This window comes from Muscardinus avellanarius (assembly GCF_963383645.1).
Source record: "Muscardinus avellanarius genome assembly, chromosome: 2".
Taxonomy (NCBI): domain Eukaryota; kingdom Metazoa; phylum Chordata; class Mammalia; order Rodentia; family Gliridae; genus Muscardinus; species Muscardinus avellanarius.
In genome coordinates this window covers 25,681,165-25,969,522 of record NC_137787.1, presented here as the reverse complement: position 1 = coordinate 25,969,522, position 288,358 = coordinate 25,681,165, and the positions used below count along the sequence as shown (strand labels likewise).

The window sequence follows — 288,358 nt, the reverse complement described above, 5'->3', positions numbered from 1 at the left end:
TATGTACAAGTGGAAAAGCTTGGGTTGGGAATAGTGCAATCAAGCAAGCATACACAAAACAAAAACAAAATAATGCAAGCCTATAAATATATGAGTATTCATCCGACTGAGCCTTTGCAGTCTCTCTCTGTGCAGACCCTGAGTGCCATTGGCACCTTTCCTGCTGTAAGCCTGGTTCTCTGAGTCTTTCTCAGCTTGTGCAGTTGGCTGGCATCAATGAGGTTGGATCTAGTGTTAAGCACCATGATTTCCACAGATGTGGAGTCTCGGTCTCTTTCTGCCTTCATAGGTGGCAGATGTTTCTGAGACCAAACTCAATGTAACAGTCTCTGTTCTACACAGCAAGGGCTGGGCTGGTCTGACTTCTCCCTATTCACAATTGGGTGGTATTTGGTGATCCTGGAGATCATACTAGTTGCATCTAGTGTTAAGTGTAGATCCCCACACTCTCCATTGATCAGAACCTGAATCTGTCTGAGCCTCTGCTATGTCCAACAGCAAACCCCACTCTTACCTTCTCTGAGTTGAACCACAAAGTCTCAGATCCAGGGAGTTAATCACAGCTGCACAAGTCCCTGAGGGCACTGCACTGGATGTTCTCTTTCAGGCTTCATGGCTTCACTTTTAGTGTTAGGCGCAGCTCTGGATCTCTGGAGGGCATGGTCAGCCCAACCGCCACTGCTGCAAGTTGTAGACTCAACCCCCTTCTTCACCAGGTTGAACTGCAAAGTCTCAGACCCAGGGAGTTTATAGAGGCTGGGTAGTCCCTGGGTGCACTGCATTGGGTGTTCTCTCAGTATGGTGTGGACCATGGCTTCACTTGCGGTGTTGCTGCATGCCAATCTGGATCTCTGAAGGGCATGGTCAGCTCAGCTGCCACTGCTCCAAGTTGTAGCTGGTGTTTGCACAGGAGAAACTGATGACTTACAATTCTGATGATCTGCAAGGCTGGTGGATTTCTTTTCTGGTGTTGACCACTGCTCTGGCTCCCTGTAGGGCATGGTAAGCTCAGCTACTACTGCTGCAAGTTGTAGTTGGTGTTTGTGCAGGAAAAACTGATGGCTTACAACTCCAATGATCTGCAGCTGCTCACTTCAGGTCCTTGGTTGTTTTCCTGACATCCCTGGAGTCAGGTGAAATGAGGCAATATGGCGCCGCTGTGGTGCCTGTGACTGCAAGGTGGGAGGGTTTCTTTTCTGCTCTCTGATCGGTCTAACCTTTTTTCCCCTACCACCTTGCAATCCTACCACATGCAATCCCATGTATTGCTTTGCCTTTTAGTTTCTTGTGCCTTTGGGATCTTGTTGAGAAAGTTTTTATCTATGCCTATGTGTTGCAGTACCTATCATTTTATTTCTCTACTGATAGAATTTTCTGGCTTTGTAGAACACTGTTTTTAAGGCAATGGAGATCAGGTGTCAGCGGTACTGGTATATGCTGTTTCCCTCAGTCACTAACTTCCTGGAAGTCCCTATTTTTTTTTTTTTTTTTTTGAAATAAGTCTTGCTAAGTTTCTGAGAAGCCTTGCTAACTTGCTAAAGTTGGCCTCAAACCTGTGATCCTTCTGTTTCAGCCCCCCAAATACTAGGATTACAGATCTGGGTCACCATGCTCAACTTTTTCTTAGTTATTTTATTTGTTAAAGATAGATACTAGAAAGCCAGGCATGGTGGTGCAAGCTTGTAATCTCAGCAGTTGGGAGGCTGAGACAGAAGAATCATGGTTTGCGGCCAACCTCAGCTACTTAGTGAAACCCTCTGCAACTTAGTGAGAACTTGTTTCAAAATAAAAAATAAAAAATAGGGCTGGAGGTGTAGCTCGGAGGTAGAATGCCCCTGGGTTCCATCTCCAGTGTCTAAAAAAAAAAAAAAATAGTAGAATACCCTTCTTGCACTAAGTACTTGCCAGGGAGGCTTGAACCTTATTATTACATGCACAAAATTTAGAACTTTCTTGGGATTATGTTGAATTTTTATAGTAACATTTTGTTAAGTATATAAAATTACATGACTCTAGAGTTGTCTAACCCTGAATTCCCACACTAATACAGATTTTGCTTGAAAGGCCTTAGGAAATGGATTATACAGGTATGTGTCCCATGTGATACTAAATAGGAAGTTGATATTATAATGTTCTTGAGCTGCTGGTCACAGAAGGACCATGGTGCTGCCTGATAAAAATGTCTGTTTTTAGCATGAAGTCCAGCAGAAAATAATTCTGAGAAAGAGTTATTATTTTATTTATATATTTACTTTTGGTACTGGGGATTGAGCCCAGGGACATTCTACTTCTGAGCTATATTGGCAGCTTTTTAATATTTTGTTTTGAAACAGGGTGTCTCTAGATTGCTGAGAGTGTCATTAGGTTGCTGAGGCTGATCTCCAATCTGCGATCTTCCTGTCTCAGCTTCCCAAGCAGTGGGATTTTAGGCCTGCACCACCATGCTCAGCTCCTAAGGTTTTACAGTGCCCATTGGTTGACTTTGGCCAATCATATTCAGACCGTGGTAGAAAAAAATGAAGCGACACTGACAGAGCACTTGCAGGAGAGTCCAGAGACCCAAGGAGCCAAAACTCCTTCCCCATCCCACAGGTATTAGTCCTCTGACCCCAGGAGGAGAGCTATGAGCAGGCAGAGAGAGAGTCAGGAGGTGAGAAGGGATGTCTCTGTTGAGTCCAGTCTATGCTCTCATCCATGAGACACAGGCTGCTAATGACCATGCTGCTGCTGATCTGGGAACTGGTAGATGACTTCACAGCAGCAGTTAGGTCTAGACTGACTACACTTCCTGTGACTATGACATTGACTTACTAGTTTATTCTTCTTTGATAGACTTATCCCCACACCTCTTCTCCTTAAGAAAACCCAAAAAGCAAACAGGCAAAAAAACCCAAAAAACAAAAAACTCGTATTTACTCACCTAGACTCTATACTTGAGAAAGTTTTCTTGTAACCTCTGCTTTGAGAAGCCTGACCTAATATTTGCTGGGTTGTCAGCAAGAGTACTAAGGAAAGTCAGTATACCAGATATCTAAATATTTTAAAGTTTAAATTAAGCTGGCAAGTTCTTACATGAAGCATGGCCCATCCTAGGTCCTTTACTAGGAAGCTATCCTCAAACCTGAGATGCACTAGGTGTGGTGGTACACACCTGTATTCCCAGAGATAGGAGAATCGTAGCTTCGAGATCAACCTCAGAAACTTAGTAAGACTCTGTTTTAAATTTTAAAAAGTAAAATAAAATAGGGATGGAGGTGTAGCTCTAAAGTAAAATGCACCTGGGTTAAAACCCAGCCTTCAAATATCCACACTGAATGATGGTAAGAAAGACCTAACCCTTGGCCCCAGACCTTCTGCTTTTGCTGAGCTCCTTAATATTCATGCTACTGGCTGTGAGTTGCCATGCACAGCAAGCATGAGCACTGTGTGGATGTCCATGATTGCCTTTAGGTAAAGTTTAGGTAAATTTTCATACCCAACCTCCCACCTTCAAAATACCTATAAAACACAAGCTAGCTTCCTTTCCTTAGTCAAAATCTTGGAAAAATGCACAGTCCACCTTTTGGAGAGTGGACAAAGCAGGCAGCCCAGTGTAGGCCCAATAGGTTCACATCCTTTGGGGTAGGGAATTCAGGTGTCTCTGGAACCCAAACAACGGTACAAGAGGTAGAAGAGGAGTGTGAGACAGGGAAGGGGACACAGTCTGTAGGTGACCAGAGTCAAATCTTAAAGGCTGGAGCCTGAACCAGTGTCTCTTCCCCACAGATGAGACTGGTGAGGGTGACAGGGGCTCTTGTAGCTTAGTTTAAAAATGTTAACAGTATATAGCAGAGAAAATGCAGAAAATACAACCGAGTGAAAATCTCACAGGTCAGAGAAGTAAGAGCTGCAGTCTTGGGAAATTTCCACATAAACGGGCATCTGGTATTTTCAGCTGATATTGGAAAGAACTCAAGTCCTTCACAGAGAGAAACTGGGAAAGCCTCCATATACTTGGTGTCAAGTGTATAAATAAGAATTCAGACCTTCCTGTGACTTTTTATTTTTTATATAAGTACAGCCTCTGAAGCAAGATTCAGATTCGCAACACAAGTAGGATGAAACAAAGAAAAGAGTTACCAGAACTCAGTAAGAGAAGAACCCAGACCATCTGAGGTCAGAGATTAGATTTTAAGAGATAATTCGGATAGTCCAATTTTATTTCCATATATAAATTTTCCCCGATTATTTTCAATTCTGTTTTCAAAGATTATAAACCAAAATATCAATATTTTTAAATCGTTAAGTATTATTCCTTAGGTTATTTTATCCAAATATGATTTAAATGAATGATTCATTCCCTAGAAAGATAAGAATTAGTTCTGTATTTAGAGAAAATGGAGGAAAAATTCCCTTGTACCTAATCAGAAAGTGCTACTTAGCTTTTGGAGAAAATTTTTGAATGAATGATTTTACTACTTTTTGTTTATTCTGAAAATGCCTAGAGCACCAAATTACACACACACACACACACACACACACACACACACACACACACAAAGGTGTGTGTGCATCTCCTATGGGAATCAGTCCTCCCTTTGGTTCCCCTTTCCTATAAGAAATAGAAAAACTTCAGATTTCCTCCTTCAGGTCTTGCCACAACATGCCAAAGGCAGACACACACCTGCTCCGCTGTCCACACACATCACTCATCTACAGCGGGAAGGAAGGATCGAGAGGGAACAGCAACGAGGAGCTGCAACTACCCTGAAAACCTGGGCAGGGCCCCGGGAGCTTTCTACGTCCGATCTGATTGCATAGAGTTACAAAACTTGGAAAAGTCAGCGCCTCGGGGCAAACGGGCTGCATAACTCCTTTACTGGGAATCAGGATGGAAAGCATTTTTTATGGTTTGTCATCTTCAAGCACAGTTTGAAGAATACTAAACATGTGTGCCATTGCTCCACTCTTGTTCCGATTTATTTGTATCATCTGAGGGACAATCGTGGACTAGAGAGAAAAGGCCTTGACAAAGTCTTTTACCCAAGGAGCCTTAGCCTTTCAGTGCTTTGGCTGAGACTTGTTCCAAAGACACATTCATGGGGCTTAATTGGCAAGGTTCTCACTGGAATTTATTTGAAGAGTGATGACCCAGCTGGGGTTAATCTTTCTGATGAAAAAGCAAATTCTTTGATTCCTAATCAAATTTTAAAGAACCCTGGTTTTCTTTAAAGAACCATGGTTTTCTTTAAAGGTATTTATTTACTTACTTGTTTATTTCTGTGGCACTGGGGATTGAACCCAGGGATTCTCTAACACTGAGCTACATCCTCAGCCCTTTTTGTTTGATTTTGAGATAGAATCTTGCAAAATTACTCGGTCTGGCTTGGAATTTGCTATCCGTGTGTCTCAGTCTCCCTAGTTGCCGGGATTGCAGTCTTGCAATACCAACACCCAGCTGAAGGAAGCATCCTAATGCAGACACCCATTAATTTGCTGTGGTAGGTGTAAGAATGGACCCCCTCCCAAATGACCACTTTTTAATCTGCAGAACCTGTGAATGTTACATTACATTGCTGCAGAGACATTGCAGGTGTGACTCAATTAAGGCTCTTGTGATTAGAAGAGTATCATCTGGGTGGCCAAGGTATCCCTATGAATCCTCATAAGAGGGAAGTGGGCAGGTCAGCGTGAGAGAAGTAGGAAGATTTGAAAATGCTACTCTGTAGTCTTTGAACATGGAGCAAGAGGTCCAGATCCAAGGCACATAGATGACCTCTAAAAACCAGAAAAGCAAAGAAGGCAAGAAAATGCCCCTGAGCCCCGGGAGGAGTGTGGTCTTGGGACACCTCGATCATATCCCACTGAGAGCCACTTTGAACTTCTGACCTTCAGAACTACAAGAGAATAGTGTAAGCCACTAATGTATGATAACAATAGTAGGAAACTAATAATATATTTTGAAAGCAAATTTTTTTTTGGTGGTACTGGGGTTCCTGGAGGCCCTTCTACCTCCAGGCTACACTTCCAGACCTATTTTATATATTTTTTTACTTGGAAACAGGGTCTCTTAAGCCAGCAAGGCTAGCTCCTGTCTCCGCCCCCCAAGTGAGGGGATTACAAGCATGCACCACCACACCTGGCCTGGAAAGCAAAATTTAAAAAGCCTGTTAAAGGCCGGACGTGGTGGCGCATGCTTGTAATCCCTGCGCTTGGGAGGCTGAGAAAGGAGGATCGTGGTTCGTGGGCAGCCTCAGCTACTTAGTGAGGCACTCCATAACTTAGTGAGACCCTGTTTCAAAAATAAAAAATAAAAAAAATAGGGCAGTGAGTATATCTCAGAGGTCAAATGCCCCTGGGTTCCATTCCCAGCCCCCACCCCCCCCCACACACACACACACACAAAAAAAATCCTGATACAATCTTATGGGGGAAATTATAGCTGAAGTCCCAAAAAAGTGACAGCTCATAGAATCATATTTCAACACATACTGTTACTGGTCACTATGATGTGAAAATGACAAAATATGATTTTATACCAAGAATGCTTGTGCTTCATGAATGTGTTTTTGTTTAATGCTAAAAGAACATTTTTAGACTTGAAAAACATGATGCCATCAGTGGATATGGACATATTTAAAACACTGACACAGATTCAGCACTGCCGAAGCAGAGAGTTTGCCAGTTAATTCTGATAACTTGACTTGCTGATGAGTAAAATCTCACATTCTGTGGAAATGGAGATTGTGTGCATGTGTGTGGTTAACTGGAAGGTCTGTAGGAAGCAAAACTAACCTATTTTAAGAATGCTCGCTAAAATTTCAAGGGAAATCTGAGTTTGAGTTTCACCCTCCCATAAACACACCTCTGAAATTTAAAACTTTTTGTTTTTTAAGCAGGGGTAAATGCCAGGTAAGGAACCAAGGTGTTGAGGAGAGGGCTGGCCCAACAGTCATGGGCTTATAAACTGGTAGGTGAAACAGATCAGGTGCCAGGAGAACAATTTCTTTAGAGGAAATATGTAAATGAGGCACAATCTTACAAACATATCAAAAGTCAAAGACTATGGAGTTTCACTAACTTGTTCCTATCCTAAGAAACCATGACACTGAGTAGGACATAAAGGGCTGAGCTTCTCATTGTTGCTTGCATATGGTGGACAGGGTGGGTGGGTGCTGACCCACAGGGGTGATTGCAGAAGGAAAAGTTGACGATGGACCCTGTTTGGAAAAATGCACCTGGAATGTCGATGTGTCATATTTTCCAAAATAAAGTAACAGAATATTAGACGTCCGTCTAACATCTAAGTCTTGAAGAGATTTTGCAAACATTTCTCAATTTGAAGATGAAGTATCACAGCTCCCAAGTCTCTAGTTTTCCTTTTTATTAAGCAAATAGAAGGGTGAGTAGGGGACTTTGGATGTAAATCTCAAGATTTCAATGAGCTAAGTACAACAGCACGTAAGTCCCAACTCATATCCACCTGATATAGAATTGGTGAGTAGAACCCTTAGAAAAGTAGTACTTTCTGACAGTTTTCCAAAGATACCAAAAGCTAGAAACTCCTGCCTAGATGAAGAAGATGAGCATGTCTTGATGCTCTTGTTTGGAAAGGCAAAATCAATTTCCTTTATATCTACTTAGTGGCTCTCAGTATACCAGTCATAAGACACAGCAGTGACTGGTGTTCCTCTTCTCTTACTTCTATGTCTACCTACCCAGCTGGTCACACTTTTTAAAACAGTAATGGACTAGGCATAGTGGCCCATGCCAATAATCTCAGTACTTGGGCAGCTGAGAAAGGAGGAACACAGGTTCAAGACCAGCCTTTGCAACTTAGCAAGGCTCTCAGCAATCTAGCAAGACTATGTTTAAAAATAAAAATAAAAATAAAAGGCTGGGGTAAAACATGGAGGTAGAATGTTCCTGGGTTTAATCCCCAATCTAACAAAAAAAAGGAAAGAAAAATTACATATGAGAGGAACATTCATCATGCCAGAGTCCCCTTTTCCCCTTTACCACCAGAATTATGAAAGCTGCTCAATTTAGACCCCAAAATTCTGCAGTACTTTGTAAATTCTACTGTTTCACAGAACCCTTTAGGAATCTAATAAAAGATGTGGATACAGCCTTCTCCAAACAGGAGATTGTATATACAATTATGTATGTACATAATTATACACTCACCGTAACATAGAAATTTGCAGAAGTTCATGAACCCATCCCCCTAATGCCCATTTAAGGAAACCTGTGTGAAAAAAAAATCTTTATAGGATTGTTTTGAGGATGCCAAGAGCTTTAAAAAGAGAAAAAGAGTGCAATGATGCATATTCTTTCTTTTTTTCTTTCTTTCTTCTCAAAGATAGCTTGGATTTCTCCATGAGCGGTTAACTAGTCGAAAAGCAAATAAACGTCAACAGTCCTGAATCCAACATTGTTTAATGACAACCTTCCCATGTTTGCCAACTTGCTGCTTAACAACAATCCTGTTGACAGTGTGTAAAAGCCTTCCAGGTCCTCCCAGGTGAATAACCTACTTCTACCCATCACCTGGCCGCCCAGCTGAACTCTTTCATGCATATACCCAGAATTCACGAAGATGAGTCATCCTTTTCACCAAATGTCCCTGAGCATATTATAGCTTTCACTTCTTCATGCTATCTTTTCATATACTAACTCAGCAAAGACAATTACAGGAAGCCAGCAAATTTAAATGAAACTCCATAACAACAGTAGAATAGTTAAGTTTCCAGATTTGTGAAAATCATCAATGCCTACCTTTACTGAATCATTCCGGTTTGCCTTCCTCTGATACGGTTAGCAATTTGCGCCTGATTTTTTTTAGAAGGTAAGGTTGTTGTGTTTTATTAAAAATGATAACAAACTCGTGAATTTGTCATAAGCAAGTGGGAGAAGCAGCAAGTTTTCTTAGGAAGAAAAAAGTGACTAAGAGTTAAACGAAGCAGAACTTCTGATGAAGGAAGACAATGGTGAGGTGGAAGGTAGATAAACAGCATTGTGCTGTCCCTGGCTGCCCTGATGGTAATTTGAGCGCTCTCAGGGCAGCCTGGCAAGGAGCCCACAGGAGCAGAGAACTAACCCAGGGAAGCGAGGGGTGGGGAGTGGAATTTGTTGGATTGGCTAATTACGCCCTTCCCTAACAGCCAAGAAGGAAATGGATTACCTGTGGCTGTGACTAAGAGGCCTATGGCCAACCAGCCAAATTACCGGTAGAAAATTCTGCCAAGGAGTATAGAATAGGTTTGGCTTTTGTGGTGCTTTTACTCAAATTTAGAAACTGTAGGAATATTGGGGGAAAATAAAGTTAAGCAAGAGTTTTCATTTTGGAGGGCAAATGAAAATAAAAGATTTTTCAAGGTCAAAAGTGATTTCAATTGCTAGAACAAGCAGTAAATGCTAGAATTCAGACTGGAGGTGGGAAAATCAGCTAAGATAGGGATCTGCTGTGCCAGAGAAACCTGGAATTGATTGGAAAAGATTGGAATCGTAGTGCAGTGAGCTTCAGGGGAAGGAGGTAGAGTAGACAAAATTTCATTCCCCTCACTCCTGCATTTTACGGATGAGGAAACTGGGGCTCATGTAGATGTCACTGGGTGACCTTCCCAAAGCCCAGAGTTAAGGGCGCACCTATAGTCTCTGAGCACTCGTTTGGGCACCTTGAACATGAAGAAGTGGATGCACGAGAAACTGCAATTGAAAACCACTTGTAGATTAACTGAAGAAGTTATGGATCCGAGAAAAAAGGCAGCCAATTGTAATAAGACATTGCATGACTGAGAACTAACCCGAGTGCTTTCATTCACATGGTTCTAGTTTCCACTTCTGAGCATACTTGATTTTAAAAAGCATATCCTAATCACTCTCTCTGTAGCCATGCCTATGGAAGCCAAAACTGACAAAGGAAAAGGGGTTTCTAACCACTCCAAATGTTAAGAAAATGACATGATCTAAACTCTTCCTCTTATTTAAACAGTTTTTGCTAATGTAATTCAGTTTGTACACATTTTGATGACTTAAAATGGAGACTTCTAATTATTTTTAGCTATAAATTGAAAATAAATTCTAAGCAACACAGCATTATTAGATTCTAATATCCTCACAAAGTTTATCTAAGGAGCTCAAATTTAAAAGCCTTAGTATACAGAAAAGCATCTTGATTATGTGTGTGTGTGTGTGTGTGTGTGTGTGTGTGTGTATGTATGTTTCCTGCTATTTAATAAGGAACATAATATATTGGATTTTGGATTTTTTTCTAAACTATTAACAAATCAGAAAAATATGACTCTTCTGGAGTAGCCAAAAATCTCTTCTACATATTGTAAACACTAAATCATTATCCCAGAGCTGGGTGCGGTGTGCATACCTATAATCCTAGTACATGGGAGGCTGAGACAGGAGGATCATAGGTTTGAGGACACCCTCAGCAAGTAGTGAGACTCTAGTCAACCTAGTTTGAACCTGTTTCAAAGTAACAGTAAAAGAAGTCTGAGGGTATAGGTCAGAGGTAGAAAGCCCCTGGGTTCAACCCCTAGTACTACAAATAAATAAGTAAATTAATCATTATCCCAGATGTCACTTTCTTGAAATTTGTAGTCATTAAGCCACTTCACAGCTATTATTGTTAGTGCTTTTGGTTCGTGGGTACAAAAAGAATAATTAAGGTGTGTTTTTAAAAATATGAATCTCAACCCTAGGAAAAGCCTAAAAAAGAAAGCATAAAATTACTTATAAATCATGTTAATATGTGATTATCACTTATAAGAATTTTTTGCCTCTATTTTTCTTTTTGTTTTCTGGACTAATTTGTGATTTCTTCCGTTGTTGTTTCTCTTCCATCGTGTTTCATAGCTTTGGACTAAAAGACAATATTCATTTGGCTGTCTAATGAGACCATGAAAAGCCATGATAAAATTTACTGAAGCCTACACTTTAAGCACTACACTAAGTGAATCCAAAGAGAAGGGAATCTCACTTTTTATTTTTTATATTTAGTAAAAAGAGAAATTAATTTTATGTGAGTAGATATTTCAATTATGAAAGTACACTAGTTGAAAATAAGCCAGTAGTAGTATATGGAAGCATTTTGACATAAAGAAATGTCAATATGTTTTAAACTTTGAAGAATATGACAACTCATTGAGTGTTGCAACCATATAATTGGTTTTGTTAATCACCAAAGCCCAAAGGATGAGGCTTCATCCAAATATTAACTTCTGAAGAAACGACCCATACAGAAATTACAATGAAATCTTTATATCATATAAACTCAGAACTGCAAGCATATATTTGAAAGCAAAGCACAGCGCATATTATATCACTTACCATTTAGAAATATCACTGGAATATTTTGTGGAGAATGAAATAGGAAGCGTCAAGGAAGAAGAAGTATTGTGATGAGAAAGAAGTTAAGAATGGGTATTTAAGGATGAGTCCTTGTTTCTTTTACATAAAAAGGCCACAGCAATGCCCAAGCAAGTGTTGAACTAAGTCTGCCAAGATTTAGGAATAAACTGCTGGAAGCCCAAGCAGAGTGACTCTGCATTATCCCTCCTTTGTCTAAGAAAGTACCATAGCAAAGGTTTCCAGCTAAATTATCAGAAACTTAAGTATCATCAGAGCACCGACTTACCCTGCAGAGAACATCCATATTACTCATGGTGTTTACAGTTCCAATCCCCAAAAGTTGTCTTCCATGCCTGGCACTTGGAATTGACTTAAGCCAGCCTGCAGATGCCCTAGATCCTTTTGTTCTACTTTTTTTTTTTTCCTGTTAAGCTTTATATTATTACACAGTATTCATTTGATCCTAAGCAGATTGAGTCTTTTCAAATAAAACCACACAATAATATTTAGGATTTTGGTTTAACTTGGCTAATAAAATTGTCAAATTCCAGCATATACTTCTTATGTGCCATATAGTGTCACACATGATAGACTTCACTTCTTCCTGCTTAGGTGTTCAGGCCAGCTGTAGCTCTGCACTCCGTTGCTGTTACACACCTGCCCCCCCCCCGCCCCATTTAATTGTAAATGGCCTAATCACAGATATTCGCATTATACTAATAGTGAAAAAAATGGCAAAATCACTTGGGCATGAGGATATATACCTTAGCAAAAATCTTACTACTCTCTAGGTATTAATAACCTTAACCTTTGGTTCAGGTAATACAATGAATATTATCCATTATAATTACATTAGCATTATACATAACATCTTTTCATGGTTATTAAAAAAAACTTTATAGATTCGCAGCACAATGTAAATTCCAGATTTGGATGTAGTTCTATAATTGCTGAATCACAAACACACAGCTCTATCAAGAAACATAAGAAAGAAACATTGAGAGAAGGAAAGGAATCTCTACTTGATCTTGAATTAAGTTGCATAAATGTAACATTACTTCTGTGAAAAAGGATGTAGGTAAATGTATGTCCTATTAAAAATAAAAAAATATCATCTGGGCATGGTGGCACATGCCTGTAATCCCAATATTTGGGAACCTGAAATAGGTAGATCACACATTTGAAGCCAGTCTCAGCAATTTAGCAAGGCTCTCAGTAACCTAACAAGACCCTGTTTCCAAATGGAAAAGAAGGTAGAGCTGGTGGTATAGCTTGAATGTAGAATGCCCTGAAATTCAATCCTCAGCACCACAAAAAAAGAAGGAAGGAAGGAAGGAAGGAAGGAAGGAAGGAAGGAAAGGAGGAAGGGAATGGAGAATGGAAAGAATCTATCAAACTATGGAACTAGCTAAGATATCCATCAACAGATGAATGGATTACAAAGTTATGGATATACACAAAATAGAATTCTACTCAGCCATAAAGAAAAACAAACCAATGCCATTTGCAGGAAATGGACAGAACTGGAAAATATTATGCTAAGTGAGATTAGTCAGTCACAAAAAGTGAAAGGGCAGATGTTTTCCCTCATATGTCGAAGGCAGGGAGAAACTGTGACACAGGAGAGACTCTAGATAAAGGAGAAACCTTAGTGGAGTGAGGGAGGAGACCTACTGGAGGGAGGTGGGAAGAGGAAGAAAGACCTGAATAGAGAAACACTTCAATGGATGTTGAAACTTACAACACACAAACTTATCAAAGCCAATCACTGTGTCAGCAAGGGAAGTTGGGGAGAGACAGGGAGCAGGGTGGGAATTGGGGCAGGGCTCACCAAGTTCTAAGTGCATGTATGCCTCTATCACCCTGAACTTCATCAAGATGTATGATTACAATGCACCAACAAAAGAAAAAATTAAAAATCTCTATGCCCTTTATAACCCTTGGGATAGTCAGGAGAACTTAGATGAGCCTGAATGGAGCACCAGAACTCACTTGAATGGAGGAAGGCACTGAGGGAGAATTCCTTTCCGCCTTCTCAGTCTCTTGCACCAGACCTTGAAAAGTCTTATGTACCACTTCCCTAGAGCAATCTTTATGTGAGCACAGCGGTGTCAGTGTGTATGTTGCTGGGGTGCTGTTGATGGGGAGATGCTACAAAGAATAGTCAGGGGGTGGAACTGTCACCTATATAAGCTGAGAGCCTTTGGGCATTTCCTTTTGAAAGTGGCTAACTTTTACTAGTTCATTCATTCATTGGTTCTTATACTGGTTCATGTTATTTTTATTTCTCTTAAAGTATTTACTGAGGACCCACAATGTTCTGAGCACTGTCCTTTACACAGCTTCTTTCAGATAGCTAACTAGCAAGCTGAGAATGGATTCCTGTAATTCTACATAGGAAATAACTCAAATACAGCCAGGTTTACACCACCAACATCATAATGGTTGTTTTCTCTTTTAAGGAGAGTAAACACTGAGGAACAAAACAAAAATTCTATTCTAATTACAGATATCCATCTGTGGGTCTATTAGTTTTCACAATGATAAAATTGTAGGATGGTAATAAGCTTCTAGGCAGTTTGGAAAAAAAGAAGCAAACTGAGCGCAATGAATAAGGGTAATTTATCTACATTTACATTTAAGCTATATCTAAAAGCAAGCCTGTCTCCTTGGACACCTTTTTCTCTGTCTTTGAGAAATAAGACAGAGCCTTTAATGAAGTTATGAATCTCTGTGCCTACTCAAGCTGAGGTTTCAGTAGGAGACACATATCTTAGCATCTGACAGACTCTTTGAAAGGAAATTTTGATGAATTTTCTCTTGTGAAGCCAGTTCCCTTTAAGAAACTAGAACTATGTTTTCTATGTGAATACATAAAATAATTTCTATGAAAAAATAAATCCTATAAAAAATCTGCAGAGATAACTAGATCTTTCCTTTGCAAAATTACAGCATAGAGTGTATCCCTGCTTCGCTGGCCCTGAAGTTTGCTCAAGGACACACAACAGTACCTGAGCTTGCATGGGCCCCTCCCTGTTTCCCAGCCCATTGCTGGAGTCTCCCAGGCCTCAGTGGAGGTGCCCTGTCTTTTGCCATTCAGTGGGATGGATTTGACCCATATCCCACATGGAGTAGGAACCCTGCATTCTCTCACAAAAGACTAAAGGCGAGAGGAAGGTGGGATGATGTGACCTCTTCTTGGTCAACTCTAGCTCTGAGTTGCTTCTTCTGTGTTATGGATGGTGATGCCTCTCCAAAAGTGTTATGTCACATCCCTCCTGAGGCAGAATAGAAATGTTTCATCTTGATTTTGGTCCTTTAAAAGTTGCATGTACTTCTCATGTTAGTCTGTAGCACTTTCTTTAAGTTTAGAGCTAACAAGAAAATTTATAATTAGCCCCAATATATAAATATATAAATATATAGCGTTACTCATGCAAAGCTTTTCTCAAATTTCTGTTCCCCTTGTTTTATTATTCAGGGAAATTATGCTCTCTACCCTTGCATGGCTGAAGGCACGTGGAAGTAGTAGCGCAGTCAGTGAGTTGTCTGTTTCTGCTTTTTTCCAAAGAATCCACTGAAATTTAGGTCTTTGCTTGAGTCTGTCCCCATTAGATTCTTCAGAGAAGGGAATAGTATTGAGTTCTACTGATAGGTGTTTGTTACTCCCTCTATAAGGCAAAGGAGCTAGAATTCCTTTGGGTTTAAAGTAGATATTTAATTTCTCCTTATTTTACTAGATGGTACTCAGTATTACAGATGTTACTTTTCCTGCCATGGGAGGTTAACAGATAGGAAAAGTAATCTTGTAATCTTTCCATACAGATGAAAGATTCATCCATCTAGATTGGCCCACACTTATGATCCCCCAACCTTACTGGTTACATCAGGATACTTTAGTTAGGGAAAAGAAATAATTTTATTAAGGAAAGAAATCTACAACTTCTTGGTTATCTACTTTGTGCTGAACCTGGTGGGTCTTTGCTCACAACTAAGCAAAATAGGTACTGGTACTATTAATTTTATACATAAGAAGACTAAGATGTGAGAAATAACTTGCATATGAACACATGGGATATGGGAGCAGGGCCAGGGACTGAACTTAGATCTGCCAGCCAGTAAAACTATGTGACTCTGCCATCATATTCCAGTTCTAAGAGGAAAAAAAAAGATGCTAATTTCCAAAGTATTTGATCTCTCAACTCTGGAAAACTCTGTTGCTGAAACATTAACATCCTCTCAGGCTATCCTAGTTGGTGGTGAGGTCCCATTGCAAATTACCCTAGGACATGTAGCCTGGTGACACCAAAGAAGCCCTTCCCTACCTCAAACAAGGGCCAATTCAGGCCCCCATTTCAGGAGTCTATAAGTTCTGTGTTTAGAGATACCCACAAATCAATTGGTAAATTCCATGTTTTCAGCAAACTAAAGACTTCTGTATTGGTGACAGGTTTGGAGGAAGTGGAGAATCCTTTGAATTCAAGGCAGGATCTGGCAGCAGCTGTGTGCCAAGTGTCTCTATCTGGAAGTAGATGTGGATGCCCCTTCAGAAAGGATAAAGAAATGTAGCCTTTCTTGAGCAAGCATGGAGAAATGTAACATTATGGCTGCCTGCTGTTTGTGTTGACTTTTGTTTATGGTGAAGTATATATAACATAAAACTTCCCAAATAAATAGCATTCAACATATTCACATTGCTATCTAAGCAATACTACTGTTGTATCTCCAGAATTTTTTATCATCCCAAAGAAACTCTCTGGCTCTTAAACAACAACTCCCCATTCCCCCAGCCCTCTAACCTTTGGTAATAACTAGTCTCCTGTCTGTCTCTAGAAATGTGTCTGTTCTGTATATGAAATCACATCACACTTGTCCTTTGGCATCACATTTACTTAGCATAATATTGCCAGTGTTTGTTCTATAGCTGTGATTACATACCTCTTTGCAGACCTTCTTACAACCACCGGGTAAGAGAAACCAGTTCTCTAGGGCAACATGCTTAGTCTGGTCATATCCATAGACACCCAAGATGGGGAAACTTGAAAAATATGCAGATTGACCAAGCGAGGATAAAATGTTGGGTTTCATAAATATTGGCACTTGAGCACATCAGAAAATTTACGTGAAAGATGGTGAGCTTTACAAATGCATTCTGCATATGCACACAGAAATATTTTGACGCTAGGAATGATTACTTGTCTTTTTATTTAGAAAAGATTTGCTAACCGCCTATTATACTGGAGATATTAAGAAGATGAGATAAAAAGCTTTGCCCTCAATAAAAATGTGAAATTTATATGTGTTTCTTAGTCCATCTTTAGTAAGACAACATTATAGGTTTCACTCTAAACTGTTATGTTTAGTAAAATAAAGGAAGGGTTAAAAATAAAGGTTTTACTGGTGTTTATACTGAATAGAATTCCTCATACACAAAGTCATTTCTATTATAGTGTCAGCATTGTGGCCTAGAATAATAGGGATCATATTAAGAACAATATATTCCTGGTGAAATAATACTTAGAACAGAGTCAACAAAACAAGCCAAGCACCGGATGGAGAAAAGTTAAAATATATTTCTTCAGTTCTGAGACTTTTTTTGTCTTTCTAGGTCTCTTAAATTGAAAAGCATCTCTATAGATGAGATCAGAAAAATATAAATGATAAAATGTATCTTTGTTTCTTTCCCAGGTTTGTGTGCTTTTTTATTTTTATTTTTAAAGAAAAGGTTGGTTTGATTCTGTGTTTTTTATTTTTTATTTTTTTCAATATTTAGGATTTAACCCAGGGGCATTCTACCTCTGAGCTACACACCCCCAGCTCTATTTTTTATTCTTTATTTTGAAGCAGGGTCTCACTAAATTGTGGAGGACCTTGCCAGCTGAGGCTGGCCGCAAACCTGCAATCCTCCTGTCGCAGTTTCCCAAGCATTGGGGTTCCAAGCATGTGCCATGGCATCCAGCTTGTGTTTTATTTTTAACAACATTTTTATAAGCATTTTGTTTTCTATTGTAGAAGCCTAGAATACAAATGGTGCAAAACTCCAACTTTCTTTGCTTTCTTTCTTTTTTTGTGTGTGTGGTACTAGGTATGGAACATAGGGGCATTCTACTCCAAAATACACACACCCCAAGCCCTTTTTACTTTTCATTTTGAAATAGGGGTCTTGCTAGATTGCAGAGGTCCTAGCTAGGTTACTGAGTCTGGCTGCAAACTTGTGATCCTTTTTCTACCTTAGCCCCTCAAGCATTGGGATTACAGGCATGCACAACCATGCCCAACTCTTTCAATTTTTATATCTTTTTTCTGGTACTGTTGGGGTATACCAGGTACAGAAACAGAAGTCAAGACTGAAAGCAGTGGTGTGGAACCTGAGTCTTGTTTTCAGAAGACTGGGACCTATCTGGCCTCTTCTGCTTACCCAGCTTCATGATCTGAAAGAGTTTGCTTTAACTTCTCCATGCCTCAGTTTCCTCAAGTGATGATGAATGGTACCTACCTCAGGGCATTGCTATGTGGGCTGTGTTTAGTAGCAGTAAAGCACTGATCCCTGTCACACACTTAATGCCTGTCAGTCACCATGTTCTCTCACCTGTTAGATGTTACCATTGTGCCTCACATCCATGGTTCTCTCTAAGCACACTTATTTCTTTAGGTTCCCTATATGGAATGAATCTCAAAAGTATTTCTTCGCATAAAACTTTCTCCCAACTTCAGATATCTATATATAAGTGTTTACTCTACTTGGGTGTCTCAAATTTTTTTCTTTTTCTTCTAAGCCTCCATCTAATTGTTTCTCCTCTAATTCTTATAAACTCTACAAATGGCCTAAATTATCCTTAAATACACTCCTAGTCGTTCACAGCCCAGATCTAAATAATCAGCAGAGTCTGCCAGGTCTACCTTTAAAAATAATATCCAGGTGTGATGACTTCTCAGGATAGCATAGTGTGCACTTTGGTTTTAACCATCAACTCTTTCCTGAAGGACCAGAGAAGCTTCCTTCCTAACCGATTTCCCAGAATTACTTTGCCCTCTCTATTCAGAGCAGACCCTTTAAGCTGTGACCCCCATCATGTTAGTCCTTTGATCCTCCAATTGTCTTCATCTCCCTCAGAGTAAAAGCTGAAGTCGTCCCAGCACAGCCTACAAAGTGGTACCCGCCTCAGCCCCATGTCGCCCCTTGCTCCCTCTCTGCCCCATCTCTACTGCAGCCACTCTGGTGTCTTTATTGGCTCAAGTGCCACCTTGCTTATGCTATCTTTCCACAAGTATCAGTTAGCTTGTCCTTTTATTTCCTTCAGCTCTCTTAACAAATAACCCTCCTTGCCTGTCTACCACGTGGAAACAGTTTCCATCTCCCTCTTCACTGGACCCTCTGCTTCCTTCTTCTCTCTATTTTTCTTTCTTACATTTATCACCACCCCATATGTTATCCATTTATTCATCTTTCTCCTTGACATCAAGCTGTATCCTTGGGGCCTAGAACAGTGTCTGGCACTAATAGTAAATCAGTAAATATTTAATGCATGCATGAATTAAATGCCTGGTGTTTTACTAAGGATGACTTTTCTGGGACCCTTGTTTGAGTGTCTGAATTTCCCATGGCAAATGGATTTGTATTTGTTTTATGGATTTGTAATAAAAAATAAAAAAGTTAACATTGGTTTAGAAAGAGCCTTTGTAAATCAGCAGAATGGTTCCCCCGCCCCAACATATTTTACTCCAGAGATTTGGAGACTGATTCTCTTCCTCACTTGTTCAGAGCCAATCACTGTCACCCTTTAGTCTGCCAAAGTGGTTGCTGAGTGATGAGGCTTTCATCCCTCTGGGAGTTTAACCTACTACCTGCACAGCAGGTACAGTCGCTGCTGGCTATGAACAGAAATCAGGGATGGATAAACCAGAATCTCCTGCTAGGAGGTGCAGGCAGGAGTGCTCGGGCTCTGGGTCAGCTCAGAGGGCCTTTTAAGTCTTCCTTTCAATCCTCCTGTGGATTTTTAGTGCTCATGAAAGTAAGGCACCCAAGAGAGCTGCTTATAGCCTAATACACTGACGGATTCCCAGAGAACTCCAGCCACAGCTCTGCAGAGATGGAGGTCTCACTGGTGACAGGGCTCATTACATACTTATATGACTTAATTTCTACTAAACTAGTATTTGAACCAGAAGAAAACTCCCCTGTGGGTTTCACTGTTGCAGCAGAGTGGTAAAAACTCAGCATTTCCTCAGGAAAGTAGCTTACCTTTCTGTGCTGTCAAACCAATAACAGGGTCACCTCACTCTGAAATGGGAAGAGCTTCGAATCAGTGACCTGGGTTCAAATATATATTTATTTTCTTTCTTGTTGCTGGGGATTTAACTCATAAGTACTCTACCTTGGAGCTAAAACCCCAGACTTATTTATTTATTTATTTATTTATTTATTTATTTTTGTTTTTTTTTGAAACAAGATGTAGATAAATTGCTGAAAGGCTCGCTAAATTGATGAGGCTGGTCTCAAGCCTGCCGCCCTCCTGTCTTAGACTCCTAAGTACTGGGATTACAGGTGTGTACCACAATGACTGGCTTGGGTTCAAATCTTGGCTGAATGATTTCACTGCTTAACTTTTTTAAGCTTCAGTTTTCAAAATTTGTCAGATATAGAGCTAGATACCTCATTGAAATCCTACTGTCTAAAGTACTTATTAAATCACCTGACCTAGAAAGTAATTGTTATTTTATTTTAAAAGTACTTTATTAGAGCATTTTACACTCACATCATAATGCAGTTTGGAGTGATAGTGATGTCCATGCACACAGTACATGGTGGGCTCCCTCCCCACTCCCCCTTCCCAACACATGCTATTGAGATTGGCATTGGTTTTCTCACATATGTATAGAACATCAATGGAAGTGTTTCTTTCATTAATTCTCCCTCTCCACCCTCCTACCCTCAGACTTCTCCCTAGCTCCACTGGAGTTTCACCTCCATTATCTGAAGTTTCTCTGGTAGCTGGATTACTTCCTAGCTTCTGTCTATGAGAGAAAATATATGTCCCTTCACTTTCTGTGATTGGCTAATCTCACTTAACATAATGTTCTCTAATTTTCTTTTTCTTTTTCTTTTTCTTTATTGCTAAGTAGAATTCCCTTGTGTGTGTGTGTGTGTGTGTGTGTGTGTGTATTTGTTGTTGTTTTGTTGTTGTTTTGTTTTGTTTTGTTTTTGTGGTACTGGGGTTCCTGGAAACCCTTCTACCTCCGGGCTACGCTCCCAGACCCATTTTTATATTTTTAATTGGAAACAGGGTCTCTTAAGACAGCGAGGCTGGCTTCAAACCTGCGCGATCCTCCTGTCTCCACCTCCCAAGCAGGGATTACAAGCCTGCGCCACCACACCCGGCCTTCATTCTTTATTTTGAAACAGGGTCTCACTGAGTTGCAAAGTGTCGGGGCCCACTCGGCAGGACCGAGGTGGCACCCAGGCTTGTTGCCAGCATGGACTCAAGATGGCGCCTGGGCTTGCAGCCAAGTCACGAGGCTCACGAGGCTGGCGGTGCCCTGAGCCTGCGCAGTGAGCCCTATCAGGCGCCTTACGGATGATTAGTGATGCAGCGCCTCGTGCTACCGCCTGCCCGCCCAGGAGAAGGTTAAAAGCGCGCATGCCCTAGCGGGCGGGAGCTAAGAGGGTTGGTGGAGTGATGAGGGAGAGGATAGAATACTGATGTTGTTTTTACCTGAGAGGGCGTTGAGAGAGCATTAAAGAGGAACAGAAACTGTATAAGAACCTGGGGTAATAAAACTGCTTGAGGAAGATCGAGTAAGAGTCGTCACTGCGCACGACAAGTGGTGGCCCGTACGGGGAACTTCGCTTTGATCAGAACCTCGGCAGTCCAGGGCAGCTGGCTGGTAACTGTACAAGAACCTGGGGTAATAAAGCTGCTTGAGGAAGATCGTGTCTTTGATCAGAACCTCGGCAGTCCAGGGCAGCTGGCTGGTAAGTACTCCTTTGACTCCGAAAAAGGAGGAGGAGGCTCCGTTTACGGAGGGTTATTTTCCCCGATCAAAGGGGGCTCCATTAAGGAGGATATTTTTTAGTGTAAGCAAGTTATTTCCCCAATCAAAGGGGGTTCCATTAAGGAGGATATTTTTTAGTGTAAGCAAGTTATTTCCCCGATCAAAGGGGGCTCCATTAAGGAGGATATTTTTTAGTGTAAGCAAGTTAGAGAATCGGGCTGGTCCTGATTCGACAAGATAGGAGTAAGCGAGGCTCGCGGATAAGCGAGGGACAGCGCTGTGAAGGTTCGCAGGTGTTGCGACGAAAAGGTTGCTAAAGTGAAAGCAGCCATTTTAGAAAATTTGAAAGCGAAAGAGATTTCTAAGAAGGAAGAAGCTCTGTTAGATTTCATAGAAAAAAGAAATGCCCTAAACCTTCCACTCCTCCCCCTCCCTCTCCTAATCCGCCACCATAGATGGAAGACACCTGAGGTTAGTTGGAAAAGGCGCCTAATGTGTAAAGGATAGGTCAGAAGATTAGTTCCTAACGTAAGAGTTGTAAACTGCTGCTCGGTACCGTAGAGATGAGTTGTTTTCTTTAAGATCTTTGGGGAATTATTTCTACTTTCCCTCTTCCTTTACCTTGGTTAATGATAGTTTAGGTTGTTTTATTGATACCTGTTTTCTGACTTTCTGCTATGCTTCTATGCACCCTTGGAGACTTTGGAATTTCTGCTCTTGTTGCTGTGGTTGTGGCCTCTGTGGCCGTGGCAGTTATTGCAGCCACTATGAATGCTCTATCCTCACATGTGGCTGCTGGCATGGCTCAGCAAGCTCAATTATCTGGACTATATGTATAACGTATGTGCAGTATCAGAATTTCTCCCATGCAGGCAATTTGTTTCGTCAATTAAGCAAGACGCTTCTAGGAACTTGGAGCCGTGAATTTGAACACACCATGATTGAGCTACGAGCGTCCATCGCTGCAATTAATCCTACCCGCGTAGAAGTCGCTGCAGTACAACAATGGATGGACTTGATACATGGAACATTGGGTTTTTTAAAAGACTGGGGTGGCATGGCGTTCTGGGCATTCTTGCTGGTGGTAGCATGATGTTTCATGGTTGGATATATCAGGCGAACTCGACAACGCACACTGCAACAACAGCGCATATTGGTGCAAGCTATGGCAGCCCTTGAAGCTGGCTTATCTCCCCATGTACGGCTCAGTATGCTGGATCGGTAGTCAGTGACGGGTAAGATCGTCCCCGGGACCTTTCAACCTAAGACAGGGAAACAATCATGCTATTGTTCTCCCAATGACGGGTAAGAATGGTCCTTGAGGGTCGGCAACCTAAGACAGGCACGATCCCGAGCCTTATTTTAATAAAACAAAAAGGGAGATGTGTCGGGGCCCACTCGGCAGGACCGAGGTGGCACCCAGGCTTGTTGCCAGCATGGACTCAAGATGGCGCCTGGGCTTGCAGCCAAGTCACGAGGCTCACGAGGCTGGCGGTGCCCTGAGCCTGCGCAGTGAGCCCTATCAGGCGCCTTACGGATGATTAGTGATGCAGCGCCTCGTGCTACCGCCTGCCCGCCCAGGAGAAGGTTAAAAGCGCGCATGCCCTAGCGGGCGGGAGCTAAGAGGGTTGGTGGAGTGATGAGGGAGAGGATAGAAGACTGATGTTGTTTTTACCTGAGAGGGCGTTGAGAGAGCATTAAAGAGGAACGGAAACTGTATAAGAACCTGGGGTAATAAAACTGCTTGAGGAAGATCGAGTAAGAGTCGTCACTGCGCACGACAGCAAAGAGCTTCACTGAGTAGCTGAGGCTGTCTGTGAACCTCAATCCTCCTGTCTCAGCCTCCCGAATGCTGGGATTACAAGTGTGCGCTACCACACCTGGCTTCCCATAAATTTTTAATCCATTCATCTGTTGCTGGATACCTAGGTTAGTTTCATCACTTGGCTATTATGAACTGTGCTACTATAAAAATCGATATCCATGTATCACTATACTATTCTGATTTCAGTCCCTTTGGAAAGACACCCAGAAGTGGTATAGCTAGATTATATGGTGGATCTATTTACAGTTTTCTGAAGAATCTCCACATTAATCTCTATGGTGCTGCACTAATTTGCAATCCCACCAACAATATAGAAGTGTTCAGATTTCCCCACATCCGTGTCATCATTTGTTGTTGTTTGACTTCTTGATGATTGCCATTCTAATTGGAGTTAGATGGAATCTCAGTGTAGATTTAATTTGTATCTCCCTAATTACGAATGACATTTAATATTTTTTCATATATTTTATTGGCCACTTGTATCTTGTATTTCATCTTCTGTAAAGTGTATTTAATTTAATTCAATTTCCCATTTCTTGATTTTTTTTAGTGTTAAATATTTTAAGTGCCTTGTATATACCAGATATTAGTCTGTTATGAGATGAATAGCTGGCTAAGATTTTCTTCTATTTTGTAGGCTATCCCTTTAAATTTTTTTTTTTTTTCACTTTTTCAGGTCTACGGATGGAACCCAGGGGCAGTAGACCTCCGAGGTACACCTACTGCTTTATTTTTTATTCTTTATTTTGAAACAGGATCTCACTAAGTTGCGATGGCCTCACTAAGTAGCTGAGGTTGCCTGTGAACCATGATCCTTCGGTCTCAGCCTCCCAAATGCTGGGATTACAAGCGTGCCCCACCACACCCAGTTCTCTTTAGATTCTTAAACAATTTGATTTGCAGTAACCTAGAAAAACAATAAAATATCTAGAAATAAATCTAACCAAGTAGTAAAATACCTGTACAGTGAAAATTATAAAACACTAAAAGAAGAAACTTAAGATCTTAGGAGATGGAAATATCTTCCATTCTCTTGGATGGGCAGAATAAATATCCTCAAAATGCTCATTCTACAAAAAGTGATCTACAGAGTCATCAAAATCCCTATTAAAATACCAACATCATTCTTTACAGAGCTAGAAAATTCAGTCAAAAATTCCATATGGAAAAACAAAAGAGCCAGACTAGCTAAAGAAATTCTCAGGAATAAGAACCATACAGAAGACATCATTATACCTGACTTCAAATTGTACTTATAGAGCTATAGTAATAAAAACAGCATTGTATTGACACAAAAAATCAGACACATAGACGAAAGAAAAAGAATAGAATATATAGAAACAAATCCACACATTTATAGCCAATTAAGTTTGTATAAATGTGCCAAAATATGTCCAGAGTAATCCCCTTAAGTGAATAAAATGCAGCATATTTATGCTAATTATGTTAATTATCATCATGTCTTTCTTTTATTAAAGTATTTGTTGGCTACAAAGACCCAGTCTTTCACTTATTAACTCAGGCAATTTTTATTGAGTACCTACTGTTTACCAGGTATTGTTCTGTGTGTTGGGCATACGTCAAGGAGATTGAGACACACAGTGTCTGCCCTCGAGGGGGTTAAATTCTAGTACATAATGAAGATAATAAACAGGATAATTTTTTATATTCATGAGTGGTAGAAAAGCTGAAGAATGATGACCAAACAGAGGAGACAGTCCTTCGAGCTGATCAGAGGAGGCCTTCAAAGGTAGTACCATCAAGGTTGAAACCTGAAATTGGAACTGAAGCAGCAAATAGGAGTTCCATATGATCACCAGTGAATAAGATGGTGGGTGTGGTAGGCTGGGACTAGATTGTATGGAGACAGGTAGTTCAAAGTAGGGTGTTTAGATCTTATTCTAAATTTGATGAAAAGCCAAAGAGGACTTCTGAGGACAATGCACATAATTGTACTACCTATTACTAAGGTAAACTTAGAAATTTTATGTGTGACCTACATTGGCGGGGGGTGGGGTGGGGTGGTGGAGACTGAAAGCTCAGAATGGTTGGTGTTGACCACAGGAATCCAAGCCAGGGATGGAGGTGGTTTAGACCAAGGATGTGGTCATAGAAATGGAGTCATCTAGGGACTGAATTTGCCAGATGAGAGAAAAAAATAGGAAATCAAAGAACCTAGATTACTAACACAAACAAATTTAAAAAATGGAGAAAAGGGAGGATTTTAGATTGATGTTTGATGAGTTATCAGGAGTTCTGTTTTAAATGTATGATATTTGATGTATTTATAATATCTAAGTAGAAATGTCAAATACCTGTTGTATTGGGGTCAGAGCTAAAGAGACACACTTAGGAGCTGTTGGCAAGGAGGTGGTACATAAATTCACTGGGTTAGTATAAAGAAGTGGACACTGACTAAGGTCTGGAGCACTCCAACACTTAAAGGACTCATAAGAAAGAATTAGCAAAGATGGTAGAGATAAGACATAGAGAAGTAGGAGAAAGACCAAAAAAGATTGTGCCACTAAATAATGGCCATGATGATTATTAGTAATCACTATGCCAGGTATATTTCAACTGCCTTAAACTCAATCCACTCAATTTCAAGTGGTAGTTGTTATTATTACCTTCATTTCATAGTAAAAAAAAATTGAGTTCCAGTAAGGTTAACAAAATTTTCCAACATTATAGAGTTCATATGTGGCAGATATGGAATTCAAATCAAAGCTAGGTCAATCCAGAGGCTATTTTCTTAAGTAGGATCTGATACTGCTTCTATAGTTGTGAGTGAAATTTTTGTCTATTTTGTTTTATTTTATTCTACTTTACTGGGACTCGGGATTGAACCCTAGGACATTCTACCTCCTAACTATACCCCCAGCCCTTAATTTATTTCTTTTATTTTGAAACAGGATCTTGTTAGGTTGCTGAGCATCTTGCTATGTTGCTGAGACTGTCCTCAAATCTGTGATCTTCCTGTCTCAGCCTCACAAGTTTAAACATTACAGGCATGTACCACCACACTTGGCATAAGTGAAGTTTTTAAATGAATTTTTCCATCCCTTAAAAAATATCAAATGTCGCTGAGTGTGGTGGCACACACTTGTAATCCCCGCACTTGGGAGGCTGAGACAGGAGGATTGAACAAGTTCGAAGACAGCCTCAGCTACTTAGTGAGGCTCTCAGCAACTTAGTGAGACCCTGTTTCCAAATAAAAGTATAAAATAGGTCTTGAAGTATAGCCCAGAGATCGAAAGCCTCTAGATTTCACCCCCAGTACCACCAAAAAAAAAAAAAAAAATTCAAATGTCACCAAGAGACAAAATGGTAGAAAATTGCCCCGGGCAGTAGCAATATAGTCTTCACTGGTGACTTTGCTAATTTCTTTCTCAGTGGAGCACTGGTAATACAATAGAATACAGATATCTGCAGTTAGCAAGTGGGAATAAGGTAGGAAGTGGACTGGCAGATTTAGACAGCTCTTGTGGGAAGTCCTATCAGAGAGAAAAGGGCTACAGGCTAGCAATAGATTTGGGAATCAAGGGACGTGAGTTGATTAGGTCCTCTGGGAAGCAGACCCAAGATGGAGACAGAGTACAAATGTAGGTTGGGATGATGCCTCTGAAGATAATGGGTAGCCTGGCATAGTGGCACACATCTGTTATCCCAGTACTTTGGAAGGCTGAGACAGGAGGACTGCAGGTTCTAGGCTAGCCTCCAAAATTTAGTGAGAGCCTGTTTCAAAATAAAAAAATAAAAAAGGGCTGATGGTGCAACTCAGTGGTAGAGCACCCCTGGGTTTCATCCACAGTACTGAAAAGAGAAAAAAGAGGAAAAAAAGATACTGGAGAGGGGACCAGAGTAGACAGGTAACAACACCTTTCGGTCATGACCCTGGCCTGACACCTGTGAAAGATGAGGAGGATTAGATGGGAGAGATTCTATTTTGCAGCTCTGAGAAAGTATCAGCAGTCAAATCAACTGGGAGATCTGTTGTAAGGGCTGCCCATAAATGGTCTGTCTTCATGAGATAGCACAGCTGGGCCTGAGGGCCTGGCGGTACACAGCCTCTGACCAGGAGAGAACTGGGAAAAAACTGCTTCAGCCTAACTGCCACGGTGGATCCCAGTGTGTGCCAGCCAGCTGGGGGTGGTCACCTACTTCATTTCCTGCAGCTTATCAGCAAGGCTTTGTTTAAATAGAGAGGCCCTGCCCTCCACTGGAGGGTGATATAGTTTATATAGGAAGGTTCTATAATGTTTGCTGAGGTGAATCGAGGTATAACAGAAAGCATAATTATATAAAAATTACAAAATTATCACGGGAGTTACTGACTTTCTGATGCCTCTAACAATAATTTTGACCAAAGGAAAAATATGTGCCAGTGTTCATTTAAATAGAGGCAAAACAAGTATTTTTTTTTATTTTGGTGGTACTGGGGTTCCTGGGAACCCTTCTACCTCTGGGCTATACTCCCAGACACCTATTTTTTTTAATATTTTTTATTTGGAAACAGGGTCTCTTAAGCCAACAAGGCTGGCTTCGAACCTGCGCGATCCTCCTGTCTCCGCCTCCCAAGCCCAGGGATTACAAGCGTGCGCCACCACGCCCAGAAACAACATGAATATTTTAAATATATAAAAATTATTATCTTTGAAAACATCTCACCCACTTATAAGTCAACACACTCAACTCTTACAACTCAATGGGGGAGGGGAAGAAACAAAAGTAAATCTGATTAAAAAGCAGTCAATGTAGTTGATATACATTTCTACAAAAAAAGACATATAAATGGCCAGTAGGAATATAAAAAGTACTCAGCTTCAGGTAAATGCAAGTTCAAACAACAGTGAGACATCTCCTCACACCTGTCGGGATGGCTTTTATACCCATAAAATGATAATAACTGTTAAAGAGGAAAGAGAAATAGCAATTTCCATATACTGTTAGTAGGAATGTAAAATGGTATAAGCTATTCTGTATAGAAAACAGAATGATAACTTCTCAAAATATTAAAATATACAAAACATATGATCTAGGAATCCCAGTATGGTATTTATCCAAAGTAACTGAAATTAGTATCTTCAAATAATATTTGCCTTCCCATGTTCATTGTAGCCATATTAATAGTAGCCAAGATATTTAAACAACCTAAAATTTCATCAATAAATAGATAAACTGTAGTATATACATACAATGGAATATTATTTTGCCCTAACGAAGTAAATCCTAGCTGGGCATGGGGGTGCACACCTGTGATCCCAGTACTTGGGAGGCTTAAACAGGAGGATTGCAGGTTCAAAGCCAGCCTTAGCAATTTGGCAAGTTCTTCAGCACTTTAATGAGATCTTGCTTCAAAATAAAAAGTAAAATAGGAGCCGGGCATGGTGGCACATGCTTGTAATCACAGCATTCAGGAGGCAGAGACAGGAGGATTTTGGTTTGCAGACAAGCTCAGCTACTTAGCAAGCCCTTCGCAACTTGGTGAGACCCTGAGTATGGCAATCATTCAAAACACAAACAACAACAGATGCTGGTGAGGATGTGGAGAAGCGGGAACTCTAAAACATTGTTGGTAGGATTGCAAATTAGTGCAACCAGTTTGGAAAACAGTATGGAGAATCCTCAGAAGAATGGAAACAAATCTACCATTTGATCCAGCAATACCACTTCTAGGAATCTACCCAAAAGAAAGGAAACCAAACTACCAAACTAATATATGTGTATCTATGTTCATAGCTGCACAATTCACCATAGCCAAACTATGGAAACCAGCCAAGATGTCCATCAAAAGATGAATGGATTGCAAAACTGTGGAATATGTACACAATGGAATTTTACTCAGCAAACACGATTACATCATTTTCAGGGAAATGGATGGAACTGGAGGGCATTATGCTAAGTGAGATTAGTCAGCCACAAAAAAATAAGAAAACAGATGCTTTCCCTAATATGTGAAAGCTAAGGAGAAATGGGTCATAGGAGGAACTCTAGATGAAAAAGGAAATCCTATAGAGGAGCAAACAAGACAACCTAAAGGAGGAGAAAGGAGGGGGGAAGAAGGAAAATCTCTAAAACACACAATTTACTTAAACATATCGAAGTCAACCACTAAGCCAAGCAAGGGAGGGAGGGATGGGGAGGGAATGGGGTGGGAATTGAGTAAGGGTTAAATCAGTGATGTGTACATGTATGTACACAAAAGTTTTTTACCCCAATATGATGTATGAATATAATGGACCAATAAAAAATGAAAGATAAAATAAAATATTTATCATAGTGTAAATAAATAAATAAATAAAAATAAAAAATAAAATAGGGATGGGGTATAGCTTATAAGTAGAAAACCTCTGGGTTCAATCCCAAGTATCACCGGGAGAGGAGGGGGAGAGGGGGGGAATCATTCTGTATTTGACAATATGGATGATTTTGCTGAATGAAATAAGGTAATTTTGCTGAATGAAATAAGGTATTCAGATGACTGCAATGATACATCTAAAATAGTCAAAAGTGTAGAAGCAGAGAGTATGATGGTGGTTGCCAGAAGTAGGGGAAAGGAGGAAATAGGAGATAGTTCCACAGGTATAGTTTGTTAAGCAAGATAAAATGTCCTAGAGATCAGCTGATAATATGGTGTCTATAGTTTGCCTTACCATATTGTACATTTTAAAATTTGGGAAAAGGGCAGATCTCACATTTTGTGGTATTCTGCTATAAATTATAAAAAAAAAATCTGGATGCTCAAATTTGAACAAAGTGTAAGATCCTAAATCAAGATTTCTCAGTGTGGGACTATCTTAATTCAAGGTAGGCTATAAAAAGAAAAATTCTAATGTAGGGCATGCCTGCAAACTTGACTGTCACATCTCAAATATTTGACCAAATCACATAATTAAATACTGATTTGAATTGTTACCTTGTAGGTATTTAGTTTTATCTAATGAGCTTAAATTCATAATAAATGAGTAAATGTCATTAAAGCTATGTTTTTTTTCTTAACATGTCCCTGAGGTACAAATAAAGACACAAGTGAAAAGTTTCAAAGATAAGTTACCAAGCTGACGATGTAAGCATACAGAACTCAACTATTTTTAAAAATATTCTGAAAACCCTATTTTCTGTAGTAAAATGACATTCAAGAAATTTAAAAAAAAAGAATCAAACTATTGAGAAAAGACTGTAGAGCACTAAGCTTATTGCTGGCTTCATTGAATATGAGATTAATTGCATAGGCTACATTAAAGTTTAGGGATTCCTGTTGTGTATGTTTCACTTGGACTGAAAAACAAACCAAATGCCTTGCATTGATTACTATCTATCAAAACACACAAACCATCCCTCCCAATTAAAGAACCCTCACAGATTACTGAAAGAACGTAGATGAGACTGATCTATACCAGATCAAAAGAATTAACATTTTTGAGTCAACATATACTTTCCCTCAGAATTAATGGGCTTCCCATTAGAAGTGGAATAATTTCTGCAATGTCAATTGCTTGGGGGATTCTTGGCAAAAATTACTCTGGTAATCTGAGGCATCATTAAGACAATAATACTGAGGCATACAAAAATATTCACTGCTAGTCTCTGTTCCCTGGGAATTTGGACAGGTAATCCCATATGGTTAATAGTACTTGTTATGTATGGTAGAGAATGATTCCAAAACAATAGAAGCCACCAAGGGATAGTAAGAGGGAGTTCAAAAGGAAGGGAACTTTGCTGTTCTGGTGAAAAATACAGCTACTGGTTTTCTGGGCCAGTGGTTGCCAATATACCATGTCCTCTTCAGATCAACTTAGGTGCCAATTTGGTTCAAGACACTGGCTATGGAAGAATTTATTTTATGTATCTCCTTGTTTTGTAACAACACAATCATGACAGCTGACTACTGTGTAGACAACTGACCACAAGGCTACCAAGAATCTGGCTACTGCAGGGTTAACTAGGTGGGAATTAAGAGTAGTTTTCGTGGGAAAGATTGAGATTTCAAAGCTTTTGAGTGCCATGCGTGCAGGCATAAAATTGCTGCCTCTGCATTCCTTAGAGAAATACAGCATTAGCCATAGCATGAAAACAAGCTATGTCTCTGTACTACCTTATATTTTTGAGGGGATCTCCTCCCGGGAAGTGCGGGGAGGCTAGGTATGCTCCTAGCCCTGCCCTGGGTGCTACATTTTCAAGAAGACAATGCAAAAAAGGAGGAGGAAAAAAAGCCTCATACTCATAAATGATGAACAATAACCCTGCAGAGCAAAACTGATTTTATGCACTCAGGCAATGGGATTAAGGGAATGCCACAAGCTCTTTTCTTTGTGAAAGGTAAATTTCTCCTGGCGGAAGAGAACAGCAATAATTATTCAAAATTCCTGAAGTAGGCTAACCATTTGTCCAGAGGGCAGAGAAATCCTGCTAGACTGGCTTCCACTCGAAACCAGTGTCAAGTTCCTGACCTTATGAACTCCTCAGAAAATAGTCAGAGGAAAAGGAGGAGCTGTGTGCTTTAGCTATTTTTCTGTTTTTTTTTTTTCTTTAATAAGAGGCAGGTGGTGTGGTTATGTTTGTACTGGCATTAAACATTACCTCTGAGAGGGGATTGATCTATTTGATAAGCAATTTCTATCCTAAGTTGGGTGGTATTCTTCTTAGTTTCCTTTTTTCAAAAGATAGTGTCTAAGGGGCTCCTTTCTTTTCTTAATGTTGGGTGCTGCTAGGATGCGAGCCAGCCTTTATTCCATTATTGCTTTTGCAAGCTAATGGCTTTTATGAGATGTTGTTTTCTAGATATCTAGGTACATTGTACGCACTTCAAAACAAAACAAACAAATAAACAAAAACACATTTGGTGAAAAAGAAAACAGCCCACATGGCAAAGGCGTCAAGGTCTTAAAGGTGAGACATGAGCCAGGCGTGGTGGCGCATGCTTGTAATCCCTGCACTTGGGAGGCAGAGACAGGAGGATCGTGCAGGTTCAAAGCCAGCCTTGCTGGTTTAAGAGGCCCTGTTTCAAAAAAAAAAAAAAAAAAAAAAAATATATATATATATATATATATATATATATATATATATATATATATATATATATCTGGGAGTGTAGCCCGGAGGTAGAAGGGTTTCTAGGAACCCCAGTACCACAAAAAAAGAAAAAAAAGAAAAAAAGAAAAGAAGTGAGAAATGAACTTAAATATTATTAATCTACTGACCTTTGCTTCTGTTTCCTGAGTGGCAGGTGAATCATACCAGAACTGATTGGAGAAAATCGAGGAAAGAGACTTGACTACCTACGGCAATGGCTTCTCAAAATGTGGGATGTCACTCCTTGGAAACTGTATGAAATCTAGGCAGGCACACCCTTAAGAGAAAGAAAAAATGTTCCTAAGTTCACAACCAAATGTACACACAATTTCAGAACCCCCCTGGAATACACCAGCGGATCCCCACTCCAAAGTTCCTGAAAATCATTACATTCTGTGTAAGAAAAGGGCAAGAATTTTTGCTCTATGCTACAAAGTTTTGAAAGACTTTGGCTACCTCACCATCCCCAACCTGTCACTGGTTTTTCCTCAGCAGCACTGTTACTCTGAGCTTTGCTGCTATCAAGAAATACAGGTGGGCTGGGAATGGTCATGCATGCCTGTAATCCCAGGACTTGGAATGCTGAGGATCATAAGTTTGAGGCCAGCCTCAGCAATTTAGGGAGGCCCTCAAAGACTTAGTGAGACTCTGTTTCAAAATAATAATCATCATCATCATGATAATAATAGCCATAATAATAAATCAAGGCTGGGGGTAGTGTGTTCCTGGGTTGGATCTCTAGTACCACAAAAAAAAAAAAAATGCTTCAGCTTCATAAATGCTGGTTAGGAAGCAAATATTCCCACCCTATCTTCACTCAAGGTTGAGTTATTAAAACTTCAACCACACACACGCTTTGCAAAACTCACTAGCAGAGCTCTGGAGTTCACTACTGAGAAGATGCACTTAATTTCAAAACTGACTCTCACTGGGTGGTTTTGCAGTTGCCTGTATGAAATGATCTGTCAGTGTTAACTTTGATCTGAGGGGAAACAGCCCCATCTTGAAATAGTCTTCGTAATCAGCTTGGATAATACTCCTCTTCGCCCATTCAAAGATTAAAAGTGCTCCAAGAAAGAACTAACCTGGCTTTTCTTGAGACATTCCCCCCAGGGCAGGCCAAAGGTATACTGGGTGCAGCGGGGAGGGAAAGCCTATCATTTTTCTATCCATAGTATCCTGGGCTGTCAACTCAGCAGCTTTCACAAGAACGAAACCTACTTTTAAAAAAGAAGCGCTTGAAAGCCTTGTACCATTAGCTATTCTGATTCTAGTCCATGCCAGGAAGCAAAGGTTCTTATTATGCCATGTCCTATTTTTGATCTCCTCTGTATCAACAGCCTCAAGTCTCAGCCTAGTAATGGTGGGGAAATTCTTTGATGATAATTGGAAACTGCTCTGCCTTGTCCCGTACCTGATACAACCTGACTGTCACCAGGGGTGTCATTTGGGCTGTGAAGAGCCACGGATAAGAAGATGGGCATCTGCGTCTTAGCAGAGGGGTGAAAAACAAGTCAGAGCCCCTTGTGAAAGTTCTGGTGGCTAGGGTGGGTTCTAGAAGAGGATGGCTGTCTATCCCTGACATCCTGGAGTCCTGAAACACCAACGGTACCATCATTCGAAATCCAGGACTGCGCCAATGGCACATCACCCCATTTATTGAAAAACAGTTAAAAGATACCACCAGGCATTAAAACCCGGTGCCTTCTTGTCATGCTAAAGATTAAAAGAACAGGAAATGGCACAGCACAAATCCGTTTTCATGATAATGATCTCCTGAACGTAAAGAGCATAGGAAATGGAACAAATGTAAGCATTCCATCACCACCTTGAAACTGTCACCTCCCTGACCTGGGCACATGCCCTACTTAGGTCCTTAGAAAGGTGCAAAGAAAATCAGAAAGCCACGCGTTTTTTCTGCCTGCACACATGAGCACATCGTCTCTCCTCCCTCAGACTTTGCTGTACTTCAGAATTCCTTACGCCTGCTTCTCTAGCTTTGGCCTGAATAAATTTAGCAGGTCAGATCTGGGAAGAACAAAGAAAGTTAAAAACCAAAGAGTCATCTCGTCCCTCGCTGCACCATCCTTTACTGAGCTAAGGAAACCCTGGCCTTTCCCTAAATAGAAGAAGTAAACAAAGGGCGGCTGAATAGTTTTCTTCTATCCAGCCCTCAGAGCTCCTCAGCTTATTGAGAAAATGGAGCTTGGATCTCATGTTTTCTGTCTCTCCCCTATCTAAAGAGGCTGCAACCTGATTCGGGCTCATCTAAAAGTACAAAGGGAGGTCTCAGGACCCATGGAAGCCAGTAATGGCCGAGGTCACCCAGGCCAGGTCAGAGCTGGCGCTGCCACCCTGGATACCTCTTTGACTTGGGTGTGTCTTCCAGGAGGTCTGTTTCCCTCAGCAAACTCTCCAAGTAACACTATGTGAAATTCATAATAAATCATCTCACCCCAAGATGACTGCTTCAGATATGAGGGGGAGAAGTGAGGAACGGTGTCTGAGTTTGCCAGATAAATACGAGGGAAGATGAAAGCCAGATTGCCTGGAGTACTGTGCCCACACCCCGCCTCAACCAAATGTCACTCACTCTGCCCAGCTGGCTAATAACTCCTTCCATGGCATCCAAGTAGCGACACCATACATTTTCTTCTGGGGATTTGTCCAGGCAAGCAAGCCCGAGTGTGCTTTATGTCTTAGGCATCTTGGATAGCCGTTCCTCCAGACGACATCCCAGTTACCGAGCGGCCCTGATTGGATTGTGTGGAATGCAATCGTGTTCCTTGCCCTGGTTATTTGTCACTTGTTAAAGTGATGTGAGGAGATTCCCAGGCGATTTCACATCTGAAGATTGCAGTCTGTGTCCTCCTTATCAGATGCCACGCAAAACGTTTTGTTTCCCAAGTTTCCAGTCCTGATTCCCAAGACAGATTACACCGGAATTGTCTCTTCAGAAAGAAGAAGGAAGCCCTTTATTCCACATGGCCTAAAATTAAAGCAGGTTAGAGGACCTCTGAGACATAACCATTCAGAGACATTCCTTTTATATATGAGAAAAGGAATACACCAAAATACAAGAAATAGTCATTTCTCGTTTCTAATTTTTTATAGGTTTTAACTGGTTCTATATAATTGTGATGAATCTGAACAATGGGTCTGTTTTACTTATTTTAAAGCATCCTAATTACTATTTCTTAAAAATACTATATTATTGGGGTCACTCGAATAGGTCTGATTATTGAATAAATCTCCATCTTCTATTTTGAAACTATTTTCACCCTTGTCTTTTTTTCATTTCCAAATGACTAGCTTCCATGTGTGTACATCTTTTCAGCAGAACTATTTCTTCTCATCCTTTTGCTAATGTAGGGGAAACTTTGTGGTCATTAGAAAGGCAAACAGACAACAGAATGGGCATGCAGATCTCACTGGCTACAGAGCCTTTGCCACTGCTGATCCTAAATTTTCTCATTTTTAAAATGGAGAAATTCATCTACTTGATTTCGAGAGGCCTTTTAGCTCTGAAATCTGAGACACCGAGTTTTTATGAACTCTAAACCTACGGCACATATTCATTGTGGTAGATATTACTCTGTGGATTTTTTTCTTTTTTAATTATTTTACTTTTATTGGTGTATGATAGTCTCACATCATAGTGTTAGGGTGGTGACATACAAGCATACCACACTTGGTATGGATTTTTGATGGATATCACACTGAATTTCTTTTTTTTTTTTTAGAAGGGCAGTATCTCTCTACATGGATATTAAAGTTTACGTGTCCTATTTTTTTCTATTGTTTTCAATTTTTACAAATAAGAGTTTCTTTATCATTTTTTACTTACTGTCTACTTTTAAGGAATAGTCACTAGAATAGGAAAGAAAGGAAGTTTAAAAAAGTTTATAAAACTCAAAATAGGCCTATGATGGAGACTGGGAGGAGGAAGAATATCTTGACTAGGACATTGTATATGTGTGTAATCTCCAACCTCAGGAAGCTATATTTTAGGAACTGCAGCTGATTAAATAAGGGAATTAAAAGTTTGTTTATACAAAGTTCTGAATTACATTTGGCGAGGAGAGTTTTAACGTCTAAGCTAACAGATTCATAATTAGAATGTTAGAAATAATTCTTCAACTCAGAAACATGAGGTAGAGTCAACCTCAATAGGATCTATACATCATCTTTCTATAGTCCTGCCTAGACTTACCCATGTCACTGGCCCCTGCTATCTGCTCTGCTCCAGAATCGCTTGGGCAACCCAAGTCTGTTTTAGAAGTTTTCATGCTGTTGGACCACAGATAAGAATTGTCTTGGGCTTGTGAAGACAATAAGTACTGACCACAGTACAGTGCCATTTCTCACCCTAGAAGTGGTATAAACAGAAAAGGGAACTTTCTTTGATCTTATCCAGAGATCTCATGCCATTTTAAATTACTCCACTCTGGCATCCTGTTTCCCAATTCCATAGTCATCATAGTTGTTTACTCATTTGAACCCTTGTGCTGACCCTCTTTGAGATGATTTCCCACTTAGGAAAAAAAAAAAAAAAGAACTGGACTCGAAGCCCTCATCCTGTGGTGAGGAAGGATGTGAGGACTTTACCGAGTGCAAAGACAAACTGGTCAAAACAATGGTGTCATCTCTATTAGTAGCTGGTGACTAGTATGCCTCACTGTGAACCAAGTGATATCTTCTAAGAAGACTTTAGACTTGTGGTTTTATTCCAAGCTGGTCCCTGGTGCCAAGATGCCTTTGGCTAAACTAATAACCTGGTGATCAAGCAGATGTGGCTCTGTTGCCAAAGATTAGGAGAACATTGGGAAAAGTAAATCAAACACTACAAGCTATAATTCCATCATCTAGAACAGAAATAATACTTAAAAGGATGAAAACATATATACTAAAACAAAGTTTTCCCCAAGACTCATGTTTTCACTGTTTTGTTTGGCAATGCAGACTATTGGGTTCTTACACACGTGGTAATCTTTACCAGTCCTTTAGAAAGAAAATAATATAATTATTTCTTGTTATTAGAGAGCTATAGACAGATAGGAGATGGTTGATGTTTGCCATCTATGCGGCTGGCCATAGATCAACGTATGTTTTATTGTGATTTACCTAAAAGATATTTAAGTTGGCATATGTTGTTTATATACATATATTTGAGGAGAAGTTTAGAAATGTGTCATATGGAGCTGTTTCTGAAGTAATCTGATAAAACAAAAGCCAAATTAAATACACGTGATCCTAAGCACCTGATTGTATATAACATCTAAACCTATTTCTGGTAGGGAAAAGGGTACACTGGTCAAGTCAGATCCAAGTACTGCAATGATATCTCTAAAAATGGCTCCAGGGCTCCATTTGCCTTTACCAGGATGGCAAAGGCCTTCTCATATGTGGGTTTTGAACTGATAACTGATGAAAGTTTAGAAAGTCACATAGATAAGAGTGTGACTTGAAGAAACAGAACAAAAGCTAGGTTCAACAATGGGAATGTTGACAGAAGACTCCAACTCAACTCAGGCACTCGAGGGATTTTTTTTTTTTCTAAAAAGAATCATGTGATCTCAGAGAAACAGACTGGTTCGTATTTAGATGAACTCAGTTATACAGAAGAAGTTGAACCAAGAAATAGCAGCTAAGACTAAGGATAACTGGTTTGTCAGAACCCAGATGAGAACTGTAACTAAAACAATATGGAGAAACAAAACGTTGAACCTCCAGTGAACTCTGGCTTCACTGAGGAATGGTGTTAGGTGCTGAGGCCTGACTACCTTTAGTTTTTTGAGAATAAGAAAGATGGCTGCAAGGGAAATGAAAGATGGGCTCTCTCTGTACGGAACCCAATGATGTGTTTTCTCCCCTCTGTTTTCTTCTTCTCCCCTATATCTCTGGAAATAGACCTCTTAAAGTTTTTAAATAATATATAATTTATGAAATGAAATAGTAGGTAATTTAGTCCCATATTTTTTTCCTGACTAAAAGGGAATTTTAATTTCTTCCTTAAGTATATCATTCTAAATGTAGACAGGATGAGTGAGAGGATTATACAGAAGTTTACATTTAACAGTTATTGGACATCTTCTATGTTCCATACTATGCGAGCAGCTTTATATTTTTAATATATTAACTTACTAATCTCTACATAGATATTTCAATTAATATTTATTTAAATGATAAACTACTGCCGGCCGTGGTGGCTCACGCTTGTAATCCCCGCGCTTGGGAGGCTGAGACAGGAGGATCGCACGGGTTCAAAGCCAGCCTCAGCTACTTAGTGAAGCTCTCAGCAACTTAGTGAGACCCTGTTTCCAAATAAAATATAAAAAAGGTCTGGGAGTATAGCCCGGAGGTAGAAAGCCTCTAGGTTCCACCCCCAGTACCACCAAAAAAAAAAAAAAGATAAACTACTATATGTAGTATAGAATATTATTCATTAAGTTACTTGTTTAAAAGATTAAACAAACCTGGGCGTGTGGCACATACTTGTAATTCCAGCATTTGAGAGGCTGAGACAGAAGGATTGAGGTCCTAGGAGAGCCTCAGCTACTACTTAGTGAGGCTCTTTGCAACTCAGTGAGACCATATTTCAAAATAAAGAATAGAAAATAGAGCTGGGGTGTAGCTTGCAGGTAGAAAAACCCAGGTTCTATTCCCAGTACTGCAAAAAAAAAAAAAAAAAAAAAGGTTGAACAATTTAGGACAAAAAGTAATATAGAATAACAGTAACATAAGAATGGGAGTGTAAAAAATATTAAATATTTTAGTGAGGGTGACAAATTTAACATTAAGATGTAAAGGTAGAGAAATCGGAATTTTATTTCAAAGAAAGACTCAGCAAAAGAAAACTATATTGTTACAACTAGAAAGTTCTATATCTATAGATATGCATGGCTAGGTTTCAGGATAAATAGCAGGGCATAAAAACTATTAGTTTCAGTCACTTGCTGCAGTTCTGTGGCATTGTGATGACATGAATTCACTCCTGTTTCCATGGGGGTGGTGAACAAATCTTGTGGACAATTAGGAACCTTGAGCAATATTAGCAGAGATGCAAGATCACTTAGGCAAGACTCATATTTCTGAACATCATTGGCCAAGCTGGGCCTTTATCTTAAGACAGTTTGGAAAACTCGTTAGTTATAAAGGAATTTTATTTTGAGTCTACAGATGCTAATTATTTGCATGTGTAGATCACAAGGTACATCCCCAAAGAAGCATCAAATTTAAAGCTCTGAAAAAGGGTTTCCTTCTGCTTCACATTAAGTTTGAAGAAAAGAATTGTGAATGGATAAGTTACTCAATGTGTATTGGACCTTTATGTAGAGTCTCTCAATGTAATAAATGGAATTAATAAAATAGTCATTTGAAGTCGGGCTAAGTAGGAAATATGTGTTAGGTCTGGTGACACATACCTATAATCCCAATATTTTGGAGGCTGAGACAGGACAATCACAAGTTTGAGGCCAGTCTCAGCAACTTAGCAAGACCCTGTTTCAAAATAAAAGGGTTGGGGGTGTAGCTGGAGGTAGAATGCCTTTGGGCTCAATTCCCAGTAAAACACACACACACACACACACACACACACACACACACACACACACTCTCACAGAAAAAAATATTTGCTGTGTTTTCAATTAAAAAATAGAACCCCCAAATGCCAAGCACTGATAGGTATTTCAGCTGATAAAATTCCAAAAGTATCCCAGTGCTTCCCTAATATTATATTTTAAGATATCTTAAGTAATTGAACAAACTGATCAGAATTCAAAAAATAGGTATCATTACAAAAATAATCAAACCTAGCCTAACTATATTCCTGTATTACTATTTGTAGACCCAGTTCTATATGTTTCCCATTTTAAATAGCAGAATAAATGGTAGTATGGTAATATGTACATCAGTAGGAAATTCTTTAAAGGGAAGCTATAGAAAGATAGGTACGTACCAGTTGGGCATGGTGGTGTACACTTATAATCCCAGTACTTGGGAGGCTGAGACAGGAGGATCACTGCAGGTTTGAAGCCAAGCTCACCAGCTTAGTGAAGCTCTCAACAACTTAGTGAGACCCTGTTTCCAAATACAAATATAAAATAGATCTGGGGGTATAGGTTGGAGGTAGAAGGGCCCTGCCTTCCATCCTCAGTGCCACCAAAACAAAATCAAAAAAGAAAGATAGGTATTTACCAATGTATTCTACATGCACTAGTAAAAGCAAAAGAACTACAATACAGGGAAATTTTGTAGTTGTTTCTTGTAGCATTAAATATGTTGTGTTGACCATGACAGGGATGATTTACAACCAATAATAAAAATAAAAACCCAAATCTTCAAGAGGAGTGGCTAGAGAAAGCAGAAAAGTTGACCAAGGCTTATGAATGTCTGATAGTTGCATAAAAATATTCTTTATGTTTTTCTTTGCTATAACTCAGATCACCTTTCCAATGATATTTTCCATATTGCCTTCAAGTTTAATTGACCTTAAGTATAGAATATGCAAGCATTTAATTAATGGATTAGGAAAATGTAGAGAAGTAGAAGTTCACAAATTGATGAGAAAATGGTATACTACTTAGCATTTGGATGAAAAGTTTTCCCACAGTGCACTTTCAAATGTATTGCCCCCTTGTAGTTTAATAACATTCCTGTAATAATAGGTATATTTGACCACATTTTACTGTAGGAAATGAGCTTATTACCTGACCAGAAAAACAGATGTGGAATTTGTAGACTGGTTATAACTCTGTCACCTTCATGTTCTTTTAAAAAAAAGTTTGTTGCATTTCAGAATTAGAGGTAGAATAGGGTTCAACAAAAAATTGAAAATAACCCTTAAGGGAAGAAATTAGAGAGAGAGAGAGAGAGAGAGAGAGAGAGAGAGAGAGAGAGAGAGAGAGAGAGAGAGATCCTAGCAGATGAAAATGCTGTTTTAAGCCAGGCATGGTGGGAGGATGGCCAATTCACCGCCAGCCTCAGCTACTTAGCAAGACCCTCCACAACTTAGTGAGATCCTGTTTCAAAAAAAAAAAAATTTAAGGGTGTAGCCCAGGGGTAGAATGCCCCTGGGTTCAATCCATACTTTTGAAAAAAAAAAAAAAAGATGATGTTTTATAATCCCTTGGAGTGGGTTTGGTCAATTTGTAATTTAATTTCTTGCTTACAATTACTTGCCTGTCAAAGTATTCTATATCACATATCTCAAAAAGCAGCTTAAAGACAAACAAGTTGCCATGATCAGGACACAGTTTCACCTTATCACTTTCAGCCTGGAAAAGTGTGACATTTGACCCATGAAATGACCACATTTGTAACATCTCTGATGTTCATCTTAGAAATACTGTTCGTAGATGCTATGACTTCTGCGTGGCTATGCAATGACTGTACCATCCTTTCTTAAAAATTGATGGGTTTGGCTAGTACAAGTACACTATTGTTAAATATGTGTAAGGATTTTTACTAAAGGTCATTTCAGTTTTTCTCCAGAGGAGAAAATGATCTGCACATTAAAGTCCCTTTAAGATGATAAGGTAGTGGTGTATCTTAATAATTTTTAAGAGATGTGTTGTGTTTTTGGTATAGATACATAGCTCCTCTAGTGAAAGTTAGACTAAAATTTGAACTTGATAATGTCTGTTTCTGCTTAAGAAATGTCAATTTAATGTTTGATGTTTGACTTTTATTGTTACTTCTAACAATGAAAAATAAGAAACCACCACCACTACCAACAACAACAAAATACTTATGTCACCGGTTACTAACTCACTGAATTTTACCCATATTTTAAAGTAGTGAAAAGCAAAGTAAAACTAAGCTTCATAGTTTGGGTTCTACACCTCCTTTTAGAAGGAGACTGTAAGTACTCTAAGGATCAGGAGTACTGGTCACTGTTATTTCTGTCACCTCCAACATTATTATAATTCTGCACAAATAATAGATGTTCTACAAAGGTCTTGTTATTTCAGTGAAATCTACTGGTACGGTGGACATATTCTTTGCCCTCTTAATGATTTAATTTTGCCAAAACACACTGACAGGAAGTTATTTCAAAGTTTGACAATCAAAACATTTAAGAATTAGACACTGGGTTTAACAAGGAAGAAGGCAGCTAGAACTGGCCAATAGGAAGGCGTGATTAATTGTGAAGTAATGAAAGGGTGCCACTGTAGCAGCAGCAAGTCTGCTTCACGCTGGCAAGGAAATGATGAGTGGGGAATTTGTGACACTTGACTTAAAATCAATGCTCTTGGAAGGTGATATAATAGCTCGAAGCTGGAAAAAAAATAAGTACAGGGGGGAATCAAAGCTGACATGGCGAAACTGCAGAAAAAGAGGTGGGTAGAGTAATGACAACGTCAAGCAGCTAATGGAGCTAATGAGCCGGAGCAGGACAGCACTGAAGCTCTCCTGTCTTCTAGAGCGGCCGGCTAAAGTGGCTGACCAGTTTGCTTACTCACCGCTTCTTCTTAATCTCTTAGGGAGCCCCTGGTGGTCCCCTTCTATTGCACTTTACAGCGCTTCTTAAAATCTTCAAAACAATACTTAACAGAAGGATACACTTAGAAAGAGGAAGTCACTGTGAATGATAAGACCTTCAACTCATTTCATAAAAGGATGGTCTTCAAACTCAAAATCCCCAAGTTTATTTCTTTTAATGAGAAAATATGAAGACAAAAAAAAAGAATGAAAGTAAAATGTGAACAGCTGTCATTTCCACACTCTTCAACCCCCAGCTAAAGAAGAGAAAAAAGAGAAAAAGAAATTAAAATAATTTGCACTTTAAGACAAGAAAGTCTAATGCTTGAGATCCCAAAAGTCTGTACCTATGCTATCGTTGTGTGATGTTAGATTATTCCTGGACTCTTGTTTTGGTTGTAAGGAGACTTGTCAATGGTTTCCTTCACATTCTTCTGACTTAAAAATAGTAGGAGATGGGTGTATAAGTAGCTAAATGAGAACACTAATGAAAGGGCTTCCAAAGACATTCGGGCTGTGCCAGGCAGACTCCTTAAAGTTACAGCAGAGTTTATGTAGAAGGTAGCAATTGGTGTCCTTCTCTGAAAGCCTATTAACTGGCCTAGATGCTAGGTATCTCTGGTGAGTTAAAGGGTCTCAAGAAATAAGAGATGTTTTATCTTGGTTAAGCTGATAATTTGTCCTACTTAAGCAAGTAATGCAAATGTCTCTGTAAAGCTCTGTGTTCATTAGCTCATAATGAGGGCAATAAATCTGGAATCGCCAAAAAGATGGGTAAAAACATCATAGTACTGTAACTGGGTAGCAAGGTTATCTTATCCTACAGGAACCAGTAGAGAGTTTGCAGAAATCTGCTCAAATTCTGAATGTGACTCTACATGTAATTATTGTAATTTTAACAACTGGAAAAAAAAAGGGAAGAAAGGTGGACATGAACATTCTTTAAAAGTCCAGGTATAAACTTGAAACCCGAGAGATACTCATTTCTTAATATAAATAATTTTTATAATTGGAGATACATTATGTTTATGAATTAATGTTAAGTGACTCTTTCATACCAGTTTTCACGCATGAGCATTTTTGCAAGTGAGCACTTCCTATGCCGCTGGGGAAAACCGGGGGCCGAGCAATTAGTCAGAATCAACACAGTGAGTCAAAATAGCACCGTAAGAAGAAAGCCCAGAAGAGGGCTCTGCTAAGTACCCAGCCTGCTCCTCCCTTAGTAGCCAGAATTGTGGTGGGAAGGATACCTCCAGAGACTCTAGAGACTGGAGAGACACCTTTGCTTTCACAAGGGATCAAATCTGTTTTTTCTTATAAAATAAAAATATTAACTGGACTCCACTTATTCGTATCCTTTCCATCTTTCATTCTTCTTGGACACTGTTTACCAATATGCCCATTCCGCCCTTAAAATTCACACCGACTGATAGCAGCCTCAGTCCTGCCTGGACATGCTATGTATGTTCTGTTTACTTCTGAGCTCCACCCAACTTGCTAATTTTCCTCATCACTCAAGATGCAGAATGGTGATTCACATCGCCACAGCACCCTGCAGACTGACTAAAACTAACTTCAGGATGAGGAAACACAGGCCTCTACAGCAGAGGAGCCTGGAACTGCCCTTAGGTTCCATGTGTTTATTCTAATACAGGTGATACTTCTGTAAACAGACCTAGACTTCTCTAGGGTTTCCAGCACGAGTGGGAACACGGTCCTTTCCACTCAAAAAGTGGTATGTTTAAGATTCTAAAGCTTCCCAGCCTTAGCAGAGGAGACAGTGTAGGACTTCCAGCAACCTATATAGTCCATTCAAGTTGTTATTAAGTAGAAGCTTTTCTTCACTTAGTATTTAGCCAATATTAAACTCTTATAATTTAGAAGATTAGAACTGGAAGCATTCTCTATGGAAAAACTAAAGACAACAACAAAATGCTAAATTAAAAGCAAACTTGGCATCCATTTATCTACATGTAATCCTTACAAGGTCAACTTCTAGAAAAAAGACCACAGTGGTCTTAGTGTAGCCAACAGGTGAACATGGAGATACTCACCATGGAGCCTTGGCTAAAAGGCCAAATGTACCTGGTGAGAGCAAATGAACTTTTATTTTAGATTTAATACTTTAAGGGTCTTCAATAATCTGGCTATAATCCAAAATATTAAAAATATTTAGGACATATATATGTCCCTATATATATATATATATATATAAATGTACCGGAGTGTATATATGTGTATTTGTTTTCAGATATAATTCAGTAATATAATCTAGTAATAATCCAGATATAATCCAGTAATTGTTTAATTGTCAGTGAATCTTTCTCTGATTATTACCTTTAAAAAATCAATTTAAACAGTTCTTTGCTCTCTTCTCCTTTCTTTATTGCAGATACATGTAACCACTTTCCTATTTACTCCTTATGTTAGGTATTTAATACTGACTTATATCTTACTAACAGATTCATACTTTGCTTTTTGGTTTTTCAGTGAAACCAAAATGTTTTGTAAAATATAATAGCTATGTCTACCCACACCTAGAAGTCTCCCAAATAAAAGTTTTGATTTAATAACCATCCATTTTTTAAACTATTATTGATGTGTCCTGCCATTTTCAAAGAAAGAAAGAAAAGAAAGAAAGAAAGAAAGAAAGCCCAGCTACAAGCAACCCTTCCTATCAGACCTACCCATAGGCACCATCCAATGGAAGATTAAGTATACCTGGGCATTTCACTAAACTGGAGTGGAGGGCAAAGGTGGTATGCAACATGCCTGGAAGAAGCCACTACAACGTAAGTCAGAAATTGACTTTACATGGGTTGAAAAACTGAAGCTACATAATACAAATAAAAGAAACTCAAGTTTAAAAACTAAAGGCTACATCATACACGTAAGAGAAACATGAGGGTAAAGGTGATAGAAGTGCTCTCAATGTTTTGTAGGTTGCTAGAGAAATAGGAACAAAAATACAAGAAAAAATTAAAAAATAGAAAATAACAAGATATTCTAGAGCATCTAACTTGAGGGCTTCATCAATAGTTCCTTTGGCCTCACTTCAAGGGAGATAATCCTACCCTTGGGGGCACCCTTCTCACACAACAGAAGCACATCCCTAGGTTCCCAGGACACAGTTCTGACCATACGCCTTTCTTATCCCTGTACATTGACAGTGCTGCTATTTAAACAAAACTAGGGGCTAAATCCTGAAAATAGACCCTTTCTGCCCCCAAATACCCGCCATGTTTTCTTTCCTATAGACTTTTATGGCACATAATAAATCATAGGAAACAGAGAGAACACACTGGGGTGTTATTCTAAACTTAAATTCTTCATATTTATCGTGGGAAAACTGGCCAATGAAATGTAGGATAATCTGTAGGCTTCTTACAAATTCAGTGAGTGGTTCTTCTGAGTGCCTCTTCATTGCTATTTATGGTACAAAATACTTGTGCATAGAATTGTTTAGTTAAGTAAAGAAAAATATTTAAGTGCACAGTTTGTTCTCAGGCTTTAACCCCAATTCTCTGCTCTCTCCTCCTTTTGGAACTCAACTAGAAAAGTCTTTCCTCCATCCTCTCTCATTTACAATTCGCTGCGAGTGTCCTACCAGGATGCTAATTTCTTTAGTAGGATTTTCATTTGAACTCTTGCATCTAATTCTAATGTCTTTGTTTCTAGGACATAGTTATAATCAATTATTATGCCATGTTTGCTTATGAGACATATTGAGGAAAACATCCTTCCTTAAGAAGGAAGAAGTGGTAGTAGTGGGTGTTGCTGGCCTCCACCCCCTTCACATGCTCTCTTCTGCGTGGGAGGCAGTGCAAGAGACTGCCCCAGTGGCAGCCGGTGCTATCCTGTATCCAGGAGGTACAGGTGATGAGGTTCCTTGGAACTTGTTGAAATGTCTGAGTCAGCTGGGCATGATGGCACATGTACTTGGGAGGCTGAGACAGGAGGACTGTAGGTTCCAGACCAGTCTCAATAACTTACTGAGGCTCTCAGCAACCTATCAAGGTCCTGTTTCAAAAAATAAAAACTGAAAGAGCTGGGGGTATAGCTCAGAGGTAGAATGCCCATGAGTTCAATACCCAGTACCACATATACAAAATCCCACAAAAATTCTGAGTCAAAACTCTAAGACCTGGAAATCATGGTGAATTAGTAGGGTTTAATTCTGCCCCTTAGTCTGGCCTCATCTCTCTCCCTTTCCTGTTATGGAGCTTTCAGGTACTGAAGCAGCTGGGAAAGATCGGGAATATGCCTGCATCCTACAAACCTGGTGATGCATTGGTCATGAACTAGGGCAAGGCAAAGCCTTTTTAGACCAGTTTATGGGGGGAAAAAATTATAGTCCCCTATTAAAAAATTCACTCAAGCTAGATTATCTGTTTTGTCTCAGTGAGAAAAAGAATGCTGCGGCCACTTCTTAGTCACTGACATGTTAAGGTTTGTCATAAAATAGGATAATTTTCTAATTGCATCCTGAAAACAGGTTCTCTGTCACATGGAACATTTAGAAAGATTGCAAATCGGAGACAGGAGTTGCTCATCACTGATCTGGAATCTTACACTCCTTAAGTTATTCAAAACCCAGAACAGTTGGTGTCAGTTTCTGCGAAGGGAGCATTCCTTTGGGAGTGAGGACAGAGAGCTTCAAAACTTGAGCCATGTAAGCAGAGCAGGAACTGAGGATGTGAATCTGACAATTTTCAACATGATGGTAAATGTCAAGATGCATATGTAAGAGACAAACACATTACAAATAGGGGGTGTGAAAGCTGATGGAAACCCAGGTGATTATCTAATTCAACATCTCAGATTCTATGAACAAAGGAATAGTCGGCTATGTAAATTCACAAGGCATCCATTGCAAAAGCTCAGGACTTCTTCAGTTTGGTCACTGGCCCACCAGTTGTGGGGCATTAAGTATGTTACTTTATACTTCTCTTGTCCAGTTTTCTCATCTATGAAATTAGGGTGATTTTGTAGTACTATCTCCTGTGGTTATTGCAGGGAATGAATGAAATCTACTCATGCATATAAACACTCAGATCAGGCTTTGCAAATCATATGCACTCAATAAATGACAAACTTCTTTCACAATACTCTGGGCATTTAAATTTTTCTTTATGACTTTCAGAATAATTTACAGAGTATGTGTTTTCCATTTAATACCATTCCTGGAAGAAATAGCTTCGCTATGAATTTCAGAATTAAAACACGTTCAATTTTAGTTCTTGGCTGATATTTAAGTGGGTTTTCGGTGTGAACTTAGGTCAGACATAAAAGCATGTAGTCCTTCAACGTGTTGGACAAGCATTTCAGGTCTCACTAGGCCTTGAGGAATGGGAATAAAGGAAGTGGGATGGCCTCCTATAATCAGAGATAACACCTCTCTACCCTGCTCACAACTCAGACGCTCCGCTCCTTATTTTGAAAGGAATTAAAGGGGAGCTTACCAGGAAAGGATAGAAATGTTAGACTTTCTTGAAACTCTGCCTTTCTTAGAATTTCCCTTACCATGAAAGTTTTCCTTTCTCTTTCAAGTTATCTGCTTATACATGAAGGCCACACTTGTCATGAAGATTTCCCAAGGTGCCCACCTTTAGCCACCTTGCAGTCTCATCTACCCTGGCCCTTTTTAGCTCTACCATCTATCTGGATATTCATCCCGAGCCATTTTCTAACTCCTTGGCTGCTTTATGGTTTTGCTATAATTTTTTTCTGTGAAGATATTTTATTTCTCGCCTAGATGATTAGTAACTGTGTGTTCCTAGAAGATCTTTCTGGTTTTTCTTTTCTTTTTTTTTTTTTTTTTGGTAACTAATTGGTTTACCATAGAGATATAGAAAAGATTATGTAGAAAAAAGAAGGCAAGCTCAAAAGAATTTGCCAGAACAACTCAAAAACCAGCTTTACTCCAAAGCTCCACCCCAAAACTAAGCAAGACTGAAGCAGCCAAAGCAAAGCTATAACAAAGCTCCGTAAATATTTAGTTTGTCTTGCACTACTGCAATAGACTTCTAGATAATTTCTTTGCCTCTAATCACTCCTGTCCAATCCATTTTCTACATAACCCATCAAATCATCTTCTATGTCAGGCACTCAAAGAGTCAGTTATTCAGAATTTATCAAACATATTTTTGGTGCAAGAAAAAACAGTAGTTACCTTGGTGATTAAAGCAAGTTTATCAGGTCATGCTTTGAGTGAAAAGGCAAAACTCTGGTAACTTAAAGGGTAATAAACAAAAGTTTTCACTCAGTTTTGGCAGGTGGTTTCTAAAATCACAAGGGCGGTTGCGAATTAGAGTAAACTCTTTCTTCTGTGCTTTGTCAGCAACTATGGTATAATCAAAATTCTCTACTTGCTACAGTTTATGCTTTAATCATTGGCCGTCCCACTGGAATACACTGATGTTAGAAACTCTAACTCAGGGGATATACATTACATAGATTTATTCGTTAATTCAAGCAAATATTCAGTGACTACTATGCTCCACATACCAACACCAATAAAATTCAAGTAAAACAAGAAATACTGGCACGTTACAATAGCCCTGCTTTTTGTTTATCATGACAAAATAAATACTTATAGGTGAAACTGAACCTTTTTAATTACTCAGGGTCCAAGCAGGAAACCGATGGCATGCTCAAATTAGGAAATCATGAGAAGAATTCTATGTTTTTTGGGACGATGGGTAGAAACTTCAGGCCAGCACAATGCACCAGTGAGACAGAGCCCTTCGGTCTGCAGAAGCAATGGAGAAGGGTCATTACTGGAACCTGGGGTCAGAGCTTGAGGTACCCCCTCATTTCAGCACTTCCTTCTTTGTCAGCCATCCAGGCCACAGGGCAGGGTGGGGTGGGGTGGGAGAGAGGAAATCAGAGGCTCAGCTTCCTTAGTGATGCTATCCGGGTAAAACTTTGCTAGAAGTGTGTCGGTACAGTCAGCATGGGTTTGTGAAACAGCACTAAACTACTGTGGGGGCATGATTTCAAGTACTTTTAAAATTGATCAATTAGTTGATCATATTAATTATTCTTTTGCTACATTCCCAGCCCTATTTTATATTTAGTTTTTAGTTGACATGTACAAATTGTACATACTTCTGGGTACCACGTGATATTTTGATGCATGCGCATACATTGTTTAATGAACAAACTGGGGTGAGCATATATAAGTCCTCCAGCATCAGGCACATTTTTACAATAGTGCAATCATTTTCTACTGAGATTCTTAAGGCAAGGTGTCAGAGAAACTGTCAACGTTGATGTTCTTCATACGAAATGGAAAATTAACGAAGCAAGAAGAAAAGAGATCAATTCAAATTGGTTTGTCTGTGTAAAAGTTCTAATTTCACCCATATGCATTACTTGCTTGTCATTGATGCCTAATCACCATGTAGCACAATAATGTGTATCATTAAACATGTACCCAATTAACTCTGCAGTACTAACTTTGCTATGTAAACTTTATACAATTAGCTCAGTTCAGGTATAGACAGTTTTGTGGGATTTGATTCATGGAGCAGGCTCTTTCCTCCTTTAACCTAGTAAAAATATTTTCTTCACTGATATTCTGTCTAATCACATACTCTCCAAAAATCCAGGAAATGAAAAAAAATAGTGTGTGTATACATTCTAGATCCTCTAGCAGTAATACCTGACTTAATTCAGTAGTGCTAAAAGCTCATGCCAGACCCTTTATAGCTCTTAAGTCATAGGACTCAGTATGCGGTGAACTGTCACCGGGAGGATCAGATAGGCAAGAGGTGTGCTATATTTAGCAAATGTATCCTGATCACTAAGACCACATTCCATTTTGCACTTGAGCTAATTTTTAATTGGAGTATAAACCTTGAGACAAGCTGACCTACCATCAGGTTACCAATGATTATCAAAATATGTTCAGACTTCCTTTTTGAATTCCACATCATGCTTAAGAGATCTTAATACTGAGTTATCCATTTATTCTGAGGATTAATCATAATAATTTTCTTTCACCCTGATAAATGGATATTAGATGCAATCTACAAATTCTAGGTCCTTTAAATTATTAGATAGAGAATATTTGAAATATACAACAAGCTATTCTTAAAAACCTCAGTTTAATTGTAGCAAAAACAAAAACAGAAAACCCACAATTCCATAGTGGGTCTAGCTTTAGAGCTAAAGTAGGTTCAAGGTATGCAGTAAAATGATTAATTTACTTTTATTCTTTCTTTTGGGGCCTGAGAATTAAACCCCTGGACATTCTAACTCTAAACTCTACTCCCAACCCATTTTTACCTTATAGTTAGAAATAGGGTATCACTAAGTTCCTGAGGTTGCCCTCAAACCTGAGATTCTTCTGTGTCAGCCTCCAAAGTATTTGGATTACAGGACTGTGCAAATACACCTTGACTAGGATTAATTTACTTTAAGGACAAGTTTTTTTTTTTTTATTCCAGAAAAGAGTTGAGTTATTTTGTATTACTTTAGGATAAAGATCTATACTCAGGAATTTAAAAATATAAGCATATGCTGGGACGTGAGGCCTACTTCCTGGCCTTACAAAATGTTCAGCGCTGCATGATTTTTTGGGAGACTTTCTTCCTGAGGATTCATCTTGTAGGGTCAAAGAACTCCTCTCTGTCACTATATTCTCATTTTAAGCTTTTACTAGGACCAAAGGGGAGAATGGTGCTATTAAGTCCCAGTACACACCAAAAGAGAAAGGAATGTTCTGGCATGGAGAAAGACCAATGTTTGTGTTTCCATTTCATCCTTGCATACTGATATGTTATCTCACCTTTAACCAGCTTTTCATTGTTTTAAACACAGGGCGCTAAATCATTTAAATATTCATGGCTATGAACTGAACGTCCAGTCCATGGTGAAAAATAATGGGATTAAGACACATTGGGATTTTTTAAAAATTGAGAACATTACCATAAAACATTAATAAATATGTCTAACCAATGTTGCTTGCGTATTTCCCACTACCTACTTAAATGTGCCAGGCTATTTAATTCTTTGAACAACCAGATAAGATAAACACCCAACATAGATGAGGTAAAAGGATGAATGGAACTCAATACATATATGAAGAGGAGGCTGGATTTGAGAACAAGTCTAAATCTAAGGCCCACATCCTTGCCCTCTTTTCTAAGCCTACGCAATGCCTCCCAGACTTTTTTCCCCTCTCCATGGGGAGTTTTTCTACTCCCATGTACAGACAGCCACATCTTATCCCTGCCTCTTCTTCTGCCCTTTTTTCCTTTTAAAACATTGGACTCAGGGTAATCTTCCTGAAGCAACAAAAAGGTGATATCAACAAAAAGCGCTATTATATAGTAGTTCTTGGAACAGAGACCTATGGGATGAGGTCAGGGGATTACAGCAGGTTGGACATGATGATTAATATATCTTCTTTTATTTTTATCAGAGATCAGTTATTTTTCCTAAAAGTTTCATACAATAATTACTAAGCCTACCTACTAGTGCAGAGCATAGAATAAAACAGATACATCAAATTCCCAACAAAACATGTCCAACTATCCAGACAGTGGTGACATCTTCAGCTTAATATGTAGGATGATAGTGACCCTGATATAGGATAAACATATGTGCCCTCTCAGGTGTAATTCCTTATAAACCAGCTTGGTTCTTTTCTAGCATCTCATCTTGGAGTTGCAACTGATTTCATTACCAGTTTTCATCCAATCCATACTGGGGAACAGAACAAGTAGTCTTTGGTTTCTTGGCCAGTCATCACTTGATTCTGAAAATCACGTGAGAAGACATGGTGAGAGGAACAGAGTCAAAGGCACGCACCATGTTGGTGGAGACAAAAAACAAAAGGACAACACAGCAGTTTCATAAAATGTCTGAATATCTGGTTATCTCTGTCCTTCAAGTATCCTGCTGGCAAGAGAATGACAGTGTTTTAGTCCCTACCCTGGGCCCCCATTAGTGGTTAAGATAATCCACCTAGGTGCTCTATAACCCACCCTTGTAGGCAGGAGGGCCAGGAGTTAAAAACTAGAATTCTCCTTTCCAAGGCTCACCCTGGCAGCTGAGTGTCAGATCTCATTCCTTCCAAATTCCTCAGGAATCTTGTTCTCACACGTTTTGCCTTCATCTCCAGAATCTGCCATTTCCTCTTTATTTCTCTTTTATTTTTTTCTGCTTTTAAATATCACCATAAACCTTTAGTTCACTTGACTCCCCCTCTAGCTGCAGTCATATTTCTCTCATTTTCACCGCCCCGCCCCCCCCCCTTTTGTAAACAAGCCAATGAAACTCCCTGCTGCAACTCTGCTCCATTGAGACTTCCTGCAGTCTCCAACACCCTGGTTCTACCTCACTACACCCACACATATCTTCAGAAGTACACTGGGCTTCAGTCAGTCCTCAATCTTCAGATGTCTGTGTTGTGGTGTTTGCTGTTACTGTCTTGGTTATTGTTTCGTGTTGTGTTTTTTGTTTGTTTGTTTTTCAATGCAGGGGATTGAATCAGGGGCACCCAACCACTGAGCTACACTCTGGGCCTGTTTTGTTCTTTATTGTGAGACAGGGTCTTGCCAAGTTGCTCTGGCTGGGCTCAAATTTGCAATCCTCCTGCATCCACCTCCCCAGTAGCTGGGATTATCGGTGTGCACTACTGGATCCAGGTCAAATCCTATTTTTTGTTTTGTTTTGTTTTCTTTTAACTGCACACTTTTTGAACATTGGGCTCATATTCTTGATGTTCTGTTGTCTCTTCTTATAGTTTTTGGAGATTCCCTTCCCTCTTTAAATTTTCATTTGATTTAGTGCCTCTGTGAGGATGGTGACTTAATGAGCTTATTATTGATGCTTTTTTAACAGCTTTATTGAGATCTAATTGGCATACAGTACTTAAAATGTATAATTTGAGTCTTTGGTATATTTATACATCCATCACTACAATCAAAAACATTATCTATCACTCCCAATAATTCCTCCTGAACCTTTGTAATCACACACTCCCTCTGCTCCTTAAGCAGTCACTAATCTGGTTTCTACCACTACTGATTAGTTGATTAGTTTTCATACTACTGAGCTTTATAAAAGGAATGATATTCTTCTTTTTTTTTTTTTTTGGTGGTACTGGGGTTCCTGGAAGCCCTTCTACCTCCGGGCTACACTCCCAGACCTATTTTTACATTTTTATTTGGAAACAGGGTCTCCTAAGCCAGCGCACGCCGTTGGCTTCGAACCTGCGCGATCCTCCTGTCTCTGCCTCCCAAGCGTGGGGATTACAAGCGTGTGCCACCACACCCGTGTGCCACCACACCTGTTCGTTCTTTTTGGACTGGGTTTTCCCACTCAGCATATGATTTTGAGACTCATCATGATATTTTGTGTTTACAGTGCTCATTCTTTTTATTGTTAAGCATGAATTCACTGTAAAAATATACTATAGTTTGTCTGGATTTTTAATTCTATCTACTGTTTGGACATTTGGGTTATTTCAAGGTTTTGATTATTACATATAAAGTTTCTATGGACATCTGTGTGCAAGTTTTTGTATGAACATATGCTTTCATTTTGGTTGGGTGGAATGCATAGATCATATGGTAATGTATTTGTCTTTTTAAAAACTGGCAGAGTGACTTTCAAAGTGGTGTGCATTTTATATTCTTGCCAACAAATGTCTGACAATTGCAGTTTCTCCAAATCTCTGCTCACGCTTGGTTAAAATCAGTATGTTAATTTTAGGCATTCAAAAAGATAGTAGTATATTTCCCAGTGGTTTTATTTTGCATTTCTCTAATGATGACACTGTCAAACATCTCTTGAGCTGTTTGGCAAAGTACCTTCAAATGTTTTGCTAGCTTTTTTGTTTCAGTTTTATTTTATTATATTGAACTAGAGACTTTTTAAAATTCTGATAAAATTCATTGTTAAAAATACAATTTTCAAGTATTAACTCTCAGTATTTGACTTTCTTCTTAATAATATTTTCTAAGAACAGAACTTAATTTGGATGAAATAGAATTAATCTTTTTTCTTTGATAGATCATGTTTTTGATGTTATATCAAATAAATCATTACCTAATTCAAGATTTTAAAAATGTTTTCTTTTGAAATTGTAATTTTTGGTCTTACTTTAGGTCTGTGGTCCACTGTTAGTGCATTTCTATTTATGATGTGACCTATGAGTCAACATTCATTTAATGGCACGTGGAGATACAATTATTCTAGCATCATCTGTTGTAAAGATTATCCTTTTCCCATTGGATTGGCCTTCCAACTATGTAAAAAATAAGTTATCTATATATGTATGGATTTTTTCTATCTTGTTTCATTAGTTTATTTATCTAATATTACATCAATATCATACTGTCTTCAGGACTATAGCTATTATTTATTTATTTATTTATTTATTTATTTATTTATTTATTTATGTACTGTTTGGTGGTACTGGATATTAAATTCTATCTGCAAGATGTACTCCAGATTCCCCCCTCCCCCCTTTTTTTTGTTGGTACTGGGGATGGAACCCTTCTACCTCCAGGCTATACTCTCAGACCTATTTTATATATTTTTATTTGAAAACAGGGTCTCTCTCTCTCGCCGGGCGTGGTGGCGCACGCTTGTAATCCCCGCGCTTGGGAGGCAGAGACAGGAGGATCGCGCAGGTTCGAAGCCAGCCGCGCGCGCTGGCTTAGGAGACCCTGTTTCCAAACAAAAAAAATGTAAAAGTAGGTCTGGGAGTGTAGCCCGGAGGTAGAAGGGCTTCCAGGAACCCCAGTACCACCAAAAAAAAAAAAAAAGAAAACAGGGTCTCTTAAGCCAGTGAGGCTGGCTTCGAACCTGTGCGATCCTCCTGTCTCCGCCTTCCAAGCGCGGGGATTACAAGCGTGCGCCACCACACCCGGCCAGACACCCCCTTTTTATGAAACAAGATCTCGCTAGTTTATTGAGAGTCTTTCTCTAGAAATCAGATAGTGTAAGCCCTCCTCCCCCAATTTGTTCTCTGTATCTTCCTTTATAAATCTACTAGCTGTGATTGGTTATTCCTATAGATACTGCTATTGATTATTTTTTCTCTAAATATGATTGGCCTGATGAACTCTGGACATGTTCTCACAATTTTCATAAACATTTTTTATGCTAAAGACTCTAAAAATGACAGCATCCTAGCCCAGACTTCTTCTTTGAGTTCCAGGCCTTTTTGTCTGATAGTATCTAAGAAACTGCTTGGGGATCCATTTCCTCCCACTCTGGACTGGAAGAACTGTCTCTTGTGATGTGCCCTCAGCTCTCCTCCCAAATCCATGATGAAGGTCTCGCTGCCATTCTCTTCTCTGTTGCCCAGCTTGGAGCAACTTCTTTATTTGGCTTTGTCCTCCTAGGGTATGGTTAGTCACCATATCCTAGCCATTTTCTTTCTCATTCAAAACATTTTTCATGTGTGTTCTCTCAAATCTCCTTTTCTGACCCTTGCTAGGTTCATATTATCATTTGTTCCTGCCTTAATGAAGGCCCAAGAGACCATCCCACTTCCAGATACTGTCAAACATCTCTTGAAGCCGAGCGTGGTGGTGCACGTTTGTAATCCCAGCATTCGGGAGGCTGAGACTGGAGGATTGCGGTTCGCGGACAGCCTCAGCTACTTAGTGAGGCCCTCTGCAACTCAGTGAGACCTGGTTTCAAAATAAAGAATAAAAAATCGGGCAGGGGATGTAGCTCAGAGGTAGAATGCCCTGGGTTCTATCCACAGACCCGCAAAAAAAAAAAAAAAAAAAAAAATTTTCTTGGGCTGTTTTGATATTTATACCTTTGGCAAAGTACCTTTAAATGTTTTGATAGCTTTTTTTGTTCGTTTCAGTTGTGTTATTTTTATTATATTGAATTAGAGACTTTTTAAACTCTGATAAAATTTATTGTTAGAAATGCAATTTTCAAGTATTTACTCTTCTCCCTGCCACAACCATTTCTCAGGTTTATCTTCAAACTCTGGCTCCAGAACTTTCCTTTCTAGCTTTGTTTTCTATTTTCTCTCTTGTAAATTGTTTTATCAGGCTGTTTTTTTTTTCTTTTTCACTTTCATTTGCACATGAATTTGGCCAGTTTCTTGCTTTTATTTTTTTTTTTGGGGGGGGGGTTGAGGACCAAAATCATGCTCTACCACTATGTTATACCACTGGCCTAAGCTAGTTTTGAAAAAGGTTTTTATTCAGTACAAGGAGAAAACTTTAGTAACATTTATTTAAAGATTTTTGTAGAAAGGCTGTAGACTCCATGAACTATCACGATTTTATTTCTAGTCCTACTTCTCTCCCTGTCTCTCTCTCTCCCTGCCCCCCCTCTCTCTCTACACACACACACACACACACACACACACACACACACACACACACATATATGTATATATATATATATATTTTTTTTTTTTTTTCCTTTGTGGTACTGGAACCCAGGGGCATCCTACCTTCAAGCTATACGCTCAGCCCTATTTTTTATTTTTTATTTTGAAACAGGGTTTCTCTAAGTTGACAATAAAGTCACTAAGTAGCTGAGTCTGTCTGTGAACCACGATCCTCCTGTTTCTGCCTCCCAAATGCTGGGATTACAAACTTGGGCCACCACACCCAGCCTACTTCTCTATTTATTTATTTTATTAATTTATTATTTTTTTTGGTACTGGGGTTACCTCTGGGCTACACTCCCAGACATATATATGTGTGTGTGTGTTTGTGTGTGTATATATATATATATATATATATATATATATTATTTATTTATTTTTTAAATTTGGAAACAGGCTCTCTTAAACCAGCAAGGCTGGCTTCGAACCTGTGCGATCCTCCTGTCTCCGCCTCCCAAGCACGGGGATTACAAGCGTGCACCACCACGCCGGGCCCTACTTCTCTATTTAAATTGTACATTCAGTTTTCAGTGGACTTGAAAGCAATTCACTCACTTGACAGTGAATTATTTAAACTTGTTCCTTGCTTTGTAGTCTTATAAGGATCGACTATAGATTTTTAAAAAAGGACAAATAAACCAGACTCAGTGGTGCACACACATAATAAACTTTGGAGGCTGAGACAGAAAGATTGCAGGTTTGAGGCCAACCTCAACAATTTAGTGAGACTCTGTTTCAAAATAAAAAATAAAATAGAAGGCCAGGCATGGTGACACATGCTTGTAATCCCAGCGTTCGGGAGGTGGAGACCAGAGGATTGCAGTTCGTGGACAGCCTCAGCTACGTAGTGAGGCTCTCTGCAACTTAGTGAGACCCTGTTTCAAAGTGGAGAATGTAATTCAGAGGTAGAATACTCCTGGCTTCAACCCTCAGTATTGCAAAAGTAAGTAAATAAATAAGTAAATAAAAGCACAAATAAGCCAAACTCACTGGTAAATGCTTGTAATCCCAGTACCTGGGGGACTGAGATAAGAGGACCTCGGTGTTGAGGGCAACTTCACCAACTTAGTGAGACCCTGTTTCAAAACCAAATATAAAAAATGCTGGAGGCTTAATCTCAGAGGGGGTATATCTCAGAGGTAGAATATACCTGGGTTTAATCCCTAATACAAAACAAAAACAAAAACTAAACAAAACACAAACAACAAACACTAATGTCTAATTAAAATTCTGTTCATGTATCTATGATAAGAACTGGACCAATTGGATCAATGTACTATAAAACTAAGAGAAATTCTCATGACCACAGGCAAGTAAAGAATAAAATATCAGAAGTAACAGGTTATTAAAGATTCCTCTTCTTCAATCCAAAGGGCAATAAACTCAACTATCTTTTGTAGTCCCCAGCTCTCACTGAGTGAGAGTCATGGGAAAGTCATATTTATTGCAAATGAAAGAAGTTTTAAAGTTTACTTATGGGCTGGGGGTATAGCTTAGTGGTAGTACACTTACTTGCCTTGCATGTTAAAGGCTATGAGTTCCATCTTCAGTAACACACACACACACACACACACACACACACACACACACACACACACAAAATACTTATAACATTTTACAGAATATTTTATGGAAGAGATAAGAACATATTTGCTAATGTGTCTCCTTTAAGGAAAGTAATATTCAAAGATCAGGCATTTATATAATTTAAAAAACCTTAAAAGCCTTGCTTACATATACAGTGGAATATAAACTGTAAAATGTATTGTCTTCTGATTTTCAAAACCATGGTCTCCTGAACATGAAGTAACTAGTACTATAAGAATGCCACAGTTATGGGAGAAACATCACAGTTTATTATCCTGGAATAAAATTATTTCTTTAATAGCAGTTATCTTTCTTTCCATATTAGTAAGCATATAATATATATTTATACATAATACATATACATATATAATATGTATTCACAAATTGAACACAGTGATACTATTTCCCCAAGATTGATAATACTGGCACAATTAAACACTTGGGTTCAAAGGATCAACTGTATTTCTAATTCCCAAGAGTAAGGTGAAAATAAGCAATATCACTCTAGGGTTTATTTTTTTCTAAGCTAAAAAAATAAAATAAAAGACATACATCAGAACCTTGTACACCTATGATTTCATTTCCCGATTCACCACGTAGACCCAGATCTAAAAGTAAAAGGGTAAAATAAAAACAAAACAAATCTTATATTAGTGAAATGTTTTTCTTTCAAGGAGCTCAAGTTCTCTTGGAAAGACTCCCACTTTTTCAAGGACATGTAGGTTCAGGTACATGAGTTTGTGTGGGTTAAAGGTGTCATAAATTAGAACATGGTGTTTACAGCACTGATCCCTTGTGCAACCTCACAGGGTTCAACTTAAGAGTTGCTTCAAAATATTGAAGGAGTCAGTTTTCAGGACCCTCAAGAATAGAAGGAGATTATTTTATTTTTCATTTTCTACTTCTAGTATAAGGAACAAGAGTCCAAGAAGGATAGTGGCAGAGCTAACCTCACACAGCAAGCCAGCCCACACCAGGCAGCTATGGTGCCTGGCCACTCCATACTGCATTAACTTTCACCTGCTCAGGAAAGTGCAATGCTTTGTTTGTATGAAAACACAAGAATTCCACTAAGCCAAACCAAACAGCTTAGATGAGAACATGATTCAGCTTATGAAGATCTAGGCAGACAATAGAGAAAAAATGGAGAAGAAATTAAAAATAACCCTAACACCCTACTATTCCTCAGAAAGCCTAACATACTCTTCCTGGGGGGGGGGGGAATCAACACAAAAACTTTAATATTTAAGAAAAGATGTATACAGTTAGAGTAGGAGGAGAAACAATTGGAAGAGAGGGAATTAGAAATATGTCAAATTACATGTAGTACATGCAACGTGGTTTCTGATCATTTTAGAAAGCTATTTTGAACACAAAGAGGTTTGAATGGACTTGAAAAGGAATGAGGAGGGATGTGAGAGTGTGAACTTGTCCATTTAAGCATGTTTTTCTCCCAGTCCTTACTGCTCATCTGAAAACAAGAAGTAGAGCAGGTCAGGAAAGGGGTTATGGTTAACACTGCAAGATGAAAGATAAGCAGCCAGGCAGTTAGAAGCCAAAGCATTTTATCTAGAAGAGCAGGTCTGGCCTTGTTTCCATCTTGATAAGAATTAGATTGGAGAGCTTGTTTGTCTATAGACTAGGATGGGGAGGAGGGGGTGGAGCTGAAGAAAGGGGTCTGGGAAGTCGGGGGGCTTAGTTGTGGAGCTGTGGCAAACCACTAATGTAGCTATAATTCCCTCTTTTGTGTTCTATGTCCACTTGAACTTTGAAATTACAAGACTTGTCTATTTAGATAACGTGGCTATGTTTCTTTCAAATGTGGATACTTAAATATCTAGAAAGTCTGGGTGACTTGAACAGGCTCATTGTCCCAGCCTAATATTTTAAGACAGTGCCTAAGTGGCTAGGCCATTGACTTGGAACTTGGAAATTACATCTGAATTGAACGTTCTCTTTAAATGTCGTATTTATCTTTATTCTAAGTCATGTGCACAATATACTTTTTATTTAAAGTTATATTTTCATTTGAAGTCCTTTTTTAGATTATAGAAATTTTCACTTTCCTACTGCTCTGATTTGGTGTTATAACTTGTTCACAAGTGTTTTTTATATAATTGTTCAAATTGTCAAAGTTCTAAGGTCACAAAGTTTTGTTCTGACAAGAGTTATAGTTGTGATAATAGTATGTTTTATTATGGGATTTTATCTGCTATTACTTTTAGAATTTCAGTCCATAATAGAACCAAGAAACCAGAAATTCAAAATGAAATGCCATCTGTTTATTTTAAAAGGCCTTTAACATTATTCATGGCCAGTTAGAATGGTTTTTCTTTGTGGTGCGTTTATGCTGCTGGTACCATTAGTTGCTCAAGTAGAGGTATTCAATATTTAAGATGATTAGCACAGAAGGAAGTATTATAGAATGAATGTAATCCATAAACTAGCTGGAGGTTATAATGTATACAGAATGAGAGGTAAACCTGGAGTGTTTTGAGATTAGATACTAAAACAAGTTTGTATAAATGACAGGTGGGAAGAAAGTATCTTAAAACAATATGTTATTATTTATCTTGGCAACATTAGTTTGTCTGGCACCCAAATCTTCTCTGTGGTCCTCAGGCAATCCCTTTAGATAATTACTTCTGGACACTGTCCTGACCCCCAGTATCAGTGTTCAGAATTCTCTTTCTAGAATGTTTCTTATTGAAATTTTTTTTCTCTTACCTCCTGCTCTTGGCTACTCAATAGAGTTTTGCTCGTGCTAAAGGTCTATGAGGCCTAAAGATTTATTAATGATAATGATAGCAGCCCTCATTAAATGGAAGGCTCCAGGTAGCAAATGCTTTGCACATGCGCTTCTCCATTGGTTATAAGAGTACTGTAGCTCTTAGGATCTCTCTCTACTTCCTTTTATAAGTTTTGCCAATGGATAATTAATACTTGCTATTCTGTATCCTGACCTCCAGATGTTTTGAAATTGTTTTATCTTAAGAATAACGTTTTAAATATGTATAATTTAGAGATTTGTGCAAATTAAAAAGTAAAATAAAATAAACTCATAATCCAGCCATCTATATATAATTACTAGGATTTACGTCCTTCTAAGACTTGTCATGCCAGGACACATGATATTATTTAAGTCACCTATGAAATCACTCTATTAAAATAGTTTATGACTTTTTTCTAATTTAATCCATTAATATCATCCATATTATTTGATAGTTAACTATATACTTTTTACTGGCTGAATAGTGCCCTAATGCATGGATATACATGTTGATTATTTTATGAATTTTATCTGAATTTACTAACTTTATTAATAAATATTTAACAAAAATCAATGTTTCATTTATTAATTTTATCTGTATTAATTTAACAAGCTCTCAGTTTACTTTATGTGCTAGACACTGTTATGAACACATTGGAGTATTTATACATTTAATTTATGCAAACTTCATTTGGTCTGCAAAGTCTTATACATAATAATGATTTCACTTTCTCTTGTTTGCAGATAAAAAAAAAAAACCAACTAAGGCACAGAAATGTTAAGTAACTTTCCCAAGTTCATGGAGTAAGAAGCAGTAGTCTTTAGAGACCAACTTGGACTATCTGGCTTCAGGATGGCTGCTCTTAGCTGCTCTGGAAGTGTTGCTATCATTACAATGCTGCTGTGAAGGTTCAATTTTCTTATTGCTTCTTTAAAAATAAAGCCTAGAATGGAAATTCTGCTCTTGCTAATCATGTCAGCCAGCATTATCACTGCTGTAATCCAAAACAAATGACCATTACAATTTAGAAAAGGGAAGATTTATTTGCTCACAGTTCTGGATATTTCAGTTTAGTTCATGTCAAGCAGGTTACACTGGTGGAGCTCAGGGCATGGGTTTGAGAGGCTGACAGAAGGAGAAAGCAAATCATCATGGAGGCCAAGGGAGAGGAAGAGAGAGGGAGAGAGAGAGAGAGAGAGAGAGAGAGAGAGAGACCGACCGACCATATATAATCCCCAAGGCCCCTGAGGCCTCTCCTCAGCAACCAAACCCCACCTCTAACATGGCTTCCTTGACTTCGTGAGGTCTAGGGGGATATTCTAAATCAAAACCACAATACTATGGATCAATAGTTACCCTTCAAAAAGTCTGTACTTTACTTTCTCACTCATTGAGTAATCCCAGACCTTAAACAATACTGGGTGTTATAATTTAAAATTTCTCATTCACAATACTATTAACTTATCAGACATTTTACAGCCCTCATGTTCCCTGATCACTCCACCACAACCAATGACATTTCTCACTCCTTTTCATTGTAACTCCTGCTCCAGTGTGAGTTCTCCCTCTGCTACTTCCCTCTCACTCACAGTAACGTTGCTCCTGTTTCACACTGATGCTTTCTCTGACCTCCTTTTTAATTTGGATGTATCTTAGCTCTCGTCTCATATTTCAGTCTCCCTAGGCAATCTCATCCATTCCCATGACTTTAACCACAACTTACATTCTAATGCCTCATAAATCTTTATCTCCTTTCAGACACTGCTCCCAAATTCTAGACTTATTTCTGTAACTATCTATTAGATATCTTTGCCAGAGATATTGTCCAGGCTTTAAAAGCAGAATAGGTTTAAAATTCAATTCATCTCACCATTTCTCCCCCTAAGTTGGATCTTCATCTTGTAGTTATGATCTGAATTTGATGTTACAGCCATACATGCAAACACTTGATCTGAGAGTCATTCTAGATTTGTACAATGAATGGTGTTAGTTGTGAAGGTGGTAAATCCTAATTATGTGACTTAAAACCAGATGAACTTAGAAAATTTGCTTAACTCTTGAAACTCTAGTTTTATTACCTGTAATAAAATAAATGTAATGGAGATAAAAATATCTGCATTGTAAACTGTTGAGGGGAATAAATGCAATAATGTATCTTCTGTTTGAAGTATTAGACATACCAATAGCATTCAAGGAAGAGTACTGATACTTGGAGGATAATGCCTACTTAACATACTCAATCAGTTTTGAATCCAATTGTTTCTAACTCTGAACTTACGAGTCTTTTCTCTCTTACTATACCAGGATCTTTTACTATAATAGGATCTTGTCTGCTTCAAGGGTTGTGAATTTCTCTAACCCAGTGGTCCTCAACTTTTTTCCTGCTATCAATACACAGGGATAGATGAAGTTCACGTGTGGAACTCATGTTTCTTTGGACATAGTTTATGTTAAGTATCATTCTAGAAGGTTAGGCTGTAGCTCTCAATCTTTATTTTCTCTTCCACTAGAAGATACACTGTAAAAAAAAATAATAAAGTTAAAAGTGACATTGGTAAATTGGTAGCTCAAATTTCCTCCAGCTTTTTAAATCTTGTCCCACTGTTTACAACACATCTGTGTGCCCCTGCAGTATGCTTAAGAAGCTTTTGTGTTAAATTACTTTCCTTTAGTGATTCATAAGCCTGCTAATTCCATCCTCCACATTGCTGCCAAAGTGAGTTGGTTTCTATTATATAGACTAGTTTGCATTACACACACAGAAATGCCTTGCATTTTCCGTGGAACAAACTTCAAGCCTCCCTAGCTTGGACTACGAGGGCTTCCAGACCTAGCCTGTTTAGCCATTAGGGACTTTTCTTTACACCTTTTTACTCTACCTTTTATGTGATTCTTCAACAGCAAAGGAATGAATGCGTGCTTCTTTCTTTTTCTTCCTTCCTTCCTTCCTTCCTTCCTTTCCTACTTTATTTTTTATCTTTCTTATCTTTCTTTCTTATACTGGGGATTAAACCAAGAGGCATTCTATCTTGAAGTTACACTCCTATCCTTATTTTATTTTTTATTTTGAAACTAGGTCTCACTAGGTTGAAAAGAATCTCACTACTTGCTGAGACTGTCCTTGAACCTGCTGTAATCCTTCTGCTTCATCCTCCCAAGTGCTAGCGTTGTAGGCGCGCACCACTATGCCTGATTAGGAATGATGCTTTCCATCTCTAATTCTTTCCATTCCCCTCTCACTGCAGTCTTTATGGTGCCTCAGGCTCTCCCCTGACTATGACTTCAGCCTCAGATACCTATGCCCTATATGCTATGAAATTCCCTGGGTATTCTTCATTAGTCAGGAATGAATACTTCCTTCCTTTCTTTTTTCCTTCCTTTTTTCCTTCCTTCCTTCCTTCCTTCCCTCCTTCCCCTTCCATATTGGGGATTGAACCCAGGAGCATTCTACCTGTGATATACACCACCAGCTCTATTTTTGTTTTTTTTTATTTTGAAACAGGGTCTTCCTAAATTGCTCAGGGTCTCTCTGAGTTGCAAAGGCTGATCTCAAACCTGCTGTTCCTCCTGTCTATAGTATCCCAAGTAATGAGATTATAGGCATAAGCCACTACATCCTGCTAGAAATGGATACTGTGAACATCTCCTCTTAATTCTTAGTCTGCTCCTTTATTAATCTCATTTTTTATTTGTTTCCCTTCCACCCATATTCTATACTCTGCCCCTATAATTCTTTCCTAAGGAGTTTTTTTCATCTGTGTTCTTCTGTTTATAATCTACTAAAGGTTTTTTTTTTTGAGATTTCTCTATTCTTTATGGATCAATCTACTTCTGTACAGATGTTGAACAAACCTCTATTTCTGTGCCTTTCTTCTAATTTGAGCCCTATATGAACAGTTGTTTATAGAACTCTTCTACTCAGTTGTCTTAGCACAGTGTTTTCTGATGGGAATTCCATATCCTCCTCATACTTGTCAGCAAATCTTTCTCATTCAAGTCATACACAAATACAAATGGCACCACTTACCTTATTAAGCCAGAAACTAGGACATCTGTTTGACCTCTACTACTGTCTTTTGACCACCACACTTCAAATAAAACTGTATTTTATTATATATACCTCACAAATGTCTCCAAAATCCTCACCAGTATCTCCAAATTCCATCATTTCTAATTCTATTGCTAGCACACTAATCCAGGTAACCAACATATCTTAACCTACATTGATTTCCTGTCTCCAGTTTTGTTCCTCACCAGCCCATCCTCCTCCACACGCAAAGAGAAGTTACCTTACTTCCAATCTGATAATATGAGCCTTGACTTAAAACCATTTGAGAACAGGCTAGAAGACCTTTGGTGGCTCAGCAGGCTGTCCAAGGTCTGAGTGTGGCCCCACCCACTGGCCCCTGGGACTTGGGCTGTGCTCCTGTGTGGTACAACTATGATGACCTTCCTTCAGTTCCTCCTGCCTTTTTTGTTCGTTTTCCCTACACTGAATGCTATCAATCTCCCATTCCCTTCCTTTGCCCAGTTTACTCCTACTTTACAATTCTTATTCTGTAGAGTTAATCATATCTTCCCACTATAGATGTCTAAAATTTTTTTATATTACATAATATATACTTTCTTTCTTTGCTAGAAGACTTCTGATCCCATATTATTTTCAGTAATTAAAGTAGCTTTAAATCTGAAAGCCATAAAATATTTACATTCCTTATATACCTATTCAATACATGTATTCAATACATTTAAATGCAGTATTCCACCAATTTCTTCTTTTTTGATGTAATGACCCTTAATTTAGAGATAAGTCAATGGGCTGAAAATTTATGCAACTTTTCTTTATTATAGTATATCATCTGAAATATCCACCTTTATTTTTCTCAAAGTGAAGCAAAAACTTAGACACTTTCCAAACAATCCCAATGTAGATTTTTTTAAAAAATCTTTTCCCATTGCACTCTTTCTTTTTTCTCTTTTGTTTTCATTTTAGAGTACTGGGCAAAGGACTCAACCCAGGGTCTTGAGCATGACAGACAAGTGCTCTACCACTGAGCTACATCCTTATCCCCATTGGATCTCCTGTACCTAATTTGACAGAAAAGTCTATAACAACTGTCCTTTCTTTCCAAAAAGAAAAAACTATCCTGTTTCTTTCCAAAACAGTCATCTTAATTTTCAAACAACTCTTTCACTTTACACTGTTTCATTGAATTATGTAAGCAATGTTTAATTATATGGCATGATTACAGTAATAAGTCAACTGGCATCAACAGTTTGAGAATAAACACAACTAATTCTTGGCAGGCATGCAACTGAACCAATGAGAGAAGTGAGTAGGCTTACTGGAGCATAGCCTACTGGCTAGGAGTTTTCACTAAGCTCTGAATATTAATCAGTTTGTTTTGCAAAGGAAATTGATCGTATTAGTTAATTTGCCAAGTCAATTAAATAGAGTTCTGTTACGAGCATTTCTGCTAACATAGTTGTCTTACATCCACATTGACTGTAGGCACGGTGAAGACAGGCAAATATCCATGTTTTGAGAATGAAAAAATGAGTGAATATTAAACGTCTAGAATACCTCTCATACTCTGTCCTTTCACTGCATCTCAAATATCAACACTTGAAGATAGCTTCACTTTCTTGAATGATTTCCCCATCCTCCAAAGTAAAATATTTCCCTCTTTTCTCCTTGAGCCTGTACTACTTCCCAACATTCCATTTTAAAATACTCTTACTAGCCAGGGGTGGTGGTGCACGCTTATAATCCCAGTACTTGGGAGGCTGAGACAGGAGAATTGCAGGTTCCAGGTCAGTCTCAGCAACTTGGTGAGACTTTTTCAAAATAAAAAGTGCTAGGGGTGTAGCTGAGAAGTAGGCCACCCCTTAGGTTCAATCTCAAGTACCTAAAAACAAAACAAAACAAATAAAACCCCCTTAATATGTGATTTTATTTCTATTCCTCTTTAATCAATATCTCTTGAAAGCAAGAAATTGGGGTTTTAAAATTGTGTATAACATATAAATTATATTAATGACACATTCATATATTAATATAAATAGTGATATACTATATGCCATTCCCTGCCTCTCAGTTTCTTGATACCTAAGTGAGTATATGAAATAGTTCTACCTTGTAAGTATTCTTTTCACCACTTCAGATGAGGACACTAAGGGTAGATAGAAAGTTTAAATTCTGTAAGTTTAAATATTAACAAAGCAAATAACTGGGAATTTCCATGCTCTGTGTACTTCAAAGCTCTCTTTCAAGTATTATGTCTTCTTCAATCAGCAAGTAAGATTAAGACCTCTTCTAGGAATGGAAGGAAAGCGCTTCTTGGCCCCAACCAATTCTTTTCACTTGAAGCTGCTTGTAAATATTCTCATATATTTTGCTTGATTGTTTTTAACAGACTCATAGGTGAGCAGCAAGCAGGAGGGGCACAGGAAAATGCTTAGTAATGTGTGGTCTGAACGAAACTCATTTGGAGGCTGAGGTGGAAATAGGGTTAGAAAAACCATACCCCAAATTATAATTTGACCCCAGGGTATTACTCACCCTGTAGAATGAGAACATTTGTCTAAATCATCCATGTGATTATTAAGTATCCATAGAGGATACTGTGTTTCCCATGTGTGGTTTTGGGAAGACTGATTCCAAATGGTAACCTAAATGGTAGAGAAAATATAGCTTGGCATGTAGAAAAAAAAAAAAAGATCAAATTTTCAGGCTTAAAGGATAGTGAGATTGAAGAAGCCAATGTAAATTTTAAAAAATGGGCAAATTTCAGTGTCAGATACAAGAAAGAGAACCGTTGCAATGTTACTGTGAGCAGGAGAGAAATGCCACAGAATCACTGGAAGGCAGAGTATTTCTTTCATTGGTGATTTCCCTGGATTTCCAATTTCATAGGCCTATTGATCATGTTCATCTATGAATTATTCCTGTTTAGGCTTGTTTAATATTCATCTAAATTCTTTATATACCACATCTTAAATTAAATTGCATAGCTTTCAAGCTAATATAACTTTATATTTTAGAAAATTCAGGCCAAAATGAAGTCTCCTGTTTTCTAAATACTTTTGCTACTAATTTTCTTTCAGTATACTTAATAATGTAGAGAGTCAACAATTTTTTTGTGTGTTTCACCATAAATTAATGATTTTCCATAACATCTCATTAAAACACAACCAGGGTGTGCTATTACCTTTCCTACTTCTATTCATATCTAGCCAAAAATAAGGCCCATGTCTACTTTCTTCAACATCATTATCTCTGTAATATTGTCTCTTTAGTTTGTTGGTATTGCACTTATAATTTCTCTTATTACCCCACAAGTGAGATGAAGCCGCAGTGCATCATCTTTCAACTTTCAAATCATTCCAACAACTTTCCCACAAATTTACATGTCCCTAAAATGCAATTAGTAATATTTACTGAAAAGTAGAAATGAAAATTATCTAAAAACATAAAATAATTATATAACTCATTTCAATATAGTTGCATATTTTCATTTTCGAACTTCTAGTGCATTAATTGTTAACTCTGTGCTTAAAAAGTGGTCCCAGAGAAACTTAAGTAAAAAGATTGCCTACAAAGCTATGTGGAAATACAGGGCTGTTTGACAACTGTATGTTCTGTTTCTCACAGCAACTTTGATTATCATTTGACTAAGATGAAACCTCAATCTCCGGTCAGAAACAAAGCTTGGATAAGTAAATTCATCAAAAGCCTCATGGTAAGGGATTTCATTTTCATCTCTGTATTTTGAGATGGTCTCTAATAATCTCTACCTTACAAGAAGATGATCAAGTGTGGGGCACTTAAATAAGTGAATGTAAACATATACTTCTATTTTACATATGTCACACACATAAGGAAAATACATACTAGTATACCCTATACACCAAAAAAAAAAAAAAAAAAAAGAAAAAGAAAAAACTAAGAAAAATCTCAAACATTCATGAGAGAAGAGACTCATAGGACTTAAATTCTTCATCCCCCACGGATGTATGTGAGTTTCTCTGGACCGGTGCTCTGTATTTGTGAAGGCTTGGGTTTTCTGATTCTACTCTGTTTGCCTTTCATACACACACACACACACACACTCACATTCATAGCAACTAAAAATTAGGACAGATTTCACTTGAAATTCCTCTGCAACATAATTTATACCTACCTTCCTAGTTGTCTTTCTAAAAACTACTGGACAAAATTTCAAAATCTCTCTTCATCACCCTTCCCATGAGGTTATTGCTACCACCAAACCTTATCACACTGTGGGCCCCTAGGTAATTTGTATCTTGGTTTTGACTAATGGCAATGGATTTTCTCTATAGGCATTTTAAAAAAAATTATTGGTGGTACTGGGGATGGAACCCTTCTACTTCCGGGCTACACTCCCAGACCTATTTTATATTTTATTTGGAAACAGGGTCTCTTAAGCCAGCAAGGCTGGCTTTGAATTTGAGCGATCCTCCTGTCTCCACCTCCCAAGTGCCAGGATTACAAGTGTGCACCACCATGCCCGGCTATAGGCATTTTTTAAAAATACAAATCTTATTTATTTTATTGTATCATGCATTCTTTAATATAATTTTATTAAAATTTAACTCTATGAATTTGACTTTAATCTTTTTAATGTACACTCTCCCTAGACAATCTCATCAAATCTGTGACTTTAATTACATGTTTTATATACACTTAGACACTTTTGTGCGCATGCATGCACACACACACACACAACACACATTCCACTTTAAGACTGGCGTTCTCTCCTGATGTTAATGTGGTATCTTTAATTTCCTACTACACACCTCCACTTGGATTCATCATCCTTGCACCACTTAAATATACCCCCCAAACCTGTGTTTTTATATCAGTAAATAGCACCACCATGAAATCAGCCTTCCCATCCAAATCTACGGTACTGTTCTTAATTGACTTCATTCCCTCACCACCTACATGCATTAACACAAACCAGTCTAGCACATTCTACCTTTTAAATATCTTCCGAATCTAACCGTGTGTCTCCATTTCCACACCACTCCCATAACACAAGCCACCATTATCTTTTCCAGGATTTACTGAGGCAGCTTTGACTTCCAGTTTGGCTTCCCTTTCAATCTGATCTCACCTGGAAACTCAAGCAATTATGCAAATCAAATCATGTCACTCCTAAAGAGAACCTGCATTGGTCCTTGTTTCCACTGATATAGATTCAAATTCTTAAATCTCTAATATCTGACTCTACTCATCTCCCCAGTTTTATCTTTCTCTCTTTTAATGGGCACATTGTAATTATACATCATAATGAGGTTTAGAGTGATAGAAACATTAATGAAGGAAACAATTCCACTGTCATTTTCTATGTATTTGAGAATATCAAGGTCAACCTCAATTTCATATATGGGGAAGAGGAGAGAATGGGAGGGAACATACTAAGTGCTGTGTATATACATGTATGTCACTATCACTATCAACTATATTATAATATGAAACTATAATGCACTAATAAATGTATAAAAATAAGAGTTATAGAAACACATGCACAAACAGCACTTGGTGTGTTTCCCTCCAGATTCTACGCTACTCCTACCCCTCCCTGTACATCATTTTGAAATTGTTAGTAATCATTTATTCTGCAAGCACAGCATTATTTGTACATTTTCTTCATTGTTTCTCCTCTCACCTCCCCAAATCCTATTATGATATTCTATAAGTATCTGCCCTTTTTTTATCTAATCATAATTGTTACCCAATTTCTCTCTAGTGTCCATGTAAGAATGAAAACATACGACCCTTGATTTTGTGATATTATCCAATCTTGCTTAGCATAATATTCTCTAGTTCTGTTCTTTTTCCTACAAGGGACATATTTTTGTTGTTCTTTATGGCTGAGTAAAATTCCATTGTGTATCTATACTATTGTGAGTATATAACATAGGAGCATATTGATTGACACCTAGGTTGGTTCCATAATTTGGCTAATATAAATTGTGTTGCTATAAACATGGATATGCACATATCACTACAATATTCTGATGTTAGTTCCTTTGTAAAGAGAACCAAGAGTGGTATAGCTAGGTCATATGGTGGTTCTATTCCTAGTCTTTTGAGGAACTTCCACACAGATCTCTTCAGCAGCTATACTAATTTACAATCCCATCATCAGTGTATTAGGGTTCCTATTTCTCCACATCCTTGACAGAACTTATTATTGTTTGTATTCTTTTTTTTTTTTTTGGTGGTACTGGGGGTGGAACCCAGGGGCTTTCAACCTCTGGGCTATACTCTCAGACCTATTTTATATTTTATTTGGAAACAGGGTCTCACTAAGTAGCTGAGGCTGGCTTCGAACCTGTGCGATCCTCTTGTCTCAGCCTCCCAAGTGCGAGGATTACAAGGGTGCACCACCACGCCCGGCTTATTGTTTATTCTTGATGATTGCCATCCTAGCTGGAGTTAGATGGAATCTCATTGTCATTTTGAGTTTTATTTCCCTAATTGTTAATGATGTTGAACATTTTTTCTTATATTTATTGACCATTTGTATTTCTCCTTTTGACAACTGTTTATCTAGTTTAATTGCCCATTTTCTGATTGGGTTATTTGCCTTGTTAGTGTTAAGTTTTGTAAATTTTTATATATATTAAGTATTTTATAGATATCAGTCCTCTATCAGAGTTCACTTCTTGCTATGTCTTCATTCTCATTATATCTTTAAGTCATATTGAACACACAGTTTTCTAAATAGAATCATTCATATTTATTCTCTATTTCTGTGTTGTCTCTTTCTAAAATTCTATTACCTTCTTCTTCACTGTCTTTACAAGATCCCTCTCTTCTCCAGGACTTCTTAGATATTTTCCCTCTGCATTCTATTTCCCTTATTGCCAAATTTACCTCCATTCATCTTTTGGACTCAGATATCACTTCTACCAACATATGTTTTTCTTACTTTAGGGCTAAATTAGCTTCTTCTTTCATTTATTTTCATAGCACATTACTTTTACATTTATAGTAATACTTATTTTTGTTTTGCCTAATGATTTGTTTGCTTCCTCACCATAGGATTTGTTTCCTTAAATACAGGACTTGTGTCTTGTTCAATATTTCACCATTTAGAATGGTGCACTGGATGTACTATGTAAATGAATGAACTCCCTATAGCACTTAGCCAAATAGTTTAACTGCAGTATATACTCAAGTTCCTTCAGTTTTAGATTATTTTTGCTAGTGGATACTGGAAAAGGAAGCTGTCATGAAGAAAGAATGAGATAATACAGAAAGAAAAGAGAGTTTATAATCTTCTCAACTTTCCAAGTGGACTCAAATTTATTGTTGGACACTAACTCATCTGTACGTTCTATACTCTTAACTATATTCTTAAAAGTTTTACCTCCAGGTAAAAGAATTAGAGCTAAAGTAGCCATTTGCTTAAATTTCTCCAAGGACATAAAATGACTTTGCCCAAAATCCCAGGACAAATAATATCCCCTGGGCCAGATTCTTGGGATGAAAATATATGTATGTGTTGCTCTCTACCCATTTTTATTCCCCTACAACTATTTGCCAAATAACTTGTTCAAGATTATCAAAAGAGAAAAAGAGAAAATCTTTCATATCTTCAAAGAACAATATTTTGTTCTTTTCACTTTGAATATAGGTTAAAATTAAAATTAGGTTGAATTAGAGGTAAACTAAGGTTTTAAAATATGTATATTATGCTATAACTTCCTAATACTCTTTTGTTTCATATTACTCAATCGAATTGTCAAAGATGTTTTGCACATCTAAACTTGTTATGGGCTTACTTTACTTACAGTAAAATATTAAAAGGCCTTGCTGTGTCATGAATTAGGTATTGCTACACATAAATGCGGTCTGCTTTGCATATAGTGATAAATGAGCTAGGATAAGTTGTTCATCCTTATTGCCATTCAAGTGGCCAATGGTGTAGCTATCCTTGTTTCTACAAACTTGGACAAATGCAATGAATTCACATCTCATAGATCAAGACAGTTTTGGCAGAATAAAGGGGGTACTGTGCCAATTCTCCCAAACTATTGCATTTTTGATTTACGTGGTCCCCAAGAATTAAAAATAAGTTTTACTTAAAAAAGTAGGATTGGAGAATTTGTCTAGAATGCATGAGGCCCTGGGTTCGATCTCTAGTGCCACGTTAAAAAGACAAAAAAGAAAGTAAACAAAGGCTTTGCTTCTGAAAATATGGATTATTTATAACATGAACTCCAGAGAACTAAAGAACAAACAGCAGAAATAAATAAGACTACAGAAGTAGTAAAAAGTGAGTAAATTAAATGAGATGTACCTTAACTCTGGACTGGTGTATGGGTGATCCCAGTTGTCCAGTAGTAAGCTGATACACACCATTGCTGATACATTGTGCTTGAATGTGTCAAATTACCCCATGGACACTAGAACTGACCAAAGCTACTTATAAACTTCTATATGGTGACTAATAATTGTACTTGTATTAGAATTGAGGCTGGCAAGACCCATGGATATTAATATGAACCACATGATCACAGAAAAGAGAACTTGTATCCATCATTATCTTGTTAATTTCTGGGGTTTCATAAGTGCTTTTATATTTTGAACTGGACCAATTGTGCCATGTTTTCCATGAGCCAGATATAGGAATGTACTATAACCTATGTATATACTGTATCTGAACATAAGACAGAGAGCTCATTAAAAAAAAGAGAAAGAGAACACATTAAGATAACATATATGAATAGGATGATGTTAGTAAATTCTGTGTAGCCCCAGAGTCACTATATTATATCAAGCTCTTGAGTGTGAAGTTTTCTAGAAGTTAGAAAATATGAGCTTAAAATATGTTAGCACAAATGAGCATTTATTGAAGCTGAGAGTTATATTGAATATGGTGGCAGGTCTCTCAAGATGTTTGATAATCTTTAAAAAGACAAAAAGATGCTTTATAATTAAGGCAGATAGCATGTTTTTTGGCATATTATAGTTGACATTGATGATATCTTGTGTGCATTTTAGAGTTAAAATAAAGAAAACTGTATAATAGAAATGGTGCTGTTCTTTATTCCAAAAGGATTAGGCAGTGATCCACTCTCTATCTTAAAGCTCCAGGAAAGCTATGTGAATTCTTCCAGGGAAGCAAAGTGCCCTTTTCTCTTTACCCATGCCTGCAGCAGAGTGTTTTCATGCTCATTATGCGAACAAGCGATCATTTTCCTAGCTATAATAAGACTTGTCAAAACATTAAAGAAGGGCGACCGAGAAGAGCGGGGCTTAAGAGTCCCCCTAACAACCAATCTCCATTACCACAAAAAGAGCGCCTTTCGTAGCCAGAAAACACCATCACCAGAAAAACAAAAAAACCACCAGGCTCCAGAGAGAAAGCGGATTGAGAACAGAGCTCAGGGCCACAGAGGAGACACACGCGCCCGAGGACGCGGCAGCAGCGCCATACTGCCGGCGGCAGCGGCGAACTCAGCGGACGGCTACAGCAAGCCGAGGTGAGCCGATGCGGAACAGCCAGGCGGGATCTTTCGGCGCAGACAGCATTTAAAGCTCCCAGTGGCTGAGCTCAGCACACGCTGCAGGGATTCAGAGTGGAAACCAAAACCAGAGAAGAAAAAATACGCCAGCCTCATGGCCGAGGGCGTGGCAGAGGCGCCATATTGTCACCGGCGGCGGCAGCAGCAGTGAATTCACCGAGTCCAGTACAGCTACATCTACGTACTCAAGAACAGTGAGTCAAATTGCGGGCCACAGAGGAGAAATCCCAGTATTGTGCCTCCTGGGACTTGACCCAGTGAGGGAGTGGTGGTGGCAGAGATATCACACCATAGGAGAGCGTGCAACCTGGCACCCCCCATAGTTTAAAGCAGCCTCTATCAACTCCCTGGGTCGGAGACTCTGTGATACAACCCAGTAAAGGAGTAGTAGGGTCTGAGATAATACAGACTCGAGATCCAGAGCACCTTAAGTGAAGCCATAGTGACCCAAGGGAAGAACCCAGAGAAGGCACAAACCTCCGAAATCATGGGAAAGAGGAATAACACTGAAGTAATGAATGTGCACAACCCCACAACATCAGAACCTGATAAAACAGAAAATCAGAGATTTCTAGAAGATCAAATCAGGAAAATAACTGTAGAAATAATAGAGGTGCTTCGAAAAGAACTCAGAGAGAGCCAAAAAGAGATAAAGGATGCAATTAATGAAGTAAAGGCCTCAATTCAAAGCACAAACAACCGATTAGACCACATGGAGAACAGAATCTCGCTCTTAGAAGATGAGCAATCCAAAAATGAAGGCATAGTTTCTAATCTAGAAAAAGATATCCGACAGCAGGAATCTGACATTGAAGAAATATGGGCCCATCTTAAGAGAGCTAACCTAAGAATAATTGGAATAGAGGAGGGAAAAGAAAGTGATACCAAAGGGATCAACAATCTCTTCAAGGAAGTAATAGCAGAAAATTTTCCAAATATAGAGCAAGAGGTTGATACACAGATCCAGGAAACTTATAGAACTCCCTTTAGACAGGATCCGAGAAGAGGATCCCCACGCCATATAATTGTCAAAATGACCAATGTGGAAGCCAAGCAGAGAATCTTAAAGGCAACAAAAACAAAGGGCCAAGTGACATTCAGAGGCAAACCAATTAGAATCACTCCAGACTTCCCAAACCAAGTCATGAGAGCCAGAAGGGCTTGGAGTAACATATTCCAAACTCTGAAAGAAAACAACTTCCAGCCAAAAATTTCCTATCCAGCAAAACTTTCTATCAAATTAGATGGAGAAATAAGAAGCTTCCATGACAAACAGAAACTGAAGGAATTTATGTCTTCAAAACCAGCGCTAGAGAAAATACTCAAAGAGATTAACTACAAAGAAGAAATAGGTAACACTCACCAGAACCAGAGAAACAAGAGTTTCCATCCAACAGACAACTAAGATTGGTTATCTGTGGAGATTCATTATTTATGTTAGTCTTCTACCTATCTCTAAATTGTATTGTTTGCCTTTATTGTTGTTAATTTTTAGGATTTCTAGTTGGAATATTAATATACCTTCAGATATAGCATTTGGAAATATTTTATCCAATTCTATTAGTAACTTTTAACTCTGTTTACATTGTCTTTGGATATACAATATTTTCTTTTATTTTTTAGGGAGTTTGTATATTCTTCTGTTGCCTGTGCCATTGAAATCATATCCAAGAAATCACTGCCAATTTCAATGTTGTGAGGTTTTATGACCCGGATTTTCTCCTAAAAGTTTATAGTCTTAAGATTTATATTTAGGTCTTTTATCTAGTTTGAGTTAATACTTGTATGTGGGATTAGGTAAGGGTCCAATTTTATTCTTTTCCATGTAATTATTATTTTTCAACAATACTTAGTTAAAAGATTATTATTCCCACCACCAAATCTTCGTGGAAACCTTGTCAAAAATAACTTGACAATATAGGGAAGAAGTTAGCTCTAGGCTTGTATTTAACTCCAATGGTCTATATATCTGCCTTTAGAACAGTACTACACTGTTTCAATTATTGTAGCTTTATATGGTTTGAAATCAGAAAATATACATCTTCTAGCTTTGTTTTTGCTTCGAGATTGTTTTGGGTATCTAGAGTCCATATTCCATATCAGGATAGATTTTTTTCTGAAAAATAAATATATGATAGTTTCACCTAAAAAAAAGAAAAAAATATTCTCTGGTAAGAAAGAAAGCAAAAAGAAATATTGAAATGTTATCTTTAAGTCATCAAAAGCTTGGTATCAGACAAATGAAACTGTTATGTAAGATTATCATTTTTAATTTTGGATCAATTGCTATAATACTAGATGTCAACTACTAAGCCAAGCATAGGAGGGGGGGATAGGGAGAGAACGGGGTGGGGATCGGGTGGGGGCTGACTGGGCATTGTGTGCATGTATGTCTACAAAAGTATGTATCCCACTATGATGTATGAATACAGTGCACCAATAAAAATAAATATGAAAAAAAAAAAAAAAAAAAAAAAAAAAAAAAAAAAAAAAAACATTAAAGAAGACAGCAGAAGACTCTGGGCTTATACTTGCAGCTCAATGAGTGTATTGGTGTTATGGTATAGCCAAACTACCATTTGTGAGGAAGATTAAAAAGTAATTTGGCTGAGAGTTTGGAAAAACATGAGTCATTTGCTGTCTCAGTTTTTTCCCCTCTCTTCCCTTTTAGTGTTATCAAATGATACTAAGATGTATGCAAGTAACAATCTGATAAAAATAAATAAATAATAAACAAACAAACAGTGACGAAAGGGAGGGTTGGGTGGAAAGACAAAGGATAGACTGTTTGAAGGCCAAAAAATCAAGTTACTTACTTACACCGTAGAAGGAAGACCAGGCGAACGTGATGGTAGGGCATGACTACAGCAACCATTCCTGAAGCTTGGGGAAAAGTTCAGGTCAATGTCAAGGAATTCCAAGTGGTAGTAGACGTCCCAGTCCTGAGGGGAGACGACATGAGGTGGGATTTCATGGCATCACTTGCTTCACAACGGATGCAGTTGGGATTGGGGGCGAATCTTATAGAGCCTTACCCTATGCAATTATGAGTCAAGAGATAAGCGTGGTTTTAAGCAGCTGTGAGGGATAAGCAAAATGCCCAGGCTGCTCATTAAATTTGGAAGATATAATAAAATTACAACTATACCACATCACTGACAACACTTAGATTTCATGGCCAGGGCTTCTTGTAATGATAAATTCACATATTCAGGATGAGTCAGCTCAAGGTTTTTAAATGAAGAAGAGTCAGAAAACAAAGTATAACAACAAAGAAAATATTCTACAATGAAAAATGTAAAGGAAAGAAATAAGGAGATGTGGATAAAGTGATTCAGAAAGGGACCGAGGATTCCATCAACTCTGAAGAAAAAAATTTTTTTTTGATGGTACTGGGGTTCCTGGAAACCCTTCTACCTCTGGGCTACACTTCCAGACCTATTTTATATTTTATTTGGAAACAGGGTCTCTTAAGCCAGTGAGGCTGGCTTCGAACCTGCGCAATCCTCCTGTCTTCCTTCTCTAAAGGGTGGGGATTACAAGCGTGAGCCAAATAATCAAAACCCCACAATTATTTAAGTGTAAAAGAAAGTCTTTAGAAGACCAACTCAGGATAATTTGCCCATTGTTAAAAATTTCTGCATAAAACTTTTAATTTTGTTATTTTTGTCATGTTTCCTCAGACTATATTTCTCAGCCTTCCTGAGTTTATTTAGGATCATTCTGTTTAAAGATTAGAATAAGCAAAACATTAATTAAAGTATGTCTGTTAAATTACTTTTTATTGCTCCTACTTTGTAGTATTTGCTCTTTTTCATTATTAATGAGGTTTATCAATCAAATGAAGAATAAACTGGTTTAGAAAAAATATTAGAGTCAGTATATTTGAAATTAAGAGTCCCATTTTAGATTTTTCACTGATGAGGTAGGTTTATGAACAAAATTACAACCATTAGGAGTCTGTTTACTTGACAATAAAATGAAGATTAAGTATCAGATGCCCTACAGTTTCCATGAGCATTTTGGGAGGGAATTTGATACAGCAAATAAAAATTATGCTCATATATAAAGTATTTGTAAAAAAAAGTGAAAAAAGGATATGATTAAAACTCATATGTATTCAGGTTGCATTAAATTACTAATATTGAAATATACTATATTTTAGAGTAGGTAATCAGAATTGCAAATGGTCAAGAACAGACAGCAAATAATAAAACAGGTTATACAGAGAAGAGGGGGGAATAAGAAAATAAAGTTGATGCAGAGAAACAAAGACGAAGAGGAAGAGAAAAAAGAGCTGAAAGGAAATAATGAGAAATTACAAGATGTACTAAGTTAAAAAAAAACAGGAAAAGAAGGAAAAAAGAAGGAAAGAAAAGACAACTTATCTCTGGACTAGGATGCATAGCAAAAGGTTTGTGTTCACTTACTACTCCAAGAGCCAAACATTCTGTGTCACCCCAGTCTTGCTGTTTGATAGGGAGCATTAGTTGGGAGACTCCCCCATAATTTATAAAGCTTTGTTTATCAGATTCTTGTAAGCTTTTATGCCCACAAAACCAGGACCAATGCTTGGATCCAGGGAACTGATGTTATAAAATAAATGCTCTATTTACAAATTAGAATTAGCAAAACATTAAAGTTTGTCTGTTAAATTACTTTTTATCTCTACTTGTAACATTTGCTCTTTTTTATTATTAATGGGGTTTATCAATCAAATGAAGAATAAACTGGTTTAGAAAACTGTTTATTATTCTTAAGTTAGAATAATGAACTATTTATTATTCTTAGGCAAAAACACTGTTCTTCCCTCTTAAATTCTTCTCTTTCCTACCGTAAAGGATTTCACTCAGCGACATTCCAGGTAGAAACTACGGATTCAAACCCCAGCCCTACCTGTTAAAATGACAACACAGAGTAACTTCTCTGCTAGTCATAGGCTCACCGGAGGCACAGTGGAGCCCAACATAAATACTCTTACCTTACTTCCTTTTTACTTTGCTTCTTCCTGGAGCCTTAAACATCCTGCTTCTTCATAGGCCATCCAATTGGTCTGTTGGTCAGGATAATACAGCTCTTCTACGGGTTTCTAGAACGAACAACTCAACACCGACACGGGCAGTATCTGTTTTTTGCTGCTTTGTCTCTGGCTTGATAAATTTCAAATTAGAAGCAGGTGGTCTCATGCAAGACCTAGTTTAGGATTATAAAGCAAGCAGGAAGGATACAGAAGAAAAAGCCTTACATGTTCATTTTTTAGACGGGGCGTATTATATTTGACTTTCTGCCTATATTGGTCCATTTTCATATAAAACCTCGGATGTCCAAATCATTTTCTCTTCTTTGTCAGTTTCTCCCACCTGCCTACTAGGGTAGTTGATGAAAGCACTTTCCATAGACATTGCGCCAAACAGGAGAAAGGTGGGAAAATGCAAAATGACCCATTGGTATGCCTGATAAAATCCTATGGGGAAGTTAAAAAAATAAAAAATAAAAAACAGGAACACTAGGAATTTTCAATGTTAATAAAAATGGGGTCTTGCTTGAACTTAGAACCCCTTAATAAGAGGAGAAAGAGTTGCTAAAATGTTAATTAAAATCCCTTTACCATGTGAATTACATCTCCACATCAGTCTTTTGGCTCGAACATACTGGTAACAAATCTTATCATCCTACCACACTCATCTATTTCATTTCTGACTCTATTTGCAATGGAAAAGTCAAGAGCAGATGGCATTTTTAAAAATTTTTTTTTAATTTGGCTCTTGTTGAAGCCATAAGACAGAATTTGCTATTTCTTGCTGATCATGAGGAGACCCTTCATAGAAGAAATATTAGAGAGTAAGTTGGTAATGTCATCCTCCTCTTGTCTGGCCATTCCCCTCATTTGCAAACCCCTTTCCCATATCTTGGTTAGTATTTTGAAAGATTATAGTCATGGAAATAGAATTTTATTTGACTTTGTACTGCTTTTCATTCTGGGTAAAATTTGGAAGTGATATTATCAGGGGATGTGATAAATATTCATGAAATTCTGTACACATGTATTGATAAAGGAAAACTCTTATCAATGTCTGAAATGTGGTGGGGAACTTTAAATTGGCCTGGGGGATAAGCAGGTAGCTAAAACTAAGTGAAATGAGTTTGCAATCGGTTTGCAATGAGAACTGTTACATTTTGGTTCTGGAGATGTATGTAATACAACAAACCTCTTGTGTCAAAAGATAACCTACATTTGTAAAATCTGAAGAATAAGAAATTTGTACTGAGTGGCAGTGTGACACAAAGTACCAGCAAATAAATTTATTGCTAATATGACTGAACAATCTCTGTGACTTCATCCTTTTTTTAAAAATCTTATTCTGACTAATAAGAAACAGTTTCTGATATGTCAGTGACCATTACATGGACCACAGTTATTTTCTTCAGCCTCATTTCTTTCTTCTGTAAGAAGGGATTAGGCTCTTCTGACAGAGACACCTCTTTGGCTTGTTTAAAAGGTCAGACAAGATCAATCTGAAAACTGACTATGGGCAGTGATGTCATCCTTAACAATTCACAGAATACTTTGTTCTCTGCTCTGGTGAACTACGTATAACGAATGGAGATTGACTAATGATTGAGATGAAGACTGCTGAAACTGTATGTATCTAAATCTCTGGGACAGGAAGGGGAACACACACAAAAATGGCGATGGTAACCTAAATACATAAGCCTGGTCCTAGTCAACAGATTTGTCTTCTGTACTTGGAAGAGGTGTTTGCACACAGAATTTTCACTAGAAAGTTTTTATTGAAAACATTTTATGTCAGAAGTTTATTTTATTGGTAAAATATTAAATAATATACAGAATTAAAAACTGCACTTACACTTCTGAGAAGAAATAAATCTTGGACAAATTATATGCTTGTTCCTGAGATTTCCTAAATTTATTCCAGTAGCTGTGCACTCAGACAGTACAAACCTTTATAATATAATCCTTTTCACAAAGTATTACAAAGTTTCTGCAGCTTCTTTAGTTGTACACACATACAAACACACACTCACACATGCATATACTGCACTCATACACATATACACAGTACCCACATACATGCCCGGTACATGTATGTGTGTGCATTTAAAAACAAAGAAAATACAAGTCCCACATTTTAGTCTGCAGTGATAAAACTGTTTAGCGGAGGTCTCCAAATCAGTATATAGCAGAGTGACTTGTCCCACAGCTGCAAAGACTGCTTCAGTATTTCCATAGTAAACCCCATTTTCTGAGGTATGGTATTTGAGCCTTATAAAAAAAAAAACTACATTACACTGAGCAAACCTGACATACAAGGTCTGGAATTTTAATTTTACATATATTCATATATATATATATATTTCTTTTTTAAACAATAGTTTTTATTTCCCCAAATTATTAGTTTGAAAAAAATGAGGTTTACTGGTTTGACCTTTTTTTTGTGGTTTTTTTTTTCATTTTCGTTTTACTTTTTCCTTCTAAAACTCAAAATATCCTAGAAACTGTCAAGCAATTAGTCCTTAAAATAGTCTAATTACCTTTGGTATTGTTAAAGAAAAGAAAGTTTAAATGGCTAAGACACATACTGTACAAAAGCAGTGACTGCCTTTAAAAGAAATGCCAAAGAAATGTTTTAACAAAACACATATTTACATTACAGCAGTTTTACTACAGGAACACAGTTATAAAAAAAAAAAAAAGAAAAAAACCCAGCACACTACATATAAATATGCATGATATGAAAAATACTTATTACTTAAAGTTTTGTGAAAACAGGTCTGCTCCAAATATTTAAAAAATTCTTTCTTCAATAGGTGATATGTTAAAAATTGACCTAAGTGCTTTGCTTTTGTCTTAAAATTCATTTCTAAATGAAGAGAAATGAAATATAAAATATTAAATATTAGTTTCTTAAGAGCATTAAGCAAGGTTCTATAAGGAAAATCAAGTCTGTCAGAATTTCAACTTAAGGACACATATCTCAGGCAAGGATTAGTAACTTCAATGCAAATTTAGCCTAAATAAAGATTCCAATACATTCCCTATTCTTCTGATTGTAGAGTGTTTTTGTCTGTTGTGTCCTTTAACATACTATGATTTCCACAGGTTTCATTTTGCAATTAACTAAAATAAGAATATATCAGAAAATTTTAAAAAAATCACCATAGTTTTAAGACTTCAAGGGGAGTATTGCACTTATACAAAAAGTAGAATATCTTTTTTAACTAAATAGCAGAAGCAATCATTCTGAGATTGCAAATAACACATGGTCTAAAAGGTCCAACTATTAAGAACAAATATGTAGTCTGGGGACCCCTTCCAAACCTGGAACAGTATAGCAATGTTAAAGCATTTTTATCCCAACTGGGAAAAAATTAAGACTTTTTGCTTTACATTTTCCAAATCTTTCTAAATACTTGCAAGGCATTGTCTAGTCTCATTATTTACATTTTCAGAGGAAAACCAAATCAGAAGGTAAAAATCCACCAAATAGGAAGGCAAACACACCACAGTCTGCTTACATAATCCCTAGTGTCATATTTTATGTACTCAATATTTGAAAGTGAAAGTAATACGAGGGTTATGTACCTTACTATTTTTAATTCAACCACTTGTCTTTTTTTAATATAAAACTACACTTGAGTATAAAAATATGCCAGCTGATTATACAACTACCAAAATCATCAAGAAAATAATTAAGACTTAAAATAACAATAAATTTCAAAAGTTGACCTAATCTTCAAACTAGTAGGAAGAGAGGTAAAGACTTTCAGGCATAATGAGGGGAGATGAACAGAGAGGACAGAAAGAGGTGGAGAGAATTACAAACTTTAAGGGGAGAGAACAACGAGAATTCAGTTATACAGAAAGAGGAAGCGATTTATATTCAAAATCTGAGAGTGCTTGACAGAGGAAAATCTTTTATCACAGTTTGAGAATTTGAACTACTTTAAAAAATAACAAGAATAAAACAACAAAAAACAAACCCAGAAACCCAGAGTCCTTCTCCTGTTACAGTGTATTCTTTTTTTTAAATCCATTTCCAGTAAATTAAATTAAGTGAAATCCTGATAAGTGCATAGTAGGGGATTCAGTGACCTCCACCTGTTCAAGAAGTGTGTCTTTCTGTGTCACTTGAGGTAACTTGCAGGCCTAAATCGCTGCAAACTGGCTTATTTGTACCTATCGTAAATTATATGCTGTACTTTATGTGGCATAGCAGAGGGCCTCTAAATTTTACATTTTATTCACAATAAAAAGGACATTTTAGAAAACTAGTCGTTTATGTACCATGATGTATGGGTAAAGGTTATTTCACAACAAATTTATACAGAAAATATACAAATGCAATGTCATGGGAGAAAAATTCCATAAACAGAATTATGAACTTATTTCTAAGAGTACATGTAAAAAATGTCCATAAACTTACAGTACAGCAAGATAAAACTCAAAAGCTAGAAATCGAATGTTACATGAAAACTTTGTGGAAGTTCCAAAATTTTAGTTTTCTGCAATAAATGTAAAAATATTCAAGGTGTCATTATTTGGCCTAGCAATACACTATGATAAAAAGAAACACTAGTATATCACAGCTTCTTGGTCATATGACGTTTGCTTTATATAACCAGCAGCTTATTTATTTATATTTTAAAAAAGCTGTCATATCCTAACACATCCACTGCAAGTAATAGACAACCATGGTATGAAACCATTGGGGATTAAGCTTTGGAGAATAGCAATGTGATATGACTGTTCAGTTGTGTTCTGTTTGAGGAGAATTAATTACCTGCTTCTTTACATGATTCCATAAAACGTCAACAGAAGATAGAAATTCTAAGACTAGAATAACACTAGTCTGGGGATGAAAATCCAAAGCAATACTGTATTTTTGACCAAATATTTTACTAATAAATCCTTATGTGACACAGAACGTATTCTCCCTTTCAAACAAGACAAATGCACATACCAGAATTCAATTCATTGCTAAAATTTCACTCTACCTTATGCTTTACCTGCATAATTTTGTAATGAATTTCAGAAATAGTATCAAACTAAAAAAAAAGATTAAAATCTGGTTTAAAAGTTGTTTTTTTTTTTTTTTACTTTTAGCAGCTGAACTGAAAGTTCCTGTATTAGAAATTGCTTTAGCAGTTTTTCCCTAAGAACACAAATATGAATCATATAGTATTCAATTTTCAGTGATTTTTAAAAATACACAATAAAAGTGTTATAGAGCTAAAATAGCGCCAACCAACACTCTCAATGCATTTTAAAAAGGCACCAATATAAAAATTTTTATAAGTATTTAATACATTAAATTCAGGGTTTGCAGAGCCCAGTTACTGTATACTTTAATTGTTCTGCAGAAACTGGAAGATTTAAAATATTTCTAAAATAACTTGTACGTACAAACTTCAATTTCACTCTTTATTCTTTTTTCTTTTGGGGAATTTTCTGCTATGTAATAATTACATAGATAGTACTTATTAAAATAATATATGTTATAACTGAAAATGACTATAAATTTTAAGTTATATTTTTCAATAAAATAAAAATCTAAATTTTTATAAAAATGTAGCTAGCTTAAGTTCTGTCTGAAACTAGGGCCAAAAAATTTTTGTTTGTATTTTTGCAGCCTCTCCTGCTTTTTTTTTTTTTGGTAACTCTAATAACCATTTTGGAGATAGGATGAAGTAAGAGTCAGAAAACATTTAAAACATAATTTTCCTCTGAATGCCTTCTCTGATGTAAATTTTGGTAAGCATTTATAAAATATAAAGACTTCATGGTTTTCTGAGGTGTACAACTGAGGTACAAAAACTATGAATACATCTTTAAAAGCTCATGCAGCAGTCTTGTCTTTCTCTATTTGTCAACAAGCAAAAGTTCCTAATTTTTTTTCTTATTTTCTTCCTATTCAAATTGGAATTTACATTTTTTAAAGTTTTTATCCATCAGCTTAAAATGTTGTCCCCCGCGCCCCCATTGCTTGTTTCATTTGGTTCTGGAAGTAGATAATAGACTCAAGGTTTAAGTTATTAGTTGCCAGGAATCCTAAAGACACTCTAGTCACTTTATAAATATTTCTTAATACAATCAGGTATTAACTATAATTTTAAATTTCTATGGTCTTGTAGCACATCTGATAACTTACATTTTTTATTTTCATAAACTTTCTTTAAAAGAATGTTTGTGATACACAGGTGCATGTACACTGTGTCTCATACCATTGCCTGCGTGTGTGCAGGACAGACACTCCCTTCTTTGTCCCAAGTCTGAACTCCAGGCTCTCATTTTCACATTTTGCCCCTCCAGAAAATTGTTAACGGAATGTTGAAACAACTTCAAATTTCTTTATTCTAATCTGCCTACTGGCTACTTTTACTATTTTAAACAGCCCCTTTAGAATGGCTTTTAAAAAGTGATTCGTGCCTATTGTAAAGAGGCAGCACACTTCTCCAGAAAGGGTTGGAGATGGAAAAAGAAAAATCTGGGCAAAATTAGGGCAAAGCAATGTGAATTTCTGAATTTTTGCCAAACTGGAAAATACAGAGGATAACCCATTTTCATGCCCCTCAAATACTTTCTGCAGTGTGAAATCTCACCTAAGTAAACCAAGCATACAACTGTTATGTAAAACTTGATTTATTTTGTGTCTGACCCTTGTATTTATTTTTAGGTGCTCCCACAATGCATATTTTCTTTCATAAAGGAGAGGCATGCAAATATAGCCATCTGGCCTTTCTCAGAAAGCACCATGTTCACAAAAATTCTTTCTAACCTACAAATTTGAATTGACCTTGTCTTTATCTCTCTCTACTATACCTTGATTGATCACTTTTTTCTGTTCTTCATATCATGAAGCTAAGAAAGTGTAAGTACACACTTGTATCAAATATACTCTCACAACTCCTAACTCCCTTCAATAAATACAGTTTTTCAAATAGGTGAGGTCAGAAAAGGAGTACATTAGTACTGTCTTTATGGGGGGCCTACACAACTCTTTAGCTCTACCTAAATTCAGTTTCATCCCAGGGCAGGTAGGAAGGTAGGTATATGATTGTTTGTATACGAAAGAAAAAAAAAGGTAGGAAGAAAATTCATAGATGATGCCAGCAGAAATATGTAACAGTCAAAATTATGAATATAGTGACTGGCATCCAAATGTTTCCTTAACTTACAATAAAATACAATTACATGAGCCTTAAAGTTATTTTACCTCATCTAACAGAAAAATATCATTAAATTATGATTTGAGAGTAGTTAGAATAGGTGGGGGCGATCAAATCTTAAAAACATGCTTTATCGTTGAATAAATTTTATGTTCACAATGTACCAGGCATGCAGGAAAAACAATAAAGTAGCAGTTGACATTCTATACATCTCTGTTTTGGTGCATTCTCTCAGATATAAAGGTATAGTTTGGACATTCCCCCCAAAATAATTATGGTAGGGCTTTGTAAAAGAGAGCCTGCCAAATTATAAGCATTTTACCCATTTCTAGCTGTATTATGTACACTGGAAATGAGTTATTAGAAGAAGGAGGGGCAGACTTGCTCATCTGTCTACATTCTTGGTGTTTGTCACATCACACTGCAGTTAAATAGTTTGAGCATCCTATTTAATCATCTTACAGAGCAGTTAGTAGTGACTCCTTAATAGATTTTCAGGATTCATAAAGGGCTATCAAATAATGCAGTCATGCTAAGGCCTGTTTTCCCCAAACATAAGCAGCGAGTTCTGCAAGTGTGTCCCCCAAAGTGACTGGAGAAACAGTATCACTTAGTTCTTCCCCTCTAATGCTGTTGGACTGTAAAGAAAAAACAGAGCACCCACGCAAGTGAAATTAAAATCTGCACATGAAATATGGCAACATATGTTACATATGAATTAAAAGATGGAAAATTCTGTACTAAGAGGCTAAGATTCACTTCTGACAAGAACTTATAGAGCTGAATGTTTTTAAAACAGAAAAATGTGCAGAACCTTTTCTAGACTCCAAAAAGAATAAAAGAAAAATGTGTTGTTTCTTTGTATGATCTGTAGTCCAATGTACAGATTACAAAGAAATTCCCTTTTCTCTGCAGCAAGAGTAGGAAATATTATTATTAAAAAATACTAGAATAGCCCTAGTTCAATAACCTTACAGGGTTCAACTGACCACATTCAGGTCAAATTAGCAATTGCTCCAAGGAGATTTTTGAAAGAAGTAGTCTATGGTGAAACTTTTAAGACCTTCTACTCCAAGAGTAAAAGAGGAATGGACTATGGACAAAACACTGAGTGGTCACAGCTTGAAGGAAAAAAAAAAAAAAAAACAGTAAAAACAGAAATACCAGAAAAGGGATTTCTAAGCAGGTTTCTACCCCTACTGTTAGCCTAATTATATTTTTCTGTTGACTGGTTAACACTGATCAAATGTTGATAAAGTGACAATCATAAGCATACTTTTAGAAAGAAATACATATAATATTCTGCCATCACATTACAACTTTAAAAAAAATCCAAATTGATGAAAAGTGGAAGTCCCTCCTGGAAATTACTTACTGTTACTGCCTCTTATCCACACTTTGTAGACCATATGTTATTCTGAAAACTACATAAAAATACTATTTGTTAGAGGTGTTAAAAATAAGGCTGCCAGGGTTTCTATAAAATGCCAGTCATCAAAACTATGGAAAAACAGTGCTTAAGTTTAGAAAAATAAGATCAAAGGACCTCAAGAGGTATTACAGTGGTCCTTAACTACCTGTAGTTTAAAAGTTTTGCTATAAGGTACAGTGTAAAACATACTGAATTATAAATTCCATAGGGGAAGTAAACATAGAACCCACAACAACTCAACTCATCCTGGGGGTTACCATCAAAAATAACAATATGTTTGTGTTCCATGATCTCTACAGAAGAAAAAAACAGTTTGCATTCTGAAACGATTTCCTCATTGAAGAGTGAAATTACTTATATCACTTAAAATTGCCAAAGTACTACCCAGAAAAGTCTCAACTTTCCTGCCTTCTATCACAATCCTGAACACCAGTGGCAAATTAGAATATCTTAGGTAAAACTATATGAATCAAGTGATTTTTTTCAGAGCATGATATGCCTTATATCTATGTGTGGCAGAAATGAACTGCTTTAAATTCCCACAAAATAAAGAAGCCAAGTAATCAAGAAACAATATCCCCATCCCTTCTCTCTTCTGTTTCTTCCTTATTGTAATTAGGCAGAGCAAATGACACTGCGTCCACAAAATAAGAATTATCGACAGTAATAATATTTTTTTAAAGTGTGTCAACATCCGAGGGAAGGTGGGATCGTAAGTGCAGTATTTCTTCATGTGCAGTTCTTTACTTCATAGGGGTCCCCTTTGGAATGAAAAGGCCTAGTGGAATGTGTGCTCCCCTCGAACAATGTGTGATGAAAACTCGTAACGGTCCTGGCTTCTATAGCCACAGATGTTGCATTCCAGTGGGTCCCGGTAGCCATGGCAACCCATGTGAATGGTGTACATGACATGGTCTAGGAAAAGGACTCGGCAGTGCTCACACTTGAAGGCCCTTATCTGTTCTCCTTCTCCATTGAAAACCTTATAGATGTCCTTCAGAGAGCCCTTAGGAGCTTTGGTGGTATCCAAAGCCTTGACATCCTCCTTCATGTAAGCTGGGCTTTGTTTCCTCTTGGGATTTAAGGCAGGGTTTCCTTGGTAGGACTGGTGGTCATCATGGCTGCTTTCTGAGTCAGTAGAATCCAGGCAGCTATTGCTGGGAGAGGCCTCTCTTTCCTGGGGTCGACTCTTTGGTCTGATGAGAGAGATAGGGCCATCCATGTTGTTTTCATGACTATCAGTGGTTTCCCTGCTAATAGGTCTTTCTATCCTATTTGGATGATAGACCTGAGAATAAGCTGAGCTTATAACTGGGGCCACCTCAGCAATTGTGCTTGGCGGGTGCTGCATCAGAGGGTGAAGGGCCTCAGCTCCAAGGTAGGTGATTGCATTGTTGATGGCTTGGTCCATCATATGAGACTGCATCAGCTCAGCCTCCTTCTCATACGTCAAGTTCATATCAAAATGAATGTCTGGGTAGCTGAATCGCATGAGCTTCTCTCCTGAAAGCGGGAGAGAGAAAACAAAGCAAAAAGCAAAACAAACAAACAAAAACATGAAATCCATGACTGGATAAAAAGAATGCATTCACACATACAAAGTAATTACTTCCATTTTCCATAATATGGTATATCTTATTCTTTAGATCATGTATTTCTACTCTTTAATTCTCTGAGAATCACAGATATTCTTAAAATGAAAAGGGAAGTAATAATAAAAAGTAATTTGTGATTGTCCTAATGCCGTCACAAGACTATGATCTGAAAGGTATGATTGAGTTTATCTTATTTTCATTTTATATTAAAAAGTTTACTTTCATGGAACTGAAGGGACTATAGAAGAAAGAATATCTGGTGAAAATAAGTCAAAGACTATGCTTGGTTTTGCATATTTCAAACAAGTGATCAAGCTCTGATCATAAAACCAAGAGTGATCTGATTATAAGATGCTGTTTCACTCTTGTGCAGGATCCATTTGGTTTTTTTGGTTGCCATTTCAGAAAAAAAGAAGTTTATATAGCCAATATATGTAAATTCGGAGAATTCAAAAAGAACTATTATTAGGATACTTTAAAAATTTATATCATCTGATAACATGAATAATACCAACAGGCTATTTAAAATAAATTAGAATTATTATTTAATGTATTTGCTTATAAATTGAAAATTTCATGTTTTACTGTTTTGCTTCTAGGAGTTGACATTTATTCATTTTCACATCATTACATTTTTATTCAAACATATACGATGATACCATATATACATCCGTTGTTAGTTTTCCATACTGTTTCTTGTTTGAAGTATATTTGTAGTTTTTTCATTTAATATTTACTTCAACAAACATATTTTATTTCAACATAATGTGTGAACATTAACTACAAAATAATTTGGGCACTCAAAATAAGAAAATAAATTTTAATTTTCTTAAAATATCACCAGATAATAATATAGTTCATCTTTTAAAAATTCTGTGACAATAATATACCAAAAAAAGTAAAAAATAATAAGAGATAAAGGGGCACTGGAAAATATGGCAAATACCTGTATATCTATCATCCAGTCCTACTAATTGATGGATTTTGCCAAATTTTAGGTTTCTGTTTTGTTAAGAAATAAAACATAGAAACTGTTGAAGGCAGTAATGTACTCTAATAGCTGTCATAATTCTGATGAATTTGTTCTTTCCAATTTCTGTTTTTATGAAATTAAAATATGTGGCATTCATATATAATACATATCTTTATTTCATAGACTTTCCAACATTATGTAAAGGGTTCTACATTGTAAAAGGAATGAATAAATGAATGAATGAAAATTTGCCCCTAAAATGATGTGACATTAACCTAGTTACTTTAAAAAATAAATCTTATAAATAAACATTTCTTAAAATAAATATAGACTTCTCATAAATGTTTAGTACGTTGTGAGTGTAAGCCTAACATGTAATGTTGATAGCAAATGTGAATCCAGAGAACTACATTTTGGAAAAGCACATTCAGGTAGTCAGTATCATTTTGGATTTTAATGACCCCAAAGATAAATTGGGATAATAAATGGAATAATAAAAAGTTGAAGGGAAATGATGAGAAATTATCCTATGGCATTCAAATTAAGATGTTGTGATATCAAGATTTCAAAGTTCAGTTAGCCAAATCTGCTCTATGTCTCAAAGAGCTAGCAGTTTTGAAGGAATGGCAGAAACTTAAGGATTATTTATAATATAGCTTGGTGTGTGCCATGAAATCAAATAAGAGGAATATTTAACTTGTACTGGGGGAATGAAGGAAGCGACTTCGGGAATAAGAGAACACTAGCCGTGTGAAGAATGTAGGGTACAGCCCAGGTGGGAAGACTCAGAAGCAAGAGGGCAAGACTCAGACATCAGGAATTACTTATACTTCAACATGGCTAGGAGTGGAAAGAGATGAGAAAGATGAGTCAGATAATTTTAGGGCTCAAACAACAGCAAAAATTAGCATTTTATCCTGAAAGAAACAGGTTAAAAAGAGGTTAAAGAAGGAATGAATACCTGGGTAGTTATTCACTTAAGAAGATTTAAGAAGTTGTTATAGCAATGATAGTGACCTGAGTGAGTGTAATATCAGTGACAGCAGAAAAAAGCAATAAAAGAGACAGAAAAATTCAGTTGCTAGGGCTTGGTTATTATCTAGATGTAGACAATGAGAAAAAGAAAGGAAGTATAAGCCCAGTTTTCTGGTCTGGGAAGCTTAGAGGATAACAGTGAGATAGAAAAGATGATAAATTTCAGTTTGGAGACCATCATGAGCAATAGTCATGTCCAGCAAGTACTTAGATACAGTATCAAACTTAGGAGAGAGATCTGGGTTTGAGATGTAGATCTGAAAGTCATCAGATGAGAGAAGGCAGCCTCTGCTTGAGAGTAAATGGTAACACTCAGCAATAGGTAAACCGTGAAGAAAAGAGGGTCAAAAAATAGAACCTGAAAAACATTTTTATGCCAACACACAAAGCCAAATGGGATTCTTGTTCTTGGCATCATGTTTAGAAAGCCATGGGCTTTGCTCCTCTTTTACAGGGGCAAAAGAGTGTGCCTCTGTGGCTTATTTCTCAGACTACAGCTTTGATACTTAGACCCCAGAATTCCTTCACCAAATGGCTCTGAATATGTTCTTAGGAAATGTATAGTCCTCTTCATGGGGTCCACTCTCTTGTGTACCAGCTGTGCTAATGGTAAGCATCCACCTAGGACAGATGCATGGTTAAGACACTATTATTTATGTGCTACGTGTGGGGTGCAATGTAAAAAGAACCTGGAAATGTAGGCAGGACTACCTGCACCTGTGTTTATGACACATCTGTTTGGTGATGGACAGAACCAGGAATAGGCCTAAGGGAGGGGCCTGGTTGCAAACCAGGAAGTAGTCCTCCTCATGCTCTCAAAGCCTACTGTGGGACACCAAGGAGCCTGAGAATTCTTATTTATTTGAACTTAGTATTCCAAGATAGGAAGGTAAAGCGTGTGTGTGTGTGTGTGTGTGTGTGTGTGTGTGTGTGTGTGTATGCTTGGTTTTTTTTTTTTTTTTTGCGGTACTAGGGATGGAACCTAGGAGCATTCTACCTCCTAGTGACACCCCCAGCCCTATTTTTTATTCTTTATTTTGAAACAGGGTCTCACTGAGTTGCAAAGGGCCTCACTAAGTTGCTGAGGCTGTCTGCAAACAGCGATCCTCCTGTCTCGGCCTCCTAAATGCTGGGATTACAAGCGTGTGCCACCACACCTAGCTTTGATTTTTTTTTTTTTTTTTTTTTTTGTGGTACTGGACATGGAACCTAGGGCCTTCAACCTTCAGGCTATACCCCCAGCCTTATTTTACATTTTATTTGGAAACAGAGTCTCATTAAGTTGCTGAGAGCCTCACTAAGCTACTGAGGCCGGCTTCAAACCTGCGATCATCCTCCTGTCTCAGCCTGTCATGTACTGGGATTACAAGCAAGCACTACCACGCCTGGCTTGTACTTGATTTAAAATATTGAAATGTTTAGGCATGTGAATGGGGGCCTCCATTAGTACCCTGCTCAATCTGCATACCGGAAAAGGATAAGTGCATAAAGAAGAATGAAAAGGAGAAGTCTGAAAATGGAGAAAATACAAAAAAATCAATGTCATAGGAAAAAATGTCACAGAAGACCAAGGAGAGATGTTTCAGAAGGTGCTAGCTATACAATGGTGCCAAATGCTCTAAGATCTGTGCGACAAAGTCTAAGAGGTCCCTTGGTTTTGGCACTAAGGAAGTGAGCGAATTACAACATCCACGAAAATAAATTCAGTGGAGCATAAAAAAAAAGCCTGCATGGCTTGGGAAATGAATAGAAAAAAAATTGTGGAAAGTAAACAGAATTCTTTCAAAACTTTGATCTTTGAAGAAAAGAAGTGGTAGTAGCTAGAAGAAGACCTGGGCTTGAGGGAAAAAAATTAAATTATGGGAATTTATCACATTAAATGTGGATAAGCAAATGAGAAAGAAGAAAAATTATAGTGTGAGAGGTACCAAAATGTTTCTCTGTTCTGAGAGAAAAACAGGAGGAATTAATGAAGAAGAAAGATTCTTCTTTCATGAAACCCAGGAGAAAAAGAATAAAGTATTAACATGGATGCACACAATCCCAGGGGATTGGTGATGTGTTACTGCAATTGTTTTAGCTCATTTTGTTCCCTGTCAGTACAGACATAAGAACACCAAGGAGTCAGATACATAGTGTGCAGAGAATAAAGGTTGAAAATGGCCATGTTGAGCAGCAGAAGAGATGATGGGCCAGGGGTAGATTAAAGGAATGCTGCTAGTATGGATGGGCCACCTGAAAGTGGGGATCAGTTATTTATTTATCTATAGTGACACCAATTCAGAAGACTGTGGGATTTTCTCTAAAAGCATAAGGTGCTGAGATACAGATATGGAAAAGATGCTTTATCAACCCTGTGGGAGAGTGGGGTTTTACCAGGAGAAGGTGATGGGACAGTAAGACAAGACACTTAATAATATTGGTAAAAGCAATAAACCATAAAATCCAAGCTGGATAAGAAAGGAGGAAAAGACAAATAGATATGCACAAAGTTCAGGGATCATTGGTTTTGAGAGCTTGATAAGGTCAAAGAGCAGTATTTGACTAAGGGACATGATGAAAAGAAATGGTAAATATGGGAAATTTTCATTTCAAGAGCAATTACAGAAATAGTTATTATCGCTATACTTTGCCATATATTCCTATGATAGAATCTAAATAAAGGGGAAAATCCTCAAATTATTCATAAAAGTCTAATGCCATTGTGTTAGAATCATACTATAATTTTCTAAAAATCTGTCTCTTTTCCAAGGAATATAATCAAATCAAATTGAGACTAGGATTTCTGTCATAGAAAATATGACAAAATTGTTACAAAGAGCAGACTATATAAACTTTGAAGACAAGAAGGTTTCCTAGTTTTCTAAATACACTAGTGTCTAGTCAGATATAAACATTTAATTACTTCCAACAAACTGATCAATTTTAAAATAAAGAAACTGTCTTTCCTCTCCCTCTTTCATATATACCTAGAAAAACAAAGAACGGGTAACAGAAATAAAAGTTACCATGACAAATCTTTGAGTGTAATCTCATGGTCTTGAACCGACCTCAAATAATCTATGATCCTTATAGTTACAATCAGCCTTATTTCAAGGCAGTCTTCCTAAATCCCTCCAGCTGGTTATAGCGTGATATTTTGGTACTTTGTTAGTTCTGCGATTTAAGATTGAAAGGAAACCTTCTGAAAATGTTTACTGGAGTAACAGAATTTCATTACCCTTCGCTCCCTGAAATAACTAAAAAAAGGCTTTCTCCCAATCATCACTCAATCAGGATGTCCTGAGATGCTCACTCTGACATGAGAATGTGAGAATCTGTTTTAATATTTTTATCTCTTCTTATTTTTATCTTACATTAAGTCTGCAAAAATAGATTACATATACAATGAGTGACAGTTCTTTAGCAATTATTTCTACTGAATTTCTATTATTCATATAGTCTTAAAAAAATAGATGACTTTTGTATCCTCAGAGATACCCAAGACTTAAAGCATGCATTTTGATACCAACACTGGATGTATCAAAGAATATTTAAGGGTTTAGAAGTGGAAAAGGAAAGTCTAAATATATGATTGCTAATCTTTTCAGTTCAAAATCATAGGCTAGTTGAAAAAATAAAGACGAAAATATAAAATATAGACATGTAAATTAAATAACTTGAATGTAGGCTGCTATATAGTTTTTCTAAGGAGGAATTTTAGAAAAATTAAAATCTTATATTCCTAGATTAAATGCCAAAAAAATAATGTAAAGAAAATCATAAAAATCCTGGTACTAATGCAAATTTTAAGCAGATTATAAAACTGGCCAAAAGGTTAGACCATTTTCCTTATTATGTATAAGTATTTTAAAATGATGGGTTTTTTACATGCTATTTCATTTATATACCATTATATTATGAGATAATAACTTACTAGCAGTTTTTCCATTATTTTTATTTTGCTTATCTGCCTAAGCGTATGTCTGTGCATGTGCGTGTGTGTGTGTAAGTGTGATGTATAAATTGTGTCATAGAGTAAAAAAGAATAGTGAAGAAAATGTATGGGTATTCTCTTCGTGATTTGGAATACAAATATATGTACTTCTAATACACGGAACTTGCCTTTTCCAATTAAAATCACCTTGTAAAGAAACAAAAGCATTTGTACTGCTTACCCACAAACTTTTGTGGAGTGGAGCTTTTACGTTTTCCCATATTCCCCGCGAGCTTCTCTATGACAGCAGGTCTCTCAAAAGGCACCAGAGAAATATTGTTGTCCATAATAGGCTCTTGTTCCTTACAATCTTCCATAGGAGGTACTATATAAAACCATATAAAAAGGCAATCTGATAATTTCTTCAACATTTAGAAGTGGCAGGGATTTGCCGTGTTAAAAGAACATAAACTAGTGTGCTTGAATGAAAGCAAGTAGAAAGAATAACTGCTAGTGTAAAAGAATAATCTTTAACTTTATACACACACACACACACACACACACACACACGCACACAGAATTTGTTTTTAATCTGAGTTTCTCTCAGATCAATGACATAAACTGTTGGCACTATTGGTGGCAAACATGTTCATCTGGTTTCTCATGCCTCTTTTGAAAGTGTTTTTAACATTGATTAAAATCAGTAATATTTCAAGGCTGCAGTACTGTTAAGGCTTTGAGTTTATTTTTCTACAATATTTTAAGTGAATCAAATTGTTTTGGAGACAAACTTAGCCAGACTCTCAGAATAACAGCACGGTATCTGACACCACTGCCCCCTCCCTAGTTTCCTGCAGCAGATATTCTATTTGATGAGCTGTTAGCCATATCAGCAGTAGCCTAAATACCTGCACAAAGCAGCCTTCCTGAAGGACATTCAATTCAGAACATAGTCAATGGTGGCGCTTTTATGATTACAATTTATTTTAAAAAGAGTTCTTCAGCAGCATAAATAATCCATTTCCAAATTGGCTCACTAAACGACTGCCCTAATTCATCTGACATAGACCCTCCAATGCTGTTCTCTACTCATTCTGTTTGTTTAAGTTGCTATAGGCTAATGTGTTGGGCCTTAGATACAGCATTATATACTTACGTTCATAGTACAGACTATAAAAAGGCAGATTTTGAATAGAAATACTGTCCAAGGATTTTTAATTAAGGAAAGGGTAACATCTCAGACCAGATCAGTTGGTTAAAACTAGTGTTCATGAGAAAGATCTACAGGTTTTAGGTTTTAAGGCTGTATTTACCAATGTAGAATACACTGAAAAAAAATGATGAACTTTGACCTTTTTTTTTTTTTTAATACCAGGGATGGAACCTAGGGGCATTCTACCTCTGAGCCACACCCCCAGCCCTATATTTTAGTCTTTTTATTTTTGAAACAGGTTCTCACTGAGTTGTGAAGGGCCTAAGTAGCTGGGGCTATCCACGAACTCTGATCCTCCAGTCTCTGCCTCCTAAATGCCTTGGGATATACATTTTTCACCTAAATGCCCAGCCCTGATCCTTTCATTTGCACAAGTTAGTCCCACTGTGTGGAACATCATGCATTCTCATTTATACGGAGATCTTGGGGGGGGGGCATTAAAAGTGAACAAGCAAAAAAAAAACTTTATTGCATAATTCAGATGACACATTTAATAGCTGAGTTTGAAGAAATAAAAAATAAAAATGTCTCTCCTAATTTGGATATGTTTTTTTTTTTTTTTTGGTGGTGGTACTGGGGTTCCTGGAAGCCCTTCTACCTCCGGTCTACACTCCCAGACCTATTTTTACATTTTTATTTGGAAACAGGATCTCCTAAGCCAGCGCGCGTGGCTGGCTTCAAACCTGTGTGATCCTCCTGTCTCTGCCTCCCAAGTGCGGGGATTACAAGCGTGCACCACCACGCCCGGCCCTAATTTGGATATGTTTAAAGAAATCAATATCCAGTCTATGTTTTGGTTAACTTAGTGGATGGGCCAGAAAATGTTAATCTTTAAGAGATCCTCTGGCTCTGAACAGCAAAGAATTTTGCAACCATTATATGCTAATTTGGTAAAACAAATTCCAAGATGAGATTCAGTAATAAGCAAACACTGAGGTCATTCTCTACACTGATATTATTCATGATATTATCAAGTGGAAAACGTATATCCCAAGATATTGCAAAAGACATTATGTAATCTCTTTCCCCCAGTATTGGGGATGGAACTAGGGCCTCATACATGCTAGGAAAACACACTGCCACTGAGCTATAACCTCAGCCCTTTTGTAAATTTTATTTTGAGAATGGGTCTTCTTAATTTGCCCAAATGGCCTTACCTTATTATGATCCTCTGCCTGGGTTTCCTGAGTAACCAGAATTACAATGACAGGTGTGCACCACCACACCTAACTATTATGTAATGTTTCAACTAAAAAAACACACACAAGAAAACCTGAGGATTCCCCAAAACACAAAGAATTAAAAATATGTTTCAAGGATGAACACAGAATTCAGATAGGGTATCTGATGGAATGATGGTGAGATAGATAATGTGATACAGATTAGGGTTAAAATCTTAGCTTTGGGGGGATAGTAGATTCACAGGCACGACATTATTAAAAATAACTAAAAAATTAAAAAGAAACCCAGGTGTGAAATGAACATAAAAATATGTCACATACCTAGATCTAAAATAAAGAGAAAAAAATTTTAAATTTTGCTAAGAAAAAAACCCAGATGAATGGATTGCAAAATTATGGGAAATACACACAATGGAATTCTATTCAGCTATAACGAAAAATAAAATAATAGCATTTGCAAGAAGATGGAAGGAACTGGAGATCATTATGTTAAGTGAGATTAGTCAAGCACAGAAAGAGAAGGGACATCTTTTCTCTAATATACCCAAGCTACGGAGTAGTGGTAATACCAGAGGCACTCCAGATGATGGAGGGGAAATCTCAGCAAAGTTTGAATGGAAGGATAGGAGAGGAAGAAAGCTGAGGTTGTTCAATGGAGGAGCTACATACGAATATGTGTAATAGTATAAATATAACATGGTTAACCTTGACTCTCTTTATTGGGAGGGGGGAGGGAAATGGGGGGAAAGGACACGAAGCACAATCTAAATGTACACCATTTTCAACATGTTCCACTTATAAATAAAAATAAAAAATGCACACGAAAAAGAAAAAAAAATTGGGCTGGAGGTGTAACTTGGAAGTATAATGCTACTGGGTTCCACCCCCAGTACTGCAAAAATACATACATACATACCTAAATACATACCTAAATACACACATATATAAAATGCCATGGGATTTTAAAGATTCCAATTGTTATAATAAAAAATTTGAGAGCCGGGAAAAAACAAAACAAAACAAAACAAAACAAAACAAAACAAACTAAAGAATAGCCAGGTGTGGTGGAGCAAGCTCGTAATCCCCATGCTTGGGAGGTGGAGACAGGAGGATCACGCAGGTTCGAAGCCAGCCTCGCTGGCTTAAGAGACCCTGTTTCCAAATTAAAAAAAAAAAAAAATAGGTTTGAAGTGTAGCCCAGAGGTAGAAGGGTTCCATCCCCAGTACTACCACAAAAAAAAAAAAAAAAAAAAAAAATTACCAGCAAACTTGGCTAAAGGGATTTGCCACCCAAGTTGAATATGCTAATTAGTTTTGAAATGAGTACTCTAAAATATGTCAGTTCTGCTCTAAGTTTCACCCTGAATCTTCATATTTGCATACATTTTACATTCAAAACGAAACCTGAGTATGGAAACTGTCCCACACCACATCCACCTCAGTTCAAACGATTTGTCTCGAGTTCAATGAAGCCCATACGAACTGAATATAGTGACACTGGTAGGGCACTAGTCTAGCTTTTACTTTAAAATCCTTGATGCCAAAACTTAATTTTCTTTCTATACTGGCAATAATAACAACTGATAAACAAAGTACTGTTTTAAAGCTTTGCATTTAATAATCCAATAATCCATTCAATAACTCCACAAAAGGGGTGTTACTACCATTTTCATTTTACAGATAAAGAAACAACAACCCAGAGATTTTAAGTCACTTCCTTGGTATTCACATTTAGTTAGCAGGGGATGTTACTATGTGGAAGTCTGACTTCTGAGCCTGAGCTCTTAACCACTATGCTATACTATTTATTGCCAACCTGTTTTAAGGGCTGATATCTCATAAACCAGTTATACATATTTGTAAAGTCTGTCACCGAAACAGACCTGATTTTTTTTAAATTCCACAATTTGAGATTTTTGCTTCCATGAATCTGGGTGCAGCTCAAATGTTTCTGGATATATACTGCCTTAAACAAATTCTCTAGGTATCGGATATCTCAGTTGCATTAATTAAATGGTGAGACATTTTATCTAGGCTAAAAAAATATAGCAATGTGCTAATCTCACCTGTTTGAGCAAACTCCATAACCATACATCTTCTTTGAATTATGTGAGGTTATAACCAGGATAAAAATGTATTTGTATTTGCATCATATCATTATTTCCTCACATTGACAAACCATAAAGGCAGAACCATAAGAAACTTCCCAACATAGCATTTTAGCTCTTGTTTTTGTAGTACTTGGGATTTAATGCAGGGGATTGTACATTTTAGGCAAGTGCTCTACCACAAAGCACATCCCCAGCTCTGCTTAGTAATTTTATTTTGAGACAGAATCTCACAAAGTTGCCCAAGCTAGCCTCAAATTTGTGATCATCTTGCCTCGGTCTCCTGAGTACCTGGATCATGGCTCGTATCATTGCACCCAATCCCAACAGAGATTTTTTTAAATAAAAAATTCACTTAAAATTAAATTTTTAGGCTGGGCATGGTGGCACAGGGCACATGCGTGTAATCCCTCCGCTTGGGAGGCAGAGACAGGAAGATCGTGCAGGTTCGAAGCCAGCCGTGCTGGCTTAAGAGACCCTGTTTCCAAATAAAAATATAAAATAGGTCTGGGAGTGTAGCCCAGATGTAGAAGGGTTTCCAGGAACTCCAGTACCACCACCACCACCAACACACACACACACACACACACACACACACACACACACACAAAATCAAATTTCAGGGAAAAAAACCAGAAAGATCTAAATTAGGTTGCAAGTCTAACCCCTCATAGGAGATGGCTGGGGAACTGCACGGACAGTTCTATTATGGCTGCATGCAATGGGAGAGAGTTCTCTAATAAAGGTTTAAAGTTCTTCTTCTATATGAAAGTTTTGTTATCAAGCGAAGGGGGAGGGATGTCAGATATGTAAGGACAGATGTCTTCTATATTGTCACAAATTTTCTTCATGTTGCTGTATCTAAGAAAGCACTTTTCAGTTATCTGAGTTATTTTCTTGATGGCATTTGACAGTGCTGATGCTTGCTTTGGCTTCTATGAAATAATTCTTTCCAAGTCCCTGCTCTGCCCTTACTCATCCTCAAGGCTTTGTTCCTCCCCCCTTCTGTCCCGCCTAGTATGTTCTTGGCCTTCTAAGTGTTCACTATATACTTACCATATTGTCTCACATTATGGTTTGGATATGATTTGTTCCCCTAAAGGTTAACGGTTCATATGCTTGAAGCTTGGTCCCCAACATAATGGTTATTGAAAGGTGTTGAAGCCTTTAAAAGGAGGGGCCTAGTAGCAAGTGATTAGGTCACTGGGGCAGGACTCTTGTTCAAGGATTAGTGTTGGTCTCACAGAATGGTTTAATATCCCTGGAGGGGATTAGTTCCCAGGAGAGCAGGCTGTTACAAAAGCAAGTCCAGTCCCTCCTTGGTTTCCCTCTCACCATGTGACCTCTCTGTGTGATCACAGGATGAGATGCTACCTGCTGTGAAGCCCTCCCTAGGAGCATAAACCAAAAGAAACCACTTTTTTTTTTTGTAAAATACCCAGCCACAAATACTTTGTTATAGCAACTCAAAATGAACAAAGATACCTTATTAAAATCTATGACTTCGGCTACTACCTGTGTAATGCTGGCTACCACATTTTCAATTCCTTTTTATACCTCTCTCAGAAGCTCAAGGTCTATGTATTCAACATTCTCTTAGTTTTACTTGGTTATCTTACAGGTGCATTGAAGAAATGCTTAAAACTGGACATCTTTCCTTTCCTCCCTCCCCAAACCTTCTATTTCCTAATTCCCATCCCAATGAATGGCAACATTATCTACACCACCATCTATGCTAGACCCCAGATTTCTTCCTCTCACCAGTCCATGCCTCTCCTCCCTACCATGCTGCCTTACAAACACACACCAAGCATTTTAGATTCTACGCTTGTAACTTGCTTTCAATTATCTAACTTCATGTCTTCCAGGCCACTAAGCCCACCTCAACCACTACAACAGTGGCCTAGGTATTTATTGACCCCTCTGACCTGTTTCCAACATTTCTACCACTAAAATGTAAATGTAATCCAATTTTTAGGTTAAAGTACAAAATTCTTTGTCTAATACAATAGACCCTTGAGGTTCTGTCCAGAACCTGTATCTTTTAGTTTTGTAATCCCCCCTTGTTCTTACAAACAGGGCTTTACTTGTACAATGTTTTTTGTATGTCAGTAGCTCTCCATTTTTTTATTTTAGATTACTGTTTCTTCACACATACTGTTCTATATGCTTCACTATTGTTACTTTTTACAACTCAGCTCAAACATAATTTTCCCTGGAAATTCCTCTTGGATATCAAGAGTGATTCAGGTATCTGTTTTCGATGTCACAATAACACCCATCCATGGTGCTCTAATTGTTGGTTTACTGGCCTTTTCTCCCAATAGTTGTTAAGCAACCTTACAGATTGCATTTTATTTGATGTTGTGTCTCTACTACCTTTTATGATACAACTACATGATATATTGGGTTATTACTGTATGATCTAAAACGTCACACAATGAATTGAGTGAAAAAAAAAGCTAACTAGAAAATTTGCAGGTTCCCAGTAATATTTCCATGCTTGTGAAAAATAATCTCTCTTTTTCCAAACAATTGAAAGCATAACCATATGGATACATAGCTTTAAATTAAAGTTGGGACCGAGCGTGGTGGTGCACACCTGGAATTCCCCGTGCTTGGGAGGCGGAGAAAGGAGGTTTGCGCAGGTTCGAAGCCAGACTTGTTGGCTTAAGAGACCCTGTTTAAAAAAAAAAAAAAAAAAGAAAAAAAAATATATATATAGGAGTGTAGCCTGGAGATAGAAAGGTTCCATCCCTAGTATGATCAAAAAATAAAAAATAAAATCAAAGCTGGCTAACTTTCTGGTTTACAGGTTCATTTTTGTCTTCAGGAAAGAAAGAAAAAAAGATAATTAATTACACAGTGTGCTTTTAAAGCTTTGTCTTCAAGCTGAAAGGACTTGAAAAAAGAGGATAAAGATAACATACAAATAAAATAAATAATCTGCCACAAAACCAATTCATTGTTATCTTTATTTCCCAAACTAAAAGTCATGAAACTCCTCTCTTCTCCTCAAACTCAATCAACATTTATAAGAACTTTTTATTCTACCTCCTAAATATGTCTCCCATGTTCCATCCTCTTCTCTTGATCTGCCACCGCTCCTTCATTTCTCCCTTGGCATTATCGCCTTCAGTCCCCCCCACACACACCTTTCCCTGCCCCAGGTAGACATCAATCTTATGTTCTACATTGGTGACATTTTTTGAATACACAGATTTGATTACCCCGTGGTTTCTCATCAGTTACACTATGAAATTCAAGCACCTGATTAATATAAAAGGCCTCACTATGCATCCCAAGCCACTACTTCAGTCTCATTTCCTACCTCTCCTTTAGCTCTAATGATGTGTGATGTCAAGGAATCTGGTAATGATCTTTTATTCTTCCAAGCCTCTTTTCTACATGGACTAAAAAGACTCTCTGTACTGTCAGATATATGCAATTTTTACTCATCTCTCATGCTTAGATCAAACACTACTGCATGGAAGAAGCTCTGTTGACTTCTCCATTTGGCTAACCCCTACATCTGTGCTCCAGGAGAATTATAGATAGGTATTTATTATAGCTTTTGCTTCATTTCACTTTATTTCCTTAAAAATATATGTGGTTCCTATCAGAATATATGTGTGCCAATGAAATTGTGTCCTTTTATCTTTATCGTAGGACTTGGTAAATAGCAAGCCCTCAAGAAATGTTTTCTGAATGAAGAGAAAGAATGCCTCCTTTTCTTCAGACACATCCCTAATAGAAGAGCCAATATAAAGATGAGCATGCTTTAGAAAAAAAAAAGGCTACGAAAAATAACTATTTCAGCTCTGAAAAAATTCGTTTTACAGAACTAATGGCAGCCATACTTGATAGCAACCTCATTCCTACCACTAAAAGAAAAAAAGCAGGATAGGAAGAGAGGGAAGAAGACAAATACGAATTTTATTGTGTGCCTGTTTAAAAGGAGACATGCCAAATTACATATGTGAATCAAGATTAATGGTGAATTATAGTTGTATTAGTGTGCTGCCTATGGCTTGCTTTCTTATGGCATTTAGTAATGACTCCTACCTCAAAGAGCTCATTAAGTCAATTAAGCATGTTATTAAAAGGAAATTAATGATGACCTCACATTATTATTACAACAAACCTAGAAAGGTACAGTATGAGATTGTATTAATATTACAGTTAATGTGGTTAAAAAGATACCCTAGCATTTAAGAACAAATATTCAATTCTATACATGATATCAAGATCGAGCCTCATCCCTCTTCTTCCTTGGCTCTCCTCTAACCAGTGTACCATCTGTCACACTTGCCCTGACTCTGTTCCAGCTTTAGTTCTGACAAGTGATCTGGGAAAGAAGGATCAGTACAGAAACCCCCAGATGTTTAGAAGTTGTGTCTTTTGCCTTCCCTCAAATACACTTGTTAACAATTTTTGTCAACATTAATTTTATTACAGGTCAATGTGCTAATAATAATGTTGATTATTATTTATTTATCCCTTACTTCCTTATGACGATATAACGTCATTTAGAAAAGGGCCTAGCCGGGCATGGTGCCACACGCTTGTAATCCCAGCATTTGGGAGGCTGAGACAGGAGGATCGCGGTTCACGGACAGCCTCAGCTACTTAATGAGGCCCTCTGCAACTTAGTAAGAACCTGTTTCAAAATAAAGAATAAAAAATAGGGCTAGGGGTATATCTCTGAGGTAGAATGCCCCTGGGTTCCATCCTGAGTACCGCAAAAGAGAAAAGAAAAGAAAAGAAAAAAAAAAAAAGAAAAGAGTCTACATCTTATTCAGATATATGTATAAAATGTAGAGTTCCATAAATAACTATGGAAAATAAAAATAAATAAATTACTACAATGTATACATGTATCCCAATAAAATCTCATAACTACAATGGCAGAACATATGGAAAAACTATCAGTGATGGCCAAAGGTGTCTCTGAAAGCTCTGGAATGCTGCCAAGCTTCGATCAGCTCTCTGACTTTACCCCTAAAACCAACCATTTAAACCAAAACAGTGTTCTAAGTAGTGAAAAAAGCCTATACTGCTTAACAGTGGTAAGTAACAACTTTATAGGCGATGGCACATTTCTGTTCTTAGTATTTAATGTTCTGAAATACAGTAGTAAAAAGAACTATTTGGGTGGTATTTATTATAAAACAAATTATGTTTAATTCTTACACCAAACCACTGAACAACACGCAGACACCACACTGCCAGCCCAGGTTTACTGGTGTTTGAGGCCCTCCATTTTGTAACCTCTATATTCAGGTTCCTATGCCACCCTCATATACCTAGGCAATACAAGCTTGCAATATCAGATTTACCAAAAGTTGAAATACAGACAGGCTTATTCAAATGTTAGCTAGTAATGATAACAAGACACAAATAAATGAACAGAATTAAAATAAGGAGTAGAAGTAAGTCAGATTCTTTAGATTATAGTACCTATTCTTAATATAATGAAATGTTTCAATTATTTAGAATAACAATACATATTTTAAACTCTAAATGACCCTTGAGCTGACTCTAAATCAATAAATGAATATATTTTTCAAGTGACTAAAACAAAACATTCCATATAATAATGATCAAATCATTTTAAAATAAAGGTATATATGCTGATAAATTAATATTTTTATATTTAAATAATAAAATTGGTCAGTATAAAAATATAATTAGTAAGACAACAGAGACACTAGAAATCTAAAAACCTGAAATTAATTACATTCTTTAGTAAGAGTAACTAAAATTGACTTTTCGGTAATTGAGAATTATTCACTGATAAACCTTAGGGACCACCTTCCTACCTGCCACAGTATATTGTGAAGATCAGGCTATTTGCATAGAAAATGTCTTTTTTATGGACATAAATGGTGTATAATTTGGGTCTAGATTATTTCTTGTATATGTTCAAGGGCAAAAATACTCATTTCTCAGAAAAATTATAAAAGAGAATGAAGAAATTTCATATTATATCCTGCACATTTGCTTAACACAGAAGAAATAATACAAAAGATGAATTCATTCTTTGAGGAAATCTACAGGTTTATAAGGACCCATCTCTAATATTTGCTTACAGAAATAAAAAAGAATAAATAGTGTCTTCATTTTGTATATTAAAGACTAGCTCCTATTCTTATGCTAATTCAAACATGTTATCAGAAATAATTTGGGAGTGTCATGTAATATCAATGTAGCCTATTTGTAACGTATCCCAGAACTCAGCTCATTTCAAGTACTTAAGAAGATAACCCCATACAAATTCAATATGATTTAAAAATGAAACAATTAGGCTCTCTTCACACTGACGGGTGGAGGGAACCAACCCATAAAAAGTACAAGAGCAGGAGGGGAGGGAATGAGAATCATGAATGCTATGTCTACGCACCATGGTGACTCATGACCTGCCCGGCAGCCTCCATGCTGACGTTCTGGAGATAGTTGTGGCAGCGTTCCTTGTGCTCCTCCAGTGAACTGCGCTGCTTGTAGCTCCGTCCACAGTAGTTGCACTTGTGAGGTTTACCCACTGTGAAAAGAAGGCTAGGTTAGGAGGCGGCAGGCTCATACACATGCAAAGTGAAATGAACAGCGAACTCCTGATAGTGTGGGGGAAGCATTTATATGCTTTTCAGACTGGCAAGACAAAATAATAAATTTCTACTACAACTAAAAAACAGCAAGAAGTAGGCAGATCATACCTCTAGTGATAGGGGAAATACTGAATCAAACTCATGCTCTGACTGTATTCCTGACCATGAGCAGATGACGATCAATTTTCTAATTATCTGACTCGTAACACATTTACTCTTATACAACCATGTTAGATTTGACTCATTCAGAAGACAAATGAGAAGCATCCTAGATATATGATGAGTTTATTTTGTGCGTGGGGGGGTAATGGCAGGGAAACATTCTGAAGAAAAACTCAGATGCAACAACTTTAAATATTATTCAAATAAATAGAGATTATTCATGGGTATCAAGATTAAAAAGAATTCAAGTGGTGAGAAAAATCACAGATAAAAGTAGAGTTTCTCTTTTCTTTATGTCTTGGCAATGACTGTTCACACACTTTGTAGCAGATAAGCACATTTCTCCCCTGTGAACACTACTTTTATAATGAGAATTAACCTCTAAGGTGCATTGGGTCAGGATTATTAACAATAACTACTGTAGCCCTAACATATTTAGTTATAATGATAGTGATATTTTCCAAAACATCTCACGTTCAGGAAATAAAATTTTCCCTAATAGCCAGGGAACTATTATCTTGGTACATTTATTAAAATATGTACTGTGAGCTGGGCATGGTGGCACACGTTTGTAATCCCAGCATTTGAGAGGCAGAGACAGGAGGATCACGGTTCTCAGACAGTCTCAGCTACTTAATGAGGCCCTTTGCAACTCAGTGAGACCCTGTTTCAAAAATGAAAAGACAAAGAAACATGGCTGGGAGTGTAGCTCGGAGTAGAATGCCCCTGGGTTCCATTCCCAGCACGGCAAAAAAAAAAAAAAAAAAAAAAAAAAAAAAAAAAAAAAGTGACATTCACGTACAAAAACTTTATAAAAATTGATTGAAAAGAAAAAAAACTCTATAGAAAGAGGCATGTTTGAACATATGATTATTCATAAGAATTTCACAGACCACTTTGATTCTCAATTTTAAACACCACGTGGTCTGTGCAAAAGTTGTCATTAGTAAAGCAACAGTGTGAATCAGGACAAGTCCCTCATTGGACTCCCATTGGAATCATTTAGTTTTGCCTAGAGAACAAAGAGACAACTGTTTCATGACCAGAGATATCATCCTTAACTCCAGTCACCTTACAAACCCAGGTGATGACACTGGTCACAAAAGAAACTAAAATACTGTACAAGGAGAAGTATTGAAGGCCACCTAAAATATTCACTGTACTGATTCAAAATATCCAAACAAAACACTTAGCTTGCATTTGAAGTATACATAAATTAAAACCACTTGTTATATCATAAACAAAAGCTATTAGAGCCATGCTTAAAAAATACTAAAACTTTCAAAATAAGTTTTATAAAGTTGTTTTGTGTTTTGCAAAATAAACTTTTTATTTTTCAGAACCAAGTATTTCTGGAAAGTAGCTATGAATATTGTACAGAATTTACATCACTACAGGAGAACATTAAAAATACAAGAACATATTTTAGTCAAAAATGGCATAACTTTGTTCTAACACATGGACCTATATTAACAAAAAGACATTGTTTGCTGTTAGAATGATTCATTATTTTTAGAAATAGTGATAAATTTACAACTGCTTAGGTCTATAAAGCAAAGAATACTTATTAAGTATGTATACTGTAGTTAACAGTCCACTGTGAAATAGTTCAGTCATCCCCTGGTCTTCTCTGGTGGTAGTCCTGTGGCATTGTGTCTTACGATGTCTTTTTTCTGTGAAAATCTACTCCTATGCTTTCTTCCTGCTATTTCTATAAGCAACCCTTATACTTTATCAAACGACTTGAAACATGACTCTATTCTACTTAATTCCCAATCCTCTATAAAGTCCCAACTCACCTGATAAGGAGAAAAAATATATTTTTACTGCTTTAAATGTACTTTCTGCCCACCTGTATACTTAATTCTGCTTCTCCCATTGTGAAAAAAACTCCTTCTTCTTCACCCCATCCTTGTTCTTCATAAATCCAACATGGGAGTGGATAACTGTTCTAATTTTCTGTTTTCAATTTTCTCACCTCCTCATTTTCACTTTAATCACTCAAATTCAGCGAGACAAGGTTGAACATGGACATGTATTACAACTATTTGACTTCCAAGGATTTGCTCTGAGAACACTATACCTTACCTTCCTAACTCTCTCATTCATCCAGAACATATATTTTTTAAAGAAATATATAACCACACTGTGAGTGGGCTAAAATGTGAAGTGGGGGTTAAAATGCTCATGGTGCCTATTATTTTATAACTGACAGTCTGGTGAGGAAGATGGACACTTAATAAACACACAAGCAACATGTTACAATTGTGGCAGGTTTTGTGAAGAAAAAAAAAAAAAAGACTTGTTAGTATAGCACAGAGGATCTACTTCAGTTTGAGAAGGTTGCCCTGGAAGGTCTGTCTGAAGTACAGACATACAGGGTAATAAATGAAAAGTAGTAGTTAAAAAATTAGGGCATGGGTGGGTAGAAGAGAAGTTGTATTTCAGGACTTCTGAGAAATGCTATCATATATTTACCTTCAAAGTCTACACTCTGCCCTGACTACTCTTTTGAAAACTGTTTTCAAATATCTCCTAGAATCCTTGCCAAATCCAATAGCTCAGCTATCCTGGTAAGACCATTTCCTTTCAGTTGAGATGATATTGTATCTAAAAAATCAAGTTCATAAGGTATTAGTGATAAGTTATCTGTAACTTAAGAGTTTATCTGTATATTATTTATAAGTAAACACATAAACATATATAAATAGTATGACTATAGTATGACTTAAAATGTATTACATACATATTCATAGAAGAGGACCAATACTGTTACTTATATAATTTCACCAACTGAAACAGCATCATTCTGAGATTGAAACATTTTTGAAAAGTTGATAGCCTTTAAATGACTAAACCCAATGCAATCCTGAATCTTCCTACTCTCTAGGGTGCTACCCAACCTTCTTGTGTCTTCAATCTCCTGTCTCAATTTCTGGGGTCAGATTCTGGGCTTTGCTGCTACCCAACCTCGTCCCACATTGCAGATATACACATTCCCCCAGATTTTACTCAGTATTGTGTTCTTCCTCTTTCCTCTCTGGATTAAGTCTTCGTTTCTATGACGCATAAACATCATGCCTCACATAATTCCCCATGTTTGTAAACTCCTGCCAGCCACTTGCACCTTCCTTCAGTGATCTGGAGAATCCCTTCCACATGACAGAGATAGGCTCTCTCCTCTGTGCTCCCAAAGCACTCTGCTCAACCCTCTGTTGACACATTACTTATGAAAATTGCATTGTAATTATCCATTTGACATCTATTTATTTCTAGTCCAAACAAGGTGCTCCGTAAGAACAAAGATCATGTTTTACTCAATTATGAATTGATAAAGATTATGGTAGTAATTAAATGTAGGAGACACTCAATATGTATTTGCTAAATGACTCACTGCACTTCAAATCCGTATATCCAATTGCCTTTTAAGTATCATCTCATGACAGTCCACTGAAATCCAATCTAACATCCAAGATAACCAAAGCTATCTTCCTCCACAAAACTGCCTCCTTGTTCTGACTGCCCTTTGGTGCTGGCATTACCACTGTTCTAGTCATCCAGGCTCACAACACAGCCTCTTTTGTTGCCTCCTACCTCTTTTAAGGCTTGCAAATAATTCTAAGTTCTGTGTACTTGACTGCTACAATGTCAAGTTTATCTCTTCATTTCTACAACCAATATCCTTCACTACCACCAAAACAGAAGTAGCATATTTCAAATAGGTTTCATTTTTCCAGTGTGTTTTTTTTTTTTTTTTTTTTTACTCTGTCTTGTACAACCTCCAGTGACGGTTAAGTTCTATCAAACAGATCTCTTTACCTGATTTTCAGTACCCTATACTATTTAGCCATAAAGTGTTATTACTGTCTTCAAACCTAGACCAGTTGAAATTACCTTGCACTCACACCTGTCTTGTTATGTTCTGGAATGGCTTCAGTCAGTCTCTGCCTCTTGACATCATATGCACCCTTCCTTTTACTTCTAAGCAGCCTCCATCTAGAAGCACTCTTCCTCACTAGAGAAATTGTATTGGTCTCCTGTTAGGTACATTTTTACATTCTACCTTATGTTACTTGTGGCTTTTATACATGGTAGCGCTGCATTCATTTTTATCTTTCATGTTAGATTGTGAGCTTCCTGAAAAAAAATAACACACAATATCTGACATATCTGTGTAGCCTTTAAAGAATTTAGTACGGTGCTTTATTCATAGAAAGCACTTATAATGGAGTTTTCAACAATGACATAATTTCCAACTCTTTAGTTTTCTTTCATTGCTTTTTCTTATATCATTTTCTGATTTCAAAAGAAATACAAATGTATAAAAATTTAAAATAATTCACAAAAAATCATTTATAATTTTATTTAGATATTGTTTTTAGCCCGGCGTGAAATCCCCACGCTTGGGAGGCTGAGACAGGAGGATCGCACAGGTTCGAAGACAGCCTCAGCTACTTAGTGAGGCTCTCAGCAACTTAGTGAGACCCTGCTTCCAAATAAAATATAAAATAGGTCTGGGAGTATAGCCTGGAGGTAGAAAGCCTCTGGGTTCCACCCCCAGTACCACCAAAAAAAAAAAAAAAAGAGAAATTGCTGTTTTTAGTAGTTCTCTATCATTCTCTTGTATTTTTTCCATGCACTCAAAGATATATTTTGTTATAAACTTGGGTTATTTTACACACTGTATTTTATAACCTGCTTATTTTACTACACAATATATCTTGAGAATTTTCCTGTTATAAATGACATTTTTGGCTGGGTGTGATGGCACATGCTTGTAATCCCCGCGTTTGGGAGATGGAGACAGGAGGATTGCGCAGGCTCATAGCCAGCCTTGCTGGCTTAAGAGACCCTGTTTCCAAATAAACATATAAAGCAGGTCTAGGAGTATAGCCCAGAGGTAGAAGGGTTTCCAGGAACCCCAGTACCACACATACAAAAAAAGACATTTTTGTTCTTGTTATTAGGCATCAATTTTCTTTGTTATTCTAGAATTATGGTAATGTCAAATTACTTGGTTTGGTTTGGTTAGTATTCCTAAAACTTTTAAAATTTTAATTATTTTTCTTTTTGCCATATTTATGCTCTTCTTGGGGGGAAAAAACCAAATACTTTTTTTTTGAAGGATAAAAAGTTGTAATTATTTATTTGTGACAAGCAATTTTTCTACCAAGCAATACCTTTCTATATACCAATCCTTAAAATGATGCTTGTATTATTTCTTAAGACAAAAAATGACTCAGGGTATGTATGGGGCTAATTTTATTTGAGTTTTATTTTTTACTCATAAGAAAACTTGAATTCTCCTAGTGTGCATGAAATGGAAAGATACAAATAAATAAATAATGCTACAGTAAGTCCTCCTGATAAAAAAGAAGTCACATAGAACATACAACCATATCCCTGGTAAATTTTAACACAAAACAGAAAAAACCAAATACTTTTAAAAGAACATTTATCAAATGCATGCTCTCCTCCTTCCTCTCTTGCCTCCACCAATCTAATTATAATATCAAAAGCAACCATTTCAATTCCTTCTGGTGATTATATCTATATTTCTAAATAATATATAAGTTTTCCTTTATTCATCAGGTTTAGACATAATATATTGCCTTTCTGACCTGGTAATTAAGGACTCAGCTATCTTACAAACATCCTCTCAATTCTCCTTTTCTTTCAATAGTATATAATAATTTGTGATTAATAGTATAAAATGGAAATTTCCATTATTAATGAAAATATTAATCATAAGATACTACTTTCTTTTTTGCGCAACTTTTAATTTTTCCTGGTTAATAACTATCTCTTGTTTAACTTTTGCTTGTGTATCTACATGCACTGCTCCTTTTTACCCTGGCCCCCCTTGAATGTTTTTATACCTAATAATAATTGTTCTAGATATTCAGAGATGCAACTAGCATCTCAGGTCTACACTGTCCCCACTCCCTTCTTGCCTTCTCACAACCATTTAAACTTTTTGCTCCTATTTGGAACTGATTGTATTTGAGCACATTATTCAGTTCTTGTCCTGAGACTGTCTTCTGTCCTCCTCATAGCTGACTCTCTTGATTGTCTGAATCCCACGGCTTCTTTTCTCTTTTAGGGGTATAACATTCCTAATTTCAAAATTATTTTCCCTTATTATTTGAAGGTTTTGTTCTGTTGAGCTATTAATCTCATTTATTTTAAACTGATGCAAATGGATCTTCATACATGAGCTCTATGGGCTTCATACATGGGCTGTTAATCTAAAATATCTTAGCAACATCTGTTAGTCTTGGTTCTGAAACAAGAGTTATTTGTCTTTGGTTTAGAGTCTCTAGATACTTCTCTTTTAGCTCTCAAATAATGTATATGTGCACTAAATATAATAATTATAGAACATTTTGGGTATTATCAAAATATATGTGTATATACAGATAACATGTAAATATTTGTATAACATATACACATTAGGATTTTTATAGTTGCACAATAGTTGTATTATAGTGTATAGTTCATATATATATATATATATATATATATATATATATATATATATATATATATATATTTGGTGGTACTGGGGTTCCTGGAAGCCCTTCTACCTCCGGGCTACACTCCCAGACCTATTTTTACATTTTTTTTTGGAAACAGGGTCTTCTAAGCCAGCACACGCGGCTGGCTTCGAACCTGTGCGATCCTCCTGTCTCTGCCTCCCAAGCACGGGGATTACAAGCGTGCGCCACCACGCCCGGCTTACAGTTCTTATATTTACTTAAATTCATGGAAATACATATGGGAATTTCTTCTCCTATATTCATTGCAGGATGGGCTGGGAAGTATGTGTGTGGAAGGAAAATGTTGGTCAAAGAGTACAAAAATTTCAGAACCAAAAATAAGTTCAAGAGGTCCAATGTAAAAATGTTATAGTTAGTAGCAATATATTAGAAATCCCTAGGGGAATTGATTTGAAGTGTTCTTAACATAAAAAATAAGTATATGAGGTAATGGATATGTTAACTTGTTCAGTTTAGCCATTAAATAACCCACACATATACTGAAAAATCATGTAGAAGCTAGGGAGAAACTGGGTCATAGGAGGACCTCTAGATGAAAAAGAGGAAACCATGGATAGGCAAAAAAGGCAACCTAACTGAGGGGGATGGGAGAGAAGAGGGAAATTCCCTAATGTACATGATATACATTCACAAACATATCAAAGTCAATCACTAAGCCAAACATGAGAAGCCAGGAAGGGGTGGGAAATGGGAAAGTCTAAACGAGTGATGTGTGCATGTGTGTGTCTCTACCACCATATACCCCATTAAGATGTATGGCTACAATGCACCAATAAAAATAATCATGCTTTATATGATTTATATATAATTCTGTTTGTTAAATAATTAATGTTTAAAAAGAAAAGAAAAGAAATGTACTTAACTGACACTTGAAGTCTTACTGAAATCATTTCAATTTTTCGGTGGATTCTTTGGTATAACTATTAGGTAAACGTATCTAAAATTAAGACATGTCCATGTATGTACATTACAATACTTATTTCTTTCCAAGCTGTATGTCTTTTCCTTTTTTCCCCTTGGATTACTATATTGACTAAGACTCTCAGTATGATATTGAACAGAATGAAGAGAGAGACCTTGCCTTATTCCTGGTCTTAAAGGTAAACTTTTATTATCTTGTTATTAGTATCAGATCAGTTAAAAGTTTTTTATACATAACCTTTGTGAAGTTTCCTTATATTACTGAAAATATTCATTGTGCTTGAATGATGAATTGTGTCAAATCATCTCAAAATGATTATATGTTTTCATGGCAAAAATACTGCTTGGTTGTAATATAATATCATTTCTATACATTTTTTAGTCAATTTTTAAAATTCTTATTGGGGATTTTTACATCGATGTTCATCAGGGTTATTGCTCCGTAGTGTTCATTTCTTTGTAAAGATGTCTTTGATTTTCATATCAGGATAATGCTGAACCCATGTAACTTATTTGGAAGTATTCCTTCCTGTTCTACTCTCTGGAGGAATTTATTTCTCAAATGTTTTCCCTAAATGGTGTTTATCCTAAAATGTTTGACACAATTTATCAGTGAAATAATCATATCAACTTTATTGTAAAGGAAGGCTTTAAATTTCAACTTCAATTCCTGGAATATATGTAAAGCTACTTACATACATATATATCTTTGCCTGAGTGAGCTTGCATAATTTCTGTGTTTTAGGAATTTAATTCAAGTTGAATTTATTGACAAAAAGATATCCATAATATTTCTATATTATGCTTCCAATACCCATAGGATTTAAAGAAATGTCCCATTTTTATTTCTGATGTTGGTAAAATGTATATTCTCTCTTCTAACGCTTATTGGTCTTGGCTAGTGGTTTATCCACTTTATTGACCTTTTCACTGAATCAGCCTCTTCTCTATTATTTTTATTTTACTCTTCTCTTTCAGTGGTGTCTGTCTTTTACTGTTATTTCCTTTCTTTAAAGGATTTAACTTGTTCTCCTTTTTATAATGGTTTTGAAGAAGGAGGCTTAGAGGATTCGATTTGATGAGGTAGAATCTACAAGAATGATCGTGCTGGCCCATGAGCTTGAGATTTTTCTTCATTTCTAAACAGGTTCTTTATGCTATAAATTTCTCACTCAGCCCTACTTCTACTGTCATCCCGTTGATGTTTTCCTCTATGTTCTAGACTATATACTATAATATACTAGACTATATACTTATAATAGCTATTTCATCAATGTTGCTAATTCCATCATTTTGGTCATTTCTGAATGTGTTTCTATTGAAGGATTATTCTAATTATGGATTTTTTTACCTTTTTCGTGTTTATTATTTTTAGTGGGATGCTAGATATTAATATTTTAGAAATTGTTGCATTTCTTTAAAATGTGGCTGAGTTGTTCTACTGTGAAACTACATAGCTTGGAGTTTGTTTGATCCTTTTGAAGTTTGCTCTCATGTTTTAAGGCAAGTCCAGAACACACTTTACAGTTTGATTTAGCTTCCCCAAGGAGCTTATGCAATGCTCTGTATATTATAAGGGCTTTCCACTTTGGTGAGACTTAACTATTCTCAGTCTGGTATTAGTACCAGGAGGTATTTGGCCTCTGATTTCTAGCCTTGCTTTCGCCAGCATCAAATAGTCACCTCATATATATAAGTAGATGAGTACTTAGCAAGAGTCAAGTGGGCCATCTGCAAAACTCAAGGCCTTTTCTCTACAGCTTCCTTCTATGTGATACTGTGATTGCTCTAAGCACACTGGTCTTCTGGACTCTGATCTCTGTCTCCTCAGATAGACTGCTTGGCTCTGTTTGGGTTTGTGCACCTGCCCTGTGGCCTGAAAACTACCTCTAGGAAGTAAGCTGGGGAAAACACAGGACTCATCACCTTAATTTTCCTTTCTCAGGGATCAAAGTCCTGTATTGCCTATTATTATTGTCTAAAAATCATTTAGTACATTTAGTTTAATATTCTAGTTTCTTAAAGTTGGGTTCTAATTCTGGCCGGTAATAATTAAATTCATCATGGCTGAAAGTGAAAGTTATAATTTTAATTGACTTAAATACCCAGAAGTCATGTTAAGTTTGACACTTAAGTCACACAATTCAAGTGACTGAAGTAAAGTTTCTTATGAATATAATTCTAAGAAGCTATGTTATGATACCAAAGATTCTAAGACATATAAAATGGCAATATTAGTGTTCTCAACTACTTCAAAAGTTAACACATAGTCTTTCTTTGACATACTGTCCCTCACAAAAATCCTACAGAAATAGAAGTATTGATATAATCTGTTGGAGATGAAAATACAGATTCCTCACCTGAGAAATAAATGATAAACTGAAGATTTAGAAAACAAAACAAACAAAAACACTTGATGATCCTGCCAACTACATTATTAGAAAAAAAGTATTGGCATTTACTAGTATTTTTCATACCAATCTTTATAAAAAATTGAAAATAAAAATATCTATTACTATACTCCTAGAACCCCTATATTTACCTAAAAGAGTAAGTCAAATGACACCATAAACAATTTGAAATAGGAATGTTTACCATAAATTCTAAAGGTGCTATGAAGTATATAGCACAACCAAATCTTGTTCACTTATATTTTCTTGAAATAGGTCACTTCAAGAGTTTTTCCTAGTGAATCTATAAAACAAATTACAATAGCACTAATATATTTGGTAAATGTTTCATTCTTTATATTGATGTATGTATGTTTACACTTGCAGAAACATATCAAGGAACATCCATGTACAAAAAATATATTCACCAATTTTCATGACACAAAATTAACACCAGAACACTCTGAATATACTATATTCATTTTTTAAATAAAATTAAATGAACTTATTTTCTTATAAATACTTCTTGGGCTACAAATGAGAGGTTGATATCTTATTTTTCCTGGCAATTGCTTATAGAATTATAAAGTCATCTGAAGACTAGTACTAACATATGACACAATTGACATTTAAGTTTTTCTATTTTTTATCCATAAATGATATTCTGTCTGAATTACTGTGTGGACTATAAATATGAAAAATTTTAAGGTTCTTCATTCCTATTGCTATATTGCTACCTCAAAAACTGTTTTGCAGCCGGGCGTGGTGGCGCATGCTTGTAATCCCCGCGCTTGGGAGGCAGAGACAGGAGAATCACACAGGTTCGAAGCCAGCCGCGATGGCGTAAGAGACCCTGTTTCAAAAATATAAAATAGGTCTGGGAGTGTAGCCTGGAGATAGAAGGGCTTCCAGGAACCCAGGTACCATAAAAAAAAAAAACAAAACTGTTTTGCAAATTTTATTCACAATACTAGGGTGTAAGAGAATCATTTCACTATACTGTTACTAACTGAATAAATACTCTTATTAAAATAGTAAATTATCCACTAATGTCTTAGGCCTATGCTCTCAAATTTTAGTAAGACACTCCAGGGTGCTGAAGAAAACTTTTAGGGGGACCACAAGATACTTTCCATTTATGAGGAAAATAATAATAATCAATACCTCTCAGATGCCTGCAAACTATCTGTTCAGTTTCAAAATATTAAACTATACTTTTTTCAATAAAGTAATATTTTCCTTTTTCTTTTCTTTCTCTCTTTTTCTCTTTCTCTTTTTCTTTTTTCTTTTGTGTGTGGCACTGGGGATTGAACCCAAGGACATTTCCCTCTAAGCCACATCCCCAGCCCTATTTTATTTTTATTTTGAAACAGAGTCTTGCTAGGTTGGCGATTCTATTTGCTGAGGCTGTCCTTGAACCTGCAATCCTCCTGAATCAGCCTCTCAAATACTAGGATTACAAGCACGTACCATACACCTGGCTTCAGTAAGGCTGTATTTTTTGTAAAGTTGGGTTTCAGCTTTTTCTACAGTACAAAGCAGTATGTAAAAATCAATATAAGTGGTATTATCTTTTCTGACTCCTACATTTAGAAAGTTGTTCAGTGTTCAACAAAGCACATGGTCCTATTTATAAGTAAATGTGGCTTTTTTAAGAAGAAAATAGAAACATTATTTTGTTTTCTCACTTTATGTAATAAGTTTTCAAATAAGTTTAAGGTGGCTAGAATACAGATAGTTATTAAGTTGCTTGGACTTGAGTACTTAATAAATGAAACTGTTAGATATTTCTTTTAGGCCTAAAGGAGCTATGAAAAATCACTAAAGCAGTAAGAGAACACAGTGTACTTACTAAGAAAGTAGGAATCTCAGTGTTAGGCAATACAATCTAATTCATATTTCTTTTCAATTTGAATTAGAGCAACTGAACTGAAAAAATACATCAACCATTTGTATGCCATCCTTTATCTAATTCAATACCTTCATCTATTTATTAAGTGTGGTCTTGATACTAATTATCTTTATGACCAATTTGCTCAGCTTCCACAAATATTAATGCTAATGTTTTTAACTTATTTCTGATAGATATTTAACTTAAGCATTTTTTGATGTTTTTAATTTTCATGTGGTCAAATGTTTATTTTTTACCTTTGTGATTATTTGTCTGTTACAAGTTTTAAATTCTTACAGATTTTTTGAGAAACACCCACATCTATTTTTTCTAAATCCTTAGAAATTCTAATAATTCTAGATTAAAAAAAATAAAATGATAGCCAGGCATAGTGGTGCATGCTTATAATCCCAGTACTTGGAAGGCTAACATGCAGGTTTGAAACCAACCTCAGGTACTTAGTGAGACTCTCAACAACTTAGTGAGACCCTATTTCCAAATAAAATATAAAATAGGTCTGAGAGTGTAGCCTGGAGGTAGAATCTCCTTGGGTTCCATCCTCAGTACCATAAATAAAAATAAAAAAATTAAAATGATTAAGTAAGAAGAGAATATTATAGAAAAGAAACAAATCTGTACCTGAAAAATGAGCTATTTTTCAAAGATAATCCTTGTCGTATTGTCATATCAGTATAATTAGGTGTCAGTCAAAAATGATCACAGTCAGATAATTTTTATCTAAGTAGAATTTACCAGTGCCTTTGGGGGTTGGAGGAAAATGTTAAACAAGTTTGTGAAAAGAATTTTTTTTTTAGAGAGTCACAATGCTTAAGAGCATATCAAAGGCATTTTTGGATGTTTAGATTTCTTATAACAAAACAAGGAAACAAACAAACAAAACTTATTTAGTTTAGTGTTTTCCTAAACTATTGTCAATGCAATATTTTTCTATTTTAATAACTATTAATTTCCCAAGTAAACAAAGTTTTCTGTGAACAAGCTTTGGCTCTGTCCTATAAAAGAGTCATATGCTGCTGATGTTAATATGCTTTATTTTTCTTTTGTAGAATTTTCCAGGTGTTAACCAAAGATATGAGTTCCTTTAGAATTCTTTCAATGGTTTCACTGAATGCCTTCAGTGTGCAATGTGCCATGTTCTAGGATCTATGGATATAATTGTGAACGAGACAGATGTTACCCCTGTGTTCAAAAAGTTAACTTCTCACCCATTTAAACATTTCTATTTATACTATAATGGCATTTATTTTCAAATTAAATTAAAAATATTATAAAACACATAATTACTAAGAGAAATTGTATATAAAAGTTTGGGGGTACTTTTAAATAAAAAAAAATCACTGACAATTTAAAGCAAAAGATCCCGCTTTTAATTTTTAGTTTCCTGTGTGTAAACAGGCACAGTTCAAAATCAGAAAAAGAATTCATGTAAGATTATTTTCATAACAAAATATTGGCATCTACATTTCTATCTCATTAAGTAACAGGTTTCCACAGACTTCTTGAACTTAGTGTCTAAAATAAGGAAGTAAAATTGAATTAAACAAAATACACATGGTAATATATTTTGGCAGTGTAAGAGCTATGCTTCCCAGGCTCTTCCTTATTGCATAAATGTCTTTACTATTTTTATATTTCCTAATAATTATTTAAACAGTGAATAGATATGTGCTTAAACATCTCAAAGTTTCTACATTAATTTAACATATAACAAATATGTTATCTACTTATTCTTATAAATATCAATTATTTATTCATACAACTGATATTAAGCAACTGCCTAAAGTGTGGTATGTGCAATACCATGGTTAAAAATAATCTAATCATGTAATCTCTTCCTTTTGATGTAATTTCTATTTTTCAAACTATTTTTCTTCATCTGACTTTGCAATATTAGAATATGTAGGCTACAACTAAGCAAGATATCTGGGTAGCAGGGGTCCCAAAATAATCCATTTGGAAGCAGATAACTTGCTCTAATTTATGGGTTAATATATATTAATATATATTATATATAATTAATATATATTATATATTACATATATAAATACATATAAATAAATATATTATATATTTTATATATTATATAATATATATTATATATATTATATACAATATATATTATATATATATTACAGTTTATGTCTTGAATTTCAAATTCTAGCCCTGATGCCAGCTATGTGTGAGTCTTAGATTACAGTAAGTGAGAAAATAGAATGTACCTACCACAAAGCATTTCTGTGAGAAATTTTAAAAATTATTAGAGGAAACTTAAAATATACAGCTCAGTCAATAAATGGCAACTATTTTGTTGTTTTTCCATGTACCCATAATCACCTAATATGTAATATATTTTACCTACTTATTATGTTTACTGATTACTACCTGTCTCTCTTCACTAGACTGTACATTCCAAAAGGGAAAGATGTGTGATGTTGTATCACTTTGAATCTCATTATGATGTATAATGACAGCGGATCAATAAACCAATAAATGCATTTTAAAAAGTGAGTTGAAAAAAGTCTTGAGAAACATATAGTTTCACAAATTTATTTAAAAGTCTATTTGCTTTGTGGTTTCCAATTTTGAAATATATGCATAGCTACTGTATCTTGAAGTTAAAACAGGTTAATGTTCTATTCTTTTTCCTTTTAAGGGATTTTTAGAACACGTAATCTGTTTTCTATGGTCTTCCCCACTCAATACCGACCAAAAAAATTGTATTAATATTATGTTTGAAACACATTTCTCAAAACTGAGGATGCATGAATATATAATAAGGTAGGTCTGTGATCTCATACCACTTATATTTGAGAAACATGAGATAGGCAATGTACATAAAATCTCAAGATAACCATGGATCTTGAGTTAGAAAAGACACTACGATAGAGACAGAAAAATAGAGAGTGTCTAGGAGAATGCCTTAGAGGGATGTTTATGGAAGCCACTATTTCCAAGCAAATAACATTTAAGCTAATATTTGAATGATAATAAGGTCACTATAAGGAGAACCAGGCAAAGAGCTGAAGAGAGTGAGTTCTAGGCTCATCTATCATGGCAATATCCCAAGAGTAAGAAAAAACAAAGGAACCTAGGAGAGAAAGAACTCACAAGAGAGGGGACCGGTGGCATTTGATCATTCATATAAGAGGATTGTGTAGAACTCCATTGGCCATGATAAATAAATAGCTTGATTTGTTTCAAGGGCAATGGAAAGCAATTAAAATGTTTTAAGCAGTGAAGTGACATAGTTTAAACTGAGTTTTCACATCACTTTCTGGCTGCTACATGGAGAATAGATTGGAAAGATGGTTTATAGTGGTTCAAAGCATGGGCTTTGGAGACAGGCAGGTAGGAGTTTAAAGCTCAACTTTTCATTCTGCAGTGGATTTGTATAAAATGTACATCTGTCACTAAAATGGTAAGACTTTTTTTTTACTATATCAGAGAATAATTTGTTAAAAGTATTCTCATAGATATAATTCACAGTATTTTTAGACTTATTTATTTTGTTCTAAACTTCTATATGTTAGCAAGTATTATGGATCATTTTTCTATATAAAGCATGATACAGTTCTTTAGTTTTAGTATGTTGTGTGTGTGCATATGTTTAAAATCCAATCCAAATAAATAATCACTGTTAGCAACAGAAAACAAAAAGAGAAATTAGGTAAAGATACATTCTTTTTTTTTTTTTTTTTTTTTTGGTGGAACTGGGGTTCCTGGAAGCCCTTTTACCTCCAGGCTATGCGAGGCTGGCTCCAAACCAGCTCAATCCTCCTGTCTCCGCCTCCCAAGCTCAGGGATTACAAGTGTGTGCCACTACGCCCGGTAAAAATACATTCTTAATAAGCCAAGGAAATATAGATCATATATAAGATTGTAGATTCTAGGTAAAGATATTACATTAGATAATATCTCTTGCTTTAAAATTGACTTTATCTGCAAAACAATACCCTTAAAATATTGCTATTCACAAAATATAAATCCACTAAACAGCCATAATTTTAAATTTTAATGGACTAATTTTTATTTTATACTGGGGAACGTAACTAATCACTACTGTCCTCCATTAGTTTTAAAGTTTCTAGTTAAAGTAAAGATATTCTACTGGAAGCATCCATCCATCCATTTGATCAATGAATACAGAGTATGAAGGACATTTTATCTCTTCACTTGAGATGCTGGATTTAGAATTTGTCATTAGTATCCATGTGCTTATGATCGTGATTTGTACAATTTTAAAAGGATACTATTGATAGATTTATGGCACATTAAATAAAAAGTAATTGTATTCTCCATATATATTACATTATTATGATTAATAATTCTTAGTTTGTATTTTTCTCATTTGTCTGATTCATACCATTTGGGAGTTTTACAAGATTTGGCAATGTAGTTCAGGATATAGATGAACAAGTTTTTTTTCACTCAGGTACATGGATCAAGCAGAAAAAAGAAAAAAAAAAATCCACACAACAGTGTGACATGGCCTTTGGGACTCTAAATAGAGTAATGAAGTTGGGCTGCAGCCCCTCCAATTCTGCCACAGAGTTCCAAATATATCAGGCATGAAAGAGAAAATGTGAAATGGTAATAGTTTAGACTGTCTCCACCAACATCGCCCAGGTGCAAAACTGCTAGCAAACATTGGCATCAGGATGATGTCTACAGAATGTTTCAAATAATAAGAAAGAGGCCCAAGAATCTTGCCCGCTTCTTTGGAATTGAGAATAGAGAAAGGTAGGGAAGAAAGGTTCCAAAATCAATATAATAGATAACTTCACACCGAAGTGAGAAGAGCTACATGAAATAAATACTCATTACAGAAGAAAAGACTTCCTTTAAAAAATAAAAATCCCTCCTAGAAATATGTGTCTAAAATTTTAAAAAGCATGGTTCTTTACATAAGATGAGGTTGACTGTGGTATTGAAAATTTTTAAATTGTTTATAAAGAACATCTAAGGTAGAATAGATAAGTAAAGATTATTTGTCTGGGGAAAAAACGAGATATTGTACTGGATGGAAATTATATGGATTGTCTTACTAGCTTGCCTGACTGAAAGTGCTTTTTACATCATGGTCAAATTTCAATGAGCAAGGCCTTCAGTGTGTGTTTGAAGAGTAGGAAATACAGATACTAATCCTATCCCCTCTCTTCAATGTTTATGGAAAAGCATACAAAGTGGTACCAAGCACATCACTATCAGGACTTGATGGGTGAAATCAGCATAGCACAGTTATGCAAATCATGTGTGCAACTGACACTGCTTGTGTAATTACCAATGTAATCCATTTCTACCCACCACCTCCAGGAAGGAAAGGAGGAGCTAAGGGTGGGGGTGGGGGTCACACTTGGGAGATTATCTAGAAAACAGGCCAGATGCCAGGTCTAAAATCAGTTTAAAGCAGTTCCCTCTCAGGGGAAGCCTGCAGGACAAATTATACTACAGTTAATGCACCAGCACTATTATGAATGAGCTAAACCAGATTCAATTTCTCAGCCAGCATAATTTAATCCAATGTACCTATCATTATATTGGTCGAGAGATTTGTACATTTTAAAAAGATTCCTTTAATACATCTGGTACAAAAGTCATAGTGGTTGTTTTAAAAGTGTAAATATGAAAAAAAACTAGTTATAATCTTTTGACCAATGATTTTTATATAATAATCAATGTTGTTAATAACCAAAGGTCTATAACTTTCAACAAATTCCATATGCACTAAACATCTTGCATGTTTATATATAAATTGATGGATATTATTTATGTGCTTTTTGTGGTAATCACCACAAAAAACCAAAATGAAGCAATGTTGAAGAAAATGGCTGAAGGAAGGAACAGACTTATGAAAGAGACAATAAAGTGTAGACCACGAAACAAGGGATAAGAGGGGAAGATAGTTTAAATAAAACAAGATGAAATCTGAGTGTACTGGCAGAGAAAGTTACTACAAGTGCCCCATGTACAGTAGAAAACTTTAGTTTGTGGAATTGTTGATGATTCAGCAATTTAAATAAAGTGTTTATGGTAACAAATTCTTTAGTAAGAAGTAACAATATATTTGCAGGTATATCATACTCAAGACAAATTAACAGACTCACAAAAGATTTAAAATGATCAAATTATGTTATTTGCATGAGTATGCCACAGTGAAACCCATCATTCTGTATGGGTTATATGTACTACTAAAATTTACATTGTTTCTTTAACAATGTAGTCAAAGGTTAGTTCCATCTCAATCTAAGTGAGACAATTTTTTTGAACTTCATTTTCAGGAATTTTGAGGACGTAGAAAAAAGCTACTCTACCTTACTAATTTTTCTTTTCTTTTTTTATTGATGCACTGTAATCATACATCTTGATGACGTTCCAAGTGATAAGAGGCATACATGACCAGAGCACTCACTGAGCCTTTCCCCAATTCCCACCCCACTCCCTTCCCACTCCCAGTGCTCAACACATTGATTGGCTTTGATAAATTTGTGTACATACATCACAAGCATTGAGGTGTTTCTTCACCTTTTCTTCCCCCCTCCCATTTACCTCAAGTTAGGTCTCCTCCTTCACTCCACTAAGGTTTCTCCTTCTTTGTCTAGAGTCCTTCCTTAATCCCAATTTCTCCCTAGCTTCAGCATACTAAGGAGAACACCTGCCCTTTCACTTTTGTGAGTGGCTAATCTCACTTAGATAATATTCTCCAGTTCCATCCATTTTCTGGCAAATAACATAATTTTGTTCTTCTTTATGGCTGAGTAGAATTCCATTGTCTATATACCTCATAATTTTGTAATCCATCCATCTGTTGATGGACATCTCAGCTGATTCCTCAGTTTGGTAATTATGAATTGTGCAGCTATAAACATAGATACACATGCATTACTATGCTAATCTGGTTTCCGACTGGTTAGTGTGACATTCTATTACAGGTAAATGTGAAATATGTTCAAAAGAAGAGTAGGTCATAATACTCAATTTCATAGGGATTGTCTCATGATCGGTAAAGGCAAAAGTGAACAACAACATAAGGGATTTGAAAAAGGGCAAACAAGCGAGTTTTCAACAACATCTGTACTATTTAATTGGTATGTTTCTTTAAAAAATCAGTATTAAGACCATAGTCTATTTGAAAGTATTACTGAAGATAAAATATAGTACATGGAATTAAGGACATGAAGAATCAAGACAGTTCTTATTTTAAAAAAATCCGAAACATGTGCAATAGGGAGGAAGCTGTTGTTTTAACAGATGGGCATTTATATGGTACATCTGGTCCAGTTCCTTTTTATAGGACAAAATAGCTTTAAATTGACAATTAGACAGAAAAAACAAACTTCTTCAGTTGAAAATTGTCAAACATTGAATAGGTTACAAAGTATTGTTGTAGAAAAATCAACATTCCTGAGGTAATTGGAAATAAATTAGATGTCTGTTCAGACTAATTTAGGTTTATTGACCCTATCTAAGTCAAAAGAACTTGGAGAGTGAAAGGTCCCTCAACTCTCTCTTTTTCTAGGATTGTACGATACAGGTATAACACAAAAAGTAATTTCAAGAAGTATTCATTTCTTATTCTTATGGAATTGTTAGAATTCCATAATAACAACTGTTTAACCAAAACCTATAGTTTTATTCAAAATTTAATGCTAAGCATTGTAAAAATGAAGTAATTATATTTCTAAAATGAAGATGAACAAAAATTAAAATTATTCCTTTACTGATTTTCATATTTAATTTTTTATTTATATATCTTTGAAAAATAATTCAGAACTAATAATCATTGTAAAATTATAATACTATTAAGGAAAAATTGGCATTTCTAGAAAACTAAAGCCAGTGAATAAACTTCCTCGGGACATTAGGTTTCTCTTTATAAATATTTTCAACAATACATTTTCATGGTAATCTGAACCCTGTACAATTCAATGCCCAAAGTTGAATTTTTGATATGCCATAAAAATACTTGGGATTCTGTGAGAGGCCTTCCTAACTATATTTTTCTTTGTACAATTATAAAAGGTTCTAGAATATACATATATATTGTAAGTTTTCTATATATTAGAAAAATATATTTATTCTAGTTTTAAATTTTTAATTTGAGTACATTAGAGTATGTGGAAAATGTGCCGGAAATGTTAATTGGACTAAATATAAAATTCTAGTTATTCTTACATTTTTTTAAATAACAACTATGTTAGGTAGTATTATTTTGATTAGTAAGGAATGAAGGCATAATTAAAATACTATTTCCCTAGAGTATTGAGTAAAATAGGGACAATTAAAAGAAGTAAAATATAATGTACAATGACACTAGTCAATTTCTAAGAATGGAATAATTGTAATAATTTGTTAAATTAAAAATCTAAAAGACAAAACTAATAAAATCAGTTTGTAACAGGAACACTGATACATTAATTCATCACAAAAAAGGCACATAAACACTATGTGATGTTGTAAATTTGTATAAATCAAATTAGATGATTGTGTGGTATGTCTTAAGTTTATTGAATAACAAAATATTAATTATGTATCAGTACTTTTTAATTTTTCTACAACTTTCTATAATACATATCTGAGATGTGTTTTTAAAAGTATAGTTCAGCTGGGCGTGGTGGCGCACGCCTGTAATCCCCGCGCTTGGGAGGCGGAGACAGGAGGATCGCGCAGGTTCGAAGTCAGCCGCGCGGGCTTAAGAGACCCTGTTTCTAAATAAAAATATAAAAAATAGGTCTGGGAGTGTAGCCCAGAGGTAGAAGGGCTTCCAGGAACCCCAGTACCACCAAAAAAAAAAAAAAAAAAAGTATAGTTCATTTTCTCTTTGGGCTAAAATCCTGTGATCTTTAGTTAAAACATTGTTGATTATACACTTCAATTCTTAGTTTCTCTCTCCTTTCCCTCTTTCCCTTCTCCTTTTTAAAATGTCACTTAATTTTCTTATGAACTGTTTCTTTTCCAATTAGATACATCACCACTATCTCCTTGGTGTGCGTTAGCAGAAGAGTAGCAAAGGAGAACTATTGGTGCTTGAAGATGGAATGAAAACCAGATGTTCAATCTGTTTCACACAAATCTATTTTGTTTTTATAGTTTACACCGTCTACTTTATTTTACTTTTTAATCTTCTTTTATTGGTACAGTAACACAAATATATTTAAAGCATAGATTTTCAGGGAGGAAAAGAGAAGAAGAGAGAGAGGGGAAGAGGGAGAAGGGAAGAGAAGAAAGCAGTAGTTTGGATGGAATGGTGTCTACTCTTTAAGGTTTGGTAGTAGTGACTGATCAAAAGTAAAGAACAGGTAGGGGAAAAAAGTATTTAGCTTCATATAATATTAGCATTACAAAAGGATTTAAAGAGAAAAAAAATCAAAGAACTTGACCAAGTCCCACATTTAATTTTCAGTAAGCCCATTCTAAAATCCAGATGCCTTGATCTCTTGCCTGCCAGAAAGGATTTATTTTGCCCCTTCTTTATTCTTAGGAGCTACTATAAGAGAGTTCAAAATTGTAGAATAAGCATACGTGCTGTGTAACATATCCCACAGAATAGTGGTAGTGCACACAGGTTCTGTTTGATTGGTTAGAATCCACATTCTTTATTGCTGAGTAGAATTTCACTGTGTATATTTCCCATAATTTTGCAATCTATTCATCTGTTGATGGAGACCTAGGTTGGTTCCATATTTTGGCTATTATGAATTGTGCTGCTATGAACATGGGTATGCATATGTTACTGTAGTGCTAATTTCAACCCCTTTGGAAAGATACCCAGGAGTGGTATAGCTGGATCATATGGTGGATCCATTCCTAGTTTTCTGAGGAATCTCCACACTGATTTCCATAGTGGCTGAACTAGTTTGCTCTTCCACCAACAGAGTAAAAGGGCTCCTATTTCCCCACATCCTCGCTGGAATTTGTTGTTATTTGACTTCTATATGCTTGCCATTCTGATTGGGGACTCAAGATGATGGAAAGACCTGGAGAACATTATGTTAAGCGAGATTAGCCAAGCACAGAAAGAGAAGGGCCATATGTTTTCTCTAATATGCTCAAGCTAGGGAGCATTGGGGATACCAGAGGGACTCCAGATATGGAGGGGAAACCTCAGCAAAGCCAGAAAGGAAGGGTAGGGGAGACATTCTAATATGTGTATACATGTGAATATGACATTGCTAACATGGACACTCAGTATTGGGAGGGAGGGAAAAGGGGAGGTAGGGGTGAGAGGGAGGGTACCAAATACTATGTGAATATATGCCATTGTCAATATGATCCAAATTATGTTGTGAGACTATAGTGAACTAATTAAGAAAAAAGAATCCACTTTCTGTGTGGTGTGACCTCTTGTGTCTTAGTCTCCTCACCTGTACAACAGAAATATTAACAACAAGAAGCTCTCTTAACTGACCTCCTCCTTGTCTCTCCACTGTCTTTGTAAGACACATGGATGAGTAGCCTGAAACAATTCTTAGAGCTCAGAGGCCCCTATTTGGTTTGTCCAAGTCCACTCCTAGGAGGTAAACTGTATAATCAGGCAGGTATAATTGTAGCCAAACCTAGTGATGCCAGCTACAGCTATTGCTACAAGAATATAAATTATTTAAATATTCAATTTCCAATGAAATAATTACAAAAGAGTGGTTTCTATTAAAATAAGTCTTAGTACTTTGGAAAGACATAAAATGAGCTATTTAAAATATTCCTGAAGAATTGGAAGGTAGGCAAAGATTATCAGAGAAATTAGTTTAAACAATTTAAAAATTTAAGAGAAATATGATGACTTCACAAAGATCTTTAAGTTCTTAAAGAAATTGATAAAATAATTAAATAAAATGCATTAGGGGTGTGATTTGCACTAATCTTTTATAGGCTATTTTTTTTTCTGGTTCTAGAGATTGAATGCAGGGGTGCTTTGCCATTGAGTCATATCCCCATCCCTTGTTCTTTACTGTTTTCTTTTTCCTTTTTGAGCCAAGTTCTTACTAAGTTGACCAGGGTGCCCTAGGACTTGCAGTCCTACCTCAGCCTCTCAAGTAGCTGAGATTATAGGTGTGTGACATGTCTGACTATTGTTTAGCTTTAATATTAAAAAACGAAGTTCCTCACTTAAAGAAAAGAAACTGGCTTTATATCAAAGGGTAAATGATTGCCCAGTGTGGTGACACATGCCTGTAATCCTAGTACTTGGGAGCTGAGACAGGAGGATGACAGGTTAAAAGTCAGCACATGGTAACTTATCGAGATCTTATTTCAAAAAAAAAAAAAAAGTAGAGCTGAGGTATCCCTAAGAGGTAGAATGCCTTTGGGTTGAATCCTGAGTTATAACTATGTCTGTCTGCCTGCCTATCTGCCTGCCTTGCTGTCTGCCTGTCTGTCTGTCCATCCATCTGTCTGTCTGTCTGTCTCTCTCTCTCACACACACACAAACACGCACACATATATAAACACATATAAAAATAAGTGATGAATGTATATATTTATATTTTTAATGTAAGGATACTTCATTTTCCTTATTATTAGACTTATTGCTATTAATCTATAAACTATCACTAGTTGCTTATGTCATTTACAAGGGTTTTAATTAAGTAACCCATGAGAAGTGTTTAGTACAATGCCTACTGTGTCAAAGGTGAGCTCAAAAATGTCAGATATTACCAGTAAATAACCTAATTATTTAGCCTATACAATCAAAACCAAGATACTACCTGGTGTCATCTAAGGGGTATAAATAGAATTCCAAACAGAAATTTTTCAGCTTTTACAGGAATTATACAAAGTCAAATGCATGCATACATATTGCTAGATAGAACTTAATGAAAACATACTGTATTCCAGACATTTTCTGTTTTTCATTTCTTAAACTACTATATTCATGACAGAAATATATATATATAATGAAAATTATTGCTAGGCTCATTTTTATTAACCTAAAAAATAGAAATCAAGATAGAAAAATTACAAATCTATAACACAGGAAGCAGAAATATAGCATTAATACCTAACATAATAATTAAATACAATAAAACAATGGATAGTCATTAGCCAGAGAGAACAGGGAAGCAAAATATACTTTCTACCAATAATACTTACAAATATTAAACTTCAAATCATTTATTATACCTAAAATCCAGGTAAACCATCATTTTAAGCACTACTTCTTAAATTTTGGTTAATCTGTCTCAATCTGGTTTGACTTTTGTCCTCATTTTTTCTGCTTTATTCCTGCAGGAAGCTAATTTCTATTGGTTTCTCTAATAGGCTCCCTTGTCCTCTGACTTTTAGTTGAGTTTGGTCAACACAGGCCACTAGCAAGAGACAGGAGGGTGAACAGAGTGAGGTTAGTGTGTGTGCCCCAATTCACAGGCTGGCAGCGGATGAAGTACTTTACTGAATGTCAGTGCTCAAAGCCCTCTCCTAGTTCTCTTAAACCCAATGCTTGTTCAATCCGCTTTCCCTTTTGACTGAGGGCTGGTAATGGCTTCCTGCTACTGTTAGCCTCAGAGGGCTTCAACCCTTCCTGTTGGATTCCCTTATGCCTAACCATTCTCTTGGTCCTTTCTTGGAGGTTCTCAGATTTTCCTCATTTGGGTTTCTCTGATTTACTGTAAGGATCCTGGCTTGGCAGTAGAAATGTGCCAATGTTCTAGAAAGTCAAAATTCATTTCTGAGATAGGGTTGTTTATGTTTGAAGAGAGCAGAATAGCCTTCTTACCAGGTAGCTATGATACTGGTAAGCCTAGCCATGTGTTTGTGCTGGAAAAATGACTGATAACTTAAATTGCTGCTGTTGATAGCACGGAATGAAGTGCGACACGGGGTAGGGTTTTGGGAGGTACAGCATTTACATACTAAGGCAGCAACAGCCATCGTAGAGTGAAGTTTATACAGTGACAAGCCTAATGGTTCTAAGGGACATACAAAGGTGAAGGGAGAAATTGAAGGCTGGGGATGGTCAAGTCAAGATACAAATACAATATCAGGAAGTTTCTCTGTCATCTTTAAATGTATTTACTTAAGCCTTAGAGCAAAGGCTGAAAACTAACTTCAAAACCTGATTCAAAGGATTATGGAATTATAAAATGGGCAATACCAAAACGAGTAGTTCATGGCCATGGGACAATGATAGGGAAGAAACGATGTATCTCTGAGGGAATTACAGATACTTGTGAGACCATCAGAAAACTGAGAGTAGTAATTCATATTACTACTCATTCAGGGTGTTAATGTGTGTTAGGCTACTAATATATATATATATATATATTACACATATATATGCATATATATATTACACACACACATATATATATATTACATATATATATTACATATATATATTTTTTTTTCTGTGAATTGTCACAGACTTACACATATCGTAATGGCAACTGCAAAGGCAATTCTACCTGAAGGATCTTTACTGAACTATATTTTAACATAGCCCCTGACCTGAGGTATGGAACTACTAACCTGCTTTCTCTTTAAAACAATTCCTATCAACAAAGATAATCAGAAGCAGTTTGCCTTCACATTGCAGGGACTGCATTCTTCCACTATCTTACCTTAAGGCTAGGCCAACTTTCCACTCCTTGTCATATATACAGTCTGGAGAAATCTTGTTCATCTTAACATACCACAAAACATCAAGCTGGACTATTGCATTCATGTCATTACACTGATTGGACTTGATGAGCAGGAAGTAGTAAACACCCAAGATGCCTCCAGAAGATAATGGCTAGAGGACAAGGATAAACTCAATGAAAGTTCAGGGACTTTCCACACTGCTTAGACTTTATGAGCACAGTGGTCTGGGCATACTAAAATAGATCTTCTACAGTGAGTGAGAAATTGCCATACCTTAAATTTCCAACCAGAAAGATCAAAACACAACACATGGTAGTAGCCTCTTTGGGTTTTAGAAGCAGCTAAAGAGACCAACTACATTTGGGTATGCTGCTCTGAAGCACATACTAAGTAATCCATGATGTTCCCGGTTTTGAGGAGCTTGAACAAGAAAAAGACATTCAACATAACCCTGTCATGATAAAAGCTACCCTATGCCCTTGGCTATAAGGTCCAGCAGATGCAATGGCGTTTTGAAATGTCTATAGCAAGAGGCTACAGAGTGCAGTTCCCTAATAGTTTTGTAGTAAAAAAAAAATGTGACCTTCTACTAATAACCATCCACTATTTGAAAAACTGCTCCAAACTTGCTACTGGACTCTGGTTAAGATGGAGTTCCAATATATAGAACTCCTAGTACCTAAATGGCCAAACTATACAACTTGAAGTAGCCATTATCTGACTCAACATATCATAAAATAAGTATATGATAGCATTTCACTGTTAAGTAAATCTAAAACCAAGTAGGTTTGGAATGGCCAAACATACTGTATGAGTAAGTAGGTCAAGTGTTTATGAATACTGCTACTTCGCAATCTGTTCCTTTTTGAATTATTATCAATGTCTAGTTATGGAGAATGAAACAGTGGAGATCTAGTTTGTAAATTAATTGCATGGTATTTGGTACCAGCTGTGATTGACTACTGTGTTTTCAGGTCCACTTAAAGGGACTAGTCCTGGGATACAATAGTGAAAGGATATCTCTCAGCAGTCAGGATTTCAGCAGGTACATTTGACTGTACACTATGTGGAAGAAAAGATAAGGTAATGATACATGGCATGATCATATGGTCAAGGAATTCAAAGAACAAAAGTAGAAGATTGGCGATAAAAGGTCTAGGGGAGAGTTGTGTGGCAATATCTTTAAGAACTGGTATAAAATGTGATTAACATGGTGTCCTGTATTAATTCCTTGTAGAGAGCATCAATTGAGAAGAATCATCTTAGTAACTAGACAAAGTAAACAATATTATGGAAGTCAGTTAAACTGTCTACCTTATCACTCCAGTACTTGTTCCATGTACCTATGTACAAAGTGATAATGAAACCAGGGATGAAAACTGTATAAATACAACCACATGGACTCCCCTCTCTATAATTGATTTAACTACCACAACTGCTGAACTCACAACTTCCCAATACTTAGACCTTTATATGGCATCATTACCCAGGAAGATCAATCAGTTGACTGATAGAAGTTAGGTTTTATTAGACCCCTTTCAACATGGAGAAAGTGGAAATTTATCCTTAAAGAAATTTAGGATATGAATTTATCTAAATATTTACTGATAGATATTTGGATATAAATTTATCTTTTCTTCATTTTTAATAGCTTTGTAAATTCCTCCTGCATGGACTTAAGAGAATGGTTTACCAATTACTATGATATACTTGCAACACTGCCTTAAACCAGGAAATTCATTTTAATGGCAAAGAAAATACAATAGACTCAAACCCACTGAATTTACCTGTCATAACTCATACTTGATCATCCAGAATCAGCTAGCTAAAGGGAGTGGTATAATGGCCTACCAATGGAGTGTTTCATGTACAGCTGACAACTGGGAGAGGTTTGGGTACATTCTACAGGATATGATACATGCTCAAAGTCATTTCTTCCTCAGCCAGAATGCCTGAATCTGAGAACAAAGCAGTTTAAGTAAAAGTGGCCACTTTAATACATCAAATAACCCTTTTAAAGGATTTTTTTCTCTCATCTTGAAGCCTTGGGATTAGAGCTTTTGAAGATATCACTTTCCAAAGGAAGCATGTTTATCCTAGGGTTCAGAATTCTGGTACTGTTGCACTGGAAGGTGAGAATGCTTGCTGGTTATTTTGGGCATCTTAAGCTGCTGAACTGACATGAGAGAAGTAAGCTATTGGCTGGTAATTTTTTCCCCAGATTTCTGAATTGATTTCAAGTTGTTGCTACACAATGGGGTCAAAGAGAACTATCTCTGGAACTCAGAGGATTCAATGTGTGTCCATTTTAAAATAACTTATCCAATAATTCTGGTTATTTAAAGATGGCATAAACTAGGAAAGAACCACTAAAGACTCAGAACTTAGAGGAATGAAGGTTTGCGTTATCAACTGAATAATGAACCTTTATCCAGCCAGGTATTAAAAAGAGAGTAAGGGGAAGATGGAAGTGAGTGGAAAGAGAATACTATAATGATGGCTTTTGAGCTTTCTGACCATTAGAGAAGCATAGATTTTACCAGTCATGTCTTATGTTCTAGTTGTTATGAAGACCATTGGCAATGGCTGATATTTTGGGTTCTGGTTGGAAACCTACAAAATTGCTATGCTTGATGTTGTAGTAGCTGGGTTCCCTTTTCACATTAAACCTACTTTAATTACCCAGTTTGAGAATGCTATCAGTATATATCTGCAGAGAAATGACTTGGTTTGTTCTAAGCTATGAAATCAGAACAGTAACGTTTATAAGGGCAAAGTATTTTTAAAGACAGGGAAGATGCTATGGGTACACTAAACCATGTCAAAAATAACGTGATTCACTAAGGAATGAAATAAATGCTTATAGTTACCTGCTGTATGAACTGATGGCAAAGATATATTTTTACAAAAATTTATGTGCTATGTAATCCTTGGATAGTTCAGTAATACTTTAATAAACCAGAATACATGGCTAGCTAAAGGAAATGCCTGTCATGTCTTAAAGGTATATTTTAATAAGAGTACCTTTCATAATAAAATGATACCACTTTAAGAATTTTTATACCACAATTTTAAAATAAAACTAAAACTAGAAATAAGTGAACTACTGGTAAGTCAGAGGAAAAAGTAAAATATATACTAAAGATATTCTGTTTTAATGTTTGCATTAATTTCAGTTTTATAATAGCCCCAAATTTAAGAGTTAATGTTTAAAATAGGTTTGCATAGTTTACATTCATGTTAAAAATTAACTACAGCCTTAAGAATAACAGATAAAATGTAAAGAAAAATAATACAAGCTTTACCTCACAATGTTCAGCACTCTCTAATACAGTTTGTCAATGTAGGTAATAATATAATTTCTCTCGCATCTTCACATTAAAATTTAATGTTATTATACTAGAAGGAGCATATAAAACTGGCTTGACAATATTCTGTATTAATTTTCCACCTTTAACTTTTTAGTTATAGAAATTCATGTTAAAAATCAAGTGAGATTTATTCATTCATATTTCTGATCATTTTTTCTCTTTTATATCCTTATATTCTGTCCTTTTAAAAAATCAAATATCCTAGCTTTTTAAGTCATTTATGAAGCAGAGAAAAGTTTCTGATAGAGTACAATTATTATAGTTCAAAAGCTAAAGAAACAAGGAGAGTTAAATTAACAACCAATTTTCAAATAAATATAATTTGTTTAAAAATAACAATATTTGATTTCCCATGGAGGTCCAAGCCTGAGCATTATACAGCACCATACTGAGCATTATATCAGACCAAAAAGATCATGGTTTTGACCTCTAGTATAGTAACTTCAGAATGTAAACTATGATATTCACTAGACTTTCTAATATTCTGGATTAACCCTAATTACTGCATTAATGGTTATCAGTTTAAAAAATAAGAAAAGTTATATAACAGAGATGTTTATTATTCCAAAATCCTGAAATTCCATATCCTTCAGCTAACAGTGTTCCTTTTTGCCAAGTCTATAAGTCTAAAACAGAAGAGTCCTATGCATCTTATAAGAATTAGCAGTGATTATTATACACAATTAAACATACTGTCTAGGTTGTTCCTAGCTACACATTACTTAGGATTATCCTACACTTTCTTGAGTTAACATATTTTGGTTCTCTTCTCAAAGACTTGATGGCACTTACCAGAGTGGGTCCTGAGGTGTCCTGTGAGGGCGTCCCTTCTTCTACAAGCGTAGCTACAGAAAGGACATTTGAAGGGCTTCTCTCCAGAGTGTAACTTTATGTGTCTCAGAAGGTTGCCCTTCTGAGTAAAAGAAGCTCCACACTGGTTACAGTGGAAGGGCCGTTCACCTGCGGGAAGAAGTGGGAAAGATCAAGTAGGCAATGTGTCATTGGCTGACTTGCCATCCACTCTTAAACAAATCCAATCCTATATTCACAGTATTCATCTCCCTTTTAACTTTTCTAAACATTTATCTTCTCCTTGAATTCGTTTCACATATACCAAAGTCTCAAGCCATAAGTCAAGTGGTCATTTCATCTTTTCATATAAATCTGACAAGATCCCTCTCACTGACTCAAAAGAATAGCAATACTAGCATCCCCAGTGAATGAACAACTAGATGCCATGGCTTTACTGCCTTAATGGTTGTGTTATATATGGCACCTCAGTCTTCACAATGACATTCATAATCTGGTATTATTAATTTCAATTTAAAAATGAAGAAACTGAAGTTTATGTATCAAAGGTATCTAAATATATTCAGAGCTAGTAAGTATTCATGGTAAAAACTGAACCCACACAGTTTAAATAGAAAAACCTTATTCTCTTTATCCTACCATTCAAGCTCTTTAAAATTCACAGAAATTTGGAGTTGGAAAGGACTGTAAGTCCAACTCCCTCATTCAGCTGATAAGGAAAGGAAGCAAACCTCATTAATAAATGAACTGGCTTGTGAAGCTCATTACCCCAAGATCTCCAAATATGGTTTGAATCTCTTGATTCTCCTGGTCACTAACAGTGAAACCTTTCAATTTATCAGTAAAAATCCAAAAGTATTCATCCCTGTGTATTCTCTTTAGTTTTTGAAAATCTTACATTTGTAAGGAATCTTTTCTCACTGTTCTCCTATTACTGATATTGTGAAAATTTTGTTTAAGTCCAAATTTTCAGGCTATTGATTGCTATTACCTGGTTGTAACCAATGTCATAAAACAAAAACATATTAGGTAGCAAAGCATTACAACTGGTAAGTAGGACCAAAATGATTACGTTATCAAGCTATGAAGAAAATACTGTTATATAAAGTCTGCCTGACTCTAAAGACAAATATGAAATAAATTATAAATTAATATAAACATAAATAGTAAACGGGTATCACCCTAAAGCTCAATGTTTAGAATAAAAAGAAAAGTAAAAACAATTCCTCTATGGTTGAACTGAACCATTTCCGTACTTGGGATTAGATAATGAACATAATTTCTGTAGGTTCTCTTATTCATGGCCATAATAGCTGGGTGTGGTGGCTAACACTTGGATTCCCAGCTTCTCTGAACGCTGAGGCAGGAGGATCAAGGACAACCTAGGAATGTAATGAAACAGTGTGTGTGTTTCTTTTCTCAAAAAGAAAAACTACTGTGTGTGTGTAGGGTTGCAGGGTTGTAGATACTGCTCAGTGGTAGAGCACATTACCTTAGCATGTGTGAGGCCCTAGGATTAATATTAATACAGCAAAAAGAAGGCAAAAATGATATTGAATAATGAAAACCCAATATGCATATACACATTATCTATTTATTGGACCACAGTATAATGTAAACCTAGAGATTCTTTCATTAAAGTAAGTTAGGAGACATAGAACATAAATCATGGTCACTTTCTGGCAGCAGACACTGTAAATGCTACCACATAGTTTTTTGTTGTTGATGAGATATATATATATATTTTTTTTTCCTGATGGTACTGGGGATGGAACCCTTCTACCTCCCAGACCCCCATTTTTATATTTTATTTGGAAACAGGGTCTCTTAAGCTAGTGAGGCTGGCTTCGAACCTGCATGATCCTCCTGTCTCCACCTCCAAAGTGTAGGGATTACAAGCGTGTGCCACCATGCCTGGCTATGATATAGTTTTGATACAAAGATTAATGAAATTAAAAAGTTGACATATCAGGTGTATCTCAAATTCTATAGTATTTATTACTTCTGAGAATAGTGAGGTATATATGTATGTGTTGGGGTAAAAGGTTTTCTCTTTAAAATTCTGGAGCTAAGTTTATAAAAGCTCCTATAATAATGTATTAGGTGGCCCAAGCCTATAATCTCAGTTCTTGGGGGGCTGAGATAGGAGGATCTCAGGTTCATGGCCAGCTTCAGCTACTTAGTGAGGCCCTCTGAAATTTAGTAAGTTCTTGTTTCAGGATAAAAAAAAAATAAAAAATAAGGCTGGGGTGCAGCTCAGAGGTAGAATGCCCCTGGGTCCAATCCCCAGTTCTGAGGGGGGAAAAAAGTACTAGGCTGAAAAAAATTACATCTTGCCTAACTAGTTTGATTCATTTGATATATATATAAAACCCCTTATATGACATCTTACAAAAATTCAAAATTTTAAATCTAATATTTTGCAGATCTTTCAACTTTAAATACATAAAATACAACTTAATGTGACTCTATTTCCCCTCCAATGAAATAACAAAATATAATTTTAAACATCACAATTATCCACTCCTGGCCTCTGCTATGGATTTAGTAACAAAAGGACAGACCAAGATACTTCTTTCACAAATTAGCTTTAAAAACAGCAAATAAAAATTATACTATTCACTTCAAATATTTGCTTTTAGTTTTGGAATTTCTTCATATAATGTTACCCAGGCAAGTAAGAAATCAGTAGGTAGTAACTAAAAGAGGATTAAATTAGTAGGTATAGTGAACAAAAAAATTTGAAATAATGTTTGCCTTTGGAAAATACTATAGCATGCTGACTTAGATTTTTCTTAAGCCATAAAGATTTTTTTTTCTTGTGGTACCAGGGATGGAACCCAGGGACATTCGACCTTCAAGCTACACCCAGATCTATTTTCCATTCTTTATTTTGAAACAGGGCCTCACTAAGTAGCTGAAGCTGGCTGCGAACCACAATCCTCCTGTCTTAGCCTCCAGAATGCTGGAATTACAAGCATGTGTCACCATGCCCAGTCATTAAGATTGTTTAATTAAAACATTTAAAAGTACCTAAGTTGGAATAATTAATTAATTATTCAAAATAATATTAATCTAAAAAGAAATAATAATGATTTCTTTTTTAAAGAATTTTTAAATTCACCTAATTGAATTTTATGAGGCCAATGTTAGTTTTTACATTTAGAAATTACTCTAGATATCTTTGTATTTTGTAAACTAAAAATTTCTGAATTTATATAATCATCCTTCCAAGAGGCGAGAAGAAATGAAAGGCATCTAGTTACACATCTGGGAATATCGCTAGTTGTTGAGTGTGGAAGTTCTAGCATGGGCACCTTTGGTAAGTTACCATAGTCACAAGGTGTATAGAATACGGCCTAAGGAAGGTAAGCAGTGAGCTCCTTTTTGTAGTAAGAGAACATGTAATGGCATCAATGCACTTTGACTTCAGACAGACAATGCTTTAAGAACTACTGATTTGCATTATTGATACATCTTGACCGATGGCTTTTACTTTGGGATATAAATTATATGGCTTTCCTCAGTTTAGGTTGAAAACTGCTCTTACTATCTTGATTATATGAAGTAGTTATCATTTCAGTAATATGGTTGTTTCACTGTGTTTAACATTAAAGTTAGAAAAATTACAGTGAAACCTTCAATAACTCTACTATTGAAGACAAATGAAAGCAGTGGAAAACTTAAAGAAAAATTTTTTAAAGTATACATATTTCAGGAATTCTCTAATTACAAGAGATATTCATATCTGCTTGGTAACAAAAAGTGAATTAACTTTTAAAAAACTATTTCTGCAGAACATTAGCAATCCTTTTATTCAATGTTCGAGATGCTTATTGATCCAGGCATTATCTAGATATATGTAAAATTATCTGATAATTAGGTAAAAGATTTAGTTAACTACCTTTGTCTACTCCAAAGGTATACTTGCATAAAACTTTATATTGACTATGGAACTTTAAGCAGCACATCTCAATTACATCTTTTTAATAATTTGTTCTTTAAATTGACTGTTTCCAGTTGGCCCTTTTTAGTCAATCACCTTTTCATGTGTAAATAAAAGCAAAATTTAAGAAAATTCCACAAATTTACTACTCACATTAATGGTATTATAGTAATCAATTCAAAAAATTTAAGGAGGTTATCATACTACTAGTATGATGGCTAATCTTCTCAGAGGTGTGTAGAAAAATCAAGACTAACAACTCTGGGTCCAGAAGTACAATTTAAATAGCATGGTAGCCTTCATATTAATTCTCAGTCTATTTGCATTTCTTTAAATCCAATCTGCTGATCCACTGGTCTTTTTTATGAGTTTCTCCATAATTTTTCTTATGGAATAAATTATATTTTAATAGTTTATGTACTTTCATAAATACATATTTTATAATCTGTAATGATTCAATTGAAATGCAAATAAACATGCAACAAAATACTTTGGTGAATCAAAGACAGAAGATGTTCCATTGTTGGATGGAACAACCACCTACAATTATGCAAAATCCAAAGCATCTGTTTAGAAGGCCTTGGAGCAAGAAAATAGCTCCACAATGCTGCAATATACTAATTAGAATGCTGAAATTTAGTTCCAAAGTACTCTACCCAAAAATCAGGGACAATTAAGGCTCTTTTGTATGTATAATGTTCCCATTGATTCATGTTCATACATAAATTGATTTACTTCCTCTACTTGATTTCTTCTCCCTAGTCACAGTGAAGAGTGCCTGGAGTATTCGATGACAATATTACCTGGTTATATACTAAAGCAGCAATGCCAAAGAAATAATACCAAGCTATTAGCAAGACACTGGAATTTGTATGAAAAGGAAAGAAGTGAATTAGGTCAGACATTCCATGTCATTATAATAAATTGGGTAGTTTTATCTCTTTTGATTTTATGTTAGATGTTCTATGGGCTCAAACACCAAAAAATGCAGGTTCAAGACCAGTGTGCAGTAACTTAATAAAACCATGTCTTGAAATAAAAAATAAAAAAATTGGATGGGGGCACAGTACAGTGGTAGAGAGCCCCTGGGTTCAATCCCCAGTATCACAAAAAAAATACTCAAAGATATGTTTTCTAAAGGTTTTTTATGTATTTAAGACAGTCTTTTATATTAGCTACAAATAACTGTTAAGGGTGGGAAGTTCTATAATGAAGAGAGTAGTTTGAAAAATTAAGGAGAAAACAGATGGCTAATGCTTAGATTCTGACTATATCTTTCTCCATCTAGTTAACATTATGGAAATACAAATAGACCTTCTGTTCTTAAATGGTACTAAATGGAGGTGAATGTGTCAGGACCCATTCAGATAAGTAAACTAGGTCATCAGAAACACATATCAAAAAGCCAATTTAAGAAATCTCACCCCAAATTTCAAAGTCTACATAGCATGATAGGTATCTTAAGCTCCTCCATGAATGGCTGTGGACATGAACAATCTTCCAAGTCCAAAGAAAGTATAACAATTTGCGCAACACTCCAATAAGCATTTATTAACAAAAGGTTCATAATGTTCGTTGCAAGTTTAAATGACCATTTATTTCATCCTCCTTTACTAGCTAAGTAAATCTATTACTAGGACTTCAGGAAATCATTATAACTATAAACATTTTCCATGCCAATTAGATCATTTCAGTACTAAAATAATTTGACTTGATGCTACTACAGGAATAAACATTAAATAGACAGTAGAAATCAATCTTGAGATCTTATGAATGACATTCTAAATAGAGTGAAAATGATTAAAGTAAGTTTCAAGAAAGTGTACTCCAGTTCTTTGAATTTTCTTAACTAAAAAGATAACTAATTTTTAGTGTACAAGTCTGTCTTCAAATTAACACTACAAGTAATTCAACTGCAAAGCCACACTGATTTTGAGTCTGTATTTTACTGGGTAAGTGGAGTTACATATTGGAATGAGTGTTATCTTCTATGTGTACTCAGTCTGATATAAGAAATACATTATAATTTTGTGGAGCTCATTTTATAAACCACAGAATTACATTATGAGCATAGTCAAAAACAAACTACATATTTTATAGTCTTTCCTCCTTTTTCACATCAAATACAAATCACACTTCATCTTTAAACTTTTTCTAAGAAAATTTTAAAAATTAAAGGAAAAACCTGGGTGTGGTGGTGCACATCTATAATCCCAGTTTTTGGGAGACTAAAACAGGAGGATTGCAGGTTCTAGGCCAGTCTTGGCAACTTAGGGAGACTGTTTCAAAATAAGATAAATAAATAAATGAAAAAAGCTAGAGGTGTAGTTGGGAGGTAGGATGCCCTGGGATTCAATCCCTTGCATCAGTAAGTGAGTAAATAAATCAATAAAGTAATTATTTATAATACTTTATTTATATATTAATAAGTAAAATTTGCCCTAGTAATATTTTAAAAGCATACTGCTATTTAAAATAAAATTCAAAACAGAAGAAAAAGAAAAAATGTAACTTGTTTCTTGACTGGGAAAAAGTGCAAGTACTGATGATTTTGATGATAACACTAATTTTAAGGTATATTTCTCACTGTGATTTAAAAAATATATCAACTTTGGCTTACAGTCATACCTCATTATATGTTTTGTATATTACTATACCAAGCATAGTGTGCTGAAACAAAAGCTGTCTGGAAATTAGGGTACCTTAATTCTAGCCTCACTAATACCTTTATACTGAGTAAGAGAATGAACAAATCCCTTGGCTATTTCTTCATGTGTGAAATAAAGAACTATGGACTAAAGCCAGGCATGGTGGCACACGCTTGTAATCCCAGGACTTGGAAGGCTGAGACAGGAAAATCACAGGTTCATGGCCAACTTACTTAGGGAGGCCCTCTGCAACTTAGTGAAACTCTGTTTCAAAATAAAGAATAAAAATTAAGGCTGAGGATGTAGTAATGGAGGTAGAATGTAGTTTGGAGGTAGAATGCCCCTGGGTTGAATCCTTAATACCACTAAATTAATTAATTAAGTATGAAATAAAAAGACTTTGGTAACTTATTATAAGTCTCATGTTTTAAGGACCTTATTAAATTGGTTATTCAGAAGTAAGATTTTTTAATAACTTTCTTATTTTAGTTTAGTTTAGTTTAGTTTTTATTGGTGTATTGTAGTCATTTATCTTAATGGAGTACAAGATGGTAGAAGCATACATGCACACATCATTCATTAGCCCTTCCCCAATTTCTCCCCAATTCTCTCTCCCTCCCTCTTTCTCATGTTTGGTTTAGTGATAGACTTTGATATGTTTCTGAATGTACATAATGTACATTAGAGAATTTCCCTCTTCCCTTTCTTTATCATGGTTTATCACTCTTCTAAAAAGTATTACATTTTAAAATACTGAAATTATTGGTTATTAATATTATCTAATAGAGTACTTCTTTGTATTATAGTGGTAGCTATATTATCTTAAAAATTTCAGGTATAAGATAAATAACAATTATTGTATAGTATACATTCTTAACAATTAAAATATAGTATACTGACAATAGTTTATAATAATTTACGGCACAATTGCAATTTGCTGAGAATAAATCTGAAGTCTCCTAACTGTAGAAATACAAAGTAACTATATAAAGTGATTGATATACTAATTAGACTGGTTAGGGTATTTCATGTGAAATACATGTACCAAAATGTCATGTGTACATGTTTTTATTTGTCATATATACCTCAATAAATCTAGAAAAATTACTTTATTCAACAAAAATTCCATATATAAGCAAAAAGACTATCCAAATAGTTACATTATTATGAAAGGCTGATATGAGGAGAATAGTCTTAAAGACAAGTAGTGAGCCTACAATGCACAGTCATTCAATGTATGGACAATCACTCATAAAGCTTTAATATGTTATATGGGGGTGGGAGAGAAGAATTGCCTATTATGATGATATTGACTAACTTGGAGATTGGCAAAGATCTATAGACACATCTTTGTAAAGGCCAAGGTGGATTATTACTGAGGACAAAAGACCTAGAAAAGCTGCCGAGGTTAGATCTCATTACTTGTGCTCGACCGTGCCCTAAAGCTGGGCTGAGAAGTTTGGTTCACCCTCCAGTGAATAGCTCTGCTCTCATTGATTGGAATAAGATACCATGGACTGCTGCTTCTTAGCTATTATTTTTAAAATTTAAGTGCTCATGTATGTTTAAGTGTGCATATATGTTTCTATCAGATTGAACCTCACAATGATGTATAACTGAAATGCACTAATAAAATTATTTTTTAAAAGAATAAAGTTATTTTAAAACTCCATTGTCAACATGATTTACATTATGAGGTGAACTATAATGCACCAATAAAAGCAAAAAAAAGAATGAAGGTAAAATAAATCCATTTGTAAACAAATTTTAAAATGAAAAATTATATAGACTTTAAGTTCCTATCTTAACACAATTTCATTCCCTTTTTTAAAAAATGGCAAAAGTTTGAAGAGATTTAAGTAAAGCCTTCTTATCATTTGGTTGGTTCATGAAAAACTTTCCATCTCTGAACTAAAATAATACATTAATCTGAGGGCTTTTTCCTGACCCAATTCCATGATCACACATTTCTACCTATGTACCTGTTACCCTTTGTGTCATATCTGATTCTACATATCTTCTTGCAGGAGTTGTAACCAAAAACTGTAGGAAGGTAGTAGGAACCTTGAACTAGAAAAAGTATCTGCCAAGTATAGAGAACTGTGGTAGGCAAAGACTGAATGGAAATCATATTTCAGGGATTTAACTAGATAAAGTGAAAATGATTCACCTTTATCTCTGTGTGAGTGCCATTTTGTAGTATAAAATCTAACCTAGCAAACTATATTACTTGCCCAGGGGTATGGTAAAATATGTATAGAAATACAAAAAGATTAAATTACACAATGAAATTCTCCTATACCTTTTGAACCCTTATCATATTATTGCTATATTAAGAACTGTGGAAACTGAATCCCAAACTTCTTTTCTGACATGCTATTCAGATCTGAAGGCTGGAAGTCAAGACCCAGGCTACTCTCTGCTTTTCAGCAATCCAATACTAGCAGAATTCTGAAAAGGTAGTTTCACCATTGCCACCCCTGAATAAAAAGGAAAGAGAATAGATGTCAGGTAATATCAACATCAGATGTCACAGGCAGTCATCAGGGTATTCTTTCAGCTGCTTACCAGTGTGACTCCTTTTATGTACCATTAGCACATTGGGCCCAATGCAAACCATGCCACAGACGTCACATTTCAGTTTACCATTCGGAAGCCGGATTCCTCCCTCGCCTTGAAGCTCCTGGACTTTCCTGTTGTCAGCCACCTCGCTGCTCTCAATTAGGGGTTCTTCTAGGCTGCTACCCTCATCATGGCCCCTGATCTCATCTTCACGGCTCAGGGGTTTCCTGTCACATTCTTCATCACTCTGCATTTCTAGCTTTACTGAATTTGCTGCAATTTAAAAAGAAGAGAATTTAAATATATGTAATGCCCTTTTACCTACATCTCTTTCTACCCACTGTCATTCTATGAAGCGGACGTAATACTGTCCCTCACCAAAGGCCGTGTCCATGCATACTATGCTCCATGATGTTGTAGTGAAGTTTTAGCATGAAAGGGAAGATGGCTCGGGAAAGCTCTAGCTAAACAGACTAACCCTTTCTTTCTGCACACATTCACTTCTTCAGCTCGGTTATTTGATTTTGAAGCAAGTGATTAAATAAGTCTAGGATTGGCTTTTGAGTTTGTCACTAAGGCTACTAAGAGCGAGATCCATTTAGAGAAGGCACAAGATTAAATACTGCTTAACTCATGGGGCCATGCCTCTTCTTAATTTAACAGTCATATTTACTTCATATTCTCTGCTTTATAACAGAGTACTTGTATGAACCTGCTTCTGAACAGGGCAAGAGAAACAACTCAAGATCTTAATCCAGCAAATGCCTTTCACATATGAAGGCATACTGTCAAAGCAAGTGTCCTAAAATCAGACTAAACACCAATATTCAGTTAAGAGCTGTGTAAATGTAGGGAAAAGTGCACAAACCTGACATGCTCTATGTTATGTTTCCTTTTTTCTATATGAAAAAAATTCTCATGGAACATGCTTTCTACAAATAGTTAGAAAACTATTCTAACTCTAATGTATGCACATCAGAAAGCAGCTAATGACAGGAATGGCAGTGTGCGTGTACACACTTGCGACTGTTAAGGAATTTAATGCCTTCTGTTTGCTGTTTTTGGATCATCCCACAGAAAAGTTGGAATTCTGTTGGCACAGCCCTTATTCTGGACTGCTGACAGAGTCTTTTCAAAAAGCAGAAACATGCTTTACTATTAGTTTTCTTTTCATACAGTGATCTTGAAAATTTCTTAAGTCATATCAAAGTTATGGAGCAAAACAGATGATCTGATGCTATTTGAATGGAGAAAATATTTTCATAAAAAGGAAGTGAAGTTCTTTTCACGGCAATTGTTTTCTTGGAGAAACAACACATTCTGTGACTTGTCACTTATACTCAGGACAGGGAATACTCTTACAGTGGCTCTTCTGTTTTTCTCAAAGTTCCCCTCTTAATTAGAGGCACTGTGGTATAAGAGTACTAGTAGAATAATGTTGAGCTAATTACTTAACTTCTGAATCTTACATCTTTGGTTTGCATGAATTTAGATTACTGAATAAAATTTTGAGCAGAATAGTTTATCTACTTAGAGTGAGGACAGTAAATTTTATTTTCAAGTACTGGGGATTGAACCCAGGGGTGCTCTACCTCTGAGGTAGATTACAGCACTTTTAATTTTTTTCTTTTCTTTCTGGTGGTACTAGGTTTCCTAGAAACCCTTCTACCTCCGGGCTACACTCCCAGACCTATTTTATATTTTTATTTGGAAACAGGATCTATTAAGCCAATGAGGCTGGCTTCAAACCAGCGCGATCCTCCTGTGTCCACCTCCCAAGAGGGGGAATTACAAGCATGCACAACCAAGCCTGGCAGCACTTTTAATTTTTTATTTTGAAATAGGGTCTCACTAGATTTCCAAGACTAATTTTGACCTTACCATACTCTTGCCTCACCCTATTCAGCATATGGAATTACAGGTATTCACCGCGGTACTTAGCAGTATCCTTAAAATTTTAAGCATCTTAAAGAACTTAAGTTCTCTATAAAATGGAATGAAAATGGTACCCGTTTCATAGGGCTAATTTGAGCTCAATGAGAAAATAGAATAAATAGGCTTATCTGTATTTTTCTCTAAATTTTGAGATCAATGAATTTATAGTATATAAGTCACTGCATAATCTATAAAGGGATACACATCTTTGCTGTACCCATCTTTAATGGAGCATTTACTATGCTAAATTTTACTTTATCTAGAAACTGACACAACATTATTAGCTTTTGAGAATGGTAGGGACAATATTTTACTTAACTTTATATCCCCTCAACATACTCAAGAACCTTGTTGTGGTATACAGAAAATATTCAAGAATAGGTCATTGATTTGTTTTCCAAAATATGTAATAAATTTTATTGCTTTAAACTTGTTTTATAGGTTTAAAGAAATCACAACATACTAAAGAAAAATGAAACAATATGAAGGGTTAAAGATGAAAACCAAGTCCTTTACTACCCAAAGCTCTCAATGCCTTGTCCTGATCTCAAAAGAAACCAGGATCATAATTGTCATATTCAGAAGTCTGTCTAAATCCATTTTTAAAATATAATTTATTGATCTAGACTATAATCATAAATGTAAATTTGCTTTGGTTTTTTAATAGATAGGAGGCAAAATTTAATTTTCAAATTATTTTGAAGCTGATATATAAAAAAGAAAATAAAGTAAAAATACTATGCAAAATCTATAAGTCAAACAAAATTGATGTGACAAAAATGATACTATATTAATCAATGAGAATTGATTGTATACTTCTTTTTACTATTTTCTGCTTATTGCTGTTATAGACATTATATTAAAGTTGGTATTTTAACATATCTTTTAATGCATATTTTAAAATTCTGAGTAAAGCTGGCCATCTTTTGGAACTTATTTTTTGCCATTTTATTTATTTATTTTTAATTTTTACGGTACTGGGGATTGAACCCAGGGGCATTCTACTTCTGAGCTATACCCGAGCCCTATTTTTTATTCTCTATTTTGAAACAGGGTCTCAATAAGTTTGCAAGGGCCTCACTAAGTAGCTGGCCACAAATCTGTGATCCTCTTGTCTTAGCCTCCCAAATACTGTGATTACAAGCAAGCACCCCCACGCCCAGCTTATTTTTAAATCTTGAATGGTTTTATGGGTGCACTATAGTGTCACATCATAATGTAAGTCATGTTGACAATGACATACATTAACACAGCACTTGGTACCCACCCTGTTCCCACTTTCCTCCCTTCTAATACAGAGTACCCAGATTGACAGTGGTATATTCACATGTATACACATAGTCAGTGTAGTATATCCACTGATGAACCTCATCAGTCTTCATCCTCCCCTACTCTTAGATCTTCTCCCTGGTTCCACAGAGTTTCTCCTCCATTATTTGGAGACCCTCTGGTATCCCAATTACTCCCTAACTTGTGCATATTAGAGAAAACATATGAACCTTCACTTTCTGTGATTGGTTAATTTCACTTAATGGTCTCCAGGTCCTTCCCTCTGCTTGCAAATGAAGTAACTTTGTTCTTCTTTACTACAGAGTAGAATTCCATTGTGTGTATACCCCATAATTTTTTAATCTGTTCATCTTTTGATGGACACCTAGTTTGGTTCTATAATTTGGCTACTGTGAATTGTACTACAAAGAACATGGTATGTATATATTACTGTAGTTCTCTGATTTAATTCACTTTGGAAAGATACCCACTAGTGGTACGGCCAGATCATATAGTGGATCCATTCTCAGTTTTCTAAGGAATCTCTACATTGATCTCCATAGAGGCTAAAATAATTTGCAATCCTACCAACAGTGTAGAGTTCCTATTTCCCCACATCCTCACCAATATTTATTGTTATTTGACTTCTTTTTGATGGCCATTCTGATTGGGGTTAAATGGAATCTCAGTGTAGTTTTGATTTACATCTCCCTGATTGCTAATGATGAACATTTTTTCATGTATCTATTGGCCATTTGTTTCTCTTCCTTTGTGAAATTCAGTTGCTCATTTTTTGATTGGGTGATTTGTTTTTCTAATGTAAACCCTTTTAAATTCTTTGTTTATTTAAGATATTATACCCTTGTCAGAGGGATAGCTTCTCCCATTCTGTAGGTTGTCTCTACAGACTCTTGATGATTTTCTTTTTTTGTTTTTTGGTGGTACTGGGGATCCTGGAAACCCTTCTACCTCTGGCTACACTCCCAGATCTAAATATATATATATTTAAATTTGGAAACAGGGTCTCTTAAGCCAGAGAGGCTGGCTTCAAACCTGCGGGATACTCCTGTCTCCGCCTCCCAAGCGCGGGGATTACAAGCTTGAGCCACCACACCCAGTGTGTCTTCTATTGCTTTGTAAAAGATAGCATACCATGTTCTTTCTCTCTCTCTCTCCTCTCATTTTTTTTTGTAGCACTGAGGATTGAACCCAGGGGCAGTCTACTTCTGAGCTACATGCCCAGCCCCAATTTTTTGTTTAAAAACAAGGTCTCACTAAATTGCTGATGCTGTCTTGAATTTATAATCCTCCTATCTCAGCCTCTTGAGTGCTGGGATTAAAGGCATGCATCACCATGCCAGGTAAAATATCCTATTATTAATGTGTTTCTTGTCATTTCTTTCCAGTTTGTGAGGAACACTGTTTCATTGCGTATTATCAAGTTTATCAAGATTATAAGTGACTCTTGCATATAAATTTGTCCTGAATTCAGCTTCTTTGGATAAAAATATTTTTTCAGGGACTATGATTTTACCTATAATTTTGCTTACAATTTGACCTTCTGAGTTACTTTCTTCTAATACATAGCCATATACTTAAACCTTTTTCTATCTAAAATGAAGTTTTTACCTTTAATTAAGTTTATCTGATTATAACAGATTAGCAATAGTCTTACTATTATTATATTTTTTGGTATGGGGGGGTTGGACTATGGAGAATTCTACCTCTTAACTACATCCTGGGATGAAACCAACTTTGTCATGGTGTACAATTTTCTTGATGTGCTTTTGAATGCACACGGCTAGTATTTTATTTAGAATTTTTGCATCTATGTTCATCAATAATATTGGTCTGTAATTTTCTTTTCTTGAGGTATCTTTATTTGGTTTTGGTATCAATGTGATACTGGCAGAAACTGTTTTGAATATTTTTAAACTGGAAAACTGGAAGAAATCGACAGATTTCTAAAAACATACAAACTACCTAAATTGAACCAAGAAGATATGGAATTCCTAAATCCACCAATGGCAAGCAAAGAAATAGAAAAAGCAATAAAAATGCTACCATCAAAGAAAAGCCAGGTCCAGATCAGTTTCCAGCTGAATTCTACAAAACTTTAGAGAAGAACTAAACCCAGTACTTCATAAGCTATTCTGTAAAATCGTAGGAGATGGAATTCTTCCAAACCTCTTCTATAAGGCCAGTATCACATTTTGTACATTTAAATGTTCTCTATTTTCTTCTGGAGACTGTTTATTAAAATTCTTTGCCCTTTTCTATAGCAGGCAATCATCTTTTCTCACTAAGTTTAAAGGCTCTTTATATACCAATTGAACATCCTTTGAAATACAAAACTTTTTGAGAACTTATATAACACTACAAATTCTGCAATTGCCTTCTGTAAGAGCAATTGTCAATACTTAGGCATATTACAAATATGGTATAAAGTTACCTTTAGGCTATGTATATAAGTTTTATATAAAACATAAATAAGTTGCATGTTTAGACTTGAGTTGTTCCTCAAGATATCTCATTAGGTAGAAGCAATTATTGAAAAATTGAAAAGTTTAAATTCAGGAACACTTCTGGTCCCCAGCATTTTGGGTTAAAGGATATTCAACCTGTACTAAGGATCTTAGCTCTGTGTTATGTGTTTTACAAATATTTTAATATCTTTTTTACTCAAGGATATTTTCTGACATAAATGCTAATTTCACAGGTTGAATTTTTAAGTTTTTAATTATGGCATCTGGCTTCTGTATCTTGCTCCTGGAGGGTTTTTTTTATACTATAAGAAATTTGTCCATATTTGTCAAATGAGATGAGGAAGACTTTTCTAATCAGTGTAAAATGCTATTGGTACTCTATGCAGTCTTACATTTCATCTATAATTGTCATTTTAAAAAATTAAGAGGAAATAAAGCAAATAAAAATATGACTTCATACAGCATGGCTTTATATCAACCTGTGAGCAACCTGTCCCACACATTTATTTCAAGTGATGTACTAAAGACTAGAAGCTTCATAGCAATGCTATAATTTCATTTCTGAACTAGCCAATGTTTGATCAGATATTTTAATGAGTATAAAGTCTACCAGAATTCCAGTTCAGAAGTGAAGAAATATATATCTAAAAGTTTTTAAGTCTAAAATTACGGGCTTCTCAAATTCAAAATAGCACAGAATTATGAAGACTATGACTTAACTTTACAACATCTTTTTCGGCGGTGAGAATATTATAAAAGATAAAGCATATCAAATCATAGACATGGATGAAAACAAACATCTAAATGGACAGACCTGGAGAACAAGTTAAGTGAGATTAGCCAGTCACAGAAAATGACCAGTTGTGTTTCCTCTCCTGTGTGGAAGCTAGGGAGTAAATTGGGGTGCAAGAGGGACTTTAGATGATGAAGGAGAAACTCCACTGAAGTGAGAGATGTGGTTTTGGAAACGGTGAGGAGCGGGAGAATTAATAAGAAAATACTTCCATTGGCATTATGTCCATATGTGAGAATACCTAACCCGATCTCAATGTATATTTTGCTAACATTTAAATAGAAAAGAAATGGAAAAGCCATAGTAATGTTTTATCTACCAATACTATTTTAGATTATATGTTTATCTTATATGAACATACATCCTATTGCTGCTCTGACTCAGGAAATCAATAAAGCACCACACATTTTAAATATGCATATCATAAACTAAAATTTGCAAGAAATGATACTCCATATCCAAATAAAATTACATAGAATTAATTCTAACTCATTTCTCACTAGTTAGGCAGAAATTACAGAATAAAAATCAATTGAGTAAAGTAGAAAAGTTTACTCAAAGAAACTCTCCCATGATCCTGTGATTTATGTTCACTATTTAAAATGTTTCTCATTAATGCAGAACACCCAACATTTTAATTCACTAATGATTAAATTCAAATGTTTGGTAAATTTAGGTGTACTTTAAATTATTATTTATATATTAATAAAATAGTTGATTTGAATATTTATAGCTATAATATATAGTTATTCCAAATATTAATCATTATACAATAATATTCATAGTACTTTAGCTTTCAAATCTTTGAAATAATATTTTTAATTTTCATTTTGTGGAAATTTTCTTTTTACAATTTGGTAATAGGATGATATTCCCATAAATAGGCTAATTTAATTTTCTACTTTGACTGAGAGAAAATCTTGCCATTACAAATCTCAAAACAAAGAAACTTGTTTCTGTAATAAGAAATAAAGGACATAAAACTCAAGAATATATATGGGTACTTAATTAATATATACTGTCAAGCAATAGTGGCTTGACAAAAATAGTATTTTGTCAGAACAAATTACTAACAATGATCAAGTTTATATAGAAAAAGCTTTGAATATATTTTAGTATAAAAGCTTCATATGTATTCTTGCAAAATTTGTACACCATAATACAAAGATTTCAGATAATTGATGAATTCCTTTTTTGTATTTGATATTATAGCTGCCCATAATTATATGTTTTCAATGAGTATAATAAGTATATTTAAAATATATATCTTTTGTTTTCTTAAAAGAGATAATGTGGTTTACATTTTGGGAAGGGGGACACTTGGGATTGAACCTAGGCTCATTCTACCTTTGAGCTACACTCCAGACCTTTTTATTTTAAATTTGGAAACACGGTCTCTCTAAGTTGCTGCGGTTATCATTAAATTGCTGAAGCTGGCCTGGAGCCTGTGATCCTCCTGTTTCAGCTTCCCAAGTAGTAGGATTGTAGGCATGAGACACCTTGTCTGACTTGAGTTACATTTAAAACAAAGGAAAAGTCTAATTTTAAAGTGTTAATAATCAAGAAAATGTATTTTGTACACAGAGAATAACTGACGGTGAATATGTTTCTAATACTTTCATTATAATAGCACTTTTATTTAGAACTTAACTAATTGTTATTGCCACTTTTTAGTAGACTGGGACTTGGGAACATATGGAAAAGATAATAATAATTACCAGGAAAGACTTTAATGATTGAGTTTACATATAAAAAGCTTTGAATATATTTCAGGATAAAAAGTTCCACATGTATTTTTGGAAAAAAATAGCATCATAATGTAAACATTATAAATACAGCTTTCCCCCCTCTTCTTCATTGCTTTCAAAATACTATTCATGAACATTAGAATTTAAACTTACAGATGGTATAAAATGTATAATCACTCCCATTTACAAATGATCACACCAATGTCAACTTATATGACAGGAACTCTTTGTAAAAATGACTTCTAGGCTATACAAATTTCAATTATAAAAGTTTCTTCAGTAACCATGCTGGGCTTTCTATTCTCAAAGGCTTCATTAATGATCATTTCTAGATGCATAATAGTAAGTGTTAATAGACCAGCAGTGGATAGTAACATTAGACTTGCCTTTCATTCATTAGTATGACATTAAATAATGGGAACGCTAATAAAAAGCATTTACTCAGGTAAACAATTACAGATCAGTTTTAAAATGGTAGAATCTAAAACTACATAGGACAAACTATATTATTTTGTAAAATTGTTAAAAATGTCATAATGGTAATTTTGTTTGGCACCACTATTATACTAAAAAAGTTCAAAACCTGATGAATACCATATAAGAATGAAATGGAAAATAAAATGCACAATATTGTTGCATACACTCCTGAACCTCTCATTCCTAAAATTCATCTTCCTGAACAAGTAAGGAACAAACACAACACTAAATTATCTAAAAAAGAAATCATAAAACTGGGGCTAGGGGTAGCACCATGTGCCACAAATGTAAATAGAAGACCCCAGGCTCGATTCCCCAGTACCTCCCCCAAAAATCATAAAGCTAGCAAAATATTTACTAAATACCTACTACTTACCTAACACTTTTGCTTAAAATTTTAGTGAAGGTTGAAGATTAAAAGAATATTAACTTAAATAAGAAAAACCATATTAACTGTTAATATGTACACAAAAATAGGCCATGGAAGATTTCATGGGTAAACACCTCATTAACATAGGAAATTTGGTTATACAATAAATTTACAGAACTGAATAGTGCCCAAATGTTACGAAGATTTTCCCTAAAATTGATATTTTACTTTACTATTTTGGGCTGTCTAATTTCACTTATAAAACAGCAGATTATTTCACAATGTTTGGCAAATGATTTCTTTGAATAATATGCAGTAGTCAATTTTAAACTTTTGACAAAATGATCATTTTATATGCATGATGAAGTACATCCAGTTAATTCTGAATTATCAAATAGAGGAAACACATTTGATATTCAATTTTTGAATTTGGTTTTCAAAAACAACCCTATTAATTTTCAGTTCTTGAGTTCTGGAAATACCAAAGTAACCAGAACTAAAAATATAATCATTAAAATATTTTGATGATCTAAACTTTCTATAACTTAAAACTTATTATTAATATGACCTGATTCTACTAACCCACACATTAGTTACATTTCTTAAACTAGAAAAATAAGACAGAAGGATTATGCATTTCTCTATTTACAAAGCTATAATGTGTACTGAGTATAAAACAAGCTTTCTAAATCACTTTCTGTCAAATTAGTGATTTATTTCTGCTTAGTTTTCCAACTTTATTTTTAATTTTTTAAAAAAGTAAATATTAAGGGAGTTAGAGAACTATTTCTTTCAAGGTACTGAATAAAAGGATAAAATACTGTTTTTATAAAATTGGAAATAACCAAAAACCTTTCAGGTGTGATCTATAAGTGGACTTTTATATGCTTGGTTTCTGTTGTGTGAAGAAAACTCAAGTGGGCACTTAAGGGATTTTATAACTTACAAGCATCAATTTCTCCTAGCTATGCCAGATACTTGAAATGGTGTTATACATGCTAATTGAATCAATACATCTACCTAATAACCTGTTGAAGTTGTGCCTGCACTAACATAACTCTCCCATTTAAACTTTAAAAGTGGAAACACCAAACGTGATTAAATCTGTGTTAATAGCCCAGCAGCTGTTTAAATAATGTGTTAGAAAAACAAACTGCCTTCAAAGCTCTGATGTAAAGTACAATTATTTACTAAGAATCAACCAACAGTCTGAAAAAACATCCTCATAGTAAACATCATTTTAAGTTATATTCAATCATTTTCTGTAATTTCTTCAACAAAATTTCACATAATATTACACTTTTATTCTTTAATGTAAGTGAATAAATAAATGGGTTAAGGCTTGCAAAACAGCTCCCTCATGGCATCTACCAAGTGTTAGTTTTATAAAGGGTTGGACAAGCCGGAACACTGGTGTCAGTGAGGAGCAGCTGAGCCACGGTGGGTAGCATTCTAAGTCTGTACATCAGCTCATCTCCTAAATCTCCCCATCCTTTCTCTTCCCTCTCAGCTAGAACCAAATTATGTAATTTTTATACCCAATAAAGTGGCTTAGATCAAGACAGTACTGACTCTGAACTACTATCTTTATTCCAAGCATTGTAGTTAAAGTTACCCTGCACCTGAGGGCAGGAAACCAGGGTCTACACTTCCCCCGTACTACTTAACTAGTTGTTAGACTTTGGGAACTTTGTTACCCTGACTCAGCCTCTTGCACTACCTGAAATTGGCTAAAGTAACATTTGATGCCCTGAAAATAGTAGTATAGATAGGATGAGAGCTTGTCGGCTAAGAATTTAGGATGCTATTAAAGTAATAATAACAGTCATAATAATGAAAATAATAATAGAAAAATAACATTAGTTTATTGATTCACAGAATGCATATTCTGCCTCATTTGATATTCACAATGAATATACTATAGCTTGAGCAGCCACAGGTAAACAAATGGAAGCATGATTTTTAACTGACTTTTGCAAAGAATACAACATAAATGTCACCTGATATCAATTCAGGATCTTCTGACTCCCAGCCTCCCCATCTTTCCATAACACTATACTTGCTCTCCAATTAAGCCAGCAATGGCATTAATGTTATATTTAGGGGAAATCCCCAGTCATGACAAATGGCTCTTTCAATTTCCATAAAACTATAACTACCTGTTGAAGAAGATCCCAGGAATTAAGGCCAGACAATCCATAAAAGAAAGATATTTTAAATTTCTATAAAATGGACTACTGATATAATATTTAATATCAAAATAACATACATATTTTATTCAACAATTATCTACCTTTTAACTTTTATATTTGCTTAATTCTACTGATAACATTATTCTCCCTTCCACTTTTCCTATTAATTTCTATAGTCTTTGTCATAGAACAGTGGTATATAAAAACAGTAATTTGAGGAATAAGTCAACATTATCCACTGTAATTTCTAAACTAACATTTTATTGCATTTCGGGACTTTTGGGGCCAAGTTTTGAGCCTTGTGTCAATTATTGGTATAAAAATAAACTACACCTGTGAGCAGCTCAGGCAGCATTTATTTTATATTTAAACATACCTTAACAACAAAAACAAAGTGTCCTCCCTTTTTCCTTGAGGAAAAATGTAAAACAAAGGAGGGTAAAACATCTAACGCCCTGATGATCTTCCACAATGCAGAAAACTACAAATACGCCCACTGTCAAAACACACACCTTCATTTCACAGCAAGGTAGCACCGTGACAACCTGGAGATGAAGTTTCAACTTTTGGGCAGACAGCTAGATCATGAGAACTGCATTATGTGGAGAAAATAAGCCTAGTTTAAAGAGAAATCCACAGTCATCCCCCCCCAATAAAAAGAGCCTGTCTCTTTATTCAGCCTTTAACGAATGAATGATTTCACTTGCCAAGTCCTACAGAGTCCAAATGATCCACATCTGGCACTGCTACATTTTGCCATCTTCTAGTGCCATGTGACTACCCTCAAGGCCTCCATTACCTCTTATCTAGAACAATTTCAACAGCTTTCTAACAGGTCTCTTTTCTTCTATCTTTTTCCACATCCTGTACGCTCAATTCATTTTATACTCAGTTGTTAGATTAATCTTAAATCAAAACTCCTATCAGTAGCCACAACATCCTAAATGACTGTCCACTGCCTGCAGATTAAATGGCAAAGTATTGGTGGAGGCTTTAGATGTCTGTCTATAGCACTGGCCTATCACATCCCTGAGTCATGTCCTACTAGTCCTTTAGTTATTCATTTTTTTCAGTCAAACTTTTTTCCTCACTTTTCTGGGATCCTCTCTCTCTCCCTCCCTCATTATTTTCTTCCTCCCTTTCTTTTTCCTGGATCCTGTTATTATTTTTCAGGAATTTTTCCCATGTTTCTATCAAGTAGAGAATATTGAATAGTATTATTCAAGGTTCACTTCTCTGCTACCTCCCATGAATGTTTTCAAACCACATGGTTTTCCTTTGAAACTTAGGCCATCTCATATCACAGTGATTTCATTAGTGTATATGTCTTAAGTCTATATCAACTATAAAGTAAGATCCTTGAAAGCAAATATTTATTTCATTGTAAAACCATCCTATTCTTCAATACACTTACATATGCTATGTACCAGTAGACATTTGTTGTACTGTTGCTCCTGGTTTCTATATCATATCTCTCCTTTTAAGCTACTGACACCTTGCAAAAATCAACTACAGATGACAAATGTAGCAGTGTAAAGTTAGGATTTAAATGCACAACATGACCAACATCAATATCATATTAACTACTGAACCACTGTGTGACAGCAAATACTTGATGTGCTATGTATATTAACTGATTTAATTTTCCATACAGCTACTCTAAAGTATGTAATTATAGTTTGACAGATGAGCAGACTGCATCTCAGAAAGGGTGAAGTGACATTTCCAGGCCGTATAACTATTCAGAGTCTACTGAGACTGGAGCCCCAAATTAACTGATAGCCAAATTCTTGCTATGTCCCCTGTCATCCAAAGCAAAGCAGATACTGGTTATCAATAAAAAAGGAAAGGCAATATATGAAAAAATAATAACTGCATCACTGTACGCCATCTATACTCCACATCTAATACAGGTGTAATTAGTTTGCCAGTTTGGTTAAAGAAAAATTTGTCTAAGAGTCTGTTTTGGAAGACAACCAGCTTACACTGCCAAATTTCCTGAGCATGGATTTTATTTCATATAAGAGCAATTGACTTTGAACTGGTGTTTGGCAACCATCTGTTTAACATAACTGTGGGAGGTTTGTGAAGCAAATTGCATTGCGAAATTATCTCTTTAATAAGGGGAAATACAAAATTATTAACCTAACTTCTGTAAGAAGTAAAATCATTACTATAAAATCCAGTGGAGTGGGCATGTTTCCTGAAGGAACCACAACACAGGATTGCCAGAGGTCACTAAGGACTCTTAAACCAGGTCAGAAGGCAGTGCTGCATGCTAAACAGAAAGAGATAAGGGAAGGGCCAGGCATTCTATCATAGGGCAACAACATCAGGAAGAGGACCCGAAGCCTGGTCCATACTGCTGCTGAGCCATGGATATTCTGAAGGGAAGTGACAGGGAACCCAACAGCTCTCCATACCCTGGGTTCAAATACCCATGGGTCATACTTCTTTTTATTAATGCTTTTATTGATACATTGTGATTATACATCATAGTGAGGTTCAGAGTAATACAAACACACATGCACACACAACAGATGGTGTGTTTCCCACCCTGCTCCTCTACTCCCCATACATATCTGCAAGTCAGTAGTGATACCATCATATATAGACATAGCACTACTTGAACTGTTTCCTTCTTCAGTTCTCACTTTTCCTCTCCCTGTCTCTCTCCTCCAGTTCCCTTCTACTTTTCTACTGCTCTCTCTCCTCACTTACCTAAATTCCCTTTTGTTTATTTTCTCTCTAGCCTCCATAATATCTGACCTGTGATTTTCTAAGACTGGCTGATCTAGCTTAGATAATATTCTCTAGTTCCACTTCAGAGCTTCTTTCCCCGGTGTTCTAAAAACACTTTACTATTTGAATAAAATAAGGAGTCCACATTTGGCCCTGAGATGTGGGATCACTCAATTAGAAAAGTATAACAGTAAAACATACCAAATGATGACAAAGAGAAAACTTGTGGTGACTAAGGAGAATTAATCTGGATAACTGCCAGTCACATTTTAACAAATTCGTGCCAGATATTTATTCTCCACATTTGAGCAGCACCATTTTCTTTAAACAATGATCATACCTAGTTTTCTACCCCTGATGAATGAGCACTCTATGTAGGCATATAGAACATACATATTAAAATATAAAAATAATTACAAAGCAAAATATGAGGTACTAGGTAATAATGAAAAAGTTGGATTAGAATACCTGTGCCTAAATCCTTAGTGTGTGAGAATATTAAGTCACTGTCTCAGAATTTCATACTCTATAAAAAGGGGGCCATATCTTCTACAGAAAAATCATAGGAGTGGGAAATCTCACAGTCAGTTAAAGTATTCATTATAATCCTCTGGTTAAGAGGATGGGGTTTATACGTGGTGTCCTAGGTTTATAAAATAAATTAAAAAATGAGTTCTGAGTACTAAATGTAATTGTATTCATGACATGCTTAGAATGATTTTGCTTCTTATTAACAGATCTGTATGAAGCCATTTCATAAATGCATAACATCAAACATACCTCACTCTAAGGGTATGATTACTACAGGGAAGATAAGAAGTCTTCATAAAAAAAAAAAAAAGTGACACTTAAGATATAGTACATATAAGGCCGGGCGTGGTGGTGCAAGCTTGTAATCCCAGTATTTGGGAGGTGGAGACCTGAGGATCAAGGTTCATGGACAGCCTTAGCTACTTAGTGAGGTCCTTTGCAACTAAGTGAGACCCTATTTAAAAAAATAAAAGACAGCCGAGCCTGGTGGCGCACACTTGTAATCCCCATGCTTGGGAGGCGGAAACAGGAGGATCGCGTAGGTTCAAAGCCAGCCGCACTGGCGTAAGAGACCCTGTTTCCACATTAAAAAAAAAAAAAAATATATATATATATATATATATATATATATATATATATATATATATATATATATAAACAGGTCTGAGAGTGTATCCTGTGGGAGTGTAGCCCGAAGGTAAAGGGCTTCCAGGAACCCCAGTAACACCAAAAAAAAAAAAACATTAAAAAATTAAAAGATTAAAAAATAGGGCTGGGAGTACAGCTCAAAGGTAGAATGCCCATGGGTTCTATCCCCAGTACCCCCTCCCAAAAAAAGGCAGTACGTACAGTATGGTATATAATAAAGACCATAAAAAAATAATGCGACAGCCAAAATTAACATGCAAAAATCAGTAGCACTGCTATATGCCAATAGTGAATTATAGGAATAGAATTTAAAAATCCATTCCATTTATGATAGATATAAAAAGCCTATGAGTAAATTTAAAGAGGTAAATAAAACATACAATAAAACTTATAAGACACTGATAGAAGAAACTGAAAAGGACACACAAAATTTGAAAGACACCTTGTATTCAAGAATCTGAAGAATCCATATTGTTAAAATGTTTACACACCTAAATTAACCCTGAACTTCAATGTAATCCCTATCAAAATACCATGACATATTTCACAAAACTAAAAAAAAAATCCTAAAATTTGTATGGAGTCATAATGTATACAGACAATACATTTTTTTAAAAAGGCCAAAGCATTCTTGAGCAAAAAAGAAAAAGGGAAAAGCATTATATTCTTCGGCTTCAAAGTATACAACAAAGCCATGGTAAACAAAACAGCATGATATAGTCATACAAACAAACACCTAGACCAGCAGAAGAGAAAGATATCCTAGAAGTATCTATAGTCAAGAGATTTTCAACAAAGGTGCTATGAACACAAAGTGGAGAAAAACAGTCTATTCAATAAATGTTGCTAGGAGAATTGAATATCCACATGCAAATTAATGAGACTAGACTCCTGTCTCCTAACAGTTACCAAAGCAACTCAAAGTGGATTAAAGACTTCAATGTAGCACCAGTAATTATGAAATTACTAGAAGAAAACAAGAAGTAAATGATTCAGGACACTGGTACAGGCAAGAACATCTAGGGCAACACCTCAAAAGCACAGGATACAAAAGCAAAATAGACAAATAGGAGAGCAAATTCAAAAGCTAAGACACAGCAAAGGAAACAACCAACAGAATGATGCAATAGCCTATAGATTGGGGGAAAGTACTGCAAACCACACATCTAATGAGTTCATGTCCAGAACATATAAGGAAATCAAAGAGCTCAATAACAAAAGGATAACCCAACTAAAAACTAAAAGAGGCCTAAACAGACATTTCTCAAAAGGAGGCATACAGACAGCCAAAAAGTATATTAAAAGTGTTAAAGGTAACCAAGAATCCGGGAAATGCAAATCAAAACTACATGCCACCTCATTCTAGTAAGAACAACTATCATCAAGCCTATAATCACAGTACTTGGACGGCTGAAAAGGGAGGATCACAGGTTCAAGGTCAGAGTAATTTAGTGAGATCCTTTTTTAAAGCTAGGAGTGTAGCTCATTGGGAGAATGCCCCTGGGTTCAACCCCCAGTATACCACTCCCCGCATCCTTCAGAGACAGACAAAATATAACAAGTGCTGGTAAGCATTCGAGAAAAGGGAATTTCTGGGCACTGCAGGTGGGAATATAAATTAATACAAGCCATTATGGAAAACAGTATGGAGATTCCTCAAGAACTTTAAAATAGAACTACCATATGATTTAGTAATCCCATTACAGGGTAAATACCCAACAGAAATGAAATCAGGATGCGGTAGAGACATCTGTATTCCCATGTTCATTGAAGTATGGTTCACACTCACCACCACAGAGAATGGAACTAAGTGTCCATCAAAAACAGATGAATGAATGAAGAAAATGAGGTACATATTTACCATTCAATAATACTCATCACAAAACAGAATGAAATTCTGTGATTTGGGACAAGATAGATGGCAATTGAGATTAGTATATTAATCTATAGAGGTGAGCAGCATGAACTCCCTCACCTGTGGAATCCAAAACAACCCATCTCATAAAGGTTGAGAGGAAGGGTGGCTGTCAGAGGTGAGGAGAGGAGGAGGGAAGGGAGAGATGGGGGGGCAGGTCGATTAATGGCTGCTTATTTCTAGTTACACGGCAGGAAGAAGTTCTGGTGTGCTACCGCACGGGGGGTGACTATACGTAATGATAATGTTCTGTGTGTTTCAAAAAGCTAGAAGAAAGGATTCTGAATATTTTCACCATGAAGAAATGAAGAGATAGGTCAGTTTACTCTGATTTGAACATTATACAATATATAAGAGGGATATGTGCATTGCAACACCACATGATACCCAATAAATATGCATACTTCTGTGTTTTAATGTATCAGTCAAAAATTTTTTAATGATTGTACTTACAAGTTGGACAAGATTGATATGAAGGGAGACGCTAGATGCTACTCGAGATAGGGAGTGAGCATGCAGGAGGCTGTGTACATGCATCCTGGGTTTGACACACTGTTTCTGCAACGCATATGTACAGTGGGTAGCATTCTAAAGTAGAATATATGCTAAGACTAAAGAGGGATTAAAATAGAGTAAAACATCAGAGAATGTAAGATTAATGGTATTAATTTCAAAAGACAAGCACTGTCAACTTACTAGAAAACTTGTGTTTTAACAACAAAGTATGAAGGAGGGAACTCCTTAAGAAACATTCATTCAGTGCATGTATGCCTCTACCATCTTATATTTCATTAGGATGAACAACTAAAATGCACCAATAAAAAAAATTTTTTAAATTCATTCACTGAGCCCCTGCTCTGTACAATGAGAAAGCACTGATAGACATGTTCTCTGCTATGGCACTGGTGGAATGTATGTACATAGATAAATATGTATATCTTTTTCCTTATTACATATGGGCAACTATGCACTACAAGGAGAGAAATAATTCAGAATGCTGCCACCCCCCCACACACACATCATAACATCTCAGCGGAAAATGTAAGGCAAAAATAATCAATAAAAGTTCTCATACAGTCACTAATTCAAATAGATAACTCACTCTGGACTGTAGTTACTCTAAGCATGTCATCAATTTGTGAACTGAAGTTTTGATTATTTAATTAATTGTCTATCTCCTTGTCTAAATCATACCTCGGCCTGTTGTGAAGCTCATAATTAAGTATGTAAAAGGTATCAAACTGATGACACAGTTCCATATGTCAGAGAAAGTAAAATAGACTTGATATAAATGGCTTTTTTAAATTTGGAAAGAGAAGACGTTACATTTATCAGATAAGAGAGAGTACTTTATTCATTTGAAATATACTCATCTTAAAACACCTTGATATTTTCTGATCAGATAATAAGGACATTAAAAATTATATAAACCTAGATTTTATTATTTCTTCTATTAATTGTCATTTAGCACTAGACTCTCATCTATCTTACCTAAAAATGCACAGGTTACCTTCTAAGAAGTTTGGCTTCTTATCTATGAAATGGAGGCGATACTATTTATTTACACAGGTAAAATAATTTAAATAGTTAAAAGTCTACCTATCAGAGGCCAAGAATCTTGTCCTTTTAGTTACTGTCCCAGGATACACCCAGACTATGGTTTAAATGTATAGAGATAACAGTTTGTATAACTATAATTATTACAATCATTTACTATCACAATATAAATTTATTTATATAAAATCTGTTCCAAGGTTAGGGGTTTGGGTAAAGATCTAACTTTTAGATCATATATTTAAAACCTCTAGTTTAAAAAATTTTTTTCATAATTCTGTGTCTCTGAAGATCATAGGCACAAGTGCATTTAAATATGAATGTACATTTACACATATGCACAGAGTGTCTATCAGATACCTAGCTAGTACATATGCAAGATGGTCTTTATTAAGCAATATGTGTTCACTACTTAAGCAGAAGAGAGTGCAATGTGATTAAGGTGCCACCCCGTTTGTTTCTCTCAATTGCAGGTTGGCTGTCAACCAAAGAAAGGGGAAGCAAAACAAACATAACACATTCAAAAGTTAACGAAAGGGAAAAGTGCCACAACTTCCACAAGAAAGCATAAAACTGGATTCAAATAAGGTTATGAAGACTCCTGAATTTTTCCTTTCTTCTACTTTGGCCCTGTCGGGATGTGAACCCTGCCATTACGGATGGCTTGCGGCTGTTTGTGAACTTCCTTCCCATCTGGGACTAAGAGGTAAATTGCAGGTTTCCAGGGAGGGGAATGCTGTCACAGAAGGGACTGCAGGATCGCCACCTCAGCACTGCACCTGGTTGCGCCAAGCCCAGTGCCGCGCACAACCTTGCTCCCCGTGACAATCTGGCCGCTAGGTTTTGTATTTTTAGTTAACGGAAAATATAGAGTGTTAGTTTCAGAAGCCCAGAGTCTGTCTTTCCCTGAAAACCATAAACACATGAACAAACATTAAAAGTCATTTTACTTCTCCACTTTCAAAATGAATGCAATTATTTCATAGGTGCAAAAATGCCCAAATCTACATTTGACACTCATCTTACAAAATCCACTATTCTCTTTTACGTTCCTAGTCGGTTGCCTTTTTCTGAGGTAGCACATGCTTTCTAAAAGCACCTCTCATTCTGTGGAAGCTGTCAGCAATTACTGCAATGAACTTTAAATCTCTTGCCTTTTAACTATTGCAGTAGTCTGGAATAATGACACAACTTTACACTGCTTTAAAATGTCAAGCTGACCACTCAGAAATTCAAGGTAGGTTTTGTCCAGGAAGGCCCAAATGATAAGACATTTGATGAGCCTTCCATTTTATCCTCACTGCTCTGCCTAATACCACCACAGCACAGCAACACCTTCTGGGACAAGCTGAAACCTAAGCAAACCACAAAGGCTGCTGCTACCTAGCAGTGCTGGCAATATGTGCTTGGCAAGAGTAGACTATTGTTTTCTTTCCTTGATCTGACAATCTCATTTGAATTTATCTTATTTTCTTCCTCATAGTACTGTTTCTATGTGGTTTAAATGATTAATTTATCTAATGGCAAGGTAGTCTTCCTTGAATTGAGCAAGGTGTGTTTGTGTGTGTGTGTGTGTGTGTGTGTGTGTGTGTGTGTGCCCAGTCAACTATTATTTTCATGAATTTTAAGTGTCTTGTTCAACTTTTATACTCAGAGAAAAAAGATAGGATCTCTCCAAAATTAGAACTTCCTTTAACTCATGAAGCTTTCAGTTCCAGCTGACATCAGAATTACAGATTTACAAGGTTAATTGGAATACAATAAGATTCTTATATAGCTTTTCAAATAATATGAAAAGCCTTGGCCCAGTGTTTTTAACTATGTTCCATAATGGGAAAGAGAAGTGTATCATTAAGAAGAGATCAAGTAAGGTTTAAATGGCACATCTTTACCACAAAGAAAAAACAATCTAAGGCATATATTCCTGAATAATAGCTTTTATAGAGAGAAAACAGCTTCTTTATTCATATATCAAAGTTCTTATTACTGATTAAATCAAATATATTTAAAGTGTGTGCATGGAAAGGTTGTATTCTGGGGTCAAGGAATTTACTGGTTTCCAAGATACGCCTTTTTACAGCATCCTATTCCCATAAAAAAATGACAAATAAATAAAGCAGACTCACTCATCTATTTGGTATACATGCGATTCATACATTAGACATGGATAAGTATTGGAGATGAAGACATAAATGAGATAAACTCAGTATACAGGGTCTGTTTCATTCACTATATAAGCTGAAGAGAGACACAACCCCAATTAATGTAGGTAGTTCTCTAAAAGAGGCAATACAGGATGCCAGGGAGCACCGTCTCAGTGACAAAAAATGGGCTGAAAGGAGAATAAAGTATATGGGAAAGTCAATGATGGTGTCCAGGTCTCTCAAAATAATACTTTGGAAAAGAAATATTTAAGATTCTTAAAACTCAACTCCAGTGTCAATGGAGCCACAGGCATCGATTCTTGGTGTAGGCTAGTTTTGTGATATGGCCAGCAATGGAAGGAGCCAATGGACAGAAAGGGAAGAGCACTAACATTTAGTAAAGACCTATTTAGTTGGCTGTCCTTCAACATTAGCCATCTTTAATTACCAAACAAATATTTCTGGTAGGTACCACCTACTCCTCCGATAGAGGACTAATGATCTAGAATATACAGAGAACTCAAGAAACTCAACACACAAAAAACAAACAATCCAGTAAAAAAAAAAAATGGGCAAGCAAACTAAATAGACACTTCATGAAAGAAGAAATTCAAATGTCCAATAAATGCATGAAAAAATGTTCAACATCATTGGCAATCAGAGAGAGGCAAATCAAAACTACCCTGAGATTTCATCTTACGCCCAACTAGAATGGCAACCATTCAAAACACAAACAACAACAAATGCTGGCGAGGATGTGGAGAAGTGAGAACTCTAAAATATTGCTGGTAGGATTGCAAATTAGTACAACCACTTTGGAAAACAGTATAGAGAATTCTCAGAAGAATGGCAACAAATTTACCATTTGATCCAGCAATACCACTTCTGGGTATCTACACAAAAGAAAGGAAACCAAACTACCAAACTAATGCATGTGTATCTATGTTCATAGCTGCACAATTCGCCATAGCCAAACTATGGAACCAGCCAAGATGTTCATCAACAAATGAATGGGTTACAAAACAATGGGATATGTACACAGTGGAATTTTACTCAGCCATAAAAAAAAAACCACAATTGCAGCATTTACAGGGAAATGGATGGAACTGGAAGACATTATGCTAAGCATGATTAGTCAGTCACAAAAAGTTAGAAATCGGATGCTTCACTAATATGTGAAAGCTAAGGTGAAATGGGTCATAGGAGGAGCTCCAGGTGAAAAAGGAAATCCTATAAAGGAGTAAATAAGGCAACCTAACTGTGGGGATGGGAGGAAGGAAGAAGGAAACTTTAAATTACACAATGTACTTATTCATATTGTAGTCAACCACTAAGCATAGCATGGGAGGGAGTGATGGGGTGGGAGTAGGGTGGGGACTTGGTGGGGGCTGCCTGGGGTGATGTCTACACAAATTTTTTTACCCCATTATGATGTATAAATACAATGCAACGCTAGGCATGGTGGTGCACTCTTGTAATCCCCGCACTTGGGAGGCGGAGACAGGAGGATCCTGCAGGTTCGAAGCCAGCTGCACTGGCTTAAGAGACCCTGTTTCCAAATAAAAAAGTATAAAAAATAGGTCTGGGAGTGTATTGCCCAGAGGTAGAAGGGTTTCCAGGAACCCCAGTACCACCAAAAAATAATAATAATAAAATACAATGCACCAATAAAAAATTTAAAAAATATATATTTCTGGTAGGAACTAGCTTCATTTGATAGAAACAGAAGCTGATGATCAGGACCACATCATAATGCTGAATGACACTATGGAACCATGTATGTATGGAGTGAAAATCTACAAATTGGGGAACTCAAAGTTCATTCTCCATTGATGGTGTAATTCACATTTTTCTAGGAACTACACAAAGATCCATTAGTAATTGATATTGAGGCATTACAGAATAAATGCAGATGCACAATATTAAAGAAAACACAGCTCACTACTAATTAATGTAGAGTGAAATTCAAAACAATAAATACAAAAGTACTGAGAATTTACAGAGTAAGGGAAGACTATAAACAAACACATGAAAACACATTAAAAGTCATTTTACTACTTTTCTACTTTTAAAATGAATGTGATTATTTCAGGGGCACAAAAATGCCCAAATCTACATTTTTGTCCCTTGCATCTTACAAACCCCACTGTTCTCTTTCATATTCTTAGTAGAGTGCCTTTTTTAAGGAAAAAAAAAATTTTGAATGCAGTGAGTGGACTTAAGAACCAGATTTTATATCTGGCTTCAAGTTGACAAAATATAAGTGTTCTTTCATTCCACAAATATGTATGGTATACAACTGTTATACCAGATACAATGCTAAGGCGCAAAAGACAAACTGACAGAATCCTTCATGTTCTGCCTGTGTCAGAGAGAGACAAGACCACAATCTTCCAAGAATCTGTCTGTAGACAGGGAGAGAATTGGAATAAAGGCACAGAATTGAAAACAAGAAGGGCTCAAAGCAATGCACATAAACTCCTGGTACTAAGGACTTGTAACCCTACTATATTATCAGAAACACTTTCATCTCATTACTGCTTTACTGATGTTGGGTTTTGTTTTATTATGTAAATAACTGAGCAGAATATTTCTTGTTGAAATTATACATTATTGAGACCTGGCAGTCCTCAATAATGACTCCTAAATTGTCTCCATCACAAATATAAAAATTATCTGATTGCCTCTTGTCACCATGAAGGTACCCCCACAATGTGAACAAAACCTAAAAGAAAAACCAAAATGAAACACACACAGAATGAAATTCTAAAATGAAACCTCGTCAACCCATTATATTCCCCATCATTAGATACAGGATGGGAGAACACTGACAAGGAAGAGAATACTGGTCAAAAGTAACAGCTTGGTTAAAATTCCTATGTGCTGCTAATAGTTGCAAGCTTTCACTGTGCTGCCATATTATCAGTCTTAATGAAATTCACTTGTCAGTTCCATTTTGAAGCAGTAATTCTGGCACTTCATGACAAGGGGAAAATTAAAATCTCTTTTCTTTTCCCCAATCAAATCAGCTAATGATGAAAAATAAGAAGGAACTAACTCAAATTCTGTCACTAATGGGTGAAGAAAAGATTCAGTTTCAGGATCCCTTCCTTTGTTTCCTTCCTTTTCCAGTGGAGAGCTTCCCACGTTTTACCAGTCAGCTATGTCTTTAAAACCCACTGTGTCACCTGCAGACATATTGAGTAAAACTAACCAAAAATATAGAGTACTCTATGATAGTAGGGAATAATACAGTAGACAGTCTACAATGTGCTGATTTTATTATCATTCACTGAGTATTAAACCCATTCTATGTTTGAATATGCCACCACACAGCTCATTCTAAAATAAAGAAAGCAAAAGATCTGTCTCGCCTCTTTAATTATGAACTTTTGTAAGCTTTAGTGAGTTTCAACATTTTCAAAAGTAAGACTGATAAGAAAAGGAACCATATTTATTTACCTTCTCCATTGAAAGGGCATCATTTCAAGCCAAGGCACACCTGATTTTGTATTCACTAGTGTTCATATTTGAAGCTTTTACAGAAAACTTAAAAATAGCAGCTCAGTAAAAAGTAAATAAAGACTAAAAGAGATATAAAAATCAATATATATCATACATAAACATGAAGTCTCAACTACTAATTTATGTTCTGTTCTACATATTTTACTCTGTTTAACCTAGTCTATATTTTCAATTTTATGCAATTAAAGTTTTATTTTTAAAAATTCTTTTAATAATGCATATGTCAACACTTTTTAAGATAGCATACTTATCATCCAGTAAAGGCACATTTGGCAAAAAAAAAAAAAAAGGAATAGATGTACATAGTTAAAAACCTTCACATCCTGTACTTGTCCATGCTCTGTATGACTGGGGGAGATGGAAAGTGATAACTACTTTTCCATTGGTGGAGAAATATTATAAATAAAAGTTAATTCAGGAAACAAATATAGTAAATGCAGTAATAAAAACTGGGAATAAACTGAGCACAGAACTTGATGCAAGATTCCCAAATCTACTGCTGGTTCGTGATGAAATTCAGTGAGTAAAAGTGGAAATAAATATTAATACCTCAACTTCCCATTGAATAAATGGAAATAAACTACATGTTCACTACAGAAGAAATGATGAAAGTTAAACACAATACCCTTCCAGGGAAGTATGGCACAAATGATGAGTATTCACTACTGACATCATTTGTTTTCTCTCATAATTGTAAAAATATTCTACAGTAAGACAGAATTATTCAAATGCTTAATGGCAATTGATGACATATTATACTCTTGAAAGATAACTTTTATCCCACAAAAGAGTGGCAAAAAAATCAATGCAACCTTTATGTTTCTAAAATGTTGATCTCATGTTAAAAGTGTATATAGTGCAAATCAGAAACTTAAGTGAAAGCCATGTCATCTTCCAAGGAATTAGAGGTCTTTACAAAATTATAAAGAACCTAAAGAAATTCAAAATGATATGAAAATTTTCTCTTAAGCAAAAGATGGAAATTGAGAAAAGTGAGTTTGATTTCACAATCTGTGAGCTCAAGAAAATTTTACCTTTTTGATTCTGTTTATACAATCAGGTGTCCCTAACCCTTTGACATATTCTAATGTCCTCTCAAGCTTATAAAAGTTGCAATATTAGCTGTTGTGTTGCAGACATCCAGAACATTAATCACATTAATCTCAAGACTACAATGGACAAGATAGTAAAATACTAAAAAGTAAGAAAACAAAGAAAGAATTTTGAAGACACATGCATCTCTAATTGAAAACTGGAAGACAACACTAGTATTCATTCACTATTTTTGCCTTTTACTAAAATATAAAGCTAAGTCAGAGAAAACAAATTTTTCTGACATGTTTATAAATATTATATACAAATATTTATGTCACATAGATTAAATCCAGACTGAACATTAGTTAATATTTATAAAATCTCAACAAAATTCTCAAATCAGATCTACTGATTGTGTTAATGTCACATTATATTACACTATATAAGTACATGGGTATATTAATAGACACATATGTAAATAGTAACATAACATTACTTTCTACATAGAAGTTAGAATTTTAATTTGAATCTAGTTTCTCTTCTCTATTTCAGTATTGGTCAAGTTTTGATAGAGTGATAGAATAATAGCAAAGTTTTTGTAGCTATTTTAGTAAGGAACAAAACCTCCCCTTGCAAATTCTATAAAAATTCCAATTGTTAAGCCTTTTGACATATATATGGTGATAAAGAAATTTATTATAATTTTATTGAAATTATTATCAAAATATAAGCTTTTTTAGTTCAGGATAGCGAGATAGGCAGAAACAGTTTCTTTTATTTTTTTAATTTTATTGGTGCACTATAGTCTCACATCATAATGTGATGTGGATCATGTTGACAATGGCTTATATTCACACAGTACTTGATGACTAACTCCTCTGCCCTTTTCTCTCCCTCACAATACTGAGTGTCCAAGTTAAAAATGTTATATTCACCTGTATACACATACTCGAATGTAGCCTTTTCATTAATTAACCTCAGCCTTCTTTCTCCCCTACCCCTCCTTTCTGCCTTTGCTAAGGTTACCACTCCATTATCTGGAGTCCTTCTGGTATCCCAAATGGTCCCTAACTTGAGCGTATTAGAGAAAACATATGTCCCTTCTCTTTCTGTACTTGGCTAATCTCACTTCACATAATGTTCTCCAGGTCTTTTCTTCTTCTTGCTAATGACATGATTTTGTTCTTCTTTATTGCTGAGTAGAATTCCATTGTGTGTATTTCCCATAATTTTGCAGTCCATATTCATCTGTTGACGGATACCTAGGTTGTTTCCATATTTTGGCTATTGCGAATTGTGCTGCTATGAATATGGGTATGCATATGTTATTGTAGTTCTCTGATTTCAACCCCTTTGGAAAGATACCCAGGAGTGGCAGTATGGCCAGATCATATAGTGGATCCATTCCCAGTTTTCTAAGGAATCTCAAACTTAACTCGCAATGATTTCAGATTTGTACAGTGTATGTTCTTTTCTAACACTTCTAAAGTAGCCTACAAATTAACAGTTCATCGGCTATCTACCATACTAACACTCTGGTATTAATGTGATTTTGATAGTTTCACTGCCATAGTTTGTTCAGCTAAAGTTTTATTTTGTTCTGTCTTAATATGCCCAATCAGTATTTCAGCATACATCCCTTCCCATTCATTCGCAGGAAATGTAAAGTAGTAAATCTTGTTGAAAAAAGCTTTGTAAAAGTTATTTTTAGTGGCACATGTTGTTTATATTCATTAGTATATCAGCTACTTAAAATACATAAAATTAGCCGGGCGTGGTGGCGCACACTTGTAATCCCAACATTCGGGAGGCTAAGACCTGGAGGATCGTGGTTCACAGACAGCCTCAGCTACTTAGTGAGGCCCTCTACAACTCAGTGAGACCTGGTTTCAAAATAAAGAATAAAAAATAGGGCAGGGGATGTAGCTCGGGAGGTCAAATGCCCCTAGGTTCCATCCCCAGACCCACTAAATAAATAAATAAATAAATAAATAAATAAATAAAATACATAAAATTAGATTACCAGCAAAAATATGTAAAATGGTAAAAATAAATGGGATAATTTCATTTCCTTATATTCACTATTATAGAAACATTGCTTATTTTTAATTTTTTAGGAAATTACACATATAATTTTAAATCAGAAGAAGCTTGAGGAATGTCCCACTTTTATACCTAAATTCTATAAGTCATCATTAAGTAATTAAGATATTAAACTTAGAAAATCAGTGGCATATAATTGATGTAAAACTTATTTAAGAAGAATTTTGGTTTCCCCAAAACAAAAAAAAGTTACACAATGGTACAACTTTACCAAAAGTATTATGGAACATCTTTAGATAGGCTGCTTAATAACAGAAATACCTACCTACATATATGAGATTGATCAATCCAGTATAAAGAGGAATGTTTTAGCTGGGCACAGTAGTACATGCCTATAATCCCAGTACCTAGGAGGCTGAGACAAGAGGATTACAGGTTTGAAGCCAGCCTCAGCAAGTAGTGAGACTCTCAATCAATTTAGCAAGACTGTGTTTCAAAATAAGAATAAAATAGGGCTGGGTGTAGCTCAGAAATAGAATTCTCCTGGGTTAAATCCCCAGTATCACAAAATAAATAAATAAATAAAGGAATGCTTTTAAAATTGCTAGACCTAATTTTCTAATTTCAGAATTCAAGCAATAGATGAATATCATAAGAGAAAATAGCAAGTATACTCATTTGAAATTTTTTATATCAGTGGTTCTTAAAATATATCCCTGAGAAGCACCATATTGAATACATGAGTTTGTATTATTCTATAGCTCAAGTAAAATAATATTAGTTATTTCTTATCACAAAATAATTTCTGAAACTTTCTATGCATGTATGGAAATATCACAGTAAATTCCATTAACATGTACAAATGAAACAGGTTAATAATAAAAAAGAGTTTGATCCATAAGAATTATTAGGTTCTTTCTACATACAAAAATCTGTGTCTTAGAGAAATTATGAAAAACACTCTATAAGTTCATTTCATGATATAACTTAGTTTTATATAGTTCACAGAGTATTTTCAAATCCTTCATTTCACTACATCTCAACACTACAATATGAAGTAGGTAGCATTATTATCTCTGATACACATATAAGAAAACTAAATCCTGGAAAACTCAATTTATTTAAGCAAAATTACATAGCTAATACCTGAAAGCCATTTTTTTGTTTTGTTTTGTTTTCTCCTCTAAATACTGTGTGTGTTTTTTTTTTTTTTACTCTCTTTGAAAAATGAGTCATAAATAATAATTTTACATTTTGGTGAAATAAATTGAATGGTTACCTAAATTTTACCATTTATTTCCTAAGTATCTGTCCCATATGCATGGATCAGATAGATAACCTACAATACAGCATTGAACCCTGTTGGTATTTCCTACCATACCAATGTCTTTCTTCTATTCCATTTTAATCAACTTAACACTATGTTCACAAAAGTGTTTTCATTTTCCAAATGTCTAAAGAACAAGGGCTACATGGTAGGTAGTAACTTCTAATATATAAGGTTTATATGACAGGACTAGCCTATCATCTTAAGGTTAATTTTACTTAAAAACTCCAAAAGAAGGATCCTCAGAATAATGGGAATGAACCTATCATATGATCCAGCAATATCACTTCTGGGTATCTACACAAAAGAATGAAACCAAACTATCAAACTAATGCATGCATATCTATGTTCATAGCCGCACAATTCAAAATTGACAAACTATGGAACCAGCCAAGATGTCCATCAACAGAAGAATGGATTACAAAACTATGGGATATGTACACAATGGAATTTTACTCAGCCATAAAAAAAGAATGAAATTATGTCATTTATGGGGAAATGGATGGAACTGGAGAACCTTATGCTAAGTGAGATTAGTCAGTCACAATAAGTAAAAAATCAGATGCTCTCCCTAATATGCGGAAGCTAGGGAGAAAAAAAATCATAGGAGGAACTCTAGACCAAGAAGGAAAAGCCATAGATGAGCAAATAAGGCAACCTAACTGAGGGGAATAAGAGAGAAAAAAGAGAAATATCCTAATGTGCATGATGTACATTCACAAACATATCAAAGTCAGTCACTAAGCTAAACATGAGAAGGAGGGAGGGGGGACAGGATAGGGTGGGAATTGGGGAAGGGCTAAATGAGTGATGTGTGCATGTATGCCTCTACATCTTGGATCCCATTAAGAGTTATGACAACAATATACCAATAATAATGATAATAATAATAATAATAATAATAATAATAACAACAACAACAACCTAAAAAAGCCTCTAAAGGCCCAGCACAGTGGTGCATGCAAGCCTGTAATTCCAGTACTTGGGACGTTGAGATAGGAAGATCACAGGTTCAAGGCCAACATGCAGTAACTTAGTGAGACCACTTCAGAATAGAAAATAAAATGGGCTGGGGGTTTAGTTCTAAGGTAGAATGCCCCTGGGTTCAAGTCCTAATAGTACACACACACACACACACACACACACACACACACACACACACCTTCAAATATAGTATCCTGAAGTTTATGTCCCAAATGAATGCATGAAACAGGAGAGTATCAAACCCTATATGTACTATGATTTTTTTCTTATGAAACATGCAGTATTGCCACATAGTACAGAATTAATCTAACTATCCATGTTATATGCCCAGGTACCTCCTTCTCATCAGTACTGTTGTGCTCTGGGGATATTATTAAGTAAAATCAGGGGTTTCTGAACATAAGCACTGTAGTATTGTGACAATCTGATAAAACAGCTACTAAGAGACTTAAGGGACAGGTAATATACAGCATGGATATGCTGGACAGAAGAATGTTTCACATCCCAAAGTGGGATGCAGAATGTGGCAAGAGATTTTATTATGCTACCATGAATGGTGTACAATTCAAAACTTAGAGACCGGTTTTTTACAATTTCAGAAATTTTCCATGTAATATTTTTGGATCTCCATTGACAGCAAGTCATTGAAACCATAGAAAACAAAAATGTGCATAAAAAGGAACTACAATACTATACTTCTTTTTTGGTTCTTATTTATTTGATTATATATTTTTATTTATTTACTTATTTATTTATTATTAGTTTATTATAGTCATACATCTTAATGGAGTACGAGATGGTAGAGGTATACATACACAAATCACTTATTTATTTTCTTTTGAAGAGAGATAAGAAGTGCTTATTTAGAACAACATAAACCACGACCATAAATTTTTTAAACACCACTAAGAAAGAAAGCTGCTATTGTCTCATCATAATTAAGCAGAATATTCTCCAGTCCAAGTAAAAATATATATGAAATAGGCAAAACTTGTCATCTACTGTTTTTTCTCCCTTTTTCTTTTTTGGGCAACCACTTTCATTGTTCTCAAAGTACTAGCCCACACTGGACATTTAGTGAATTTCCATACTTTTTTTTACCCTCCATTTTGACATCCAGCTCATCCTATCTAAGACATACTTTAAATGAACTACACTTTCTATATGTTTCCCTGTCAATTGCTCCCGTCAAAATTAATCTACCATTTCTTCTATTAACCTGAAATGCTTCCAAAAGCTTTTCAAGACACCAACTGCTAACCAGGACAGTGGCCTAGGCCTTTATTCCCAGCTGTTTGCATGGGTAAGGCAGGAGGATCACAAGTTCAAGACCAGACGGGGCAACTCAGCAGACCCTGTCTCAAAATAAAACTTTTTAAATGAGTTGGGGTATAGTTCAGTGTTAGAGTGCATGCCTAGCATTCACAGGGCTCTAGGTTCAATAGCCAGTACCAGGAAAAAAGGAAGCTAATTACTTATTTTCATAAACTGATAAACAAGTTCTGTTAAAGAACTTGATTAACACTTAAAAGGCATGAACATAAGGCTGGGGATATAGTTCAGTGGTAGAATGGTTGCCTAGCATGAACAAGGGCTGGAGTTCCATCCCCAGTGCTACCAAAAACAAACCAAAGTCATATATATCCCAATGTCATTTGCTATAACTTATAACTCAAGAATCATACAGCACAGGAGAAATAAAAAACTATCCTAAGAGAAAAGATATAAACACTAATGTTAAGCTTCTATATATGCTGAAGTAGCTATAAAAACTGCATATAAACGATTATATGTAAATATATAATAGATATAGAGATCCTATAGTATTCTGTTTTGATGAAGTAATAGGAAAAAGGTTTTTTATTTACCCAATAATTTGTAAACATTTTATTGGTGAATTTCCAAAGAAGTTCAAGATCCATTTAAAATAATTGGGATATAAAAAGAATTTTTCCTATTAATTAACTACTGAAGCTAAGTAATAGATACATGAGGGTTCGTTACATGTTTACTTTTATTTATTTATTTATTCATTTATTTATTTATTTTATTTTATTTTTTATGGTATTAGGTATGAAACCCAGGGGCATTCTACCTCTTAGCTACATCCTCAGCCCTATTTTTTATTCTTTATTTTGAAACAGGGCCTCACTGAAATGTGTACTTTTTTACATACTCAAAATTTCCACACCATATGATCCAGCAATACCACTTATGGGTACCTACCCAAAGGAATAGAAACCAAACTACCAAACCAATGCATGAGTATCTATGTTCATAGATGCACAATTCATCATTCCCAAACTATGGAACCAGCCAAGGTGTCCATCAACAAATGAGTGGATTACAAAACTATGGGATATGTACACAATGGAATTTTACCCAGCCATAAAAGAGAACAAAATTATGGCATCTACAGGAAAATGCTACAAAAAATAAGATCAGATAAGCATATCAGCATATATCAGATAAGATAACTGAAAAGCATCAGTTTAAGCATCTAATATGCAAAAACTAGGGAGAAATGGGTAATAAGAGGAACTCTAAATGAAGAAGGGATCCTATAGAGGATCAATTAAGGTTACCTATCTGAAGAGATGGGAGGGAAGAAGACTGAAACTCTTAAAAGCACATGATCTACTTAAACAGACATATCAAAGTCAATCACTAAATCAAGGGAAGGAGGGAGGCGAAGGAAACAGGATGAATATTGGATATGGGCTAATTGGGTAATGTGTACATGTATATCTCCACAAGTGTTTTATTCCATTAAGATATACGACTAGAATGCACCAATAAAATATATATTTAAAAAAAGCAAAGACATGCTGGTGCCCATCTATAATCCCAATGCTTGGGAGATGGAGACAGGAAAATCATATATATATATGTGTGTGTGTGTGTGTGTGTGTGTGTGTGTGTGTGTGTGTGTATCTGTGTGTGTATGTATATATTATATATATGTATATAATATTTTAAAAGAAATAGAGGTGAGGCTAAGAGGTAGAGAGAATGTTCCTGGGTTCAGTCCCTAGTACCATGGAGAAAAAAAAACTGATTAATCATTCAGTCCAGGGGCAACTGTTATAAATATAATCATTATAGAAAAAACATTGAAAACTGTCAACATTAAGTTTTATAAATAATAAAAAAAACTCAAAACAATGACAATGAGAGACTAGTATAAAATGTAGGTAATAAATACTATGTGTAAAATCAATGAAAAGAACTAAGTGATTCAAATGTACTTTCAAATAATTTCTTATATCCAGTAAATTTTCATAAATCTGGTGAATATTTCCAAAGGAACAACATCAGTTTCCAAAGCTGGGACAGATTTCAGATGAAGTATATGGGTTAGCAAAGGCAAGAAAATGGAAATTCTATAGTACCAAACATACCATCGATCCCAAACCCTAATTCTAGTAGCTTCAACAATTATAACACACATGGGAAGTATAAAGGAAAATATCGCTTACTGAATTCTTTCTATAATTCATTTAATAAGATATGGAATTTCTGGCATAGTCTTGATCTATTCTTAAACTAGTACTAATAATATATCTTTAATAGAGTATGTTTTCTAATGTTGGAATGGGACTTCTTTTTTATTTTGTTTTGTTTTTGTGACACTGGGAATTGAACCAAGAAGCATTCTACTTCTGAGCTATATCCTCAGCCCTTTTTTTTATTTTTACTTTTTTGTTGGTGGTAGTAGTGTTTTGAAACAGGGTCTCCCTAAGTTGTGGAGAGCCTGGCTAAGTAACTGAGGCTGGCCATGAACCTGCAATCCTCCTGTCTTACCCTCCAAAGTACAGGCATGTGTCACCATGCCTGGCCTGGGATTTTGTTCTTAGTATAAATCTATTAAAACTGATTAAAAGCAATTAGAATGGTTATTCGTTTGTCCAACATTTTTAATGACAGGCAGTATTATATGCCTAGAGGCTACAAAGATAAACAAAGAAGAACCCTTGTACACAAAGCCAAGTTGAGGCCCAGCAAGCCCAGAAGAGCCCATGAGGTAGCTCAAGAGACTTACTGGCATATGGAACTGGACAGTGGATATCTCAGCAAGCAACAAACTGTGCATGGTCCAAAGGTACAATGAAATCAGGATATTAGACAGGGTAAATTTTAAAAAAAGAGGTATGTGAATATGTGATCAGTAGATTCAATTAAACTTCAGTATCTACAATGTTCTCAAAGTGGATTCAAAACAGGTGACTGGCAAAACAAAGTAGAAGAAGTCAATTTACTCTTTTAAGCATATATATTTGTATATTGAACAACAAAGAGCTCAAAGTCCAATAGAAAAGTCAACAAATAATGAGAGCATATGACATGAGGAGCACTTTAATAGATGTGTGGACTTAGGTAAAGGAGAGGATGATGAAAGACGTTTGAGCGGGTGGAGGAAGGCTTCTCAAAAGAAATGGCTAAACTCCATCTTGAAACATTAAGAGAGGTTTGCCAGTCAAACTGGGCAGGAGGATATCCATTTATAAGGACTATCAGATACAATGGGGTATGGGGGAAAAAAATACAAAGAGTTGGTGGTCAGGAACTAGTCATGGGGAAGCAACTCAAAACCCTGGGATCAACAGACAAACTCAGGCTCTGAGGAAGCGAGGTGCTAAGGTCAGATCAAGACTAACATCAAATGTAATTCTGCACTAAGCCAGTGAGTCACCACTTACTGATCTTCCTCGGTTAGGGTCCTGAACCTGCATCCATTAAGGATATTCAACTATAAAGATCAGAGGTCAGGCTGAAAAATCAGGCTGATCATTAAACATAATTTAATAAGAATGATTTAAGTTATATTCTAATGAGAATTTTGTAAACCTAAGAAAGTCTAGCACAATGCTTGATCACATTAAAGATAACTGAAGCTGACTGCCCAATAATAAGAAATATATGATTTTTTGTAATATATCAAGTAGAAATTTGTTTTACTAATTTTATTCTACTTAGTGTTTTATAGTATAAGTTAAAATAATTGATCATGAAATCCAGTAGTAATAAATATATACTGACTGGCTGTATAAAATTAGTATGATTCCTTTGTGGAATACAAGGAATAATAATAAATGACTTTTGCTCTTTAAAAGTTTATAGCCAAAGTGAGAGTGGTGGCGCATGCTTGTAATCCCAGTATTTGGGAGGCTGAGACAGGATGACTGCGTTCAGGGACAGCTTCAGCTACTTAGTGAAGCCCTTGGTAACACAATGAGATCTTGTTTCAAAATAAAGAATTAAAAAAAAATAGGGCTGGGGGTGTAGCTCAGAGGTTGAATGCCCCTGGGTTCCATCCCCAGTACAGCAAAAAATAAAAATAAAAATAAAAATAAAAAATAAAAGTTTACAGACAAAGGAGATAAAATAGCTTTCTAAAAAATATGAGCATATATACAAAGTAAAGAAAATGTTGGAAAAATGCTTTCTTTTATTTACCACTTCATTTATTCATGTATTTATTTATTTATTTATTTATTTATTTATTTATTTATTTGGTGCTGGAGATTGAACGCAGGGCCATTCTACCTCTCAGCTACACCCCCAGTTTTTTGTTTTGTTTTGTTTTACAGATCTGGGTATGGAACCCAGGAGCATTCTACCTCTGAGCTATACTCCCAGCCCTATTATTTTATTCTTTATTTTGAAACAGGGTCGCACTGAGTTGCACAGGGCCTCACTAAGTAGCTGAAGTTGTCCAAGAACCGTGATACTCTATGTCTCAGCCTCCCAAATGCTGGGATTACAAGCGTGCACCACCACTCCCAGGTCTCTTTTTCTTTTTTATTTTGACACAGGTCTTGGTGAGATTGCTGAGGCTAGCCTCAAACCTACAATCCTCTATCTCACCCTCCCAAGTACTAGGATTACAATTGTGAACCACTATGCCTGGCTACCAATGTACTTTTTACTGGTTTATCCTCTGATACTATATTCATACCAAAACTGATTATTCTTATAATTAAAGAATATGGATTAAAGGAGAAAATATTACTATGAATTCTGTGCTAATAAAGTCAATAAATCAAATCCTTTAGCTAAAATGATTTTAATAGAATTTGCTGATGAGCCAGTAGTTACAAATACCCTTCTTCAAAGTTTGGTAAGGGTGTAAATAAAAAACATCCTCTGTCAACTCCATCCAAATACAGAAAGGACTCAATTTTAGCAACAATTGTTTTGGGTGGGTTTTTCAGCTAATTAACTCACCGTGTCCATGTAAACTAGGGATATTTTTACTAACATTGACAGTCCATCTTTGCCCTTTTTTATTCTGAAATATGCTTGCAAAACACAATTTGAAACAGGAAGTTTTGCTTTGCTTGCAGGGCTAACAGCAATTCATTTAAAGTACTAGAAAAGTACTTTATATGTATTTTCCTTCAGCTGTTTGCTTACATAATGGTAATCTCATACATCTGATATAAGAAAATGACCTCGCAAAACCTTCACTTGAAATAAGCCAAAATAAGTAAAAGATTACTTAAAACTATAGCAAGAAAGACATTAAAACCAAACAACACCTAATATAACAAAACGTTGTTTGTACAGTGTTGAAGTTTACATAATTTATCTGTGCTCTGGAGGAAGGGACACAGATTTTGGAGTAAGTTGGGACTTATTTTAAATTCCCAGAAGGACGCTGCTCACTTACCAACTCTTCAAGTACCCATTTCTACTCTACAGTAAAGTGGGCACATGGAGGGGATTCAACCTCCTTGATTTCATATCCCAAAGCTGTCACTTACCAGCTATGACTCTAAGGGAGTGTTAGCCAGCCTCAGCTTCCCTCTCCTGGAATGTTACCCAAGTTTAAAAAATTGAGAAGATAATCACTGTTTTTTAGAGGTACTTAGAATCTGAGTAAATGCTATAAAATATATAAAATCCCCTTACACAGTACCCAGTATATATGGATACTCAAGAAACAAGTTCTGTTCCTTGTTCTTCCTCCAAAGGAGTCTCCTAAATGACAGCTTCTTCTCAGCAATACTAATTTAGTTCTTCTGTCAATGTCAGAAGATCGCTTAGTAATTATTTTATTATAGCTTGCAATGAGGAAATGAACATGTATGAAATCTTATAGAAGCAGCAAAGTCTACAGAAAATATGCTTAAACAATCATAAATGATAAAATAGATTAAAAATGATCTATGCCATCCTAAAATGGGAATGTACTTGTGAGGAACAGCATGACTATCCTTCCTAATCTTGAAGTTCTACAGTGGCAGGTGCCATGTCTCAGTACCTGATGTCTCCCTAACACGAAGCACTATGCAGAAAATGTCAATTAATATTGTTGTTCGCAGAGATGAATGAGAAGTGTTATGATAATATATTTTCCCCATAAAAACTTAAGATGCTTCAATATTGGGAAATCCTCTTCATTACTAATTTGAAAACCTCTGCAGTTTATTTCATTTAAAGGAAAACATATTCCCTCTAATATATCTTCCTTAAGAATTGTCTGAGTTGAGCTGGTTGTGGGGGCAAGTGCCTGTAATCCCAGCACTCGGAAAGCTGAGACAGGAGAATTGCAGGTTCAAGGATAGCCTCAGCAAGTAGCAAGACTCTTAGCAACCTAGCAAGACTCTGTTTCAAAAACAAAAAAATAAATAAAAATAAAAAGGACTGGGGATGTAGCTCAAAGGTAGAATGCCCTTGAGTTGAATACCCAGTACCTCAATCACACACACCCACACCCACACCCACACCCCCCCCCCACACACACACACAATTGTTTTAAGTTGCTAAAATGTTCCAAGATGTTGATGTCCAGGCATTCACACATTTAAAAAAATTCATATTACCAGAGTTTCTCCAAGCTAAAAAACTGGAACACCACTGCCCTTTGTTAAAGTCATATTCTGCAACCTCTGCCCGCTTTCCTGTTTCTCCACCACGCCCAGCTATTTCTCTTTGTTCCTGTTGTGCCCCTCTCGGCATTACATTCGAGTTTGTCCTTATTGGCAGATTTCATCACTACAGATCCAGGCTCAGTGTGATTTCCTGAGCGTGTTCCTTTCTGACCAATTTTGGCAAAACCAATGACTCCTAAGAGAGCAGTGACTCTATACCCCAGTTGTGAGGGCAGTGGTAAGATTTAACTGACTCTTGTGTTATACTGAACATCGAGACCCAGGAACAAGCTTATTCATTTTTGCATTCCAGACACTGAACCCAGTACCTGGCACACAGTAAGGTTCAGAAAATGTTTACTGAATCAAATAGAATATTTTCCTAAGTCATCTTTCTTGTGCCCAAAAACATCAAAAATAAATGCATTTTAGTATTTTGAAAGGCAAACAGTGAGCTTCTTCTTTTATTGAAGGGTGCTCCAGAGAGCAACTAAATATTTTCAGGTTACCTAGGTTAGTAAAAAGTTACGCTCTTGTATGCCAGTAAGGTAAGTGACATCATTGACATCTTAAGTATATACAGACATTAACATTAAATCTTAATGTGTATTTCAATGTGATTCCATTTAAGTTAGCCTCTGTTTGAAACTCTGATTTAGAACTTCATTCATAGTATTTTTATTCTAGAAACAATTTGAAAGCTCTATTTACAAAAGCAGTAAAACTGGAGTTTATTCATCAGCCCCTGAGAGTCAGCAGTGCTGGTTACACCAGGGTGTAATAAAAGAATGAGAGAATGGATATCTACTCAGCAAAGGTGTTGCAGCATTAATGATAGGGAAACTGACCTGAGACAAACACCTGAAACCCACAACATAATCTGTAGAATGAAGGAGGCAGCATGATGTTGGGTCAGCCTGCAGACAACACAATGCCTTCTATTTAAGAATGATCTTATCCTGGCATATAACCTCTTTATGCTTTACTGAACATACAGCAGGACCAGTCTCCTTTCTCCATTATCCTTAAAGAGGCTGCAGCCTTGTTAATGATAGGTGTCAAGATCTCCAAAAGAGATGGACTTTACTCACTGGAAAATGTTGAGACTTTCCGGGATCACTCTGGCCAAGTTCTTAAATTTGAGAAGGTGGTGATTAAAAGTTAGCAAGTGGCTCTGCAGTGGTGAGATGTAGGGTAAAGAATACAAACCCAAACCACACACAACTCCGCATGTTAACTTCACCAAGTCCCAAAACACAAGATTAGGACGTAGGAAAATGCCTTTGAATTTTCACCTCAACACTACAGTAGTGAATCTTACATTTAGCAGTACTTCTCAGTATTTAAATATAACTCCAAAGGTAGGCATGCATAATCCAGGGAAAGAATCTCTGGAATGCTATAACTAAATAGTTCATATCCTGCAAATACCTGCACCCAAAAAAATAAAAATAAAAAAAAAGCTGAAAGAAAGTTGTGAATGTTACTAATTTACTAGTACTAAGGTTCCACAAAATATAGTTTTAACAATGCAAAATAATATATGACATGAAGTGCTATTCAAAAAAAGAGACTAAAATAACTCCAAATTTCTGTCAACAAGAACATAACATGTAGCTAAAGGGAAGCAAAAATGATCATGATAATCTGGTATTCACTGCAGGTGAGTGATGGGTGATCAGTTATTTTTCACACCTAAACACATAAACACTAGCAAGGAAAGCTCGCTTTTCTTCCACATCCCTAAAGACATTTAGAGATTGCTGAGCTTCCTCAGCAGTAAATACAAGGGACTCAGAACTCTTTCAGAGAGATTCCTCTACCCCCCTTAAACAAATGGGCACCAGTCCAGCAGCCCCTGGCTGTGCTCAAGCAAAGAATTTTAGGAATGGGGAAAGGAATGGCATATTCCCTAGAGAGGTTAGTGTGGAATGGGAGTGTTGGGGGGGAGGAAAATAGAGCACCCTTCACATCCCTGTCAATCAACTATTATTAACTATTATGCTGATGGAATGGAATCTAACTTTATACTGGCTAAGTCTGGCTTTCCTCCAGGTTCAAAACTAGTGCTAAAGAAGAAACTGTGGTTTTCTTAAGTGATATGGCCTTTGCTCCTTTAAGATTTCTCTGTTAAAGCAATAGGAAGAGTTTCAACGAATAGTCTTGAGTATACATTGACTCTGTTCTGAAAAAAAAACCATCCACAATGCTAGTACACTTCAAGTAGTAAGCTTAATGTATTTTTTTTTTCTTTGCAGTACTGGGGATGCAATCAAGGGGCAGTCTACCTCCAAGCTACAGCCCCAGTCCTATTTTTAAATTTTTTTATTCTTTATTTGGAAACAGGGTCTCACTAAGTTGCAGATGATCTCGGTAAAGGCTGCAGAGAACCTGTAATCCTCCTGTCTCAGCCTCCCAAGCACTGGGATTGCAAGCATGTTCCACCAAGCCCTGCTGAGCTTAATGTTTTAAGAAAAAGGTTAGGGGAAAGTCAAATGAATGGAAAACCTGAGCAAATTAAAGGATATGCAACCTATGATAAGATTAACCCAAGAAGAGCAGAAAAAAGAAATGGTGATCTATATAGCACCTGTTACTACATTTTGACTCATTATTTCTGTGAGAACATTTATTTATTGGTAGATTTTATGAAGCAGCAAATACTAACTCACATCAGTAATCCTATTTATAGTCTGGCATGGTGGTACACACCTGTAATCACAATACTTGAGAGGCTGAGACAGGAGGATCACAGGTTCTAGCAGCTTCAGCAAAGTAAGTGAAACTCTTAGCAACCTAGTAAAACCCCATTTCAAAACAAAGAATGATTTAAAAAAAAAAAAAAAGGTTGGAAGTGTAGTCCAGAGGAAGAATGCCCATGGGTTCAATCCCTAGTACCACCACCCAAAAACATAATGATTCTGAACATCCCCCACATGCTTATAAAATTCAAATTATTGATTTTAATATTTTGTAGTTCTTTCTATAAAATACAATAGTGTAGCTCGCTTAAGAAAAAGTCATATCTATTTTATGTATATTGTGAATACATGTAGATATAAACAAAATGTCTATTATTATTGGTTTATCTCCTCTCTCATTCCAAAATACCTCTTTTTTCCTCTTTTTTCCCCCTTACATGCCATTTCCAGTCCACCAGCAAGTCCACCATTTTCTAAACCGTTTCTCAGCCTTCCTGCTGCTCTGCTCTGCTCTGGGGGGATCACTGACAGGACGTTCTACAAGGCTCCATCACAAATCTAGCTTGCACTTCTGCCTGCACTACGGCTAGCTTGCACTACTGTTTTCTTTGTCCTTTCTCCATCCCATTGTAGCCTCCATCCTCCACTGTTCTTGTCCTCATTTGTACACTGGTCTTGCCATTCCTCAAATACACATCCCGGGAATAACTAATTAGTAAATCTTATGCTTTATGGAATAGAACACTTTTGGCTGACACATCTGGGGCCCCCAAATTAATCTCTATTCTCTATTCTGTAGCCCCAATTGTATTTGTGACAACTCTTATTCTGTAAAGAGAAGCAGGAGGGCCGGGCATGGTGGTGCACGCTTGTAATCCCCTCATTTGGGAGGCAGAGACAAGAGGATCGCGCACTTTCGAAGCCAGCCGCGCTGGCTTCAGAGACCCTGTTTCCAAACAAACAAACAAAAAAAAAAAAAAACGGACTTCCGGGAAGATGGCGACTGAGAAAAGCGGGGCTTAAGAGCCCTGCTAACAACCAATCTCCATTACCACAAAATCAGCGCCTTTCATAGCCAGAAAACACCATCACCAGAGAAACAAAAAACCCACCAGGCTCCAGAGAGAAAGCGGACTGAGAAAAGAGCTCAGAGCCACAGAGGAGAAACATACGCCGGAGGACGCGGCAGCAGCGCCATACTGCCGGCGGCAGCGGCGAACTCACCAGACAGCTACAGCAAGCCAAGGTGAGCCGCTGCGGAACAGCCAGGTGGGATCATTCGGCGCAGAGAGCATTTAAAGCTCCCAGTGGCTGAGCTCAGCACACGCTGCAGGCACTCAAAGTGGAACTCAAAACCAGAGAAGAAAAAATACACCAGCCTCACGGCTGAGGGCATAGCAGCGGCACCATATTGCCACCGGCGGCAGCAGCAGCGAATTCACCAAGTTCAGTACGGCTACATCTGCGTACTCAAGAACAGTGAGTCAAATTGCGGGCCACAGAGGAGAAATCCCAGTACTGTACTCCCTGGGACTTGACCCAGTGGGGGAGTGGCAGTGGCAGAGATATCACACCATAGGAGAACGTGCAACCTGGCACCCCCCATAGTTTAAAGCAGCCTCTATCGACTCCCTGGGTCGGAGACTCTGTGATACAACCCAGTAAAGGAGTAGTGGGGTCTGAGATACTACAGACTCGAGATCCAGAGCACCTTAAGTGAAGTCACAGTGACCCAAGGGAAGAACCCAGAAAGAGGAATAACACTGGAGCAATGAATGCCCACAACCCCACAACATCAGAACCCGATAAAACAGAAAATCAGAGATTTCTAGAAGATCAAATCAGGAAAATAACTATAGAAATAATAGAGGTGCTTCGAAAAGAACTCAGAGAGAGTCAAAAAGAGATAAAGGATGCAATTAATGAAGTAAAGGCCTCAATTCAAAGCACAAACAACCGATTAGACCACATGGAGAACAGAATCTCGCTCTTAGAAGATGAGCAATCCAAAAATGAACGCATACTTTCTAATCTAGAAAAAAATATCCAACAGCAGGAATCTGACATTGAAGAAATATGGGTCCATTTTAAGAGAGCTAACCTAAGAATAATTGGAATAGAGGAGGGAAAAGAAAGTGAAACCAAAGGGATCAACAATCTCTTCAAGGAAGTAATAGCAAAAAATTTTCCAAACATAGAACAAGAGGTTGATACACAGATCCAGGAAACTTATAGAACTCCCTTTAGACAGGATCCGAGAAGAGGATCCCCGCGCCACATAATTGTCAAAATGACCAATGTGGAAGCCAAGCAGAGAATCTTAAAGGCAACAAAAACAAAGGGCCAAGTGACATTCAGAGGCAAACCAATTAGAATCACTCCAGACTTCCCAAACCAAGTCATGAGAGCCAGAAGGGCATGGAGTAACATATTCCAAACTCTGAAAGAAAACAACTTCCAGCCAAAAATTTCCTATCCAGCAAAACTTTCTATCAAATTAGATGGAGAAATAAGAAGCTTCCATGACAAACAGAAACTGAAGGAATTTATGTCTTCAAAACCAGCACTAGAGAAAATACTCAAAGAGATTAACTACAAAGGAGAAATAGGTAACACACACCAGAACCAGAGAAACAAGATTTTCCATCCAACAGACAACTAAGATTGGTTATCTGTGGAGATTCATTATTTATGTTAGCCTTTTACCTATCTCTAAATTGTATTATTTGCCTTTATTGTTGTTAATTTTTAGGATTTCTAGTTGGAATATTAATATACCTTCAGATATAGCATTTGGAAACATTTTATCCAATTCTATTAGTAACTTTTAACTCTGTTTACATTGTCTTTGGATATACAATATTTTTTTATTTTTTTAGGGAGTTTATATATTCTTCTGTTGCCTGTGCCATTGAAATCATATCCAAGAAATCACTGCCAATTTCAATGTTGTGAGGTTTTATGACCCAGATTTTCTCCTAAAAGTTTATAGTCTTAAGATTTATATTTAGGCCTTTTATCTATTTTGAGTTAATACTTGTATGTGGGATTAGGTAAGGGTCCAATTTTATTCTTTTCCATGTAATTATTATTTTCAACAATATTTAGTTAAAAGATTATTATTTCCACCACCAAATGTTTGTGGAAACCTTGTCAAAAATAACTTGACAATATAGGGAAGAATTTAGCTCTAGGCTTGTATTTAACTCCAATGGTTTATATATCTGCCTTTAGAACAGTAGTACACTGTTTCAATTATTGTAGCTTTATATGGTTTGAAATCAGAAAATATATATCTTCTAGCTTTGTTCTTTTTCAAGATCGTTTTGGGTATCTAGAATCCATATTCCATATTAGGATAGATTTTTTATGAAAAATAAATATATAAATATATGATAGTTTCACCTAAAAAAAACAGAAAAAAATATCCTCTGGTAAGAAAGAAAGTAAAAAGAAATATTGAAATGTTATCTTTAAGTCATCAAAAGCTTGGTATCAGACAAATGAAACTGTTATGTGAGATTATCATTTTTAATTTTGGATAAATTGCTATAATACTAGATGTCAACCACTAAGCCAAGCATGGGAAGGAGGGATGGGGAGAGAATGGGGTGGGGATCGGGTGGGGGCTGACTGGGCGATGTGTATGTCTACAAAAGTTTGTATCCCACTATGATGTATGAATACAGTGCAACAATAAAATAAAAAAATAAAAATAAAAAAATAAATTAAAAAAAAACATCAAATAGGTCTGGGAGTGTAACCCAGAGGTAGAAGGGCTCCCAGGAACCCCAGTACCACCAAAAAGAGAGAGAGAGAGAGAGAGAGAGAGAGAGAGAGAGAGAGAGAGAGAGAGAGAGAGAGAGAGAGAGAAGCAGGAGGAAGAAACTGAACCCAGGGCTACTAACAGAACGAACAAAGAATGAAGAGCTTATCATCTGCTCTTTCTTGAACTTAAGATTAAATGAGTGATGTATATGCATGTATGACTCTATCATCTTATAATTTATTAGGATGTATGATTACAATGCACCTATAAAAATCAAAAAAGAAAGAAAGAAAAATATTTTATTAATAAGAAGATTAAATACTTATCTAGAGGAATGAGGGCAGAAAATGATGGAACTGCATTTTATAAGAAATGAAATTCTGGAGCAAAGTTATGGTCAGAAGCTGATCAGGAGTTTCTTCCTAGTATTCTGGGCACTAGCAGAGCTTTAGAAAGGCTCAGATTAGACTGTATAAGGCGGAGCTGGGGAGTGAACTCCTACAAAAAACCCAGAAGCCATGCCTGCCATCCTTCACAAGAACACCGGCTTTCTCCTGATAGATAGTAACAACAAAGAATCCTTTTTTAATTAATTATTTATTTATTTATTTATTTATTTATTTTTGCAGTACTGGGATGGAACCTAGGAGTATTCTACCTCCAAGTTACAGCCCCAGCCCTATTTTTTATTCTTTATTTTGAAACAAGGTCTGAGTTGCAAAGGGCCTCAATAAGTAGCTGAGGCTGTCTACGAACCGTGATCCTCCTGTCTCAGCCTCCTGAAAGCCGGGATTACAAGTGTGAGCCACCATGTACAGTGTACAACAAAGGATCTTTACCAATGGATTTCTTGGTCTGTAAATGCAGTCATTTCAGAGACAGGGGAGATATGCATGCCAAATGTGGCTGTGTCAGCTAAGAGAATGGTTTCTCATGTATGAGAGTGAGCTCTCAAAGGGAAGTAGGAATACCATGAAGAAAGTTCACATCCACCAGTCAGGATATTGGAGATGGTAATGGGGAGAACAGGAGCTGCTATCTCGTAAATGGAAATCACAGGCTGGTGAGGTCTGTAACATCTAGGTTCAGCCTCTAAGTGAAGCCCATTGTTTTTTGGGTTTTTGTTTTGTTTTATTCTGCTTCTTCTAAGCTTTCTAAGAGAGACTAAATAAACACTATCTTTGTGTCACTAGCCCTAGGCTAATTTACTTTGGCATTCATACTTTTATTTGATGCTCTGGCCAGACAGAAAGAATCATACAATGAAATGATTTTTATATCACACTCTTTTTAATCATGACATAAGGCAGCTGAAAATTTGGAGCTTTAAAAAGTTAACAGATGTCTTGAAGGTAAAATGAGAAACACTGGAGCGGGATGGGCCCTTGACTTGCTGTAGGTGATATCTTTATAAAAAGGGAACTCTGGACACACAGAAGCACCGAGAGCAGATGCCACCTGGACATGAAGGGAAACAACAGAGCAGAGCAATATGTCTACAAGCCAAGGAGTGCCAAAGACTGCCATCTGAGCACAAGCAGCGAGGGGAAAGCCATGGGACCAACTCTTCCTCGCCTCAGAGGAAACCAAAACGATGATGCCTTCACCTTGGACTTCCAGCTTCCAGAATTGTGAGACAGTACGTTTTTGCTATTTAAACCTCCCAGCTTGAACTTTGTTACAGCAATCCCAGGACACTAATACAGGCTCAGATGAGATATATTTCAGAATTATCAAAGGATGGTTCAGAGTATTGGAAAGTTACCAGGACATCAGAAATGGGCTAACTTTATCATTTTAAAGGCAAATGGTGTGATTTCTCAAGATCTCTGAGAAGGCAGCCTGCAACCAACTCATTAAAATTGTTAAGCAAACATCTGTGTTACTTTAAAATAATTATCATCCTATGTATTCACTACTGATATTTTTATTGTTGATAAAATTATTAGACTGGTAGCTAAAAATAACTGTGGGTTTCCTTCATCCTGAACTTAATTATACATTTAAAGAAAATGCTTGAAATAGTCTCGAGGTCAAAATGGAAAAAATATGCAGGAAATAATATGGAGGTAAATTCATAACAGGTTGAACAACCACACCCAAAGTGTGGGTTAATGAAAAGATGTTAACTTGAAAAGAGATCTCCAGTTTTATGCCACAGGGCTTCATTAACAAGACTGAAAACATGCACGGCATGTTCAGTAAACCTGTGGATGACACACAGCTGACAAGGATACCAAATCTTCTGAGTGGTTGAATCTGGGTTCCAGAAACCATCTATCTGAAGAATCACTGAAGGAATCAGAGATGTTTAAACAGGATAAAATAAACAGGGAAAGGCAGATATGAAGGATCAAAGTCAGATGCACTGATTATGTAGAATCAATGTTGCCTGTGCAAAAAAATCTGAAATGTTAAATGGAGTATTTCTCTTCTCCCTATAACTATCACTCTACTAATAATAATTTGTTCTTAACTATTGTTGGCTTAATCACATCATTAGTTTCCCCATTTCTTATATTTTCCACCCCATTCTTTAAAATACAGCATAAACCATCTTTTATAAACTATAACCATAATGACCTCCTCTATCATTTCATGGATAACTATGAACATATTTAATGTGTGTGTGTGTGTGTGTGTGTGTGTGTGTGTGTGTGCGTGCGCGCATGCTAAGAACTGAATTTTACCACTGAGCTACATTCTCAGTACTATTTTCTTCTTAATTTTCAAATAGGATCTCACTAAGTTGCTGGCTGCAAGCTGGCCTTGAACCTGTGATTCTCTTGTGTCAGCTTCCAAAGTACTGGGATTACAGGCATGCACCACTGCACCTGATTTTTTTTTCTTTACTTTAAATAGAGCTGGAGAGTGTCTTGACATGCCCCCAAAGTGCAATCTAAGTACCATGCCACAACGAAGGGTGGAAAATTAGTCTTTCCCTTTCTAGGCTACTGGCCTTTCACCACCTAACAATGCAGTCCCCTTTGGGATGGTACCTCCCTCACTCCCTTTTCAAGCCACAGTATTTTGATGACCTACTGTACTTTGGTGTCCAGTTCAGTCAAGGATCCTCTACCTCTACTGGTTTACATTAAAATTAACAGCTGCTTTTCCTTAGGGTATAAACCACACCAATGATACCATCTACACAACTCTCTAGTATCGGCCTAGCTTCCCCTCTTCCATCCTCAATTTTACTTTATGAATCTCCTAGTTGTTTATGGAGACTGGGATTTTGTCAGTGCCACATAACTCTACCCTAATAAAGACCAGGTATAAGTTCTTTCTCTCTCTAGAAGTCCTGGGAATCTTATGTAGACTGATCTCCTCTCCAGGAATGAGCTTTACAGTGCAGAATACAACTGCATCCCCAGAGAGTAGAAGACTTTGATTAGTGAAGTCAGAAAAAGTTGTGTTTTCCATGGCTGTGTATTTTACTCTACATTTTCTTTAGCTACAATTACTAAGATGATACAAAAAATTAGGCTTTCTAGATTTAAAATCCTGCCCCCCCAGCCCCAAATAAATCAAATTGTACCAAGTAAGTATTCAAAAATCTTTCAATTGTTGTTTAATTTAACATAAAAAATCAAATTTATTCTCAAGGATATATAAAACAAAGTTTATCATAGGACTTCTTCCTATTTCTCCCACCACTTGGTGTGCCATCTTTCATCTCCCTCACATATGAGATCCATCTGCCTTCTTTAGCCTTTTTGATGAACACTAAGAAAATCCAACGTTCTGCTCCCTTAAAGCCTTTGTTCACAGACACTCATCTTCCATACTCTGAATAACCCCCTGCAATAAAAATGAAAGCCCTAATAATCCTAGTGAATTATTACGTTTGATGCATGCTTACATTTTTTATTTTATACTTTTCTTGGTGCATTATGGTTTCACATCGTAATGCAGCTCATCATGATAGTGACACACATGCACACAGCACTTGATGGACTTCCCCCAGCTCCCTCCCTGTTCTCTCCTCCCTCACATAGGGTACTGAGATTGACACTGGTATTCTCACCTAGGTACATCATGTCAATGGATATGACTCCATGCTTACACTTTAATGTCTTCCCCCACACCATCCTGTAGGCTTTATAAGGACAGATCCACATCTGTTTTAACACTGTTGAATAATCTTTGCACCTAGCTATAATCCTCAAGAGATATGTTATTAAATAATTGAAGAAATGGACTAGAAGTGCCCAATGATGGAACCATCAACTTGAATTCTTGAAATAAGTCTTCATGGTACATCATATGTTTTGCAGAAAGGATTCCTAAATTTGTAAGAAGCATCAATTAATGATCTTAAACTTTTTAGTTCTGGAACTAATGCTTTATAAGACATAGCTGTTATATGAATTGTAAAATTAAAATAAAAAAGAAGAAGAAGGCCATAATAACCTGGGAAGCTAGTAAAAGTTTCAAGGAGGAATTACCTAAAATAGAACCAAGGTAGAACTTAACGGAAATATTTGACATGAAACTGCACAAGAGAGAGAACTTCAGAGATGCGAAATGAACAAAGGGAGACATAAAAAGACAAATGGGAACATCTGTGGGAAGATGAACCTGACTCCGTATCAGAGAGGTGTGAATTACTAGGTTAAGCAGACATAGTACAATCAATTGATAAAAAGTTTGAGCAGAGTTGTAACTCCCATCTCTTAAAGAAGTAATAAGCGTGAGGTATTCATCTGAGAATGTTGAATATATTAGAGAGAGAAGCAATTAAAGGTAAAGGGCCAATAGAAGACTACGAACCTACTAAAACAACTTTGAAGTTGAAGTAAATAAAAGAGTGATATTCTGCATATTTAACAGTTATATATATATTGGCTTACTGCAGACAGGCTGCAGTTCCCAAAAGCAATAGCAGGATAAAGCTAACAAGGGACTCTCATGGCATTAGAAGCACAAATGAGTATTCAGCATTTGCCATAAAGGTACCATCTTTTCTGGTGGAGTCTGAGCCCCACCGCCGTGAGGCTGAAGCTCCACGGAAGATGGGGGCTGCGATGCATGAGCTGCGACAGGCTGCCTGGCCAGTTGACAGTGTAGTAAGCAGCAAGCTACCCAAGAGCTGGTAGAATGGATGGAATAGAGATACTCAATGGAATTGGGAAAAGACTATTTCTCAAACCTATACAAAAGCATGGTAATATTTTAGCAGCCAAGGTAACGGTTAGTGTTTACCTTGTAAGCACCAAGGTTAAAAAACAAACAAACAAACAAACAAAAAACCCAGACAGGATAAAACTAAGAGAAATCTTAGAGGAAAATAAGATGCCAAAAGGCAGTATAAAAGACAACATTCAACTAATGAATCCAAGATATAAACCTGAAAGTCACATAGAGAAAAGAGTTATATTAACAACAGAGCTAAGGTATATTTTGGAATAAAAATAAATCTGAATGAGAAAAATGAGTTTTCAAGCTAAGCTTGAAGTGTTATAGTCATTTGAAAATAACCTTAAATGTAGACCTAGAAATACAAATATTAAGTTCAGAACAAAACTCAATTTTGTAGAATTTGGGAAAAACTAAGCAAGCATCAGTACAAATGTGATAGTTATCAATAAGCTCTTTCATCAATGAACATTAAATAAATTTTGAATGTATGGGCAGACAGATTTTGTTTAGTATAAAGTAAATTAAAATTTATCAAAACATATCATTGAGAACTACAATGTAGTATAATATTACACTGAATAAATCACTAATTAAAAACTAGATACATTTTTTTTTGTGTGTGTGTGGTACTGGGGATAGAAACCAGGGGCATTAGACTTCTGACCTACACCCCCAGCCCTATTTTTTTTATCCTATATTTTGAAACAGGGTCTGAGTTGCAAAGAGTCTCACTAAGTAGGAGCTAAGGATGTCCTCGAACCTTGATCCTCCTGTCTAAGCCTCCCGAATGTTGGGATTATAAGCATGTGCCACCACACCTGGCTCTAGATACATTTTTAAAAGTAATTCTCAGTCGCAGGATGCATACTAGAGTTATTTGGACAATGTAAAAATACACTTATGGGCTGGAAATGTAATTCAGTGGTAGAGTGCTTGCCCAGCACGTGTATAGGACTCTGGGTTCAGTTCTCAGTACTGCAAAAAATGAACAAGCAAAAAACCCACTTAAGACTGAACAATGAAATGAGGACCAATGAATTCAAAATATTATTAAATGATTTTGTGTGAGAACATATACAAAGTCAAATATTATAAGCTGAAAAATATAAAAATCTGAATACTATTCGATAAAGCTATTTAAGAATAATGATTTATCTAAAAAAAAGTCTAAATGCAAAAGTAGAAAATTAAGAGAATGGACATATTATTTTGATTATAAGTTAACTCCTTAATTGTTAATGATATCTCACATTTTATTTTATTTTATTTACTTATTTATTTATTTATTTATTTATTTATTTATTTATTTTTGGTGGTACTGGGGTTCCTGGAAGCCCTTCTACCTCCAGGCTACACTCCCAGACCTATTTTTACATTTTTATTTGGAAACAGGGTCTCCTAAGCCAGCGCACACGGCTGGCTTCGAACCTGTGCGATCCTCCTGTCTCTGCCTTCCAAGCGCGGGGATTACAAGTGTGCGCCACCACGCCCGGCGATATCTCACATTTTAAAGATTAACTTTAAAAATGATATATGCTTTTTCTCTGGTTTTATGGAAATTTTTCATGGCAGAAATATATGCCAATGAGAAACTGAAGAGCAAAGTAACATTTCAGTTTATACTAAAAAGCAAACTTCATAATATTTAACCTAAAGAAAAATGTTTCTGTGTGTATTTTAGCAGAAGAGAAAGTTGGAAAAAAATTCTTAATTTAACTAGTTCATCTTTTTCCATTAGCAAAAGAGATAACTAATAAACTAAGTTTTACTATTATGACTTAAGAGTAAAAAAAAAAGCCCATTTCAAGTGTCCTTAACAGTAGCTGATATCCATAAGTAATCCATATCTTGATTACCATCACCTGTAAAGATTACACAGCTCAAGAAAAGAGAAAGTATGCTCAGAAGAGGCTAGAGGAGGTGGTAAAAAGAAAGTATCACTAAAATCTCAAAGAAAAAAAAAGAATAAAATTACTGAAACACTGATTCACTAAGGCTATGTTGTTTTATCAAGAGAACATCCTACTCAAAACTGGACACGAGAGTCGAGTTTGGCCGTGCATGCCTGTAATCTCAGTACGTGGGAAGCTGAGGGAGGAGGATCGCAGGTTGGTAGCCTGCAATTAAGTGAGACCCTTCACAATTTAGTAAGACCTTGTTTCAAAATAAAAAATAATATAGTCTGGGAGTGTAACTCATAATGTCCTTAGGTTAAATCCCCAGTACCACACACACACACACACACACACACACACACACACACACACAAAAAAAAAAAAAAAAAAAAAAAAAAGAAAAGAAAAGAAAAAGAAAAAAAAAAACCCTGGACATGCGTTCCACATGACTGAAATTTAATGGCCAGAGAATTGATGCAAAAGATGGACTCAATAAATGTCTTAGAATACTAAAAATGTTTACTAGTAAATCAAGCCTACCTTCCCAAGTAAAAATGCTATTACATGTAAATTTGAGGTTTCTTTCTTCTTCTGATTATCAAAGCAATATTTCCACAACATATAAAATTGGCATATATAAACTAATACCTTTGACTCTACTTTTAACATGTCTCTTTGTTGCTTCTTTTCAAGGAAAGTGGGGACTGTATTTATTGATGAATTATGATGACACATATGCTATATACTACTTATCCCTCTATCATAACCTAAAGTATTTCCCACATCATTAAGAAATCCTTTATCGTCATAGTTTATAACACAATACTTTATCTTATTGAATAACCATAATTTACTCCTTCCTTGTTTCTAAAAATGACTTCCACTAATAATACTTCAATGACTATATGTATGCATAAACCTCTGTGATTCTTTTTTCTTTTTTCTTTATTTCTTTATTTTGTGGTACTGCGGATGGAACCCAGGGGCATTCTATCTCCAAGCTACAGCCCTGGGTCTATTCTTTATTCTTTTTATTGTTTGAAACAGGGTCTCAGTGAGTTGTAAAGTGCCTCACTAAGTAGCTGAGGCTGTCAGAGAACTGTGGTTCTCTGGTTTTCTCCTCCTGAATGCCAGGATTACAAGCATATGCCACCACGCCTGGCTTAAACCTCTGTAATTCTGATAAATTCATTCCTTCCTTCCTTCCTTCCTTCCTTCCTTCCTTCCTTCCTTCCTTCCTTCCTTCCTTTCTTTCCAGTACTGGGGGATGGTTCTGGACCTTCAATGTGCATTGATTTCATCTGGGGAAATTACCAAATCGTTACAGATGCCCAGGCGCCACCTCCAACACTTTTTATTAAATTGCTGTGGATGAAGCATCAGTATTTTTAAATATCCAGAGATAATTGATTCTACTGTGAAGCCACAGTCAAGAATCACTGATCTATTTATTAAGAAGAAATTAAGTTACAAAGAAGTATAGTTACTTGCAAAAAATTATTTTAAAAAGCCACTGAAAAAGCTGAGACTAGAATCTAAGTTTCTAGTTTTAATAATTTTAAGAAACTTTCACTCTAGTATAAAAAAGGTTTGAGTGTATGATTATTATGTAACTGGAAATAATTAAACACAGTTTTGAGGCAGTTACCACATTTAATTTGCATTTAACCTTATACAAAATGCTGACAGTCAAGAAAACTACTGTTCCTTAATAATGCCATGATTGGTCCCTCCACCATAGTACCTTAATTTAAAAACTAACATTTTCTTTGCTTCTTACTCAGAAGAAAAACAAAAACAAAAAACAAAAAACAAAAAAACCCTCAAAATAATACATAAAAATTAACAATTATGTTTTGATATATATAATAAAGAAAAATAAGTCTTCATAACTAATCTAGCATATAAAAACAAAAATGGGCAGCAGAAAGACAAATATGATTAGAAACACTGCCTTCGGTGATGGGCAAAGAATCTCCAAAGCACAGTACTTTCTCTCCCCTCCCTCCCTCTCTCTCTCTCTCTCTCTCTCTCTCTCTCTCTCTCTCTCTCTCTCTCTCTCTCTCTCTCTCTCTCTCTCTCTCTCTCTCTTGTCCTGGTTAAAACCTGTTTGTCTGGAGATTGGCTCAGCTCCTCAGGTTCCTGCTTCCCAGCCTTCCAAGGTGCTGACGTGACCTCGGTTGTCTCTTTGCTGGAGCTGGATCCAACTAACATAATCCAACACATGCAGGCACTTGCTTCTTCATTCTCCAGTGCCTCCAAGGGCAGGAGGGAATCAAGGAGTCAGTTACCTCTTCTACTCTTGCCCTTGATAGTTTTATCCTCAAGCCTTACACACTGCCCAAAGGTAACTAGGCAGAGGGACATCAATGCCCAGCTGCTGGATTGATCAAATGAAGGAAAACAAAAGATAAATCCAATGAGACAGAGCTAGGTAACTTAAAAATTTTACAAGAAGAAAGCAGCTACTAAATCAAGAGAGTCTATTCACATACTGATGAAGATCTGAAGGTTTATTTAGTTGGAGATTCTACATAAAGAAAGTCAGTCTGCCTGCCTGCCTGCCTGCCTGCCTGCCTCCCTAACTTGCTCCATCCTTCTTTTTCTTCCATTTGCAAAATTAACGGAAGAGGCTGGAAAAGAAAAATATCTTAAGTATTACTATTAGACACAAAAATTACACGCATGTTTCCTAGATGTTGAGTATGAACAGAGTTGAGGATGCTATTAAAAAATCACATTTCCTCTGCTCTTTGGGAAAATGGATTCTATCTTGTAAGTTGTATAAACTATATAACTTGAAATTTTGTACTTATCAATAATTTTGTATTAATAGACATGAGGCTAAGATTAACATGTGTAATGAAGCCTCACTTTTACTCTTTTGTGCCAACTTAATATTGTGGATTTGCAAGTCTTTAAGCTTTCCTCTTTTCTTTTAATGTTTTTTGGAGGTGAAGTGTTGGGGATCAAACCCAGGGAACTTCTACCTACAAGCTACATCCTTATTCCTATTTCATTTAAATGGGGGTCTTGGTAAGTTGCTAAAAGTCTCACTAAATTGCTGAGACTTGAACCTTTGATTCTTCTGTTCAACTCCCAAGTACTGGGATTACTGGTGTGCACAACTGTGCCTGGCTGAGCTTTCCTCTTCTAGCTAGTTTCTGATTGATAACATGATATATATGAAAATATTAAAATCTACATAGATGCTAGAACATTACATAATCTTTTTCCTCCTACTGCTAAAAAAGTATGCAAATTTAAAAACATCTCTTATCACAACATACAAAAGTAACGACCCATATTGTCCTTCACTACAGAAACATGCAGAAGTATACAATTCAATGTAAAATACAGAAATCTGTGAGATACTTAGTTCCTGGCTTGGCTGTCCACAAACCACAAGTTTTTAGAAAAAAACTTGTTCTAAAAACCTAGAACAAGTTACTTCCTATCTGAACGCTCCAGTTTTCCATCTGGAAAATAGTATGTTAGCTATTATATAGAGGCTGTCACTGTATTAAATAAAATTACTTATGTTCACAGAGTGGCGGAGAATATACTAAGCACACAGTTTCTTTCTATAACTCAAAAGGAAACAAACTACCCTGTTATTCTCCATTTCAAAGATATGTTTTTATAAAACTACAAACCACTACAGAGCATATTAATCTTAAAATCATGCAATTTCTAAGATCCTATATTATGATTAAAAAGAATGAAGATGAAAATACAATTAGTTTGAGAATGGAAAAACAGGTATTTTCTTCTGTTTCTGGGAGGTGGTACTAGGGATTAAGCTGAGGGACACTGTACCTCTGAGCTACACCCCCAGCCTGTGTGTGTGCTCGTTTGCTGGGTCTCCCTAGGTTGCTGAGAGTTTCACTAAGTTGCCCTGCATCACCATGCTCTGAAAAATAGATAATTTCATGCATATCCACAGAAATATTATAAGTTGATACAAACATTTCTAAAAAGCAATTTGGAAATACTTAGCTAAACCTTTAAAATTACTTAGTAAAACCTTTCTACCTTGCTGAATTGATTGTGGGGAAGTAATTTAATTAAGACATTAAAATGCACAAGCAAAAATATGTATAATGGTAAGTAGCTGGAAATCACATAAATGCATATCATGATGTAGAGAAATAAAATGCAGGAAACACATTCACTGGAATGTTATACATAGCAGTTAAGAACACAGACTCTAAAATCAAACTGTGAACGTTTATGTTTTAGTGTCATCATTTAATAGTTAAATAATTGTGAACATTTATCTGCTTGAACCTGTGTCTGACCCCAAAACATGATGATGATAAAGGTTATTATCCTTCAGAATATAATGAGAAAATTCAGGTAATAAATGAAGAGAATTACTGAGAAACCAATGCACAGTAAGCACATGGAATTGGTTAGGATTATTAATATGTAGCCATTAAATTTAGGTTATAGATCTGTATTACTAGAAAGCTATGGCTTATAAACATAAAACATTATAAATTAGTAGATATGCTTCATCCCATTTGGGCAAAATCTATATATGTAGGTTACTACGTTTGGGACTAAAAGTATTTACTATGAGAGGTGGGAGTGTGGTGGATGATTTTTACTTTTGTGCATCTTGCCCTAATTAACTGTTTATTCACAGGTAGATATTTCTTTATAACCAGTAACAATTATCTTAAAGTGAAAAGGTCTGTAATAATACTTTTTTGTGGTACTGGAGATGGAACCCAGAGGTATTCTACCTCTGAGCTATACCCCCAACCTTATTTGTTTATTTTTTTTTTCACGTCTGGGAATGGAACTCAGGGGCATTTGACCTCCGAGCTACACTCCCTGCCCTATTTTTCATTCTTTATTTTGAAACCAGGTCTCACTGAGTTGCAGAGGGCCTCATTAAGTAGCTGAGGCTGTCCACAAACCGAGATCCTCCGGTCTCAGCCTTCCAAATGCAGGGATTACAAGTGTGCACCACCACACCCGGCTCCCAACCCTAATTTTTATTCTTTATTTACAACAGGGTCTCACTACCTTGCAGAGGGACTCACTAAGTAGCTGAGGCTGTCCACAAACCACAATCCTCTTATGTCAGCTTCCCAAATACTGGGATTACAAGCATGAGCCACCATACCCAGCTTCTGTAATATTTTTTATAATCTATTGAGAAACTTTATTCAACATTTGAGAACATGTAAATGATCATTTAGAACTTTAGAGATACATCTGTAAAAAAAAATACTCACTAGACTTTGTTAACACTAATTGCATGACTTACAAATGTAGTCTAGGAAGACTAATGTAATTCAACCTAGCTATGTAAAACAGCTTAAAATATCTTCTCCCTAATATAACAAAGAATATACACTATCATAATATAGGCAAGATAGTCCAACTACATTACATTTTAAAACAAAATACTTTTTCTATTACTTAAAACAAGAAAAGCTTATCGGGGGGTGGTGGAGCACACTTGTAATCCCAGCACTTGGGAGACTGAGACAGGAGGATGGCGCAGGTTTGAAGCCAGTCTCAGCTACTCAGTGAGGCTCTCAGCAACTTAGTGAGACTCTGTTTCCAAATAAAATATAAAATAGATCTGGGAGTGTAGCCCAGAGGTAGAAGGCCCGTGGATTTCATCCCCAGCACCACACACACACAAAAAAAGCTTTATCAAAACATAAAACCATACTCTCTATACAGAAGGTATTATTAATTCTTGCTTAAAAAGGAAAAATGATTAAGGACAGAACATTACAAACAAAAGCATGTATTAATGTCTGCTTTCCTCATTATCTGAGTGTCCATCAGCACTTCTTTTTAAACCTAACATGAACTCAGTATCTTCAGTGTGAGGATAATGTGGAACCCACCCACCCCATCGTGTTTTTATGAGATTGAGATTAAAATCAAACAACCCTGTTGCAAACACCTAAGAGATGATACCTAATTTTAGGCATGAGTAAAATCTCTACTGTTTTGGGCTAAGTAAAGAGATGGCTATCATTTACATTTCATTTTTCTTTACCAAAATTATATCATTATATATACAAGTAGGTTAATAACATAAATTGGCTTAAAATATGTTTATACATTATGTATAGCATTTAAGCTAATTGACATTGAAAATACAGATAACTCTTTCTTCTTATGTCTTCTGAAGCAGTGCTCCTTGAGAGATATTTGAGAAAAGATCTATTTTTTTAATTTTTCAATTCATCACAGACATCTGTCAAATGTAAAATTTGTCAAACTACAAGCCTCCAATTTGTATTACTCTGTCAAATTTTTATAATAATATTAATTAGTCATTTGCTCAATTTCTTTATTTATCTTCAGGCAGAATGAAAACAAATACTTTTTAGTCTACAAATTGCACATTAAGTAATAATATTCTAAAGAATACTTGAATTTAGGAATGATTGATACCAGCTGTTTTATAATAAACTAAAAATCCTCACTGATGATATTTCACTTACACACATCTCAATTGAAACTAGATAGCAGTAAAAAAAAAATAGAACTGCCAACGCACCATATTGGTCTCTTCAAGAAAACCACATATTTAACACACTGTCTTAAAAGGCTATTTAACTAAGCAACTGTATTACAACTTAAAACTGATTTAATACTGAACAATCAGAATAACTTCAATAATGTAGAACAGTCACTAAAAAACTAAGACAACTAATAAAAATAGCCTCAAAGGTTTATATTTAAATAAATGAAATTCAGTACACTAATCTAGTTACAATAACTTAGAAACACCTAACTTTAACAGAAGAAACAGGTTTCTAGAAATAATAGTATTGAAAGTATATGCAGGGGGCTGATAAGAGTTAAAGTCCCAGCCAGGTGTGGTGTCACATGCTTGTAATCCCAGCATTTGGGAGGCTAAGACAGGAGGATTGTTCAGGTTTGAAGTAAGCCTCAGCAACATAGTGAGACCCCTTACAACTCAATGCGACCTTGTTTTAAAATAAAGAATAAAAAATAGGGCTGGAGGTGTTGCTCAGAGGTAGACAGACCCCGGGTTCCATCCCAAGTACAGCCAAAAAAAAAAAAGAGAGGGGGGAGGAGGGAGGGAGGGAAGGAGGGAGGGGGAAAGAGAGAGAGACAGAGAGACAGAGAGACAGAGACACACACAAAGTCCCAGTAGCATAAGGCTAACAAATTCAGTAATATATTTAATGCTTATTTTTAGTGTTTCTTATGGAAAATAAAATACTCATTATATATTTTCTCCTGTGTAATTGTTTCAATACAAACTCTTAACAGTTTGGGCATTAATGCAAATTAATAATACAGACCCTACCTATAATGGAATCCTATTAGGGATAACCTACATAGATATAGACATAGACACACACATACACATATGTAAAACATACTCCTTTAGTGATTAAATAAAATCTATATTACCTATCCTTAAGAGAAAAATGAGATGGACAGAAAATATTCTTCCATTTATAATGATAAATCTTGGTTTATCAGTAAGTCACTTTATATCTTCAAGTCTGCCTTAAACACACACACACACACACACACACACACACACACACACACACACACACATCAGATAGTTTAGTTTCCATTCTTATTCTTTTAGGTAGATACCCAGGAGTGGTGTTGCTGGGTCCTATAGTAGGTTTATTCCCATTCTTCTGTGGATCCTTCACATGTTCTCCTAAGTGTTCGCACCAACTTGCAATCACACCAACAATGTATGAGACTTCCCACGTCTCCACACCTTTGCCAGCATTTGTTGTTGTTAACATGCAAATCTATGTTTATAGCTGCAGAATTCACAATTGCCAAACTCTGAATCCAGCTGAGATGTCCATCAACAGATGAATGGATAACAATACTATGGGATATGTACACAATGGAATTTTACTCAGCCATAAAGAAGAACAAAATTATGTCATTTGCAGGGAAATGGATTGAATTGGAGAACATTATGTTAAGGGAGATCAATCAGTCACAAGAAGTGAAAAACTGGATGTGCCTCCTACTATGCAGAAGCTAGGGAGAAAATGAGACACAGGAGAGACTCCAGAAAAACGAGGAGAAACCGTAAATGAGTGAAGAAGGTGACCTGACTCAGGGAGATGGGAGGGAGAAGGAGAGAAACACCTCAATGGACATGATGCATATGCACAAAGTTACCAATACCTGTACAGAGCATGGGAAGGAAGGGAAGGGGAGGGAGCAGGGTGGGAACTAGGAAAGTCTCGATGAGTGCTGTGTGCATGTATGCCTGTATCACCCTGAACTTCATCAAGATGTATGATTACAATGTATTAATAATAAAAAAACTCAAACTATAAAAAATGTTTTCTTAGTTATTTAGAATACTGAGTAGTGATTGGAAATGGTAAGAAAGGTATGAAACAGTCTGTAAACCAGCACAATTCATTATTTCTATGACTTGGAAGAATTTTTTCTTTTTCCAGATGTTATGCTAAAAGTGTCTTCACTTAAGGTAGTACAAATGAAGACATCCTAATTTAAAGGGAACAGATATATTAACTCCAACCTACCTTAAGAATGTACAAGGAAAAGGAATTATGATATATGAATGTACAAGGAAAAGGAATTATGATATATAAATTAACTTCATATAGAGGTTTTTGGCAACTGATGTTACCCAATTTTAAGATGGTTTTGAGATTATCAAAAAATTCAACTACATAAAAATCTTTTCTTAGGCAACAAATTAAATTTGTATTTCATTTGAAAACCAATGATTGAAAATGTTTAACATTCACAAACAGAAATAACTTGATGTCCCCAAAGTATAAGACCATGATCAGGCATCAACTGAATAATCCAGGGTATTTTTAATCAGTCTGTGTATTCCATCATACATGAAATACAGTACAGCTTGTTCCATGTTTGGTCCAAGATGCTAATGATAGTAGCTGTGGCAATCCAATCAGTAGCACAAATGATAGTACATTCACACCTAATGTGCAAAGGAACATTCTTACCACATTATTCTCACTTTAGTTCTGTCTAAAGGACAGGAAATAATGTCATTCCTCCTTTAACAAATAAGCCTGCCATTTCAGATAACTGATCCATGACGGGTTACGAGTATTCAAAACTGGCACTTAGAAGAGTATCGCCATGTAAGCCAACAGGAAACAATTTGCAGGCTATAGATCTGAATTTGCAGGCTGTAGACCCGAATTTGTTTACATTTTTTCTGTATTTTTGGCAAAATTGGAAAGAAGCATTCATATATTTTTAAAGGTGTAATGATTTTCATTTTCCCACCATGCTATATTTTAATTGAAAATTGTAAGTACAATCTTTTATATAAGACACATGTATATTCCCAGAAATATTGACTACTTTCTGTACCCAGGAAAGCCAAGGCGTGGTGCTGTTGGCAGTTGTCAAGGTATCTGTTTGCCCAACTTTTATCCAGCTGGAGCAAAGGTAATAAGCTCTTGAAGCATAAAGAGAAAGTAGAAAAAGTAAAAAAAAATGCAGATTAAATTTTCAATACTGAATTAGAATGTTTAACATTACAACACTTGACTATTAAATGCAATACAAACAAAAATCCACCAAAGCAGTTCATAATTCACCAAGCTCAGTTTGGAAGCTGTTTTTGTACTCTTCTTTGTTTGCTCCCGATGTACAAGCAATATAAAAATTTTTAAAGAAATAGGATATCAATCTTATAAGATCTCAATAACTCATCATCATGAATTTCAAAATGCATTAAAATCCCCAGTATAAAGTAAAATGAGCTATAAGGCCAAACACTATCTTCAAAGGAAAGGGATATCAATTATATAGAGTTTATAGAAAAATATACTATTGGTTTAACTAATCAAATTTTTACTCTTTCTGTCCTATTCCCAGCTGTACCAGGAAAAGGAAAAAATAAAAAAGGGCTTCCTTATCAACACTCTGCTGCCCTACAACAAGCAAAACCAGATCGCGCAAAGACATGGAGGTGGAAGCAAGTGTGAGAAACAAGCCGGCCAAAAGTGTTCTGTGTAACTTGATAATATTACAGGGGTAGGTGGTGGTGAGAAAATAATTAAGGTAAGATGGCAGCTGGGCGAGGCAGTGCACACCTGTAATTCCAGCACTTGGAAGGATGAGACAGGAGGACTGCAGGTTCAAGACCAGCCACAAAAACTCAGCAAGACCTGTTTCAAAATAAAAAAAATGGGGCTGGAGGTATAGCTCAGATGTAGAGTGTCCTTGGGTTCAATATTATGTAGCATGCACACACACACACACACACACACACACACACACACACACAGTAAGATGGTATGTCAAGTAAGTGAGTAATTGGAGGTTAAAGTCCACATGGTAGTCAGGATAATGATATATAAGCAACAATAAGAAATGAGCTCCTACAATGTTCCAAATGCTATACAAGGATTCAAATGTGGAACTAGTCTAATTTCAGACATCCTAGCAAATACAAGTATTCTCACTTTACACAGGTATGGCAAATATGGTTCAAAAGTATTTATTTACACAAGGTGAATAACTAGTCAGTAGCTAGTTATTCCTTTGGGTAAACAATGAGGGACTGAAAAATGACAAGAGACAGGCAGACAGACATATATACCTGTATACTACAGTTAACAGTAACATAGATTTGAACCTAAGGCAGACTGTCTCCAAAGCCTAGACTAATAGCTTAATAAACAATCATAAAAGGCTAATAAAAACATTTTATTAATGTTATAAAAATAGCCTCCTGATTTAGCAAATCAACAGGCTGAAAAGAAAAAATAATGAAAGTTTACTGGCACTTAGCAAGTATATATTGAATTTGAAATAATGAGTGGATGCATATAAGATGTCAAGTGATAAATTAATAGGCTTTTTTAAGGAAAAGATTGGAAAATCTCTAACCTTTCTTATTCCTACTTCCACTTCCTGAAAGAAGATATCTTCTTATAATAAAACTATACATTTGATCCTCAGTGGATGTTTTGTAAACTTTGGGTAATTAGAAGAAATATGAATATAATATTTGAAGATATTTTACTTTATATGGTGTGTATGTATTCACTAGGTATTAATTGTTAAAACTATTTTTTTTGTGGTACTGGGGTTCCTGGAAGCCCTTCTACCTCCGGGCTACACTCCCAGACCTATTTTTACATTTTTATTCAGAAACAGAGTCTCCTAAGCCAGCGCGCGCGGCTGGCTTCAAATCTAAGTGATCCTCCTGTCTCTGCCTCCCAAGCGTGGGGATTACAAGCGTGTGCCACCACGCCTAGCAAAACTATTATTAAAGAAATACAAAAAGTTCAAATAATCTCCTAAAGTTCCTTTTTAATTATAAATACAGTGATCAAAATTATAAGCAAGTGTTAAAATTAGCTCAACTTTGCTAATAATAATATACTTTGAAATATACTGAATGAGGATAATTATGTATAAAAACCATACTCAGAAGAAATTTAGTATTCAAAAGTATATGTATTCTGGATAAAGATGGTGTTTCTTTTTTATTTTAAATTTCAGATCCTATTTGAAATATAAAGTAGAAAAATACTTAACTATATCATGCCTTGAGGTATGGCAAACCCTCAGAAACACATTACTATGACATTTAAAACAAAACCTGTTAAACTTTCTTCTTAAGCTACCCAGCAAAAGGGTTTTAAATGTTTTGTTTTGCTAGGGTTTTAAAGCTTAGTAAGATCTTTCTACCACTGTGCATGCAAGTCTTTTATTCCATTTAAGATGTATGACTACAATGCACCAATAAAAATTTTTAAAAAAGAGTTAAAACTCAAATATATCAGTAAACCACAGGGCAGAGACATACATAGCATTTGCAGCCTGTTCCTTAACAAACTTGTTGCTAGTCTGCACCATCCTGACTCTCCTTCCATTCCCTGGCCTTGAGCCAAAAGTATTCTTTTAGTTTCATTCTCCCAATCTTGTACTACTTTCACCTGGACCTTGTAATGCTGTTTTTCCACATTTCTAACTATTGTACCAAAAACCTTTCCTTAAAAAAAATATTTGTAAAGGGTGAAAAAGGAAGAAAATGGAGAGAAGGTATTCTCTTTATAGACAGTACTTAAAGTATGGGTCCTATTTTATTTTTATTGATTAATTTGTTAGAGATGGGGTCTTGGTCATGTTGTTCCCACTGGCCTCAAAAGTGTCTGATCCTCCTGCCTCTCCCCACCTACCAAGTGGCTGAGATTAGAAGCAACACAGGTATATGCTGGGAAATATTGTAAGCACTGACAGGGCATGCATGGGAGCGGGACCCTGCCTGCACCCAATGAATTCAGGTAATGTATCCATTGTTCCACATTACTATGGTCTGGTGACAGGCACCCCAACTAGAATAAGCTTGCCCTGCATTTTCCTTTGCATTGAGATGCCAACTTTGATAAGGTCACACCTTAAAAGATCTACATAGCATGCAACACACAAATAGCAACAAAGCCTTCAGCCATTCCCATTCTCTGCTAAGACTGGAAGAAGAAGAGAAAATCAGAACCATATTCACGTACATGAGTAAATGTACAAGGCCAGCCCATTTACGCCCATGAGACCCCAGGGAGCCAATGACAAAGGTAGCTCAGACACAGCCCCCTCTGTTCCTATCCTAAAAGTTTCTCAAAGGAGGTCATTGCTTTCCTTCACTGGTTTCCTCTGAGGAGCATCTAAGGCTCTGACTGCTTGTTTTAAGTCTGATAACTCCCTAAAATGTCCAATTGCTAACTCTTTATTCCCCTGAACCTCCCCAAAGACTTGACTTCTTTTCTACCACAAAGCTCTCTCCCATGAGCTCCCCATAGAAACCAATTCCCCAGACTGCCTTCCCTCCCAGTCATTCCCCCAAGATCTGATCCTCTTCTCCCTTGATGTTTTCCTTTCCACTGCTCCCAAAAGAACCTAATCCAACATCACTATGAGAGAAAATACATGACAGATTTTGGGGAGAGGAAGAAATACCGCTAGAGTAAAGGAAAAACACCACACACACACACACACACACACACACACACACACATATTGAAGGTATGATACTGTAATTCCTGGTCTTCTCTCAACTTCTCCTATACACAATAAATTGTATCACCTCTGATACACTCAAACTTTTCGGAATAGCTTCATTAAATAATTTTATCTGGATTTAAAGAAGTGTAGAACATGTGTATGTACATGTTTGTATGTGCAGGTGTGTGTGTGCGCGCCTGTATGTGTGTACATATAATTTTTCCAAATAAAATCTACAAAACTAACTTGCAAAATTGTGACCAATATCAAAACAAAAGTATAAAAAGGTTCTTTTATACATCCTATCATACACTGGAAATTAGAATTCCAAAAAAGACAAAAACAACAGAGGAGAAGACTCCTTCAGGTAAAACTACTGCTGGGCTGTCCGGTTGTTGAAAACCCATCTCGTCAAAACACTAAGACTCCAGAGTCCAATGCTTGGCTGAACTCCATCAGAAAACTCTTGGTTATTTCTTTATAAAGTTTACACTAAGATTTAACCCTTTCCAAACCATTTCTCCTACAGTATTTTAAGTTTTGACTACTTTAGGTCATAATAAACTCTCTGGGATAATCCTCTATTTTTTATTTCTTTGTGGTTGAAAAAAATAACTTATAAAAAGGGGGAACAAAATACTTTTCTGTTCAATTCAAGAGATTCTTACTTCTTTTAAGCAAAAAAATGGACTAATTACTTTAAAAATATTTATTTTCACTTGATTTTTCCCTTTCTAATGCCAAATATCTAAAAGTACAGTATCTCAAGTCTCACTCTAATATCTCTGCTGTTCAAATTTAGTACTAGGATTAACACATTAAGGTTCAAATGCAGTTAATAAATAATACTTGGACACAGGACTGAAAAGTATTTCTCTAATTTAGAGCTAAAAGACAAAAAATGTGATTTTCACTCAAATTTGCTCTTATCATGTCATTCATCAGGCAAGCCATCATATGATAAAGAACAGCTGTATCATGATATTGATTAATAATGATGAAGAAAATAATAAAAATTTAGAAACTAATGATAGGTGAGGAGAATATGCCCATTTGTCAACAGATACATTTGTGTATTTCGGCCAAATTAGCCCTCCCCGATTCAGAAATAAAACTTTGGCTTTACTCAGACATACACTGAAAGTGGCTATCAAAAAGCACTTGAACTCTTAATAAAATATAATCTGGTAACGGTCCTCAGAAGATACTTTCCAATCCCTTGCCATAAGAAGCTAAGGTTTAAGGAGAAAAACAAATGACTTCTTACTTAGGCAAGATTTATTACATGTACGTCAAGAAAGACAAAATAACTCTAAGGTCTTACAGCTGTATAGCTGTAGCTTCCAAAGGGGCGTCTTGACACCCACCACATTCTATGGCTCATTTTAAGTATGTGGGCAAACATATTTTTCCATTTTCCATTAGGATCTCAAAATTGTAGAATTATCTCTAAATGTTTACCTCACTATGGAAAGAGATTTGCTCAACTCCGGTGAGAACTCAAATGGAACTTAATAGTTAAGTTATGTAAATCATGGTTCAAGTTTAGTCAGTGCTAGAACTATATGCCATCCTTTACATATTATGTTTTTAGTAATAACCTAGATAATTTGTGCCCCAAAACACCAACCACATAACACATACACATACTTCTCAACTCCTTGGAGATGCTGCAAAAATCCTAGAGCCTTCTTGATAACATTTTGAAGGGTTACAAAGAATACTGGAATGTGGGAGAGTACAACACATGCTAAACTGAAATTCAAAACAGTTGAAGTTCTAAGTACTATGTAGCCTTTGACAATTTATTAACTTTCTTGGGTTTTAGTTTTCCGATATTGATACACCTTAAAAACTATGATTAAGTGAAATGTACATAATCAGGTATAATGCCAACTTAGGTGAAAGGTAACATAAAGATAAAAGTGATAGCGTATTGAATAAAGAAGGAGTAAATTGGAATAATTTATTGAAATTACTGTGTAGCAACCCACAAAGCATCATATTTTTTAGTATTTAGTGATATTCCCCCAAGTTTTTAAAATGCATGCTTTGTCTGGTGTCAACTAGAATAACACCAAGCTGTTAAAAAGTAGAATAATAAGGACTACATAAAATGTAAAATCATTCATTGAAAGTAAGTAATTTTTATTAAGCAGAATTATGGCAAAACTTTACAAATTTTTTATTTATTTTATACTTACATAGTACAAAATAACTTTGCTTACATTAGCTTAATATGCGACTTTTGCCATCCCCAGTGCCCTCTGGTCACGATAAGCAGATTTATACACATGAAAAGACCTGGGGATCAGCTTCTAAGAAACTCTTCTCCTTGTGGCCCACAATTTCTGAGAGCTGAGCTACATGCTGAGCTACTGAACTGATGTGACCTGAGATCTGATTCCACTGCAGCAGCCATCGGGCTATAGTGGTAGTGTTACTTTACCAAAATAAACCCCTCCTCAATAGGAAAGCGTTCCAAGAGTGCTCCCAGGTGCCAACTTCTACTCTTCTGGAATAAGACTCCACGAAGTTAATATAGCTTTGAACTGCTTTTCTTTAAAAGGAGTAGCAAGTATTTAGACAACTCTCCTCATCCTGAAATCCAGTCTCAACACAATGCTTTTTTTATTGTGATATAAAAAGGAATATGTCTTCATTGTACAACATTTTAAGATCTAATGAAGACTCTAGATAATAAAATCACAAAGAACACAACACTCGAAAAATACCATTACTGACACATATTCATATACAGTCTTTTCTCTATAAAATATATATGTATTTATGTGTATATATAGTGATTTTTATTCATAAATTTGAGATTTCACTATGCAAACATCTGCAATCATTATTATTATTATTTTTTTTTTTTTTGGTGGCACTGGGGGTGGAACCCAGGGGCTTTCTACCTCCAGGCTATACTCCCAGACCTATTTTATATTTTATTTGGAAACAGGGTCTCACTAAGTTACTGAGAGCCTCACTAAGTAGCTGAGGCTGGCTTTGAACCTGTGCGATCCTCCTGTCTCAGCCTCCCAAGTGCGGGGATTATAAGCATGTGCCACCTCGCCCCGCAGTGTGCAACCTTTTAAATTTACATATTTTGTAAAATCCCTATGCCATAATTATCTTTATGTAATTTTTAGTAAATGCATCTTATCTATAAAATTGGCATGCCATTTTTAAACAATCAAATATTATTTAAAATATTTCGAATTGCAGTTACTTCTCCATTATAAAATACTTTGAGATTATTTTAAAAGATTTTAATGGGTAAACTTTCAAATTCTCAATAAGTGCAAATAAAACTCACACATAAAACTATAGCAGTAAATATTTTATACAAATAAGTCAAATGTGGATAATAGCAAACTTTGCATACTTTTTTTTTGGTGTGTATGGTACTGGGGATGGAACCCAGGGGCATTCTACCTCCGAGCTACACCCCCAGCCCTACTTTTTATTCTTTATTTTGAAACAGGGTCTCACTGAGATGCAAAAGGCCTCACTAAGTAGCTGAGGGTGACCACAAACCAAGATCCTCCTGTCTCATCCTCCCAAATGCAGGGATTACAAGTGTGTGCCACCATCCCTGGCTTTGCATATTGTTTTGTTAATAACCATCCTGGAAATTTAGAGCTTCACATTATGATTGATACAAACTATCAAAGTACAATATGCTTGTATTGTTTCCATTATATCCAAGATAGTATACTAAGTATTTTAAACATGCCACAACCATGTAACATAAATATTAACACATCTTCTTCAGATTATTAAGAAACTCATTTTCTGAAAGGTTTAAATAATATACAGAGATAGTAAGTAAATTCTTCCAAATTTAAGATGTAGTTACTGAATCACATATCTGAACATATATTCAATGTTCTCATTTATATTTATATGCTTGGTATAATAAGCAACTGTAGTATAATAAAAATAAATCCCTAACATTGCCACTATTACCATTATGTTACAGCACAGCAATGAACAATGTTCTATATCAAGGAGATAAAGATCATCAAAGTAAAAAATATACAAAGATTATATGTGTGTGTGTTTATGTTTGTGTGTGTATGTGTGTATTTTTTTCTGTACTGGAGGTGGAACCCAGGAGCATTCTACATCCAAGCTACATCCCCAGCCATATTTTTTTATTTTTTAACAAGGTCTAATTAAGTTGCAGAGAGCCTCACTAAGTAGCTGAGACTGTCCAAGAACCCACAATCTTTTTGTCTCAGCCTCCCAAATCCTGGGATTACAAGCGTGCACTAGCACAACTGACTCATTTTAAATATTATGGTTTCCAAAACTGCATATTGTATTAAAATGTCCAATAATTTCTCAAATGAATATGTCTTGATTTTTGCACAACTGGGGTTTTAAAACCTCACTTACATACAAATGACTGATGGTATTAAATCATAATATGCCAAGAAATAAAATGAATTAACATTACTGAATACACACAATAAAGAAAACTACAAATAAATGGTTTCAGTGAGAGGAATCTACATCTAAGTTTGGTTTTAGGAAGGCAAATTCATGGATTATACTAGTTTCTTACAGTTCCCACTGGTAAGGAACAGAGGGGCCAGCATTTTTATCTCACTTCACACAAATATGTTCTCAACAAACCAATATTTAGTGTGGTTCATTTAATATTTTTAGTGTCTTTCCTTTTTAATATCGTTGTCAAATAGGTATATATTTAAATGATTCAAAAATCAAAAAGTTTAAAAAAAAAATCTAATAAAGACTCTTACCTCCATTTCAGCTTCATGTGTGCTCAGCCCTTAGCTCTTAGCTACACTCCCTCGAGCAAGGAATATTTTCTTGTATATGTTTCCAGCTTTTTATTTAATTACTAGTGAATTCTTCCTTTTTCTTTTGCCACCTCTTTTATTCAGCATTATATTTTGGATATTAAGTTTCCTCCTTTTGTGTACACTGGCCTAACTGTCCTTTATTGGACTGCCTAGTTTATTTAACCAGTACCCTACTGATGAACATTGTTTGAAAAAAAAATTGCCATCTTTTGACATTTAAGACAGTGCTGCAATGAAAAAGAAAATTGTACAGTCAACATTTCACAAATGGGTTTTAAGATAAATCTGTACAAAGAGAAGTATTCAAAATTGGTATGGGTTGGCGCCAACTTACATTTACATCAATTTACACTCTCATCAACAATATATGAAAGTCTTTCCTCACAACATTGCCAACAGAATATGCCATAAAACAACTTAATTTTTCCTAATCTAGTGAATTAAAATATCATGAGAGCTTTATTTCTCTTATTTTGAGTGAAGTTGTATTACAGCAACTGTATTTTTCTTTGAACTGTATGTTAGGATAATTTGATCCAATTCCCATTAGTTATTCTTATTGTCAATTTTTAGGAATTATTATATATTAGAGAAATTTGTTGTTTATTCATTAAGTGAGTTGCAACATTTTTCAGGTACATCTTTGTTCTAATTCAGAGCTTATCCTGAAGATTCCTATGAAATATATATGGTATCACATATATCTGTCAAAAAATATGGTATGTCTTTCATTCACAAGAAGTCTTTAGCATATTCTTTAATATAAATATTAAAAATTAAATGAATTTTGTACATTAATTTTATATTTCCATATTACCAAATTATTTACGAAGTAGTTGTTTTTAAACTGATTCTCTGAAGCTTATAGGTCTAAAACTGTATCATATGTAAATAGTATTTTTTTTCTGCTTTCCATATTTTTATACCTCTGTTTTCACCCTTTTATCTAACTGCATTAGCAATCTCTTCCAGCACAATATTACAAAATAATGGAGATCCACAGAAAAATCTATTCTGTTTTCGACAATAACGAACATACAAGTTTTTCCTTAAGTCATAATAGCCTTTGGGCTGAAAAATATATTTTATCACATAAAGGAAGACTCTACTTTTATCTGTTGAGTATAGGGAATGGTCAGTTTTTGTTGCGTGTCTTTTCAGAGTGTATAGAGATAATACGATAGTTTCCCCTAGTTTAATATGACAAATATTAGCATATTTCCTATGACTGGACCATCCTTGCAGTGCTGCAATAAATCTAGCCTGTTGATAATGTATTATTACTCTAAGGAAATCCTTATTGTCAACTTGATTTTATGGTTTAAAGAAACATCACTTATTTTTAGGCTATGAGTACTTGGTGATATTTTAAGTAAAAGAGGACAAGCCTTACAGCAATGAAAAATGAGCAACCTGAGTTATTTAGGGAAGAAGTCTTAAATTAAGGTTGAGGAGTGGGTATAAGTTAATTATGCTTGTCTCTTATATTTCTACTGGCTAGGTCCTATGGGACAAATATTTAGAGTCCTAATCCACAGGGAAATTATATCCTCAAAAGAAGTATTTTATCTTAACATTGTATAAAATTACTTTTAATTTTTAATAAATATATCCATGCAATAAAGATTTTGCTGATCATCTACTATTTTCAAGGCATCAAACAGTACAGTTCAATGACCCAGATAAACAGTAAAAATACATTTTATTATAACTCAGCATGCACATGTTTTGTGTCCAAATATTTATTCATGCTTATGAAAAATTTTATAAAACTTATACTTTCCATATACAATATTTCACATTCTATTCTTTTCCATTCCATATCATTTATATTAAAATGCTGTTTACTATACACTATACTTATTTTCTAACTAACACATAATAAATTGCAATATATAACTTTGAAAATATTGTTCATATTAGCTACAAACAAGGAGTCTAGAGCCAGAAAACATAGGTTTCAATCACATTTTCAATTTATTTTCTAATAGCTTATCGTTCTACCTCAGTTTCTCATCTATAATATCTACCTCATAGATTTCTATGGCAATTAGATTACTTAATACCTGTAGATGTTTTGTTTAAGTTTTGTTTTGTTTTGGTGGTACTGGGGTTCCTGGAAACCCTTCTACCTCCAGGCTACACTCCCAGACCTATTTTTTTATATATTTTTATTTGGAAACAGGGTCTCTTAAGCCAGCTTGGCTGGCTCCGAACCTGTGTGATCCTGCTGTCTCTGCCTCCCAAGTGTGGGGATTACAAGCGTGCGCCACCACGCCTGGCTAATACTTGCAGATGTTTGAAAAATTAATTTGATTGGTCTGATAAAACATTACTCTTGACTCTATGGTTGCTAGAAAAAAAACAACACAATCCCCAAAATACAAAAACAGAAAAATGAGGAAAAATATTAAATGTACTCCCCATCTTCTAATAACAATAATTATTATTAAATATGCCAACATGATCTGACTGCTTGATTTTAAAACTTGATCTTGAGCTGGGTGCGGTGGCGCATGCTTATAATCACAGAGCTTGGGAGGCTGAGACAGGAGAGCTACACTCCTTTAACACACCTTAGAAAACCCTCAAGTTCATTGCCTGTCCCCTGCTCCTTACTACTTCTGATTAAGTAGTGAAGAAAGTTACAATACTATTGACATAGCTATAAGTATGTCACGAGGAAACCAGTATCCAATCCCTGCTACCCAGGAGTTCAATGTTGCTTACCCAGAACTACAACTGGAGGAGCTGGTGACACTGAGAGACCTGAGGTGGACAGATATCCTCCTAGAGAGAAGAAGCAACTTTTCCTTCTCCAGATTTATAAGCTAATATGAAAACAGGGAAGCTTAAAGTGAAGGGGGGAAAAGCATGTACTGAAAACATGTATAAAAGGGTACAAACATTTGATGGTTCTTACACAATAGAAAGATGAATTTTTCTATTATTGCCACCAAACTAATACATCCCTGGTGCATGTTCCTGGCCCAGTTATAGCCAAGGGATCTCCAGATCCGTGATGGTGCAACACTAAATTCAGTCTGAAATGGCAGGTGGAGACCCTCATATTTATGGCATTTAGGGTATAAACATTTTAAATCCAGCCTGGAAGAAAGAGTAATCTTAATTTCCTCCCTAACTCTAATATGAACTTTAAAGTCATCAGAGAATGGGATTTATGAGACATAATTTTATATCAACTTGCTGAGATTTATCATATATATGATATATCAAATATATATGATACATCAAGTATATATATATATCATATATATATATATGTAAAATGGAATTCATATATAGGCCATATTTGGTGAATATACTATCTTAATTTTAAGTACATTCAAGAAAACTTCTAGTTATGATAATGTCCATTTCTCCAAACAATAAAAAGCCATGTTTGAATGTTAATCTACTTTGGGAATAATAAATTCTTTTAATTTCTTTTTTTCTATTGTATTTATTGTGTTTGGCATATTTTTCCCCTAATTGTGATGGGGCTGGAGTGGAGGGAGAGGTCTAATTTGTTTCAGTGTGCTTCTAACCTGACTGGGAGTGTATTCTTAAAGTGGAGCTGTATTCAGCAAGGAGAGGCAAGGGTACACAAGTCTGACAGAAATAAAGGTAAATGGATATTTTTATACTTATCACAAGAACAGCAAGTGCCAGCGAGCTGGCAGGACACCTATCTCCTACTACAACTGGAATTCCACCCTTCCCCTAATACACCTATAACAATCAGCCCTGCCAAATACATCTGTTTTCGCCTCATTCTCTGCCCGTATGTGTCTTCCCAAACTCCTCTAACATTGACACCCAATGCCAAATTTTAGGTTCAAATAATTAACTCAAGCCAGGCGTGGTGGCGCACGCTTGCAGTCCCCGTGCTTGGTAGGTAAAGACAGGAGGATAGCACAGGTTTGAAGCCAGCCTCACTGGCTTAAGAGACCCTGTTTCCAAATAAAATATGTAAAAAATAGGTCTGAGAGTGTAGCCTAGAGGTAGAAGGGTTCCATCCCCAGTACCACTGGAAAAAAAATTAACTCAAAGCGCTCATACTTTGAGCATTCATAATCACTAATAAAAAAAATAGAGTTTCTTGAAAAAAATGTATTTCTTCCTCAGAGAAATCTGTTCAATTGTCCTCTCAAATAAAAAAGGGGTGGGGGGGGAGAGATTAAGGGCCATGTTTTGTTTTAACTTTAACAAGCCCTCTGATAGTTTTACCTTGATAGATCCTAAATGTAAATTGTTAGAGAAAAAAATATATTAAAAGGTATTTTGAATTAAAATATTAAGAAAAAAGAGGCTTTTTTTCCTTTCTTGCTTCTCCCACTTTTGATAAATGTAATTAATAGTGACCATATAGTTGACTATGTGATGTATGACACTCTATGAACCAAATGCTTTCCTAAAACAAAGTATACAAAAGAGAATGTGAAATGCAGGGGAAAGATTCTACTAAAGTACCCTAAAAAAGTGTGAGAATATGATTCTCCATAGCATCTGATAGTTTGGCTTTGATTAATATATGAACCTATTAAGAGACAAAAGCATAAACCTATCAGGGTAAAGTTTTCTGAAATTATGGCAAATGCTTGTTAACTCTTAAAAGTTGCAAAAGAATAGTTTTACTTTGGGCTTAAAGAAGGCAAGATCACAGCTCAGTTAGGTAATGTTGGGCATGGTAGCTATGAATTAGATGGATAATCATACCAATTACAAGTCACCGTTCATCTTGCTACATAAGTCTTAACCTAATGTGATTCATTCATCATTCAATGAGTTTACCAAACTTAATAGCCAATGCAAGACATGGGCCTAAGAAAATAAAATAATATCAGTGTCTTAAATATGCAACTGTCCAGCTGGGCATGGTGGCACACACTTGGAGGCTGAGACAAGAGGGCCACAGGTTTGCAGCTAGCCTTAGCTACTTGGTGAGGCCCTCTGCAACTTAGTGAGACCCTGCTTCAAAATAAAGAATAAAAAATAGGGCTGGGGGCGTAGCTCAGAGGTAGACAGCCCATGGGTACAATCCCCAGTAAAACACACACACACACACACACACACACACACACACACACACACACACGAAACTCTACTAATTTGCGATAGGAAAAAGGGGAATGGTAACTGGAGAGAAAAATAAGACTCCTAGTTCCATCCTGAATAAATATGCTATACTCTAAGACTAAATTCTATAGGCTTGGAATAATAATTAACCTCAGGTAGGATATTTCCTTTTATTACTTTGTCACCCTGGGAAAATCCCGGTTTTCATAGTGAGGTCTCTCAAAATGCTACCAAACTAATCAGTACAGGTTTTTGAGATAATGGAGCTTACCTGGCTAACCAGGCAGCCTGCCCATCAACTTCAGATCCACATATCTCCTGAGTTATAATCAGAGACTGGCGTTCACACCCTGAAACCAATCCATCACTCTGATCTCTTGCCTTGAAAATACATTAAAGGAATAGGTGAAGCCACTGCATGACTCAAACCATGTGTATCTCAACAAATTTGTCCCATTTACTGTCATGGAGTAGTCATAACTGGTATTAAAACAAGTACTCTCCATCAAAACCTAAAGACAAGAGGAATGCTACATTCTAACTATCAGTAAACCAAGAGAGTCACATTGTTTACAGATCATAATAAATACCTAGATTTTATTGTACTTTAAAATATTTTAGCAACTAGTTTTCTTGATATCATGTTGTATGGGTTTAAGGCAGAAAAAAGTCATGTGCATCATTGCTTTTCTTATGTTGTACATAAAACAGGGCAAAAACTCTTAGAAATACCAATGCACTGCTTGAACTTTATTTAACATGAAGGAATAACAGATTATTTCTTACTAATTTTGTAGTTAATACACTATTTGTAGAGAAAAAAAATCATATTAGCAGCATCTTATAGGTTAAACTCTCCCTTAGTTACACGAACACAAAAATGATATAAGTTGCTCACCACAGAATGAAACACCAAATAATAAATAATAATAATAATAATAAAACCAAATGTTATATATGTGCTAAGTAACCTAAAACAGTGTTTATGATATCTAATGTTACACACAAGTTTTTTACCCCAATAAGTTGTATGAATACAATGCACCAATAAAAAAAAAATTAAAGACTTCCGGGAAGATAGCGACTGAGAAAAGCAGGGCTTAAGAGCCCCGCTAACAACCAATCTCCATTACCACAAAATCAGCACCTTTCATAGCCAGAAAACACCATCACCAGAGAAACAAAAAAATCACCAGGCTCCAGAGAGAAAGCGAACTGAGAACAGAGCTCAGAGCCACAGAGGAGATACACTGGCCTCACGCCCGAGGCCGCGGCAGCAGCGCCATACTGCCGGCGGCAGAGGCGATTTCACCGGACGACTACAGCAAGCCAAGGTAATCCGCTGCGGAACAGCAAGACGGGATTTCTCGGCAAAGAACATCTAAAGCTCCCAGTGGCTGAGCTCAGCACATGCTGCAGGAATTCAGAGTGGAAATCAAAACCAAGAAGAAATACGCCAGCCTCACGGCCAAGGGCGTGGCAGTGGCCACCGGCGGCAGCAGCAGCGAATTCACCAAGTTCAGTACGGCTACATCTGCGTACTCAAGAACAGTGAGTCAAATTGCGGGCCACAGAGGAGAAATCCCAGTACTGTACTCCCTGGGACTTGACCCAGTGGGGGAGTGGCGGTGGCAGAGATATCACACCATAAGAGAACGTGCAACCTGGCACCCCCCACAGTCTAAAGCAGCCTCTATCGACTCTCTGGGTCGGAGACTCTGTGATACAACCCAGTAAAGGAGTAGTGGGGTCTGAGATACTACTGACTCGAGATCCAGAGCACCTTAAGTGAAGTCATAGTGACCCAAGGGAAGAACCCAGAGAAGGCACAAACTTCCGAAATCATGGGAAAGAGGAATAATACTAGAGCAATGAACGCCCACAACCCCACAACATCAGAACCCGATAAAAGAGAAAATCAGAGATTTCTAGAAGATCAAATCAGGAAAATAACTGTAGAAATAATAGAGGTGCTTCGCAAAGAACTCAGAGAGAGTCAAAAAGAGATAAAGGATGCAATTAATGAAGTAAAGGCCTCAATTCAAAGCACAAACAACCGATTAGACCACATGGAGAACAGAATCTCGCTCTTAGATGATGATCATTCCAAAAATGAACGCATACTTTCTAATCTAGAAAAAAATATCCAACAGCAGGAATCTGACATTGAAGAAATATGGGCCCATTTTAAGAGAGCTAACCTAAGAATAATTGGAAGAGAAGAGGGAAAAGAAAGTGAAACCAAAGGGATCAACAATCTCTTCAAGGAAGTAATAGCAGAAAATTTTCCAAACATAGAGCAAGAGGTTGATACACAGGTCCAGGAAACTTATAGAACTCCCTTTAGACAGGATCAGAGAAGAGGGTCCCCACGCCACATAATTGTCAAAATGACCAATGTGGAAGCCAAGCAGAGAATCTTAAAGGCAACAAAAACAAAGGGCCAAGTGACATTCAGAGGCAAACCAATTAGAATCACTCCAGACTTCCCAAACCAAGTCATGAGACCCAGAAGGGCTTGGAGTAACATATTCCAAACTCTGAAAGAAAACAACTTCCAGCCAAAAATTTCCTACCCAGCAAAACTTTCTATCAAATTAGATGGAGAAATAAGAAGCTTCCATGACAAACAGAAACTGAAGGAATTTATGTCTTCAAAACCAGCACTAGAGAAAATACTCAAAGAGATTAACTACAAAGAAGAAATAGGTAACACACACCAGAACCAGAGAAACAAGATTTTCCATCCAACAGACAACTAAGATTGGTTATTTGTGAAATTCATTACTTAATGTTAGTCTTTTACCTATCTCTAAATTGTATTGTTTGCCTTTATTGTTAATTTTTAGGATTTCTAGTTGGAATATTAATATACCTTCAGATATAGCATTTGGAAATATTTTATCCCATTCTATTAGTAACTTTTAACTCTGTTTACATTGTCTTTGGATATACAATATATTTTTTTTATTTTTTAGGGAGTTTGTATACTCTTCTGTTGCCTGTGCCATTGAAATCATATCCAAGAAATCACTGCCAATTTCAATGTTGTGAGGTTTTATGACCCAGATTTTCTCCTAAAAGTTTATAGTCTTAAGATTTATATTTAGGTCTTTTATCTATTTTGAGTTAATATTTGTATATGGGATTAGGTAAAGGTCCAATTTTATTCTTTTCCATGTAATTATTATTTTTCAACAATATTTAGTTAAAAGATTATTATTTCTACCACCAAATGTTCGTGGAAACCTTGTCAAAAATAACTTGACAATATAGGGAAGAGTTTAGCTCTAGGCTTGTATTTAACTCCAATGGTTTATATATCTGCCTTTAGAACAGTACTACACTGTTTCAATTATTGTAGCTTTATATGGTTTGAAATCAAAATATATATCTTCTAGCTTTGTTCTTTTTCAAGATCGTTGTGGGTATCTAGAGTCCATATTCCATATTAGGATAGATTTTTTTTTCTGAAAAATAAATATATAAATATATGATAGTTTCACACAAAAAAAAATAGAAAAAAAATATTCTCTGGTAAGAAAGAAAGTAAAAAGAAATATTGAAATGTTATCTTTAAGTCATCAAAAGCTTGGTATCAGACAAATGAAACTGTTATGTGAGATTATCATTTTTAAGTTTGAATAAATTGCTATAATACTAGATGTCAACCACTAAGCCAAACATGGGAGGGAGGGATGGGGAGAGAATGGGGTGGGGATCGGGTGGGGGCTGACTGGGCGATGTGTGCATGTATGTCTACAAAAGTTTGTATCCCACTATGATGTATGAATACAGTGTACCAATAAAAAATAAAAAAAAATTTAAAAAAAAGATATCTAATGTTAAGGGAATTAATGGTATCATAAACAATTTCTATTCTATATATCCATTTCAATTTTTACATGGGAAGAGAGAACAAACTATACATATATAGTGTGAGTAGTTAAGTGAATTATATAAGTAAAGCACTTGGAACACTGCTTGATACACAGTAAATGCTATATGTGAATTTCTGCTACATTCACCTTACATCTTAATTGACTCTGATTGTGGGATTATGAGTGTCTTACTTGTGACTTTTTATATATTTTCTTGTTCCCTTAATTAACCAGTATTCATGCTGTTAAAATGTTTATAATAAGATCCATACCATCAAATATAATTAATAAAAGCATAATATTTACATTCAGTGGTCAAAATCCAAGAATATTAACCCACATTATAAGCCTTTCATGTAACTGACATGCCCAGTAATTTTTACTCAGTAGTATTTAAGGTAAAATTCCAAACAAAACGAGCTCAGAATTCAAAGTATATACGAAAAAGAAGAAATGATATTAACATTTTAAACATCTAGGTGTTCTGCTTTGTACTAAAAAAAAAAAAAAGGTTCTTGTATAAGCCAAGTTGTAAAGGAGTGACTGCCAATCACCAGTGCCCCCCAACCTCAGGAATGACAGTCACACAATAATTGCCTCTGACATTTACAGGAACACTTACTCCGTGACACTACAATGTGTCCCATACTCTGCTAACAGCCTGAAATACTAAATTTCATTTAATCCTCCCAATAGCCTTATGAGAGATGCTTTTTGGGGTTGAGGCAAATAATGCATGTGCAGAGAGGGGCTAACCAATTTATCCAAGGTCACCCAGCTGATAATTGAAGCCAGGATTTGAACATAGGTAGAATCTAAGCCCCGGCTTCTACTCACTAATTATTGAGCAGATACTAGGGACAGAATGCTAGACATTTCGAGGAGCTTATGATTGCTGTTAGAGTTTAGACATTATTTACCGCCAGGGTTCCAGTGTGAAAAGGTTGATCTTCAAGTGGCTATGTGCTAGGTGATCAAACTTTTAAGAAGTAGGGCCTACTGGGAAATAATTAGGACATTGAAGGGTGATGCCCTTATAAGGAATTATAGTAGTATTTGTCAGACCCTGGTTAGTGCTTATGACAGGGTTGTTATAAAAGAACAGGACTGGAGCCTCCCTGGGCTCTCAAGCTTCCTATCTCACCATGTCATCCTCCATGTTATGTCCCCGTCTTACACACACTCCCACCCTGACATCATCCACCAGGAGATGCAGCCAAGGGGGCAATCACCAGAGCAGAGGTGGGGCCAGGCCGAGTGCTAGAACCTCCAAAGCTGTGAGCCACATAAGCCTATTTTCCCTACGCCTTAACCAGTCTTAGGTATTTAATGACAAAAACAGAAAACTGGCTACTATGAGTATACAACAATTGAGGCCTTTGCCCTGCTGAGACTAGGGTCTCCAACAATTACTCTATATCTGCCCTCATATACTTATTAGTATAAAAAGTTGTTTTGCCAGGCATGGTGGGCAGAGGCTTGCAATCCTAGTACTTTGGAGGCTGAGACAGGAGTATCACAAGTTTGTGGCCAGCCTCAGCTACTTAGGCCCTCCGCAACTTGGTGAGACCCTGTTTCAAAATAAAGAATAAAAAATAGGGCTGGGAGTGTAGCTTGGAGATAGAATGTCCCTGGGTTCAACCCCCAGTACCTAAAAAATAAATAAATAAATAAAAAGAGGAATAAAAATAGGTCTGGGGCTATAGCTCAAAGGTCGAATGCCTCTGGGTTGAATCCCCAGTACTGCTATATATATATATATATATATATATATATATATGTGTGTGTGTGTGTGTGTGTGTGTGTGTGTGTGTGTGTGTATTGATAAAACATAAATATTTTACATATCCAGGGATAAAAGGAAGTACTAATACATGTTTATATTGTATAGTGTTTAATTGGGGTAAATATACCTCGTTCCTCAGACATTTATACTTTCTTTATAGTGAAAACTTTAAAATCTTTTCTTCTGATTTTTTTTTAAATATGCAGTACACTATAGTCACCCTGTGGTGCAATAGCGGAACAAGACTTCTTGCTCCCATCTACCTGTAACTCGGTGAGCCTGGTCAGCCTTCTCGTCCCCTGCTTCTGCCCACTCCTACCACCTGTCCTCTTCCAGTTCTGATCCTGAACTCCTTCGCCCATCACTGCTGGCACTAACTGCATCACTCCCCACTATCACCAGCATAGTAACTGTCATGGTTCTAGTCCCTACTTCTGACTGTTAGGAAAAGTATATTTCTCAAGTTCTGATTTGTGATCTGACATGCATGGTACTATTAATACTACCAATCAGATAAAAATCACCCTGACTAAGTCTTTTCATTGGTTATTCTGGGACTTTAACCACCACTGTTTTACTGCTTCAAATGGAAATAGATTTTTTCATGCATCCATTTAATTTTAAAATTTTCATACAGAGAAACTGAGCTTTTACTTGTTTTCCTTTTGGCATACATTTTATCTCAGTTCATTTTGGGCTGCTAAAACTGAATACCTAAGGCTGAGTAACCTAGAAAAAAAAGAAATTTATTTCTCAAAGTTTTGAAGGCTGGGAAGCCCAATACCACAAGCTGGCATGTGCCTGAGAGCCTTCGTGCTGCATTAGGACATGGTAGAAGAATCACAAGGCCAAAAAGTGGAATGAAGCGTGCAAACTCAGGTCCCTCTTCCTTTTCTCTATAGCCACTAATCCTGTCCTGGGGACCTACCCTCCTGACCTCATCTAACCCTATTTACCTCTCAGAAAGCTCCACCTTCAAATACCATCAACATTTGAATTTAAGGATTAAGTTTCCAAGGCAAGAACTTTGGGGAGATGTGTTTAAACCATGTCACAATTCTCTAACATGTATAGGCTTGTGTACCCATCGCCATTATCAGGATATGGAACAAAAATACATTCTTAATAAAATTTTCAAGTCTTTTATAGAAGGACTTAAAAGACAATTTCGGTTAGACTACGGATTTCGTCCTGTGTGTCTTCCAACCAACTGGGCTTTCCCTCCTTCCTAAAACAAATATGCTGGTTACAAACAGGAAGGTTTGGTGTATTTTTGCGAAATATATTTTTCTATCTTTGGTATTTTCATCACTAAGGATATTTTGAAGCTGTGGTTTTGTGGGATTTTAACAAAATTACTAAAATTCTTTTTTTTCCATCTCACAGTTTCAGCAACTAAAGCAATTCTTAAATGGGCATACATCTTCAGCGTTAGATGTGTGAGCACTGCTTATTCATAAGAAATGGGCTGAGGGGAAGTCTCCTGACTGAAATTTTCAAGTACAGAGGTATGCAGTACTCAAAGACATTATGCGGTACTTGAAGAAATTTGTTCCGTATTTATAAAACTGTAACTAGAAGGCCAAAAGTAAAAAAAAAAAAAAACTAACTCCAACACACTGGGCAGGGTAGTTGCTAAACTTACTCTTACCTCAGAACACTTGTTTGGCTGGGATGCCAAAGAAATGGCACCTGAGACATTTTTTTTTCACCAAAAAGATATTTGGTAAAGGGTCAACGAATGGCCAAGGAGTCACCATCGGTCCTAATATTCTCTTAACACTTTTGTAGTGGTAAGTCAGTCATTAACATTGATATTCTGTACTCATGAGAAAACAAAAAGCCTTAATTTAGTTATGGTACACCTTTGGGCTGAGAAGACAGTTACTTTAATAGAAAATACAATAATATTCACTGCCATAAATGTCTCGTTCAAGCCCTCCAGCATGATCTGGTGCCAAAATCCCCATTATTAGTGATTTACTACTATGACTTGAGTCTAGAGATAACTCTGTGGAAGCACACACGCTACCGTAAGACAACAGTAATCTATTAAACTACGTCACTCTCTAAAAACCTCAGCGTGGATTAGTTTACTTGAATTGTTCCATGAAGAAACGGGAAGCTGAGAAAAAGGCTGCTCATGCTCCAGATAGGTTTTGGTTTGCGTGGAGGTTGTGAAAACACACCAGAGTCATCCCACCCCGAGAGGAAGGCAGGGCGGAACAGGCCCCGGAAGCAGCACAGGTGCACCACAGAAGACCTGGGTCAGTACAGGAGAGTGGCTGGAGAGAAGAATGAATAGTAAAAGCTGTCCCAAGGACAATCTGCATACTCCTCTAAAGCCAGCCCCATCTACAGAGCCTTCCTAGAGCCCTGGTGGCATGTCCCTTCCTGCTTTCTAAGTACTCATCCCACCACAGCCTCATTTTTAATGAAATAGGTCAGCCTGACAAAGGGTAAGTGAGTAAGCTGAAACAAATTTCCCTAAGTTTAGCCAGAGGAAGTTTCATTAGAAGTCTAAAGCCATGAGCCAGCACAAACAGGATAGATGAAAGTGTGGGAGAGAAGAAACATGAGAAGGACAAAGCAAAAAGGGTGTACCACTGTTATTATTCTGTTACAGATGACACATATAAGGAAGTCCTTTGGAACTTTGCTTATTAACACTCGGCCCTACCATGGGGCTCAGCTACATACATATCCATCTTGGTCAGCTCCAAATTATAAGAATAAGCCTGAAACGCCAAGGTCCAGCTAAATTTGAGCAGTGCGTGCAAGACTTTCTACAGATCTGGGTTCAGAGAGTACCATCTGCATCCTGTTCCCATTAGGACAGGTAAAATCAGACCGGAAGCCAACTTTACTAGCAACCCTGAAGGAGAAAAAGTAATAATGAATGAATCAATGAGTACAACGTACTTAGAAAAAGTAATAATGAATGAATCAATGAGTACAACGTACTTAGAGAAAGATACACCGCAAAGAAGGAGCAGTCTCATTTACTTGACCTTATTCAAGGTAGCTATTTGTTTGGAGAAAGATTTTGCTGCTAAAGGTAGACTGTGTGTTATAGAAGCCCAGGTCCCTCCCTCATTTCCCCTCCCAGCTAAAGGAGCCAGGTCCATCTCTCTTGTTGAGGGCAGTTTTCTTTATGAAAACTCATTTCCTCTTTCTTAGTCATTTATTCACACAACACTGGGGAGGAGTACACTTACTCCATGCCCGGTACAGAGGCAAAAAGAAGAGAGACACAAAGATGAACAAGACGGAGTCTCTGACCTGGAGGACCCTGAAGTCTAATATGGGAGAAAAAGACAGAAAACAGTGATGATACAATGTGATGCATAATTACTAGAGATACTCTGTGAACAGGAACATGAGGAATGACTAAGATTTCAAAGAACCAGATTGGGAGTTTGCCTGGTGGAGAAAAAAAGGGCAGAAATCCAAGGAAAGGGGAAGGATTTATGCAATGGTAAGGCAATACACTAAATAGCATGTTACATTCAACACATGGCAAGTGTCTGTGGCTGAAGCATAGGAGTAAAGGAATTTCAGGGGATGAAGACAAAAAGATAGATTAGGCTGTTTAATAAAGGGCGTAGTATAAAATACTAAAGAGCTTATGAGACTTAATTTCATAGGTAAGGGGAGTCATTAAGGTTTCCAGGAAGAGGAATGGCAAACCGATTTTATTATAGATAAAGTGACAAGATTACAGGAAAAATGATTAATTTCATGAATTGAAATCGAAGGCAGATGATCTACAAATCTTTCTAAAAATAACTGTATCCTGTTCTTTAATTATATGAATATAACTTAGAAACTCTGTTATGTTTTCCTGAATGTCTCAAAATCACATTTAAAATATTCGACAATTACAATTTCCCTCTGTTAAATTTCCTTCTCTGTATAGGAAGACTGTATTTTTTTCTAATCTACACATAATATTTTTCATAAAGAATTAAAATTACTTGGCAATGACTGCCCCATAGATTCTTTACTAGGTGTTGGTCTAATGCTTTCTGAATTTATTTCCATACAAATTTTTATGCTGCCTGATAATGTTTGTAATTTATTTCAACAAACTGTTGGCGAAATATAAGGTCAACCAGGTAAGTGTTTGCACAAGTGCATTTAAAACGTGCAGCTCTTCTTTCCTTTTGGCTCCAAGTCATGGGGATACGGCTTCCTATCTTTGGCGAATCAGTACTTGGGTGCCACCCTGATACCATTAGCTATATTTCTTACATTCCGTAGTAATTCAATGTGAAAGCTGGAGTCCCTGAAACTGTTTAGCAGGTCATGTAAAATATTCCTGAAATTCTGCCAATATTTTTTTCTAACTTTCAGACAGATTTTTTATAAATGAAAGGATGCTAATGAAATGTTTGCAGTTAACCAGTGGAGTTCATGACTTGTAGAATATAGGTCACTAAATGTTTTGACAGTGTCTCAGAGGTACAATAAAGAAAAAGAAATTTCTAAAAGGCCTTTTATAACCCCTAAATTAGTTTAAAATGGTCATTACTACATTTTTGTACAAAAAAAAAAAAAACAACTAAGTGGAACATTATCTGTTACCATTCTTAAGAGTTCCTTCTCAGTTTGGTTAGAACAGAGCACTAATCAGCTGTTGAAATCTAAACTGATTATTTCTGAAGTGTCAACAGATGCACAAGCTCCCTGGCTGAAACAGGAACATGTGTCTATTTTGCGTCAACAGGCTGAAGGAATACAACTGAGCGAGAAGTGAAGAGAGAAAATACTCAGTCTCATAAAATGCAGTGGGAAAGATACTATACGTGACTTCAAAATCCCCCCCCAAAAAAACTTCAAGGCCAAAAACAAGGATAAGTAAAGTCAAGTAAAGAAAAAAAGCGGGGGGAGACCTTCTGCATGTTGCAATAAGAATATGTATCTTTACATTTTTAGTTTTTGCTTGGAAAGAGCTACCAGCCCCCACGCCAAACCCAAAATACATGGTTCAGTCCTATTTCCCTACCGTATGTTGCAAAGGAGGAGAGGTGTTAGTGCTCCCCGTAACATGCTATCCATCCCCTGGCTCCTGAAGCAATCACTTTCTTCTTCCCAATGTAGTCCTTTCCCATTCCTGGTACATATGCTATCTGAACACCGTTTCTCCAACTTGCCTGATCCTCAGAATTACAGAGTCAGAGGCTAGATACCTGAGGATTCTGATTCAGTCTACCTGGAGTGAGGTCTGGGAATCTATTTTTACAAGCATGCCAGCTGATCCTTATGATCAAGCAAGTGTGGAAAACAGGGCTCCATGACACAACAATGCAATGTGTGTGTGTGTGTGTGTGTGTGTGTGTGTGTGTGTGTGTGTGTTAGTGCTACACCCCTAGCTTTTTTTATTTTTTATTTGAAACATGATCTCACTAAGTTACTGAGGCTAGCCTACAACCTGTGATCCTCCTGTCTCAGGCTCCCAAGTACTGGGAAGACAGGTGTGTATCACCATACACAGCAACAACAATGAGCTTTTTTCTTTTTTTAAAAACATAGTTGGATGTAAGGATTATTCTTTCCCAAGAACTTCATAATTTCTTCACGATGAGAGCCCCCTCTAGTATGCTATGAAACCTTGCAAATGCAACCTCGCCAAATCTGCAGTGACATAACTAAGTGGGCTAACAGAGCTCTTAAACCTACAGCGAAACATTTCTCACCCAGTGAGTCTCCTAAAAAGGTAGGCCTCCAAACTAAAGCAGACATACCTGACAAAATCTAGCCTGGCTAATTAGGAGAGACCCCAACGCTGCACGTGGCCTGGGTTTTGCCACAGGTGACCTGAAACGCTGGTGATATCTCTGCAGCTAGGGTCAGCTCCTCCCGAAAGGTTCACAGAGACAAAGCCAGCTCATTTCCCTGCTAAGTGTGAGTGAGTCACCATTCTAACGATTTAGATTGCTAAGGTGCTCATACTGAAATATATGCTTCCCGGCACAATTCCATATCCAATTACAACAGTAAATCCAATAAAGGCCCAGTAAAACTGCCACTCAGGCAAGGCAGAAATACAAAGTCATAAGCCAATTCAGATATTGCTAATATCCTCAGAGGGACAAATGCAGATGCCTAGAACTACTTTTAGACACTCCAAATCATCTTTTTCACCTAGAAACCTTTCATAAGAAATGTCAGCTGGAAAACTGTGGTAAGTTTCCACATCCTGAGCTAAATAAAACCCTGAAAGATGAGCCTGTTTCCTTCATATTGGTTTTACAACATCACTCTATATCTCTATTTTTAAGTCTCACTTTAAGCATCAAAACTTTGCTTTAGAGTAACATAGTATCTACTCAAACTTCTATGCACAAACATACATTTTTGTATAGTATTTGAAGTGGAACATAATGGATATCTGTCTTCAACTGTGCATAGCTGCCAGGCATGGTGGTGCACACCTGTAATTCCAGAAACTAGGGAGGCTGAAGCAGGAGGATCTTAAATTTAAAGTCAGACTAGGCAATTTAGCAAGATCCTGTCTCAAAATTAAAAAGGGCCGGGATGAAGCTCATGGACATGGTGTCCCTAGGTTCAATCCCAGTACTAAAGAAAAAAAAAAAAAAAACAGGAATGAGAGATGGAAGGAAGGAAGGAAGGAAGGAAGGAAGACAGGCATAGGCTTAAAACAAAATAGCATTTTAACTATAATTTAACCTCAATTTCCAAATAAAAGATTTAAAAATATTAAGGGAAACACTAATAATAGTAACGTTAAAAAGATATAAAATACAAAAATTAAATCTGTGAGCTTCTTTTCTTTGTTGTTTACCATACTGTCATGGTTTACATGAAGCTATTTGAACAAAGGTAGAAAGAGATAGAATATGTATCCTAAGTATAAACCTGTGGTATTATTTCTCTGAAGAAATTATGGTAGTTTTTTAAATACAAAGGCCAATAAAAAAATTCTCTAAAAACCTACACAAAAGATTGGCATGGTGCTATGTGCCTGTAATCCCAATGCTTGGGAGGCTAAGATGGTAGGATCACAGATTCGAAGCCATCTTCAGTAATTTAGTGAGCCCCTGTTTCAAAACAAAAAATAAAAAAATAAAGGCTGTGGCTGTGACTCAGAGGTAGAACGTCCCTGGGTTCAATCCTCAGTAGTAAAAAAATTAAAAAAAAGATAAGCCTACAAGAAAACATAATCTACAAGTACTAATACAGAATAAAGCATGCAAAACTAGCATAAACTAGCAAAACAGAAATGGCATTCCATAGGGGCAGATGAGGGCTAAGAGTCGCAGCTGAGGAGCAACGTAGCAGTGAGCTTCTTTCCTCTAGCACGGAGGCAGTCAGGCAAAATTCTAGAGACCACCTATCACATATACTGTCAAGGATATTCTTGCTTTGTTTAGGAAGTTGTTCCCAATGACCTTTGGGGTCACTTCCAGTAAGTGTTTAACTCAAGGGTTTTCAGTGATTACACAAATGACATGAACACACACACACAGTTGAGAACTTGGAAGCCCAATGTTTTAAAATGTTCTCTTGCAGGCAAAAGACACAATCAGCTGTGTCCTGAAGCTGCCATTCCACATAAAAAGAAGGAGGTACAGGTTTTTCATACCTCAAGATTCTCTTTGGGTCAAACAACAAACCCAGGTCCCTGATGAAGCCTAGTATATTCTTTAACAGTCTGACAACAACCTAGGTCTTGGGACAAAGTAGGAGCAACACACTTGGATGCATAATTGCTCCTGTAAAAACAAGTCATACAATGAACCTTCCCTGCTCTCAACTATGTATCAGTGTCCCATAGGGCGAGTCCAAACCTGGTATTTCCTGAACAAGTGCAGAAGAGAGGGGGGAAAAAAAAACCACCAGACTAGACTTCAGGTTTTCTTATCAGGTTTAGCCTGTGAATTTCTGGGTAATTTAACTTACTCAATCAACAGAGTCCCAAACCTCCAGCATTACTTAAACAGGAAAGAAAGAAAATGAGGCTTTATCCCTTTATCCCCTACACAAGGAATCAATCCCCTTTTACCTCACCAAACAACTTAAATGTTAATACAGCAATTTTTTGGTGGTACTGGGGATGGAACCCTTCTACCGCCGGGCTACACCCCCAGACCTATTTTATATTTTTTATTTGGAAACACGGTCTCTTAAGCCAAAATGGCTGGTTTTGAACCTGCGCGATCCTCCTGTCTCCGCCTCCCAAGTGCAGGGATTACAAGCGTACACCACTATGCCCGGCAATGGAGCAAATTTTTAAGTAAAGGTGTATTTTTCTTTCTGAATTCTTTGCTAGCTGTTCCCCCCCCCCCACACACACACACCAGGGATAGAATCCAGGGACACTCTACCTCCAAGCTACAACCCCCACCCCTATTTTTTTATTTTGAAACAGGGTCTAAGTTGTGGAGAGCCTCATTAAGTAGCTGAGGCTGGCTGCGAACCTAGATCCTCCTGTCTCAGCCTCCCAAGTACTGGGATTATAAGCATGTGCCACCACACCAGGCTGCAAGCTTTTTCTATCATTTAGATGCACTCCAAAAAAAAGTTACATGAATAGCCAGGTTTCTTACTATTACAATTAAGATTTCATTAACCTCTGAACTTTATTTACTATGTTAAATACCTCGAAAAGTTTCTTATGCGATTTAACAAGATGGATCTGTCAAATAAAAGCATATTTAGGAAAAACAGCTATGTCTCTTTGTTCTAACATCAAATAATTGGTATCTTTCTATTATCCTTTAATAAGTATATCTCAAAACATGTCTCCCAAATAAAAATACTTCTTTCCCTTCTTGTTTTTTTTTTTTTCTTAATGTTGTTGCTTTTGCTTTTTGTGTGTTGTTGTTTTTGCAGTGCTGGAATTGAACCTAGAGCCTTATAAGTGCTAGGTAGGAGCTCTATCACTTATCTATATCCCCGGCTCTCCTTTTCCTAGTTCTTAATAGAGTTTTTTTATATAATTTCTCCTTGACAATGAAGCAGAAATGTCCTTCAGTGACAGAAATTAAAAACAGGCTTTCCGGCCAACACGTATTTGAAATGATCTTTAAGTGCCCACAATTAAGAAATGTCAAATACATCTAGGTACCATTTTCCTCCTATCAGATTAACCAAAATTGATAAAATCCACTGTTGTCAAGGTGAAAAAAGTGGGTCTTCACACACTCTTGGTTGCAGTATAAATCAGTCACCTGTTCAAAGGACATTTTGACCTTACTCTATCCACCAAAATGGTCACAGCATAGACTTCTTGATGTAGAAAATCTAAGCTACATTGCCCTTATGATGTATGGGAACGTAAATGGACGGACAAACATATTCACTGTAACACCACTGTAACACTTTTTGTATAAATTCAAAAACTTAAAAACAACCTAAATGCCCATCAGTGAAGGACTGCCCAGCACATTTACTAATTAAGTAAAACATTGTGTCCTTAGTGTATAATAGAATCATATGAAGCCAAGGACAAATATGAAAAAAATCCCTAAATGAAAAAATCAAGCCACCGGTCAATAAGCAGATAAACCCCATTTGTATTATTAATAGGAGGGGAAAATATGTAAATACCTGAATACACTAGTATGTACTAAAAATTGTGGAAGGATGATTAAGAGCTAACACAAAAATGCAGGACTTTCCCTTTTCATTTCATATCTTTTCCACTATTTTAACTTAATAGTATGTTTATCGCTTTTACTTAGAGTATCTATTTAGATTGCTCCTTACCCCAGACCACGCAGAATTTTGTGATGCGGCCCCATCCCCAGTGGAATGAAGCACACTACCCACAGGCCATCATCTTCAGCACTATCACACCCTAACACCAACGTTCCAGTTCAGAACTTACCTAACACAACTTTAGAGCAGACGTTTCCCCCAACATTGTTTTTTCTTTTTTGTGGTACTAGGGACTGATTAAACCCAGAGGCATTATTCCTCTGAGCTATACCCACAGACCTATTTTATTTTATTTTTATGATTTTTGAAGCAGGGGTTGCTGAGGCTGGCCTCGAATCTGCGATCCTTGTCTCAACCTACCAAGAACTAGAATTACAGGGGTGCACCACAGCACCTGGCTTCCTTTTCCCCTTTCTTCACACTCTTACATTATTTGTATTGAAATCGGCCTTACTCTGTCTCTCAGAAACGTGAATTCTGGGCTGGGAATGATAGCACATACTTGTAATCCTAGCATTTGGGAGTCTGAGACAGGATGATCATGGTTCATGAACAGCTTCAACTACTTAGGCCCTTTACAACGCAGTGAGAGCCTGTTTCAAAATAAAGAATAAAAATTAGGGCTGGGGTTGTAGCTCAGAGGTAGAATGCTCCTGGAGTCCATCTCCAGTTCTGAAAAAAAATTTATATATATACACATACACACACACACACACACACACACACACACACACACACATATATATTTATATATACATATATACATACATATACACATATATTTATATATACATATATATGTGTGTGTGTATATATGTATATATACATACACACACACACACATACACACACACACACACACACACACACACACACACACATATTCTTTTGGGAGCAGGATAGTGTTGACTTAAGCCTGATTTTTCCCAATGGTACCTAGCATAGTGTCTGCCAGGTACAGTTAAAATGTTAGAACTGTTTTTTCATAAGACTAAAATTTTATCTTAAAAAAGAATCTTCCACCTTCCTGTCCATGCATATTGGCAATAAATCGCTTCCAGATTAAATAAACACTGAAGTAATTTAAACTTAAAAATTTCCAATATCAAACAACTAAGTAAATGATGAAAAAAGAAGAAACATTTAAAACAGGTCTAAATAAACTTCCTAAAAGATATGAAAATTACACAGAACTTCAGTAGGTATGACATATGGGGAAAGGGAACACAGCAAAGAAAAAGAATCTGAAGAAAAGGTTATAAGAAGTACTTTATTTCTGTTAGTGTTAACTATGATTTGAAACACATACACTCACAAACACATATACACACTAAACAAAACATTGGTTTTAGCTTCTGGTACACATTTATAATCAAAATGGAATGATTATTGATTTCTTAATGGATTACTGCTGCACAAATTTACACTCACCAAAAACCATCAATCTTTGGATAATAATTATAAACTTATCACAGTGCATACAGTATTCTGACTGAATTGCAACTTACTGCTATCTGCCGGGAAATGACCAATTTTCTCTTTCTCCAGCGCCAACCACAATATAGAATGGTGAGCAGCTACTTACATCAAATGCTATTATAAGACATGGTTTGCAGCAGCCACAGCATGCACCATCTGTAAATTGCTATTAGAGAGGTAAACGATCAGGTCCTGGTGGACTTTTCCTTATTTTTCATTAGCTGTGAAAACTGTAAATAAAATGGATATAAGAGATTTATACGTATCAAAGACCTTTCATTACTGGCAGGTTGTGGAAAGGGGGTCAACTGTACATTAGCTGAAATCATGCTGTTCTGACTTTTCATCCTAGTTTCAAACCTCTCCCCAAATCTGCCTCTGAAGCTTTGTAACAACCAAGCTACAGAGTAGGTCACTTTTAAAACCTTATGTGTGTTCGCAGTAAATAGCATTTTTACTAAATACCCAGTGGAACACCATTACAATTAAAATACTATTTTCCCAAAAGAAAACCCCATTATGTCAGTTCCACCTAGCAGTTCTTAATATTAATCAATTAAATTTTTAATTCTCATATTTTCCAGCTGTCGGTTTTAGATAACACCACTTTCTTCCAGATAGTTAATCCTATTCTGAACACCTTACTTGATCTATATTACATGCAAATGGTCATAAAATAAAGACAGTTAATTCAACCTATATAAAGATAATTTGGAATCAATAGCATACTTGTTTCTATTTTGAGTCCTAATTTTTCATCAAAATTTGAGGTGAGATCTATCAATTTTCTTTTCTGAAGAATTATAATGTACAACTTTTCTACCCAATTAACTAATTTTAAAAATATGTATTTCCAAAACATCAATTAAACATTCATAGGAACTATAAAACATTCCCTTTTCTAAGTACTAATAGACTATTAAATTACCATGATAATCAACCCTAATGATTAAAATACTATTAAGTATAATGCAAAACCAAATAGGAAAGCTAAATAGTTATCATTATAAAATAAAATAGATTTGTAAAACACCACAAAAGATTTGTGAGAGTGAAATTTGAAGAGAGCAAACTTGTTTTATTTTGTTCTTTTGGTATTTTACTAGATAAGAATATTCTAAATCTTACAGCAATCATGTTAGAAAAAAATAGATGCAGCCTCTAGAATACAAGTGGTAATTCTATATTTTTGGTATTAATTTTCAAACCTTAGGAATGCTATATAATAAGTGTAAAAAGCCCCACAAGCCAATGTATATAGTCTATAAAGAATAACAACAAATTATGCCAGAAAATGAGTTCTTTCTGCAAGTTACCATCTATACTAGGCATTATTTTTGTCATCTATAGTAGGTATTATTATTGTTATATCCACTTTACACTTTATAGCTGAGGGAACTGAATTTAGAAAATTCAAGGAACAATCTCAGGTCACAGAGCTATTAGGTTGAAAAGCAATGAAATATCAGCCAATTTCCTACAGTTTAACCTAACAGTAAAGACTTGAACCCAGTTCTATATGATTTCAAAGTTGGTATTCTTAACCACTCCTCTATGGCTGCACCCCAAAACATTGGAACAGCTGCATCTACAAGGACTCCTATGTTCCAGAGGATATAAGCACCCAATATTTATTATAAGTGGTATAGATACATATATAAATGAAAAGAATGAACATATCATGTAAAGGAAGGAAGATTATGCCAAGAGTCAGAGGACAAGATTTTTTATTGATTGTGTACTCTCTCCCCACATAATTTTGGACCTTAATATACAGATTTCTATAATACAGACTTTGGGATGAGTGCCATTGTATAAAATTCTACATTTGCTATAAAGATACAGACACAGGGAATTTTATTTATGGAAGGGAAAAATAGCAAGGCAACGAGTCCACATTTTACTTTTTACTAAGTTACAGGTCCTATTCCAGGTTGTGAGGCTACATCAGTAAACATGACTAGTAATGTTACTAAAATACGTGTTGGGAAAAGAGATAAATTAATTTCAGACACTATTACACATAATAAAGAAAATAAGCTAGGTAATGCAAAGGGGTTTATTTACCTATGGTACTTGGGAAAAGTCTCTCCAAGGAAGCAACAAGTGAATTGATATTTAAATTTGGTGCTTTCATGCAAAGTTATAAAGGAAAGGTGCTGCAAACAGAAGGAACAGTAGTACAATGGCCCTGAGATGGGAATGAATTTGCCATGGATGAAAACTGCTTAAATTTAAGATCTACTTTCGAAGTGGAGCCAAGGGCTTTTCATTGATTGGAATGGGGTTGAGGAATGGAACAGAACTAGATATGGAGTTTAAAGTCATCAAAGCATCAAGGATATCAAAAGAAATCAACTGAGAGAAGACAAAAAAAAAGTCCTACAGATGGGGATAGAAGGGCTGCGGAAAGATGAAGGTGAGTACCAGATGTTTCCTATTCCTGGAGTAATTGGCAGCCATTGATTATAAGATGCCTAATGAAGCTACTCTTCCATTTATTTTATTTTATTTTATTTTTACTGTAGATAGGGGAAATAGATCTCACTTTTCTCTTGAAAGCTTCTAGTTTTCTGATGTCAACTAACTGGATCATTTCCTTTATCTCAATAGTCAGTAATCCAGAAAATCAAAACACTTGGTAAAAATAGAAACTTGGAAACAAATACTAATCAGCAAGCTCAAGGGTCTCACAGACAGCAAAGATAAACACCAAATTTGAAGCCTGAGAGCATTTTAAAGAAATAGATGCTCTGTTATAAAGTGAAAAATGCAATTAACAGGCAGCAATAACCAGAGTTGTGAGGATCCAGGTTCATGATTCTGGAAACACACTTAAACCCCAAATACGCATAAACTCCACAACTGTAAAGGAACACTGAGGGAGTGCTCAAGTTCTCCACCATCTTTAAGAACTATCAAACTAGGTAAAAATGTCTTTTAATTGGGATTTAAAACAAATTTTGCCAGCAGCAGAAAACACTTTACAATAATTCAAATCTAACCACTCACACAATAAATAAAAAATATTAACTTACTACTATAGATAGTTACTTATACCTTCAGTTCACTTAGCATTAAATACATTGTTTTCCTGTGCAATATTTCCAGTTTAATATTATGTGCTCTACTTACAGAACCTCATGCCAAGCAAATTACATGCACTTTCCAATAACATACAATTTTGTTGTAACATTAAAAAAAAAAAAGCTAAACCAGGGGAAGAGAAACAATGGAAAGACTACTTGTTAAGATGATCTGCATGATCTGCTATAATTGAGAGAGAGAGAGAGAGAGAGAGAGAGAGAGAGAGAGAGAGAGAGAGAGAGAAACAGACAGACTTGGATTCTCCAAGCTATTGTCTTGGTTCTTGCAGCTATAGGAATGATTACAAATAAATGTTTGCAAAACCCGATAATGACTGCTCATCTAACAAATTGCTTGGACATTGTTTGGACACATTTAAACAGTATTCAAGAAAGGATTAAACTTTGGGAGGGAGAATCCGTTTGTAAAGGTTATACAAGTGATCTTAGGTACTGTTAAAATAATTATATCATGAGCAAATGTGAAAATCTCCACAGTCACCCTAAGAAAATTGAAGCCTGGCCTCCCAATCTCATATAAACCAGACATCTTCAAAGAAGAGCTATTTGATTCATAGGCTTCTTTTTTCTTTCTTTCTTTCTTTTTTTTTTTTGGTGGTACTGGGGTTCCTGGAAGCCCTTCTACATCCGGGCTACACTCCCAGACCTATTTTTACATTTTTATTTGAAAACAGGGTCTCCTAAGCCAACGTGCACGGCTGGCTTCAAACCTGTGCAATCCTCCTGTCTCTGCCTCCCAAGCATGGGGATTACAAGCGTGCGCCACCACGCCCGGCTTGATTCATAGGTTTCTAAATGATCTTTCCGATTTAGCTACTAGATAAGAGTTAACTAAAAATGATGGTAGTATTACATGCTATTTTCATATGTTTCTACTAAATGGCCAATTTATGATTTGATAAATCTTGTATCAGAGAGATTAGAAATATTCACGAGTCAAAATAACAGTAACAGTAACTTTAAAATTACAATTTTAAACTTTTCCACCTCTTACTTCATACTTCTTACTCATGAATAACAAAATTGTCTTGGAGTGAATGTGAACTTATTTGACGGGTGGATACTGTGGATTTAATTCAGGAGCATTTTACCCCCGAAGCACACTCCCACCTTTTTTCCTATTTTTAATTTTGAAAAAGGGTCTCACACTGTAAGGCTGGCCTTAAAACTGCAATCTTCCTTTCTCAGTAGCCCAAGTACTGCGATTACAGGTATGTGTCCCTGGCTGAACTTCAATTATTTTAATTAATGTGTGGATACTTTGGTAAAATACATCAAGAATCTATGCATTCTTTTAGTCTTCTGTAAATCCATCTCTAAATTCTAGAATGATACCAGCTGAAAGATGTAATATTTGAAGTCAGGTGAAGCTTTCAAACACCTGAACCTTTTAGTCCAACTTGAATGAGTGTTGACAAGTGTTAGAAGTCTACGCTACAGCCATGGTATACTCAACATAGATAGTACAACTCAAGTGTCCAAAACTGTAGGTAATCTGAGTAAATAACATCCAGAAAAACTGAGATATGTTGCTAATGAATGTCAGATAACTCACAGAAACTAACTTTTAATGGATTCCAAGCCTTATACAATGCACTGTGCTAACTAGCTTCTATGGAAATTAGAAACTACTATATATAAAACTATATCTTGAAATGGATCAGGCACTTGAGAAAAACTTTACTGAGGCTGCTTCTTAACACTTACAACCCCAAGAAATATCCTCTATCTCTTCCTATTTTACAAATGAGGAAATAAAGACTAATACACAGGTCAACCAAGATAAAAATCCCACTCTCAGCCCAACTCCCTCAACTACCCCTATGCTTCAGAGATTACAAAATCAGTCTCCCTACCCTCAAGCAGTTTACAGTCACAGAGGGGAGATAAGCTCTACTCAAGTAATCAAGTAATGGGAAAACAAGATATAAAGTGATACAAGCTTCCAGGCTTTGAGAGAAGAAATTACTCCTGGGTAAAAGAGATCATTTAATTCTAGGGAGTGAATGCACTGTGACTAGGCCTGAAGTAACTAACCCAAGAAGTTAAAGTTCAGACAAGAAAAAGTCTGTTTAAGCCAGGCATGGTGGCACATACCTGTAATCCTAGTGCTTGGGAGGCTGAGACAGAAAGATCTCAGGTTCAAGACCAGCTTCTACAAGTTAGTGAGGCCCTCTACAACTTATTTAGCAAGACCATGTTTCTAAACAATAAATTAAGCTGGGCGTGGTGCCACATGCTTGTAATCCCCACGCTTGGGAGGCAAAGACAGGAGGATGGCGCAGGTTCGAAGAGAGCTGCGCTGGCTTAAGAGACCCTGTTTCCAAATAAAATATAAAATAGGTCTGGGAGTGTAGCTTGGAGGTAGAAGGGTTCCATCCCCAATACCACCAAAACAAAAACGAAAACCCAATAAATTAATTAACAAATTAATTAAAAATAGGGCTGGAGTATAGCTCAGAGGTAGAATGTCCTAGATTCAATACCCAGTATCCCTACACACACACACACACACACACACACACACACACACGCAAGCATGCACACACACACACACACACACACACACACACAGTCTCTTTACATATATTCTGCCATGAAAGCACTTTTAAAAAGACATTCTGGAGACTGGAATGGTGGAAAATGCTTGTAACCCCATTAATTGGGAGGCTGAGACAGGAGGATCACAGGTTCAATGCAAGCCTCAGCCACTCAGTCAGGTTTGCATTAACTTGGCAAGATCCTATTTTCCAAGTAAAAAATAAAATAGGGCTACAGGTAAGTGGGGGGTAGAATCCCCCTGAATTCAATCCCCAATGCCACAAAAAAGAAGAAATGAAAATATCCATATATTCATAGGATAAAAGCAGGGAAAGGGATACTGCTGTTACCTAATAATAAGTTCTAAAAATTCCAGATACACAACACAGGTCTGAGTTATAAGGTATGGTGGAACCATGAATATGGAAACTTGTAAAATTTCAGAGCCATACTGAGAATTTATTCACCAACACTTCTAGGACACGAGTAAACAAGTTCATGCTAAAAATAAATAAATAAATAAAATAAAAAATCACTCTGGGCAAGATCAGGTAGGAAGATACATACACCATACAGCTAAGACCTGCCAACAAACCCATCTTGTGAATTGCCATCTTCAAATGAAATGCATTACTACTACAGCATAATTACCATTTCAATTATCCCCTCACAAACAGAGTAGGTTTATTTGTGATTTGCTTTAATTAGGTAATTTTACTTTCATTTCTTCAGTAATTGATTTGAATACAACAGCATTAATAATTGCCTTATAGCTGCACACACATTTCTTTTCAAACAATGATTATAAGTCTGTCTACCTGACAGCGCCCAGACAGATGAAAAGCAAAAATATTCAGTAAGTGATCCAGGTATGGTTTCTTGTACTTTTAGGCAATGTTTTATACTACTATTTTTTATGTTGTTGTTGATGAAAAGCAAACTAAAAGCATGTACTTCCTGGAAGACTACTTGATATAAATGTAATTTAACATATGTCTGTGGACCGTTTTAGCTACTGTTTGATTCAACTTTTTTTCTCATACCCTTTTTATCTAACAATACAATAATAGCTAACATTCTGTTAGCTTTCCATGTGCCAGTCACCGTTCTTTAAAAGCATTACATCCATCCTCTCTAATTCTCATCACTCCTCTGACAAGGCAGATATTATTGTTCCCATTTTACAAATAAAGCTATAATTCCCAGAGATTAAATATCTGTCAAGGGGATCCATATTTGATAAATATCAGGGCTCACTTCTTTATATAAAAGGGAAAGGAGAAAGCCCCATTCAATTCTGTAACTTTTAAGGCTCTATCTTTACTGTTTTCAGTAACAAATAAAATGCTAGCCAAGTAACACCAGAAAGAGTACATTCTTCCAAGACTGTTGAAGTAAATATTATGTTCAAATTTTAATTCACATGTTCTATGTAGGATACGAAACCATTCTGAATAGCATCAAATATCTTACAAATAAAATGTTACTTTTAATTGGCTTAAACATAGTTTGCTCTCTTAAGCAACCTAAATATATACTCTGGTATTATTTTATTATTTAGGGGCTTAATAAACCTTTCCCTTAACAATCAGTATTGCACATGTTAACTTCATTTAATGTCTGATAAATTTTTACTGAAAGATCATCACAAAGTTAACTTTAGCAAAGCATCTTCAGTGGGTAAAAGCCAACCTGAGGATTCTAAATATCTGACATAGTAAGTATGACCTCATGAAAGTCTTTTCAAGCAGAGAATAGTTGTACCTATCTGCAACCCAGCTACTCAGGAAGCTAAGGCAGGAGGATCACAAGTTTCAGGCCAGTCTAGGCAATTTAGCAAGACTCAGCTTCAAAATAAAATTTAAAAAAGGGCAGGGGATTCCTGGGATTAACCCCCAACAATGCAGGAAAAAAGTTTTAAAGACAGACATAATGTCTTTACATTCAGTGCTTGTGTCTTAGACACTTTAAGGGGGAATTTTTTTTTTTAATTAAAGAACAAAAATTAGATGCAAAACCAAAAATCCCCATCTCATCTGTTCAATAACAAGTTCTTTCTTTAGTGCTACATCCAAAAAAGGTAGAAGAAAAAAAAATAAAACCAGACAAACTATTTCCTGTTTCTTTCAGGCTTCTGATGGTTTCCCTAACTCTCCAATCCCCCTTCCCATTGGAGTGAAGTCAAATGGCGGCTGATGGACAAGACCAATGTTTAACGTATCCATGGTAATTTCACAATACAACTAGTTAGGCTAGCCTACACACAAAAACAACATAATATACAGTCACTAGTACAAAAGATAAAAGCAATGCATGAGGCCAAGGTGGCCAGTGGTGATGGCACTGGTTTATTAGAACCATCTATTTTCGGCCCTACCGATGCATCTTGGTGCAACTGGCAGTTTTTCTAAACTTGAACCCTGGGAACCCCAGTTCTATCAATCTACCTTCAACTGACTATTAGATAATTAAAGAACTGTATGCTTCTTTCTACTTAATCTCAACGCCTTAGTCATGTACCTTCTACCAGAAACCATTCTCAGTCTTTGCTATATTTCTCAAAATTCAAGTAGGTCACTTCCTTGATAAATTAGAAATACTGACTTCTTTATTTACATTTTCTTCTGAAAGAAGAGCAAAAAGAGGAAAATATCTTATTTTTCATTTGCCTGTTTGCTCCCTATATTAAGTCTACTAACCCTAGTGGTATATATGTGATCTTGGAAATTCCACCCAGGTCTACCTATTTACCTCTGAGCTCCATCCCCAGACCTTTTTTTAATTTTTGTTTTGAAACAAAGTCTCACTAGATTGCTTAGAGGTCTCAATAATTTGCTGAGGTTGGTTTGAAAACTGTGTTCCCTATCTCGGCCTCCCCAATACTGGGATTATAGCGTACCTAGCGCAGATTGGCTATTTTGATTCTTGATTTCTTACTAAGCTAGCTCTCTCCATGTTCTCTGTATTTCACACCTCTGCTCTTTCTTTCATAGGCCTCAAGTTATTTGCACAGGCCCTACCCCCATTAACAGAATACTACAGGCGTCTTATTAAAAAGTTTCTTTAAAAATTTTTTAACAAAACATTAGCATCACTCAATGGAGTTTTAAGTTAATAAACATGAGAGACTAAGGCTCTTTGAAAAAAGTAACTTGTTTGTCCTAAACTTAAAGAAATCTAACTTTTAACTCCTCTCCAGATTTCTTTTGCCATTAAATGCTAGTGTGTACTTACCACTGCTAGAAATCATTTTACCATTGATATGTGTAATATTTGCCTTATAGAATCTCAAGCTAAAAATGAACATCACTAATAAAACAATACAACTCAGAAAATAAAGCATTATCACAAAATTCCACTTTATTACGGAAATAGCTTATATTCATTCCAACTAAATCTAAACAAGTAATAGTATGCACTAAATATAAGAACAACATTAGTATATGAAAATATCCAGACATGAAAATGTATTTATCATCAATGGCAAGTGTCTACTTTCATTGGTCTATAATGTCACTGACTTGTCAAGGTTAACTCCAAAGAATCAGAGCTATCATCAGCTGTTACAGAACAGCACTATACTTTATATATTTCTTTAGGAAGACAGCTGCCTAAAATTTGCTTCTTTAAAAAATTACACATGTAATATGAGTTCATTTTTTGGTAAAAGATCCAGAGAATGCATAAATAAAATTTAGAATAAAAGATTAAAAAAAAAGCCCTATTTACTCTCTCTGATCATAAAAATTAACTATTTCAAAAATTTAATGTATCCATCTCACCCTTATTCTTCGCATTCTCAAACACACACACACACACACACACACACACACACTTTAAAAAACATAAATAGCATAACCTCATACATGAGTTGCATGAACTCAATTGTCTAGTTAACTACAGCCTCTCTGACTTGCCAAAAAATAAAATCCCATTGAGCATGATGCTGCATGACTGAAATCCCAGTACTTGGGAAGGTGAAATAGCAGGATCACAAATTCAAGGCCAGAATGGGCAACTTAGCAAGACCATGTTCTAAAATAAAAAAATAAAATAAGCCTGGTGGTGTAGCTCAGAGGCAGAATGACCCAGAGTTCAATCCCTGGAACCACAAACAACAACAACAAAAAAAAAACTCTTCAAAACTGTCACCAGCTAAACGAGACGTGGTGGTTCAGGTTTGTAATCCCAGTACTTGCAGTACTTGGAGGCTGAGACAAGAAGATCATGCATTTGCGGTCAGCCTCACCAATTTAGCAAAGCCCTTCACAACTAAGTAAAACCCTAAAATTAAAAAATAAAATAGAACTGGGAGTGTAGCTCAGAGGTAAAATACCCCTAGGTTCAATCCCCAGTACCACACACACACCAAAAAAGTTCCTAGTTATTGTATTCAAACTGGGAGACCAACTAAAACTCAAATTCATTAAAAACTTTTATGCATAAAGTTTCACTTTCATAACTTAGAGAAACATTATTTAAGCATAATTTTGTTGGGAGATATTTCTTTTTTGTTTTTGTTTCCAAAATCCCAAATCCATGACTGTGATTTTATCACTAATATGTCATATAGTTGAGACAGATGAGAGTGTAAAATTCATTTGAGAGTTTAAAAACAGTAGGCTCACAGAAAATCAGAAAATGTCTCATATTTCTTTTTCTAGTTCTCCAAACAAAATCCATTGCTGCTCTCAAATATTTGGCAAAAAATTAACATTGTAATTCATTTTATATTTCAAAATACTATATTAGAGTCTGTATTTTTTTTTTTTTTTTTTTTTACAGTTCTGGGGATGGAACCCAAGGGCATTCTACCACCGAGCAACAAGCCCAGCCCTATTTTTTTATTTTTTATTTTGAAACAGGGTTTCAATGAGTTGTCAAGGGCCTCACCAAGTAGTAGCTGAGACTGTCCGTGAACCACCATCCTACCGTCTCAGACGCCTGAATACGCAGACTACAAGCAATCGTGCACCACCATGCCTGGCTAGAGTCTGTATTCTTATTGTGTTTGTAATTTTAAAGTAGTACCCCAAAATGAATAGGTACTACCTACCTAACTTTAGTGTCTCGAGATTCTTATTAAGTAGCCCAATTTCCAAGCTTTAGCTAATAAATGAGTGATTTGAGAAAACACTTCTAATAGAAATAAATAGATGTTTCATAATCAGGTATTTAACATAGATCTATAGCCCTAAAAACTACAGAAATGGCACTTTTCAATTTAAGGGTAACAAATGTATTGAAACAAAGCAATTTACAGTAGACTATATGGATAATAAAGACTTTTATGTAAGTCTGATTAAAAGATCGATGACATATTTTATAAGAGAAATATATTCCTGCATATAAATATCACCGGTTAAAATGTGTCTGTGTTTTTTAAACAAGAGAAACAAAGATAATTATAAAAATAGCCATAACAGAAGATGTTTTACATAGTTATAGAAGTGGTGCTCTTTATAACTCAACCAGAAATCCTTAATGTTAATTCATCTGAAAGAGAGCAATGTAGTACCTCAGCACTTCAAAATATTACCAAGCCCTGCATTTGATGTCTTACTAAGAAGTAGGCAGAGTTGATGTAGTCAGGGGTACGAACTACAGCTTCGACGATAATAAAGGAGCAATGACAAAAATGTCAAAGGGGTAGACACCCGGAATGTTAATTTATTAGAACGTGACTTTACACTGATTAATTATATGCTCCTCAAAATATCTGAAGTGCATAAGAATACTTAATTGAAGCATTTCATCTTGTACATGCTACTAAAAACAGGTTTAAATAAGTGATAGAGAACTGGTTTTAAAATTACAAGGATATGGAATTCAATCAGTAGATTCTAAATGTGCCATGTAAAGATAATAGTAGGAGTAATAAAGACGATGATGATGGCTTCATAGAAACATTTACATTAATACTAACGTAGATTCCACTGAATGTGATTGTATAGAACCAGAAAACTTACAATCTGTTTAGAATCACAGATCAACTTTTGAGGACTGATTTGAAGATTATAAAATCATTTTTAGAATGAGTATTATAAAAATAAACACATACTCAAACTAAAAATCACAACTAAATTAGGATTTCAGGATTATTTTAATCATCAAAAGAATCTAATTTCCAAATTTCTTCACATAGGTCAGATGTACACTATTTAAAAAGCTATATGCCATATGCTAATAATAAATATTTTGATCATTCAACAAATACTTTGTATAATGCATAGTGCATGCTTTGAATAAAAATATAAGGTATACCCATTGTCCTTAAAGATTCACATCTAGAAAGTCTCAGACTAATTTCTTTGTAATCAATGAGTACATTAAAATATTCTTTAATTCACATTCTATAATTAAGAAATCGTTCCTATTAACTAACATGAAATATTATAATTTTGCTATGAAATCTCATTTGTCGTGGTCAGATTACTTCACCGGCTCCATGGAATTAGTGTGATGTTTTTTCCTCCTGACCTATAAACTGGACACTCCCTCTCAATCTCCAGCTAATAAAGTATCTTTCCCAAGTGGCAGTGCTACTTTTCATCTTCATCTAAAGTAGACATTAAGACTTCATAAACTGCTGACCATATCACCTGTCAACATTTCTCTGAATGGAAGTTTGAATTTATGACAATCGTAGTTAAGGTTTACTTTACAGGCATTTTAAAATTGCTTTCACAGAGGTAAGATATATATAAAATCAACATTTAATAAGTTTAAAACAGAAATATGAATCACACTGAAGAAAATGAATGGATCCCAGGCAAGCAAGAATTGGCTGTAACCTGATTACATGTATTAATGTAGACTATAGACTGAATCTGCGGGATTTAGCCAAGGTGATGGGGGAAAACAAGAATCTCAGAATTATTTTGGCTGGCTGGGTGTGGTGTCATGCATTTGTAATCCCAGTACTTGGGAAGCTGAGACAAGAGTATTAAGGTTTGTGGACAGCTACAGCTACTTAGTGAGACCCTCCACAACTTAATGAGACCTTGTTTCAAAATAAAGAATAAAAAATGAGGCTGGGCATGGTGGTGCACACTTGTAATCCCAGCATGTGGGAGGCTGAGACAGAGGATCTAGGTTCTCAGACAGCCTCAGTTACTACTTAGTGAGGCCCTTTGCAACTCAGTAAGACCCTTTTTCAAAATAAAGAATAAAAATAGGGCTGGGGGGTGAAGCTCAGAGGTAGAATGCACCTGGTACTACAAGAAAAGATTATGTATGTATGTATGTATATGGCTGGGGATGTAGCTCAGAGGTAGTATACTCCTGGGTTTCCATCCCCAGAATCGCCACAAAAAAAAAGGAGGAGGAAGAGGAAGAGGAGGAGGAGGAGAAGGAGGAGGAGGAGGAGGAGGAGGAGGAGGAGGAAGAATAATAATAATAATAATAATTATTATTATTATTATTATTATTATTATTGGCTGAACCTAGGTGGAGGGAATCTAAATCCAAGACCACTGGAAGGAGAAGGGATTGGACAAAGAACTTCAACTCCAGTGGCAGTGCTCTCTCCATTGTGATGCTGAATATATTAGACCACTAAATATTTGAATTACATAATCCCCCTTGTTCAAATTCTTCTGAGTAAATGACCTTCATTAATTAACCATATAGGTCAGTTCACAAGAGCAAAAAGATCAGGTCAAGCCAACTACAGTGATCCAGATCCTATGTTAGTTGCTTATGGTTTTTGTTTATTATATTTTTAAAGTGTAAATGTATATTGCATTCTGATTTTAAATATTAATATTATAAATGTACTTAAGGTGAGTCAATCCTGATATAAGGATCCACAAATAAAGTTATGGAGTTTGCGAGATGAGGGCCAAATTCTGCATGGTAAGTAACTTCATGGGGAAATGCTCTCCTATGGGAATCTTTCTTTATAACGGGTTTCCCTTTCATATCTCTTTTATTGTACATCTTCAAATTTATACATTTTTTAAAAAACTCTTGGGAGATAAAACGTGAGAAGTAATAAATACATCTCTAATGATTTAAATCATGTGTGTACATCTCACATTTTCACTTCTAAATGCAATAAGCTGCATTACAATCTCAAACAAAATATCAATTCCTTTGGACCGTTAAAGATAATATCTTTCTCTTCAAAACACCTCAAACATATTTTTATGCCAAACGCCAGCCATACATCTCAGAAAGTAAATGCTCAATAAATATTTTCTGGATCAGTAGCTCAAAGATGAAAAATATCTCTCTAGAGATTTTTAAACCTCCACATACTGAGAACCAGGCGTGGTGATGCATGATTGTAATCCCAGCATTCAGGAGGCTGAGACAGGAGGATTGCGGTTCACAGATAGCCTCAGCTACTTAGTGAGGCTCTCTCCAACTCAGTGAGACCCTATTTCAAAATAAGAATAAAAAATTAGGACTGACGGTATAGCTCAGAGGTAGAATGTCCCTGGGCTCCATCCCCAGTACCAAAAAATAAAAATAAAAAATCCTCCACATACTGGACAACTCAGAAAAGTCATTCACTTGGAATCCCATGCTGTCTTGTGTAATCAACATATATTTTTCAAAGATAGAATTCTATAATAGATATTTTAAGACATTAGAAATTTTAATTAAGGTGATTGCTATGCCATGCATTTCTTTCTAATATAGTTTATCCCAAACGGCACAGTATTATAAACCTTAAAAAAAATTAAGTACACTGGGCATGGTGGCACATGTTTGTAATCCCAGTACTTAGGAGGTTGAGACAGGAGAATTCAAGTTCATGGCCAGCCTCAGCTTTAGTAAGGCCCTCCACAACTTAGTGAGACTTTCAAAATAAAGAATAAAAAATAAGGGCTGGGGATTTACTTCAGAGATAGAAGACTCCTAACTTCAATCCCACTACCACAAAAAAAAAAATTAAGTATATTCCAAATCGCTTAAAAATAATATATATCATTTCTGCATATTTATCTTGAAGTTTTCAAAAAGGTCCTAAATTAGAGTATTACTTTTTTGACTTATTGTGGCAGAACTGACTGGTATTTAGCAAAAAAAAATCATATATTGTAAATTACATGTTTATTTATAAAGAAATAGGTTACAAATAAAGACAGATCCTTAGAGACACTGGAATATATTATGACTTGTAAAACATATAAAACCAAGTTGGGCATGGTGTCATACACCTGTAATCTCAGTACTTAGGAGGCTGAGAAAGGAAAATTGTGGATTCGAGGCCAGCCTCAGCAACTCAGTGAGAACCTGTTTCAAATTACAACTTAAAAAAGGACTAGGAGTATAGCTCAGAAGGTGAATGTCCCTACCGCTAGAACTTGTGTGTGTGTGTGTGTGTGTGTGTGTGTGTGTGTGTGTTCCCTAATCCTTAGTACCACAGAAAATAAATAAAAATTAAGTAAGTAAAATATATAAAACCAGAAAAGGTATATTAAATATACCACAAAATTATAAAAAGGACTAGAATGCTTTATTTAAAATATGTGTCAATCATATTTTAAATATGTGTGATTGACCAGTGTCAATCACATCAATTAACCCAACTTCTAAAACTAACATAAAAGAATCCTTTAAATAAAAAAAAGTATTAGCCAGGCATGGTGGTGCACGCTTGTAATCCCAGCATTCAGGAGGCTGAGACAGGAGTATCACAGTTCGCAGACAGCCTCAGCTACTTAGTGAGGTTCCTTGCAACTCAGTGAGACCCTATTTCAAAATATAGAATACAAATTAGGGATGGGAGTGTAGCTTGGCGGTAGAATGCCCCTGGGTTCCATTCCCAGTACCGCAAATGTGTGTGTGTGTGTGTGTGTGTGTGTGTGTGTGTGTGTGTGTGTAAAACCAAGCCGGGCACATGTTTATCTCTTTCTTTGCTTCTTTTTTTTTTTTTTTTTTTTTTTTTTTGTGTGTGTGTGTATGTGTGTACCAGTGCACACATGGTATGGTTCTAGAAATTGAGCCCGGGAGCATTCTGCCTCTGAGCTATAACTCCAGTCACATTTTATTTTTTATTTTGAAACAAGGTTTTGCTAAGTTGGGGAGGGTCCTACTAAATTGCTGAGGCTGGCCAGGAATCTGTGATCTGCCTGTCTCAGCCTTCTGAGTACTAGGATTATAAGAGTGAATCGCCATGCCCTACTTATCCATTTCATTATAAAATTTTGTTTAATGGGACAGTTAAGAAAATAAGGTTATTAGTCAAAATGCTAAGAATTACTGAGGGATGAATTTTAAGAAATACTAAACTCTTACTAAAGTAAAATAGGAGCAAAGTAACTGAACCACAAGCTACAGTAATTTTCACTAATAAGGAAAATTCACACTTCAATCTATTCTATCCGTGTACCTGAATGGTATCCTTCCCCTACCACTGCTGCTTTAAACCCTGTACCCAGAATCAAATAAAATTAAATATTTTATGGAAAACTTGCTTCATAATTTTCTTTCTTTACTGATGAAATGTACTATCTATCCAGTAATTTAAGGATCACCACCCTTAACCCCATCTTCTCCTTAACTCTACTATCCAAGTCCTAGTCACGTCTAAGATGTTATCAGAATCATCTTTCTCTTCTATTTTATCCCTATTACCACTAGCTCTCATGACTTTTCTCTGCATCACTGCCACAGCCTATTGAAGACGTCCCCACCTAACAATGTCCCCATCCACGATTTCTTTCCCTACAATGCAGTCAATGTGATCCATATCACTTAAAAACTGGTCAGAGGCCAAGTGTCAGCGGCTTTGCCTGCAGTCCCAGCTAATGAGGAGGCTAAGGTGGGAGGATCACTTAGCCCAGAAGTTTGAGACCAGCCTGAGCAACAACATAGTTCTCATCTCAAAACAGAAATAAAACAACAACAACAACAAGTCAGCAGTGGTGGCGCTTACCTGTAATCCCAGTACTTGGGAGGCTGAGAGAGAGGATCACAGGTATTAGACCAGCCTCAGGAACTTAGTGAGACTCAGCAACCTAGCAAGACCATTTCAAAAACATGAAAAGGTATGGGTGTGTAGCTCAGAGATAAAGTGCCCTTTGGGTTCAATCTCCAGCCCCCCCCCAAAAAAAACTCATAAAGTCTGCTTTGTTAACATCCTTGATTCTCCTAAAAATAAAAACCAAATTATTTCTCATATAAAATATTCCAAGCCGGGCGTGGTGGCTCACGCTTGTAATCCCAGCACCCGGGGAGCTGAGACCGAAGGATCGTGGTTTGTGGACAGCCTCAGCTGAGGCCCTCTGCAACTCAGTGAGACCCGGTTTCAAAATAGAGAATAAAAAATAGGGCAGGGGATGTAGCTCGGAGGTTGAATGCCCTTGGGTTCCATCCCCAGACCCATAAAAAAAAAAAGATATTCGCCGGGCGTGGTGGCGCACGCTTGTAATCCCCGCGCTTGGGAGGCAGAGACAGAAGGATCGCGCAGGTTCGAAGCCAGCCGCGCGTGCTGGCTTAGGAGACCCTGTTTCCAAACAAAAATGTAAAAAGTAGGTCTGGGAGTGTAGCCCGGAGGTAGAAGGGCTTCCAGGAACCCCAGTACCACCAAAAAAAAAAAAAAAAAAAAAAGATATTCCATCATCTTACACTAATTCTCCAGTCATTACTAGCTTCAAAATTCCCAGAGGCCAACTTTACACTCTAGAAATATCAGCCTGCTTATACTTCTCAGAATACTGCATGGTATCTGTCACCTCTCCTTGTGGGTTTACCACTTGCTGAGAAAGCCTTCTACTCTTCTCCTAAAGACTTTATATTTAATACATCTGAGTTCAAGCAGCCTCTTCAAGAAATCTTCCCAAACTTGTGCACCACCACTCTCCCCTCTAATCACTAAGACACTGAGTTTATAGAACATAATGCCCAGTTTAGGCATTTGTCTGTCCCACCGGAGTGTGAGCTCCCGGGAAGTAAGGTTACCGTGCCTGACACATAAAAGACAGCCAACAAACATCTGTTGAATTAATCAATTAGACTGATACAGCAAGTGTCAAATGGCTATGGCTATAACTAATAATCACTTGTCAAGCTTACTTCAAATTTAAAACACTCAAACTATTATCTACAAAACGCACATGTAGCAATGGCTTGAGTGCGACTTGATTAGGTATCCTCCCATGATTGTTTATGGTACTCTAAAAAACAACAAGTGAGATTAAATTTTAAAGGGGAACTCTCTAGGAAATCTTTGATTCTCAACATAAACAGGTTACTCTACTAAGAGAACTTTTTCTTTTTCCAGTCTTAATGACTAATATCTCTGGAGCACCAATGATAAGTGATTTTTTTGTATACACAGAGCTTTAAATTATAAGAGAACATTCTTCTTCAATTTTTACCCTAATTTATCAGAAATCCATGAACCCATGCAGTAAACAGGCAAGAGCAAAAGAACTAGGTTCCAAACAAATCTGGATTTGAAAACAAATCCTTTTTCTTATGAGTCATGGGTACATAAAAAAGTAACTTGGCTTCTCTGAGTATTAGCAGCACTGATTATTTACTAGGTGTTATCTGCCAGGAGTTGTGCTAAGCATTTTACAGATAGTGCCTCATTAAACCCTAACAACAGCCTGTTGGGGTGAGTATTGGTTATCCCCATATTACAGAGGAGAAAATGGGAGCTCAGAGCAAAATGCCCAAGTTTGTGGCAAAGCAAGAATTCTAACAGAGTCTAGTGTAAGTCTCAAGCCCCTTCTGACCTTCAGTTTTATGATCGGAATGGAGATGTTATTTACCTACCTCTGCGGAGACTAAGTAAATAATATGGAAAGCATTTGGCATAGCGCAGAGTATTCTATGTGCCCTTAAAAATTATACCTCCCAAAGCAGAAGTATTATGAGTCTCAATTAATTCACAAAAATGTTACTGGATTAAGGGATATATTAGATATAAACAAGTATAAGGAAGAAAAATAAAGAAAAGTAACATCCTATCTCATTTTCAAACTGTGACCCTGTTATTGATCTTTTAGAACATTACAAGATTAAAATACACGCACATTCAAAATATATCAACGTATCAAAAGTTAGGAGAGAAGAGTATGGATCTTAATTCACTATTGCACATAGGAAGATTCCCAATAGAACTTCATCAATTATGTTACATTTAGACAAAAGTGAAAAATAAAGTACTTTCAGGGGATAAGAGTACTGGACAAAAATAGAGATAAAATGAGCATTAATCCTCAGCTCTAAAGTAGCCTAAAAAGATGGAGTGGTCTGGATAGAATAAGTGCAAAAAATATAATCATAATACAGTAATGTTGCTATTAACTACCTGAAAATATACACTTCCCTTAGCTCCCTCTTTTTTCCTTTTTTTAATTTTGATTTTTAATCAGGACATTTATCTCTGGTAGATGTGAGGAATCAAAACAGATCTTTCATTTTGATTTGTATTAAATTTCCTAAAATAAGACCTAACCCTAAAGAACAGCAGGTACATACACAAACTCAAGTGCTACACTTCCACAGAGCTAGATTTTACATTGAGCCCAGCTGGTGTTATATTAGGGTGTGTCCTATGGAAATCCAACCAAGGGTGACTGCCAAACTAAGCTACAGAAGACAACTCAGAAAGCTGGTGAGTCTCATGATATAAGCTATATTTTAAAAAGCACATTAGAACACCCGCTTGACAAGATTACCTGATATTGCTCCACCCGCATAATAACAATCTTCTACTACTGTAATACTGTTTTTGCCATTAAAACAGTTACGAATTGTCCACAGCAGACACCGTAAGAAGATGCCATTGTAGAGACAGATACCTGTTACTGAAGTAACCCACCTGGTACTATCCCAGTTACGTCCCAATCTTGAGAACTTTAATTTTCTGCTAAGTGACCCTCCGAAGACAACCAATTTCTTCAAGCCTTAATGTCCAGATATGAGAAATAGAAATCATAATACCCTCCTGCTTCACTAGGTTCTAAATATGGAAACTAAGAAAAAATGGTTATGAAGCACTATGAAAAAAATAAACTAGATTCCCTGACCTGATTATTGGTCAGAGCCTTGTAAAACTAGAATTTCCACTTCTTCCAATTCCATACATGCCACCTGGCCATCAAACTGACTGATAAATAGTGGTGACTGAACAGTTGATCTACCTAAGGGTTTTAAAGTTGTAGGCACAAATTAGATGTCAATAGGTCTGTTCATGCCATTTAAGTATCTACCACCAAAGCAAACTTATTTCTGGGCATCACAAAAATAAATAAAAGAAAAGAAGATTAACTACAATTTTTTGGAACACTAAAGTTCTTTTCAAAATAGTTAACTGTACATATAGAACAGTTCGAAACTGATACCAAAGCCACTATGCAAGAACTGGAAATGAACTACCCCAGAAACAGAAGGAATCGCAAAGTAAGTTTCATCTGATGGGTCAAAATACAATATGGATTATTTTTATATCGTTCTGTCTGAGTTGTCTATCTCAGATTCTTAACTTCCAGATTCTATTTTTAAAGTCACTTAACACTATGTATTTGCAGTAGCCATCAAGGCATGGGCTGTCATCCCTGACACTGAAGATTGTCAGTAGACTCGGTGTGTACACTAATGATCTCGGGCAACAATGCCCATCCCTTTATCAAAGAGATCCGTATTCCAGAAGAAAAAGTCTAAGGTTCTTAATGAAAATTCATTCTAAGACATAGGAAATAGTCATTATAAAATGTTAGGGCCACTAATATCTCTTACTGTTTTTTTCAAGGTTATCATATACAATGAATTTTAAAACCAAAAACTGTCAGGCATTATAACATTTTTAGTTCTCTCCCAAGTCGCTGGTGCTCTATTCCAGCACTGTCAAATAATGATAGCTGCTGTCATTATTTTTTATACAATAGCTGGCAGCAAGTTGTACAGATACCCTTCATCTTAGGATTGTCACCAAATAACCTAAACAAATGACTAGACCTTCTAGTAATACTGACCACTTTCCTAGAGCCAAATAAATGGACTACCACATCCTATTGATTATTTATAGTCTGAATGTTAGAAAAATACCTTAAAAGTTAAAAGTTTTAGCTCTTTTATTTTTCCTTAACTATTTAAAAGTAACTTCCCTCCCCTTTACCCATAAAGACTCTCCTTCCTGCTACGAGAGACTTTCTTATTCTCTTATAAAGGTTTCCACATTTACTTTTGGCTTTAGTATATCCTATTAAAATTAAACTTCTGTTTTTGGAAGCAGAGCTCTTCAGGAAGTGTATTTGAAGATATTTTTTAAATGCAAAAAATTATTTTCATTTAACAATATCAACGATGTGTATAAAGGGATAAGGAAGCCAGTGATCTCAGACACAAGTCATTTCACAGGCTTCATACACACACACACAAATTATTCCAACTCACAGAAAAAGATCTGAGTGACCCGACTCTGGGACTCTAGGTCTCTGTTCTAATTAAAAGACAAAAGTCCCTCTCTACCTCTGTTTGCTTTGGCAATCTAAAATGCTGATATTCTCCTAGATCTAACAGAAGGAAAAATGGGTATCTTCTCCATCTAACACCTAAGTGGGTAACCTAGATACCGTAAATAGAGGCTACATAAAGGATGCAAAAGACAGCTCTGAAGTGAAAGCCAAAATATTTAACCTGCAACTCTTTGGAAAAGAACCTGAAAACACATGCAGCTTAGCCAAAAATGGTACTAACATGGAATTGCCACAGGCTAATAATTCACACACACACACACACACACACACACACACACACACACACACTGTACCAAACACAAATTTACTGTTGTTGGGTGAGAAAAGCTAGTGTCAAAAGCACAGTTGTTATTTGTTCAAATTAACCATGCCTATACTTTGCTCTGTTTATTTTAAAAGATGAGTGAATTGTCTTTTTGAAATAAGTGAAGTGCTTACAAAAGCAGAATCAAATCCATAAATAAAGGAGCCAATTAACTAATTAACACACATTTTCCTACTAATATTCTGGTAGTGACTAAGGGATGGCAGTCATCCCTTAGTCAAGTCTGATTAACAGTTACTCTCTCTATATTCAACATTTCTAAATCCAATAGTGAAATACTTAACACAAACTACATAGAAAACTATCTTGACTCTTTAGAAAATTACATGAAAATTCTTCTAAAAAATAAAAACACAGTGTTCCAAAGAATTAGTGACATTAAATGTAAAATATAAAAAGTATATTAATTTTAGAGTATTATAATTTTTATCAAATCAATAAGCAAAAAAGGAATTAATGCTATAAGGCCCAGCATAAAAGATTAGCAGTGTACTTTAGTGTACATGCACCTATTAGCTTTTCTTTTCTACACAATGAAGGAATTTCAAGTACTGCTTCAAGAATGAACTTCTCTGAGTGAGTTTCCCCCATTGACAAGAAGGGAGAAGACTTTCAAATACAATAAATTCATAAATTTGAATAGCTGAATTGAAACTTCAAGCCAATAGCTAAAATGGCTTAAAGGACTGTAAACTGTTTTCAAGAGTAATCTATATACTTTTTTTTATAATTCAGCAAACCTTACTAATTATGAAGCTTGTAAATTTATCACAACAAATTTTAAAGGCTATAAAAAGCAAATGGAAAAGAAAAGTTCTCCCTAGAATAGTCAGAATTAACTTAAAAATCTGTTTAAAATTAAGCAGCTAACTCAATTTTCTTCAGTTGTTAAGTCTTCAGAAAAGTGACTTTCCTTCATATATTGTCAATAGAAAATTATAAATTATGTTTACATATAAATTAAATGTTCTTTCTATGTAAGAATATAGCATATATCAAAAGTATAAAGAAAACAAGATTTGTAAATACTTTTGAGTGAGAAGAAGGGAGCACTTATACTGGATAACTAACCTGATAAAACATAATTAAGAGAAGACAAACCATGTTCTTAATAAAAGTAATTTGTCTTCAGACCCTGACAACATATACATCACTTTTTACTACATAAAAACATCAGTGAATGTCCTTTTATCAAAAATAATAGCCAAAATTGTCTATTTCTGCAAGCTCAAAACATCCTTCCAAATTTTCTCAGTTCCTCTCCGGACAATCTAAAACAAAATGCTTTCAACTTTGTTACTGAAATGGATGTAAATGGGTTCCATAAATTTTCAATTACACTTCACTTCCAATACTTTGGAGAAGAAACTTTAAAATTTCTTTCCTTTCTTCCTTCTCTCCTTCCTTCCTTCCTTCCTTTCCTTCCTTCCTTCTGAAAATAACACTACAATTCTACCACTGATGGTTTAATTTTGTACCAAAGCAATATCAAATTATGTCATTTTTTAATACGAAAGTCCTTTGGAAGTGACTTATTTCCCTATCTTTTTTTTAATCCAACAACAACAACAAATCCGGTCATAACCCCAGCAAGTCAAAACAATAGCCAGCATATCCTAACATTTCTTACCTGATACAGGTAAGTACCAGCTCCCAAATGCCACCTTAGGATAGTTCAGACTAGTAAGCAGGCTCATGTTTTATGACACTAGAATGAACAGGAATAAATCTGTGTTGTTCTTTCTTTAGCAAAATCTATAGCAGGAGTAACACCACAATGTAAGCGGACCCCACAGATCTAACCAATTCGAATCTGTCACTACAGAAACAGAAGGAAAAAAAATCATAAAATGAAGACTTACTGCTTGTCATGTGACTTGGCGAGGCATGCTGTCCATTGGGTGTGCTTGAGGTGAGATCAATTGCCATATTGGAGTGCTCCCTTTCAGGTGAAAGCTCATTGTCACCTGCTTTCACAAAATACATTCTTTTGGTCTTTGTCCATTGTCACATACAGTTACTAACTTTACTTCATACACACAGTGCAAGCACACACTTGAATTTCTAACTAAGACATCTTTTTTTCCTCTAAAAGAAACTATAAGAAAATATCTTTTAGAAATATACAGTAAATGAATGAAGTGTAAGCCACAGCCAGCCAGCCCATAATTTAAAAAGAATTAACAAAACCTTATCATCACAGAACTCTTGCAATATCAAAAAAGGGGAAATGAATTAGTTGATTTCTAAAATACAAAATTTTCGTTGAAAAAATAAGCTTTGTTTTAACATTGAATTTACTTGTTAAACATAAAGTAGTTATAAGAAGCGTTTTCCACAGTGCTGGCTATTAGAAAGTTAGATGTTTTTAAAAAAAAAAAGCTTGCTACAAAATGTCAACTTAAGGAAGCTAATTCTTTCATGTTACATGTTAGAGAAAAATATACAGAGTAGTAAATATTAGCAAACACTATAGAAAATATATATAAATATATATACATATATATAATATATATAAAAAACCTCACCTATTCTAAACTAACCTCACCTATTCTAAACTTAAAGTAAATGGGAGGAAAATCAAGTAGGAAAGTGCTGATCTGCTAAGCAATCACTGATTTAAATATTATCCTTAATTTAGTAAATAGTAAGTAGACTTCTATATTTCCTACTTCTCTCTCTTCTACGCTACTTTCTCAAATTGTGAACCGAAAATAACAGCACAGAATTTCTAATAAAATCTGACAACTCAGGAATTAAAATACAGGTAATACAAAGGTAACTTTATTACCAGTAGCAAATTAATGAAAATGAATACTTACACGTTATATAGCCATCAATAGCCTCTGTTTCCATAGTCAAAGTGCAGTGCTGCAAAAGAAGAGCAGACCCTTAACACAATGATTCCTTTCGGGATCTGCCATTAAATTCTTAACTTATTTGAACGTCCAAGGAGTTAGTCCACGTTCCTGCTGCAACCTGTGCCCAAGAAACATACTACAGTGTACTGTATGTGCTCATTTGCAAGCCTCTGAACTCTTTCTGCAAATGATCTGATTCCCGTGGGAGATAGGACAGGAAAGATAAGTGTGCTGGGAGATGGGCTGTAGCAAAAATAAATAAATAAATAATAAAGGAAGGGGCATGACTCTCTTAACCAAAATCTACTTGTTTTAACGACAAATAAATAAATAAATTAAATAGAGAACGCACACCTCAAGTGTGTCAGCCTTAACTGGGATTGAAGTCTTTTGCCATTCATTACTTCTCACAATCACACAACAGTTTGAGGACTTCCCCAGTATACAGATAGCTCTATTCACAATTGTTGCAACTTGGTTCATCATGTACTAATGGGGAGGGGGAGGACAAACAAACAGAAGAAAACAAAACAAAACAAAAACTTAGAGCCCAACTGTGTCTGGAGGACTTTTGCTGCCGTTTGTCAACTCTGACTTGTATTGACATTTTAGCCAAGTTCTGGCTAAGCACCTGTTCAATGGAACCTTAATTTCCTGCCAGCCCATGGTTGGATATAAATGCCAAGCCCACTTAACACATTCTGATTTTGAAAATTTCAGAAACTTTTGGCTGTGCGGGACGGAACCGCCACTTGGTCCAACTTTGAGGAATTATTTTCATGCACCAATGACACAAAACAGAACTTAACTCACAGAAACAAAAGTAAATTGTATGAGAGGACACCCCCTAGCTTTGATTCACATAATGAAGAGATCGATAATCTAACTGTATTCTTTGAAGGAAAAAGTGTAAGAATTGACAAGTCCTGAAAAGATTTTTTTTTTACTTATTTTTTTTTTCTTTTGGCCCTGGTCCTTTTTCCCTTTAGTTTCAAAACTCTCACTGCACCAGCAGCTAAATTATTCACAATGAGCCATTTCTGTATTGATCGCCAAGTATATTTAGCCCTGGCTCCTGGAATTTCTCCATTACTTACTGGAAAACAGGCAGCTTCACTTCTTGTCTCCAAAACCACTTCCCTTCTCCCTCCCCTCCCCTTCTTCACCACCACCCTCCCTACCCCCCACCAAAAAAACTTTTCTCTTTCTTTATGGAATAATCAGATCAAATTCCCAACTCAGTCACTACTACAGAGTACTTAAATTTCAACCTGCTGTACTGTTATCAAATTCTTACAAATTATGATTACATAAGGCTTTAAAGAAAGGGATCTCTAAGTTTAAAAGGGGAGCAGTTTCTTCGGATATTTTACAAATGAGTTTATCTCTTTAAAAAATGTACACATTTAACATACACATATTGAAGAGAAAGAAACGTCAGGGAGAAGCGAAAGAAGTCTGCCCCATCAGTGAAATGGTTATTCACCCTGAGAGAAGGAAAGAAAGAAAAAAAAAAGAAAAAGGAGAAAGAGAAACGAAATGTACATACAAAAGAAATTGTCCTTTGATTAAAAAAGATTCATCACCATTTCCAGCTCTGTCGGGAGATCTCAGCTTCTTCTAACCCCTCAAAGAGGAGGCGACAATGTCGGGCTGAAGATGAACGGGGAGTGAGAGAGAAGTTTTTTGTGTCTCCCCTTCTCTCTTTCCCTCCCCGGCCCCCTCCAAGCCAAGCCCCCTGCAGAGTTCAAGGCGAGGAGGAAGGAAAAGCACTTTACAGGTGGGTCATTCCAAGCCCAAATCCAGCAAACAGATCGGCTGATAAACAAAACCAAGAAATGAGAGAGAAGGAACACCCCCCTCCTCCTCCTCCTTCCACCCCTCCCCCTCGTCCCTTTGGGATAGTCTAGTAGGAAAAGTCACTCGGGAATGGCACCACGTACTTTCAGGAAAGAGGAAAAAAAGAGAGAGGGAAAGAGGGAGGGAGAGAGAGAGAGAGGTCAGTCAGTGCTACAGCAATGCGATTAACAAGGAGAGAAAAAACTTGATCCACCGGTTCCTTAAGAATCGACCAAAAGCTAAGGCAAGAAAACTGAAAGAAAAAAAGGGGAGGGGGTGGCGGGGAGGGACAGTCAGGCAGAACCCAGCAAAGAACCTAGGCCAACTTCACAGGACTGCTTTTGGCCTGTGGCAAAAAAAAAAAAAAAGAAGAAGAAAGAAAGAAAGAAAGAAAGAAAGAAAGGGGAAAAAATCAAATCTTAATTCCATCTCTTTCGCCCATACTAGAAGCTGTCAAAGTGATTTAACTGCCGCCTTCTTACATGTGGCATACCAGGTTTTTGTTTTTTTGCTTTTTGTTTTCTCAGCCCCAGCAGGATCTTGGATATTACCTTCTATCTGGACAGCTGCAATTTATTCCAGGCTATCCAATCTCTCTTCTTGAAATTCAAGTTAAAACAAAGCAAAACAAGTCCAAATCCATGACAGCTATAGAGATGAGAACTGATTAATCGATTAACATCCCAGAAACAGATTACAAGGAGGGGAAGATAAATTAAAGCGGAGGATATCATCTTCAGCCCGATTCCCTGGGCGTCCTTTACAGAAATCATTACCCTAATCAGAACCACAATCCATCCCTCCCAGAGAGAGAGAAAAAAAAAAAAAAACACCCCTCTTATTATTATTATTACTGGTTAACAGCAACAAGTCATTTGATCACAGTGAACAACGAGATGGTACATAATCACACTTAACTTTGAAAGCGCTCCCCCCTTTGCAAATCACACACAAATCCATCTATCATCTATGAATCCGAAGACAAATAAAACAAGAGCTGTTCTTCCCCACGCAAAAGCCAAGCGGAGATTTACCTCAGCCGTGCATGCAGTAAAATAATCCCATCACCCTTTTGTTTGTGTTTACTGTTAGTGTGTCCTCTCTCTTTCTTTCTTTCCTGTGCCTAACGTGTGTTTGTGCACTGCAGTTGTTGGTGGAAACTAAGGCAGTGGATCTGTAGCTAAGGGTAATCCTGTTTTTACTTCCTCCATCTTCAGCGAGGAGCAGGGTTAGCCCGGGACAGCTGGTCAAACCCCGAGAAACCGATCCGGCGGAGCCCGAGCTCATCTCCCCGCCGCCGCCGGCCGGGCGCGCGCAGACGCCCGCGGGCGGGGGGCGGGGTCGCGGGGCCCGTGCGTGCGTGCGTGCGTGCGCGTGCGCGAGCGAGCGTGTGTGCGGGGCCCGGGCGGCGCGGCCAGAGTGTGCGTGTCCCCGCCCGCGCGCGCGCTCGTGTGTGGTGTGTGTGTGTGTGTGTGTGTGTGTGTGTGTGTGTCCCTGCTCGCCAGAGTGTGCGTGTCCGCGCGTGCGTGCGTGCGTGCGTGCGTGCGTGTGTGTGTGTGTGTGTGTGTGTGTGTGTGTGTGTGTGTGTGTGTGAGACCCTGCTCGCCGGCGGGTGCGCGTGTCGGCGCGCTCGGCCGCTCGGCGCGCTCGGCAATCGATTGCAGGACAAGTGCCGCTGCCCCGGCGGCTCCTCGGCGCCCGCCCGCAACCCCGGCGGGCCAGGTAACCCGCCGCGGGGACCCCGAGCCGGCCCGCCCGCCTCACCTCTCCTGCCGCCCGGGGAGCAGCCGCGCCGCCGCGCCCGGAGGTGCATCTCGGCCGTGTGAAGTTTTCTTTCTAACTGGGGCTGCGGGCGGGAGCGGGAGCGGCATCCCGCGCTGCAGGCCCGGGGGGACCCGCCCGCCCGCCGCGCTAAGTCACAAACCCGCACCTGGTCCGGCAGGACGCGCCGCGCCGCGAGGGGCCCTCGGCAATGGACTGAGACCGGCATTCAGGTCTGCGATGAAGAGCAACTATTCCTCTTTGGAAAGTGCTTTCCCGTGCAAGTTTAAAATTAGAGTGTTTACTTGCTTTTTTTTTTTTTAATTTCTGCTTCTCCCCCCACCCCCCAGGTCATGTGCCACATCCACCGAAGTCAAAAAGCATGGAGGAGGGTCAAAAATAAATAAATAAAGTTGTGATCCTTGAAGTCCTAGACATGTCATCCATCACACCCTCTTTATTTTGAAGGACTTGGAGGAATTGTCATGAGATCAGAAAATAAATAAAGATGGATAATCTTTCTACAAATAGTAGCATTTCGTATCGCTCTTGACCACATTTGCAGAAAGAGGGAATGGAGACTTGTATAATTAAAGGGAAAAGGAAAATGAAAGGAGCTGAAAATACTGAACTGTGTAGTCTGGGTGGGTTAAGTTTGAAAACACATAAAATTATCAGGATTGCCAGACAGCATTTCTGAGAAGCCCTATCGCAGATTGCGAAGAAAATCAATGCTGAAAGGGTAGGAGCAGGCACAGTACTCCTCCTACTCCTTTCAAGAATCCCAGAAATAGTGGCTGAGGTTTTTCTTCCTTCTGAGGAAAGAGAAATGACACATTGAAAATAAAAATCAACAACTATGTCTTAAGCACCACTGTGTATGTCTGGGTAATTCTGCAAAATGTCTTTTCTTTAGAGCTTAGTGTGAGGAAAGAATTCATTGAGAGTGGAACACAAGAAACAATAGAGATCTGATAACTTGCACAATATTATATTTAAGAGTTGTAATGAAGTGCTTTTTAAAAGTTTATTAGTTGTGCCAATAGGCTTTTTTTAATTATGGAGAAAAGTGGCATACAGCAAACAAGTCAGTTTTCATTGGAGAGAAATTATTTATTTGGGCTCAGCCTTGCAACAACTTTCTATTGATTTTAAGAAAAGCTGCTGGTCATGTGAGATATATATTGGTAAAGCAAATTTATCTGCCAGGCATATAAATAAAGTTGATTTTCCTAAAAAGTTATACTTGGGACAAAGTAAACCAAGCACACCAGTCATTCCAGTCAGCCAAATAGCAAAGACTTTAATCTTAAATTACCTCAGAAAATTGGAATGTTGTTCATAATATGTAAATGGCCAGTATATGAAGGGTAATGTAACTTCCCAAAGTTGCCAGAAACCCCTCTTGGAAACTCAGCTTAAGTGTTTTAAGTATCTGGAGCATTATAGTGGTCCTTTAGAAAAGATGAATTAAATAATTCAAAATTAAGATGGAATATCTTGGTAGTTTAAGCAATTGAATTTTGGGGGAGAAGAGAAACATTGTGAAATCTTAAGGATTCGTCCTCAAGTTCCCCAAAGCTTCCATAGTTGATTTAGTTCTTGCCCCTGGCTGATTAGAGCGTAATTTAGCTCCCTTGAAGCCTGTCCTGTTAATGAATTGCCTTCATTGGCGCCCTGGTCACCAGAGGCACACTTTCTCCCTCTAGTGGTTGAGCCTTCAGATAGTTTGTTTGGTCACCCTGTCTCCCCAAGGGTGAGTTTTGAGTGGGCAAAGGGTGAAGGATCTCAGATTTTAGAGTGGCAAAGTCTCATGTGTACCGTGAATTGCACTACTTTGGCACACATTTCCTTCTTTTTAACATTCCGTGTTCCTTTCTCATTTCCAGATCATGGTGTATTCAACTCATCCAGAGAAGTCAAGATTACGTTTACATGCTGAGATTGGGAGTTCTCTTCATGCCTTTGGAGCTGTAGCCCTGCCTGGCACTAAAACTCACAATGAAACCCATTCATGAGAAGGAACCCTTGTATAAACTGTAGTGATTCATTTTCTTCAACCCTCCCACCCAGCAGTATTTTGGTAGTGATTGGAGGAGGCATTTATGAGTGTCCTTTGCTGTATTGCACTGTACACATTTTCTTAAGTATGTGTATTAGTTCCATCGTGCATGTCACCAGAGAAGTAGGGTATCATATTCCTTGATCCCTGTATCCAGTTTGCAGAATTAAATTTTCACTTTGGGAAGTGAGTGACAAGATTAGAGAGAAAACACGTCCCACCTCTACTGTTTTTCACATAGTTTGTTATTTCTCATCCTTTCTGTGCCAACTTATAGAAACTACTTCTCAGCACCAAATTCTATCTTAGCACTTTGTATGTTTCCTTTGTAACACAATTTACAAATATTTTATTCATGTGTTGAGTTTTAGTACAAAAATCTCTCTCTCCCACTAGGATGTGATCTTTTTAAAGGACAAGGATTTTGTCTGTCCTATTAATAATTGTCGTATCAGAACTAGGGTAGCATAGTGTAGCCCAGTGTGGTTATGTACTCTTATAATCCCAGTACTTGGAAGGCTGAGACAGTAGGATCACAGGTTCTAGTCCAGCCTCAGCAACCTACAGAGATCCTCAGTAATTTAGTGAGACATTGTTTCAAAACTAAAAAGAACTAGCATAGAATTTAGCAAAAGATAGCACTCAATAAACACTGAATGAATGAATAGCGATGAAATCCATACCCACCTTCTAATATTAAGCTATTTTTAAGGGACAGAAATATCAAAGATGCACTGTGGTTACATAAAAAATTTGATCACATCTTGGCTCCTAAGTCATGTTACATATACCTTAACAAGTCAGCTCTAGCTCATGGTCCATCTGAAGGATATGAACTTCTTGGTAGGTATTATAAAATAAATTTTACAAGAAGTAATTGAAAAGTGTCTATAATTGTATGTAAATGCAACTTTGATTGAAATACACTTATGTGATTCCTTTGTTTCATCAACAAGGTATTTCATCTCACTACTTGACAATTCAAGAACCGGGGTGACAAGGAATGTAACATTTAATTTTATAATCACTAAATACAATTGGCAAAAGAAAAATTTTACAAGGGAATATCACTAAAAGGTACATTATAGGTTTTTGTTTTATTTTCTTTGGATGGTTTGCATTATATGTTTTAGATTTAAAAGCAATTCCCTTTAAAGGAATTTTTAAAAATTTCATTTTTGTTTTCTCAAGGAATTAGCTCCATGTTTTTAAGTTTTGGTTTTGTTTTTAGCAAGAGGGGAACAATTTAGAAAATTACAGTTCTGTCCTAATGTCAAAGAATAATTTTTTAGAGACTATATTTTAATTTTTTAACTTAGATATCATTATGGTGCTAGACAGAATATAATCACACAGAATAGATGTCCCAAAATACCTTGAGTCCCTAGAAAAGTTAAGATTAAGAAACATACATAGTCACAGTGTTTTATTTATTTTTTGGTGGTACTGGGGTTCCTGGAAACCCTTCTACCTCCGGGCTACACTCCCAGACCTATTTTTATATTTTTATTTGGAAACAGGGTCTCTTAAGCCAGTGCGGCTGGCTTTGAACCTGCGTGATCCTCCTGTCTCTGCCTCCCAAGCACGGGGATTACAAGTGTGCGCCACCACGCCCAGCTAGGCACAGTGTTTTAAAACTAATAATTTATTTTATTTCTGTCAGGTTATAATTGTCCTTGTCTTTGAAGTGGTATTATCTTTTTAAGCACTATTTAGAACAACAGTCTCACTTTCTCTTGTTGACCTAGATTGGCACTGAAGAAGCAAGGAAGTCCAAAATTGAGCCATAGTTTCAAAGAAAACACTCTAAGATCCCAGATCCATTTTATAATTGAGCATATCAATACTTCCCAACTTTACTTCTTTGAGTTCATTGATAAGTCTGGTGTTTGGCTGGCTGTCATGGGATTCCTACATGGTAAAATTTATCCCATCTACCTTGAACAATAGTTTCTGTTAACAGTTCTTAAGAATGTTAATTTGCAATTAGAGATAAGGCCCTTGGAAAAAATAACCATGGCCCAAGAAAAGGTAACATTATGGCTTAATACTTAAATAAGAGCCGGGCTTGGTGGCTCACACTTGTAATCCTAGCGCTTGGGAGGCTGAGACAGGAGGATCGCACCGGTTTGAAGCCAGCCTCAGCTACTTAATGAGGCTCTCAGCAACTTAGGAGACCTCGTTTCCAAATAAAATATAAAATAGGTCCTGGAGTATAACCCGGAGGTAGAAAATCCCCTGGGTTATATCCCCAGTACCACCCAAAAAATAAATTAATAATATCAGATTTCTCTAAAAAGCATATAATATAGTGTGTGTGTGTGTGTGTGTGTGTGTGTGTGTGTGTGTGTGTGATATATACTAGGGATTGAGCCCCATGGCATTTTACCTCTGATCTATACCCCCAGCCCTATTTTATTTTTATTTGGAAACAGGGTCTCCCTAGGTTGATGAGAGTTTTACTATTTGCTGAGGCTGTTTTTAAACCTGCAATCCTATCTCAGCCTCCCAAGTACTAAGATTACAGGTGTGTACCACCATGCCAGCTTGATCATATTTTGACATAAAGAAGAAAATGCGCTATCAAAACTGAGAATTATAAATTGAGGGAGTTAGACAAAGGGGATGAAGACAAGAGAGGTTTCTGAATAGCAGTGAAAGTTCAGTTTTTTGGAGATATCATTAAAATCCGTCATAGTTTCTTTTAAAATGTAGATGTGGTCAGCATTTGAGGAAATGAGTTCCATTTCTGCAAAAATGGAACTTACAGTTGGGTCAGGTGGTGAAGCTCAAAAATCCTGTCCAGCCATGTGTGGCGGTACACACTTGTAATCCTAGTCCTTGGGAGATTTGGACAGGAGGATCCCAGGTTTGAGTACAGCTTCAGCAATTTAGTGAAACTCACTACAACCTGGCAAGACCGTATTTCCAAATAAAAAATAAAATTTGTCTGGGAATGTAGCTCGAAGGTAGAATGCCTCCAGGTTGAATTCCCAGTACCATTAAAAAACAAAACAAAACAAGAAACCTGTCCAAAAGGTATTGGGAAGAAGAATGGTCTTCTAAGAAACCCTAAAATTTCAACATAGAAATAGAACAGTGATGTTATTGGCATCCCCAATAATGTGTTAATACAAGAAAAGAAAAAGATAACCATGTGAAAGCATAGCTTACAAATAGAGGATAATAAAAAGACATTATCTAGTGAGCAGTAACTTGGATACAAAATAAAATCCACCCCTGTAATCCAGAATATTTTTTACTAGTAAATGCAAGTAATTAAGAAAGTAATTTTGCTAGGGATAAGAAGGAACGCTCAAAATGATCCTTTAACTTGGGAATTAGGAAGAGAAAACAGGATGGACTAGCCTAAAGATCTGTAATCCAACCCAAAGGTTGGATTCTGCTAGCTAGATCCATAGTGTGTGTGTGTGTGGGGGGGGTTTTACTGGGGATTCTCAGAAGCATTCTACCTCTGAGATCCACCCTCAACCCTATTTTATTCTTTATTTTGAAACAGTGACTCACTGAATTGCAGAGGGCTTCATTAAGTAACTGAGGCAGTCTTCAAACCTGCAGTCCTCCTGTCTCAGCCTCCTAAGCACTGGGATTACAAATCTGTGCCACCACGCCTGACTGTATTCATACTTTTAAGAAAACATTTGGTAAGTAGGGCAGTGCCAACAGCAGGAGGAACCAAGTTGCAGGGGGACCTGCTAAGTTGCCAAGGCGGCCCTGGAACCTGTGATCTTTCTGTCTCAGCCTCCCAAGTACTGGGGTTACAAGAATATACCATCACACCCACCTTGATCTTGTCTTTTTAACCCTGTGAAAAGCTCATGGAAGTACATGCTCACTGTGAGGAACTTCAGAATTTTGTAAGACACCATTCTTTCACAGTATGGTAAAATCTAATTACTTGCTTAAACAATCCTACACACTAAAGAAAATAGAGGAATTCATTACCAACAGAAAGCAAATCTAGGGATTCCGGTTTTCCCATTTTTATAATGGCATCCTAGAGAATGTAGAACCCTGTAGGGATAGAACTGGGAGCCATTTGCTGTTTGATAACTGAAAGTATGCACTATGGAAAAGGGATTTGATTAAAGAAATGTCATATACAGGTGGTAAAGTCAAATGTCATCTCTTCCCATTCTCAAGATTTGTGGTTTACAGAAAGGTTAGCTTAATATAGAGGTTAGGGTGGCATTCTGAACTATCAGAAAATATGATAAATGAAGAAAGAGTAACACCATCCCTATCTATTTCCCTAACAGCTATTTTCAAACTTCAAAATGTACATAAAACTTGACATCATGGTGAGGTACTAGACACCTGGGAAAGTCCCACACAGTAGACTAAGTAAATCACTAAAAGTCCAGTAAACTGTTTTCCAGACACTTCTGCATTTGAAAGACTTTTTCTTATGTATACAATTATTGAGAAATCTATATACAAAATCTGTAATATTTTTGATTGATGATATATTGGTTTCAATAAACCTAGAGCATATATATGGTATAAATACATATTAATATCAGCACGTATTTTATGTCAGACACCATGTATTATCTCATTTAATACTGTCATTTTATTTTTTCTTCCATATTTTATTTATAAGTTGAATATATTGAAAATGGTGTACATTTAGATTGTGCTTCATGCCCTCTCTCCCCCATTTCCCTCCCCCCTCCCAATAAAGATTGTCCAGGTTAACCATGTTATATTTATACCATTACACATATTCGTATGTAGCTCCTCCATTGAACAACCTCAGCTTTCTTCCTCTCTTATCCTTCCATTCTAGCTTTGCTGAAATTTCCCCTCCATCATCTGAAGTTAATACTGTCATTTTAACAGGTTATATTTCTATTTCTCACATAAAGTGAAGTTTGGAGACTTAACTATTGTGAGTCCCACCATGTCAGAATTAGACAATGTCAAACACATTTTAAATTGTAGAAAGCCCTATTCATAACCATTATACTATATGGCCTCCTAAAATAGCCAGATACCTTTGTCATTTACACAGACCTGTTGCTGCAGTTTCGTACTGCACTTTGGGTAACATACTTTCCAGAGATATCTCTTGAAAGAAAACTGGGCAACCAGGCTATTTTTAGAAGGCCAATCAACTGTGGAATCAGTGTAAAGCTCTTCCAAACCCTGTGTGTACCTATGTATGAAATGACCTGATGTGTAATACTGTAAACCCAGATATTCATTAATACCTACCTTGACCACTTTTCAATAAGTAAATGCTCTCCACTATTTAGTTAGACCCTGTTTCAAAATTAAAAATAAGATAGGGCTAGAGGTATAGCTCAGAAATAGAATGTCCATAGGTTCAATCCCTGTACCACACACATACACAAAGTTATAATTAATGATGAGAAAAAAGATACAGATAACATAAGTTTAAATTCTAGGTCTTTGCACATTTTGTTTCAAAGGAGATAATTTCTAACTCCTAATTTCTAGGAACATCGATCATCCTCCCTTTTGTAGACTTAATTCATCTATATGTACAGAGAGTGAATGAATGCCTTTTTTAGGTGAACTATAGTTTTAAGTGGTTATGGCATTGTTAAATGATATTTTAAATCTTTCAAAAAGATATGAGTCAATCTGAACATTTTCCTAGTGTCTATTAAGTGAAGCCTGGAAGATTAGGAATTTTGTCTCACATTTAATTTACAAATACAGTGAATACAGGAGTAAAGATATATATGTATTATTTTTTATTGGTATAATGTAGTCATACATCTTAATGAGATAAAAGATGGTGGAGACATACATGCACACCTCACCCAATTAACCCTTACCCAATTCTCACCCCATTCCCTGCCCATCCCTTCTTTCCATGCTTGGCTTAGTGATTAACTCTAATATGTTTGTTTAAGTACATCATGTGCTTTAGAGAGCTTCCCTCTTCCCCCCTCCCATCCCCTCAGGTCACTTTATTTGCTTCTCTATAGAATCTCCTTCATCTGAAGTCCCTCCTGTTACCCATTTCTCCCTAGCTTTTGCATGTTAGGGAACACATTCAATTTCTTTTTTTGTGATTGACTAATCTCACTTATTATAATGTCTTCTAGTTCCATCCATTTCCCTGTAAATGATGTAATTGTGTTCTTCTTTATGGCTAAGTAAAATTCCATTGTGTACATATCCCACAGTTTTGTAATCCATTCATCTGTTGATGGACACCTTGGCTGGTTCCATAGTTTGGCAATGGTGAATTGTGCAGCTATGAACATAGAGATGCATGCATTATTTGATAGTTTGGTTTCCTTTCTTTTGGGTAGATACCCAGAAGTGGTATTGCTGGATCAAATGGTAAGTCGTTCATTATCATTCTTCTGAGGATCCTCCATACTGTTTTCCAAAGTGGTCATACTAATTTGCAATCCCACCAACAATGTTTTAGAGTTACCACATTTCCACATCCTCACCAGCATTTTTTGTTGTTTGTGTTTTGAATAATTGCCATTCTAGTTGGAGTTAGTTGAAATTTCAGGGTAGTTTTGATTTGCATCTCTCTGATTGCCAATGATGTTGAGCTTTTATTCATGCATTTATTGCCACTTGAATTTCTTCCTTCATGAAGTGTCTATTTAATTCACTTGCCCATTTTTGATTGGGTTATTAGTTTTTTTAGTGCTGAGTTTCTTGAGTTCTCTGTATATTCTAGATATTAGTCCTCTATCAGAGAAGTAGCTGGCAAAAATTTCCCATTCTGTTGGCTATCGAGGTTCTTGACAGTTTCCTTTGCTGTACATAAGCTCTTCAGTTTTATGCAATCCCACATATTGATTTGCCTTTTAGTTTCTTGTACCTTTGGGGTATTGTTGAGAAAGTTTTTTTATCTCTGCCTATGTGTTGCAGTGTTGGATCTATGCCCTCTTCAAGGAGCCTCAAGGTCTTTGGTCTAATTTCCAAGTCTTTGATTCATCTTGAATTGACTCTTGTGCAGGGTGAGAAAGTGGGATTTATTTCAATTTTTCTGCTTATGGTTAACCAGTTTTGCCAGTACCATTTGTTGAATAGGCTATCTTTTTTCCAATGTATGTTTTTTACCCCTTTGTCAAAATTCAATTGGCTGTAAGTGTGTGTATTTGTTTCTGAGTCTTCTATTCTGCTCCATTGGTCTATGTATCTGTTTTGTGCCAATACCATGCTGCTTTTATTACAATGACTCTGTAGTATAGTTTAAAGTCAGGTGTTGTGATTCTTCCTGCATGGTTTTTGTTGCTGATAACTACTTTGGCTATTCTGGGCTTTTCTTTGTTGTTCCAAATGAATTTAAGGACTGATTTCTCTATGTCTGTGAGGAATGATCTTGTTAATTTAATGGGAATTTCATTGAATCTGTAGATCACTTTTGAAAGTATGGCCATTTTGATGATATTTATTCTGCCATGGAAGATCTTTCCATCTTCTTCTTTATTAATTAGGCTGTTCAATCCTAGTTTACACAGGCATGGAAGTCACGTAGTTGTTTTCTTGTATCAGCTTTTTTTCCCCCCTAAACACAACAGGAAATAATGGTATTTATTTATTTATTTATTTGGTGGTACTGGAGTTCCTGGAAACCCTTGTACCTCTGGGATACACTCCCAGACCTATTTTTTATATTTTTATTGGGTCTCCTAAGCCAGCATGGCTGGCTTCGAACCTGCGAGATCCTCCTGTCTCTGCCTCCCAAGCACGGGGATTACAAGTGTGCACCACCACGCCCAGTGGAAATAATGGCATTTTTTTATTACAAAAACATTTTTGAAAGAAGTTTATCAGTGGCTTCTGGGGAGCTTTGCTTCAGGACATTTTGAATGACCTGTTATGATCCAGAAGTGTTTCCAAAACATCAGGAAGTAACCAAGAAATAAAGTGACCCTAATATCTGATGTGTTCATAATAAACTCATTTTAAATGTTTAATTTCCTAACGTTATGTTAGTGAATAAATACTTGACATTAGACTGGTTGAATATATAAACAGAAATCATATTTCTTCACAATATAATATAGATGAAAGAGTGGATACCCTCCTTACAAGTCTTTAGAAAATTTGCTTTGAAAGGCCATTCCTGTTGTAGAACTGGACAAGTTAGGATGTAAGGCCTGTTGCCATTACACAGCCTATTATACATAAAACCTCTTGATCAAATCTAAACCCAGCATTAATAACTTTCTGATATCTTCATTTTTCATGGGTTTCTTCTCTAAAGAGAGAACATACTTGACAATTATATTTTACTTTATAAATAAATGATGATGTTTCTGGGTTTTTTTTATAGTCCTAAAAACAGTACACTTAAGTTTACACTGTAAGTTTCTGTTATCTCCCAAGACCAGACAGACCTTGAATCTTGGAGTCCAGTAAGCAAATGTCATGCTGAAGTGTTCCTAGAGAACATCATTGGCTCATCCTTTTGCCTGTTTTAGAACCTCAATGGTCATTCAGCCTTAATTAAACCAGCCTACTTAAGAAGATTCACAATGGACAGCAGTATCTTTGAGATAGGCTAACTGGACCCCCGACAGTTCCCAAAGGAAAACCTGGAGATCTAAGAATGAGAAAGGAGAGAATAATAGCACCAAATGCTGCCTGTTGTGAAGCAGCAAACAGGTTAGCATTATTGAAAGAGTAGAAGGAAGGGAGTATAGGCTGTGAGCATAGACAATTTTTAAAAAAGTTATCTACAAGAACAAAAGTTGAAGCTAGTAATTAGAAATTAATGTGGGATTGAGAGGTGTTTGTTTTGTCTGTTAAATAAGACCAGTATGTTCCAATGCTGGTGCAAAACTACCACTAGCAATTAAGCGATTGAAGATGGGTGGTAGGATAAAAGGAAGTCCCTGAAGGGTCAGGAAAAGAAATCATGTGCAGGTGACATGATTACCTTCAGGTAGGGGAGGACATAGCTTTTAGACTTGAGAAGTAAGAAAGGCTGGGTACAGATACAATTAAATTTGTTAGTTGTCATGATGGTTATTTGAGGAAAGGTTTGAAGAAGCTATCAGTGTTCTTTACTAAAGGCAAAGGGAAGAGCCACTAGATTTAATCATTTTGGAATAGTTTCTATGAAAAATGTGAATGACTAAAAATATATTAAAAAATTGGTGAGCAGAGTAGCAAACCAAGTTGAGGCTGGTGACCACAGGTAAATAATCTATTGTAGATCTGAACTCACAGCCCAGCTATAATTTAGAAAGGAACAAACCACAGGATTAAGACAGTGTAAAATTATTCACCAGGTAGGAAGCTAGAAGACATCCAATCAAAGGAGTTGAGTTTCATTGAAAGAAATAGCGCTGAGGGTGGAGCTCAGTGGCAGAATGCTTTCCTAGTTGTACACGAGGCCCTGAATTTTATGCCTAGATTGAAAAAAATATTTTGGAGTAATGTTGTATAGAACATAGAGTAAGCTATGTAAGTTATATTACTATTCAGTAAGTTTTATAAAGGAAATCAACAAATAGGAAACTGGCAGATAGGAAGAAGAGGGATTAAAGATCTTGGATTCCAATGAGTTGAAGAGAATATTGAGTGAGATATAGGAAAGTATAAAAGAAGATACCAGGATCCAGAATGGAAGTTGAAAAATCTTGGTCACTAAGGGTTTTATTATCAAAAAAGTGATGGGATGATCAAGAGATGTTCTTGAGGGAATCGAATTAATTTTGAACTGGACACAGAAGACCATGAAGAATGAGTCCCTGGAAGGCTGATAATAGCGAGGAAGAAGAATGGGAAGGAGGTAACAGGAAAAAGCATCAGAGGAGCTGGGGTTTACATAGAAGTGTAAATGTCTGAATAGAAGAGGCTGACCCTGTATGTTAACCCTGAGGAAGGAGAATTATAGAAAAAAAATTATCTTCACATGAGAACACTATATGAAGGATGACCTTAAGCACTGGGTTGCTAAGAACAGCTCCAATTTACACTTGTGGTCCAAACATGATAGTGCCCTTTTTTACTCTTTAAAAGTGTCCTGATTTTTATATCAAATTGCATATTCATCTTATCTTAGAGGGAAGTAATACCCCTTAGGGAAGAGTTTTTTCATTCAAGAAATGTGTTTTTAAAGTAGGATGTAGGATGGATATGCTCATTTGTTTTGAGAAAGGATTTTCAGAGGTGAAAGTAGGAAGAACTGTAGAGGGTGGCGAATAGTGGAATACTGAGTTAGGAAAGAGGAGGTACCAGGCAGTATTGTAATTGAGAGTGCAAAAGGGTGAGCTGACCTCAGCCAGAGCTCCCATATTACATTTCAATCTTCATATCAGCTTTCTTGTACCTTCAATCTGGAGTCATATGGACAGCCAAGCCTCAGGGGTTAAATGTTCCCATTATTATTTATATCTTTACATTGTGGCCAATGATTACAAGTTATTGTACTGAAGATGAAAGATTCAGGTCACAGACCTTTGTAAACGTTTGCGAGAGATCCCTGCTATACATGGCTCTGAGTTGGGATGATAGCCTCCTCTATCACTTGGTTTTCCTTGAACTTACATACTGAGTGTTCTTTATTCTGAGTTTTAGCAGATTCAGCTTTCTTTGCCAACTCGGTTCCACTACTTCCTTAAAATTTCGGGGTATGAAAATAAGTCCTCTGGATCATATGAAGACTGGTTTATTCATTGAAGTCACTACATTTTGCTAAACATTGCATACTGAATCTGATGCAGAAAGTCAAATGACAATGTAAAAATGAAGTACAAATTAGCTGAGCATGATCAGCACACTTGTAATTTCCATACTTGGGAGGATGAGACAGGAGGGTCACAGCTTTAAGGATAACCTCCGCAATTTGGTGAGATGCTCAGCAATCCTGTTTCAAGACAAAAAGTAAAATGGCTGTGAAAGAATGCCACTGAGTTCAATCCCCAGTAACACACACACACACACACACACACACACACACAAACACACACACACTACAATTTATTCTTAGTCTATACTTACAACCATAGGCTAAAATGCAACTTCAACACCAAGATGATATGTAGCCATAAAAAGGTTCCTTTTTAAAAGCAGAGTGATCCCTTTTCCCTAAACATGGAAATCTCCATTATAGCATGATCACAGGAGACCTTTAAGTCACAGAGTTATTTGTATTTGAGTTTTTAAATAATATGCTGTAATGGGCCTGAGACATAAAGCTCATTTATATAATTTAATTGCCTGAAAAAATTCCAAGATGGATTCACCCTTTATCATAGCTTTCCACTTCATCTGACAGAAATATCAGAGTATTTTAAGTGTTGTAACAGTTTGAAAACTATCCCCTCAAAGTAGAATTTCTCAGAGGCCTGGTAATAACTCACAGATGGGCTATATAGCTAATGAATCATAACCAACATCTAAAAATTATGAAAAATGGAATAGAGTGCATCACACATAATAAAAGTTAAAAGGTTATTTATTTATTTATTTATTTATTTTGGTGGTACTAGGGGTGGAACCCAGGGGCTTTCTTCCTCTGGTCTATACTCCCAGACCTATTTTATATTTAATTTGGAAACAGGATCTCACTAAGTAGCTGAGAGCCTCACTATGTAGCTGAGGCTGGCTTCGAACCTATGCGATCCTCCTGTCTCAGCCTCCCAAGCCCGGGGATTACAAGCATGCACCACCATGCCTGGCTCAAAAGGTTATTTTTTGAGAAATGTGCATACCTATCTACCAGGTCACCATGTAAAATATATTTTTCCCCTTTATGGATTACATGGTCAAAAATGAGTTTAAAGCCTCTGGTCAAGAGAATTAATAAACAAATGTAGATATATAATTTAATTGAAATACTATATAGTACACTTATTGGTTTAAGTACATATACTGTGTATCAATACACTGTTATTACTACATAAATCTCTGAAATATTTTTTGGATAATGTAAGCCAATTGTAAAAGAAATCTTACATTAACTGTAAAACATGAAATATAATATTGTGCATTATTTATTTACATTATATTGTTGTATAAAATATAATAAAATCGAAAAGAAAAACATCACTTTCAGATTAGTGATAAGGGCTAGGGTGAGAAACAGGAAGATAGGCTATATCTACCTCCGAGCTACACCCCCAGCCCTGTTTTTTATCCTTTATTTTGAAGCAGGGTCTTGCCGAGTTGCAGAGGGGCTCACTAAGTATCTGAGGCTGGCCGTGAACTGCAATCCTCCTGTCTCAGCTTCCCGATTGCTGGGATTTTAACAAACCCAATTCTAGAAGTCTGGAGAGCTTTGTTCTAATTCTGACTCTGCCATTAACTGACTATTTGGCTCTGTCTGGACCACTTCATTGCTCTGATCCTGGTGTCCTCATATGTGAAATTAAAGAGTAATACTGCAGAGGGACCAAAGTGTCCAGCTGGAAGAAGTGAAATTCTGTAATGAAAATGTAGTTTAGTCATATATGTGCAACTCAGAATTTAAACGACTTCTCAGAGTTAACTAGTTAACAGAAGAACTTATACTAGATAGAGGCAAAAGATATAAGGGCATGGCATCATCTTATTCAGATGGGCAATATCAAGAGAAAAAACATTAACCTCATCTTCACTATATGAAGTGGGCCTAGTGCTATTGGTTCTTCTAATTCTACCAAATGAGTTTTTTTGAAAAGGCCAAATAAAATCAAGTGTATGTTATATTTCTATTGTTAAATATTAAAAACAGCTAAGACCACTGGTTTTAGATGAATTTTCAGTTTGGTTTAGCTATGGCTTATCTTAAAGGATTATTAGTGGTTCTTTACTCATTTGAAAGCAAGAGGGAATTCTATTCAAGACTGATTTGTGGCTAATGGCTGAAGTTGGTTGATTGATTGATCTGCCAATACTTCCTAAAAGAATTTGAACCATGATAAATTCAGGAATAAAATTATATATGTATAAATACATATATACATATATGTGTGTGTGTGTGTGTGTGTGTGTGTGTGTGTGTCTTTTGATAATAATGTTGGCTCCCTGGAAAGGCTTATGCTATTCATGTTTCTTTAATAAATTATTTTGATATATATTGAAAGAAATTAAGATGGCAAAGAGGAGCTAGAAGTTTCGGCACATGTCTGTAATCTTAGTACTTGAGAGGCTGAGATAGGAGGATCACAGGTTTGAGACCAGACTCAACAATTTAGCAAGGTCCTCAACAACTCAGTGAGACCCTGTCTTCAAAATAAAAAAAAATTAAGGGTGTAGCTTAAAAGTAGAATGTCCCTGATTCTATCCCCAGTGCCACACACATAAAACAAATCAAGAAATTCTGACTATGACAAAATCCACAAACGAAAACAAAGCTTACTTCTGTAATCATAGCAACTAGAAAAAAAACCACACTATAAGTTTCATGACTGTAATTATCTAGAAATTATATGAAATCATCAGCCCAAACAACAATGAAAGCAACAACAACAACAACAACAACAACACACACACACACACACACACCTCTCAATTTCTATCTATGTATGTACTGAGTTTTCAATCCAAAAAGCCCAAGGTCAAATCCCAGTCTACCACTCACTGTGTTACTTCACAGACAAGTTTCTTAATCTCTGTTTCTTCATTTGTTAAACATAGATAAAAATAATAGAACTAACCCCATATGTTTCTTTAATAAATAAGAATCTAATCAGGTAATATTTGTAACTGTTCGAATCAAGTCTGATAATACTGTCTGCTTTCTGGTAAGGGTTATATCATTCTGCTATATCATTTTCCTGAATAGCAGATTTTTAAAGGGCAAAGAAAATACTAAACAAGCATTTATAACAATACAGTGAAATTTCCAATAATTGTTTTGACTATTGCCTTTTGCTTTTTAGTGCAACTCTTCTGCATTGTAATTATTTTATTGCTTTGTATTTTCATGTTTTTTGTTTTACACTCATGGTTTCAGAGTTACTCATACACCAAGGATTGCAATAACCCTTTATTGTACATGCAACAAAACAACATACAGTTTTGGTCCTTAACAATAGTCTTTTTTCTTTAATAAAGAATATTTATTTGAATTTTAAAAGGACATTCTTAAATTAGTGTGATTTAAGTTATTATTGTTGCTGAGGGGCTCACTATGTTTCTGAGGCTGTCCTTGAACCTGAAAACCTGTCTCAGACTCCAAAGTACCGGAATTACAAGCATGTGCTACTACACCCAGATACCTATATTATTTTTTATTTAGGCTTTTGCTGTTTGCTTGAATCAACACAAATATTATTGACTTGTGCTGTTTTTATCATCTTTTTGGTTTCTCCTAAATCTTTTCAATGCTTATAAGAATCCTATTTGTTAATGTCTTCAGTCTTCTTTTTCAGTAGTCATAGTTAATAGTACCATTGTCTTTCAGTCTCAGTCTCTCAGTCATAGTCCTTTGTAGTTGTTATAGTACCATAGTCTTTCAGCTCTCAATATATACCTCAAACATTGGTGCCCATTTTGAGTACTATATTCATGTTATGTACTTTTAAAAAGTGAGCTTATATCTTAAAATTGGTGTATGACTGCAGTAAGATCACAGATCTAAAACTAGGATCAAAGAGTACCTGTTAATTTGTTCTCAATTTCTTTTATTTCAGGATAGAAAACATGCTGAACTTTTACTTTTTATTATTTGCTTATTTGGACTAGTTTTTTTTTTATAATTCTAGTATTTTGCATTTCCCAATGAAAAATAAAAATTAAGCTGGATATTAAATGAAAAGTAAGATGTATATCCACTCAGTATTGAATCAGAATTTTATCCTAATATATTTTAATCTTTGATGTTTTGTATAAAATCATATTCTATAGTAAATTTCTTTAGAAGAACAAAGTAGAAATTGTCAAACAATTATTCCCTTTTACTGTTCATATCTCTCGTTTCTTTATATAAGAACTTAAAATTTTTATTGGGACATTCATGTTGCAACTTGGATGTAGGACTTTTTATTACAGGGAGTGAACGTTATTATAATTAACTCATTTTATTATATAAACTTTGATTAATTTTAAGAAATATTTGAGGTTGCTGAGAGAGATGTTTGAGAATCTAACAAATTAATTTAGAAGGATAGCAATGACCATCAAGGCATATAGGATTAAATTTAAAGTGATGTAATGAAAACATTGTAATACATTTTGACATAGCCCATTCATTTGATATATTGTTTATCATATCTATTGTATTTCAGGAGGTCATAGTCATAACTTTGAATATCCTTTTTAAAAATCTCTAATTACTGAAGTAAAATTAATTGTGATGTGAAATCATAAAATTATAAAAATTACTGTAGCTTGCAGAATATTAATTATAATTCCACTTTGATTCTTTACTAAATGTAGATATGTTTCTACCTATCTAACAGACTGAATATGTGCTTTAGAGAAAGCATCCAGTGTATTTTACAATAAGAGCCAAAAGATCTTTTCTTTGGAATTAATAAATTATTGCTTAGATTTATTTTTAACAAAGAAATTTTTATTAAGGCTTATCCCACAAAGTACAATAATAACAATAGAAGGAAAATCAGAATCTCTCATTACCTGCTTCTGTAATTGTGCATGCATAAAGTATGCATGAAGCCTTTGAAAGGAGAGATTCTGCAAACTGAATACTAATTTTGTGAATACTGTAATTTCACGTCTGCTGTCTATGTTCAAGCTGGTTGTGCTTTGAGGAGCAGCTGAGGCTTTATGGAAAACTTTGTAAAACATTCTATTTAGAAGCAATTCTTTTTCTTTGCATTATGTGCTCTGGGTATTTTTCTTTCTTTGTGTTTTATTTCGAGAACATTTGTATGGAAACAAGATCTTTGTTTCTTACAAGCACATCTGCTCTTGCTGCTTATAGATTATGAGAAGTCATCATCCTCTGTGACATCATAATCATTTCCATGGCAACCAGCATGGCTTAGTTTTTTTTGAAAAGATAATAAAAAATTACCAAATGTTAAGGCCACCAGTGTTTATCTCAAAACTGATACATAATAACTTCTCAGTATCTGTACCTATGGAATGTGGCCCATACCTTTCAGTGCACTAAAAACTTTATTCTGTCACATTTAATTCCCTTTAAGTCCATGCGACTGTCAATTCTAATTATCCACAGTTTACAGAAAAATAGCATGCTGGAGGAAACAGAGTCAGAGAGGACCAGTGGAACTTCTATGCCCTGTCACATGACTTGACTGGTGTTAGCTCAATGAGGGAAGAAATATATGAGACCTTGGTGTTTTATGTTCTACAGTAAAGGATGACATAGATTTGAATAACAGCTGGAAGGATCTTGAAGCTTAACTTGAAACAATTTTATGAACAGGCACGACATTCACTCTGCCACTTCACGGCTGTCACCACCGCGATGAAATGTGGTTGTGAAGGACCTCAGAACGTAATCATTTGGATAGTTTTCCAAGCCTGCTAAAGAGAAATGGGAGCAGAAACAGCCTTTGTGGTATGTTTCATTTACTATATACATCAATATTTGTCAAAATTATGAATTTTTAGACACAATAGCCAAGCAATCCATAAAGAAATATTTGTCACGTCCTTGTTATATACATGGCATTAAATTAGGGAACATGAGATAAAGTAGCAAAGAGGCAATGCCTGACCTCAAGCCCTTCTTGGAGATCAATACCTAATTATTTGGATCACTTTTTTCAGTACCTCTAAACTATTTTTTAATTAAATCTGGATCCCTTTTATTTAGGCTGTCCCGTTTTCACTTTAAAATTGTACATGTTTCATATGAACCGCAGTTAGTTTGGGAGAGTATTTAGCTGAGCCCAAGTAAGCTGTTCTGTGTTGAATACTAAGAAAACTTGGGAAGACAGAGCTCAGGAGCAGTTGCTTACTGGGTGCGGTTGGACTGAGAATGACAGCATTGGAAATATGACCTTGGGCCTGGGTATGAAGCCAGTGTCAGAATTGTTAAGTCTGAGGCTAGGTCAGCAACAAGAGGACAAGGCACAAGTATCAGAACAAAGAGTTCAAATCCAGGGAAGTAAACCCTGAAGAGCTAACCAAGCAGAGGTGGGGCAGGTTTGGAGCAAAGGTCACAATGGCATGGTGTAGAGGCCCTACTGCATGAGGCAGAGACCCAGTCTGGAAAGACTGAGCCCAGAAGTAGGATACCAGTCCACCATAGTGACAGGGGACCAAACAGGTACCAAATGAAAAGATTCACGAGTGAATGTGTGAATGTGGCTTATGCATTTTTTTTCATTTATCCAGTCATTCAGTGCTAAGTACTATACTAGACACAGGGATTAATAAAACAGACAAAGCCAACCAAAAAACACATTATACTGGATAAAAAAATGAAGTTTTAATTTAATGAATAAATGGGTATCTATTTATTTATTTATTACTTTTTGTGGTACTGGAGATGGGACCCAGGGACATTCTATCTCTGAGCTAAACACCCAACCCTATTTTTTATTTTGAAACAGGCTCTCACTGAGTTGCAAAGGGCCTCACTAAGTAGCTGAGGCCATTTGCGAACCATGAGCCTCCTTTCTCAGCCTCCCAAGTACTGGGATTAAAAGCATGTGCCACTATGCCCAGCTATAAATAAATATTTAAAATATGCATTATGTATCATGAAGGAAATAAACCTGGAGTCATGGAAAAGAGTGAATCGTGAGAATAAAAGGATGCTAGGAGAATATATAACTGAGGTAAGGAAAAAATCTTCACCTCAGCCACTTCAACACACCAAGTTACAAAACTATGGTTACTTAACATACCCATCTAGGAGTAGCCCCACACCCAGGTTTTGTAATCAACAGGTGGCCTCCCTATATCCAGTGATCCTGCAACCCAAATCTCTTTCACAGCCCTGAAGTAGTTAGTATATGTCTGTCCAGTCTCCAAAATAACCTGGCATCCTTGACCTGACTTCTTTTGCTGTCAACAAAGACTCCCATGAGAGGTTCTGAAGTTGAAAATAGCTTGAGTTGGGAGATTTCTTCTTTTCAAGAGAATAGAATATAGCAACACATACCACTGATTCTCATTGGCTTTTCATGTTGCTCAAATCATTTGGTGAGATTCAGGACCTTTCTCAATCCTTTGGGGAATCTGAGTTCTCTTCAGTCTTTCTGCATATACCTGTCAGTCAAGGGAAAGAAGCGAGGAGAAGATCGTGGGGGAGGTTCCTATGGGCCATGCATGATAGTACTAGTCATCACTCTTGCCCAAATTCCACCAAGCAGAATTTAGTTACATGGCATATCATACTGTAAGACTACCTTGGGGAAGATAGTCTAAATGTGTGCTCTGAAGGAAAACAGAAATAGGTTTTGGTGAGTCAACAGTCTACCTTTTTACAATCCACTCTTTTTTTCCACATGCAAAGAATTTGCTCATCTTCAGCCCAGTGAAAGCACCCAATGCCTTATTCAGGCCCTGAACCTAGCTCAAAGTCTTGGATCTCCAGATCATACTACCTGTGAGTCTCAGGCCAGTTGGTACTAGCCTCACCGTGTGTGACCTCAGAGTTCCACAGGACCCCACACTTACACGGTCTCCTTCTATGGGTTTAATTCTCTTTTCTAACTATCTTGAAGTTACTGATAATTTTATCTTTGTACTTGTGTTTTTAAAGTCAACTTTGATGGGCTAATAGATCATGCCTGTATAGCCTAGATTTCTTTCTGCCCTATTCACATACAGCATTTATGATACCCCATGAGCACAGAATTCTGGTAGATTAGGATGCTTGGAAGTTTAACAAGTTAAGTGAGTCCAAGGGAACCAACCATGTGGCATCTGTAAGTAAGCAGATCACTGGCTGCCCTGAGGAGCCACGTTTTCCATTTGAACTAAAATGCACTTTGAACACAAGATGTTCTAAAAAAAAAAAAAAAAAAGCACAAAATATGAAAGGATAGGCCGGGCATGGTGGTGCATGCTTATAATCCCCGTGCTTGGGAGGCTGTCAGGAGGATCACACGGGTTCGAAGCCAGCCTCAGCTACTTAGTGAGGCTCTCAGCAACTTACTGAGACCCTGTTTCCAAATAAAATATATTTAAAAAAAAAAAAGGTCTGAGAGTATAGCCCGGAGGTAGAAAGCCTCTGGGTTCCAGCCTCAATACCACCAAAAAAAAAAAAGAAAAAAAATATGAAAGGACACGATTATGTTATTTTTGTGCCATCTTTCCCTGTATTCATCAGTGACTTACACTAAATAATGTCATGGAAAGAAAGGGAATGAACGGGGTATTGGCACCCATATCTGTAAGCCCAGGACTAAGTTTGAGGCCAGTGTGTGGTAACTTTCTGAAATCTTATTTCAAAAACAACAACAAAAAAAAGGGATAGGGATGTAGAACAGAGATAGAACACCATGGGACTGAAAAGCAAAAAAAAATTTTTAAGTTGAATTTGTTGTATGCAGCATTTTCATGTTCTGGAAAGAACAAAATACATATGCATGTGCAAGCCATGAAATATGAATTATGTCATTTCAATGATTCTCTCTATGATTTAAATTCCCTTGCATTTGCATTAAAACTGGCACTGCACAACATAAAGAACAGTAGAATTAAACTTCTTTATTTAGAAAGACATTAATTAGCAAATATAAAGCACCATGGCAAGTCAAACTATAGAAGAAAAGTGTTATATTTTAGTACTTTATTTTTTTTTAAGTATTGGGAATTGAACCCAGGGACCTATACCTCCAGCCCTATTTTCTATTATTTATTTTGAAACAGCATCTCACTAAGTTGCACAGGGCCTCACTAAGTAGCTGAGGCTGGCTGTGAACCTACGGTCCTCCTGTCTCAGCCTTTCAAGTCCTGGGATTACAAGGTGCGCCACCATGCCTGGACTATTTTAGTATTTCTTTTTATGCTAGTACTTTGAATGACAAATTTTCCCTGTGTTTGTGAACAAATGTCCCCATATTTTCATTTTGTATTGGGCCTGAAAATTATGTAGCTAGACTTCTGCCTGGTGATCTATATTGTCCACCCAATATAACTGTAATATAAGCTTCTATCCCAAAAGGAGAAGACTAGAATATACAGTGATTGACTTATAGAAATTATTACATCTTCTGGTACATACATTGACTACCCCGAATTTGAGATCGTTCCTTGCCTGTTCTGATTCTTTCTTTTGTGACCTTTTGAGAGTTTTGTCTTTAACCACTATCTTTCATAGTAATATCTGAAATGGTCATTGAGGGATATTCTCTGTTTTTCGGTTGAGCATCTTTTGCATTTTTCCTCCTTCCAGAGGGAAAAAGTTCCATTTTATTCCTAGTTCATAGGTTTTATGGGCATTACACTTTCTTAAATTTTTTTTCTATGTAAGTATGGATCTATTTGCTTCCAGTTAGTTCCATGTGACAAAGTTTTTGCTAGACATAGTTATTAAACTTGCCTACTCCTTGTTTTCTAGTTCCTGTGTTTTCTCTTCGACTTAATGGCATATACCTTGAGGCTATCTGAAACAATATGTCATAGTGGGAAAGTATCTTAATTTGATGTTTACTGAATAGCTGAGTCATCTGAGAAATCTCCTGGCTTGTTTGCCATGCAAAGCCATTTTTTATTCTGAGTCCAAAAGCTATCAACTTTTCAACATACATAAAACCCTTGATTCTCGAATGTTCTTCTCTGTATTCTCTGCTTGGAAATTAGCCCAGAGCCACCTGAGTCCATCTCTTTCTTGCTTAAGTTGTGGTCAACAAACTATTGTTCTGACAGTTCCAGTTACTTCCCCTAGAGCTCTGGGCTCAGTCTGCCTTCCACCTTTTCTCATGACAGACTGCTAAGGCACAGAAGAACTTTCCAGACATCCAGCCCACTAGGTTTTATCCTCACTTTCTGCAGGTCATTTATTAAACCAGTGCCACTTATTTTGGATTTTGTTATACTAGTAACATATGTCAAAGTACCAGTTTCTAATCAAGGTGACATGGCTGTTGTAACTAAATATCAAAGTCTCAATGAAGTTATTTCTGCTCACATAATATATTACTATGGGTTTATGATGAATAATACAACATTTAGTGATTAAGAAAACAAGGCTCCTTCTATCTTAAGTTGTTTATTTGTATTACCATGATATAGATGTTTCTAAATCTTGGTGTACAACTTTCTGTTAAAGCAACTAAAAGATCTGTTTGATGCCCAAGTATGGTGGTACACTCTTGGACTCCTAGTACTTGGGAGGCTGAGCAAGAGCATCAAAGGTTCAAGGACAGCCTCAGCATGTAAGGAGATCCTGTTTCAAAATAAAAATTTAAAAAAGGAATGAGGGTGTAGTTTTGAGGTAGAATGCCTCTGAGATCAATCCCCAGTGCCACACACACACACACACACACACACACAAAAATCTGTTTTGAAGGTCAGTTTATTAACATACTTAGATTAAATGGTTGCTATAGTTATAAATCCCTAACAATC

At 36.2% G+C, this 288,358-nt stretch overlaps 1 protein-coding gene across 5 annotated transcripts; it reads right to left on the bottom strand.

Annotated features, from left to right (window-relative positions):
* Positions 1–89,421: 89,421 nt before the first annotated feature.
* On the bottom strand, positions 89,422–261,280 carry IKZF2 (IKAROS family zinc finger 2; the record flags this gene model as incomplete). Of its 5 annotated transcripts, none has more annotated exons than XM_080690018.1 (7): positions 89,422–90,146; positions 96,404–96,547; positions 107,068–107,205; positions 136,953–137,120; positions 146,133–146,399; positions 260,278–260,385; positions 261,238–261,280. In XM_080690018.1, 7 exons carry the CDS (start codon positions 261,269–261,271, stop codon positions 89,422–89,424), a joined length of 1,584 nt encoding a protein of 527 aa, XP_080546144.1. The 5 variants fall into 5 exon arrangements, with proteins under 5 accessions (XP_080546144.1, XP_080546145.1, XP_080546141.1 ...); XM_080690019.1 differs by having other exon boundaries at positions 260,278–260,382; XM_080690015.1 differs by having other exon boundaries at positions 146,211–146,399; positions 261,238–261,271.
* Between the last annotated feature and the right edge of the window lie 27,078 nt (positions 261,281–288,358).